Source organism: Equus przewalskii, chromosome 14 (genome assembly GCF_037783145.1).
Source record: "Equus przewalskii isolate Varuska chromosome 14, EquPr2, whole genome shotgun sequence".
NCBI lineage: Eukaryota > Metazoa > Chordata > Mammalia > Perissodactyla > Equidae > Equus > Equus przewalskii.
Window position 1 is genome coordinate 86,147,034 of NC_091844.1, and position 288,358 is coordinate 86,435,391.

General features: G+C 42.4%; 2 long non-coding RNA genes across 5 annotated transcripts; one reads left to right on the forward strand and one right to left on the reverse strand.

The window, feature by feature from the left end:
- The first annotated feature begins 10,780 nt into the window (after positions 1-10,780).
- On the forward strand, positions 10,781-55,076 carry LOC139075466 (uncharacterized). Of its 2 annotated transcripts, XR_011525821.1 has the most exons (3): positions 10,781-10,927; positions 51,110-51,238; positions 54,936-55,076. It is a non-coding gene; the product is annotated as an uncharacterized lncRNA (long non-coding RNA). The 2 variants fall into 2 exon arrangements; XR_011525822.1 differs by lacking the exons at positions 51,110-51,238; positions 54,936-55,076 and adding an exon at positions 11,506-11,963 and having other exon boundaries at positions 10,800-10,927.
- A 39,411-nt stretch (positions 55,077-94,487) lies between these two features.
- Positions 94,488-217,622, reverse strand: LOC139075467 (uncharacterized). Of its 3 annotated transcripts, none has more exons than XR_011525823.1 (9): positions 217,232-217,622; positions 148,919-149,057; positions 124,743-126,056; positions 122,143-122,405; positions 118,378-118,618; positions 117,796-117,933; positions 116,834-116,975; positions 112,485-112,573; positions 94,488-97,490 (listed from the first exon to the last, which is right to left on the reverse strand). It is a non-coding gene; the product is annotated as an uncharacterized lncRNA (long non-coding RNA). The 3 variants fall into 3 exon arrangements; XR_011525824.1 differs by having other exon boundaries at positions 96,919-97,490; positions 118,378-118,584; XR_011525825.1 differs by lacking the exons at positions 94,488-97,490; positions 112,485-112,573 and having other exon boundaries at positions 118,472-118,618.
- Positions 217,623-288,358: the final 70,736 nt, after the last annotated feature.

Consider the following 288,358-nt stretch of genomic DNA (forward strand, 5'->3'; position numbering starts at 1 on the left):
TGGAGGAGGTAATCGCGTGCCCAAAGTCACACAGCCATTGCAGGGCAGATCCGGGATTCGATCTGGTTTGGTATTCAAAAAAACCTGTTCTCTCCTTTTGGCTCTTTGCTTAATGAAAATTCACGCCATCAGGGGAAAGGGAAGGAAGGAAGGAAGGGAAGGAGGGAAGGAATAAAAAGAAGGAAAAATACTCATGTAGACCCTAGAGGTGTATGAGCCAGCAAACCATTGATGGTCTCTCCCCTAGGAATCCTAACAATGTGCCTCAGTGGTCATTCCTAGGTTTATGACTCCCCATGAACCCCTACGTTCACTCCTAACACCAAATGTATGGTAGATGACCTCAATTCTCCATTCTAGCCTGTGTTCTCTATATGCCCTGCCTCACTCACACTCTCAGAGACAATACAGCCCCGATTCCTCTTCAGTGAAAAGAATTTCACCTTCCTCTCCTTCCTGGTGCCATATTGAATCATGCATATTGAGAATAATTAGTATCACCATGTGGTCATTAAGTGTTATCCTTGAGGTGAGCACAGCATTACATACTGGAGATGTTGGCAAGATGTTTAAGAAACTTGCCTTTGTCCGTAAGACAGAGCCCCACACTTACAGAGTTCGGTCTTATTAGTTGTTGGACTTTGAGAAATCTCTTCACCTCTCTGACACCTCTTGTGTAAAAAGGGAAATAATAATTCCTGCCTGACAGTTCTGCTGTGAAGAAAAAAGATGATTCATTAAATTAAACATGTCTAATATTGTACATAGTGGATTCTCTATAAATGGTAGCAACTCTTACTTTTATTAGTATCAATTATTTATTTTGGCAAACATACCCATATATTTGAAAAAATAGCATAAAATATTGCCAGATATTTACTTGAGAATTTAGACCAGACCACCAATACCAGCCGTCTCTGTCTCCCGCTTCCTCTCTGCAGATGACCTTTCCTTTGTCCCATTCTCTTCCTCCTCTACCTCAAGGCTCTTTGCGTCTTTCCCCTCCTCTCCCTTCTCCCACCTCCAGGGAAGTTGGGTCCCACCACCTGCCCAGGCTCCATGCTGCTTTGTGCATGGAGGCCCAACCGCCCTGCCTGCTCCAGCACCAGGATTTTGCCCCTGCTGTCAATCTCTCCCTCTCTGGCCCCTTCCTCCTTAGGTGTGTGCATTGATGGATAGGAAAGGCAGAGTCTCAAGAAATTCTTGTGTTTAAACTTTCCTGGTGCACTGTGTGAGGCCTGGGAGCAGAAGCTCCCTGAACTGTTTCTATTCCTGAGGGTTACAAACAACGCGGTGAGCTTTTCGAGGCTGGGCTCATCCTCTCCTCATTCCTCTCTCGTCTGCGGCCTTGCAGGAAAGACTGTATATTTCTGGAATTTATTTATTGCATTTTATTAATAGTTCCTGGTATGTTGTCCAGTTATGAGGTGAGTTTTCCCTCCTGGAGCTTGATCCGAGAGTAAAACGCAAGAATCCCAACCTGGGAGTTTCCCGAGCCTCCTGCAGCCCGGAATTCGTGAACTGTGAAACCGCCTCTCATGGCAAAATGGGAAAACTGAAGTCACTGAGGGCTGGCTCCTAGCTGAGGTTGTTGGCTTGTTTGACAGTTGTTACTGGTATTCTGTGCTCTGCCCCGGTCAGGGTTCTGGAGCTGAGCGCCTGGGTTCGTGACTTGCCTCTGTCGGGTATTAACTACAATGACCCTAGGCAAGTTACTTAACATCTCTGAGCTCCAGGTTTATCACCTGTAAGTGGGGAAAATGATTTGTATGAAGTGTTGCAAAGATTAAATAAATTAATAGTTGTAAATCATTTAGAAAGTGGCCGGCATTAGGGAAGGCTCAGTAACTATCTGCGGTCATTGTTGTTGTCATTGTTGTTACAGGACTTACCCAGCTACCTAAGAAGAGAGAAACACTAGGGGTTTGTAGAGCCATGTCGAGCCTCCGAGGGATCAGACGGGGGGCTGTGTCCCCCAAGTTGATCAGTCAGGGTATTGATACTAACTGCTGAAGCAAACCAACAAACCTCAGAAAGGTACAATAGAGTTTATTTCCTCCTATGTCATAGCTCTTTTGCTTAGCAGATGGCATTGTGGTGATTCAGGGATTCTGACTCCTTCCGTCTTATGGTACCAGAATCTGCTAGATCCTCCTTAGCATCTTTCAGTGGATTCTCTCTCTTCAGACCGTCAAGGACGAGAGACAGAGAGAAGAGAGAGAGAAGAACCAATCACGTGGGCCATTGTATCTCCAAACCTTGAAGTAGTTTACAGTGCATTTACCTTCTTCTCCTTATCACAGGCTCAGTCACACACCCCCATCTAAACATGAGGGAGGCTGGAAAATGTCACCTTTTTGAGGGCTCTGGAAGAGGGAATCTGGAAGAGGTCAGCTTCTAGCCAGTCTCTGCCATTGAGGGAGGATGCTTATGGGAGGGGACAACCTCAAGGGAAAGAATCAGAAATCCCAGCTGTTCCCTTAAGTTATTCTGCATGGGCCCGGCCTTGCTGACTCTTTCTCAGCAGCTTGGTACAGTAGGAAAAAGAACAAAGGGAAAAATGCTTGTGTTACGCAGACCTAAGTTGGAACCCCAGACCACGCCTTTCCCCAATGACTAGCTGTCTAAACTCAGGAATCTACTGAGATTCAGTTTCATCACATGGACCAGAATGACAAAATTTGCCTTGAAGTATTGTTGTGAGTGTATTAGGCCAATATTTTTTAAAGCTATTTCAGATGTGTTTTCCTGTGTAAATCGTGTTGCTACGGGAGGTTCTATCTAACCCATTGCATTCACGGGGTTCAGAGTTTCAAGAAAGGCCAGCTACCAGCTAGAAGATGTTTTTCAGCTTTGACTGACAAATAGAGTTTTGTTAGAGTTTGAAGAAAAATGATAGGTTTTAAAGCAAGACTTAAGGAAGAGAAAGAGAGAGAGAGAATTAAAAAAAAAAAATTTCTTTGCTATGTCAAGAATCAAATGTGAAAAAGTCAGAGCATAGAGGTTTATACATAGTATAGCAAACTCTCTTATCCCTGCCTCTGCTAGTCCTGTCTCTTGGCCATGAGGCTTCGTGCCTTAATGGAGGAGGAGGAATTATCATTGAGAAGTGACAGTCCCAAGACCACTCCTTCCAGGGTGGTTTGATGGGGGGAAAGGATACAGAGGAAGATAGAAGACTTCTTATTTCTCTTGCACCCTACACAATGGGAGAAGGCAACTGGAGCAACATCCAGATAGGCGGCAGGAACTCAAGAATGTGAGAGTCAAAGGAACAATGCTATAGGCACGCTAAAGGAGGCTTGAAAGATTCTAGAAAAAACTAATACGGCCACTCACCCACCGGCCGCACGGAGAATAGCACAGCATCTGAGAGGCAAGGCAGAGGCAGCACTGCTGGCCCCTCATGGTCTGTGTGTGGGGTGTAGGGCTGGACCTTCTAGCATGCTCCGGTCAGGGGACACGGGGCCTCAGAAGGCACTCATACACCAGCAGAGCCTGGGTCAAGATGAAGAGGCTGAACAGCCTAAGATGTTGAAATTGGGGGCAAAAACCCAAGTACATATGCTCCAGGAGTGAATGCTCAAAACTCAAAAGGCCAGAGAGGGCCAGCTGCACCAGAGCAGTTAGCAGTTGAGACAGTCAACCAGACTGGCCCCCTGCAGCAGAACCAGCGAGGAATGACACCAAGTTACTGGACTGGACTAATACTCACTTTTGGTAGATGTTGTCCTCCCAGCCAGGCTGTGAGGAGGATCAAGAAGTTAGAGAGAGATACCCCCCCAAATTATTATTATTATACAATAGATAAAAATAAACTATATATAAATTATATGTCCTCTTTATATTGAGAAAAATTGGAGGATCCTCCAAAATGAAGATCAACTAAGATGCTGAAAATGAAATCTTCAAGGACCGTCTCCTGGTGCGTGGTAGGTTAGGAGTTATGGCTGTGGGGTCGAGGAGGGAGGGAGATTCCAGAGGGAGGAGTGCCCAGAAGTTTCTTGGCGTGCACAGTGAGGTGACTGGTGGAGCTTCTCACCTGGAGTTGCTCAGCGGAGAGGGCTGAACAAGAGACGTAGATGGTGAGATAACTGTAGACACTAACGTAGGCACAGGCAGGGACGAGGTGGCCTGGGCTGCAGAATAGGAAGAGAAGACACAGGCCCTACCCATGTGGAATATGTGTGTCAGGAGAGTGAGGCTGCCGAAGGGCCAGAGAAGGAGAAAACAGGGAGAGTCCTGGTCACTGAGGGCAGAGAATATTTAAAGAAAGAAACATCTTTGAGGTATCTTTTCACAATTCCTCTTCTTTTCCCACTCCAAATAAAATCTATCTAATCTAGAGAATATACTTGATTATCCCTTAATAGAACAGGACTTGGGGTTCTAATCAGAACTCCATCTGATTAGATTAGATTAGGTGCTTCAGAGTCTCTCAGTTTCAAGCTGAATGATCTTTATCAATTGCTTCAACTCTCCGAATTTCACTTTCCCAAAGTACAAAACAAGGATTTTAATAACCACAAGTTATCCTAGAAGGTTCTTGTAAAGCTAATGAAATGATGTAGGTTGAGGTGCTTTTGACGCTTACATGTACGTATGTATGTTGGATGTACGTATTTATCATCAGCCACGAGTCCCTCCAGCTCGGGGGCGATCTCATACAAAGTTGGTCCTTCATACATGTTAACCTAGTAGTGAAAGAGCAAATGAAACTTGCTCGCTGTCTTCTTTCAAAACGTGTGATTCGTGTACAGAAAGCATGTTTATACTTTACAGAAATTCCAACAAATTACAAAGAAGGGGAAGGATCGCTGTGGTTACAGGGGGCATGTCTACAAAGCCATCTTCCAGTAGTTCAGCTCTCTTCTGATTTCAAGTGGATAACACAGTTCTGTTGCAGCAGAAAAGGAAATCCTCCAGGATTGCTTTATAACTGAAGTAGGTGAACAACTCCCAAACACGTTTTACCAGGTTAAGAAGTTAATTTCTCTAAAGAATGATTGCACAATTTGGAACACTGATCCTCAACAGCCAAACTTCCAAGCTCTATGCTTCACGTTGCATTTTGAACTTTTTCTGACTTATTTTTACCTCCTACCTGGAATTTATCAATTTATATCTTTATCAACCGATCATCTATCTATATCTATATATTTTTTCACTATTTATTTACATTTTTTTGTTGCAGTAACATTGGATTATAACATTGTATAACTTTCAGGTGTACATCGTAACATATTTCGAATTCTGTGTAGATGACATCATGTTCACCACCCAAAGACTAATCAGAATCCATCACCACACACGTGTGTCTATTTACTCCTTTCACCCTCCTCTCTCCCCGCTTCCCCTCCAGCAACCACCAAGCCAATCTCCGTTCTTATGTGTTTGTTTGTCATTGTTTTTATCTTCTACTTATGAGTGAGATCATACAATATTTGGCTTTCTCCCTCTGACTTATTTCACTTAGCATAATACCCTCAAGGTCCATCAATGGTGTCACAAATGGCCGGATTGCATCATTTCTTATGGCTGAGTAGTATCCCATTGTGTATATCCACCACATCTTCTTTATCCATTTGGCCCTTGTTGGGTACCTAGGTTGCTTCCAAGTCTTGGCTATTGTGGATTATGCTGCAGTGAATATAGGGGTGCATGTATCTTTATGCATTTGTGTTTTCATGTTCTTTAGATAAATACTTAGCAGTGGAATAGCTAGATCACATGGTAGATCTATTCTTAATTTTCTGAGGGAACTCCACACTGCTTTCCATAGTGGCTGCACCGGTTTGCATTCCCACCAGCAGTGTACAAGTGTTCCCTTCTCTCCACATCCTCTCCAACACTTGTTGTTTCCTGTCTTGTTAATTATATCCCTTATGACCAGAGTGAGGTGATATCTCATTGTAGTTTTGATTTGCATTTCCCTGATAGCTAATGATACTGAACATCTTTTCATGTGCCTGTTGGCCATCCGTATATTTTCTTCAGACAAATCTCTGTTCAGATCTTTCGCCCATTTTTCAATTGGGTTGTTGGTTTTTCTGTTGTTGAGCTGTATGAGTTCTTGGTATATTTTGGTTATTAACCCCTTATCTGATGCACGGTTTGCAAATATCTTCTCCTAATTGTTAGGCTGTCTTTTCGTTTTGTTGATGGTTTCCTTTGCTGTGCAGAAGCTTTTTAGTTTGATGTAGTCCCATTTGTTCATTTTTTCTTTTGTTTTCCTTGCCCAGTCAGACGTGGTACATGAAAATATGCTGCTAAGACTGATGTCAAAGAGCGTACTGCCTATGTTTTCTTCGAGAAGTTTCATGGTTTCAAGTCTTACATTCAAGTCTTTAATCCACTTTGAGTTGATTTTTGTGCATGGTGTAAGATAAGGGTCTACTTTCATTCTTTTGTATGTGGCTGTCCAGTTTTCCCAACACCATTTATTGAAGAGACTCTCCTTTCTCCATCGTATGCTCTTGGCTCCCTTGAAAATCAGCTGTCCATAGATGTGTGGGTTTATTTCTGGGCTCTTGATTTTGTTTCATTGATGTGTGGGTCTATTTTTGTGCCAGTACCATGCTGTTTTGGTTAGTATAGCTTTGTAGTATATTTTGAAATCAGGGAGTGTGATACCTCCAGCTTTGTTCTTTTTCCTCAGGATTCCTTTGGCTATTGGAGGCCTTTTGTTATTCCATATAAATTTTAGGATTCTTTGTTCTATTTCTGTGAAAAACGTTCTTGAACCTTTGATAGGCACTACATTGAATGCATAGATTGCTTTAGGAAGGACACCTTAACCATGCTAAGTCTTCCATTCCAAGAGCACGGAATATCTTTCCATGTCTTTGTGACTTCTTCAATTTCTTTCAACAAGGTTTTATAGTTTTCAGTATACAGATCTTCCACTTCTTTGGTTAGGTTTGTTCCTAGTATTTTATTCTTTTTGTTGCAATTGTAAATGGGATTGTATTCTTAATTTCTCTTTCTGCTACTTTGTTGTTAGTGTATAGAAACGTAACCGATTTTTGTATGTTGATTTTGTATCCTGTGACTTGACTGCACTCATTTATTATTTTTAAAAGGTTTTTATTGGATTCTTTAGGACTTTCTATATATAAAATCATGTCATCTGCAAGTAGTGACAGTTTCACTTCCTCCTTTACAATTTGGATCCCTTTTATTTATTTTTCTTGCCTGATTGCTCTGGCTAGGACTTCCAATACTATGTTAAATAAAAGTGGTGACAGTGGGCATCCTTGTCTGCTTTCTGTTCTCAGAGGGATAGCTTTCAGTTTTTCTCCATTGGGAATGATATTAGCTGTGGGTTTATCACATATGGCATTTATTTTGTTGAGGTATTTTCCTTCTACACCCATTTTATTTAGAGTTTTTGTCATAAATGGATGCCGTATCTTGTCAAATGCTTTCTCTGCATCTACTGAGATGATCACATGAGTTTTGTTCTTCATTTTGTTAATGTGGTGTATCATGCCGATTGATTTGTGGCTGTTGAACAACCTTTGCCTCCCTGGAATAAATCCCACTTGATCATTGTGTTTGGGGTGTTTTCGTAGTTCTTCTCTGTTCTCTTCTTCTTCTCTTGCTCTCGTCCCTTGTGACTTCATGGCTTTATTTAGTAATATTTTTTTAGCAATTTTTCAGTAATATTTTTTATTTCTTTCCTCTTACTTATTCGTTTCTTTATTATCACTTTCTGGTTTGTGATTACTGTAAGGTTCCTATGTAATATTCTACGTATATAGCAATCTATATTGAGTTGATAGCCTCTTTAGCTTGACCTCTTTCTAAAAGCTCTGCTCTTTTATTCCCCTCCTCCTACATTTTATGTTTTTGAAATCATATCTAATCTCTTATTTTGTGCGTGTCTATCCATTACCCTCTTATCATTGAAATAAGTAATTTTAGTTCTTTTGTCTTTTAACCTTCGTATTATCCTCATAGGTGGTTGATCTGCTACCTTTACTGTATTTTTGCCTTTACTATTGATTTTATTGCCTGTTTTGGGTTTTTTTTTTTATATATACTTTTGTTAGCCCTATTTGTGGTCTTCTCTTTCCCACTTAAATCAGTCTCTTCAGCATTTCTTGTAGAGCAGGTTTCTTGGTGATAAACTCCTTTAATTTTTTGGTTGTTTGGGAAACTCTATCTCTCCTTCCAATCTGAATGATAACCTTTCTGGATAGAGTATTATTGGCTGTAGGTTTTTTCCTTTCAGCACTTTAAATAAGTCTTTCCACCCTCTTCTAGCCTGTAGGGTTTCGGCTGAGAAGTCTGCCAATAGCCTTATGAGCTTTCCTTTGTATGTCACTTGTTGCCTCTTTCTTGCCACTTTTAGAATTCTCTCTTTGTCTTTAGTTTGGGAAATTTTAATTATAATGTGTCTTGATGTGGGCCTCTTTGGGCTTATCTTGTTTGGTGCTCTCTCTGCTTCCTGTACCTGGATGTCTGTTTCCTTCTTTAGGTTAGGAAAGTTTTCAGCTGTTATTTACTCAAATAGATTCTCTCCCCCTTTGTCTCTCTCTTCTCCTTTTGGGACACCGAGATGCACCCAGAGCATACCAGGCAAGTCTCATTTCACTGAAGAACTGTGCAGCTTTCTTTCTGGTGATTTTCAGTTGTTCTCTGAGACAAATGAATTTGTATATGGGCTCTTTAAGAGCCTGTTTTTTTTGGCTTTCAACAGATAGCTTTTCTGAAGGTATCCCCCATAGCAGTTAATAGCCAATGAAGCCAGATAGTAGGTCACTCATCTCAGTTCTGCAGAGTCTGAAGGATGCTTATAGCGGTAACACACCCCCTGCTCAGATCTGCACTCCTCCAGGGAGGGCTGTGTACCTTGGGGTGGCTCCTGCCCAGCTGGCTGTGAAGTGAAGGTCCACGGCTCACGAAGGTGGCTTTTTTTCTCTCCAGAAGGAAGTTCTGCCTCAGTCAATACTGTCCCTTATTGGGGTTCTTTTTATCCAGTTTTCAGCTCTCTCTCCAGGGTAATTTTTCCAAGAATAGTTGTAACCTGGTTGTGTTCATGGGAGGAGGTGAGTTCAGAGTCTGCCTATGCTGCCCTATTGATGAGTTCTGTTGTATATCTATATTTTTCTATCTATATTTTTAGTCTCTTGATCTACCTTGTTTATCTAACTGAGCTATAAAGCCATAAATAGCTAGTTCTTTCTTCATAACGTACCCTAATTCTAGAACTTTCCATGCTCCTTCACACAGCATGCTTGTTAAAGAAATGTTTGTTCAAAGAATGCATGAATGAACAGATGAGCAGGTGAACGTCAAAGTAAGAGAGAACTTGTGTTAATTTATACTTTTCCTGTTTCTCACAGTCACTGTAGGCAATAAAACTAATATAATTTATGAAAGCATTTACATATCAACAGTGGGTTTTTTTACAGATAGAATGAGGAGATACATTGAATGAAATTACCCATGAATAGAAAGAGCCATTACTCGCTGCTTATTCATTTTTCCAGGTGTAAAACTCAAAATACTCGAGAATTCATGTCTGTACATTGCCCCCAGGCTATCGCTAAAGCATGTTGTTTTTCTCCAAAATAGTTTCACCTCTTTGTGACATGCAAGGATCAAGACTTAAAGCCTTTTTAATTTCTAAGATTTAGGATCAGATCCAGTAAACATAACACCATCCGACAACGTAAATTCTTTCAAAGACTCTGTTTTTGTTGGAGCAAGAAGCATGCCAGAGGTGAACAATTTGCCTGTCAGGAATCTCTGAGCCTGCTCCCCGCCTATCAGACCTGCCATCAAGTGAGTGAGTGAATGTTTTATATGCTTCTTGCTTCTTTCTGATTTGAAAAACTCAAAGCTTTAAGGTCTTTAAAAAGAATGTGAGATTTTATTTTATGTTTTTTTGAAATGTTACATCCCTAAATAAGTTTTATTTCACTGCGGGTCATTCCGATACAATACTTGATGTGAAACTCTAATGAAAGTCTTTAGATGCATGGCAATTATTATTCATCTGATTTATGTTTTCCAGGCCAAGGAAAGAGGCAATTCTTCATTGTAAAACATTAATCTTATGTTTTATCCTATTTTAAACTTTTCCAAGTATTTCATAACGTTAGCTTATTTGATCCATGGTAGGAAGAGCAGAGATCAATTGTCCCATATTATAAATAGGGAAATAATGCTCAGAGAGGTTAGGTGATTTTCCTGAGATCACACAGCGATTGGTAGAACTATGACTGAAACATCGCTCTTCCCTATGTCATTCTTCTACCTGTTCCACTGAAGCCAGGAGCAGCCTCCACTCCCCATGGCCATAGAGAGAAAGAGCACAGGTGCTCCTGTTCCACGTCTCACTCCACCTGAGGCTGGGCTACATGGTATGCCTTTGTATTTCACATACTGCTCACTCCCTATAACATATTTTCTGTAATTAAAGTAATTCTAGAGAGTTTCTGCCGCTTACAAGTTTATGATTTTTAATCACAAACACTGTGTGAAAAAGGAATAAAATGAAAAGGACCCCAGTTTTCTCATCAGTAATACTTATCCTCACCAAGCTGTGCAGAGGGGCAAGTTAGGTAAGGGATGTACCTCCAACGCGAATAACGCAGCAGTCCATGAGACTCGCGGGGACTTGCTTCCAGGAACCGCCCCGATAAGGATACCAAAATCCCCTTATGCTCAAGTCCCCGAGTTGGCCCTCCATATTTGCTTGCGGGTTCCGCGTCCTCCTGTGATTTCCGCATGCACAGATTGAACCAACCGCAAATTGTAAACAGTACCCGATTTGCCGTTGGTTGAATCCGCGGATGGAGAAGGCCGATTGTACACGTGGAAGGAAAACTCCATCCTGGTCCCTATTCTGGGAACTGGGGACGTAATGGAGAGTAAGACTGAAAAGATTCCTGCCAGTACGATTTAAAGGAAATAGGTAGCATGAATATTGTTTGTTCTTACTGTCTTCTCATGTCTGAAAGAGCTATGATTCACTATTTTGTAGAGTACACTTAGCTCTAAACCACGAATGCATTAGGACGTCTTGGTTCTAATTTCTCTCTTCTATTAACTGTTTGATATTAAGCGAGATATTTAAATCCACTGGATCCCAGCCTCCCCGTGTCTAAAATGAAGGGTGTGTGGTCATTTCTAAGTCTCTTCTGTTCTGACACCCAGTGTCGGTGCGGACAAGGGAGGCTCTGCGGCAGGGTGGCCCTGATGTGGGGGCCTCGGTGTCCCTGTGGAAGGCGAGGGAGGGCGGGGAGAGAGATTTCCTGCAAGCAGCGGCCCCATTCCCACACTTCCCTCTGCGCTCCGCTTTCCTTGGTCTTTCACCCCAGGGTCAGGGGTGAGAATTCGCCCCGAAGCTTATTCTCGTTTCTCTCAAAGAGAACTCCAACAGGAGTCACAAAGATGATAAAGGGGTGAGGAAATAGGACCCAGGGGGACTTTTGGGGGAAATGGATTGCTTAGCCTGGAGAAAGAAAAGCTGAGGGGTGACCAACTTTACAGCAGGTTAAAGGAAAAGTTCCTGAGCCGTAAACGAGATGGCTTGTGGCCGGAGGCCCACGTGCAGGCTCATGGAGGCTGGCGGCCAGCTGCCACCGGGCAGGGAACAGCGGCTGCAGCGCGCGCCCTGCGCCAGGACCGGGCCTGGAGACTCCAGCGAGGACGCAGCCCGGGGCCCGGGGGGGCGCAGCCACTCCCTGCTCCGGGCTCTGCCAGGAGGGGTCCCCGGCTCGGGGCAGAACCGGGCAGGCCGGCCGCTCTCTCCAGAACTTCTGTGGGTACCTCACACGTCAGCATTCTCTGGTCTCTTTTTCCTCCATCCCTACTGTCAAGAATTCAAATCATCAAACATGTATGGAATACTTTTTATGTTTGATGTCGATCTGTATTTTCTTCGATCTTCTTTGGATTTTCTAAAAATGTTTTTTTCCTAATCCGTAAAATAAAGATGGAAATATCCTGACCCACTCCCTTGCAGAGTGATTGTGCCTAGAAAAAGAAAAGATAATCTGCACGATGTCAGGGCACCTCACAAACGTTTGCCGTTATATAGGAAGGATGGGAATGGAGGGACGTGTTGTGGCACAGCTGGTTCCTCCGGCTCACGAGAGCCGAAGTCAAATATTTACGAATTTTGTGAGCCAGGCACTAAAATGTTGTCCCTTGAAATTGACTATGGTGGGAGTATTTACAATGCAGAAATTGGTAAATGCTCCAAATCAGAGCTGTCTCTGCTCCTCCGGAGAGCCGCTTTGCTAGCTCTTCCGTGGATATAAGTGCATTAAATGAGATTCATATTTATTTATATTTGTTTGGAAAAAGGGAAAAAATCCCAAAGGCCATATTTTAAAATACAGTGTTTTATATGTGTATATTCATTTATGTATATATATGCATATGTATGTATTCTAAAGTTCAAATGATGTGCAATTTTTTAAACAAAACAGAAAGTGTTTTCACCAGGTGAAAGCTAATATGGATGGATGGCCATGACACAGGCCAGACTGCATGAGCTTTGACTTTCCCCCATCTGACGGAAGCTGACACTCGCCGGCCCCCCACCACCCGGCGGTCTCTGACCACCCCCTTACCCGCAAGCGTCTCCCTGCACGGGGGCCCATCTGCACATCCGCCTGGTGCTTTGTTGAGCTCCCCTCACTGACTCTCTTTGGTGGCAAAGGCGGTCCCAGGAGGCTCTGGTCTCCAGCCTGCGTTCCTCGTTCCCTTGCTGCCTTTTTTGCCGGGAATCCTCCATCAGCGTGCCCTCATAGGCCTACACGTCTCTCAGTCTCATTGCAGATGGAGTTTGTAGCGCTATTTCTTGCCTTTGTTTTGTTGTTGTGATTGATTGTTTTTAGAGAGAGGTGGTACCAGATTTACTGTCTTGAAAAGTAAATTGTGCTTTAGAAAACCATTTTATTGAAAAAACAGAAATGGTTTTTATGTTATCGGTTTGTATATGGCAATGATATTTCCGAAGACTTGATGATTGTTGATAAAGAAAACTTCTGGTAATGAATCCCGGAAGCTTCCATCAGAGAAAGGACCATGATCTACAAACTGATCCAGCACTGGCTGGATGGGATGTGGCGTGTTTGCAGGGGTAGGGCTGAATGTTTTTAATGGAATATTCCCAAAGCCTCTGGGGTATAGTAATTCATATAACACGGGGAATTATCGTGCACACTGGATATAAGAGAAGACAATTAATTCCCTTGCTGGACTGTTTGCTCTCTGAATGCAAGACCCGTATCCATCATTTTTACTGTGGAATTCTCAGCACCTGGAATGGCGGCTGGCACCTGGCAGGTGTTTGATTTGTACTCATTCAATGGGTAAAAAAAAAAAGCATTCAGCAAGTCATGACGTCCCTCTGGGAACAAAACCCTCCCGATTATACAATTTGGAAGGGAGGTGATGTTGGTAGGAAGAGCATGAATTATGAAGTCAGTTACAATTTTGTGAAAATCCTCGTCAACATATTAGCCAGGATAAGCTCTTCCTTGTTTCTGACCGTTGTTTCATGTAAAATGGAGATCGTAACTACACTGCAAAATCACTGTGAATGTAAATCAGAAACCATATTTAAAATATCTATAAACTATTTTAAATATAAACTATATCTAAAGTATGAGCACATGATCTATCACAGAGGATGCTTAAATAAATATGGATTTCCCTCTCTCCCTGGGAGTCTATGACCCTGTCTCGGGGAGGACTTTGTTTGCTAATGGAGAGGGGCGTCACTTGATTCTGGCCCCGGGCAGGGTGGAGACACAGGGGCCACATCATTACACACATCAGGGCGGAGGTGGAGGCAGCAGAAACTTACTCATGGAAAATGCTCGTATGTTTTATTTTAATGATTCATTTGCACTCTGAAGAAAAAGTGTGCTGGATAAAGTCCTGCTTATCATGATCATGAGTTCTGTGTCAGTGAATTAATAGTAGTGCACTGATGATATGGGGTAGAAAGCAGATACGCACGTGTCGGGAATGTGAAGCCTTGTGTGCGGGTGGAAGAGTGACCCCAATAAGCATCCTGCTCTGTCTCGATGGCCTCAGTCAACCACTCAGCAAGATTAGCTGATTAGACCTTCAGACACCGTAAGTCTGTCTTCTTGGACAATCTTCCCAGTAACTATTTCTCTCTCACAGTTTGCTGGCTGGTGGGTCTGGCTGTAGTTCTCTGGTACCTCGTGCTATTGCTGTTGATTTATCTCTCAGTGGGGAAATAATGGTCTTATGCAAAAACCCTTTACTGATCTGGTCCCTGGTCCCAAGCGCTGGGCTGAGCTCCAAGAATGTGGAAATAAATGCAACAGGATCCCGGTCTTTCTGTCTAGTGAGGGCCAGAGGCATGCAATCAGCTCATCTCAGTAAAACGTCCTGAGTGATCCAGAGGCGATGTGTACAGGAAGGTCCAGGAGGATTGACGAGGTAGCGAAAAATTGGGGGATTGGGAATGGAAGTGACATTGACTGAGACTTAAACGACTTCAGGCTGAGAAAGCAATGAGGTCCTCAGTGGAGCCAGGCCCCTGGAGGATGGGCGCTGCACCCGCCACGTGAGTCCTCTGAGATGCCAGGACTGGAAAGGGCTGTTGGTTTCACCTTGGCCATGCCTCAGGCTTGACAACCTTTGATGTCCTCCCTTGAAAGCTTTTCTTATAAAACTAGCTCTTCAGCTATACTGTTAATTTGACCAGGGCTTCACATCTCAGTAACTCATGCCTCCACATCCTGAATTCTTTGCAGAGAGCCATGCCTTGCAGATCTGCCCTCCTAGGAGGAGAGGGAGCGTGGTTTAGGTCTGTTACAACCCGTGCCTTTAACGCTGGACGCATTTCGTGTAAGTAGGCATGCCTCCATCTGAACTCCTGACAGTAATAAAATTACAGCTTTATTTATGGTGACAGCAGCGCTGAGCTGTCGGCTGGCTGATGACGCATGAGCTCAGTACATTATTGGAGGGAGGGCTTTCCAGATGTATGTCTCAAAAGACATAAGAAACGCTTCAGTACCAGGTTAAATTAAGTAATGAGAAGAAGTCAGAGAAGAGTGAGAGAGACTTCAAGATGAAGACACAGGGATAGACTGCTTTTTTATCATTTTATTTCTGTTTTACCTGTGGGCTGTCCCCAAAATTTAATGCCTCTGGCTTCTTAGAAAACTAACTTACCTGCCATTTTCATTAAGCAATTAAGATGACCACTGTTGATTTTCTCTCATATTTGGCCTACTGAAGATACTTTTAAATTATTAAATTAAAATTATATCATTTGTGTGAAGAGTGCTAATAAGGCTGGATAGTATATTAGGAACATGAACTCTGGAGAAAGAGGCAGATCCTAGTTTAGTTTTTGGCTCTGCCACTGTGTGACTCTCAAAACATTATTTACCTTCTCTGACCTCCAGTTTCTTTGCATGTAAATGGAGATAACAGTCCCTACTGGGCTGAGTTATTAGAAAGTTTAAGTGAAATAAAATATGTAAAATGCCAGCACAGGGTATACACAGAGTGAATACTCATTAAATAGCAGCTCCTATTTATATTATATTAAATGAAACATGATTTTTCCCAAGAAGAACCGAGACAATTTATGTAGACATTTTTTTATAAAATCTTCACATATCTGTTATCATCAGTTGACTCTCTCCATTTATAGAAATAAAAATAGAATAAAATAGAATTATCCATAATTGGACAGTTGTGAGTTAACTTTCAGGTAAAAATATATCAGTCAAGGATTCATAACATCTTAGAACAAGGGGATTTGTTCCACTTTTAGAAGTGGCTGTCGGTGAAAATGTAGAGTTTCGTAGAAATAGGGAAGAGCTTGAGGTTGAGAGATCTAGTGGGAGCCGCTGTCCTGTCACTTCTCAGCTCTGTGACTGTGGGCAGGCCATCCAACTGCCCGGCTGCTCCAAACCTTCTTTTCTAGAGCCACAAAATAAGAATGATAACATTTCCCTCTTCGTAGTGTCTTACTGGTTTAATGAGGTACCATGAACATTTTTGACCAGAGAAGTTACAAAATTAACACTTCTCATGCTTAAGCCACATGAGATTAAGGGTCAATGAGGAAAGGCTATAAATCAGACCAGAAAAAGCAGCATGAACCTGGCGAAAGGCACACCAGTCAAAAAAGGACAAAAACCAAAAAAAATCTCAGCCCCGTAAAGAGAAGGAAGTTGGTGATGCCGAGAGTTGCTAGGGTGACGTCAGTGGACAGAGTATACAGAGACACCACAGTCAGAGCAGTAAGGTCAATATCAAGCAGGCATCACAGCCTGGGAATTGACCAGACTTCAGGGTCCAAGAGGGAGGTGTGGAGCAGACACACAGCCAGCCATGAGAGGGAACCAGGGAGGGAGACCGCACCTGTGAGAAATTGCTGCAGTCCCAAGCTGCCTTCCACAAAGACGGCCTGAGTGCTGGTCACTCTCATTTCCTAACTCATTTATCTTTTACAAAATCACATCCTGTGGACCTGGTATTCATAGGGCTACAAGTGTTGTCAGAACCCCAGCCCCACTTGACACATAACATATATCACGTTTGTCCTGTTGATGCCATGGAGAGTGATGTCACGTGTAGAGAGACAATACAGGGCTTTGTTGGAAAGGTAGCTTCCACATTTCGAGAAAATCGGGGTTGAGTCTCTTTGTTTGGGTGCTCAGACAAGAAATGAGCTCTTGCACCTCAAGTGTCTATTGAGTGAACAATCTCCCAACGTCATCAGGAAGCCTAGTGCAGCAACGACTGAGAAATCTTTCTTTCTTTCCCATGCTCTTCCCTCCATGCGAGAGGCTAGGATTACTAAACTCCATTCCAGGTGCCGTACTGACATGCATCTTTCTATCCACCGTCCTGTGCTGTTGTGAAAGAGATCATTTCTATCCAGACACTTAAACCCGTGTTCTCTGTCACATTTGATGATAGGATTTCCCTTGCCTTTATTAGGTTTGCATTATTCAGATACTGTATAAAAGAGCCATTGTTTTACTGAGTTAGAAAAATAAATTAAGTCTTTGAGTGGTGGATGTCTTTGATAAGAAACTCTATTTGTGGATGCATAGGGAGTTGATATTTCGATGTCTGTTTAGCTGAAGTTATTTATCCAGGACGGCTCCAGCTGGCCGGGAAGTTCAGGTGACTGTAGGCAGCCACTGGCTCTGCAGCTCACAGCAGCTTTTTTGCTCCGTTTGTTAAATGGGGTGTTAGTTTGCAGCACACCATCTCCAAGCATGAGCTCCCCGGAGGCAATATCCTCCTGTGTGCAGTGAGGGTTTCAGCTTGGATTCCTGTGCCCGTTGAAAAGCAAACCTTTCTTTTTTTTTTTTTTTTTTTTTAAAGATTTTATTTTTTCCTTTTTCTCCCCAAAGCCCCCCTGCGGTACATAGTTGTATATTCTTCGTTGTGGGTCCTTCTAGTTGTGGTATGTGGGATGCCGCCTCAGCGTGGTTTGATGAGCAGTGTCATGTCCGCGCCCAGGATTCGAACCAATGAAACACTGGGCCGCCTGCAGCGGAGCGCGCAAACTTAACCACTCGGCCACGGGGCCAGCCCCAAGCAAACCTTTCTTTTGTGGAAAATAAATTGCCAGCACTTTGGGAAGATTCTAATGAAAAAACCCAGTCCAAGGTTATTCAAGAGTGAGATGTCGCTTCAGCCTGAAGTTCATTGGTTGGGCTGTTTATCTTGGCAATGAGTTGACCTCAATTAAAGAGCCAGAGACAATAAAAGAAAAAAATTAAAAATAGAGACAAAATTGAAATTAGCATTTATTGTCTACTTCAAATTAGTTTTCATACTAAGGATCCTACATGGATATTTTCTTAATCTTCTCAATAAGCCCTCTTGCATAGAAGAAATAGAAGCTCAGATAGATCAAGTTACTTACTCAAAGTCATATTCCTAGAAATTAGCAGAGCTGACTCCAAGGTCAATGCACCTTCTATTAGCTCTGCTTACCCTTGTGGCTTCATGTGCCATCATCATATGATGCAATAGTGCATGATCAAATTTAACCTTGGGGGATGGTGTTTCTTGACTACTTAGACTGGTAAGTGAATCAGTGACATAAGGGTTATTTAAAAAAATGTTTAATACACACATTTAAAAACAAAACAAAGATATCATGTATGCCTGAATTTGGTACTTATACAGATAAAATATTTTATCATGTCATTATTCTTTTTAAAATTTAATAGCATAAGTTTGGAAATGGATGATGTCTATAAGACTAAAGGCAAAATAAACTCTATATAAGTACTGCAAACTAGTTGATAAAATTGCTTGTCATGTGGGTACAGACTGATAATTCTTTTACCACTATATACATATACTGGAGTTGAGTAATAGATGGCAGCAAATAATGAGTCTAGTTCCTCACTGTTGGAATGGGAAGTTACATATATGCAGGGAGAGAAGGCTAGAATAATCCATGTGGTAAGGAATTAGAGTTAAAGACATCAAAAACTCATGATTGTCTTAATCTAAACACAGAAAGTTACATATAGAAATATTAGTAGATGAGTACATGCACACAGGTAGGCACACACAGATATTTCCTTGCTCTGTTGGTTTGGAAGGCCTAGAAGCAATGACATCCCAGTAGCAATGAGCACCTCTAATGCGCAGATCTTGGTTTCTAATACCCCTCTTCAGTAAGAGGAACCAGGGGTCCTTGGAGAGACGCCCTGTACTAAAACTAGTGCAGAAATTTCACAAAATGATCTTGGAGCATCTTGTAGCGCAAGAAAATAAAATAGTGCTCAAAAAAAAAAAAAAAAAAAACCCTAAATAGCACCAAAATGATGAGACAAAGGAATAAACTGGAAAAACTTCCAATAGCTAAAGCTGTAAAAATTGAGCAAAAAAATAGTATTGGATTATTACCAAACTTACAAAATAAACACCCATGAGTCAGTACTGCTATAAATAAATGACTAAATAAATAAATAGAGGATAATAGACAAATATCCTATGCAGAAAAATTCCAAATAATTTTTGTAGGTATTCTGCCTCCAGGAAGATGGAGCATAACTCACTACTCTTTAAATGTGGACTCAGGGTAATTTGCTTCCAAGGATTATAGTTTGGAAAGTATAGTATGGGAAAAAGAGTGACTTTACAGTGGAGATGAGCTCAGCAGTTGGTCGAGGTCAACATCAACAGTGATAAATCATGTTCATAGCATGGATCCTTCATATGGTGTGATGAGAATGGCACTTTATCTCTGTGGCCTTCTTCTCCAAAACTGAGAAAAACATCAGAAAATCCAAATTGAGAGATATTCTACAAAATATCTAACCAAACTTCTTCAAAATTGTCAAGGTCATCAAAAACAAGGAAAGTTTGAGAAACTGCCACAGCCAAGAGGAGCCTAGAGAGATGTGGCATCTAGATGTAATGTGGGATCCTGGAACATAAAAAGGACATTTGGTAAAAAATTTAAAAATCTGAACAGTGTAGAGACTTCCTCAATGATAACATACCAATATTGGTTCATCAGTTGTAACAGATGCTTCATACTCACGTACCGATTTAGTAACAGAGGGAGGCAATGTGAGAGATACAGGAACTCTGTACCATCTTTGCAATTTTCAAAAATCTGAAACAGTTCTAAAGTAAAAAGTTTATTTTAAAAATCAGTAAACACTTTGAAACTCCATAGATTAAGTGAATCAATGCATTTTTAACTCAGGATCACTGTACTTTTCTAATGGTACAATCAGACTTATGGGCAGGAGCGGGTAGAGAACACACTTGAGGGCCAGAGAAGAGGCCTTAGGGCTTCTGAATGCTTGCAATGGGGCGCTACACCTTGATCACTGTCCTGTCACTGACCACCGTCCTATCTGTACAGACCAGCTGGAAGATTTTGGCTTCCTCTCACACTTCTCTGCCTGGGCTCTGAAAAGCAAACTGTGTACCTTGGAGCCCCTTATAGCCAAGCCCTTGGGCACTGGAATGGAGAAGGTGATATGATGTGTGGATGTGACATCTCCTGTGTGAAATGACTCAGAGGCCCCTGGTACTGGCACAGGTCATCAGTTTGGGATTTTAGGCAGGTGTTCTGGGCTGTGTGTTTTAGTAATGGTTAAATATTTGTACAGCCAGCCCTGGTGGTCCAGTGGTTAAGAGTTGATGCTGTCTCACCGCTGCAGCCTGGGTTCATTTCCCAGTCAGGGGACCACACCACCCACCTGTTGATTGTCATACTGTAGCAGCTGCGTGTTGCTGTGATGCTGAAAGTCATGCCACCAGGATTCCCAATACTGCAGGCTCACCCATGGTGGACAGGTTTCAGCAGAGCTTCCGGACTAAGACAGACTAAGAAGAAGGACTTGGTCAACCACTTCCAAAGAAAATTGGCCATGAAAACTTTGAACAGCAGCTGAACATTGTCTGATACAGCATCAGAAGGTGAAAGGATGACGCATAAAGACCGGGCAGCCTTCCACTCTGCTGTCCCCAGGGTCACTAAGAGTTGGGATCAACTTGAGACCACTAACTTGACAGAATCACTTTTGCCTTCCTGCTGCACTTATAAATGAATTCTAGTTCATGGATTAGAATTCACATTGAGTGGACTAAATGTCTCTAAGTGATTGACACTGGCTTATAAAGTTACATTCAATGACATTATAAGGAAAAAGAGAAAGTAAAGCCAAATTTCAGCTGAAGGACAAAGGGTATGAGGAAAGATAAAAATGAAACCAGGAGATGACTACATAACAGCCTGCTCTGAGTTCTGGCATTTGCTAATGATGGACCCAAAATATGGTTCTGGATTTTCTAGCAACCAACATATGAAAGGAAATGGGATTAGATGTGTAATTCACAGTGAGATAAACACAGGTCAGCTGGAACCAGTACAAAAAGGGCTTTCAAGGTTCTGGAAATGTTCTGTTTCTTGGTCTGGATTTGTGAAAATTTGTCAAGTTGTGTACCCTTGTTACGTGAAATTTGTATATTCTACCTCACTAAGGTTTTAAGTCAATGGAAAAGATTCGAGTAGAGGAGAAGTTGGAAACAAAGCACAGGGGCATGTTTGAAACCAGACATTAGGAGGAGACAAAGTATCAGTTGCTTCGGTGACCTTTCCCCAGTGAATTCTCCTGTGGAAGACACTGTCTGATATGGTGAGTAACACATAGCATGTCCACCTCTCATCCCCATCTGATGAAAATAAACACAACAATGTTGTTCATAGAGGAGCTTCTTTACGTTTCTCAGAAAACCAATGGGGTCATGACAAAGTCTTCTTAACATTCTGAGAAAGCAGGCTCCCAGGTGCCGTTATGTGATCCACAGATGGACGAGCTGTCTTGCTACCTGCTACCTGGCTCGCTGTCAGTCTCCTGTCCCATCACAGTCAGTTTCCCCACAGCAGACAGAATGCGACTCCTACCCCTCCCCACAGAGCCTGCCAGACCCTGCCCGGTTCATCCCTGGACACTTTGCTGTCACCTTCTAGGACCTGGCCCCTGTGTCACCTGCTTTGGTCACACTGAGCAAATGTTGGGCTCATTGCCATGGTTTCTTTGCTGCCTGTGCACTTGCTGTGCCCTTCTTCACGTCTTCATTTGTCTGCTTCCTTCTCAACATCCAGGTCTCAACATAAGCACCATCTTTCTAAAACCCTTTCCAGATAATGCCACCCTCCTAACCTCCCCACTCTATCTCCATTCCTATTTAATTTTCCTCACAACCTTTATTGACTTTTGAAATCATTATATTCTTTAACCTAATTAATCTTTATCTTTTCCAGTGAGACTATATATTTCTTAAAGATAGAAATGTAACCTATCTTTTTACTGCTGGGTCCCCAAATTCATGAATGATGCCTTGTAAGTGGTACAGATGAAATAAATCTTTGTTGAATAAAGAGGAATTGAATGAATGAAGAATGAAGAGAGAATGTAGATTAATGGATCAAATGCATATATTTCTTGTAATTCTTCCTAAATAATGTTACTCTCGTATAAGCTTTTTGCACATACAAAATAAAGCAGTGATTTCATCAAGGTTATTCTTGTTGATAAGTGCCTGGGGTAGGTATTCTTGATTTCTGGATACATATAATGCCCTAAATTTCTTCGGTACACTGGCTCCTAATTCCTTGGTATCATTTTTAAACCAGTCTTAAATCAATAAAAGCTTGCTACAGTAACCCTAAAGCATTTCGAGAGTTTCCCTGTGAAAATCAGCTTGACTGAAAATCCCCTCTACACTTGAGCATCAACCTTTTTGATGTCTTTTCAGAGCTTTTGTTTGAACCTATGATTGTGGTTTTCTGCAGCAAGCATCTTACGCAGCAATCCAAAAGCCGTCTCAATGTATTTCAGTTTTAGCCACTTTGGAGAATGACTGCTTATCTCTCTTATGGGTCTTTCCACCTCTACCAAGGGCTTCCCCTCAATGAACTCAGCAAATGTCATACTTTATATTTTACTTAAGATTACTACAAATACATTGTCCAAATTTGGAGGCAATCCCTCCAGTTGTTTCTCTTAGATGCGGTAATACAACACAGCTATAAAATTGTTTTTAAAACTACTGGAATCATAGTGATGGTTGACAAGCATATACGTGGCATCCAAAACTCCTAGAACCCCTAATCCTCTTCAATGAAACGGTGACTGCTGCACTGCAACTGTGAGAGTGCTGGTGGCTGGCTCATGGAGTTTCCAGTGAGAATGTCCTGAGAGGTGGCATCAGGGCCCTCATAAGTATCGGTATGTTGAAGCCCTCACCCCCGATGTGATAGAATTAGGAGATGGGACATTTGGTAGGTAATTAGGTTTAGATGAGATCATGAGGGTGAGATCCCATAATGGGATTAGTGTCCTCATAAGAACAGGAGGCAAGCCCAGAGCTCTCTCTCTGAATGGGCACAGGAGACCAGGTGAGAACACAGCAAGATGATAGCCATCTGCAAGTCAGGAAGAGGGCCTTCACCAACAACTAAATCTGCTGGCACCCTGCTCTTCGACTTCCTGCCCCCAGAACTGTGAGAAATCAATGTCTGTTGTTTAGGGCACCCAGTCTGTGGTGCTTTGTCATAGCATCCCGAGGTGACTAGTAGAGTCACGCTGAAGGCACTGAGAGTGGAGCTGGAGCTGGGTGTGTGGGAAGTTGGCGAGAGGCCATCACTAGGAGCCAATGAAGTGACCAGAATCCATTAACAAGAGTGATCCATGGGGGAAAAATATGGTCATGTCGTTTGTGAGCATGCATGACATACTTCCATAAACTTTTGAATAAGAACAAAGGAGTTTGGGATGTGGGTGTCAGAGTTTTTGCTGAGAGCTGGGTCATAGATTTAATTTTTGTAACTGCTGCTATTATGTACTTTTTTCCTACCTGGTATAATTCTGGAAAATATGAGTTTAAAAAAGGATATATGTAAATAGCTCTTCCCTGTAAGCAGTCTGCAGCATCTTGAGAAAAGCGTCTTCTTCATCTGTATCTCTTCAGGACCTAAGTATGCCTAGGCATTCCTAGTGGTGAGATGGAAGGTTCAGAAATGGTCATGACCTCAGAGTAGGTCTCCTCATTGTGAGGGGATGGGGCTGGGAGAATCCAGCTGCAGGTGCTGTGGGAATTCTGTTCTGGGAGGTGGGACACCAAATCTGAAGGAAAGCCAACCAGCTATTTGGAATCCTGTTCAGATGTTTGCACATCAGGGCAGGGAGATTCAGACAGAGCGCTTTTGGCTGCAAGTAGATGAAACCTTGACTCATCTGCTATTGAAGAAAAGAGAGATTCTATTGTCTCTGTGAACAGGACACCCTGAAGTAGGGTGGCTTAGAGTAAAAGGTTCGTTGATGTCTTGGGGCTTCCATCTTTCTGCACACTTCTCCTCTGGTTAGCTCCCCACGTGGTTGCAGGAGAGCTGCTGCAATGCAGGACCCTGTTTTATTTTAATTAAGGAGAAACTATTTCGCAGGAGCCCCTAGTCGACCTGCCCTCACATCTCACTGGTCAGAACTACATCACAGAACCAATGACATAGACCGAGCACTGGCAGGATGAATGGAGTTATCATGATTGGTTTAGACTAGAGGGGATTTAGCTTTGATTTAGGCTTAGGGCCATTTTTTTCCCCTAAAAGGTGGTTATACTTAGGGGTCTGGTAATAGAAAATAAATGAATAATACATGTTGTGTAGGACATTGACAATGGCTAATATGGAGGGTGGGCAAGGCAGAGGGAATAGACAGGAAGATTACTTCTCAATGCCACAGAATTCCTAAACTTTAGACTTACTGAGTCTTAAATCAATGCATAAAAGATTTAGTTGTTACCATTCAACTTTGCGTTGTGAATCCATGGAATTGCCTTTGTATTATTTTATTGCTTGAACGCATTTGAAAATAATACAATATCCATTTAAGGCAGATTGAGCAGACGGGTTATTTTAGTCAGAATACATGAGTTACTGGCTCTTTAAAATAAAAATCCATTAAATAATAGTAATCTGTATATGAATCTTATCAAAATGCTTTAAGGCAACCACGGTTAATGAGTTGATCATTATCACTCTTGAAAAAATCATAGCTATCCAGGGAAAGAACTATTCCTTTGAGTGGAGCTGTTACAATCTGACTACGGACTCAGGGAACAGGTAACTGTTTTGTGGGGTTTCCTTGTAAGTTTTGCTTTTAATAATTAGGAGCTCAAAATCACTAACATAAAAATCAGTAGCCATGTTTCTGGACATTTTGTAGCTGTGTGACCTTTCTGAGCTTCCAAGTCCATTTTCAAAATGAAGTTTTGTGTTGTAATATGTAATATACACATCTTGTCTCAAATCGAATGTGGTAATGCTTGTGATATTGCTTTAAAATTATGAAATGCTGCAAAAGCCTTGATGTTATCATCTTTTGTAAAATTATCATAATGGAGAATAGAAAAAATCTGATAATGCTCTCAGCCTGGAGCTCATTTGAGGACATAACAGCTACTTCTGATACAATTGTAGGGATTAAGAACACCATTCTTGGCCTTTCTATCCCAGAGAATCCAGGAGTCAAGAGAGGAGGTGGCGACATTATTATTATTCTTGTTATGCACATCTGTCTGGTTTTTTCTACAGAAGAAACAGATACACCACCTTTCTTTGTGATACAAACAAGATACCTGAGTATTTCCCCCCCAGCTACATATAGCACCTGACATCACTAGTTGATTGCCACTGCTCATGCACAGACAGCAGATTTCCAAAGGACTGGAGAGCGGGACTGGAAACAATTTGATTGGACACAGGACCAGAGAGAGTTCAGTCTGTAGAGCTGTGTTAATAAATTTCTCCTCTGTCCCCAATCTAACCCTAACCACAGCCCACACAGAGGCATGCTTGGCCCCAGTCATGCCCAACTTCCGCCATCTCTTATTGTAATATTCTCACTCACAGCTCTGTTGGTTTGTGTGTTCTGTTGTCTCTGCTTAGAGCATCCTCCCTTCTCTTTTCCACCTAGGAAATGTGTATTTCCCCCTCAAGATAAGCACACATGACAGTTGAGTCCTTCTAAAGAGCCCCAAGTATAGCTAGTGACTGGCTTTTTTATACTTTTATAGTACTGTTCGATGACAACAGTCATGGCATTTATCACACTTCTATACGTTTTTCTTGAAAAGATGGGCTGAAGTTTTATTTTTCTCCCCTGTGGTAGACATGGTAGCTAATAGCTGTTGAAGACATAAATACCTGGCTGAATGTAACACTCTGCCCTCTTACAAGGAGAGCAAAATAAGGGAAGCTTTGAGAAGTTTGGCTCTGAGAGGTCGCCAGAGCATTTGAGCCCAGCTGGAGAATTGTTCAGTGTTGAGTAAGACACCGGCATCCTTTATCAACTTCTCTTCAAGACACAAAAGGAAGCAGGGTGAGACAACATTTTTTTTACATACTAGCAAATATTGGTGGACTCTGCACTAAGAAAACCTAATATTTTAAAATTAAATATTTCTCTTTACTTTCCTTCAAAAAATCCAATCTCCTTTGAACACAAATCATCAGGCTTCACCCTGTCTTGTTGCTGTCATCTACCAAACTCCCAGTCATTCCTGTTCATCCGTTAGCTCGCCGTTCCTGTTTCCCTCTGCATCACTTTTACTGACATCCTTCCAGGTCACTTGAATATTAACAAAGATGATCCATTCAATTCCCTGGAGTCTCAGGTTTTTACAACCTCCTCTCCAATGACCTGTCTTCCATTCCTGGCTCAGCTCCCCACTGTCATGGTCATACTTGGACTTTGCCTCAAAATATGGAAACCTTCCACTTTTACCATCTCCATGTCCCCTGTTCATCATCTGACACATGCCCTATGTGATTTAGCCTCCACTGTCCTGCACTACATGCACCCTCATAGCAACATCCTCACCCCTACATCCCCTACTCCTCTATCCTTCTCAAAGGCCAAAAACTAAACTGGTCAAATCAACTCTCAAGCAAAACCACATTGCTCCTTTAGCTACATGTTGCTGAATACATTTACACAACTGTGATGTCTAATACCTCTTCTGGTTTATGTCCAAAGGCATTGACAGACACTTGTATCACGTTTCCCAACTAAATCTAATTTCTACTGTCAAAGTTGACTATTTCATACCTACTCTCTCTTTAAACTTCTGGCAATCTCATGCCCTCAACTGTCAGCTAATGACCTCACCTCACACTTGAAAATGGATGCACTAATCTCTGTGAATCCATGTCCACTTATTATGATTTTCTTCCTATTTCAAAGACAGAAATATTCTGGCTTCTATCTAAAGCCAGTCTTTTCTCATGTTCTGTATCTCATCTTCTCCCATGGACTCAAGAACCTGCTCTGGCAGTATCTTGCATCTCTGCATCATTATCAGTGTCTCACTCTTTGCTAGTAATTTCCACCTGCTTATTGGTCTTACTCATGTTTAATGTTATCTTTCTACAATAGTCAACCTCTTTTCATCCCACGTCTCTCAGATAGAGCCTTCATTTCTTTCCTTTACTCCCCTTTACAACCTGATTCTTTCTTTTCTGCTTTGTCATTTATCCTTTTTTAGCCTATTTCATCTGGATCTCTGTTGCTGCCATCCAAATGAAATATTTCTTATTCAGGTCAGCAGTGACCTTCCTCTTCTCAAATTTACTGGTGATTATCTCTTCCTTACCTTACCCAACTATGGAACAGCATTTGGCACAATGGACTGTCAGACACTGTCTTCTCTAGGTGTCTGTGGCTTCACTCCCTCCTGCTTCAGTCTTTTCTTCTCAGTCTGCTATGCTAGCTCCTCATCTTTGCCAGAACTCTAAATGTGTGAGTGGCCAAGATTTCTCTCCTTTGCCTCCATCTCTTTTTTATCTCCATTTTCTCCCTAAGCAATCTTATCTATTTTCAATGGATCTGAATACAATTTGTATTCTGACAGCTCCTCAATTTTTTATCTCCAGATTTGATCACTCCTGTCAACTCCATCCTCAATATCTGCTACCTAGTCATCAGCTCCAATGTTTTTGTTGTTCAATAGATGGATTATGGGCTCTAGTCCATTCTCTACAGAACATCCACAGTATTTATTTAAAAATGTACAATGTCATATGATTCTCTTGCTTAAAACCTAACAATGTTTTACCATTATAATAAAGTCTAAACTCTCATCATAACTTACCAACCTTTTATGATTTGACTGCTACTAACATCTCTTACATTTATTTACTGTAACCTAGCCATATTAGACTTCTTCATTTTAGGCTCAGAACATCTAAGCATCTTCCAATCTCTGTTTTTTGTTTGTTTGGTTGTTTCACTTTTTGTAAATTCCACCCACAGTACACTTTCCCCAGATACTCACAGCACTGATTCCCCCTCAATATTTAGGCCTCAAATTAAACAGTGCCTTTTCAAAGACGCCATCCCTAATATTAGCCACCACCCACTGTTCAGTTTACTCCCAAACCCATTGTCTATTATATTTTATCCATTGCCTTTAGTACTATCTTAAATTATTTCTTTATTCGTGTAGGTACATGTTGCATTTTCCTTCAACTAGAAGTTCCGTGAGGGCAGATGCACTTTTGTGTTCAGCACTAGAACCCTAACATGAAAGATAGTGCCAGGCACATAGGAAAGAGTCCATATATATTTACTGAATAAATGGATGAGAACATGGCTAGGCATATGGAATCAGTTTCCGTGCATACATATTTGTACAAGCTCCAAGCCTGTGTTTGCAGCTGGGGACCCACAGGAAAAAGCATGGCTCTTACTTGGAGGAGCTCAATCTAGGGAAGGATTCTGACCATACTCAACACTGTGTGGCACCTGCTGTGGGAAAAAGGAAATAATTCTTATGGGGGGGCCCAGAAAAAAGATTAAACTAGGACGTGAAGGAGGAGTGGAAGTACACCAGCCTGAGGCGATGGAGAAGGAGGAACTTATCTGGGGTTCAGACAGGGAAGTGAGCTGTGTGCACATGCACCTGTATGCACCTGTGTCCATGTGCTCCTGTGACTCTAGCATGCAGCTTGGGTCTAAAGTTCTAGAAGGAGGTAGGTGCCAGAATTTGAGACTGGTGAGTGACTTCTTGCTTTAAAAAATATTTTTCTAGCTTACATCCTCTTCTAATCATTTATTTTGATTTAAATATATACATTTTATATATTATCTATATTTACATATAATTCATATATAAAAATACATGTATATTTTATGTATATAATATATGTATAATTTTAAGGTAGAGTACTTCTCTAATTCATTACATTTTTTATTATTTTTTGAGATCTATTTAAACTCAGCTTACTAGGAATCTACTGAAAATAAAGATTAGGCATTAAAGCATTTTTGAGGCCTTTTCAGCTACAAAAAGTCTACAACGTTGGGAGAACCTGAAGACTGGAGTACTGCTCCCACCAACCCCTCTCACACTGCAAGATCGCAGCCATGCTCTGCAGCCAGAGGCTGCCCAAGACCCAAAAGTAAGTTGACTAGAGTTCACCAGAGTTTTTCTCAAGAGAAAGTTTAAGTCCGGGGAGAAGGACAAGATGAATGGTAAGGCATTCACCTTTTTATAGAAAACCCATCCGGGGAAGCTCCGGTCCAGAGCAGGCATTGAAGCTGAAAATGATCTGCAGTCATAAACCTGGGAGCTGAAGCTCTCTCCCCGCTCTCAAAGCATGCAAGCACAAAGAAACCCTATTCTGTGAGGGATGCCGAGACAGGGTCACCTTCATTCGGAACATTTGGCTCTCCCAACCTTCTGTCCCTGTAACCAGAGCTGGCTCAATTATGCCCCTTCAAAAAGAACAGATAGCAGGAAGGTCAGGTTCAGGGAGGGGCTATAATTTTAGAAGCACTTCCTGTTATGAGTCTGACTTTTGATCTCCTGTGATCACTCAGGCCAGTGAATTGAAGCAAATGGTATGCATGAGTCACTCTCTGGTGGGATCCCGTCTGGCGTGCGGTCAGACATCTGAAGGACTTTCCCCTTTTAGCTCCAGGAATTGCTGTCCCAGTCCACTTTGCTCTCAAGTATGTAGTTCGGGCAGAATTTATCAGTAATAAATATGTATGTTGAAATGAAATTTATGATACACAATAATGTCATGTAACAGCTTTCTACCGAATCAGAGCAGAATCACTCTCAGGTGATATTGATCTGAGACATTTTCCTCAAACTTGGAACATGAGGAAGAAGGCCTGGAAAGAGCAAGTTGTTAGTGCCGTCAGGCGGTTTCCGACTCCCAGTCGGCCTGGTCTTTTTGCACCATCCTCTCGCCATATCAGACAATGCTTCGCTGCTATTCATAGGCTTTTCGTGACCAATTGCTTTTGGAAGTGGTAGTCTCTCTAGTTTGGAAGCTGCACTGAAACCTGTCCACCACGGGTGACCCTGCTGGCATTGGAAATCCCAGTGGCATAGCTTTCAGCATCACAGCAGCAACAGGCAGCCGCTGCGGTATGACAAGTGGCAGACAGCTGGTGTGGTTCCCTGACCGCGACATGAACCTGGGTCTTGGCAGTGAGAGCACCCGATCTTAACCACCAGACCACCAGGGCTGGCTGGAAGGAGGAAGACATTTTCTTAAATCAAATTAATAAGTAGTGACAGAACTGAGGCTAGAACTCAGTCTGTGTGACTTTCAAAATGGGCACTTTGAGTGTGTGTCTGCTCGATCAGAAGCTCCTACATCGCCCGGTTGGGCACCGCTCAAACCTGGATGTGATGTGAATCGCGAGAAAATGGGGCAGGGAGAGGCTCTGAGAGGACTTCTTTGATAGAATTAGAATTGAATCATGTCAGATACGAGAGGCCAATGATTTAGTTTCATAGTTAGAATTAATTTCCCTTGCAGGTGAGATAAATGGTAGCAGTTAAAGCGGCGGTCTCCAAACAATGCCATCCCTTTCCGAATTGGCAGAGAATGTTTTCAAACAGATTTCTGTATCTCATCCTAGACCTTCAGAGTAACAACTTTGGGAATAATCCCAGGAGTTTCTCTCTTCTGCATCCTGCACAATTGTAACAAGCAGTCAGGTTAGAAAACCACTCTATAAGGTCCCCCCAGAAGTCCCACTTGGCTTTGATATTGTATGATGTGAGATCAGTATTTCCTAAAGTTTGTTCCTACTAGGAATGCTTTAATAATCAAGGCTGAGGAGCAGAAAGAAAGATCAGGGACAACAGTTCTCTCTGAGAGACCGACATCGCATCCTTACACATTTGAGGCTTGAAGAAGTCTTTGATTAACTGAAATTTGTTTAGTCCACATTTCCCAACCATCTGTAACTGCTACCAACATTTTAGGGACTAGTGATCTACAGAATAGCTCTTTAAAAATTCTAAATTATTAAGACAACTATTTGTATTTATGTAAATAGGGCAACCTTGTAGTTTTAAAAACGAATGCCTTCATATCCTAAAAGCCAGTCAGATAACTGAAATGGGCTTACAGACCATTCATTTAATCATCTAAAGACAAATTTTCTCTTAAAATGATATGACATGTGATAGTAACAACTGAGCGCTCAAGATTAAAAATCGATATCAAAGGTGGTAGACTCTTCAGTGTGTTTGCACCATCTCCCGTTTCCACTGTGACAGGGACTTCTCTCAGCCGTTTTTTCTAGAGAATTCTTTATTTCTTCAGATAGAGTTTTGCAAATGAGCAGTCTCCCCAGGCACACCTTCCTTTTGGAGTTTTGCTTCCTTTCTGCAGTTTACCTCCTTGGATTTTAAATGTTTCCTCTGACTCAAATGAAAAATTAACTTGAAATAAATACCCCAAAATGGCCACAAAGCCCTTCTGTGCAGCCCCGGCACTGCCGACCGAGCCTGCGTTGGAGTCAGACTGGAGCGCGCGGCATCTGGGGTCAGGCACAAAATGACCCACCTCCTCTGGTTTCACTTAAGCTCAAATTTTCTCCGTGCAGATAACACGCACTCCTCAGATTTGGTTACTTGCTCCATGAAGGGCTCTGATTTGCCATAATGTAATTTTTAACCTTTGAAATGTTTTAAACCTAACTTTTCTCCCTTTATTTATAATAACCTACATTTCTAAATAAAAGTGGCCCTTTACAGGGAAGTCAGCATACTGAAATCAGGTAAAAAGTACAAGTCCTAAATAATCAGATTCCTAAAGATTGGATCAAAAGAACTATTCTTTAAAAGCAGGTTGAAGACTGGCATTCTGCTTTTGGCATCAAGTCTGCATTTGCTTCTGAGGCCTGGGACCACCTTACCATTTCTCCCTGGGTGCCCCAGACCCACCTTTCCAGATGACATCAACCTCCTGATTCCTCCTCCACATCTTCTCAGTGATTGCTCCTAAAGGCCATAATGGCAAAGATCCAAAAGGAATCAAGCCTCTTTTTTCCTCTCTCTCTGCTTCCCCCCTCTCTTTCCTTCCTTTCTTCCTCTGCCTTCTTTCCTTTTATCCTTTCTTTGTCTTTCTTTCTTCAGTGATCCCTCAAGAAATTCTTACTGCACACTCACTCTGTGTCATGCGGTCCTGGTGGTTAGGGATACAGAAGGAAAGAGCATAAGCTGTTGCCGTGAAAAACTTGACTGTTCAGTGTTATTGAGTCAGAGAAACCATCGTCAATTACACAATCCTACATGCTGGGGGAGGAGCTGCAGGACGGAGCACAAGAGAGACCATCAGAGGCTGGGGTGCACTTGGGAAGGCACAGGGGAGCTCCACCCAGAGCCAGGGTCGGCCTGAGTCTTGAAAGATAAACAGGAACCCACAGAAGGTAAAACTGGAGAGAAATCGTTCCAAGCAGAGGAACTGGCACGTGGGATGGCACAGAGATACAGAACAAGTCTAGCACAATGGAAGTCAGTCAACGTAGCCCAAGGACAGTGAGCTGGGGGGACAGAGACAGAGAGGGTGTTGGAAACGAGCTATCTACCAGTGGCTTGGGTGCCTAGTTGGGGGGTTGGACTTCATCTGACAGGTGCTAAGGAGTAATTCATTTCTACCTTTGTAACACAGGACAGACAGCCATTCCATCACAAAAGGTGATGTCCAAATATATAAAGATGTATGCTATAAATGCACATTTAAGTTTCTATGAAATTCATACACTAAGCATTATAATGACCTTAAGTAAAACGCACGCAGTTGCCTGTAACGTTTATAAGTATATGGAGACATATTCGCTGATAAATGATGAATCTCATGCATGTGTTCATATGGGTCCAGTGTACCAGCATCTTGCTTGCCCTGATTAACACGGGGATCAGAAAAAAGGGAAGCGAATCAGTCTAAACAACATTCCTTTTAACTTTCTGTTGTTTTCCTTTTCTACATTTTTGTTCTCCATTCACCTAATGAAGGCTCTTTTTTAATGCGTGATGACTTCCTCACAGTTGCTTTTATTCCTTAAGAGAAAGAAAATATTTTCTTTACCATATTGAAGTTCTTTAGACACTTTCGTTTTTCATGCTCTGAGCTTTCTCTAAGGCATTTAAACTCATTTTTTGAGGTATTGTTTGTTTATTTTTGTTTCGAATTAAATGAATTTTCTGGTTCAGGGCTTTTGACAATGCCAAAAAATGTAATTAAAATCACACTGGTCACAAGAGGAGACTTTTGGCAAAAGCATATTTTTATTCCCTTTCCTAAAAAAACATTCAGGAGCTTGGCCAACCCGATTTTTATCTCACCAGCTAAACGGCCAGGAGCTATAAACTGTCCACCCAGCTTGTCTGCCTGCCAGCCCCTTCGGGATTCAGGGGCCTCTGCTCAAAAGTTCAAAGACCAACTTCACATAGTCTGTAAAGCTGGTTTGAATCTGCCTGAGGGAAGCACTTTGAGGTTAATCCCATGGCCTGAGTCCAAATGGGAGGCAAATGGAAGGCTTTTCCAAAAGTCTCGCCTCAAGTCAGGATCCCGAGGAGCTCCCCAGAGTGGCCCTTGCCATGGGGGTGGTGACCTGCTCAAGCAGGTTAAGAGGAGAGGGTATGGCGGACATTTACAGGGGGGCAGCTGGAATAGGACATTTAGAAGAGAAAATGGAAGAAGGAGATGGCTGGGCCTGTTTTCCTTTCAAAGATGCCAAGGTGGAGGATGTTTCAGAGTCATATTAGTTTATTTTGCTTAGTGATATGATGATTAAAGCATGACCCTTGGCAAATTCCCATCTTAATGCCTCACAAAGCAGCTGAAAACTCTGCTGAAATAACTGGCAAAAGCTGACTGGGAAATATGTTTGGTTTCCCTTGCTAGAATTCCTATAAATGTAAGTAAAGGTAGATTGATCCTCATAAAATTATATGTGAGGATGTGAGAAGAGTTGCTCACAGAGTCTCCGTGAAGTAGGTCTAAAAGGAGGCTCATAATAAATATTTAGCTTTTGGAAAGAAAAGAAGGTAAGAAGGAAGGAAGGAAGAGGGCACAGGCGGGAAGGAGGGCGGGGGAATGAAGGTGGAAGGAAGGAACATCAAGGTCCGTGAAGATGCGAAGGTACCATCATGGGACTCAGGGGGCCTTCACTGTCCACCTTGATCTTCCTCCCGCTTGCTGGTGAACTTGAAATAGTCAATTTCTCTCTCTGGATCTCAATTTCTTTGTCAGTACAAAGAGAAGAATTGGAGCAGATAATCTTTCCCCAGCTTTATTGAGACATAATTGACACTGTGTAAGTTTACAGGGTACAACGTGAGGATTTGCTATATGTATACATCACAAAATAATTAGCACAATAAGGTTGGTTAACATCCATCACCTCACACAGTTACCATTTTTGTTGTGTACTGAGAATGTTTAAGATCGACTCCTTTAGCAACTTCCGAGCATGCAATCCAGTATTCATAACTCCAGTCGCCATGCTGTATGGTACACCTCCAGGACTTATGCTTCTAGTAGATAAGTTAAATGTCTCTTCTCTCTCTCAAATTTTCCTGAGTATTGGTGTGTATGTTGGAAATCATCCTTAAAATTTGGCAGATAGCAGAAAGAAAATTTCTGAAATCGACAAGATGGTCAGGCCTTTGTCTCACAAAACAAAGAAAACAAACAAAAAGCTAAATATTAACATCTTGCTCAGTTTTTATTTTTGCATTTGAAATTTCGCATCTGGAACTTCAGTGTTAATGTTCATTATTTCCTAGGGTCGCCTTCTTCCTCTGGACTTCCCGTTAAAGGATAAAATATTGATAAAGAAGCCGAGTTATGCCTTTTAGCCTGGATCCTCAGATGAAAATGTTTGCTAAGCGGTGGAATAAAGGGGGACTGTCAGATCACGTCCATCTCTCTAGCTTCCTTTCCTACCACTCTCCTTAAAACCCTCCCTCAACATACACACACACACACACACACACACACACACGCACATGCACTCCCTCTCTCCCTAGCCAAATGCATTGTGCAGTTGCTTTGTGCCTGATGTTCACTTTGACCATGTGCTCTATCCCACTCTCTTTCACTAAACTTTTACTTACACTTAAAAACTCAGCTTGTGCGCCTCCTCTTTCAGGAAGTCTTCCCTCTTTGTTCTGGCCGCTCTCCTAAGCTCATAGTGCTCCACTGCATCCTTTTTACACTGAGTCACATCATTTATTTATAGTCCCCGGAAGGCTGCAAGCTACTTTAGGGCAAGAACTCTGTAACCTGTCTGGTCTCCCTGGTCCTGAGCCCTGAGAAGGTGCTCCAGACACATTTGCAGTTAGAGTCTCTAAGAAGGCCTTCTAGATTAAAAAGCAGCAAAAGGCATAGAGAATTTAAGTTGGAAAAGAAACAGTAAACTGCACCCTAACAAAAAAAAATGGTGTTAGTTATTGTTGCCCAGTGGGTGAATGATTATCTCCGGAAATTGACATTAATGCAACATCTCTGGGCTGCCGACACTGGCATGCAGGAGAATGGAGACTTGTTTGCACTCAAGCAGTCTTTCACTTCCTTAGGATTTGTATGAGAAAATGACTAGAACTCCTCAGTAGCCTGAAGGGTTAACAGTGCCTTCCTTCCTAGTGTATCGGTTTACTCATGGGGAGTAACTTACATGCAGGCCATAAAGACAGGCTAAAATCTTGGGTCACCAGTGGAAGGCTGTGTTAAGTAAGGAAGAATTAGAATTGAACATAAATTAACGAGGTTATGACCCAGTAAAAGCTTTCCCACAGTTAAAGCTCTTTGAAATTGCATTTCCCTTACTATGTATTTTTGAAAATCAATAAAAATTAATACTAATGCTTCTGGAATGAATAAGAGGGAGAGAAGGCTACATTTTAATTTCTAGACATCATGCTGAGTGTGCAGCTCCGGCAGCGAGAAGAACAACCGTGGCCCTCTGCAGTGGCTGGAAAGGTGCTCGCGAACTCTCTGTTCAGACGCAGCCAAGAAGCACCATTGTTTTAGGCCTGTCTCCAAGAATATCATAAACACCAGCAAGGTCGCTGAAAATGATTCTATGTTTGGGCCAGGTTGATGTTAAAAGAAAAGGAAGCCTCTTTTTAGCAGAGACTTAGTTTTAATTGCTTTAAGAAATGTTTAATGAGATTTTAAAAGAAGGAAGCAGGATGACCGTTTGAAGTGCCATTTAATGAGGAAAAATGAGGCCAAGTCCACTCTTTGCTGCTGGACCTGGCGAGGATGTTTTTCTCTCCACTCTGCAGTGCATGTCAGAAAGCCAGATCGTTCTGAGGGTAAGGAGGAAGCTGGAATGAAAAGGGCCCCTCTCTTTTAATCACTTTTAACTCCCGAAGAAAAAATCGAAGAGAGTAATGTGCTACCGCTCTTGTTACCCAACCAAGTCAGTAGCGGTCCTGTGATTGTCCCAATGTGGCTTTCCTTGTCTCACATCCTCTCGCCCTTCCTGCCAGGCCTGCAGGATTCAACTCCAATGTCTTTACCCCTGACCTCCTGCACAGAGGCAAGGGTGTCCTCACAAATCCCCACGGGGCTTAACCTGTTTGTTAGGACTCTTCACAATCGTGCCACAGCCCGCCGTATCAAATAACCTGGCATTCGTAACACACACCTCTGCTTCGTCCAGGCTCACTTCTTTCTTATTTCTGGAATAGCAGAGGCTAGCTGGGGCCCAAACACTAAAGATGTTGTGTATGTATGTAGGAATGCGCTTTTAACATGTTTGTTTTGTGTTTTGAATATGTATAGACAATTACATCCAAACAAGAAGGGTGTTGGCTTGGTGTGCCGTTGAATCTGATCAAATATGCAGATATTTATAAGAAAAGATCCTAATGGCGTATGGAGACCAGTTGTGATGGGATGTGCAGCTTCTGCACAAGATCAACTCTGTGGCTCCCAGATAAATTCCAGTCTCTCGGGAGAGACCGCCAAGCGATACTTGCGCACTTTCATCCCAAGTGCAAAACTGAAGGTCCAGAGCGCTCCCAGTGCCAACTGAGCTTTGCTGCCGCTAGAATAAATCTTGACCTTGTGGGTCAAGTCGACATTGACCTATGAGTAGAGTCATCAACGTCTTCATTAGTAATTTCAATTTTACTGTGAATATATCATACATAAAAGGGTAAATATATATAAATGTATGCACATATACTGTGTGCCTGTGTATGTGTACACATATGAACAATAATAATAATAAAACCAATTTTCTGTATCCAAAACTCGCATTTAGAGTATTCAGAATATTACATTTATCTCTGAAGCCCCCAGTACACCTCTTCCCAATTGTATCTTACTTTCCCTGCACCAGAAGTAACTAATAACCTCTATTTTTATTATTTCTTTAGTATGTACATATCGTATGTATATGTATGTATCTCTGTTTTGAATGCATATAAATGAAACAATCCCTGTTTTAAATCTTTATAAATAAAATCAGACTGTATGTGATCTTCACTGACAGGCATTCTTCTCTCAGTATTGACATTTTAATCATCTATGTTTACTTGTATAGCTGTAATTGATTCTTTTTTAAACTATTTTATAGTAAAATTATGTAAGTATCCCACAATACATTAATCTAATTAATATTTGATGACCTTAGGTGGTCCCTAATTCTTTTACAGAACATAAAAATTCCAACGCATATGCCCGGAAGTATGCAGACAAGCGTTTCTCCAGGTTTATATTTAGGAGTGTATATTTTTCTGTATAATTGATAACACTTGATTTCATCAAACTTCAAAATTTTTACCAGTGTGATGGGTGTTAAATGGCATCTTGTGGTGTTTTTCAAATACCTTTTTATTATTACATAGGTATTATACATTAGACAACAGTGAAAATCACTAATAATATTAAGACTATCACATTCCCACCGTCCAGAGTAACACCATTAATATTTTGGTGCCTGTATGTCCAGCTCTTTTAACCCAAATAAGATAATCTATGTGCTGTTTTGTAACCTGCTTTTTAAATGAACAATCTTGAACTTTTGATTTTGACATATTTACATCTTTTTTAATTCCTTGATCTTATCCAAATCCTCTAATAGGCCCATATGCACATTACAGCTGACTTGTTCAAACTTTTTTCCAATCCAGGACTATGTAACATTTCAGTTGATGTCCATAACTCTTTTACTCTTGTGCAGTCTCTTTTTTAGGACATTGACTTGTATAAGGTATCTGCAAGATATCCGACTTTGTAGATTTATATAGTTGCTTCCTCATGGTGCCATTTTGCCTGTTCTCTAGTCTCTGTAAATTAAAGTTACATGAACGCTGAATGGATTCCAGTTTAGCATTCTCTTGGCTAGAAGTCATCATAGGTGTATGTCATATTACGGGGGTCAGAGGACAAGATATGTGATTGAACCACGATTAGCAGTGTTAAAACTGATCATTGTGTTGGGATGAAAATAGACCCTTTGAATGTATAGTTATGGATTTTTCTTTGCACTGGAAAATAATTGGTGTGGTATTACTTTTGCAGAAATAATTAAACTGATGATTTTAATCTCTATTTATACTGTGTCTGAACTAACCTCTCTATGCCTTTAATTGCAATATGCATGTTCGTGCTTATGAAGGAGGTTGAACTATTTGGTCTCCTTTTCCTGTGGACTGTCTATTGACTGCCATTTGGATCATTTTTCTATTGGGCTCTTTGTGTTTTTTAATTGACCAGTAAGCATTCTTTATTTCTTTTGGAAACTAATCACTTGTCATTTGCGTGTGTCACAGGTACTTTTTCTGAGGTTGAAGTTTCACTTTCTAAACTTTAAGTCATTTTGGGATTAAAACAATTAGTTTTAATTTTAATGTAATCAATTGTAAACAGTTTCTTTACAGATTGTTCTTTAGCGTGATGGTTTATAGGAGGTCCTCTCTCCAAGCTTACAGAGATATTTTTCTGCGTTTTTTCCTAATTTTTTTAAAAGTTTGTCCTTCACTTTAAGCCTTTAGGCCATGTGGAATTCACTTCTGTGTATGTTATGGGAGAGGGAGACCACTAAATTTTTATTTGATTATCAATGGTCCCAGCGCCGCTCCTTGAATGACCTGCCCATCCTCATCATTCTTCAGTCTGAGCTTGGTCTGGCAGCACATTTCCTTAAGTTCTTGGATTTGATTCTGGGTTCTTTGTTTGTTTGTTTGTTTTTACTGTTCTATACTATCTTCACTGTTCTTTTACTATCTACACTGTTTTCATTGTTATAGCTTTTCAATATGTCTTTACCTGGTAAGGCAATTTTCTCCATCTAGGTTTTCTTCCAGAAAGCCTTGGCTATTCTTAATCTTGTTTTTCTTTATACATTTTAGAATCAAGCTTTGCAGTTCTAGGAAACATTTTGCTCAATGTCTTTTGTTCAGAGTCTTAAATTCTTCTATTCAACCACCATCCCAACAGATAATTTAACATATGACTCAACAACTCGAGGATGATGTTTTTCTGATCCACACTTGAACTGCAAATTAGACCTCTGCAGATCAAACCTCATCTATATAGAGATTCAACAACAGGGGTGAAGATCGGGACATTTCTTCGTGGTTGATGGTCTCTTCTGCAGTTTTTCTGAGAATGATCAAAAGGGGACATGGTGAATTAAAAAAAAGAAATCTTTAGTTTCTTAGAATTGTTCTATAGGCATGATAACTGATAACTATCAGACCTGGTTTTAAACTGGTCTTAATAACCAGGAAAAGTTCTAGAGCATCATAACAAGCAATGTCAGAATTGCTTTTAAGCCTAATCATTCAGTAGCAACTTGCTACAGTAAAGTCACCTGTGAAAGCCAATCAATTAGTGGAAGCCTAACAGTTTGAAAGTCAGCTAGTGGAGGCTGGCTCAGCCCAGTGATGTCAACCCACCCTCTCCTCTGTAACCAACACCAAATAGGCTGCTAATGCTGGAGTCAACCTATTCCCACTTCTTTAAGCAAAATCACCTTTCTAAAACTGATGTCAACATGCCGTTGCCTCTGTAACCAACGCAGTTCAAACAAAACCTTTCCCCAAAATACTACATAAGAAAGACTAAGCCTGTCCAGTAGAATTCTCCTTTACTTAAGGAAGCAATAAATTCAGCTCTGTTTTTGTTTCAGATTTTAAAAGGAGAATCTCATTCTTTGACAGTGGTATCTTTTTAAAAATTACCTGTTCAACTCCTTGTTGATAAGAATGAAATAGACTTTTCTACAGTGAATATACAACATATATATCTGTATAGACATACACAATGCATATACATGCACATATCACACTATGAAGCATTATGATTTCAAGTATTAGATATTGCAAAATATTTACCAAAATATTTATTTACTCATTCAAAAACATTTTGAGCATCTACAATCTGTCCAAACACAGTTCTAGATGAAGTGAATATGATATGAGTAAAACAAATAACACCTCTGATGTTACAGAGGTTAAATTTAGGTGAAGGAGATAGACAGGAGACAAATAAGTAAGCACATTTATTTCAGAAAGTGAAGGTGAAGACAGCAAAACAGGGTCATATTTGAGAGTGACCGGAAGATCAGTGTTGAACATTGTCTGCATTGCATGGTGTGGTCAGGGAATGCCTCTCTGACTAGAAGATATTCAGACTGAGATCTGAATCATAAGTAGCAGCCACCGAGGACACAATGCAAGGAAGGACTGTCCAGATGGAGGGCTATGTTACACTCTATTAATGACCTTATGCTAACTTGACCATAACTGTTCTACGTGAGATGGATATTACTGGATCTGCTATGCCCACAGAACATTAGTCCATCATATGATGGAAGGGGTACATCAAGGACTGAGCCTGTGCAGAGGACATGTGTAACTTACATGGACAGGATGTCTAACTACATCCATTGCGCCTGTCATGTCACCTTTCTTGAACAGATGCCTCTCCCTCAACCTATTGCAGAGAAAGAAAAAATTGGGTCCAGTTTATAGATGAATTGTCTGAAAATTGACTGTTGTCATAAAATAACCCCACTTACACTGGACTTGAAAACAGTGGTGAAGGAAATTCTTCTCTATGGGCAGTGCTTCGAAGAGTGTCTTGCTTTGTCACTTGAAATAGAGGAAGAGAAGCATGAGGCCCAGATGCACACGGACTCCTGGCCAATGAATAATGGCTTGGATAGTTGATCAAAGGACAGGAAGACAAGGAAATTGAAAGAAGTGGATGGATCTATGGGAATGAGTAAAAAACGTGCAAAATGTTTGTGCTTTGCATTATGACATTAATAATGTAATAGTTATTACATTAATAATAATGTCTACAAAGTGACTATAGAGCAGTCATTTAACAACCAGCATTTATAACTCATCATTTCTTACTTTGGCCAGCCCAGGGCGTCTCCAAAGGCTCCATAAATGGAGGTCATGGTAGCAAAGACGGAGCCTTTGTGAGGATCCAGTAGTACAGACTCCCTCTCACCAAGGCTGATGTAGCTATTGTCAGTGCTGTAAGCCCAATCTGTCTACTGCAATGACCAATTCTGAATCCTTCACATGATTTGATACCCGTAAATACCAGGAAGCCACTTGGTGGGAGGTTGACTTCATCAGAGTTCATTCATCCTACAGAGGAAGTGAGTCATCCTTACCAGAGATGACATATGTCAATTGCAGCTACAGGAACAGGGACTGTGGCTTGTCGTATTAACCCTCTATGCTGTCTTTTGTAAAGCAACTTGGCACCTCTTTGAAGGCTCTCTGTCAGACTGCATTTAATGCAGGGCAGAAGCAAAGGAGCAGGACGTATGGCACATCATTGGAGACCCACCCGGGTCTCCGGGCTCCACTCTTCACCTAGCCATCGCTGCAGTAACCACCTCTGCACAGGGGTGACCTGACAGCACTCTGTCTCCGCTGCACCACTATCTCTTGCTTCCTGAGCTCTCTGAGGGGAGATGCCCATAACTGTGGGTGCACAGCCTGGAAGTGTGAAGGAGTTAACAGCACACAGAGCAACACTGACTGATGGGGGAGGGAACCATCCAGAAATGCTCTCACTCTCCCCACTGCTTCATTCCTTTTCCCTGAAATCACGCCTCAAAATCAACCATCTGGAACCAAGCCTTGTCTCAGTTCTGCTTTCCAGGAAAGCCCGGGCAAGACAATATCTATCATTACCCCATATGCAGATGAAGAATTTGAGGATATAAAAGGTTAAATAACTTGCCTAACCAGGATTTGAACCTGCGCCTATTTGACACAAAAAAAATGAAAACTTTTTAGCACCATCTTTAGTGTCTCATGATCATTACAAAAATTTCACCTTGGAAAGTTTTGCACGTTATTTTTTAATCGTTTCAACTTAAAAAATATATCTAAGTTTCTACTACTCTTTCCATAAAAAGTAAATAATTTAAAGAAATTAAATCCTGAAATTGAAATCTAGTTACACTATCATAAAAAGTTTTTAATATAATAATGACGTTAAAAACACAAGAAATGATGAAACAGCATGTATTTTAATCAAGAAAATTGAGTTTGAATCTCAGTGTTTCTACTGAATTCTGGATAAGTTGCTTAACCTTTCTGAAATTTTTTTCTTTAGGAGAAAAGTGAGCATAATAATTTTACTAGAAGACTTTACAAAGATAAATTAATCTTAAAATACGTATAGTATTTATCTCAGGGCCTGGGATACACAAGTGGCCAACAGATACTCATTTTCTTTCCCCTTTGACAGAATCTGTAAAAGTTTACATCTTATGAGACGTTAAGTATAAACCTACAATATGTGGTTCTTAGAAGCAGTTACTGGAATCAGAAAGAAGAGAGAAAAATCAGTGGTGTAAATAAATAATTTGTTAGTTGTGTGTATAATGAAATAACATTCCTGAGGGGGCCTGGTCCTGGGGACCAAGGCTGGACTCTGCCTAAACTGTGAAGGTTTCTTTGGCCTAAAGAGTCTAATGATGGCCTTTCTCCTGGGGCCCTAATTACCAGTAAAACAGTATCAACTTTTGAGAGAAGACAGAGCTTTATTGCATGGCCAACCAGCAAGCAGACAGGAAGCAAACTTGAAACCTGTCTCCCTGAGCTAAGAAGGGACAGACTTTTAAGGAGCCGGGAGTGGGAGTGGTTATGCAAAATGCTAACTTGGATGAATCTGATTGGATGGTGGGAGTGTAACAGTCTTATAAGCCCAGTGTGCTACAAATCAAGGGATCCTTCACTTCTTATTAGGTTCCCCATGCCACTTTCTTTTCATATCAAATTCCATAGTTAGGGAACTTTTGGTTCCTAGGTGGCTCGAGATCATTGAGGATAAGGTTTCCATCTTCTGAGCATGCTCCAGACACATGACTTGCAGTTTTTGCTCATTGCCCCTGCAAGATAACTTTGATGTTTTATTACTGTTACAATAGGACCAGTATGAATTTGTCTTTGATGGTTACACCCTCTCATTAGTTTGTACTGAGTTTCTTAGGGGAGAAGACCCTCCAAATACAATGAAACCCCAACTTCTTAGATAGGAAACAGATCTGAAAAAATAGCCAAAGAGAAGGCATCAAACAAAGAAGCTTCAAAAAAAAGAAAGAAATCCAGAGAAAGGAGTAGCTAAGAAGTAAAGACTCACAAAGACCATTTCACAAGGACTGAGGATTCAGCACCTTGGTTCTGAGAGAGAGATTATAAGGCACCATAACCTCTACATATGTCAGATCTTTTCAAGAGTAGGCAGAAGGCTACTGAGAGTAATGGAACAGACTTTGGATTCTGGTAGTTTCCAGCTGGGGGTATGTTACCTGGGAGGGTCATGGCTAAGAACCAGATGTCACACACATTGTGTACTTTATGCTAGAAACTGTGTACATTGTTTCATTCAATCTGCACAAAACCTTGTATTAAGATCAACTATCCCCCTTTTACAGATGAGTAAACTGAGATTAGCAGGAAATATAAAAGAACTCCACCAAGCTCACAGTTTGGAAAGGAAGAGAGCCTTGATTTTCACATAGCCTTGACCCCATTCTTTCAGACGACACTGACTCTGGTGCTACTTTCATGAAGACAGAGAGTCGAGAGAGTCAAGAGGAGAGGAGAGTCTGGGGCTGAGCAATGAGACTGGGTGGACCCAGGGTACAGTCAGCTTGCAGGACAGGCTTTAGATTGACACTAAAATAAAGACAATGGTGGTAAACCTGGAGTCCAAGGAATGCCAGGAGCGAGCGCTTAGAATCCATCCTGAAATGCAGGAGTGATGCTCAGGGGGGCCTCCCGCCCTGCACACAAAACTCACCCACGCCGAGGACGCTGCCTCTCTCGCTGAAACCACGTGGAACTCCAGGAATCTTGTGTTTGCCTCCTGTGTTCCCAGCTGATTTGAACATCTGCCTGCAAGGCACAGCTCTAATTAGTGTAAATATGCTGTGCTGAAATTAAATAAATATCAAAACACATTTCTGCTACTGCTGCCTCGTTCTTCTCCCATTACCTTAGCTGGAATTGTAATGGTTCAAGTGAGACAAATCCCAGTTGTCCTCTGCATTTTTTCTGCTAGAGAAGCCAATATCCAAGCAACATAATTCAGCTTCTCCGTGTGTCATAAGTTTCAAAAGACATGAGGAGCTCTGGCTAAAATGGGAAAATGTTACAAAAAGCAGCCCTGTGACGCAAGGATTCCAAGTTACAACAAAACATCTTTGAATTATGGATTTCTGTCTTGCTTTTGTTCATTTATATTTAACATGCTTTAATTGAGCACCTATTATTTGAAAAATCATGTGCTAATGCAGTTTCTGGGATGCCAAATAGAAGAAAACAACAACAAAAAAATGTCATGTTCTCTCACGAAGCAGAGAGAAGCAGCACAAAGTTATACATTTATATAGAAGGGGAGAAAATATACAAGCATATTTTGTAGTATTACGAAGGTACACACTAAAAGTGACAGAGGTGAGGTATAGATAAGGTACCACATGGATTTAGAGACAGAGGTTATGTCCATTTGGAGAATGACGGGAAGAGCCTCTGGTGAGTTGAGAATAGGAACGTTTGGTTGCCGTAAGGTCTTTGGAATAAATTCTGAGAGAAGAATCCTTTTGGAGGATTTTATCTGAAGAGTGTCCAGGAGTTATCACTCTGCTTTGGGGATCCCATGATGGAGCCAACTGAGTTGTCTGCCTGCCCCCACCAGATGGAGGCGTCATGACTAGTTCTTTTCTTAGCACTGGTCGTCACCCAAGACCTAAAGTTTTTACTTACTCACTTGTCTGCCTTCTATCATTAAAACATAAACCTTATGATAACAAAGACTTTGTTTTCTTTCCTCCATTATCTCCAATGCATAGAACAATGCTTAGCACATAGTAGAGTTTAATAGATATTTACCTATCAATAGTCAGTTGTGAGACAACACCTTTATATATCCGTTATCTTTACCCCCTGTATAAACCCTCAGGGTTCTGATTCTTGTCCCCATTTTATAGATGAAGAAACTGAGGTTCAGTGAGGTTATATAACTGGACGAAAGAACGTTGGCACATCTGGGTGTGTGAATATGTGCATGTGGAGGTGGAGATTTGGCAGAGGCGCTTGGCTCCCTGGCAGTGCAAAGGGGAATGGTCTCAGCTGAACTCGGAGGTTTTGCAGGTCGGTTCTTGGTGGAGCCCTGTAGCATGTCCACGCCCTGTGAGGCAGTGGCTACATTAAAGTCCAGGCGGTGTCTCTTAAACCTGTCTGCCTTTAGATGCACCAGGGCGCTCGTGGTGGGAAGCGGCTTTCATATAAGACTCATGCCAGAGACCCCCCCCAGACGTCCGGGCTAGGCAGGGACACGAAGAGATCCTTCAAAGATCTGCACGTCCGAGCGGGGCTTGAAAGCAGCCAAGTGTGTTCCACATCTCCAGCGTGTCACAAAGTAAAGAGGGTCTTCTCACCTGAGTCAGGGACTTCTAGGAGGCACAGACGTGGGGGAACTTCCAGAAGGCACCTTGGATTCCGGAAGCAAGTTTACTGTGGTGAGGTGGAGTTTGAAAGAGTGCTCTATGGTATTGAAATTGTCTACGTAGATCATGGCAGGGGCAGAAGAAAGGAGTGAGGTGAGGTCCGCCTCCTTCCCGTCTGCGGCCAGCTGCCTTCAGGCCGAAGGTGGCCAGAGGGCCTCCCAGCCTCCAAGTTCAGCCAAACTTTCTCCCTCTTCCTTCCTCAAAAATGCGTTCCCAGCCTCTGTGTTAGGGGAATAAGCATTCTCAAACCAGATGTTCTCCACACTAGCCTTCACTTAACTGACTTGAGAAAGATCAGCATGCTCTGGCAGCTACATATGTCACTGGCAGTCCTCACTGTGGCTACCTTTGCAGTAACAGACTTTAGAACTTATTTTACCCAGTGAGAAACTGAAGCCGAGAGAAGTGCCTCAAGGCCGGGGTGAAATGCTGGCCCTGCGCAGGCTGGATTCAGATGCACTGTCCCCAGCTCAGTGTTTGTTCGTTTTTTCATCTCCTCTGTTCCTGCCGGGGTTTCCGACTAATATCTCCTTTTCTCAGGTCATTCGCAAGGGTAGGGGTCTTTGGAGGAAATTTTAAAGGAAAGTTAACTTTCAAGCCTGTTAACATAAAAACATTCCTAATGTAGACCCTGCTTTCAAACAAAAGAAGACATGCACAGCTGGTGTGCTTGCCTTTCTGCTTGTAGGATTCTTGCTCCGCCATTGAAACACTCTCTTTCTCTACTGGGAGTTTTCTAGAACTCCCAGGGTGTGCTCCCGTGGTGAGACGGCCTGGATGGCTGGCCCCTCTCTAACCTGCGGGCTTCTTGCATCTGCAGAGGCAGGAAGAGCAGCTTCTGCTTTCAGAGCTGATTTGAAACAGGAGAACAGTTGTAACAAGATGAAAAGGGACATTTCCTGAAACCCAACTGTACAGAACCAATAAAAGCTGAAAACCCGGCCCAACGCTCAGGCCATGGGTCATACCAGGGCCACACGTGACGTCTGTCAGGCCTGACCTTGCAGGGTCCCCTTGAGGAGCAGGCTTGCTGCCCTCCCTCGGGTGAGCCCCATTAACCCTTTGAAGATAAACCCTGAGCAAAAATACTCTTGGACACTCACCACTGTAATACGTGCAAATGCACAATACGCGCATACAGAGTTCAGGAGAGACCTTTTTCTACAGTTAGTGTGAAAATGCTGCCATGCGCGGGGCTCTGTTTTAAGTTTGAGGTTTGCAGGGATCCATGCCTGTAAAGGGAGAGGGCTCCGGATGCTCGTACTGGTGAAGATTGATGGTTATGACTTAGATCCCTGGTTTGGTGGTTAGTGATGCTGGCCACTCTGCACAGTACAAATGCTGGGGAAACGCTCAGGTCTGGGTGGTGAGTGAAACAAGGGAACACTGCCATGGGAGCAGCCTGATCACGCCTGCGTAAAGACCTGTGTGCTGCAGAAGAGTCGGAGGAAAACCATGGAATCATGTCGGCAGTCACCGCTGGGTGTTGGTGAAATGCTAATCGCCCTCTCTTGGACTGCATTTTAAGGGATTTCTGAATTTTATATAATAAATATGGAATCCTTTAAAAACATATACTACTTTGCTATTTTTCTCTGATTCTAAAAACAACATGACTTTATTGTAGAAAATGTTGTAAAGAAAAGTGTGAATAAAAAGCTAAAACTCCAGGGGCCGGCCTTGTGGTGTAGAAGTTAAGTTCTCACGTTCCACTTAGGCTGCGCAGTGTCTGCTGGTTTAGATCCGGAGTGTGGACGTACGTACTGCTTGGAAGCCATGCTGTGGCAGGCATCCCACATATAAAGTAGAGGAAGATGAGCATGGATGCTAGCTCAGGGCCATTCTTCCTCAGCAAAAAGAGGAGGGCTGGTGGCAAATGTTAGCTCAGGGCTAATCTTCCTCAAAAAGAAAAAAGACTTAAAACTCCAAAATTTTCTTGCTCAGAAATCACCATTACTAATCAATTGTTGCTTTTTTCTTTCCAGTCTTTTAACTTATGCACATATGCACATTTGCACACATATGAACAGATGTGTGCATGCATTTTATCACAAAGACAGAATCATTCTTTATATGTCTTGCTGAATCTTAAGGTTGTTATATAGTTAATACATTATCATTAAATAAATCAAAGACATGCGTTATAAAATTTGTTCAAGACAGTGTTTCGTTTTTAATTATTGCATGATATAACATTATAAGCATGCGTGAGAATAAATGATTTTGACCAATGATTTCTATCAGGCAGTCAATTTATTTCTATATTGCTATTTCAAATGTAATATCATAATGAATTTCCATTTACAGGTGTTGTTTTACACTTGTCCGATTAATTTTTTAAGACACATTCTCCCAAGGGAAATTGATGAATGCATTTTTAAGGCATCTTAATGTATTTCCAAATTGTCTTGAAGAATGTTTGTACCAATAAAATTTTTACAGGAGTTTTAAAGTTTCTGCTACTCTACAGCCCTGCCAACGTCGGGCGTTATCAGAGTTTTCCATCTTGACATGCCACACTGTTGTTGAGCTTTAAAGAATTTTTTAATATATATTCTAGTTGTGAGTTCTTTTTCAGATCTGAGGTTCTGCAAATATTTGTTCCCAGTCTGAAGCTTGTCTTTCCATCTTCTCATAGTTTTTCACACAGCAAAATTTTTTTATTTTAATGAGGTTCAATGCATCAAATTATCCTTTTTTTGGATTGTGTTCTTGGTCATAAGTCTAAGAATTCTTTACATAATTAAGAATTTGGCAAATTCTGAAGGTTTTCTCCTACATTTTTATGTAAAGTAAATTTTAATGTCATGTAATGTAAATTTTATTCCATTAAGCTCACTCACCATCGAGACCTGAGTTGAACTGACTCATTATAAGACATGAGCTGTAGGTCAAGGTTCATTTTTTGCCTGTGGATGTCCAGTTACTCAGTATCTGATTTTTAAACACGTGTTTTGCAAACAGCTATGTTATTCAGTTATCTTATTTAGCCAACAACTTTTCAGTTATTTTACTTTAATTTTGCAGATACCGTCTGTTTTCATTTTTCCTAATTGCTTTGGTCAGTAAATTTATGGTTTCTTTTATGTTGTAGTTTGCTTTTTTAATTGCTAAATGTTTACAGTCATTTTAAAAATTTTGTTGTATTTATATTTATTTTATTGCATCACAGTCAGTGAGGGTGAACAATACACTTTCTAATTTCTGGAGTTCATAGAACTTGACTTACATAGGAGAATTAGAAAAATGTTCCGTAAAGTTTAATATACCTCTCTCACTTTTTTTTCTTCATAATTCCACTATTCTTTGAATTTTTGGTATTTTCTTTCAGCTTTCTTTGTATGCAAAGCAATGTTGTTGTTTTTGTTGTTTATTAAGACTTTACTTTTGTAGAGCAGTTTTAGATTTACAGCACAATTGAAGGGAAAGTGCAGAGGTTCCCCCCTGTGCTTCCTGCCTTCACACACGCACAGCCTGCCCCGTTATCAACATCCCCACCGGGGTGGGCCATTTGTTACAATCATGAACCTACATTGACACATCGTGAACATCCAAAGTCTAGAGTTTACATTAGGGTTCACTCTTGGCGTTGTATATTCTCTGGGTTTGGACAAATGTATAATGACATTTATCCATCATTAGGGTATCATACAGAGTATTTCCATTGCCCTAAAAGTCCTCTGTGCTTTGCCTATCTATATTTATCCTTCTAACTTCTGGCAATCATTGATCTTATTATTGTCTTCATATTTTGTCTTTTCCAGAATGTCATAAACTTGGAATTATACAGTATTTGGTCTTTTCAGATTGGCTTCTTTCACTTAGTAAAATGCTTTTAAGGTTTCTTCATGTCTTTCCATGGCTGGACAGCTCATTTCTTTTTTAGCCCTGAGTAGTATTCCATCGTGTGGCTGGACCACAGTTTATTATCCATTCACCCACTGAAGGACATCTTGGTACTTTCTAAGTTTTCTCAGTTATGAATAAAGCTGCCGTAAACATCCATTTGAGGGTTTTATGTGGATATGAATTTTCAGCTCCTTTGGGTAAATACCAAGAAGCACAATTTCTTGATGATATGGTAAGAGTATGTATGAGTAGTTTTGTAAAATATCGCCAAACTGTCTTCTAAAGGGGCTGTACCATTTTGCATTCCCACCAGCAATGAATGAGGGTTCTTTCTGCTCCGCATCCTTGCCAGCATTCCAGCATTCGGTGTTGTCAGTGTTCTGGATTTTGGCCATTCTCATAGGTGTGTGGTGGTATCTCATTGTGGTTATAATTTGCGTTTCCCTGATGACATATGACGTGTAGTATCTTTCATATGATTATTTGCCATGTGTATATCTTCTTCAGTGAAATGTCTGTTAAAGTTTAAAGTTTTTGGCCCATTTTTAATCAGATTGTTTGTTTTCTTATCGTTGAGATTAAATAGGCCCTCTCTCACTTTGGACATGTCAGTTAGAGATCCCGTCCTCTTAGGAAACTGCTGCTCCCCATTCTCAGTATAAGCATCCTGGCCCATGGCCTTGCTCCACTGAGCATCGGTGGCCAGTACACTGTTGTTCACTGGACTCATACATATATACACTTTCCATTTGAAGTGTGTGTCTATCAAGAGTCCATTGTATTTATTGTCATTATTATCATAATCATACAGTTGAATTAAATATTATGTACATTAATGATCTGTGAGCATGAAAAGAGAGCTTTTGTAAGTATGAATTTAGTGTTAGACATGCTAAGCACAATTGTCCAAAAACACTATATTGAATTAAGTAGTGGCATGTTAACTGCCAAAGCTTGGGGAAAATCAGAAAATTCTAGAAAGATATAGATTATTTCAAAAGGCTATCCAAAATCTTGCTTTCTGTTAAAGAAAAACCAAATGAAAACTGTAAAACTTAAATTTTATTAGTGTATTGTCATGAAAATAATTGCATTTCCCATTATTTTTGGATTTTTCCACCTTTAGTTTTAGTGATTATTATTAATAGAATAGTAGTATATTATTATTTTATATTATATACCTTCAATTTCAAGAATTCTGATATTATCCACCTTTTTAATCACAGTATAAATAATAAGGTGACAGTTTCCATGTTGACTGTCATGTTACAGCTTCCCAATGTGTGTGTGGTTGTATCTCAGCTGTATCTCACCTCTTGAGTGCTGAGCATTTCTCTAAAAATGGATATAAGTTTGACTTTTAATCTCTCTGATGGAACAATGGAGAATTATGCATTCTTTTCCCCATTCCACAGAGAAAAGGATTCATTGAAAGAAAGCATGACAATCCTAGCACAATGCTGCCGTGAGAAGACTCTCCCCTACCTCTCAGAATTGTAATTCTTCAGTGAATCTGCCCAGCACGATATAGAAGCCAGCCTTCTGTAAGTGTTCGCTCCCTTTTCTTCCTCTTGTTCGTGAATCTTGTTATGCATGCAAAAGGCTCTCTGTATTTTATGGAGGATACAAGTAAAGACAAGCCCAGACCCCTGAGATTTCAGCATATACTTTGACCAGTTGCTAAAGCAAGTGCCCCCTGCTTAAAATAGTATAAGACGACAGAGAAAAATAAAACATATTTACATAATAATGTCAGGATTTTCTCTTAATGTGACCTATGAGGTTAAAAGCCTTTCCATTCAAGATTAGATCAAAGTTATTTGAAATGGAGATCTACAGCCCAGAGGGAGACAGAAGGAGAAAAAGAGAGACATTAGACATGGGATGAGAAAGGACAACAGAGACAGAGAAAGAGAAGCCCAAAGAAAAGAGGAAGGGAGAAAAAAAAGCCTGGAGATGCTTAATTTGTTTTTCCTACTGGGATTGATTATACTTTGGGGCTGGTCAGTGTAATGGTATTTATGGGGCCTGTCAGTGCTGGTGTCTTTGAGATGTGAAACTGATCAGTAGCCTTTCAGAGTACCTGCTGCAGACCCAGCTCTGTGCTGGACTTTGTGGGGAGCACTGTGGGAACATGTGGGTGCAAAGGCAGTGTAAAGCCATCAGAGTCTGATGTGAAAATGCTGTTCTCATTGAACGAGTGTGATCATGGACGTTAGGATTCCAGCCAAGCTTCACATCCACATGCAGCTTTTCTTTAAGGCATAACAACAAATATTTGATGAACTATAATGATATGTCTCTGCCTATTTTACTCCAAGCCCCCTTTGCTGATGATACAAAAAGATGTGAAAATTGTAGTCGCCCGCAGAAGAACTTAGTAAATGCTTATTGAATGAATGAAGAATTGACATTCAATGCTCTTTAACCTTTAACACCAATGAATGTTAGATTATGAGTTCCAGGATGGTAGAGTCTTGTCCAGCTTGCTTCGTCCAGTATCCTTGCGCACTTAAAGACTGATGCTCTAGTTCCAAAGGTGGAAACAATTGTCTGTTCATATTTCTCTAAATGTATGAGTCTTTAACTCAAAGAGCATAAACTCGCTAGGTATGAATAAAACAAAAGCTCCATTTTTGATCTTTATCAGACTTAGTAGGAGAAGGCAGCAGAAGATCTCTAGTGCAAAGAGGGAAAATGTTGTAAACTCTTACCCCTTCAAATAAGATTTAGTATGGATTTTGGCAGATAGAAGGGAAAGGCTTTATTTCTGCCCTGTGAGAATCTGGGTTTGTCATATCCAGAGAAAAAGGACTCTGTCCTCAGACCTTAGCAGGCATGTCAGGAATTATGTGGACAAGAGAGCATCCCATAACCTCAAGACACCTGGAAAGAGTGTAACAGGGTTTTTTCTTCAGGGCCTAACTGGCTATAATCACAACTCAGCTAGCGTGGCTGAGCGCTCAGAGGCTGGGCATCTTCACGTGCGAAGGTGACCTGCAGTTCTTTAAAGTTATGCTGCCGAGAGCCATTTCCATTCTTGTATCACAACCACTTCATTTCTGCCTGTGGTCAAATGGCTGTATATAAACAGGGTGCATTAGCTCACCTTTAATTTGAAGTCTAGGGGCTTCAACAAATTTAGGGGGACAGTCCTGCGCAGTGCTTTTCAAACTTGGGCCCCATGCAAATCATCTAAGAGGTTTCAGATATTACAGCTATCTAGTTTCCTCTCCAAGCAATTAAATCAGAATGTTTGGGGATGAGGCCTGGGGAATAAGCATTTTTAAAAAGCCCCCCAGCTAATTGTCTTACTGACCAACTATGAGAAACACTGGCCATCAACTTTGCTCCTTAAAGTGAGGTCCACAGATGACCAACATTGCCATCTCCAAGAAGCTTATTAGAAGTGCACAGTCTCAGAACTCACACCAGACCTAGGAGCCCAGGATCTGCATTTTTATAGCATTCTCGGGGGATTCAAATGTGCACTAATGTCTGAGGCTAAAGGGAGAAATTCTTATAAAATGGAATGTACAAAGGAATTTAGCACCCGAAGAAGAATTCCTGAGCCCCTTATTAATGCATTAGTAATAATTGTAAATTATCTGTTTGTTGAATAAATGGATGACTATAAAATATAAAGCATGTGAAAGAATCCCAGGGAGAAAAGCTTGCACTCAGCTTTACCACGCACGATGTATGGAGAATGGCAAAGCTCTCAGACTAGAGACTCACAGCCTAGTTATTCAAGGGGCCCGTATCAGTTCAGCTATCTGCATCCAATTTTCCACAGGATAGATGATTTGGAAGGAATGTCATTATGTCTGAAGTCATCATTATGAGAAAAGCAGATCCACTCACTCTGGATGTGAGTTTGTTTATTTTTTGCTTTGGTGGCAAATTCCTGGTCAGAGACATCTGATTTCTCTACAAAGGCACCATCCCTTGAGCTCAGCTGCTTGCACAGTCCGCCCTCCGTTCCTTTCCTGAGCTCAGCCGTCTCTCCTCACTTTCTCTCTCTTATGTGCGGTTGAGGTTCCAAAGTCACCTGGTCCCCGCAAGCTACGGCCTCATCGCGCAGATGACCTGTCGTTGCAGATGACCTCTGGCTACTTCACAAGAGAGGGAGGCAGACATGGGATGGTCTTTCCGTAGCCACCTCCCCAGCCATTAAAATGAGTAAACAGTTGACTGATTCTGGTTGTGATCTTCCTCTGTATCTCAGCCACCAGGTAAACTTAGCCAATAAAATAATGGCTTCTCTTCCCTAGTCTGTGGTCCTCTTGCCCAGGGCTGGCATTGCTCCAATGAGAAGAAGATGCATAACTAGAATAATACATTCGCAAGAAAAGTGCCAAAATGACTGACTTTCACACCTCAGGACCAATGGTGATAACATTCAGTGCTGATCAGATTTTCAGAGAGAAGGAGCGGGGTGTGCTGTAGCAAGACAGGACCCATGGGAGCCCCAGAGAGAGGAAAGAAATTTGTTGAGAAGAGCTGACTCCATGTCCATGGATGTCACAGCAGGATGTTACACAGTCTGCGTCTTTGCTTGCAAATGTGAAATTACTCGAGGTATCCTGCCACGAGTAAAGGGCTAGCACTATAGTCAATCAAAGATTTTTGAATAAATAAATACCTCTTCCAAACCTTTCACTTGGGGTTTATATTTGTTATTTTTAATTTTAATTATGCTTTCCAAATGTCAGGTAAATAACATGGTTTCAACCACTCCAGGACATTTTTAAGTGTCTACAGAGCACTTGGCAATGAGCACAATAGCCAGAGCCTCAGTCCCTGGCCTGGGCCTCACCAGACCTCACTGCTGACTTTCACTTGGTATCATGTTTCCAGTCACAGGGAGAAACCCTTGCACAAATGAATATTTTTAATGTTTGGAGTACAGATATCCTCTGACTGAAGTCTAAAAAGGAGTTCTCTGCTTGTGCTTAGAGTTGCCCAATAAACTTTAAAAAAAATCTGGTTTTTGATATCAGTAATCTCCTGGCAAAGGACCACAGAGCCTGCGAGAACGGTAGTCAGATGACGGCACCAGCACAGATCAGGGGAAAACGTTTTCTTCATTAGAAGAAACACACATGGATCCCAGATAACTACACCTTCCCTTAAGGTTTAGGACCTGAGGTCTGGTGGTGTATCACATTATGTGAGAAGAAAAAAGTAATTGACAAAAACACAGATACAATCTATGTTTTCTCACATTCTCTGCAAAAGGAGAGAAGTTGAAGACGGACGCATTTACGTGGCGATGCTGTTCTTCTGAGCATCTGCGAAAACAAACGGGTCATCTGACTCAGCGTGCACAGAGAAGAGCCAGGATGCCACAGCGTCCTTCTTAAAAAGAGGATCGGAAAGGTGAGCTTAGATATTGAGAGAGTTCTAGAGTTGGGGGTTTCTTTGCATCGCACTGGCAGTATCTTTTAAATCCTCTTTTATACATACATGCATAATTCATGCATACATATAGGGGGCACACACATATACTTTCCTCATTTTTAAAAACCTACACACACACACCAGTAAATCACGCAGCTCAACAATAAGGCTAGAGCCATGTGCTTTATTTATGGGTGGAAATTTCAAAGTGAATAGTAAATTTTTTTGCCTTATGGCCTGTTTGACAGTATAATTGATTGGATTCATCTCAAATATGCAGCGTGACCTTTATGGTTCTGGTATTCGGAAGCGGCGTTAGACTTAGCCCATTGCCTTGTGGATTTGTTCGATGTGGTTACCGTCTGCGGAACATAATTTGCCCTCTCGTACAGAAGCTAACCTGCGTTTTATTAGTCCGTGTTATAATGGCTTTTCACCATGTTTATTTGTTAAACACGCTAAATCACAGCAATTGTTTTTACCCTAAAGTATTTTAAATGACTTCTTGTTACAATGTGATCATTCACTCATCTTTTCAATAAATATTTGCCAAACACCTACCAGGGGCGAGGCAAAATGCTCTCCACAGTTTATACTAATCAAACTTGTGTCAGACAGGCTCTGCTCTCAGGGGATTAACTAGTCTCTGGAAGAAATGGTCCATTTAAACAAGCACTGTGATACCAGGTGAAAGGTGAAGGAGGAGCGGCAGGAAGGGGCTGTGGGCATTGAGGAAAGACATCTTCCCACTAAGAGGTGCAACCCCAGAAGGCTTCCCAGAGGAGTGGAGTTGGGTCCACTACTGGGAGGACTGGGGACTGGGGCACACCAAGGAGGCAGAAGAGTTGAGGTGGAAGATGCTGTGGGACAAGAGAAGGAGAGAGTGATGAATCTATGTTCCTTGCTAGTTTAGTTCTCATTAAGGTATGCCTTATTTCTTGCGTCAGATCCCAACCCCTAAGGGGCTACATGCCACAGTGGTTAAGCTCGCAAATGCTGGATACAGAGCCTCTGGTTTAAATCCTGCCCCTCCCACTTTCTGGATGAGTGACTTTGAGCAAAGTCTTTGACCTTTCTGTGTCTCAAGTTTCCCTGCCTGTGAACTGAAGATGCTAGAAATACTACCTCCCTCATATGATGATTGTGAGCATGAGGTGTTCATATCCCTCAAGCAGCTGGAGCAGCGCCTGGCCCACAGTAAGCTGATAAAAGTGTCAGCTCTTTTTGCAAGAAACTAGCAGGTTTTCAAATATTCTGGTTAATAGAGTTTCTGCTCTTCTTTCCTTTATTCTGAAGATAGGTTTTAGTATCTACCAAAGTGCCAGACATTGTTCTGGAACCTGGAGACTCAGGGAGGACCCTGCGGCCCCAAGCCTCAAGTCGTGCAGTCTGACAGGGGGCACTGCTCTGGATTCAGTGCAGGCTCAGTCTGGAAAGTGAGACCATTATAAGAATATAATAGAGTGGAAAAGTAAATATAGGAGAAAGAATGAAAGAAGAAAAGTTTCATGGGGGTGTGACAACAGACAGCTTTGAAGAGTAAGTGGGAGCTTAGGAGGCAGACAAGATGCAGAGGGACAGACTCCAGACCTAGGGGAAAAATACTGTGAAAGACAGAGGCATTAGCCAGTCTGTCATATCTAGTCAACCCAGGCTGACCAGGAGACAATGGAGAACATGTTTGGCCTTGGGCTAGAGAGAGGGGCAGGGCCCAGGGTGAGGAGGGGCTGGCTTCTAACGGCTTGTGAATGAGACAGAGAGGCAGAGCAAAGACAAGATTTGCCAAGAGTTCATAACTCTTGGTTGAATTTTCTAGGCAACCTTGGGAACAAAAAGTTTAAAATATCAAAAAATAGCTCTGGGCCAAAATCATTTGCATAATTTGGATTCAACTTTTTTTAGCATACAAGTAGCTCATACTACTGCTTCTAACTTATCTCCTCCAAATCACAGAGGACTCAACAGAATGCTGCTTGTGATTAATGTGGTTGACGAGCAGATATTTGAAAGAAAATAATTGTGACATCCTTACCAAAACTAAATGATAATTTAGAAAATCAGAAGAACTTCACAGGTATGTGTTACTTTATTAATGGTTTTTTTTTTTTTTTTGAGGAAGATTAGCCCTGAGCTAACTACTGCCAGTCCTCCTCCTTTTTTTTCCTGAGGAAACCTGGCCCTGAGCTAACATCGTGCCCATCTTCCTCTACTTTATATGTGGGACACCTACCACAGCATGGCATGCCAAGCGGTGCCATGTCCGCACCCGGGATCCGAACCAGCGAACCCCAGGCCACTGAGAAGCGGAACATGCGAACTTAACCACTGCGCCACCGGGCCGGCCCTGTGTTACTTTATTAAGATATTTTCCTTTTAAAAAATTTAAAACTCCGCACTATTACAAATTTTGTTTTAATACCAATAGAAATTTTCAAAAGAGCAGTTTGATCATACAGAGATTCCTGCTTTCTCTGACCTCCTAAGGCATTTAATTTCTCTACTACTTTGTTCGACATTTAAAAACTTCAATTCTGTGGGTAATAAATACTTCCATGTGTGTTGTCTGCTCCCCTTTCACAACAACCCTTGAGAAAGGTCCTACATACTAACATTTTGCGGCTGAAAATATTGAAGTTGAGAAAGGATAGTTTACTGAAAAGCAAGTAGCTATTAATTGGATGCTCTATATTTCAATCTAGATCCGTCTTTGAAACTGACTACACTGCCCAATTTACTCACTGGGTCCCACGATTCTTCACCTGAATCGTGAATGACATCTTACTTCCTTTATTGTTTTGCTAGGGCTGATGGAACAAAACACCACGTACCGCGTATCTTAGAACAACTGGAATTCATGCTTTCATAGTTCTGGAGACTCAAAGTCCAAGATCAAGGTGTCAGCAGAGTTGAATTCCTCTGAGGGCTGTGAGGGAGAATCTGTTCCAGGCCTCTCTCCTAGCTGCTGGAGATTTACTGGAAATCTTTGGCGTTCCTTGGCTTGTAGAAACATCACCCCAATCCCCGCTTCCACATTTATATGACATTCTCCCTGTGAGTGTCTCTGTCCAAATTTCCCCTTTTTATAAGGACACAATCCTTTGGATTAGGGCCCATCCTGATGACATCACCTTAACTTAACTAATTACATCTGTAATGATCTTATTTCCAAATGAGGTCACAATCTGAGGTATGAGGGCCAGGACTTTAACATGTGAATTTAAAGGGGGACACAGTTCAATTGATGAAACTTCCCAAATTCGACTAAATGGCTATCGAGATGAAGAACCATGTCTCACAATTTTGTGTGTTTTATGTGTTCCTGCAATGTTGAGTCTTGGACAAAGCCAGGCAGGTGTAGGTCAACTGCAGCAAAACCATTTTAATTTAGAGGCTGGCATTTGGAATTAGACATGAATCACCCTTGCAGCGGGCCAAGCCTTCTTGTTGCCGGGAGTGGTGTGAGTTGATGAGTGTGCATTGAACTCAGCTATAGCAGATGTAACCAAATCCACCTCTAGAATGAGGAACATTATGCAGAGAGTGTGATACAACATCAACACTTGTTCAGAATCTTGGTTGTCCCACAAGGGGATGAACCCTACCATGAGGCAGTTAAAAGAAAAGGCAGGTGGTAAGATCCAAGCTACAGTGGGAGAGGCAAGCTGTGAGCATCAGGGAAGGCTGCCAGGAGGTTGAGGATCCTATAGCCCACTGCAGAAACCACAGGCTTGAAGAGTCTCAGGAAAACAAGACAGTTATCAGGATGCGGGCCAGAGATCCTTTTCCAGACATGAGCAATTGGTCCAAAGCAGGCTCAGCAAGAGAGCCAAATGTGGGGTTTATAGCTCTGGCAGATCTTAAGCCCCTTTTCACTAAGAGAGATTTGATCCCAGATCCCAAGGGGATGATGTAACAGCAGCTGGGAATGGGAGTTAATGAAGTCCATGGAGGTATAAGAATTCACACACAAAGGGTATGGGAAGTGAGCGAATCCTTAGATACAGTGTAGACACACCGAAAAACTTGAATTAATGAAGGAATTGAGAGGAGGAAGAGGGGAGTGGAAGGGAGAAAGAAATGAGGAGCAAATGAGATGGTAGTTCCTGGAAAACCCCTAGCTGAAATATTTGGGAAACATAAATCTGCAAATTGACTGGAAATGAGATGAAATTTAAAACTGAAAACTGAATGTGTTGGAAACACAAGTTTGAACATAGAAAGGAAGCTAGTTAAGAGAATGGGTTTTGGAAAGACACAGGTTAGGTTTGAATCCCAAGTCTGTCATTTTTAGTTGGTGGATGTCAGATAAACCCTTTGCCTCTCCAGGTCTCAGTTCCCACATGAGTAAAGTTAAGAGAGTGATACCTTCTTCAGGATGCAATGTATGGGCTAAAGAGATTATGAATGTCAAATGCATATTCATTTAAAGAACATGATGCCAGGTGCAGAGTACAGACACAAACAATTCTGGTTTTCTCTTTCTTCCTTTTCAAATTTCCAATTTAAAACTAAAATATAATCTTCTGGGCTTATTTAGAAAAAAGTTTGTTTATGAAATGGAAGCTGATTAATGGAAAACAAAACAACGACATTAGCATTCGCTCTTAACATATTGAGATATCTAGTAATGTCACAATAAATGAAAAAGTGATTATTTCTTCCTTGGGAATAGGCTAGATGTGTGAATGTCAGATCAATGGACACACAAATGAATGGACTGAGTCCAGGTGGCTGAATTTCAGCCCAGAAAGACAGGAGTCCCTTGACTGTTGTCTCTCACCTGAGTCAAGTTTGAGGAAACAAGGAACTAACTGACCCGAGGGGGACACAGCTTATCTGATGGGGGAAGGGTGGATATGAAGTGTACAGGAGTCAGAAATTTACTTACACAATTTGAACTGGATTAGCAGGAATTTTCCTGAATCCATTTTTCTTGAGATTTGTAAAGGTTCCACAAGAAAATCAACACCCATCTACCTAAAAATCTCCAAATAAATATAATCACCCATTAATTCGATGCTTCCAAAGGTCCATGAGCTTTTTCATTCTGCAGGTAGTACTTTAAGATTCCTGTTCCTCATGGACATCCTTTATTTCTGGGCAGCGGTGCTGCTGTTTAAATAACCGAGGGGATCAGCTCACCACCAGTGGTCAGCCCCCTGGAGAGGTTTGGATTTTGTAGTGTTTGAAGTAGATTTGTATACTCAGTGAAAATTAATCTTTTCAAAAAATAGTTAAATGCACAAACCCTGTTCAAGTAAACATCAGAAATGTTAACCCTGTCTAATAAAGGGCAGCCATATACAATCTCTTAAAGGAATACTTTGTTGTGTTGACAGTCTGGGGGGGAAAGGAAATTCTAAGAGAAAAATCCCCAAATTGCCTTTTGTCTGTCAGACACCTGCCCCTCAAAAACATAGAGGCATGCCCATGAACTGTTACTCTAGAAATCAAACTATTTATTTTCCCCAAGACCGTTATACAGGTACATCAGAAAACAAAAATAGACTGACTATGTTTATTGCCAATTATTTAAACAAGAGGGTAGAGACCTTCATGTAAAGATCCAGATCATAAGTGATTTTGACTTTGCAAGACATAAGGTCTATGTCTCAGCTACTCAATTATGCCTTTGAAAGCAGCCACAAACAATGTTTACCTTGCTGTGCCGGGATTGGAGCTATGACTGTTACTTGCTGACACCTGGTAAACCATTCTCTAGATGAGGGTCTACAGGTCTGTTTTTTCCCAGATCTCTTCCTATGAAATATTTTTAAGCATTGATAAAAAAAAATATATATATTCCATTCATTTTTAGTAGTAATTTACTAATAGCCACATATATACTAAAAAAAATACACAAAATAGAAATTAAAAAACTGAGATAAAGATAAAATAAGCAATAACCTAAAATAATCACTTAATAGTACAACTTTTTCATGTGAGAAATGTGACTAAATATTGTCTATTAAATTTGAAAACTTGGTTCGGTGCTTTGTGTTATAATAATTTGTGTGGATCTAAGATCAGTTTATTTCTCTGCTTTTTAATAACTATCACAGCTGAAAAAGACGCGTCAGTGTGATATTCAGGAGGAATTCATTTTTGTGCTCACTGAATGACGATGCTCAGGATTAAATCCCATATGCCAATTAAGTAACAATTTGTGTTAAAATTTGTCCCTCAATTTTCCATCTTTTATAATGTCAATCAGTTGTTCTCCAAACTAATTGGAAGGTATTGCATTTTTTTTATTATTAACAGATGGGTTATAATCCCACTGAAAGTCTTTATTTAAATTTTTTATTAAGAAATTAGAAATTATGCTTCCAAGATTTTTTAAATACTTGAAGGAGGGTTTTTTTTTTTTTTCTTGCTTACACAGGTGAATTACTTGTGTTATTTTTGGCAATGAAATCACATAATGATGGAAATATATCTAACACCTGTTTATATAATGTTCTTAAGAAATAGTAATGATTTTTTTCAAAATAAAGAAGCCAGTTACTTCTGCACTCAACATTAACATGTCATCTTCATGTGGAGGAAGAAGGAGACCTGCTCTCCCCAGGGTGTCTGCAGGGCGCCATATATCTGGAAGGCATTGGTTTCCCACGTAACGTGGCTCATAAAGAGCTTGCAATGGGAGCAAAGCCCTTAGCTCTGCCATTTTCTTGCTGTTCACATGTGCTTGCATTTTCCTATAATCTTAAATCTGCTATTTCTCTGCAGTAATCTTCTACAATAATTCTCCTTTTTGCGAGAATGTTCAGATGAAATTGGACAATGTAATCTGTAAATCCATAAACAAGTAAATTGAGTCGATAAACCTGAATCTGCTGAGGTGGAACACAGGAGTGAGAGAGCTGCTCTAATCCCTCGCATATGAAAGGAGTCTTCACTCCTCCCTCCTACGTGGCCCATGATATGTGGTCACCTGACATGTGGAGAGTGAGGAGGCCAACTCAAGACATACAGTAACTATCTGTAAGGTGTCATGTCTTCCTTATTTTGAAATAAATAAATGTAATTAGACATTTCAGTGTTTCCTCCAGACCCCAGTGTGCCAACTTGTGATCCTCTGAGAGCAGCGTCCCCCTCCCCCCGACTTGGACATCACTGCTCTTCCTTGCAGTGAGGATCAAGGTTTCCCAAATACCCGCAGTGCTCGGTTCAGACATGGGTGTGAGACCCAAACGAGCCAGGCAGAACTTCTCAGCCAGATACTTGAACAGAAATGGCAGTTTGTGGATTCCTTCCTTCTGGATTCCTGGAATCACACGCTTCTCGGTTGTTCACTTGTCCATTCAGTTCTTTAGTTGACCACACACATACCCTTCAAAAACTTGATTTTTCTATAAATTATCAAAACTTGGTTTCTCCTGCTGATAACCACAGAACCTGAATCGAGATGTGTGAAATTAGCAGTCTGCATGACATAGTCCCTGCCTACTTCTGCCATCTCAGGTCTCATCACCTCCTCAGGTCTCATCACCTCCTCAGGTCTCATCCTCTACTCAGGTGCTTTCTTTGCAGTGGCAATGGAAACACAGGATCCTTGTTATGTGCTTTTACACTAACGACACTTTACAAATGCCCTCTCCCTTTCTGGACAACTTCCACGAGCCTCTATTCCCCCTAACTCCTTCACATTTTCAATGCTCAGCTCAGATATCATTACCTCCCTGAAAGGATTTTCTCTTCTCTACCGTCACACTGGGTGGATTTTCAATAATCTAGAATGATTTCAGTACTATTTATGCCATATACAAACTTGATTTTCCAGTCTGTCACCCTTCACTGGACTATGAATTTTGTGAATGAAACACCCTATGGTCGGCACACATGTGGAAAGAGAAAAGAAATGTAAGAACGTAGAATCATGCTGTAGGAGGCCCTTTCTACAAAACATCTCTTTCTATTCAGGTGTCATGATAAAACAGCCTATGGTGCTTAAATTAGATTGACACCAGACTTGCTCCTATAGTTTAGGTCTAAGACCAGCTCCCTCTCTAAGGAAAAGGCACTTTCTGATCTTTGTAATCCCCTGGCCTAAATATGAGCCGTTCTCTGGAGGCTGCACCCCTCACGTTTCCTCCTCATAAGCTCCCTCAGTCAAAGGTTGGGATGGTTTTAGAGTTATCTCCATTTTTGTTTATGAGGCTTTCTTTTGCAAGTTTATAAATTAAAAATTATGTTAATTCTGTTCTCTTACTCCCCATTCCAGTTCCTTGATAGAACATACGTCAGCTGATTGTTCTCACGATGCTTTGACACCGTAGAATATGCGTTTCCCCTGCTGCACATTGGATTTGCAATATTTTGGGCAATTAAAGCATTCCAGCTTTTCTTGCAAAGACAAACACCTTACCTGAGGGATAACTGAGGTCAGAATTCCACTATATTTTTATATGCTTATCTAATCTATTTTTTCAGAAAAAAAGGAATTACATTTTTTAAAAAAATCATAACGTGGAGGCCGGCCCTGTGGTGCAGTGGTTAAATTTGCATGTTCCACTTTGGCGGCCCTGGGGTCCCCGGTTCGGATCCCAGGTGCAGACCTAGCACTGCTTGTCAGGCCATGCTGTGGTAGGCGTCCCACATACAAAGTAGAGGAAGATGGGCACAGATGTTGACTCAGAGCCAGTCTTCCTCGGCAAAAAAAAGAGGAAGATTGGCAGCAGACATTGGCTCAGGGCTAATCTTCCTCAAAAAAAAAAAAGAATCATAATGTGTACTCCACTGTGAGGATGGTTTCTATCTTAATGAGAAGACCGGAAATCGATGATCCAAGGATCAGAGTTGGAATAATGCCTTGTGTGAATACTTGCACACAGGCTGACACGTTTCTGAAGCTCCCAGGTAAAGCACTGCTTGGGCCCTCCAGGGAAGAACGTGGAGGGTCTTCCCTAGGAGACTCCTACAGATATTTACCAAAGAAGGGATGGAGAGGGAGAAAGCTGGCATCAAAGAAGGAGAGCATCTTTTCTCTGTGTTGTGTATGTGGGGGGAAGATGTGGCAGGGCCTGGGGTTCAGATGCAATATTGGGGAGGGGGTGAATACATTGTGCCATACTCCAGCCTCCTACTCACATACAGAGATGGGAGAAGGAGGCATGCTGACAGGATCCCTTGCAACCACCAAAATACCTAGAGGGCCTATTTGAGGAAGGAAAGGGAGTCATACAACATAGTCTAGAAGGTGAAGAAATAAGACAACGCTGAATAAATTACTTGATTTTCACTATTCATGAGTTACGCTCCCAAGCCACTATCATTTTACTATTAAAGATGAGAGTAACTCTGAAACCCTGGCAGATTTAGGACCCCCAGAGGCTAACCCTTGGATTCCATACAGCATCACAGCTAATCCTCTCAACAATTCCACGTTCTAGGAATTATTATCTTAGTATCCTTTATTTAAAAAAAAAAAAAAAGAGAGAGAGATACAAAGAGGAAATAACTTGTCCAATGTTATTCTGTTAGTAAATGGGAGGAGCGGAATTTAAACACACGGCTATCAAATGTGCATGAACCATAGTGATCCCTCAGCTGCCAAAGGCACAGGAAGTACATTGACCTAGGAGAACAAGACAATCTCGGTAAGAGAGTAAGTGTGGGGGATAGAGATGTAGTTTGTAAAAATATATTCAAAATTAGAATATAATTACTTATTTAGAAGACAAAACAAAAATCTCTTGTTTTTCATTTCAAGGTAAAGAAAGTAAATTTTGACAAAATATTATCTGCCAGTAAGTTATAGATTTTCAAATTATGTGAAATATCATTTCATTTGTCATATTACTTCTTAAATTATTTGTTTTCTTGTGTATTGTCACTACTTAACTGTGAGCTCTTTGAGGACAAAAGTTGGGTCATATTCATTTGTGTGTTTCTAGTACCTTCCTTTCTGGATTAAAATCCCAAACATAACATATATATTTAGCCCACTCTACAAAATATTGAGAAATTTTTTTAGAGTGAAGCAATCTATTGAAATAAAACTAATATTGAGTTTGTCTTTAAGATGAGATCTTGAATTTGACATCCAATTCTAGACCTTGAGAAAAATCTCCTTATACCATGATGTGACATTTTCCATCTGATTAAAAAAAAGTATTAACAATATATAAATCGTAGTTGTGTTAGTAAAGACTTTTGGGTGGGTTACAAGTTTCAGAAACCCAACTTGAGCTCCAGGAAAGTGGAGGAAATGTATTGGCTCACATAAACCAAGCTGAGGGAAGAGCAACATACTGCACAGGCTCAGGGACAAATGAGATTAGAACTCCAGTGTCACCAGGATCCTTTTCTGAATCTCTCATTCCTACTTCTCTTTCCAGATGAGCCTGATTTCTTGGAGTAGCTTCATCATTTGGTTGGAAAGATGGATGTTAACAGGTCGCAAACCTCATATCTCATAGCTTTGTCACCAGCATAAACTGCTACTCTCAGAATGAGTATCTTTCCAAGTTGAGTTTCCACAGTGCAACATCATTTATTTGTAAGACCATGATCCCGAAACACCAGCCAACTAGTTCATTTAATGGCCACTTGAAGAAACAGCTGTCTTTTCCAATCCTGGAGACTAATCTGGCTATGTTGGATTTATTGAGAAATGCTATGTTGTTGTCCAACTTGGCATATAAATATGGCTATTTGTAATATATTGTAAAAACAATTCAAGCGGATTTCAAGGATATTCCTTCCTTGTAAGTTGTCTTTAAAGCTTATTTCCTTTGAAATCTACAGAGACATAAAATAGTGGCTCTTTAGCCTGCGTTGGGTGGGTGGGAGGACAGAGAGGTAATAACTAAAGGATACCAAGTTTCTTTTTGAAGGGATGGAAAGGTTTTAAAATTTACTGGTGATGGTTGCACATATCTATAAATATACTACAGACAATTGAGTTGTACAATGTAAATGGTTGAATTGTATGATATATTAATTATATATCAATAAGGTTGTTAAAAAAAAAAAAAAACCTTACTTTCCTATCACTAAATTAGGTGCTACTCCAATGTAGAAGGATGGAGCCAAATGTTCAACTGTGAATGAACCATGGTCGGGATATCGGGATAGTTAAGGTTATGACAGTATCATTATGATAATTAAGGAGGGAAAGAGTAAATCATTTCTTCAATGGTACAGGAGTAAGAATGGATCTTATTTCTTTGTTGATTGAAGATTCACAAAGCCTCTACTATCTAAGGATAATCATGAAGCTCTAGAAAGAGAAAGACTATGAGTCCGATATCTGCCATTCAAGGTCACCCAGACTCCTTGTCTCTGTTTTCTACTGTTCTCCAAGGCAAATGTCCTAGAGATGAAGTAAGAAGATGGCAAATAGGAAAGAAAGAATGAGGAAAAGACTGAGTGTAGGAATGAACACTGAAACCCTGCAGGCAAATAGAAGTGAGCATGGGAGTAGAGGCAGGAAGAAGAGGAGGATCCTCTGATATAGCAGGTGCAAACCCTTACGTACAGTAAGTACTGAAGGCAATATATCTGGGTACAGAGCAGAATGGGGCGAGTGGAAATAAAATGCAGAGATCATATTAAGGGGAGGAAGCAGGAGTAGAATTGGAGTACAACTTGCAAACACATTGGGGGAGAATTTGTGAGCCGAATAAGGCAAGAAAATCATGTCATATACTTTTAAAGAGAGTTACTATGAGGGGACGCTTATGAAGACTCTGCTCCAGTGAGGGGAAGGGTAGTTGCTGTTAGGCTCTGGAAGGTGCCAAAGAGGGACAAGCCAAGAGACAAAGATAGCCCAAAGCAGCTTGGCTGGACCAGACTATGTAGTTGCCATCATTACCCTATGCCTAGTGGTCGTGACACATCTTGCTTATAAAGGAGCATCAGAAGAGATCACCAGACCATCAAAGACTGAAGGAAACCTCTGAATTGTCTTAAATAGTAAATAAATAAATAAGCGTATGAAATTTACAGCCTTTGTCAATTCTGGGGCTTGCATTTTCTTCTCTGCTTTCCTAACATACACAGATTATTGGAGATCTGTAATTCTGAAAGTGTTATTTTTAAATCAATTACTTTCCCTAAAGTGCATGCATATTTGTAGAAAGCTGATGTAATGGACAAATCAAATGGTTGACGTATCTGGATGGTTAATGGGAACAGCGTTTTCAAGGCTAAGTCACAGGAAGCCCAGAGAAAGGAGAAGGTAGATTCATTGCATTAATGGCCTCAATCCATCACCCCTCCCTTTTTCCATTCTCTGGACTATTTATCTTTGTGGTTCTCATTAAAAAGGTGGATCCTTTTCCCAACCCCATAAGTCTTGGTGGTCGTATGACTAGCATTGGCCAATAGAAAGCAGTGGACATGACTGTGCACCCGTTCTAGCTTTGGATCTGAGGCCTCTGCCTTCCACATGCTTGCCCCTGTGGAACAAGCTTGAGCTCACCAGCAGAAGATGAGACACGTGGGCAGAGTCAGGCTTTTCAGTGGTCCCCGCTGAGGCTATCCCAGATTAGCCAACACTCAGCCAACTACCAGACGTGTGGTTGAGCCCAGCCAAGACCAGGAGAGACTCCCAGCAGAGCCCAGCCTACATCTCTAAGCCACAGATTCCCAAGCTAAACAAGTGTGTGCTGTGTTAATCTACTAGGTTTTGTGATTGTTTGTTACGAAGAATTCTAGCAGCAAAAGTAAGTAACATAGGAACTAAAATTTGTGAGTGGCTCAGATCATGTCTGCTACTGTGCTTGGCGTTTACACTAACGTTAATTTAAAATATCCATATTAGTATCCCTGTTATATAGTTGAGTAATCTCATAAAAAGGTAAGTAATTTTTCTAGATCATTTAGCTGATGATTAAAATATGGTTTGAATCCCAGGTAAGACTAACTGTAAATCTATGACATTTTTCTTACGTGTTTATTTTCTACTGTACTTATTTTTCTGTTCTGTGAAAATGAGACAATAATCATCTGAGAGCAAACAGAACTAAAATGTTGATAGGAATACTCGCAGGTCTGCAGGTGTCCTGTGACTCAACGTAAGCTCCCCAGCGATCTGATGAAGAAAATAGAATCATAATACCAGTGACTTAGTGTAAGTGAAATACAATATTTAGAATTGGGCAGCTAGTGGCTATAATCCTTATGGCCTAATTGTGTGTTGCCAATTTTAAACTCCAATTGATCCTTACCTATGTAGCAATATGGTCCTATAATTAAAGATATTCTAGATATTTCACATTAACAGACCTTGACTGGAAGCCAGGTTCTGCCCCTAAAGAACTGGGCAACCCTGAGCAATGACTAAACCTGAGATCTTGTAGCAACTCAGAGTGAACTTTGCATTAAAATACAGGTGAGCCTTAGAATTCATCTAAGTTGTCCGATTCTTTCATATTGCAGGTTAGAAAACACTGAACTCTCATTTAAAATGACATGGAAACACCCCATCCTGGCTGACTTCTGAGCATGGGTCCTGAAAGATCAGGCGCTGTTATATCCCCTTACCTTGCTGAGGTTGCACACACCTAGAGCAAGCACCTCATCTCCATCTGTGATAGCAGATAGAAGATGAGCGTGGCTTAGGAACCACAGCACATGCTGTCCTGCTTATCTGTAACAAGCTGTTCGATGCTTTTACAGGTCTTCTCACTGCCTGGTGTGGCCCCAGGCCAAGCAGGACACAATTGGGGCAGGGGTGTGTTACCTTCACTCTGAGTCTGATTTTTTTCTGCTGCCTGAGGCCAGTCATTTAACCTTACCTCTATGTTTCTGAGCACCGCTTTACTGATATGATTTTAACTACCCTTCTGGAACGGAATTTTCAATGATTCTATGATAAATAATAAATCAAAGTAGGGTAACTGTTAAATACAAGTCTATTATGCAGAAATTTTTTCTCTTAATATCATGAAATATTGGAGAGGGAAGGGACCATGGAAACAACTTCGTTCAACAATTTTAAGAATGGAGAAGCTGAGAACCAGAAAGGGAAGTGGCATCTCCAAGGTCACAGGAACAGAAGGGAGCTGGGCAGTGCCAGCGAGAGCACTCCTGACCCTAAGTCTGTTTCTGTCTCTTCAGGAAGGTGTCTTCTTCCCCTCCATTGAGGGTAAGAAGTTTTTGGTTGGATATTTGTGAGCTTTCCCCTAGGTCTCAGCCAGCTCGAGCTGCCGTAACAAACACCACAGGCCGGAGGGCTGAAACAACAGAAATTCATTTCCTCACAGTTCTGGAGGCTGGAAGTCAGAGATCAAAGTGCTGTCCTGGTGGGGGTCCGGTGAGGACCCTCTTCCTGCCTTGCAGATGGCCGTGCTCTCTCTGTGTCCTTATATGGCGGAGAAAGGGAGGGATCTTGTGTCTCTTCCTCTGTTAAAAGGGCACTAATACCGTCATGAGGACCCTCCCTCATGATCTGATCACTTCCCAAGGCCCCTCCAGATACCATCATGATGGGAGTTAGGGCTTCAATATATGAATTTAGGGGGACATAAGCAGTCCGTCCATAATAACCTGTTTATAATATAACCACCTGTGATCCCTTTCAGTCTGTCTCTTGTAACTGGCTCTGCTGCAGAGAAGTCCTTTAGGATACACCATAGTCTACGCACATAGGTATATACTCCCTACTTCAGTTTCCACTGGCCGGATGTTCTCTATCGCCTTGGATAGAAGGTGTTACCAAGAGGCCCTAATCACTAGAAAGCTCTTATTTGTATCTTAATATAGTCTAGAGTGACCCATAAACTGCTTATTCAATATTTTATTGACTTAATAAATAAGGATTTTCTTCTCTAGCAACATCGTAGATTACACAGTCAGAGAAACACTGCTGGAAAATAATTTATGTTTCTATGTTACACATGGTCATGCTGGCTGGAAAGTAAAACAGTTGGGAGGGGATGTAGAAATGCCAAGAAAGCTTTAATCTGGGCAGTTAGCCAGTCCCAGATCTGACATTTGCCCCAGAGATTTCTGCCCACCCTGGATGACCTGTTGCTGTAGTTTTTTAGGGACACTAATAGGAAATGTGAAAAAAAAGTGATAGGTGGCACCCCCAGTTGCTTTACAGAGTGAACAAATAAACCCTCTCCAGAAAAACATACTTTAACACAAAGACTCCTCGCAGATAAAATTTCAAAGACCATGAACTCATAATCAAGAATCTCTAGGGGCCGGCCCCGTGGCTGAGTGGTTAAGTTGACGCGCTCTGCTTCAGTGGCCCAGGGTTTCGCCGGTTCAGATCCTGGGCACAGACATGGCACCTCTCATCAGGCCGTGTTGAGATGGCGTCCCACATGCCGCAACTGGAAGGATCTACAACTAAAACATACAACTGTGTACTGGGGGGATTTGGGGAGAAAAAGCAAAAAAAAAAAGAAAAGAATCTCTAACTATATGCAGAAAGAGAAGATCATCAGAAAGAACAGGTAATACAATTAGAACCACACAAATAGATATCAGAATCATCATAATGTAGAATATGAAATAAATATATGTAAAAAAATAAAATAATGTTTTAAAAACTTGATAAAACCATAACAAACTTTTAAGACTACTCAAAAGATTTCAAAGAAGGACCAAATAGAATCTGAGAATATAATATGTAATAATTGACATTAGACAGGCAGTGGAAAGAATAAACACAAGATTACACCCAACTGAAAAGATAATTAGTAAACAGGGAAATAGATTTGAAGAAATTAGAGATCAAAAGAAATTACGGAAAATGCTGGATTGAGATTTGAAGCAAAAAAAAAAAAGTGAAATGAAATTGAGATTAAAGTGGGAAATCCTAAATTAGATCTAGTCAGAGTTCCAGAGGGAGATGATATCTAGAATAAGAGAAAGAAAATACTCTCTGAGAGAATAGCTGATTATTTTAAGAACTGAGGAAAGTCAACAGTCTTCAGTTAAGAAACCCAACATATTCCAAAAAAGCTAAATAAAATGAAATACACATCTCTATAAATTAGAGTGATATCGTAGGACACCTGAGCCAAAAAAAGAGTCATTATGGATTGAAATATAGCTTATCTGCAAAAGAATTACATTATATTAAATTTATACATTATATTTCAGTTACACTGAAAACTGACCTCTCAATAACAAAATTTATGGCCTGAAAACGTCTACAGCCAGTTAGGAAAAGAGTTTACCAGTTTCTTAAAAAATTAAACATAATGCCTAGCATATATTAGCCATCCCCACAAAGAACTGAAAACATATGTCTCCACAAAGACTGTGTACAGACATGCGAAGCTGCTTTGTCTGGAACAGCCACGCTGGAATGACCCAAATGTCCATGAACAGGTAAATGATAAAGAGTGCTGAAAACATATTTGTTACATGGAACGCTACTCAGGAAAAAGGAACTAATGATGCATCCATGAATGAGGATACATCTTAAAATCATCATGCTGACTGAAAGAAGCCGAACCAAAAAAAGAAAAAAAAAACCTGACTCCACTTATTTGATATTCTAGAAAAATGCAAACTAATCTGTAGTGACAGAAAATAGATACAGTGGTTTCCTGAAGGTGGAGTTGGGAGAAGGTGTGGGTTACAAAGAGGCCAAAGGAATATTTGGGGCATGAAGAAAGTATTCAGTATCTATTGTGCTGATGATTTCACAGCGTGTGCATATGACAAAACTCATCAAAATGCATGCTTTGAACATAATTATACTTAAATTAATTTGTATAAAATGACAGGACTACTTAAATCAAAAATTTTAACACTGTAATGTAGGATTTAGTATGTATGTATATGCAGGATATGACAGCGCATATTCAGATAATGAGGGTGCTGAATCTACACCATTGCAAGATTTGTATAACTTATTCCATGTACTAGCAGTGAGCAATGGAAAATGAAATTAATAAATGTCACAAAATACTTGGGAATAAATTTAACAAAAAATTTTTCAGGAATTTAATACTATAAACTACAAAACATCATTGTGACAAACTGAAAAGTTCATAAATAAAGAATAAATGTAATTGCATCTCATTAATTTTAATACGCATTTCCCTAATAACTAATAATATTGAGCATCTTTTCATGTGCTTATTTGCCATTGATGCATCTTCTTTTGTGAAGTTTCAACAAATCTTTTGGCTATTTTTAAATTGGGTTTTTGATTTTCTTATTGTTGATTTTTGAGAGGCCTTTATATGTTACAGATACGAGACCTTTTTTAAATACATGTTTTGCAATAATTTCTCCCACACTGTGGCTTGCCTTTTTATTCTCTTAATAGTATCTAAGAGCAGAAGATTTTACTTAATGTATTTGTTATGTATTATGCTTTTCACGGCATATCTAAGAAACCTCTGTCTAACTCACGGTCTATGATTTCTTTAAGAAGTTTTGTAGTTTTAGGTCTTACATTTAAGTCTCTGATCTATTTTGAGTTAATTTTTATTAATGAGTGACATAGGTATAGAAATGGTTTTTGTGTGTGTGTGTTTGCGTGTGATGTCCAGTTGTTCAGCACTATTTGTTGAGAAAACTATTTGTTCTCCGTTAAGTTGGCGCTGCAGTTTTGTCAAAAATAAATTTTCCATGTATGTTTAGATCAATTTCTGGACTATGTTCTTTTCTATTGACCTGTGTGTCATCATCTTTTAAATACCAAACTGTCTTAATCACTCTACCTTTACAATAAGACTATAAGCCTTGAATCTGGTAATGTGAGTCAACCAAGTTAGTTCTTTTCTTCTAAAATTTTCGTTTCTTTTCTTTGTAATACAAATTGTAGGATGAGTTGTTTCTATGATTTGTTGTGTGAGGACAGAGCAATGCCCTAGCTAGGGAAATGATTCCCCACTGTCTAAGTAAGACACTCTGTGTACAGTACCGACAGCACCACGAATCTTGGTTTCCTGTCTGGTTGGAGGAGCAGGAACTACGCCAGGCCCTGTGTGAGCACAGGAAACTGTTCCCTTCACCCTTCTGGTGCTTCATTCCTTTGCCTTAAGGAGTTTCCTCGGGTACGTGTGCTGGTCTGTGCTCATCATAGATGAGGGCCCTTCTGCAGATCTCCAGAGGGCTCCTTCTGTGTAGCGCGCTGCTATCCAAACTCATCCCTGGAAAGCTGAGCTCTTGGTCCCTGACTCTCAGCTCTGTCCCCTCACCTTGGGGAGTCTGCGTGCTCTGCTTGACTTCCCTGTCCCTGCACTGGGATCTGAAACTCCCCCAAGGCTGTAGGCTGGGTGGTCTGGGGCTCCCCGTGTTTGTTTCCCATCTCTCAGGGATCTTCATCCATTGTTGCCTAATGTACAGTCTCCTGAAAACCGTTGTTTCATAAGCACTCTTCATTTTCTGCTTATTTTGTATGAGAGAGTAAATCTGATCCCTGCTTTTTTTTTTTTTATCTTGGCCAGAAGTCCGAGTCCAAAGTCACAAATTTTCAGATCCTTCTTAAATTTTTCACTTCATTTCAGCATGCACTAGGCGATAAACCACAATTTTTAATCTATCTAAATAGTCAATAGACAGTATTTTTTGGTCTATCTGAATATTCTTTCTCTATGCCAGGGACATATAACAAAACCAACAACACAAAATGACCCACTGCCAAGCTACTTAAAGCTTACAGCAGACACAGGCATGGAAGCAGAAAATTGTAATATGTTAAGTTTTTCTGTCTAGAGTTATCTTCAGGCAGTCTTTGGAGACCCAAGTGGAGAATTAGTGTTGGGGTTACAGAAAAAACAGTTCTGGTAGCAGTGAAAGAGATGAAGCACTGAGACACCCTTTCTTTTCTGCTTTGAAAGACAATGCTGTGTTGCAGAAAATCATGGATTCTAATTTTTGTTATTTGTTTGTTTACATTCCAAGAGTTCTGAATTTGGAATGTGTTTTAAAATTGACAGTGTGTGAGAATTTAACAGGAGGGACATTTTATTTCTTACTATCCTTTCAAAACTGTGGATCTTACAGGGTTTCTTCTTAAATTTGAAAAATTGGGGATATAATATTATAAACCCAGGTTGGATGTCGCCTCCCGTGAATCCTTTTCTCTTTTCGGTAGTTACTCCAAAGCATGTAACAATGAATTTATATTTTGGAAAAAGTGAAGAGATGGAAGGACAGAAGGAGAAAAAGGAGGGAGAAGAGAAAGAGGGAGGGGGAGGGAAAGACCTGCTTTGGAAATCAAATATCTGAACTCTAGATTCTCTTTTTAAGGAATTACTGTTGGCCCCGAGAACAATTCCCAATGCTCCTGGGACTTTTCTCCTTTCCCTGCTATCAACTATTATTGCCTACAGCTCTCAGCTAGAATTTCACATCCTTTAACCAGCAGCTAATGCAGAAAAAAATGTGGATTTATGAAGTATCCAGTCATTTGGAACTTGAGACCATGTTTATACTAGCTGTTAAAACTATTCTCAGTGCACGTTCAGGCAAATTCATCACTGAAGTGAAAGCTGAGCAATAATTAATTTCTTGAAAAATCATTTCGAAGAACTTTTAGAACATTCATTTACATCCATTGGTTTTAAATATTCCTTTAACTTTATTTGGTAATATGATATTTGTCAATCAAGGTTATGAAGTATACACGAATATGTATGTATCTACACACGTATACACACACATTTGTGCATGTGTACACATACATATATAATGTATAAACATTTATATATAATATGCAATCATAGTCCTCTATAAATTATAATCCTCACTTATCCATAACGCCCTCCATATGCCCAGTGATCCAGTGAGGTTTTATTGAACGTTTGGTGTTTTTCTCGATAATTAAGCAATAATAATAACTAATATTTACTGAGCATCGACTTCGAGTCAGGTACTATTCTCAATGCTTTCTCTGCACTAAGTCATTTAGTCTGAATTGTTAGTCCATTTTCTGATGAGAGACCTGAGGCACCATTCAGACGCTTACAAATACCTGCACAGCTGTGAGTGCACAGCCAGGAGCGAAACAGGCTGCCTGGTTTCAGACACCACTTTCGTCACCACTGGGTTACAGGACCTCTCAGCTTGTTTGTTTTTAATTTTAAATGTAATGCAGATTTTCCTGAAAACTTAAAATAAAAACTAAAAGTTTTTCCAAAACAGTGAAGATATTTTTAACACCCAACTCTAATTCTCTTTAAGCCTGCTCAAGTGACTACACAGTCTGTGTGTTTTATTTGAATACGAGTGACAGTCTACGAGATACTAGTTTAAACATTTCTACTCTCCTCTGTTTTCCAGACTTTAGACTTCAGTCTCTCCCTCGCTTCCTCCCTCTCTGTGTCTCTTTTCCTCTTTCTCTGTCTCCTCCTTTCTTTCAACCTGTCCTGCTGATTTTACTCCCAAGTTAAGAGTCCAATTTGGTGTCTTACGCAAAAAAAAAATAAATAAATAAATAGAAGTTAAAGAAATACAATAAATGAAAAAATAATAATCCGTGTCCAGATTCTGGCTTTGCTATTGATGTGATCAGAATGAGGTTCTGATTTTTCATCCAGACCTTTCCCCTCCCCCACCTGTCACTGGGCATCACACTTATGAATGCACATTCATATTCTCGGCTGGGGAAATATTGCCATAGCTCAGGTACCCACTGGGCTTTTCTTCGCTTTTGACAGAAGTTATATAGAGTTTATATTTTAAAAAAAGAAAAATGAAAGGGTTTTTTGAATTTCTAACAGAAAATAGTGGCCTTTTTCATGTTCCACTCATGCTGGAGCTTCATATAGAGGAACCTAGTGCTATCCTTTGCAAACAAAGGAAGCTTTTGGGAGAGCTCTTAATATGAAGGTCAAGGTGTTATTTATACTCACATTCAATTCAGAAAGAATAAAAAATCAATACAGATATGAAGCTGGCATACATTGTCTATGAGCCTCGGTATTTTTAAATGCAACATAGAAACAGACATACAAAAGGAGGCTTCTGCAGAAGAATCTGGTTCACGACATTCATACAAAATTCTACACTTTGCTACCAGATCTCAACTATAGAATTTTTTCTGCGTATGCTTTTCTCTTTTCGATACACTCAAATTTATTGATTGTTCTCCCTGCTGAATGCATTCTATTAATAGCACTACAAATTAGAGGGACTTCTAATACCGCTTCTTATTTTTTCAGGAATTCCCTGGTTACCAAGGGCAGAGGCTTTATGCTGGGTGCATGCAGCAGGACTTAAGAGTCGCCTTGGCTCAGGAATGCTCCATGGTTGAGAAAGCCAGTGATAACGTCTTACAGTAGTCGATTGCAGCTCTAATCGCACTGGCAGAAAAAGGCCAAGGCCCTTTCGCTGGTCACATGTTCAGTTGCAGTGACATCTTTCAGGTTATTACCTGAATGGTCCATTAAGCATATTGAAAATGAGATTGCACCCCTCAGCCAGACAGAATTCTTTAGCCTCTTTGTATCCTTGGATTTTTACTGCTACAAAGAAATCGTAAGGCTCTGGGAAGAATTTCCTGTATGTCTCTGGGTGTGCCTTCTCCCTCTTTCTCTGCCACTGGCCTCAAAGCACAGCTATTTATTGAAATTGGCCACGTTCCACACACAAAGCCATGGGTACACAGGAGCAGTGCGTCTACGTCATAAGGTACTTTGGCTGCTTTTCCTGAAATAGCATTTAAATTGTTGGGATGGATATGTGCGCGTGTATATGCAAATGTAGAAAAGGGTGGAAAATGAAGCTGTTTGCCATCTCTATAGCTATTCAAAACAAGAAGGGCAGTTTTTGTGATGTGATGGGGTCAAAAATACAAATAGTCCGTGAAAGAGGTGCCGCGCCATGGGCAATGCCCACCGACAGTTACAGGGCAAGCAATGGTTCCCTCATTCCCTGGGAATGGGCCAGTGGGCCAGGGAGAAATGCCTGCTCTCCTGACTCACCTCCCTGAGTTGGCCTTGCCTCTGCCTTTGCCCTCCCCAAGCCCAGCCCAGAACAAAGCAGAGCCCCCCGGAGGAGCTCTCACTGACCCGGCTCCCATGGCACGCTCAGGGCAGCCAGACAGGTCAGGTTCACAGAATGTTCGCACAGATACTTGGAAAATGAGAATCAAGGTCCTTTATCTACCATAATCCTCAATGGGAAATAAGCCAGAATCGGAGCAGAAGGTAATAAAATAAAGGAAGCCACCTAATCATCCATATTTATTGACACAGATATTAATCGTGGTTCCTGAACCTCTGATGCTGCTGGTAGCTTTCCCCGCAGTGGCAGTTATCAGAGCTGGGGACCAATATCAGAGCTATTAAAGGCCCAATGGAAGGGTGAGGATAGACGAAATAGAAATATAAAACACTTTTAAATACTGCCAATGTTAATGAGCTCATTTTAATCTAATAAATATTAATTAAATTCTTAGTAGACATATTTTATTCTTATTTTAAAATTAAGCTTCTTTTCTTGTTATAAAAATACATAAAAGAAATTTTAGAGACTATAAAATGTAGAGAGAAAGAAAAATTTTAGATTCCATAATCTAACTTTTCAGGAAAAAATCTACCATTAACACTTCAGTATAATTACATCTAGTATTTTTTTCTCCTTTTCTCATATTAATGTATATTATAATTTAGACTATACTGACTTTACAACATTTGTGTTATGCTTTTTATGCATATCATTCTATTGTGAACAATTCCTAGTTTACAAATTTTTAATGAGAACTGTTTTCAGAGGCTGTATAGTATCCCACTATTTGGATAAACTTTTTTTAATCAACCCTTTGGGCTTTTAAATTGTATTCACTTTTATTATGATTATTATTCTTTTTCCAGTAACTATAGTGATATCTACATCTGGACAAGTGAAAAAATATGAACATTTTAAGGCTTTACACACATAATACTAAATTTTTCCAGGACACGTTTTCAATTTATACTTCTGTCAGCAGGATGCCATCTTCACCAGATTCACAAATATGCTTAAATGTAAATAATTGAGAAAAGTCATTTAAAACTATGTATATGAGTAAGTAATATACTTTATGCTTCCACCAGTTTTCTAGAACTCTGTGAAAGGAAGTCAATGCTCTTTATATAGATACGTTTCATAAAGTTATACACTAAGCTTTTTCTAACTTTTAATTTTCTTTTTGAGAAAAATTAGAAATGTATATACTTTTAGAGCTATAGGGAGTGTATATGTCATTTGATCTGAAACCTGCCATCATCACCATACACTGATTTGTGGGAACATTGTTGTGCCTTCTGCACCTCAGTTGTCCTGTCTGTGTCACACGGTTGCATGTGGGACTATTTGGAGGGCCAGACGGGGTGTGTGTAAATGAACTGTGCTCCCGCACGATAAGCTCCAGAATGGTTTACAGTTGTTTTTTATTTCTCACAGATCGGGAGACTGAGGCCCAGACAGGTTAAATATCTTTCTTAGGAAAAGATAATCCAGAACTAGCCGCCTTTCCGAATAGTGTTCTGGTGCTTTATCTATCCTGCTGCGTCTGGCATCCAGTAGACAGAAGCACAGTGGATCTCAGTGGCATTGTATCAATGCTAATTCTGTTAGTGGGAAACTGACTTAGGACTGATCATTTCAGGCCTTTGTTTTCAGATCACATTCTCCGTTGATACTGGGGCCATGGGAAGAGCATGATTATATTTGGATGGACGTGGTTCTGAATCTCAGCTCCTCCATTTACTGGCTGTGTCATGACAAGATGCTTGACCTTTGTACCTTTCATATTTTCAGCCTTAAATATGAATTGATGAAGATGATGATGATGATAACCCCAAAATTTGTTGGGAGAATTAAATGACTATGCAAAATTGTCTAGACCACAGGAAACACCCTACAAATGTTCCCTTCTTTCCTTCCCATGAAGGACCTGGTTTCCTCCTGTAGACCCAGTAGGTGCTAAAATAGTCACCTATGGATGCACCCCACACCTGAGGCAGAGACAGTGCTGTAATAGGGGTGGGTGTGGAGCCAGGGCGAGAACCTCTTCTCTTCCCAGACCTGGGGAGCTTCCCCATCATCCTCAGTCCTCTGTAGAGCATTCCACAACCTTCTTTTGCACAGCGCTTTACATTTTGAAAGGCACTTGTTTGCTTAATGTCTATTTATCCTCCCAACAATTCCGTAGGATAAGTAAGTGTTGTTACCGTATTTTTAGAAATGAAGAAACCACAACATCTTTGGCTGTGTGACTTGCCTGTAACAGGGCGGACATCTGATCGTGGAGCAGGATGATAGCCAGGTTCTCCTCACTGGGTCCTGGGGATCCTGCCCTCTACCACACCCACTTTCCCTGTACACAGGCCTCCTTTCACCCATCAATTCTAAAGAGGTAAACTGAACACCAGCCAGTGAGGGCCATGATCTTCAGGGTAATGCTCTTATGTGAGAGTGGGGCTTCAAAGGCAATTCTCAATGTCTCTAATCCAAGAAGTGGTACAGCATTGCTAAAATCCCCCCACCAGGCAGGCCCTGGTTGTTTGCTATGCAAACTGGAAGCTTGGAGACTCTTCTCTGAATCAATTAATGGTGATGAGGGATCCGCCGATATTGATTGAGCCCCTGATATGGATTAAGAGCGTGAGTAAAAATCTTCACATTTTCCCTGATGGTCAGAAAACACAGACACGCTCTTCCCACGCTGCACTGTTCACTCCCTGAACTCATTAAAATTAATGATGATGTGAGTCGGATGGGAGGTTGACTCGCATCTTTGTGAGGTTTATGGACAATTTTTCCTACCGTGCCTCTGATGGTAATTCCCCAGTTAAATAATTCATAGTGATATTAAAAAGATTTTTCTTTTAACTATTACAAAGAAAGAAGGGAACTTTAAGTAAAAGGTCAAGAGAAAGGCCAGTAATTCTTTTTTTTTTTTTTTGAGGAAAAGTTATGTGATTCATTGAAAATAAGATAATTAAAAAATGTTTGATTATGGGCTACTAGACTGATATATTTGTTCATGTCAATGAAAGAGTAAACCCACTGCAATCATGTAAAGAATTTTGTTTCCGAGAAGCAAGATGTGTAGCAGCACATATGAAATTTTAGCCGTTGGAAACCAGAAGGAGGGAGAAATATTTTATTTTTTGAGTGGCATAAATTGGGCAAAACCAGAAAAAGGGGAAGATTGGATCTGTATTAGGTACATAAAAAAGAGAGACAGACTTTGTCTAAGATCTATGCAGTAGAGTCATTGTTTGGTTAATACCATTTATTGAGTGTCTGCCGTGGGCTAACCATTTTGAAAGGCATTTGCTACACACACTCGTATTTAGCTCTTACGGTGGTGCTATCAGATGGTACTGTTGCCATTAGCATCTTGTTTTATATATGTGGAAACTGAGGCTCATAGAAGTCAAATAACTTTCCAAAGTCATGAAGCTTTTGACAGAACCCAGACTAAATTGCTGGTATTTGTAATTCTAATGCCTGCCATCTTTGTATTACTCTGTATTATTCCTGTAAGATAGTTGGGAAAGTTGAGATGCCTAGAGGGTAGGGTCTTGTCTAAAGTCACTCAGCTAATAATGTGACAGACTAAGTATATAAATTCATTTGACTCTGAAGTTCACGTTAATCCATTTATACCACTTTGCCTTCTTTCAACAAAAAGGAAAACCAACTGTGAAATCCAGGATACCCACAGGTAGTAGAGTTTGAACTACTGCAATCATATCTTACCCATTTAATCAGTCACCATCAATAATGCAAGATATCCAGCTAGTCTAGATCCATAGAGTCTGCCCACACAAGTTCTGTAGGATGCAAGATCTTTCTCCATCACCTGCCTCAGAACTGTGTGCACCCTCCGACGGCCTTCTGGGACATGTGCTCGGTCATCATCAGCCAAGTCTGAGTCCTCAGCCCCTACCTGAGACTTTCTTTTTCTGTTTTACTCTATTTAACAGTCGACTCATCCCTGAAAATAGTACTTCCCCTGAGGGTACAAATGGAGGCTGCAGGTGCACTGCCCACTCTCTTGTCTTCCCAGGCCTGGGTCCCTCCCTTACCTTGGCACCCTGCAGCACCTTTATGAGGATGCTAGCCCTCAGGTCCATGCTATGTATACCATCTCTCCCTGACTACTCCTCAGGCCCAGGCTCTGCACAACAGCAGCACAATGTGTCTCTGGAACCAGAGAAGAGGATCTTGCACAACTCAGAGCCTCATGGAGACTTAGTGCCAGCTGGGCAAGAAATTCCAGGATCTCTCATACCCAGAACTTGATCTAGGGAGGGTCATGCCGAGGCTGGTTAGATTCCCTTGGCCCAGTGGTGAGGAGCGCATGCATTAATATATGAAAATTCTGTGAATGTGAGCGTGAAGATGAATATTATACATATGACTTATTCAGACTAATTTAGTGTCAGAAACTTCAATTTCAAAATGCATTTTAAGTTTTTCTATCCTTAACTTGTTGGGACTTTTCAGGATTTTAGAGCTAATTTTTGTAATCAAGTGAAGTGGTTTTCCTAGAAATGGGAGTTGTATTCGAAAGTATTAGTCATACTATGGGAGTCCCGTGTTTGCCATACCATTCTGGGCAGTCTTACACTGGAGATGAAAAGGGAAGTAGCCAGGGATTCTTGAGTTTAGACTTATTTCTGTAATTCTGTAATCTAATCGTGTGGCTTCTTCTTGGCATTCTTGGTCTAAGTAGATGATAAGGATCTGATCCATGCTTCTGTGTGGGGCTGGTGATTTTAACGAGAGAGAGAGGGAGAGAGAGAGAAGAGGCAGGCGGACAGACAGACAGGCTCTACACCCTAAGATACAGCATGGTAAAGAAATGGATTGAAGACTCCTATTTAGTAGCAGGTCAGATGGCTTTTGTTTATGCCTGCTACTGTCCTAGAGCTTTTTGGAAGAAGGAGACATTGTGAGCAAACCTTGTACAGTACAGCAGGCTGTCAGCTGGAATGTCTTCCACAAGTTGGAATCTGGTCAAATCCGCTCTGACACGTCTGTTACTTTATACTCTGTTCGTTTTAATTTTCTTTGCCATCAATACACATGAGAATTTCTGCAAGCTCCAGAAGGCCTCAGATGCTTCCCAGGAAGACACATCTGTTGAAGTTCTCAGGAAAGAAGCTGATTGCTATTGTGAATATTCCATCGAAAATGTTTTTTATTAAAATATCATTTAAGCGAGGAGGGCATTTTAATCCGCTAGTGGGGTAACATTTGTGTAAATTTCTTATCTCAATTAGTTAGACTCAGCAGTCCTTTTCTTTTCGAATTATTTTTTAAATCAACTTTATTTTCGGAACAGTTTTATATTCACAGAAAAATTGCTAATATAATGCAGAGTGTTCCCACATACCTCACACCTACCATCTCCTATTATCAAGATCTTACATTATATGGTACGCTTGTTACAATTAATGAACCAATACTGATACAATATTATTAACTAAAACCTATACTTACTCAGATTTCCTTAGTTTTCACCTAATATCCTTTTTTCTGTCCCAGTGTCCTAGGCAAGATATCAAATGACATTTAATCATCACTGGAGTCTCCTTATACTCCTTTAGGCTGTATGTGAGAACGTAGACTGTCTTTCTCTGTGGACTTATTTCTCTTAGCATAATGCCCTCAAGGTCCTTCCATGTTGTCACAAATGGCAAAATTCCATTCTTTTTTATGGCTGAATAACATTCCTCTGTGTGTGTGTGTGTGCGCGTGTATAATCACATTGTCTTTATCCATTCACCCCTCAATGGGTGCTTAGGTTGTTTCCATATCTTGGCTATTGTAAATAATGCTGCAATGAACATGGGGGTGCATGTTTCCTTATGCATTAGTGTTTTCGTTCTCTTCGGATAAATACCCATAAGTGGAATTACTGGATCATATGGTAGTTCTATTTTTAATTTTTTGAGAAACTTCCATACTGTTTTCCATAGTGCTTGCGCCAGTTTACATTCCCACTAACAGTGTATAGTTTCTCCACATCCTCACCAATACTTATTTCCTGTCTTTATGATAATAGCCATTCTAGCAGGCGGAAGGTGATCTCTCATTGTGGTTTTGATTTGCATTTCCCTGATGATTAGTGATGTTGAGCACGTTTTCACATACCTGTTGGCCATCCATATGTGTTCTTTGGAAAAATATCTATTCAGATCCTTTGCCCATTTTTTAAATTGGGTTGTTTTCTTTTTTGCTATTGAGTTGTATGAGCTCTTTACATATTTAGCATATTGACCCCTTGTTAGAAATATGATTTGCAAATACTTTCTCCCATTTGGTAGGTTGCCTTTTCGTTTGGTTGGTGATTTCCTTTGCTAGGGAGAACTTTTTAGTTTAATGCATCCTCACTTGTTTATTTTTGCTTTTGATGCCTTTGTTTTTGGTGTCAAATCCAGAAAGTCATCGCCAAGACCAATGTCAAAGGAGCTTACTGCCTATGTTTTCCTCTAATAGTTTTATGGTTTCAAGTCTTACGTTCAAATCTAGTTCACTTTGAATTAGTTTTGTGTATGACGTAAGATAGAGGTCCAGTTTCATTCTTTTCATGTGGCTTTCAGTTTGCTCAATTTTGACCAATGAGTAGGTTTATCCTCCTGGTTTTAAGTTGTTTTCATTGATTGGTACTGAGGTGGAATATTTCATAACTTTAATGGCCATTTGGATTTCCTCTTGTATGAAATGTCTGTCTCTCCTTTTGGTTAACTTTTTCTATTGGACTGCTTGTCATCAAAAAAAGCCAAGAAGTCATTTATATATAACTACAAACTAATACTTCATTAGTTATATCCTTGTAAATAACTGCTCTCAGCTACAGCTTTACTTTTCACAATTTTTTTGATGTACAGATTTTTAAATTCTAATATATTAATTTTTCAACTTTCTTCTTTTACGATTTTGCCTTCATATTTCTTATTCAAGAAAATTTCCCCTGATCCCAGGTTACACAAACAGTGTTCTTCCACTTTTTCCTAAAATTTGCTTTTTAGTCCATGTGGAACTTATTTTTGGTTATGGTGTGAAACAGAGACTCGGTGCTATTCTTTTCTTTTGTATAATCATTTGTCTTATCATGGCTTATAGAAGAGATCATGCTTTCCCCACTAATCTGCAATGTCACCTCAGTCAAATCTCAAATTCCGATATGCAGATCTTCTTTGACTTAAAATGAGGTTATGGCCTGATAAACTCATTGTGAGTTGAAAATATTGCTAAGTCAAAAATGTATTTAATACACCTAACCTCCCAAACATCATGGCTGAGCCTAGCCTATCTTAAACATGCTCAGAACACTTACATTAGCCTACAATTGGGCAAAACCATCTAACACAAAGCCTATTTTATAATAAAGTATTGAACACCTCATGTAATTTGATGAATATTGTACTGAAAGTGCCAAACAGAGTGGTTGTTTGGATGCAGAATGGTTGTCAGTGTATCAGCTGCTCACCCTCGTGGTGGCTGGGCTGACTGGGAGCTGTGGCTTGTTGCCACTGCCCAGTATCACCAGAGAGGATTGTACCACATATTGCTAGCCTGGGAAAAAAATCAACACTCAAGGTTCAAAGTATGGTTTCTACTGAGTGTGTATCACTTTTGCACCATCATAAAGTTGAAAAATCATAAGTCGCATCATCGTAAGTTGGGGACTGTCTGTACTTGAATCTAGTTCAGGGAATTTCACATTGGCAAATGCAAAGGACTGTTTTCACTTGCTAGGACTTACTATGAAGAGAAATCTATTTTAAAATTTATTTTAACACATAATCAATAATATATATTATATCACAATACTACTATAGTTTTTTCATCAAATTAATGTTTGATAAAGGAACAAAATTATGTTATCTATAAAAGCAGAATCTTTTTTTTTAATTTTAAAACGGGAAAAATACTAGTGAAAGAAAAAGTGATTGAAATCCCACCGAGGGGTCATTTTACACTGGAGATCTGTGGATATCACCGCTTAATGGATGTGGCTTTACTCTTTATCTTACACAGAAATGCTTTCAAAGGGAGTGCATGCAAGTGGGACTCTCCATTAAGTAGCCTGAGTACTAGTAAGAAGTATGACCATAAGACAATAACTTCAAATTTCTAATAGCAGAAAAATGAAAGAAAACTCATTGTTACAGAGGCCAGAAGAAGTGAAGGAGGAAAAGACACAAAGAACTATTTACTCAAATAAAATTATATTTGTGTGAAAACTTAAAAGGTGTAGAAGAAAAAGACTTGGCTTCTTTAAGAAACCTCTAGGGGCAAATTTATAAGTGGGGCAGCCAGGTCCTGGGTGATCAAGAGGGAAGAGGAGACATCAAAGGACAGAAGCATCCCCGCCCCATGCCCCTCCTTTCCTTCGCACTGCAAAGCCCTTTTACCTCAACAGGGAAAGAAATGCCAGGATGCAGATGATTTGGGCTGGGAGCAAAGTACATTCTCTACACTTAGAACTATTTTCTGCATTTTACCATTTACCTTTTGAAGGAAAGTAGCATCATTTTGTTGTTGTTTTTCTGGTTGTGGTTGTATATAACCTAATCAGGGAGTATGTCTCTCTGATGGGTTCCTGTCAGCCCTTGTCAGCTAAACCTGACATGAGCCTGTCTCCTGGGCCAAGGCAACCTCACATCAGCAACCCGGTTCACACAGGGTGAGTTCTGAGCCTGAGCATAGTTACTGGGAACATCAATTGAAGGCCACATATAACCAGCTCTGTACTCCTTAATCTAGTTAGTGATGATCATGAAATGCAATAATATTAAAAAAGGAAGAAGTAAATTGGAAGCTAATGGGCTGACCAGATACAATAGTAGTAAACGGTGATAGTAAAGCACATGTTACAGGAGTATTTACAATCACTAATCAAAAGGAGAGAACAAAAAATGCTAATGTTATATACGTCCACATAGAGTGATAAAGAAATAGAATTTTAGCACTACTGAGACGGTGCCTGGAATGGTATTTTGAGGGCACTGACATGGCAAATATTTACGCACTTGCAGACATACCAGCAAGAATGAACACGGCGGTCAAGGCGGAGAACAAGTAGGGGCCTAGCGAACCTGCTGTGAGGTTCGTATGAGCTTAAGGTGGATTTCTGGGCTAACTGACTGTCTAGAAAACACACAGAACGACAGCCTGCAAACCCATACAGTTAGTCACTAAATTGCACCCATGTACCACAGTATTAATTCAGGCACCAATAATTCGGACTTCTTCTATTTGTCTCCAATATGACGGCTCCTTGGAGTTGGAGACAAACTGAAGAAATAAAAATTCCAAGTTGCAATAAAAGTAATTTTTCAAAACAGCCTTGCAAAGTTGACTCGCAAGGGACCAGCATTGTTCTTAAGTGTTAATGCCAGCTCCCTTTACTCAACACTGACTACATTTGACAGCGTTTTGATCTCCAAGACATCTTCCCATGATGGGTAGATTTTAGGAAGTTGAGGTTGCAGAAAGCTGAGTGATCTAAGGCCCTTTATCTTCCTGGTGTGAATTCACTTCTGGAATTTCTAGTTTGGCCTTCCCTTTCATTTCTGACACATATTAATGCTGTGGTTCTTAAAGCATGATTTCATGAAATCCCTAAATTGTATGTAAGGTAATCACCAATGATGTGTAAATATAATCCAGAAAGAGTCTTTGTAGAGATTCAACAATATAAGCAAACTTATGCTTTGCAAAGAAAGGAATAGATACTATTGTTCCTTTTCCTCATATTGAGCAGCAAGAAACAAGAAATCTACCATGTTTAACTGAAAACTCAGCATTGGGGTGTAGCAGAAAAGCACAAGATTTAGCTCCAGAATCTCGAGCCTCAAACTTTGCTCTACTGCTAACAGAGTCTGCGACTTACTTCAGTTCAGAGTCTGAGGTTCTTCCATGAATAAATAAGTCTACGCTAAGTGTAAAGCGAGCTGATCTATGTGCAGTCTACCAGATAGGTCAGGATACACAGTGACACTGCGCCCACTGTCCTCATTCTTCCCTGGACTCTATATAGCATCGTTAGAGTTTGACATTTTGGTTAACAGCCCAGTTTGGACCCGAAAGAGGGCTAGACACAGGAAGTAGACAGTTGGGGGACAGACAAAATCTAGGTGGGAGGATTTCGTTCACATGTGACCAAATGAGCTTGCCAGCATTCCCTGCCTGATGCGCCTTCGCTGAGTCAAGTCCAGGTCTTGGAATTGCCAGCCAAACGAACTCAGTGGGAAGATTTGAGTGTACAGAGCAGACACTTGTGTAGAGAAAGGCTGTCTTCCACTATCTCAAACAGAAATAGGAGAAAAGAGTCCAAACTCCTCCGTGCTAAATCTTCCAATAGAGTGGCTCCATCTCATTCAGAAAAGACGATCCCAGCCTGTTACAACCACCCAGTTAAGATTCACTCACTTCTCATCCACAGGGAGGAATGACTAAGGCTTGGGGAAGGGCCAGGAAGTGCACATGGGCATCCATCTTCCTGGCAATGTGTGGAGCAAGGGATTAAGAGTTCCTCCCAATAAACTTCATCATCCTTCGTGTCACTCATGCCAGAAATATTGAAATCAGCTGTGATGGGGAGTTCATCTACAGCCCACATGTAGACTCGGCTCCACCTTTACAGCCATCTGTCCTTCTGTCATCTCACATGCTCATGAGTGCTAACCAGACTCAGTTTCCTGTACACACTGCTCACTCTCTTTCTTCCATTTTCTACTCATTTTTAGACCCTCATGAATGCCCTCCCACCTCCTATTTTTGTGGTCATTCTTCATTTCTGTATCTAATCACAGCTCCTGCCTAATTCCTTCCCATAGCTCAGATTCCAAAAGCATCTCTCTGCCTCCTGTTTTCCTTTGCTTCTCAGTAAAAAGTACTTACAATCCATATATCACAACTACCCATGCATAACGACAGCACTAATAATAGCTTACATTTATTAAGAATTTCCAATGCACCAAGCGCTATACTAAGTATTTTACATCATTGTTATTTCATTTACTCTCTGCCACACCCTGCAATTTAAGGGTGTATTTTAGGTCCATGTTGAGTTAACTCAGGCTTAGAAATGTTTGCTAAGCCCAAGTCATAGAAGCATGACCTTGATCAGACAGTGATAATCATGCAGTCAGAGTCTTGGAGGACTTCTGGTCCATTTCCTCTTGGTACCGATGAGGGACATTGTTGTTCAGATAAACCTCAGGGATATTACATATTGGGGCTGTGCTTAAACAGCTTGTGTTATTGCTATATTAAAACCCAGATTTCCGGTTCCCAGGTCTTTGGGGCATGCTTGGATATTGGAGAGACGTGTGACAGAAGTAATGTAAATAACAATGCAGTCTATGAACCTTAAAGTGCGTTTCACACAGAAGTTCCAGCACTTGGACCATTTCGCATTTGCCACCAACATCGTGTAATAATCACATTTAAAAACCTTCCAACCTCTTACACTGATAGATAATGGATTCTGTTCATTCTGAAGACCTAAATGACTGTCCGGGTTTTGTTTTGTATTGTTTTGCTTTAAAGAAGCGGTCTTGAATTCAGCTTTATAATCAGTAAGTTCGGTGTTTACCAAAGTATCAATTTCCGTTACTCTGGGTTTATTGAGTTATTTTATTCCTCCTAAGAATATTAAGCAAGTTGAATCTATCATGGTCACAGTTTAACTGGACTGTGCCAAACCTGATCTAGTTACAACCAAAGCAAGAAAAAAATGACACTGTCATGTAAATCTCTGCTAAACGGTTTACACACGTGTTCATTGCCTGCCCAGTGTGCTAGACGTCTTTGAGAGTGCAGAATGAGAGAGGACAGCAGGCATGTGGCAATCATGCTTCTGTGCACTTCCACATGCTTCAAGGCCCATCAGGGAGGACTAAATAAGGCATCTTTAAAGACAGGTTCTGGGCAGCTGCAAGATGTCTTTTCTGTACACTAATTTATGTAGCTAAGAGATAAGTAAATTAATCTTCATTATCAATCTGCCAGATAGCAGGAGTCAAACAGAAATGCCACTCCCTCAGAGCAGGAAGGAAATCGTCCACATGGCAGATTGTGTGTTTTCTTAGGGATCCAGGTGCACCCATGACAGATTCTGGCAACGAGAATGGTTTTCGAGCCTGGACAAGCCTGCAGTTGCTTCTGCTGGCTTTTGCTCATGCCTCTTGGTGAGGGGCAATTGCGATTAGACAAATCACGTTGTCTATAATCTAGTCCCCTTCCTCTTAGTCATGATTCACTCTGACAAGGGAAGTTTAAATGCAACAAGTAAAATATGATAAGCAATATCCATCATTGCAGAGGGGAGTCAGCCTAAAAGCTTTCTGTCACTATTAATAATACTGTTTGGTTTTCAGCTTCCCCTTTGGATGCATTCATGGCAAATGTGAAATTCTGTGAGCAGCACAGGTTCAGTATGGACGACCTGTGCCATCCTTGGCTCTGGCTGAAACTGTCCTCAGAAGTGACTACTCTGCCTCCGTCCCTTGGAGCTGCTCATGAGACTGAATTGAGTCCAGCTATGGCATGAGAGATGATAGAGGCAACCAAGACCCCTCAACTCTCGTTTGTTTCTGACTCACTCTATCTACTTAGCTCCAACTGTTTCTGGAAAGCTAACCTTGAGTCTTCCGTGGACCCTTGTGTGTGTGGCATTTCCCCAGAGCTCTTACATTGGCTTACATTACATCAGATACTGCTTTGTTCTGTTTCGTGGACTCTTGGGGTCCCAGGCACCTGGGGATGGACTGTTCCACCTGGACCTGCAGAAGCTCACATCTCACTCCACAAATGTGACTTTTATAAGCTGTATCAGTTACAGTCACTCTTTGAGAAAAAGAATTTAAAGTATATAAGTTTACATGCTCAATATGGACCTTAAAAGCTCTTTTTTTGGAGGCATTCAAAGAAGCTTTACTTACCCAGAAATGTTACTGTCAATCCTCCATCCACTTGGTTGTTGATTTTTTCACTTTTTCAATGAACAGAATTTCACATCTCATCCCCAGCGAGCGTTTCTATTCTTTCTGGCTGAATTGAGCCACAATGATTTCCACACATAGTTACTTTTCTTGCAAAGTAATTAGCATTTAATTTACTTGGTTCTCAGAACTAAGGAGTGAGGCGATCACACCCAGAGAATGGAGTCCAGAAGTCAGTACTGGAGCCCATGGTGAAATAATGATTGAAGATCGTGATCCTATCCCAGAGTAATTCTCCACAGTTGAAAAAACAGACTAAGAAGAAGATAGTATTGGAAGATAGTATTTTTTAAAAATCTATTTTCTTATTTTGCCGATGATGTGGAGGGCTAAGAATGCTGAAAGACTCACCTAACATCCCAACATCAGGATACATGTTAGGGCCAAATCTAGGTGTTGACTCACTGACTTCTGAGTCCAGTCTGCAGGTCTTCTCGTGGTGTGTTGTGTGTCTTTATCACATTCGTGCTCTTGTCGTTGATCAATGTAGGAGTCCTAGAAGTATTAGAGAGGCAGTCGTAGCTGTTGTTCTAGTCATACTAAAATCGCCCTACACTTTTTAATATGACTTTGATCTGGAAACCATTGTCCATAGAAGAATTACATATTTAACCAATACAAAAGCTCCATTGGGAAAAAATGGAAATGGTATGAGCACTTTTATTTCACTAAAATTTGCTTGGAACCAATTTTTTCATGTCAATGTCTGTAAACCAGACTTTTCCCCAATAGAGCCAGTTGATGAGTACCTTAACTTTTCAATGTCTCCTGCACTTCTTGATGATAGCTGCTTGATTTCTCTACCAGTTAGTGTTTGCTGACTAGCAAACCATCCCGAAACTCAGCGATTAAAACAACAAACTATTATTTCTCACACTTCTGTGATCATTTGGGTGGTTCCTCTCATCTCGACCTCTTGGTTGATCTCTGCAGGCATCTGGAGGCTGGGCTGGGCTGGAGGATCCTTCCTGAGCCTGCTTACAGGTTTGGTGTTTTTAAGCAGCTTGATCTGGAGGGTCTCAGCAAGAATACTGCAGCCTATGGGTCTCTCAACTCCAGTCATCTGGCTAGAGATCCTTTCCAAGTTGCTCTCAGGATCCGAATGTAGCAAGAGAAGGCAAGACTCAAGAGCAAGTACTTCTCAAGTGTCTGCCTCCCATTTTCTAATGTTCTGTTGGTGAAAGTGAGTCTCAGGCCAAACCCAGATTCAAAAGACAAAGGCAGTGATGTGGCCATGTTTGCAAACACTGCACCACATTTGTTCATATTCCTGATGTCTAGAGGACTGTGAAAGCAGATGTTGAGGATTTTCCTTGTGGTCAACCCTATGCAGGGTGATGCACGGCATACCAAGAAACATCTCATCTGGACTCCGATCTTATAAAGACTAGGTATGCAGGAAACAGAGATTGAAGCGAAAGAAAATAGTGTAAAATGATCGATACTATGGAGCAGGCTAATATGCAAGGAAAGAATTCCAGAAATTTAGACTCACTGTGAAAACATAGAAATTAGCTCCCGTTAAATATTTATATTTGATTAACCTTCCCTAATATTTTTGCATGGCTGTAGCCTTGACTGGTTAATTTGTTAAAGAAAATTGTGTGTGTGTGCATGCATGTTTGTGTGTGCCTATGCGTGTAGAAATATTTCCTTCAGGGAAGACACCATCACTCTCTTCTCCATAGTATCTATGTTACACTTAAGAGTTTCAAGTCACTTCCATGTACTGGATGCTCACAGCAGCCCATGAGGAAAGCATCATCCCACCATGTAAAAGAGGAAGAGGACGGACAGAGAAGCCAGCTGGGAGGGAGGGGGCTTCACTCCTACGGAGGAAGGGACTGTAGCCGTGATATTGCTACAGGAAGTCAATCTAAAATAAAGACCATGGTGATTAAGTCATGCACATAGTCAACACATAGTCGTTGCGTCTCTACTGTATGTCCCATCTCCAATAACATGGAGCTTACATTCTAGGTAGGAGCGAGACAATAAAAAACTTTAAAAAACAAAAACCTTTTTGGAAAATAATATGTACTATCGAGAATATAAATCATGATGATGTGATTAGGTAAAGAATTACAAGGCAAGGTGTGTGTCCTGAAGAAGTAGTGGCTACAATGATGTGCTAACACCACAGAGTCAAAAGAGCCAATATAGGTCCTAATTCCTAACTGTGTGATTTTAGTCAATTTACTTAAGTTTGATGTAGTTTTCTCATCTGTAATACTGAGATGTTTGTAATTGGCCTATTTTTTTCTCAGGATGTTTTAGGAATCAAATGAGATAGTGTACGTGAATGCAGTTTGTGAAAGTCAAATCATAATCTATTATCACTACTATTGTGTCGTCATTGCTAATATTATAGCTACTGAAGTAGAAGCAGAAGTTAAGTTCTAGACGTACCACAGAAGGTGAACTGAAAGGAGGTAAGGATGGTTAAACTCTGGAAGGGAAGCAATTGGGCAAACAGTGGGCTCTCAGTAACAATTTGTTGAATTAACCTGAATTCAGAGTGTCAAGAATACAGAGCAAGATCATCCACAGTTGACATAGGCTAAAAAAGCAGGTGATCCCCCTAGTCCTGCTCTGGCCTGTCACCTGACTCAAAATCTAGCAGTTTGTGTTCCAAGGAAGAGTATATGTTACTGGTTTTTTTAGTCTCTGATGTCTTAACTGCCGATTTAATTCTGTCAGTCAGAAAAATTGGAACTTCAGGCTCATTGGGGGTTCTCAGCTTGTCCTGCATCGACACTATTAGACAAGCAACTGCCAAATGCCCTTGGACGTGATGATGCACAGAAAATGCCTAAGAGATAAGAGATTATATCCTTGTTTTATTCTTGATCCCCTATTTGTGCAGAAGCCCAGGAATTTTTCATCATGTGATGGTAAAGTAGGTAAACTGCTGACTCTTTCACCAACATTCTTGGATTGGAAAGAATGTATGAAATAGCATACAACCCATTTGGTGTCTGGCACCAGGTAAGGACTAAAGCAAGGGCAGTGGCCTTTGTAATGATCATTTCCTCTTATTGTTTCCTAGGCTGTCAACTGCGCTCCTGCCTCTCCAGGGGGTCAGGAGAGAGGCCCCCTCTCCTCCTGTGGTCAAGACCCTTTCCAACCTAACCGACACCTACCATCTCACAGAACTATGCCGTATTTGGGAGGTGCGCCGTATACCATGCCTCTTACCTGCTCCCGGACATCCCCCCAGTCTGTCTCATTCCACATTAGCATGCAGGCAGCAGGGCTCAAGCCACATGTTTTTAATGCTGATAACATTATCAGCTGCACAGGAGTCTCAGAGAAGATGAATGCTGAGACTCGCTTTCACATAACTCTAGGTCATCACAAGGATCAAAAGACAATTTGTGTTATGCCAAGGTTCTGTTCTAGAGGCTTTGAGGCTATTCCAGTGCAGTTCAAATGTAAACTAAATGTAAAGCAAGAAGTAGTACCAGGTGATCTTTTGAATACATTCTCCTAAGTAAGTTACACCTTCCTTACACAGGGATGGCCCAATCAAGCAAAATCTCCTTAAGAAAACAGGATCGGGGATGAAACCATCTCTCAGCCAGCTCTCCAGCGGAAGTGCTGCCTGGTTCTTGCACCTCACTGTGAGGAGAATCAAGACTGTAACTCTTAGACCACCAACCTAAAGTTTATTACATTAAATTCAAAATCGGGTTATCATTTCACTGTAACTCAATTCCTTTCAACCCAACATGTGCACAAGATGTGTGCTCACTGTCAATGGTATCAAGATTTAATAAATTTGACATAAAGCAGAGAGAATACCTTGACCCAGCCTCTAGTTTCACAGTGGAGTGGACACCATGAGGGGTCTGAGCCATCAGCTGTTGAAACACAGAAAAGTGTGTGTTTAGTCATCCCTGAGTGAGTTAGAAAGATTCTTGAAGAACACGACAGCAAGGCAGGCACTGAAAGATAAGCATAGAATTGCAGGTGTAGGGAAAGCAGAGAGTAGGGTAATTAATTCCAGCAGAGGAAAGAGCATGCACAGAATCAGGCTGTGGAAGTTCACGGCTCCTTCGGGAAAGAGTAGCTTTCCGTGCCTACAACAAAAGGTTTTTCGAGGCTGGCGAGGGAGGCAGCTTAATGACTCAGAAAAGGAAGATGAACCCCGTGCTGCAGATCAGGCTGTGGAAGACCCCTATAAACTTGGAAGTCTAGCTTGGAGGTGATGGCTAAAGGAAGGGTAGAGGATTCTTAACAGTATTAATTTCACTTTGAGGTCAACTCTCCTGAGAAAGCTTTGCTTTGATTTGCAGAATCTGCTCATGCATGCTGATCTAGATTGATCTACACATTTCTGGGAATTTATTGAACAGTTTCCAGACAGAGAGTTTAAGTGGAGCTGAGATCCATTGGTGAAAAAAATCCCATAGTAAATTATCATCCTTTCAAATACCATCTTGAATTTATATATCAATTTTTTCTTCCAAGTTATTCAAAGCATTTCACATAAATCACTGCATTTTTCCTTGTGTTTTTGAGACATAATTAGGTGCACGGATTATATAAATATTGACATCTGACGTATTGGTTACAGAATCTGCATGGCATCAAAACTGTCATCAAACTACACGTTATCAGTCATTTTGCAGACAAGTAACCATGTAAACAAAAATGTTATAAGCATTTCTCTCTAATTGATTGCATACTTTGAATAAGTTTATACTGGCTTTACAGTTTTAAACTAAATTGTACCAGCATGTTATACAACTTTCCAGCACTACAGAAGAAAAGCGTAAAAAGGAAAAAGTGAAAATATCACACATCTCATTATTAAGATTTCAAGAGTATTCTTTACACATTGTCGGTGCAGTGGTTGTAGAATCATATTACTTCAGGGGCCCACCTGGGGAAATGAATACTGAATCATTAGATGCATGGTAAGGAATCACGAGGTGCCTGAGAAGCAGCAGAAATGGCAGACCACAGGTACGCGCTTTGAGACTTGTGTTAAAACCACAGCAGAACCCTGTGTGAGCCGAACACTTTACATCTGGAAGTCAAATTGGTCAAGGCCAATGGGCTTACAACTCCTGCACATGTCTGTCCATTCATATCGATAGTAGAATGCACAGAGATGTATAGAGATTAGACAAACAGAGAGAGAGAGATGGATAAACAAATATAGAGAGACAAATCATTTCATAAAATTCAGATCATGCTGTGTTATTTTATGAGAATAAAGAAAACTAGGCTTACTTTAAACTAACAGAATGAAAAATTATAAACTTCACAACTCGAAGTGGATCAAAGAATTTAATGTGAAATACAAAATTATGAAACTAGAAGATAACACAGGAGAAAACCTAGATGACCCTGGGTATGGTGAAGACCTTTGTGGATACTACACCAAAGACAGGATTCATAAAAGAAATAATTGATAACCTGGACTTCATTACAATTAAAACTTCTGCTCTATGAAAGACAACATCAACAGAATTAGAAGACAAGCCACAGACTGGGCGAAAATACGTGTAAAAAACATATCTGATAAAGGGCTATGATCCAAAGTACACAAAGAACACTTAAAATTCAACAATAAGAAAACAAACAATTTGATTGCAAAATTTGCTAAAGATCTTAACAGACACTTTACTAAAGAAGATATTCAGATGGCAAATATGCCTATGAAAACATGTTCCACATTATATGTCATTAGGGAATTGCAAATTAAAACAACAATGAGATACTATTACACACCTATTAGAATGACCAAAATCTGCAACACTGATAACACCAAATACTGCCAAGGATGTGGGGCAACGGGAACTCTCATTCATCACTGGTGGGAGATACAAAACGGTACAGACACTTTGGAAGACAGTTTGGTGGTTTCTTACTAAACTAAACATACTCTTCCCATCTGATCCAGCAGTCACACTCCTTGGTATTTACTCAAAGGAGTTGAAAACTTATGTCCACACAGAAACTTGTGTACAGATATTTATAGCAGTTTTATTCACAATTGCCCAAACCTGGAAGCAACCAAGATGTCCTTTAGTAGATGAGCAAATAAATAAACTGTGATAGATCCAGACAACGGAACATTACTCAGAACTAAAAAGAAATGAGCTGTCCAGCCATGAAAAGACATGGAGGAACCTTAAATGCCTTAGAGAAGCCAACCTGAAAAGGCTACATGTGTGTGATTCCAACTATACAACATTCTGGAAAAAAACAAAACTATGGAGGCAATAAAATGATCAGTAGTTGCCAGAAGTGGGGGTGGGGAAGATGAATAGGCGGAACTCAGAGGGTTTTTAGGACAATGGAAATACTCTGTAAGATACTATCAAGATGGATTGTGTCATTATATGTTTTCCAAACAGTATCAAGAGTCACCACTAATGTAAACTATGGACTTTGAATGATTGCGATGTGTCAATGTGGGTTCATTCTTGGTAAAAAATGCATTATTCTGGGGGCTGGCCCCGTGGCCGAGTGGTTAAGTTCACATGCTCCGCTGCAGGCGGCCCAGTGTTTCGTTGGTTCGAATCCTGGGCGCGGACATGGCACTGCTCATCAAACCACGCTGAGGCAGCGTCCCACATGCCACAACTAGAAGGACCCACAACGAAGAATATAACACTATGTACTGGGGGCTTTGGGGAGAAAAAGCAAAAAAATAAAATCTTTAAAAAAAAAATGTATTATTCTGGTAAGTGATTTGGGGAGAAGTGATGCATGTGTGAAGGCAGAAGGTGTATAGGAAATCTCTGTACCTTCCTCTTGATTTTGTTGTAAACCTGAAACTGCTCTAAATGATAAAGTCTTAAAAAATGTTTAACTGAAGGAACTACTGACTACCATCTTTCCTAAACATTTGATTCTCTGAAAAGGACTCGAAACGTAATAAAGTGATTTTGTAAAACCGTCAGAGGCTGCCACAGTTAGACTTCAATCTGAATCTTTGTTTCCATTCTACACAGTTTTGGTTTACTGTATAATATACTAAATGGAGAAAACGGCACTCTTCATCCCTCACCCCCTGCTTTTGAAAATCATATTCAGTTTGCATTTTATCTGAAGTTATATTCAGTTTCATAGTCATAATTGTTGTGTAGCTCAAGTTCTGTATTTAAATGAATTCATAATCACTCTGAATCTTTTTTTTCCCAAAGTATCTTCAATCTGAAAATTTCTTTGTTGATTTCTTGTTTGATTTGGTTTCATCGTCATTAAGAGTGAACAGCTCTCTTATCCATAGCTGCCTTTATACTTCAATGGCATCTTGGGTGGGTATAAAGCATTGGGCCACCCTTTCTTTCCCTCAGAATTTCATGACAAGTGCTCCATTGTTTTCTGCATTGTGTACAGCACACGTTCTTCTTACCGTTGCTTCTCTGTTTATCTGTTGAGGGACTTGTTATTTCATTAAGTAAGCTATTTTTTCCAAAAAGAACATATGGGAGTTACATTTCTCCACATTTTTTCTTCGTGTTTGAGGATGTCTTCTTGTTTCCTTTTTACAGTAAAAAAAAAAAAAAAAAAAAAAAAAAAGAGTAACTGGGCATGTAATATTTTTGGCTCACATTTTCTTTCCCTAAGAAATTAATAGATATTACTCCACTGCCAGATTTCTGGCATTGACTGTTGGTGCTGAAAAGTATGAAACAAGACTATTTTCACCACTTTTAGGAAGCTTAATTTTTCTGCTCAGTTTACTAAAAAAATTTCCTTCCTTCTTTCCTGCCTTCATTCCTTCCTTCCTTGCTTCTTTTCTTCCTTCCCAATTTCTGGATGTCAAGTGAACATAATTAGATTATGAATTAATCATTTAGGTTCACGAAAAACTCATCAGTCCACATATGGATCACAATCATTTATTTAGCAAATTATTTATTTAGTATCTTTTAATAAGTACTCATGAAACAGCCATGAAAAATAAAAGCCAGGACCTTGAATGTAACCTACATTTTGCTACTTAGTTTTCTCCATCCCATCACCTTGGTAACCCATGGAGGCAACCCTCAGTGCACTGCGTATCCATCATCATTCTGTATGCCTTCCTCTTGAGCTTTATTATATGAATGCTTTTGTATATTTTTATCTTAGTTACTTTAGTTTTAAAAAGTATATTTTCTGCTGTATATAATCTTTTAAGATTTATTTTTTCATTTAAAATTATATTGATAAGATTCATCATTTCATTGTGTCACTGTTATTAATTTGATTTGAGTGTTATAACATATATTATAGCTTATTCATCTCTTTTCTTTTGATACAGTTTTAGAATTGTTCCAAGATTTTTGCATTTCTGGAGTATTGACATGAACATTCTTGTTCAGATATTTTAAAAAAAATTTTCCCGAAGAATGGGTGTAAATTAATTTTTCATGAATTGTATCCCGCTGACTGCTGAGAGTTGGTATCCTCTCTCTCTGTATCTATTTACTATTTGTCTTTCCTCTTCTATAAAACACCCGTTCCTATCTTCCCATTGTTCTGTTTGAGAGATTGTCTCAGATAGACTATTGTCCGAGATTTATGCTTTTCTTATTGCTTTGCAGAAGTATTTATATGATTTTTGTATTAATTTTTTGTCAGTTGTATATATTGAAAATATCTTCCTCCATTTTGTAACTTGTTTTTTCACTTTTTATACCCTATGGCTCTAGCAACAGTTTCTGAAAGGAATCAGCATCTTGATTGTGTTCTTTACTATCAGCTGAGTGTAGCAAGGTGTAGAAGGAAACAGATAAGCTCCGGAAAGAAATAACCAGCTCATAAGCAGAAATGGAAAGGAATAAAGAGATAACAAAAGTGAAAGCCTTTCAAGTTGGAAAATCTGTTTACTTATAAACCCTCAAAGTATTCAATGACATTTAAAATTACTTTGTGATATGAATACTGAGTCCCATGAAAGCAACTAAGTTAGAGTAATCCAGCCCTTTCTTAAACATCAGAGTAGGGGTGGGAGAAAAGGAGATCACAACGGGTGAAGGCCAGTGAATGGACAATAGAAATGGGCAAGAGATGTGGAGATTTCTGTGTCTCACGTTGATCTCCACCAGAAGATGCACTGAACAACCAGGTCAACAAAATACCTCGGCCAGATGACATGAGCTAACCTTCATCATCTTCTACCCCAGAACAGCCAATGGTGCATGAGCAGAGTAACCATGGAGACAGCCTGTGGCCATGTAAGGGCCGTGTCCACAGCACAGAGCAGGAAGGGAGCAGCAGGGCTCCTGGGCCCTGAACACCTGCACCAACTCCCTTGTCCTCTGGTGCTGCACGGTGAGCTGGATTTCTCAATGTGCAGGCTGCTTTGTTAAGTGGCCAAGATTCGAAGGTCAGTGTGTCACAGCAGCTGCCATTACTGACCCTGACTAACAGGAGACATTTCCAGACTCACTGGCATGTGCCTTTATGCAGCACAAAGATCCACAATTCCTAGTCAGCAAAAAGATGTCACAACTCAGGAGCTTTGCTCCAGACAGAGGACTTGATATATTCCAAAGGGATAGATGATTGCTTCTTTGTTCCTTTTTTCACAAGATATTAATTAGTCTCTGAGGAATAAAACTATAAAGTGGCTTATAGCTTAGCTTAGCAGTACTTTGGTTCCTTGTGTTGGCCAGGGCACTGATTAATTTTTTAATTAGTCTTATAACTTCCTTCTTGAAATATATGTTACCAAATAGTAACTACAGATGGTCAGCAAGCTCGCTTAGATGGAGGGTTACCGGGGCCTGAGAGTTGAGACAAAGCTGCTCAGCACGCCGCACAATGTAAGCATGATCAGCTTCGACCTGGTCTCTGCAGCCTCATCTCTGGACACTGCTCTCAAACTGCACTTCAGCAGTATCAACGTGATAGCGCTCTGTAAACTGCGCCCGCCTTATCTTCACATCACCACGTCTCCGCCTCGACTGAGTCTTCTTCCAGGATAACTTTTTCCTTACTAGTAACAACCTCTCCAGAACTCTTCTTTAAAGAAGTGATGTGCGTAAATCACTGGCTTATAATAACTTCTCAATACTCATTAGTTATTATTTTGTCATCATTTTATATGATGGAGATTTATTAAAAATCTTAAGCCAAAGTTTCTACCTTTACGTGACGCTTCTCTTGGAAGCACATTAAGAATCCTATTTACTGTTAATATTTTAAAGTGTTATTAGTTGACTCTATATAATTCAAGGCATAGTGTAAAAAAAAAGAAAGCATTGGTTCCAGAAAGAAAAATGTTCCAATCCCAGCTCTGCCAATTACCAGGTATATGACATATACCAGGTATATGAAAACGTCACTTACCATCTCCCAGCTGGATCTTTGTTGCCAGATTATCTTCAATAAGATTGAACGCCTAGAGGAGTGGCTGAAACAGTAGGTACCTAACCAATATGCATGGCCTGCCCCCTCTCTATTTCTTTCTATGGCAACACCTGTTAATGTCACTGCTCTGCTTACAAACATTCCTCGGTTTTATATGGTCCAGACAAGAGGCATAAAACCATCAGTCCAGCTGAGTTTTCCCATTGTTTCCACACTGTCCTTTCATATCCCCTATAGCCAGTCACATAAACCCACTTCACTGATCTTGCAACATACACCCCCTTTTGCTGCCTTGATGGAAGCCATTTTAATTACTAATTCCCAAACCTCCAAAGTTCAAATCTTATCTTTTCTTCAGAGTATAACTTAAGAGCTACCTCTTTATTCTGCTCTGCAGATTCCTGACGCTCACCCCCCACCCCAACCCCAAATTATTTGCATGTAATTTCTCTCCTGAAGGGAGCAATGCAGTTAATGAACCTCACTGTTCATATCTTATATTAATTTAAATATACATCTTGACTTTCAGATACAAAGAAATGGGAAGTGTAGGTCTCAATTGTGTTCATTCCAATCAAGGCTTTGTATGCAGCAGGCGCTCACTGAATGTTGCTGAATGAGAAATGAGTCATAGACATGGAAACCAAGGGTGTTCTTTTACTTTGGTTTCAGTGTTCATTTTACTTGCCCAGCTGGTTAGAACACAATTTAAATGTGAACTTCATGTGGAAAGAAATAGAATTTAGCTAGAGCAATTCTTATTCACCTCAGCCCTTCATGAAGCTTCTCCCAAGCTGCGGTCCCTCTGTAGGCAATTTCGTGTCAATACATATGCAGGAGGCTAAGGACAACTCAGGGGAGACAAAATTCCATCCTCTAGGGAAGCAGAGCGGGATGTGAACTGTGTCAACATCCTACTCCTTTTTTGATTATTATTTGAGGAAATTTCACCAAGGTATTTCAGATCGTCTGGATTATTTCTTTGAAAGATTATGTGTTTTAGCTCTATTGTTTTCTATTCTATATCATTTACTTTTATTATTTTATCCACATTTTATACATTGGAGATCAGATTGCAGCAATAATAAGGAAATCTATTTATTTGGTCCTGGAGGCAATATTCTGAATATATATTCTTCTCCAGTAGACCCTAACCACACAGGCTTTTGCTAGAACTCGTTTATTAGATTTCTTGGAAGAAAGCAGAAAAGATTTGCTGCATTACATCTCTAACTCCTGATCAGACAGAGAGCAGTCACGGGCGCTTTCAGACGATGACAGCGTGCAGAGAGCTCATTTGACGTTTCCTGAGACAGACATTTACATCCTGCATGTTTTTTAACTGATATCTGAAATGACAATTTTTTCTTGTTCAAATAGAAAACCTTTGAATATTTTAGCCATTTGTTTTTATCTCTGAAATAATAATAATAAATATTAATAGTGCATGAGTATACACAGATTTCACTCATGCTTGAAAGCATCTGTCTCCTGTGACAACCTGGTGAAGGAGAGTCCCACCATATTATTTCCCCAGGCATAGAAAGCTTCAAGAGGGGGCTGGGCCGGTGGCACAGCGGTTATGTGCGCACGCTCCATTTCGGCGGCCTGGGGTTCACCGGTTCAGATCCCAGGTGCGGCCGTGGCATTGCTTGGCAAGCCATGTTGTGGTAGGCTTCCCACATATAAAGTAGAGGAAGATGGGCACAGATGTTAGCTCAGGGCCAGCCTTCCTCAGCAAAAAGAGGAGGATTGCCAGCAGTTAGCTCAGGGCTAATCTTCCTCAATAAAAAAAAAAAGAAAAAAGAAAAAAGAAAGGTTCAGAAGTATTATGTGACTTCTCCTACATGGTGGCTACTTATGGACGCACTACAAGTAGACCCCAATTTTGTGAATCTTAACCCATGGTTCTTTTAATCACACACTCCAAAAGGTAGCCATCTTAGGAAATCGGGAAAATATACTGCCTTGTTCCCCAATTCCCAAGCCCCTCTCTAAGAATTTGACATAATAATAAAAAAGAGAGACTTCTGTTTATGATTTGTTAATTAGGAGTAGCCTTTCTCTTTCTGAACACAAACTGTGTATAACGTATTATTATAAGTACAACTATTGGTATTATGTAGATTTTAAGGTGATTTCAATGTTCTCCAATACGAACGTATTAAAAATCCAGACTTCTCACAGTGTATTCAGTATCTGATCCAACCCGCTCGGATTGGCTGAGCCATCTCCAGCCTGAACATCCCACTTCATCTCTCTCAAACACACACAAGCCAGATGGCAGCCACACCAAACCTGTTGTCGTACCAGCACCAAAGTGTACTAATCATAAAATAAAAGGTGTTTACCTTTGTCAAAACTCATCAAATCATGCGTATAAAAGATTGTGTATTTTACTGTAGATAAATTAAACCTCAACAAAATCTGCTGAAAAAGAGGAAAATAATGCAGTTGCTGTTACCTAGTGGTTCACAAAGTATTTCCATATGTATTGGAAAGGTTGAGAATGATTCATATTTCTTGGAAATCTCTTAAAGAAAAACTCAAAAAGTTCTACCATTAAGATCACTCGTCATTGGAGCCCCCTGAGCCTGTCCATCCCCCTGGCCGTGCTCTTCGTTGCGTTGTTGTTTTCCCATATCCGTCTTTCCCAATAGCTGTCATCTTACATGCAGATTCATTTCCGTATCCCAGGCATCTAGTATGATTCCTGCTCACAGTAAGTGCTCACTATATGAGCTGAATGGATGAATTATTAAGAATAAGTATTCAAATAATAGAATTGCGTAATTGGGAAGAATTTTGAAGATGTAGACAAGTCTTTAACACTTGTACTGGCTCAATTGGATGGATGAATGTGGTTTAAAGAAGATACCCTTACGAAAAATAGGCAAACAAAAAGGATAGAGGAAGAAATATGAGCTTAAATAAATGTAAATTAGTTATTGAGACTTTGGCTTCCATATCTTCAGGACCAAAAATATGTGCTCAGTGGCATAGGGCATTGAGGACTGGGGTACAGTATAGAACAATGGCATTTCTTTCCACTCTAAGTCTATGCATTGCTAGTTGTAGGTAACAACAGAAAAAACAGGAGTCTAACGGAACACAGGGATTACTTTTATTTGTCACTTGGATTGAAATCCAAGAATTCTGTGATCTCTCCTTGTCAGTAGGTCAGAAATCTTTATTGAAGGCCTGCTGTGTGGGGAACACTCTATTAGCTACTATAAATTGGCTCATTTACATATTTATCACAAATTGAGAGTATCATGCCCTTTTCTATTAGTAAGACAAATTATTTGATTCACAGCCTCATAGAACCACTACTTCAAACCCTCAATATGGGAAGTCAGTTTGTAGTTATTAAATAAATATTCTGTGTTGGATCAGGATATGAAAGAACAAGAAAACATTCTGCCTAAATGTCCTATAAGGTGAATTTCCATGAAACAGCTGGAGAAAATAAAATATACAGCTGGGTTTCTCAGCTGTTTGGCACAGACAAATGCTTTTGATATGTAGAGAATGAAAAAGCCTACTGTAGGCAGGGGTCATCAAAAGGATTCATGGAGGAGGGGAGAAATCGAACCAACTTTTCTGTGCTCCTACTGTGTGCCAGCTATTATGTTAGACAATTTATGTACATTAGTTAACTGCATATTTGATCTTATAATTACAATTATCTTATGAGAAGAATATCTTCTTTTCACAGGAAATAAAACTAGGAGTCAGAGGAGTTTAAATAAATTTCCTATCGTTGTTCAGCTGGTAAGGAACAGTACCAGAATTTGAATGTGGATCTGTTTTCTACTTGGTGACTATTTTCAATCTTCTGTCTAAACAGCCACTGGATTGAAAAATAGGACCTCATATTTGGGGAGGTTTAAGGAATTAAAAATGTTTCTCTGATTGGTGAAGAGACAAAGTGCATAAGGGCTGGGTGAGCACAGAGTTGAAGATGAGATTCCACAGGAAGGATGAGGTCTGTTGAGAGGAGATCGAGGGCTCCAGACTGGAAAGAAATGGATTGGATGTTATAAGCATTAGGAAAACGGAAGTTCTTAATCCAGGGAAATGATAAACTGACCCGGCCAAAGCACTCAGACTTAGTTGAGTCAGCACCAGTGGATTGCTTCTCTATCTAATCAAAGGGAAATAAAAGTATTTGACATCAGCTAAGTGTTTCCCCACTATAAATTACATAAGCCTAATTGGAAAAGATCATCGGTGTCATTGGTTTATGGTTCCTCCTGTAGTTTCCTGATAATAGGAGTTTAACTTTCTCTTTTCCTGGAATGGGGGATTTAATCTTTGATGAGAAAGATCCAGAGGACCTTTGACTCCTAATTTATATAGCCCCAAATTGGTGACCATACATTGTCAGTGAACGTGTAGCTACCTTTGCAATGGGATATTTCACAGTCACTCTCAATGGGGGCTCAGCTTCCTCAGGGCGGGAGAGAAGAAATCAGATTGCACAGCATCAAGCCCCAGCTGTCGTTCTCAAGAAGACTGGGTAAGGCACCAGTGTGTACCCGGAGAGCGAGTTCTCCATCAGCCAGATGGAGGTTCAAGCTGTTGCCAGAACTTGCTGTCTTAAACTTACACCATGAAATGATGCCCTGCTAGACAAAGAAATATGGATCATCAGCACAACGCTTCAGAGCTGAACCGACTAAGATGATAGTGATGCAACTCCATTTTCCAGGGAATGATAAACTTCTATTGATGGTTTCTGAGGCCACGACTAGCCATCGTTATCATGTATCTGGCCCCCCTCAGTTGCATCAGAGTCGTTTCCGAGTAGGTTGGCACGGCAAATTCCTAGCTATAACATCCTGGATGGCAGCCAGGCAATTGAAACTGCACATCCTGGATCTGGCATTAGAGGCACATTGACAACAGTAGGAGACAGGAGCAGCTTCTATAGAGAAAACAGAACCAGGCACATCTGACAGCAAAGCGGGGCAGAGGGCGGAGGGACGCACGATGTGCAGAGCAGTGAAGGAGCAGCTGACTTCCGGGAGGCACGGCAGTGGGAGGACCAGCCTGGCGGGGGACTTTCACTGAGTGGAAGAACATTCTGCCCTCTTGGAGCTCAGGGAGCCCCGACTGAAATGGTGCTGCCTGGAGCCATTGCCTTCTCCCGCGGAGCCCAGGAAGGTCTTTTTGACTCTCCCCCAGCGTACACGCAGCTCTCGGAATGAAAAATGGGATGATGGGGGCTGAGCTGCAGAGTCCTTCTTCCACCAGACCACCTTCTCCTTCGTTCTCTCTAGCTCTCCCCCTTCTGCTGCTCAACTGCCCCTTTCTATGAGTACATCCTCTCTTCTTCTAGCCCGCTCATAGTTCAGGAACTTTCTGATCAACTCCCAATCTTCAGCTCTGATCAATATTTCTCACATCTATAATTTCAGTCTTTTTCTTTTGTATTTTATTTAGACATATTTCAGACCAAAAAAAAGTTGCAAGAATAATACAAAGAATTCTTGGATACTCTTTACACGGAGTACTCAAACATTAGCGTTTTACCACATTTGCTTTTTGCTTCAGGCTTCCCTCTCTCTCTCTCTCTCTGTTTGTATCTCTCTCACACACACATACACCCAGTCACATATTTTTTCTGAACCATTTAAAGGTAAGTTGTAGACAACTTATCCTTTATCCCTAAAACTTCAGTGTGTGTTTTCAAAAATTAAAAAAATATATTTTTCATAAACACCATACAATTATTCGTAACAGGAAATTAATGATGCAATTCTATTATGTAATCAACTGATCTTGTTCACATTTCACCAAGTGAAGAGCATAGGCCAGTTATTTTGTAGACTGTCTCCCAATTTGGGTTTCTCTGATGTTCCTGTTGAATATTAATATTTTGGCAAAAATGCAACAGAGGAGATGCTGAATTCTCCCTGGTGCAGGGCCCAGAGGTGCTTGCTGGTGGTCAGTCTCATTACTGGCAAGGGTAACTTCAGTCGTGACTTCCTTTACTGGGAGCTCCAGACCCACAGCCCAGCTGACAACAGCGTTCCTGGACAGCCCAACCCAAGGTAGACTCCCATTTGCAGGTATTATCTATGATGGTAACATACCGCATCTTTTTTATAGCACTCATCACTATGTGAAATTCTCCATTTATTCACTGTGTATTAGGGAACTTCATATCTGGCTGACTGCAGTATCCAGAGTGCCTGAAATAAGGCATCACTCACGGCAGGTGCTTAATACATCATCCTGGCATGAATGCCCCGGCCACCCAGCTCAGGTGATCACCAACCCAGGCTTGCTTTCACCCCTTCCTCTCTGCACTCCAAGCCCTGTCAACACAGTTTTACCATCATTCTGGGAACAAGACATGAAATTTCACACCACCCCTGAGTTTTAAGTTATTCTGCTGCCTGGAGTGATATTTCTCGTTTAACTGCTTGGCAAAGCCCCATTCACTTTTCAAGTTATAGTGCAAATGTCACTTCCTCTGTGAAGTCATCCCTAACTCCACAAGGGAGAAATCATTTCCCTCATCTGTTATCCCAGAACAGTTTATACATAACAAGAACGTAGCGTGGAGAACACAACACACCGTTTAACAGTTAGGCATCTTCGGAGTTCCTAAAGGTCAGGGCTGTTTTTCATCCCCAACTCCAGACAGAACACAGTAAATGGTCATTTTTTTTTCTTCTTTATCTTTTTTCCAAATGAAACTTCCACCCAGAAAGTCAGCAAGAAGCTCATCCAGCTTTTATGTGTGTTCTTCATAGCAGCCAGACCAACTACCTGCTTTTAGAGTTTGATAGATAGATAGATAGATAGATAGATAGATAGATGAAAGACCCACTTCCACCCCCTCAACCTGCTCTGTCCTCACAATATCTACTCTACGATTTGAGTACTAGCAGGAAATTCCAAATTTGGGGTTTTAAGATTTCAAAAACAACCCCTGAGCAACTCTCATGTTTGAGGGCTATTTATTTTGAGCTAAAGTGCTAATGGATCAAATAGCATATTTGGCTTTGGCAGGGCTGAATGACTTGACCTCAAAACCAAACTAACAGGGGACCTTTGAGAGGAAGAATGAACTGCCTTAAAAAAGTAACAATAAAGAAGAAGAAACCTCAACGAATACCGTGAATTCAGCCTCTGGATAAACTCAGAAATGTACATAGACTCATGTTGGGTCACCCCAACTATTCCAAGGATAAAAACACAGCAAAAAGAAATCAGAGGATGCAGAGTGGATTACAAAGTGATACTTAGTTTTTATTCCCTTTGTTCCTTTGCACCTTGTCCTGTCCTGAGGTCCACTCTGTCTATGGTGGAGAGGTGGTTCTACTGACTCCAAGCAACCAGCCCATGAGACAACAGGAATTCGCTCGGTGGGCCTTTGTCATCACATGGTCTTGGTGTCAGAGCTCCTCCCATGTCGATGCATGTTTGAATTGTATTTCTTTCTCATGCCTTATCTTCAGAGTCTAGTTTTAATAGTCTCCTTCCCCTGCAAGCTAAGGCTGCTTTCCCTCCTTAGATGAGAGGGGGAAAGTACTGACTGTGTTGGGATGTTGGAGTAGAATCTGTCGGTGATGCCTGAGTGGAGAACAGGGAGAGTCAGCCATGCTACAGACAACCAAGCTGACTGTGAAGAGTACATAACTTCACTTACACCTGTTCACTCTCTTGAAAAGAGAGAAAATATCATGTAACAATTATCTATAACTTGTTGTACCCACTGTCCCACTCAGGGACTTAGTCCAGTTTCCAAACATGTTTTGATAATTTAAAAGCATATTCTCTTTTGTAGGTTTATTATAGCTGCATAAACTGAACACCAGTTCCCTAATCCTATCAGCCTCCTCTTCAGGAGGGATCAGGGGTCAGTAACCACTTCTAAAAACACCATTCAATTGAATCAGAACAAGCTCTTATCTACTATGCAGCTGCCACAGACGATTTGAGATCTGTTCCCTTCATCTTGAGGAACTTGTACTCTGGAAGAGGCCATCTCCTGAATGGAACCCACTGCGTAGATCCCAACTCATCTGATAGGCTGGGACCCAGAGTCAGTTGCTTACTTTGAAACAGAATGCGAAGTTTAGAAAAATCAATTTAAAACTGGCTTGTAAAAGAATCATTGTCGATAAAAATATGATGGATGTCGGTTTTAATTGCAGAGAAGATTGTGTGAGCTGGCAAATACATAGGGAATGAAAGGCTCTGCCAATCGGTGGCTACAGAATGTTTGTTTCGTAGCTATGTAAAGGAAACGGATATGGCTGCATACACGTCCATCTTCACAGCTCAACATCAGGAAACACTGAACGCTCCTATCATGTGTCAATGACGAACAGGAGAGAGAGAGGTTTGGGGAATTTTATATTCACCTGCGATGACCCTCTAAATTGGACTTATTCCTGTAGAATTAGAAAAAGGCTAGAAACTCAATTAGTTGGGACCATGTGTATGGCTATATGGGACTAGTGCACCCCCTCAAAGCTTGGACATCGCATCAACTCATGTGTGTGCACAAAAGCCAGTACCACACAGAGAAGGACAACCATCCTTCCTTTTGGTTGACGGAGGCACAAGAAGGGCAACAGGCTTCCTGGACTCCAAACAGGTCTGCAGGACCAGAGGAGCAAGACAATATTTCCAATGGCAAGAGGATTCTTTTTTACAAAATAATATTCATGATAAGAAAATGACAGAAAAACTTCATTCTTAAAATTAAATATTTCCTTGCTCTTCTCTACATAGTTTTGTTTCTTTGCATCCAGAGCTGATTATTTAATCCTCACAATTTCTTTGCTGTCTCTCACCCAGCATCTCTCCTCCTCTCTCATTCTCCCTCTTTCAACCTGTGACGGAAGAGTCCCTACACCAATAAAAGCCCATGTTTAAGAATCTTTTAGAAATGAGCACACTGATTGCTGCAACTATTTTAGAATGAACGGCATTTCTCATTTTGTAAAAGATCAAGAATTTTTACAAAACATTTATTTAAAATCAGCATGATTGGCTTTTGCTTTAGGAGATAGTGAAAATAAGGGGCTCATTTCTCTTTAGAGGAGGTCAAAATTTATCTCGTGCTTAATGGAATATCCTAGAACCAGCACCCTGACTCATTTGGGACACCTCCATTCTCCAAACGTTTAATGTTAAAAACAAGCAAAGATTGCTGCCGTCTTGTAGCATTATTCTGTAAACTTTCTAAACCTTTCTTGATGAAAAGGTTACAAATCTCCTCTAGGTAACTAATGCAGTGTGAGATGTGGAATTTATCTGGGACTGGGAAAACATTGCAATAAAGGACATCTTTGGGACAATGAAACATATTTGATTATTGATTGTGAATTAGATAGTAGTTTTGCATTGTTGTTAAGTTTCCTGATTTGGATAATTGCACAGTGATTACGTAAGAGAACATTCTTACTCTTAGGAAAAACACACTGAAGTATTTAGAGGTACAGAGACGTGTTGTCTTCAACTTACTACCAAATGGTGCAGGAAAAAAACAAAACTATAAATAACCCCCCCCCACACACACACAGAAAAGTTCAGAATGCATTGGGCAAAATGTAAACAATTGGTGAATCTGGGTAAGGGCTTTGAAATTTTTATACTGTTCTTACAACACTTCTGTAAATTGAAATTATATCCTAATAAAAACCATGATTAAAAAACATACTCAAGAAGAAAGTCTTATTATTTGTTGATTATTTTGATTATTAAATTTTTAAATTTTTCCTGGATATGCCCTCTTTCTTTTTTGACCATGTTTATAAATAAATAAAAATGTAATTGAAAGTCTGTGAAGATGGTGTTTTTGTAGGTTTTTTTTTTACTCCCTCAAAGGTTGCTTTAAAATATAATATCCCTTTTAGAAACAGCCCTGCTTTGCAGGAATTTCAATAAAAATATTTAGAAAATAGAGGAAAAAGTAGCATAATATTTTGCTCAAGAGCATGCTTTGATTCTGGTCTTTTGCATCCATCCCACTCTGCCTTTGTTGGGTGGAAAATACATACATGACTTTGTTGTCTGGGCTGTTCAGAATCTCAAAGGATAAACATAGTCTCTTACATCTTGTCTCTTGACTCTGCAGATATTTCTCTATTTTAAATATTCCAGAATCCCACTCACAATTAAATGAACCTTCAGCAAACCTCCTTTTGTGGAAAAGAAATATCTTGTTCCAATTAATACAACCTTTAGTAAAACTGTATCTTCCATATTTGAAATATGTTTATTAAGCAGAATAACACCCCAAGGTGTAACAATTTTCCTCTTGCAGGAAATGCTGGGACCAGAGTTTGCTATCCATGAAATTACAACATTCAGATTCAAAATGCAAAATGGACCATTGGCACTTAGGGGTGGGATGAGGTCCTGTAAGAGAAATAGCTGAGCTCTTAAATTGGAATGATTTTTCCAAACATCAGATACCTCTCCTTGTTGACTTGGTCAATCTACTCACAGGAATCTGCTTTCCTGTCACATTAGGTTGCTTCCTAGATGTGTCACAAGTTCAAAGGATCCATCAGCTCATTCAGTGTGTTCGCTTCAGGCTTTATATGAATCGCATTGATTTCTGTTGTTTTGTTCAGAAAAACTAGTTGATGCACTTGCAGGATCAGCCACATGTAAATAGCACCTTTTCCGGGCCTGCTAATCTCTTCCTTTTGTTGCTTCTTGCTTTACTGCTTGTCTTCAAGCCCTAAATAATATCTGATAAGTAGCAGGACTGCAGCGAAAGCTATTAATGACCATGGGGGGAAGGAGTTAGCGACTGAACATGGAGCCCCTGTGTTTTCCTTCTGTTTCTTTCCTTTCTCTCCCCACTCTCCCCGCTCCCTTTCTTTTTTTAAGAAATTCACCTTCCTTGTTCAAATTCCAAATCATTTCAAAGTTCAGCGAAGGTTTCTCCCGCTTGCATACCCTTCTTATTTCAAAGGGAGACCATCTTAACTGAAAGAGAACGTTTATTCAGGTGGCATGAATCAAACAAGCCCCCAGTGATGCAAACTGGAGCCACAGACAGCAGCCGCTGTGTCTCCGTCGGTGCCTCTGTCCTAAAGAAGCATAACAAAACCCCAGGAAAACAGGCTGCCAGTAATCTCCTTGCCTTAGCCAGGAACAGGGGTGAGGGCAAGCTGCCCTCTCATTATAGTCTTGGTCTCAAGGTTAGAATTAGACCCTTAGGGTAAGGAGCTGTCAATTAGAGATAACTCCAACCAATGCCGTCTGAAAGCTAGACTTATCTCCTAGCAACCCCTGCATTCAGGGCACAGCCCTCAGCTCTGCCAGCAGCTCAAGAGTCATCTTGAAGACAGTGAAATAACCTTTTCAATTTGAGCAGATGCATAAAGAATTCTGCTTCCTCCATCCTCCATGGAGTCTGAGTGACATTTGACTGGAAGTGGGTTTGGATCTGGAAAGAATTAAGATTTTCTTGTTTCCCAGTTGCAGATGTTTCAAAGGGAAGATTTAATAGAAGTATCTGGCCCAACAATCAGAAAATCTAAATTCAATCTGAGGCTGGATATCTTTGGCTTCCAGATAGGAGTCTGTCATGTTTATGTATAAGCGGACAGAATCTCCCCTCATATTGCCTATTTTATGCTTAGGAGGAATTTGCCAACGGTGGCGAGTGGAGTGGCTATGGTTACCACGGGAACTCTGCCTCCCCTTTATCTAGCATGGCGGGGCATGTAGAAAGCCGACAAGCATAAATCCTATTAAGAAAAGCACAGGGTTATGCACCACTGATGGAGGGAACATCACAGAATTTACTACTTGAATATATACTTGGTGAAAAAACATCACATACATTCCTTAGAGTTGTCTATTCATTAGGTTTTGGAATCACGTTGTTGATTTTTCTAATCTCAAGCAGAGTGAGGACGACAAAATACTGGGAGGTTACTACAGGGTGGGGAAAAAGCCAGCTTTCGATTTTCCATTGGTAACGACAATAACAAATGGTTACCTCAGAAATGTTGTAAAAATAGCAGATGCAAAATACCCAGCCTGCTGTGGGGTGTAAATTAGGCACTCCTCTTGGAATTAAAGATTTGGCTTAACAAAGCTCTTTTGTAGGGTGACAGCCTCCTGTGCTGCCAGTGTAAACCCTGAGCATTGGCCGTTTGTTCCGAAAGCTCCTCCCACGACTCACCTCTCAGTCACTTCCAGGGTCAGCACTGCCTCTGCTGCTGTGAAATTGTGGGATCCTTCGGGATGCTTCTATCCACACCCACATAGGTCCTGCAATTTATCACTGAAGTAATTATATATATATATATATATATATATATATATATTATATATGAGTTTAAACATTATCAGGTAAATTAGGGACAATAATCAGATAGCCAAGAAACAACCCAAATCTGTGTCACGTGGACTGACTGATGTGTCTTGGATGGGAGAAAGTCAGTCTTGAGCACAAGGATGCAAAATAGCTGTTCTGTTGCTTGCTGTGAGTTTGGGGACAAGGAGATGGGTTCTTTATTAGGCAGCCTGATAAATAAGAATTCTCCCCCTCCAACCTGCACAGCTTTGCGGTGGATTTATTCTCAGCCCCCTAAATCCCCGCGAGCAGACGAATTGCTCATTAAGCTCTGATGCACTGGTTTTTGTGTTACGACTTGTCAACACCACCACACACAGGGAAGCTTTTTTGAAAGAGAGAGGGAAAGGCTGGAGGAACTTTGAATGAATCTTTTTTGTGTGTGTCTGTGAATGGGACGTATGTGCAATTCTGCTTTGGTGTATTTTAAAAACTAAAAAAAAAAAATGGGCAAATGTATCACAAAATATTCAATACCTTAAAATCAAGTCATGTGTAATGTGCAGAAATTCACATTTTCTCATTAGAGGAGAAGAAGGCGGACCCCGCTTTATAAATTGTGTCACAAGGTGGACACACCTTAGGTTATTTCCCTTGTAGTAATTTCACATCAAAAATATTTAAATCTAAGCCATTGTAAATATACACACCATTAGAGCATTTTTACAAATACTGCTACTGGTGCTGTTTTTAAATCTCAAGTTCTCTCTAGCATGGGGAGTATTCCTGCAATGACCTGAATACAGCAACAAAAAATTGACCTAAAAGAAAAGAACCATCAATAGCAATCAAAATTTACTTTATTAAACAACAGACCAGTAATCTCCCCAGGACCCTGGTGGACTGTCACTGCTGGTTCCCTAGGAGATGACTGAAGTTAACCTCTTCACTGCTGTAGGAATTCAATCAGTTCTCTGAGGAACATCAAGAGGCCCACAGGCCTGCCTGCGGCTCATTAATCTGTGGCCGAGAACCTCGATTTCAAAGGGCTTTTGGTCTGTAAAAAGGGTCAAAGATTGGACTATATGTAGATGCAAATTCGACTCCTCCTGGGCTTTTTGGGTACCCTGGCTTACTCCATTTTTATTATTCGCTGCTGCTTACACAAGAACACATCTTTAGTCAGCAGTGGTCAGACTGTGATAGCTCTGTACCATCCAGTCTTATCGAAGAAACTGACTTCCACGACATGTAGGACCAGACTATATTTTCAGAACTGGCTGTATTTCCAGAACTGAGTTTAAGAAATGCAATATTTCATTTTTTGTATATTTTTATTCTAAAAAATGCCACTTTGAAAAAATATAAATTACTTTCTAACCACATATGCATCCTTTGATTTATATATATATATATATATACACACACACACATACATATATATATATATATATATGTATCTCATCATCCTAAAGTACTATTTCTTTATGTGCTCAGCTGACAGTTCTCGACAGACATGTGTCAGGGAAAGGTATGGTAAAGTGGAGCCTCAGTCCCGGAGTGAGAAGACCGAATTCCCCCCTGGTTCTGTGTTTGCTAAATGACCTTGAATAAGTCACAGCTTCTGAGGCCTCAGTTTCCGCATCTGAAAAAAGGAGGCTTGATTGAAGTGAAGAATTTGAAAGGGATTATGTACTTTAGACTTTTGTGTAGATATAGGTCATTATTTTCTCACTTTTATGTGAGTTTTGCAAGACATTAAAAAATACATATCTCAATGTTATATGGTAAAATTGCCAATCTTAAAAAAATCAATTTAGTTGGTTTCACTGTCCCAGCTTCCCTTTTGCCTCCCCCTGAATTGCCCCCCAGCAAACAGAGAAGCATTCCTTACTGACCACACTTAATTGAAATCATTTTATATATTTGCAAATGCTAGTGTTCTATATAGTGTTTGATTTTCCTTGTCCAAGGAAGGTACCTGAGATAATTCTTAATTATGTCAGACCATACTTTTTGTATTTTGCCTGCTGAACCATGAAATCTACCCTTTTTCTCCCCTTACTATCGTCCTTGCATTATTAAAGTTATTCATGGCTATGTTGACAAGGTTTCCTTAACCTTATAGGATGTTCCCCATCTGAAAAGCTATTTCTACAGCCAGAAACAGCAGCTAGAGATTGAAAAGCTATAATAAACTGGGAAAATGTAACAGCAGAAGATGTTTATCCCCAGACAGGATCTATGATAAGATGCACACCTCTTACAAATGGGCTTCACCTTTAAATGCATTTACGCATTTAAACCAAATTTCGTTCCTGGTTCCTAATTTGTAATTCTTAGGGGAGGATTCTGCTCCAGAAATGTTTCTACGAGTCAAAGCCATGAAGTCACGGAAAAATATAGTTGAAAGAATCAGGCCAGGTAAAATGACTGTTCTCTTCTGAGAAGCACATGAAGACAGTTATAAAGGCATTGGCTGACTTTTGTTTACTATAGTTTATTCTTTTGGAGGTTTCTATCAGAAAGAGCCTGCAGTTGAAATACGTGTGTGTATGTGTGTGTACGTGTACATAGATATTCATGCACGCACGCAAGGGCGTATGCACATGGGTGCACACACACACACACACACACACACACACAGTAAGAGCTGGCAGGCTTACAGAAATCTAGACTAGCAAAACTTCCTTGAAAGTTGAAATCAATCATCCAGATCTGACTCTGCTAAATTTACATATGTCCACAGAGAGAGCACCATATTTTAATTTCTCCTTTCAGCATGTGATCAAACAATAAGCTATTCCTAAGCATGACTAAAATGGGTACTATATTTATGCACTAAAGCATTACCCATCCGTGTGATGGTGAGAAGGAGAGAGAAATGTCAACTAGCTGCCTCTCTGCCTTATACAATACCTTAGCTGATGAACCAAAGTCATTAAAGAAAAGCTTTGCTTGTCATATATCACCCAGGCTTTGAACTTACCAATGCATTAGATATTTCAGAGATTTATTCATGAAAGTCAATCCTGGATTTGAATTCAGAATGGGTGAGGGGGCTGCTGACTCAAGGAGCCTGCAGGGACCCGGTGGCCCACTGCTAAGCAACAGCCCATCCCCAGCACAGCAAACATACAGACCGCAAAATGGATGACCTCATCTACAAATCAGCTATTTGATATGCAGATCGAACCACAGGCTTCTTCAATAACACAGCACTTCTCAGGCAGCAGGTGCAACGAAGAAGTGAGTGGCCTTTCGTCATTTCAAAAGCTGGGCTGCCTTACTCTCTCCCTCTGGCCCTTAACAATTTCTGAAGCTCTATTATCTTCATTTTTTTATTTAGACGGTCCGTTTACAGAATCAGGGTTCATCCTCTGCTCTTGGTTCAGAGGCCTAACCTTAAGCCTAGACACGAAGCAGGATTTAGAAGCCACAGGAGCAATTGAGGCAGGATAACATCCAGGCTCTTCTTAATAGAAAATAGGACAAAACAAAAATACTGGCAAGTCTAGCCACAGCACAGTTCTATATGCGCTCCCACACCTCGTATTTCTAATGACATGTGTTTCCTTGTAAATAATTGTTGACGGCTCTAGCAGAAATGGAGTTTGCTTTTCCATTTGTGCTGGAAGTAGCATGTAAGTAAATGATGAAATGAAAATATCCCCCTCAATTCTTTATGAATAGCTTTCTTTCGTGGTCACAATTGCATTCAGCACAGTAGTGTGTATGCCTCTGATCAGAATTATGGCTTGCTGGGTCATAGGATAAAAGCATTTTTTAGCCAACAAGTAAAAAAAATAAACAGTTCATTCCACCCCCACTCCCTACTCACCAGACTTCACACCAGCGGTGAGATCCTGCCCATGCTTCATACGGCCGTAAAGTGTAATGTAATATAATTTATATTGTCTGTGGTTGCAGGTTAGGTCCGAAAGTCATAAACTATTATGGTTTTATAGCTCTGCTGCAGCTATTAACTAAATGAAAGAGTTATTCATTTGAAATCTGGAATCTGTGCAATACCCAAGCTTAAATTCATCAAGATCTACTAGTGAAAATATGTGAAAATATTAAAGATAAAAGATTATACACAGTGCAGCCAGGGAGTAGGGCAGGAGAGGATGTGGGAAGCAACATTGCAGAGCTAGAGTGTTATTACACAGGCAGCATTGGTAGAATTTCACTCTCTCCCCTACACTTATTTTTACATTGCTAAAGGGTCTCACCTTCTAGTCCTGGAGTTGAATCACAGTAGTTGGTTTGGATTGGTTTGTATATATGTTGTGAATCAACTAAAAAGACTGTAGACTTATTTGATGTATTTCCACACATACTGGAGATGTGTGTGTATATTCAGCCCTGCCGGACCTTGATAGAGAGAGAGAGAGAGAGACAGAGAGACGGAAAGATGAGGGGATAAAATAATGAATATTTGGCTTTGGCATAAACATTTGCATTGCTTTGTCATGAGTTAACATTTTATTTTTGATAGCTTATAAATTTATCTATTTTCAGGGCCTGTGATTTTATCTTTTTTAAAATTAAATATGAACAAGTCACAAAAATATGTTTATTCTTCTGACTCTGGGGATACAGGGCACATAGGCAGCATTCTGCTCAACATGCTGACATTAGATATATTTTTAAATCTTCATTAGGTTTGGAGGGATCTTGACATCAAAAGTCAGAGATGCCACTAGTGAAAACCACAGTTTGGGGTCTTTGACAAACAAACAAACAAAAAGTGGTTGAAGCTTGGACAGAGTGGGGAATAGAAATTGAGATCCTGCGCATATTCCTTTTTATCCATCAACCCAAGGAGTGGAGAAAGGGTTCTTTAACCCCCACTCAAATCAAGAGCATGGGAAGCTATTTTCATATCATGACCATTACTCTTTGTCACTGACTGGATGATTCTGTCTGCGCCCCAATTCCTATGCTGAATCCCTAAGCCCCAGTGTGGCTGTATTTGGATATGGTGCCTCTAAGGAATTAACTGAGGTTAAATGAGGTCATGAGGATAAGGCCCTGATCCAATAGGACTAGTGTCCTTATAAGAACAGACACCAAAGAGTTTGCTCTGTCTCCCTCCACACACACACAGGAAGGAGCCCATGAGATCACACAGCCCAACAGCAGCCATCTGCAAGCCACACAGAGGTTCTACCCAGAATCAGCCCTGCCAGACCTTGATCTGTGAATTCCAGCCTCCAGGACTGTGGGAAAATGAGCTTCTGTTGTTTAAGCCCCGTCTGTGGTGTTTTGTTAAGGCAGCCCTGGAAGACTAATACATTCTCCTCATATGGAAGCATTTTTTCCGCAGACTCTGAAAAACAAAATTTTACCATTTACATGTAGAACATTGCACGGTAACACTTTTGCGCAGTTGGAAAATCCACAAATGAACTGAAACGAAATCGTGTTTGTACATTTTTTTAAAAAGGGCAAAATCTAGAACTGTCCTCATCATAATAGGTATTATTTCAAATGCCCCAAAGCCACTCAAAAACAATTCTAATAATAGATATCTGTGGCATATGTACTATGTTTATGGTGCCTTTTAAGGCATCATTTTGAGATCACAGTGGTATAAAGGAAGAGGAGAGTCTTGGATCTCGAGGAGCTCCCCTTTGAGTTGAGTTTAAAAGAATAAAAGTAACTAAGACTAGACAGGATAGGAAAGAGCTAGCGTACTATTGAGTATACGCCAGACATTTTATTGGTATTTTATTTAACTTTATTTACAGTAACTCTCTGAAATAAGCATTACTTTTCCCGTTATACAGGTGAGGAAGATTGAGGATCAGTGAGATGAAATAACTCATCCAAAGTCATCAATAAACAGGAGGAGCCGGGATCCACACCCACGACTTCCTTGCTTCAGCGTTCTGCTACGCGTCTGTCAGGTGCTCCGGGCATGCAGGTGAAAAAGAGAGGTTTCCCGACTTGACTGTTCAGCTCCTCGAGACCTGGTTGGCTCCAGACAGACATAGAAGAAGAAGCAGAACATTCTGTGTGAGAAGAAAAGGAGCAAACAAAGATGCAGGGTTGGAAAAAGCACAGAGGATATGGAGAGCATTGAATGAATCAATGGGGCTCAATCGTAAAAAGAAGGCAGAGAGCATTTAGCCATAGATGGTGAAGAACCCAATGACCGGGTCACGGAGTTTACTCCGTAAAGACTGGTGGGTCGTTGGAATCTTTTGGAAACATAGCTACTTGAAAGGAGCACAAGAAAACTTGCACTATTAACAAAAATCTATCTTTCTCAAGGAGACAGGCCATGTGCCTTGTAGATTGTGCCCAAGAGGAGCAGAGGTGGGGGGCACACTCAATAGTGGTTTATTTGCCTTGACTTTTACTGTACTTTTGATTTGAACTCAAGTGAGCTGCCAGGGGCTGTGAACTAAGCCAAGTCAGACTCCCTGTGTTTGTTTCCTGAACGATGTTCGTCCATCTCTGAAAGCTGCATGAGAATGCAACCTGTCTGTTCCAGGGGCAGGTGGCAGCTTCTCAAGGCAGAGACCACGACTCTTCTCTGTACACTCCAGACCTGCCCTAGTGTGCACCATGTTATGCAGCAGGTGCTCAGTACAGATCTGTCAGTGAGGACTGGGGGCATTGGAGCAGGAGCAGGGTGCTAAGTAACAAGGACAACTTTCCTCTGGTTTCAGAAAAGGGTATTCAAAGCAGGGAAGCTCAAGTCAGTTCTGTGAGGATGAGGGTGGGGATGAAGGGATGAAGGGTCAGCGCTCCGTGGAGAGAGAGAATTCAGTTGACTTCTTCTAAATCAAAAATCCTGTTTATCCTTAACAACATACAACCAAAGAAGTGTTGAAAATTCATTCTGATCTGGATGTCTGTGCATATTTCACACAAAAAGATATATTCATGTACATGTTTTAATTGAAATAGATCCCTGAACCCAGGACTAAAATATTTTAGACAACTATCTTTATTTGAACAATGGCATTGTGTTGCTTAAAACGAGCAAAAGGAACGCACATTCCTGGATTCAGGCATAACAGCCAAGAATACGAAAATAAAAAGAGACAATGGATGGGACAAAAGATGTGACCATGAATTCTGGGGAAAAAAAGTCTTCTGCAGAATTAAACAATGGTTCCTTTTTTCACAAAGGTACAATATGTTCTCTGTTCACTCCTCACTTGACTACTGATGAAGTTCAAGCTGAAATGAAAGCAAAAGATGCACCCTATGTCCATGAATTCAGTGGGGTGTTGTAAACTATACAGTGTCCCAAAGTAAGGGTCTTATTTTTAAAGCTAATCCAGCCAACTCCAAACGGGAGCCTCCTTTGCTGAGGTCTTGACAAAATGCCCATGTGCTCCTGTGAGCATTACTGATGGATGTGCTACGTTTCTCCCCCATTTATTCAGGAGAATGAGAGAAATCTTGCTATATTTTTCTAAGCTTAAATTATTTATTCAGATTTTTTCAAATTTGGCACAATCCCAAAGCGCATTTTTTTGACAGCAATTTTCTCTCTTTTTTTCCTAAGCCCATGTATATTTTAAGCAAATTCTCATCCATATGGTCCTCATTTCTGGTCTCTTAATTCATCTATATGTTGTTCTGTTTGTTATTTGATATCTTTTCCTTTAGGTTCATATTAAGTTTTGTATGCTTATTTGGGGAAGGGGTTTCATATTATGGTTTGTATACTTTTTTGTTTGTTTCCTTCCAAAAAAAAAAAAAAAAGAAAAGCCTTATTTAGGCATATGGAAAATAATTACATGTCAACGGATGTGAACATCGCTTCCTCCTTATCCCATGTAGGAGTAACACTTATGGCGGATTCACGATGCGAGCTCGAGAAATGGGTGGCCGATGCACTGCATCTCGTTCAAGCCTCCCACAGACCCTGTGAAGAAGTCATCACACTCTTTTCGCAGGTGGACGCTCAGAAAAGAAGGAGTCTTGAGGTGGAAGATTTCTGGAGCATATTCATATTTAGACTCATGATTTAGACCACTCTGCCTCCCTAAGCCACTCTTCCCATTATAGCCCACTGCCTGGTACAGTATCTAATTTGGAAGTAAGGCAAGGATTATATGAACGTATGATGATTTATAGTCCAAATAAAATGTGCTGCATTCTCTCTTTGGGAAGATCTCAGGGAAAATCTTTGCTCCTCTCTGCAGAGTTACATTTTTTGACACCCTTGTTGAAAGTTGACTCCAACATCTCCTTCATTCTTTCTTCCTGGAGACCCTCAGTTTCCCATCAAAGGGTCACCCACAATTTGACACTTGGATCAGTGGATCAGTGGTATCCTGGGGGCCCCATGGAACTGCAGGAAACTGGCACACAAATTAAGCCCCTACCTTTCCTGGAAGTTTTGCTACCTGCTAAAAAAAAATTCAACTAAACCAAAATCACGATAGGTCTTAAAGAGATACTGAAATAAGTGGTAGCTCAGTAATTGCTACAGAAATCACTAGAGGGCAAGTTTTATACTTTTATCCCATGCTCTTAAATAACAAGCTCCAGGTCCCCGTGTCTCAGTGTGTTTATCTGCTAAACAGGCATAATGATACATGCTAATGATTCTGGTCACCAAGTCCAACACGTGGAGGTTTTCCCACACCACCAAGCAATTCTTGGACACCAGCTGGGTGTGCTACAATTCAACTCAATTCTGACACTATTTACCTGGAGATGGCGTCAGATCCCACAGGTTAAGGGCTCGCTCCTGCAACACGGCCCCCTCCCCCACCACTTCAGATGCCAATTGCCAAGTCCAGGTTGGTATTTTGCTTCTGACCTACCAGCTATAGACCAGAGGTTTCAACAATTCCTCCTTGGATTCCATTAATTTGCTAGAGTGGCTCTCAAAACTCAGAGAAACATTCTACTTACTAGATCACCAGTTTATTATGAAAGGATATAACTCAGGAACAGCCAGATAGAACAGATGCATAGGGCAAGGTACGGGGAAAGGGCATGGACCTTCCGTGCTCTCTGAGTGCACAAATCTCCACAAATCTCCATGTGTTCACCAGCCCAGAAGCTCTCCGAACCCACTCTTTTGGGTTTTTGTGGAAACTTCATCACAAAGGCATACTTGATTAAATCACTGGCTAATGGTTATTGATTCAACCTCCAGCCCCTGTCCCCTCTGAAGGTCAGGCAGGTGGGACTGAAAGTGCCAACCCTCTAATCACATGGTTGGCTCTCCTGGTAACCAGCTTCCATCCTTAGGTGGAGTCCTAAAGTCACCTCATTAACATAAAAAAGGATACCTTTAGTTCTCATCATTTAGGAAATTCCAAGGGTTTTAGGAGCTCTGTGCCAGAAATAGGACAAGAACATATATATATTTCTTAATATAAGTCACAATAATACACATTGCCTTATTTTCCTTGCTAAGGTGTTGTGAAGTCAACTCAGGTAACACAGATGCCAAGTGCTCTCAGTGGTTGAGAGTGTAATGCACATGTGAATGGAGTTGTGGATGCTGCCTCAGAATTCTTACTATCCCCTGGACTTGTGGTTCTATGATGATGCTTACCTGGAAAGTCATCCTGGGGCTCCAAACTGTGAATTTTTGGAGGGAAACGTATTTCCATAAAGCTTTTTAAGGAGCCGGCCCTGTGGCGGAGTTCTCACGCTCTCATGGTTAAGTTCTAGCGCTCCAGGTTGGCAGCCCAGGGTTTTGCCGGTTCAGATCCTGCGTGTGGACCTTGCACCACTCATCAAGCCACGCTGAGCTGTGTCCCACGCGGCAGAACCAGAAGGAGCTACAACTAGATTATAGAACTATATACTGGGGGTCTTTGGGGAGAAGAAGGAAAAAAAAAAAGATTGCAACAGATGTTAGCTGGGGGCCAACCTGTTTTAAAAAAAAAGCTTTTTAAGCACGTCCAAGGATGTCACTCTTGGGCACCGTAGGCCTTTGCTATAAAGACCTCCTTCTCCGCAGAGTTTCATATTCTCGTTAGGAAAGGCTGAGGGGACTGCCCAGTTTTCAGATGAAACCAAGGCTCAAACAAGGGAAGTGACATAATTTCCTGCCTCCTGCTCCCCAGAGCTCTACGTACAGATAGACGCACTTTCATGGCACAGCAGAATGGACCTGTAAGTTCTGGCAAAAGTAACATAACCATAATTTGCCTCAAAAAAATAATAATTATCTCACAAACAATTTGGAAGTCATATTTAAACTATACTAGTGAGTAAAATAGGAATAATAGTAGTAAATAGTATTTATTGGGCTTAAGCTACGTGAAAAGCAATTTGGCAAATACTTAGCACATATTATCCTAAGAATTCTTCCTCCCCTGCATGGGTAGCTAGATGGGGCAAATGAGGCTCAGTGGTGAAGGAAGCGTTCATGCGCACAGAGCCAGGGAAGAGCTGACTTTAGACTCAAATCTGAGTCTATCCTGATTCCCACATTCCTGTACTTGGTCGTTGTGCCTCCTACTTCTTCAGGGATGAGAACTGGAATTAGGGGTGGAGATTTTATATCGTAGTCAGGAATCAGGGCAATACACTCATTGCCTAAGTTACTGCTGCTGCCGAATATTCCAATTACACACTTGCTATATTTCAAACATGAAAATGATTTGTGTAGGTTGGTTTACATAGGAGTGACATTCAATAAAGGAAATATATTCCTTGATCTTTGATTTGCTTAACAAGCAGCTTTCAATTTTCAGTTTTATTAATTGCTCTGAAAACCTACAATTTAGGTAAAAGTAATTAGATTTGATTTTACTCATTTGGTTAGCTCTCTTTTAATATAAAGGGGATTGCAAAGAATCACTCTCATCTATACGTGTCATATACAATATAAAAATAGGAAATACCAGGAGACATCCATCCACTCCTTCAAAATTAGATCTAACTTGATTTCTAATGAGGGATTTGCTCTTGTAAGAAATTGCCTTGACAAGTCTTTTCTTCAGGGAATCAATACATCTTTTTTCTTTTTCTTTTTAAAAACCAATTTCTTAGCCTCCTGGCACCTTTTATACCTTCTACAACAATGACCAATGATAATTACACTATGGGTGATGCTTGCTATGGAATCCACACTTTGATCCAGACAGACACGGTGTTTGTCACACCAGGAAGTGGCAAGACTTGACAGTGAAGCAGTTAACAGGATGCGTTTCAGGGGTGGGAGGGGTCTAGGTTCAGAACGAGAGGTCATTGAGAGCTCTCACACCGTGATTTTGAAGATTTGAAGACAGTAACAAACCTAATAGTCCTGACCACCTTAACTGGTAGAAGAGGGAATCAGAAATCAGAAATCCAAGAGTGTGGCCAAGACCTAAGACACAAGAGAGAAACCAGATATCAAATAGAGAATGGGAGAGCAGACCTAAGGAGCTCCATGAATTTCACCACCCAAAGCTTATTGAGAAAGTCAATTTTTGTTGGTCCAACCAGATCATGGTGGTTCTACTCCCACAGGCTGTCATCATCCCTGAATGTCCGTTAAATGATCACGCAATACCTGACGTAAATGGAAAACATCGTGCCACACCTGTTTGGGAGTAAAATGAAATCACATTTATAGGGAAAAAAGGCTTAGATTTACTAATCATACTCAAAATTGTGAGAATTCACCCTTGCTAAAGCCAATTTTCAGGAAGTCTCAGGGAACGGAATATATCACACAAGGAAGCAAATGGCTTTGACCAACATTATCGTCAACCTAATGGCACTCCCTTTCCGACTCTTTGTGTGTGATGTGGTGTATGATTTGGGAAAGTTGGTTCAACTCTCCCAGATATCATACCTTTGATTTCAATGGCAATAAACATCTCCTCTCATGCAAGGCATTCGGAAGGTTTTAAAGACAATTTGTGTCAAGGGCCTGACACATAGCAGATGCATAAATTTTGATAGATTCCTTTCTTTCTCTCTTTCCTTTCACTGATTTTGATTGGACAAAATAGCTTAGAATCCATGAGAAACGGGAAGAGAAGGGCATTTTTCATTTCTGTGTTATCCTCCCACCCCTCAGGGCAGCGACCTTTATAACACAGCTCTTAAGTTGTTGCATGCTGTTACTTGAATGCCTTCAACTTCTCATAGCCTTAGCAGACTGCAGCAAACCAGAAAAATCAAAGTAGGCCAGAAATCTCAAAAAGAACTTACTCTGCCTTTGCCATATCCGAGGATCGGAGAAGCGTCGTTAACTGAGATGGAACCTAAATGACAATTGCCCATGAACTCAAGGTGATTTAGTCTCATATTTGGAGAGAAAACTTTTTGTCTTAATTTTCTGATAGTGGTACATGCATTCCTTTCTTCTTTCCAGTAACACGACGAAGACCCATGTGGCCCAGAATCTTTGCACTGGAGACTAGCAGCAGCTGCCACTGCAGATCAATGTGCGTGCGGGCAGCCCTGCTCCAGGAGTGGGACCAGACAAGCAGAGAAAGCTTGTCACCTTTGATTACTCGCCTTATCCTGGTGCTAAAGAAACAAGATGTGAAGAATGGCCTCTCAAGAACATTTGATCCAGCCTGCAAAATCCCTGCAACTTTAACCCTTCCCTGCTGGAGATCCATGTACGGTCCTCAGAGGCGTTTTCAATGGAATGTCATTTCCAATCAATGACCTACACGCAGACACGTAAACATTTCAGATTCCACAGGAAAACCACCCTTTATTAAGAATGGGCAGATAATGGACAGAACTGACTCCACAGAATTTTCCTTTCGCAACGCTTTGTAGTTAGAGCATCATTGGACGGGGCAGCAGGAAATCTGGTTTCTAAGCTTGGACTGTCTTCAACAAGCTGTGTGCGCCACGGTTCCCCCATCTGTCCCATGAAGAAGCTGGAGAGAACAGCATCCAAGCGCTCTTCCACGTTTGACATCCCCAGTGTTGCTGAGCTGAGAAGATCCAGGCCTTGGAGTCCCACAGACATGGTTTAATCTCAGCTCCAAGTCACCAAACATATATTTTTTTTACTTAATAAGCAAAGTGGGGATAAGAGTGCCTAATACACAGGATTATTTTGAGGATTAAATAAGATAAGTGAATCACTGTGTTTAGCTCAGTGGTTGGCCGATAGAAAGAACATAATAAACTGAAAAACTATACTTATGATTGTTTATAGGATCTGTTTAACTGCTGATTGTTGCTAATAAATGTATGAATAAGGTGGCTTTAAAAATTGGTTGTTTAACAAAGACATTAAACTTATTGAGAAAGATGTGAGAATTTCCATTTCTGCAAATGCTCTTGCGTTGCTGTGCAAGATAATGTACAGAAAAAATAAACAAATGTACAAAACAAACAAGCACAAATCTTGCAGAGCGTTGCTCCCTGGAATGACGGCTGGGGCCTGGCCCTGCAGCTTCAGTGACTGGACACTAGCGTCTCGATGTTTTCCGGTTCTCTTCGCCAGCAGGTCTGCACAAGTCACGTAAGCAATGCTTAGAAGCTCCATTTGCAGTCGACCTGCATAGAGAAGCCAAAGGAAAGAGTCAATGCAATTAACCTAGAGTGAAATCCTGCTTCAAAAAAATTCTCCCCCTCTATTCTTGGATTTATAGTACAAGGTTTTCACTGTAATGGCTCTTGTAAATTAATTGCAGACACAATTGTCTACGGGCATTCTCAGAATAAGTGGCAAGTAGTTAATTGCACCCTGAATTAGCCAATTCTGCCCATAATTAACCATTTGAAGACAATTAATTGCATGCATAATATTTGCACCTGCAACTAATTGGAGACCCTTATATTGTTCCTGGAAGAAATAAATAAATAAATAACAACAACAACAAAAGAACGAGGGCCTACTCTTCAAATGTAGTCCTTTACAGGCCACGGTTCTATAGAGCTGGGAAAGGGGCAGAGCTGAGGAAAACACTCATCTGTGTCACAGCTGCTTCCGTGGAAAAGCCATGTTACATCATCGAGGACCAGCAAGGTTTGCAGGACATTGTTTTTTGCTTGTTTTCCTTTTTTCTCTTCTCTCTATTATTAATGTGAATTAACTGTACTTAAATTTAATTTCTTCAGCTATCTAATTCAAAAATTGAAGGTTATCCACGGTTTGGAAACATTAAGACTGCTCCATGTATTGAAACGATGGTGGTGTTTTAAAAGAAAGGCTAAGTTCTCTTATTTCTGCTGCTGTTTCACCTACAGACTGACTAAATGTGCCTGCCGGAGTAAAGAGCAAGATTCCCCCAGCCCTGGAGAGGATGAGAAGCGAACCACACACAGATCACTACCGCAGGGGGCTGTGGCTGCCTGTGCATCAGCACAACCTCTCCTCACTCGTAAGAAAATAAATTCCTTTCAACTATAATAATAATAACAATGGTAATAGTTACAACAGTAACAATAACTATAATCATCACATAGTGCGTACTTTTGCCTAGCACTTTACATTGCCTCACTTAAATTGTTGCAATTCAAAGAGATATTTTATGCCATTTTGTAGATGAAAAAACTACTTATAGAATATAGGTAATTTTCCTAATGTTACACAGCTAATAACTCAGAGAGATACAGTTTAAACTTGGATAATCTAATCCACATAAAGTGCCCAGCACAGTGCCTGACACATGACCAATACTCAGTTGACATTAGCCAAAATGTTTTGACCCCTGTTGATTTCTAAGTTTATTCTCTTTTAATAGCCATGTCGAGGATGGGATTATAGTACTAAGAGTTAATATATAACTAATACATATATGACTAATATATAACAAACTAAATGCCTATGATGTGCCAGTTACTGTTTTAAGTGCTTCACACGAACTAAGTGACTTTAAACTCCACAACAAAGGCATGAGAAGTGGGAATTACTATCCCCACTTTACAGATGATAAAACTGGGGCAGAAAAATGTTTAACTTGCTTAAGGATATATGAGTGACAAAGGGACGAGATAGGGTATCAAATACTGCATCCTACCTCTGAAAGGAGTGTGCTCAACCACTCACTAGGTTATCTCTTCCAAGCTGGACAGGTGGATTTGTCTGTAAAAAATGTGTGTGTGTAAACTTGGACATGATGGAGCTGGAAATTAAAAAGCAATAAATAAAATTTTAAAACTCTGGCCTGTGTGTCAATGCTTGCTTTCTCAAATGGGAGCAAGACCACTGTGGTTTAGGGAAAACAGAGGGAGAAACCCCTCTCTTTTCTGCCTGCGTGAGAAGCTGGAGCCCACAGGCTGAAGGTTAGTCCTGGAAGGAGGTGCTCTCACTGATGACTCCGAAGGCCATTCCTCGAGTCATAGAGAAGAATTGCTGAGAAATGGAAGAGGAGCAGAGGGGCAGAGCTCAGTACAGGTGAGGGCCAGGACAAAGCACATGGTGACGCAGAGGCGGGGTTGGTGCTGGTGGTCCCGTTCACAGCAGAAGAGGCACCAACAATGAGAAGCAGAGTCAACACAAGCAAGATTGTGCAAGGCAAAAAGGCCCCGCGGCTGGGCCAGGGGGTCATTTCAGGCAGGTCCTGGGGGCCTCCCTGTGGGCCTATGGATCGTCAGTGAAGCTGAATGGGATTTCTACAAGAGCGTGTTGCTTTGTGAGGATGCAACTCCACCAGATTACCAGCTGGGAAATACTAAGGGTTGATCTTCTCCCACCGTGTAAAAGAACTGAGTGTGCTGGTTAAACATTTATGAAGTATGAACAGAACAGGGTTCAACAGGTCGGGGGGCCGGTGGAGGGAGGCTCTGGGGGAGCCCAGGGGAGCGCTGCACGGTGTCTCAGCCACTGGACTGGCACCTAACTCCACGAAGTCGGGGGAAACAAAGGAAAGCAAACTTTGAGGGCACGATGAGTTGTATCACATGACAATGATAAGCTTTAAAGACACCAGGAAATGTATGGGGCTTTTTCACCCCTAGAAATAAACCTAAAACATGGCATTGTCAACTTCACTGATGAACATTTTGAACGGGGCGAATGAATGCTAGGGCCCGGGACCCACTCCTGGAGAACTTTGTCATCAGGTGGACAGAAATCCACTAACAAAAATATCCAGAAGACGATTTTACAATCAGATACAGATCCAAATGACTATTGCTTCAGTTTGTATTTTCCCAATTTATCCACAAGCGTGAAAGAGTGTTCTAAATGTCTTGCTGAATCAAGGGGCACCACATGTGCACAAGTCCGCATCTGAGCACTGCCCCACACTCATGCTTCTTCTAGTTGCTAATGCAGTTCCTGACGTTAGTTTAGTGCATTCTTAGAAAAGCCGTTTTCTCCTAGTGAACTAACACTTTCTTTTCTCCTTTACACATCTTCTACTTAATTGTCCATTTTCACATTGTTTTTCCACAGATTAACGTTGTGTGTCATCCAATCTCTGGCTTTCCTTCACCTCTTGTTTGCCCAGTTTCTCTGGGGAAGAACATGCTGATTTTGCCGTGTGGAGCTGCCCTTTCTCGGGCCCACATGGCTGACCTCTCCTACCAGCAAGATTACTCATCTCGGACCATTTATTCCCTTCCACTGTCTTATTCCAACCAGGAAGCCCATCTCATCAAGTCTTGGAGTAGCTATTGTTGCATATCGTTTGTATATTACACACATTTGGGAATTTTTAATAGATACTCAGGATTCCAAAGTTGTGGTCAACAGTTATTTTTGATTTCCTCTTCAACAGCTATTTTTTTTGACTCATATTATTATATGCATTTGTTAATGTTTCCTTCCTATGCTAGATTTTAAGTCCTCATTCTGTCTCCAGCCAGAATGTCAGCACGAAACTAAGGTGTATCGGGGGATTCATCGTCTGTCCACCACAGCATCTGCTTTACTGTCTGACACCTTTTCTCATCATCCACCAAAACTTGAATTTAAAGCTTCCCTAATAGAACGGGCAAGCGTCCTGTTACATACACGCTTCGTGACAGGAGATCAGCAGCCTGCCAGAGTGGCAGGGATGGGCAAGAGAGAAGTACAGCCAGGAGGACTAAGAATGGGAGCAGAGAGACAAGGGAGGGGAAAAGCTGAAAGGAAAAGTGACTTAGCTTAGGTCGGGCTTCTAGTCTTATAAGATTCTTACTTTTCCCCAGAGCTCCTCTACCTCCATATTTATCCTCATTTTGGGTGTTACTATTCACAGAAACCTTGAGATCCCAGCCTTCGCTCAGCCCCCTCCCTTCACCCTTCCCCGTCATGTCCCACAAAGGCACACAGACATCCCATCCATCCAGGAGCCTCCTGAATACCACGTGGGCATGAACTCATACATGCATAATGTATACAGACACGGGTTCTCTGACTGATGCCACGACATGCAGAGTCGTACAAAAGCAGTGAAAAGAATTGCTCCTCGAATATGAGGCACAAATCGGATGGTGGTGCCCCAGTGGCATTGTGGAACATGTGCTTTAATAACATCAAAATCTCTCTGCAGCCTCCGAGGGGCGAGATTCAAAGATGCCAGCATCTCAAACCACTGCATCTCTTTAGAGCACAAGTCACCGCAGAGCCTTTTCTCACATTATTTGCAAGTTTCCCACCTTGCCCACTCTTCAAACATGACCTCATTGCCACCTGCCAGGCAGTGGTGTGGTGTAAAATGTGGTCCTATTATGGAGCGAGATGGTGTGATCAGAGAGCACCCCACCTCCACACAGCCAGATTGAAAAGAGCAGATGGAAAGAAGGGAGCTGAGAAGGGTCGGGACAAGAATTCAGAGTCTGTTTCTCATTTGTTCAGTCCTCCCCGCCCCTACACGCGTGCATTTTTAAAAATGGTTGTTTAAAAAAATGGAAGAGAACAAAAACGATTCACAGACCCATTAGCCAAAGACAAATGAAGCTGAGCCCCGGAGGCAGCGGGCAGCGTTCGAGCTATAGCACAGGTCTTCCCTGCTTCTTTCCATCAAGGCTGTCCTTTTAAGTGAGTCAAACACTGAAGATCTATTTCCCCAAAATTGCACTGCTCTTTGACCATGGTTTCTGGTGGTCCAGTTTTAGAGACGAAATATTAATGAAATGGGGGGAGACGAAGAAAGAAACCCACTGAACGGTTGACTGTTTAGTTCTGAGAGCATCGCTGTGAGGGGTGACAGACAGATCAAGGGTGAGGGGGCTTGTTGATTCATTTGAGTTGTAACGTGACAAGAGGAAAGCAAATTTTGTCTAGGACAAACCGGTTTTAAACCACAGGAAGGGGCTTTTCCAGACCTGGGCTGTGATAAGTATGGCTAGTGTATTGTTATATGAGTTCATTAAAAATACCCAGGACAAAAAATTGAGACACACAAGAGAGCTTCTATCTTATACTATTGCCCTTGTGGGGTGATAACCAGCAATAAGTCAGGGTCACACTTGATACGGATGTACTCACTTTACGTGCTGTAAAGCAAAGTTCTACCTGGAGACTTTACATCTAGAGTCTTGTTTGGTGGCTGCAGTGTGGGTGTGAAGACATGCCTTAGATGTTTACTGGTAAATATTAGGGAATCCTGTGACTTGAATAATCATACAGGGGTGTAGGTGAGTACACGGGAACTTGTCAAAAGAAAGAAGCAGATTTAAAATGTAAAACAAAGTTAGGTTCTAAATATATATATATATATTTTTTTTTTTTTGAACTTTCTAACAAAATTTGCTTATGACAATTTAGTCTAGACACAGTTTGGAAAATAGCTATCTCTTTATTTTATAAGCTAACTTGTATCTGGCTACAACATATCCATAACGTGTCTAAAACATGGGTTAAAATAATTGCAAAGCAAGTACAGTGCTGTGTGGAGAGAAAGTTTAATTTAATTCAGTGACCAGAGTATGCTAGAATCTTGCTCTGGGCACATTTGAGGGATTGTGAAATTCAGCATTTAATTTAGACTCACTTGTCCTTCACCCACCATCACGTCCTCTCCTGGTGGAACCACAAGAGGGGCTACAAAGCTATGTCACGTGGCATTTCTTTTTCCTTTGCCATACAGTCTATGTAAAGCATGTGTTGGTTTTACCAAGAGACGAGCCTCAGAACATGAAGAGCAGGTTTTGCAATTAATGAGACAACGGGTCTAAGCTCTTGTGGTTTTCCAGATATCTTTGAATTTTACAGGAAGGTCAGTGCAAGGACCAACATCAAACACACACGTGAGGCTGCTCATTGTTGCACTGGCGCACTCAGCATGTCCAGCGAGGTCCTCCCCTCCTGCCCGTGTCTGCCCGACTCGCACAGATAAAGAGTTTGTCTGAATTAAACTTCAAATAACTGTATCTGATTTTTAAGTTTCATGTCTTTCAAATCTTGGTGATAAAGTCTTGTTATTTCCTTAAACTTTATGCAATGACACAGACAGAAACTTTGGAAACGTGAACCAGTTGATTGTGCTCTTAATGGAATAATAAAGGTGTGTTCCAGTATATAGGAAGCAGTCAGAGAACGGTTAGATAATTGCATTTTCCTAAAGCTAAAAATGAACCAAACCCTACAAATGTGGTCCTAAATCTAAAGATCTTCAGTTTCATATAACGTAGGCCGTTTTGGTAACAGAATTCCCGGAAAAACAATGGAGACGATGTTTTTAAAAGTTCTTCATTTCATGATGATTCCAGGGTGAAGGTAGAATGGATGTTATGAGCCTGGAACATCCTTTTACACCAGAAAGTAGTGACGTGTTCAAAACAAAGATGAGGACATGTCACAAAGACTCAGGAGCCAGCTTGAAGGTCATCAAAATAATTAAACACTAATAATTATAAATTCATTAGTTCTTACCAATAATAAATAAGTAACTGGGGGCTAAGAGTGGGTTCTTGCTTCCAGTAGAACTTTGAATGCCAAGCAGTAAATGTGAAAATAGTACCGCGGTTGGAAAACTCATCATTTCTCAAACATCACAGTAAGTATTGATTCACAAAAGAATCATCAATTGATTCTGAATGGAGGGGATGTCTTGATGAAGAACAGAGTGTTTGCATAGTCTTAAAGTGTCTTCCCACAGATTGGTTTATTAGTTGCAAAGTAAAATTATGAACTATATTGCCAGAGAAAGGAGAAAATTCTTTGACCTGGAGCTCAACGATGTGGATCTAGCATGCATCCAAATCTAACGCCCTGAGAAGGACACAACCTCACCCATGCCGTATTATGACCCAGACAGTGGAAGCTGAACGTTATCATGAAGATACACCGGGCAAACCCCAACTGAGAAATGTAGTATTAAAAGGTGCCATATTCCCCAAAAATGTCAATGTCATACAAGACAAAGAAAGGCTATGGAAATGTTCCAGATTAAAAGAAATGTAAAAGACAAAATAAGCAAATGTAATAGGAAGTCCTAGACTGGATATTGTGCTGCTAGGAAAAAAAGCGATAAAAAGGACAATATTAAGTCAACTGACAAAATTGGAATAAAAATGATGTTACGCGACAAGTATTCCATCAATGCTAATTTTACTGAAGCTTGTAACTGTAAGGTGAATATGTATGTGAAATGTACACTGAATCATTTAGGGATAAAGAGTTACGATGCATTCAACTTATTCTCAGATGATTCGGAAAAAAATCATACATGTGTGTATATATGTATGTGTGTATATATACATATATGTATGCCTATATATACAGACAGAGAGAGAGAAAGAACACATGAATGGGGTAAAATATTCAAAATAGCGAAATCTAGGTTAAGAGTACACAAGTGTTCTTTATACTCTCACCTTTTATTCTTGCGAATTTTTTTGTAAGTTTGAAAGAATTTAAAATCCTTTCGGAAAGTTTGAAAACATCATTTGTTTCACATGAGAGAAAGCATGAGTCGATGCAGTGAACAATTTACCCATGGTCCAAGAGGCTCCCTGGTGGAGATGGGATGTGAGCTGTGTCCCCAAGGCCACCAAATGACATTCTTCTTCACAATTCAGCAGAATCCCTCCCCTTCTGACATGAAATCCTCTGTAACCTCATTTGTTTTCCTTCTCCTTCTCCAACTAGGATTTGACCCGTGAAAGGGTGGGGCTCCCACCTTCCAGGCTGCGCATGCCTTCTCTGCTCTGTGAGGATCGTGACTTAGATGTGAGAGCCAAGAATGGCCAACTGGTCTATGCTCTGAGCAGCAGATTAAATGGTGCCCACAAGTGTTAACCTAAGAAGGGCACTGCCCCAGCCACATCACTGGGGAGTCTGCCGAGAGAAAGCTTTACGATGTGGAGATGTTTGTACCTAGAGCCATAAATAAGGAGGATGGTGGCTCTGGTGAACATCATTTATATCTTCAATTATTTTTGAAAGGGTTTTATTAGCTTTGATTATTTGCTTGCTCTTTTCATTATTTAGTGTCTGCTACCAGTATGGAAGAATGAACTGCTCAAAAACCAACCTTCTAACAAATGATGGTTATATGACCTAACGAAATACACAAATGAGTACCAGAGAGCTCTGGGGCCGGCTCATGAACAAGTGATTTTGAAGGGAAGCTAAACCTTGGGGCAAACGGACGCTCTGGAGTTGGGTCCCCCCGTTGTTCATGACCTTCCACAGAGGGCCAGCACCTTGGTGGCAGTCTAGTGTGAATCTCATCCACATGCACAAGATACCATAACAGCGTGCAATGTGTGGTACTCACTCAATAAATGCCAGGTCCTTCTACAACCTCTCTTTTTTATTTTCAAAAAAGTCTAAGTGACGCTTTAAGAAATGGAATCCGTTCTTGGGGTTTTCGTGGAGGAGAAAGCTGTTGTTTATGGATAACTCTGGAATGATAACCTTTGCTTCCTGGGATGTCAAACCACATTCTGGGCATAACAGCTACTGACATGGCTTAATGCTTCCACTACTCCATCGCCAGGCGCCTGGTGGTTGCCCCTCACATTCCTCTCACGATGGCTTTTTTCCCGTCACTGTCTTGGAATGGAGTTGTGAAGTGGAGTCAAAAATTCTGTCAGAAAAACGGACGATGAGCAAGAAAAAGCACAACACTCTGGCATGAACAATTTGCTTCCCACCCCTCAGGTAGAGCTCTGAAACTTGCACGCCTGCCGCAGGAAGGCCGGGGCACAGCTTTGAAAGGCTGCACGTCAGGAAGAATGACTTTCCGGTTTGTTTAGAAGAAGTATCTGGTGATCAGCTGGGTGAGCACGAGGGGCACAAGGCTCTCAGACTTAACAAAGTGGTAAGACCAAGTGCCTATGAAGCAGTGTAAGATGTAGAGAAAACCAGATTTGGGATTAACACCTAGTTACCATCCTGCTCCTAAAGAACAGAATGGCCTTTTTCTGGTCTAACGCCAAATTACACTACCAGAAGGTGAATCAGATGCCCGTCTAGAAAAACCCAATACCTACGTGGTGGATGCTACTGTGCACAGACAGGAATGAGAACTGAGGTCCTGAGAGTTCCTCCCACACAGATCGTAGGACCAGGTGAACGGACAAAGGACAGGAAAAAATGGCGGTGCCTTCTTTGGGTAATAGTGCAATTTACATACAAAAAGTCACGATTTTTAATCCTCTCGCCCTCCCCCAACCTCACCCACCACAAGTTACTGCTGTTTTATCCTCTTAGCAGAAACTAGGATTTTAAATCAGCCAGAAAAAAATGGCATGGTTCTTGATTAAATGTTCTAAGGACACATTCCATCAGAGGACCCTAATTTCAGTATTACATCAAAATATTCAGGTCCTACCCCACGGACCAACACTGGCAGTCAACTTTCTAAGAAATCAAGAAAATTGACCATCCTGACTCTAATTCAGAAAATTTAAAACAAACAAACAAAAAAGCATTTTCCTTCATTTTTCATTATAATCCTCTGGACCCCTGGGGCGCCATTTGCTGTGGACCAAGACTGGAGACGTCCATCGCCAAATCTAGTCTCTGCTCTTAAGTCACTCAGATTCAGGCAAACAGGAGACAAGAAAATCAAATTCTCTTTTCTAGAAATGGCTTCCTTTCCAGATGATCGTCTTTGTACTTTCTTGCTCACACAGACACCTACTAGGCCTCATGCTTTCAAAACCACAGTTGTCTTTCCTTTCATCCTGAATAATATTGGAGTAATCTTCTAATGCAGCCTTGGCTCTCAGAGAAGCACAGTGGAATTCCTCTCTGTGCTCCTTTCAGGCAAGAAGATAATTCACATTTTTAAGAAGTTTCAGCCTTTTTCTTCTTTGCCTCAGATATTACCGTCCTAACAACGTCTAATTACTTGGCCTTGGGAAGGATGAGAGGCTGCTCTGCGCAGAGTGTGGCCTTTGTTCTGGGTCGGCTGGCAGGCGTCTTTCTCCACTCACGTTTATAAAGAACAGAAAATAGACTCTAATTAAATCCCATATTTTTCAGATAACTCAATTGAGTAAACTGACAACGATGTTATCTGTGGTCCTGTTGTCAGGTTTGATCAAGGTCTTTACAGAGCTATATAATCTCTCATAAAACCTGCCCGAATGGTATAGTTCAGAGAAACCTTTGAACAGAACGATTCTTCTGTTGTTTCCAGAATCCATGGGGGCAGAGGAGGCGGGGGGAAGGGTCGTGAGGCTCATATTACTCACACGGAGTGATTCTTAAATGGTTTGTTTTAAGCAAATAAAATACTTCCTCTCATTTTTGTCTTTTGCTCTAAAATCCCACTCAGGGCGCAGAATGATGCATATTTTCGTTCATTACTAAAGTGAAAAGATCGAGGAGCTTCAAGATCACACCTTTTTTAAGCTGAAATGTGTCCAATATCTCCTATTTTTCAGGGCCCGTACCAAGTATTTTACATGCATTACCTCATTTGATGTCTACAGTAATCAAGTTCTTAGTTCCACTCTGGAAATGAGAAACTTGAGGCTTTAAGCAGATGAAATATCTTGTCAAAGATCACACAGCAGAGAAGATACATCTGAAATTGTAGAGAAGAGGAGGAGGAGAAAGTAAAAACAAAACAACTCTGTGCCCGGCGACTAGGTTCTGATCTATGGATCTGTGTCAGCTGGGGCTCCAACAGGAAACATACCCCACATAGGAGAAGTCGGAAAGTTGTATTTACAAAGAGACTAGTTACAGAGGTTTGGGGCAGGGTAGGAGTAAGGAGCCTCTTACCACCTGAGCTATTGACACTCCCGGCCTGAGGGGTGGGATGCCGGGAGAAAACAGCCACCAGAGCTGCAAGCAAACAAAGATCTGTAGAACAAGATGCTTGGAAAGGCTTATGACCTTCACTCGGGAACAGCCACCTGAGGCGAGCTTACAGGGCTGGAGCTAAGATTTCCCTCTCCCCATCCAGTCCCCAGCTAGGGAAGACCATCAAGTGCACCCTCCTGGAGTCCAGGGGGCATGGGAGTCCTGCTAATGCAGCCCTGAAAGTCAGTCACCCCGGCAGCCAGTGCAAGGAGGACAAAAGTGAGAGTGGGTGTGCAGGGACTGGGAGAAGGACCCATTCTCATTTCCCGCCATAGCGCCCCTCTCTACGGAAGTTTCAGCCATTCTGGCCGCCTGCCTCCTGCCTAGTGGCTCCTTCTCTCTCTTGGACTCATTTAGAGAGAAACAGATGACCCACAATGATAGCAAAGAAGGCACGTTTGTTTCCAGGGGCAAACACTGTAGAGCTAAATTTGGAGGAAAGCAGGTAGAAACAGGGCAGGTTGAAGGAGCCTGGGCAGGGGCTCGGGCTTCTCATTGCCAGGGTCACAGGCGCTGGAGGTAGTCTTATTCCACCCAGTTTGGATATGCGACACTTGGATAAAATCCTGGGCCATTTATTCGTGGTTTTGGCCATCAGATATCACTGTCATTAATTAAACACCTGCTGATGGACATTCAGGAGGTGGTCCCACACTCAGGTATCACTCCATTTCTTCCTTATTTCATTAGTTAACAAACATTTAACCAGCCCGTGTTATGAGCAGGCACTAACTTGCTATGCGCTGGAGCAACAAAAATAACTGAAACATGCCCTGCCTTTAAGGAGCTTTCAGGCTACTAAGAGAATTTTTAAAAAATCCTCACAAATAAATCTAATTCACTTTGGAAAGTGACAAAACCCATGAGAGTGGGATAGATAAAATTTACTAGTTCTTGAAAGAAGGGGAGATTATTATTCATCTTTGAATCAGAAACTTAAGGTTCAAGTTCACGCCAAGGGAAGAATTCCCTAGAGCCATCTTCCTAGGAACCTGGAATAATTCTGTCCCAGACTCTAGTTCTCAACTCTGAACTGCTCCGGAAAGTGATGCTGTGACCTCCACGGTCCAATATGAGATGGTATGGTGTCTTATACCGTCCGTGAACTGGTTCTTGTGTTTAAGTCTGATCTTGCGGGCAAAGTAGTCAACTCCTCCAAAGGCGTCCTTCTGTCTTCTGTCTGCCTGCAGCGCCAGCACTGGTTCTGGCCCGCCAGTGCTCAGTCACAATTTCTGCCGCTGACGAGGAGTTTGAAACGTAAACAAATGAAGCAAGTTCCCTGGCCACACAGCAAGCCAAGGCTAAGGTGAGGTCACCTGGTCTCCAGTGCAACACTCCCCCTCCGTCACGCTGCCCTGGAGTAGAGCTAGATAGAGGAAGTTAGGTAGAGGAAAGCTAATCTTCCCTTTTATTAAGTTAAAATAAGTTCATAATGAAAATTGATGCTGGAAGGCTTCCAGGCACAGTCTGTTCTCTTAAATCTCCACGAAAACCGTCACTGCATTTGAGAAATATTTCTTCTCATGTCTGTGTTGCTCACTCTCTGTGAGCCCCTGGGGACCAGAATCTGTGTCTTATTTGTCTTAGTGACTCCAGTACAAAAATGATGCCTGATGTGAGAAAGGCATCTAGCGCATGCTTGTTGAGAGAAGGCGCACACTGGCTGTTTCCCTTTTTTTATAGCGTTTCTGAATCTGTGGCAGCCAGATTACCTGCAAACACTGTTAAGTTCCTGTCATGTGATGCTCTTTCATATTATTTCTCAGGTACTTCTTATTAAGACCTTGTCAGAATATTAAATCAATTCTCATTTTACAGATAGGGAAATCGAGGCTATGGCAAGTTGAACAGTAATGGCCAGCCTTCTTGACCTGACTCCGTACAGGGACTGTGCGAAGCACTTCGTACGTACTGCTGCATTTAATTCTCAGGATAAATCTCTGAGACAAGTAAGATTGTGATCTCCACGGTTATATCATGAATCCGAAGCACAGAGATGTTAAGTAAGTTGCCCAAGGTCACAGAGCTATTAAATGGAGGAGCTGGGAGTTGAGAATAGTTTTACTTTAGCGCTTAGCATCTTAATGACTCACTGTGCTTTCCTTCTTCAATGACAAGAAAAGGGTGCGGAGATAGCCAGCCACAATACACCATTCCTTTTGTTGACAGCTAGCTTTCTGACGTTGAGAATGTCTCCACCTCTCAAACTGCAGCTTCGCCATCTTTGAGAACTTTTGCTAACGGCTGTCTCACTCATACAGACTGTGTTTCTCCAGATCACCTCCCGGGAGTTGCCTTGTACAGCTTTATAGAAAACATACATGTATCCATCACTTCTTGGCTTTCAAAAGGCCAAAATCTCTGATTGAATTCTTTCATTATCAACCTTCTTAACATACCAGGGAAGTAACCCCACCATCTGTCCACATTTGGGCCCAAGAAAAATACTGTTTCTCGTTTTGAAATTCAGAATAAAGCCAGGAAAGAGTTCAAAAAATGAGACCTAAACATCTAAATTTCACTACTTAATATCTTGTGACCTTGAGTGGTCCAAGTGAATTCTATGCATTCACTGTTCATCTCCTGAAAAATAATAATAACAGGATCAACAATAATCATTATTAATGGATTATTGTGAAGATAAATGACAGTATAGTAAAAAACGTTTTAAAAATAATAAGGCCTAATTAGATGTATGATTACTATTAATACACATTCACTTTGTTCCACCCTGTTAGAACCCAGACAGAAACTCCAATGGCTTAACTAAGTTGCTAACCTTGGTAGCAGGATGGCAGTCTCTAGCCTCCAATTGTTCATCTATTGGTCAATGTATATATATTTTGGGCTCTCAATAATCCCCCCACCTGCAAAAAAATGCTTTTTAGCAATGTGATGGAGGAGAAAGTTATGTGTTCTAGAATGAAACACAGTTGACCTTGGGCAAGCTAGTTAACATCTCAGAATACCTGTGGATATTTACACATACACAATAGGAGTTAAATAACTCTCAGGGTTGTCGTGGGAATAAAAGGTGATGCTAAACAGACAGTGCTTAGCTCAGGGTTAGAATTGAAGAAATGTATTTTCTTGCTCTCTTTGGATAGAACTATTTTTATGAAATGAAGAGAACTCACAAGCAAATTTAAAATTTCTGGTTACCTGGTGTTGTTATGAAAAAATAAAATCGCTGGACCTTCTCTCCCCTCCTTTGCCAACACTTTGATCATTTTATTGATTTCAGACCTCATTTTTTGAGATGAGACTGTCCCATGAGAAATATCCCCAGCAGAATGCTTGCATTCTCACAAAATAAAGGCAATGCTTATTTGATTAACGGAGAGAGTATTTTTACCAGCTTCCTGAAAGAAGCCAATTTGTCTACCCCTTCTTACGAACTACGAAGGTAATTGTGTATTTGTTTTCATACTTTACTTTCTGATGAAAGATTGGAAGTAGAATAGATTTGAGGAACCAGAAGACTTGGCTTTAATTTCAGATCAACAATTCTTATTTCTGATACTGCGGGAAAAGCTTTATAATTTTCTGAGCCTCAGTCTACTTATCTGCAAAATGGGCATTAAATGAGGTAAAATATGTAAAAGTTCTTAACACAATGCTTCATATATAGTAAAAAGTGTATAAATTTCTGTTTTCTATTGTTTTCCCCCATAAAGGCATGATTCAAATTTTACATAGCTCCATTGACCCCATAATAACACGCAGTGTGTCCTACACAAAATATGATCTAGGTAAATGTTCATGAAGTTAAACTGAATTAAAAATATAAAGATAATGCAGAGGCCAGCCTGGTGGTTAAGTTGCTAGTAGCTAAGTTTGAGCATTCCTCTATAGCAGCTGTGGGTTTGCATGTTTGCATCCTGTGCGTGGACCTAGCACCACTCAGCAAGCCACGCTGTGGCAGCATCCCACATAAAATAGAGGAAGATTGACACAGTTGTTAGCTCAGCAACAATCTTCCTCAAGCAAAAAGAGGAAGACTGGCAACAGAGCTTAGCTCAGGGCCAATAGTTCCTCACATAAACACATAAAATATAGATCGATTGATAGATAATGCAAATATGATAAGAATACATTAACGTTTTTGTCATAAAAAAACAAGTCCAGCACATAATATTCATACATTTTGAATGTAAGCATTATAATTGTAGCTCAAAATCCACAGTGCTCAAGTCTTTGTTGGTTTATTTTTTGCAGATGATCTTGAGGGAGACAACAGTTTCATGGAAAGAGTATACAATTTGGAGTCAGAGTTGAATTTAAACACTACTCAAAGGTATGTGAACTGGGGGAATTTCCCACCTTTTATTGACTCAAAGATGCCATTAATTATAAGATGCAGGGATGCACGTGTACCACTGGTATGAAAGGAAATACTGCCATTACACTAAGGCCTGATTGCTAACACATTAATTACAGGATGAATCCTTGTTTAAAAGATGGTAAAGGAAAATATGATTCAATGAAATATATTATTTAACTTCTATGATCCCCAGTTTCTCCATCAGAAAAATAAGACTGATGGTAACTGAAAGGATACTGAAAGAATCACATGACAAAAGGATAAGAATATTCTTTTCAAACTCTAAAATCCTCTGCAAATATTATTTATAGACAAAAATCTCCTTTAATGAGAAACTCAGTTTTGAAATATGAACCATCTCTTGCCCCCTTGCTCTATTTTTGTGCTAAATGCTGTTTCTTGCTGTTTTCTCCTCCATTAACGCTCTCATTGGCTGTTTATGGAATGTCGTCTTTATTTCAATATGTAATCATGGAGAGCCCTTGAACTTGTATTACTTTGGCTAAGGTGTGAACTTCTCAAAGGATTCATTATTTTTTTAACTTGTAACTGTTTTTAGTAATTATCTAAATATAAAACTAGTAGTTTAGTAATTATTAAAGAAAAATTTTACATCTCATTAAGATTACTCATTTAAAAGAATTAACACTAGATTTCAACCAAATCCAGAAAACACAAATAAGAAAGCCAAAGCTAAAAGCACAAAAAATCAAGAAAAGTATCCAGACCAGGGAAAGAGCCGGATTATTTAGATAAGAAACCGTTTCTGGAATCTTCTTTAATACGTCCAGTATAGCAGACATGAACACTTTTAAGGAACCCTCAACAGACTCATTTGACTTTAAATTTTGGGATTGCAGAGAGAGAGAGAGAAAGAGAAAGAAAGGGAGAGAAAGACGTGCTTTCCCATATCAGATGACACATCTATAGGATTACTTGTCATTTGAATGAAAAAAGTTAAACGCTGCATATTCATTGTCTCTTGGGCTTTTGCCAACACCTCTTGATGTGACAAACAAAGGTGCCAAGAAATACTTGATTAATGCCTTGTGAGTCCCTCCTGTGTTTCTGATTTGGTAACTCCACTCCTGCTGCCACTGGAGGAGAAGTAACCATTTGCTAAATTTGATTCATTTGTGGTAAAGTTCAATGAGCTGATGGAACTCAAATGTTTTGCACATTACAAAGGACAGGAAAAACTGTAGAATACTGCACTAACTGTGTAGATTATGTTTATTATATTATGTTACATAGATTATGCTATATTAAAGATTGACAGTATAGATATGCATTAACAGTGTAGATTAAGGCCTTAACATGGTCATGATATTTGACTCGAATGATTTTTAAAACGTAGGAGAGAGCGAGGCCACATGCATATAGCAACATTTGCCCTGTGAATTCTTCCAGGTGTATCTCCTGAGTAACTCGGATAACTCACAGGCTGCATTAAGATTGTGTTCTCCCATCATCAAGCCTTTGATTAGGATGTTTCCTTCCCCCAGGATATCCTCTTCCCCACCTCGACCCTCTTGGAATCCTAAACATATTTCAGATTTCAACTCCATTTCTCCTTCCCCCGTAAAATCTCCTCGTCTCTGTGCAATGTCTCCCCCATAAGCATTCCACTTGACACACCCTTTATACATCCATAATAGCTCTTATTCCAGTTACTCAGGGTTTGGAGTTATCTATCTCCCTGATAGATTTGAATTTCTATGTTTTATTCATATTTATAGTCCCAGAGTTTATGAATAGAATTATTCAATATTTGTTGGTTGGATTTGACTATGAATAATAGAGAAAAACAACACCTTTTTAATTGGAATGGGGAAAGAGACAGTGAATTAATAAGTCATAAAACAATTGTCACAGAATAGATGCTACACATTGGCAGTTCCACTCCTGTGCCCAAGAACTGCCCGACTAAAGCTGACTGCACGCCGGCACTCCCGCAAGAGAAACAGAGCTGAATCCAAATAAGTGAGAATGACGTTATAAAGAAGAGACCATTAGATTTGAAAACCTGCTACTTTGCTTTTAGTAATAAAGTCCTTAAGACACACCTAAATTTTTTGCACACTTAGTTTGGCAATTCTGTAACTGAGAACTGTTGTCTATCAGACTATGCTCAGGGAATTTCTCACAGAGATTGTCCCAAACCTCCCCCCTCTCTTCCAGTCACTAGACACCCTCTTGTCTTCAGAGAATTGTTTTATTTCCTATTTTATCGTTGTATAACACTGTTTCTCAGTGTTGGCACTATTGACGTTTTGGATCGGATGATTCTTGGGGATCTGGGCTTTCCAGTGCGTTGTAGGATGTGGAGCGGCACCCCCAAGCTTCTATACACTAGATGCCAGCAGCAATCCCCAAGTCATAGCAATCAAAAACATCTCCAGACAGTTCCAAATCTCTACTAGAAGAGGGGAGATCTCCCCAGCTTCAGATGACTAATACAAGGACTCTTCTGATTAAGCTTCCTCAAATTAGGTAACTGAGACTCTTAAAATAACAGCGATGAAAGGAGTCAAGGAGACTAAAGGGACACCCACATACTACAGATAAGTCAAGCGCAAGCGAGCGTGTTCTCAAAGTAGATTAATTACGTAAGAGCAATGCTTCTAAAATACAAATGTGACCACATCACTCTGCAATAAAACTCTCCAATAGGGGCAGGCCCCGTGGCCCAGTGGTTAAGTGCGCACATTCCGCTTCTGGCGGCCCGGGTTCGCCAGTTCAGATCCCGGGTGAGGACGTGGCACCACTTGGCACACCATGCTGTGGTAGGCATCCCACATATAAAGTAGAGGAAAATGGACATGGATGTTAGCTCAGGGCCAGTCTTCCTCAGCAAAAAGAGGAGGATTAGTAGCAGATGTTAGCTCAGGGCTAATCTTCCTCCAAAAAATAAAAAAAAACAAAACTCTCCAATAGCTCCCATCTCTGACAAGGGAACATGCTAAAGCTGCCCGCTGTACTCTCAGTGCTCTCTCTCATGATCACATCTCTCCAGCTTCACAACCACATCAAGCTACTCACAGATATTTGAATGTATTATGTTCTTCTATGCCTACCTTCTTGGCAAACATCTCTGTCTCTAAGTATTATATTTTGAAATTTCGTTGTCTACATGACTACTTCCCATCACTTGAATGTAAGCTCCGTGAGGGCAAGCACTTGGTCTCCTTTTTCATCATTTTCTCCCCAGCACCTTACTCAATAATGTTGGTGGAAAAATGATTGAAAGTCTATATATTTTTGCTAATATATCAACAAGCCTGGAATTCCCTTTGCTACCTTATTTTATTCATTCTAGAAATTCAGTCTAACCCCATCAAAGAGCATCTGAAGACTTAAGCTCTTCTTTCATTTGAATGGGCTTTCTGTGCCTCCTAAAGACCTTACAGAGCTGACTTGTTTGCATGTTAATCAGATGCCCTCTCTCCACACTATCAGTTTCGGAGAGCAAGGACCAAATGGCATCATCATGGTAATCTCAATGCTTAGTGCTAAGTTTGGCTCACAGTAAATGTTTCATGAAAAAATTAATGTCTCTGTCACTTACTTTTAACTTTCGTTTTTTGAGTACAACATCAGCCATGCCTCATCCTTCCAGGCCATAGCACAGTATCTGGCAAAGAGTATGCAATCAATGAATATGCCATATTTGCTGCTCCTTTATCATTATTTGAAGTGATGGGAGAACGTTATACTTGAAGTCTTAGTTAAGTGTACTCTGGAATAACAAAGATTGCTTACTGGTTTCAGAGCGGTTGACCACTACAGGGAATGCTATCCGTGCTCCACCCAGATCTCCTTGGGCTCCTTTTCCTGTTTCAGCATTTGCCTTTCCCATCTTCAAGGTGCTTCTGCCTCCAAAGTTGTGTACCTGTGACTGTTTATTGAGGACAGCCCTCAGCTACTGGAGTCTGCTTGACTTCATGTGTGGAGAGCAGGAAATTCTTGGGAGCTTCTCCCCACTCTCAATGCTTGTCCCAAAGAGGAGGGGTTTGGAAGCTCAACTACCTCACCTCAGGTCTAGATGCTGAGACCACAGCTTACACCCTACAAGCCTCCAGCCTGGAGCATCCTTGCTGGGCTGTCCTGAAATCACACTTTGCTCTGCTTCTTCCCCTCTGCTGCCCTGGATCCCCCAATTTGTCTGTTTCTCCTCAGAACACCTCCTTAATAAGTCACTTGCACACACTCTCTTGTCTTAAGGCCTGCTTCTGGGAAAGCAACCTAAAACAACCTCTTCCTCTCTACTAATTGTCAAGAGGGAAGGTAAAGAGGGATATATCAGAATCACGGGAGGGCGGGACTGGCTACAGAATTTGTGGGACGCAGTGAAAAATGAAAACATGGGCCTCTTGCTCAAAGAATGTTAAGAGTTTCAAGATCAGCAAACACAGGCCATTAAACTGAGACTCACAGATCACACGCCCTGAAGCCAGCTCTGCCTGATCGAGTTATTCAATTTCCCATATCCAGCTATCCTTCAACAACCACTAACAACTAACTGGTAACACAGATGGAGAGAGTTTGGGGGAATGCTGCCTTTTTCTCTGAACAGCTTTACTTTAAAGAATTATCAATATAAAAATAACTGTAGAAATGGAAGACACATGGGAAAATTTTTTGAAAATCAATAGCTTCAGCAAAATGATCTATGACACATAAGGGAGTTTTAAGATTTATTGCTCCCGGGCAATATTATGAGCACACAGTAGTCACTCAATAAATGCTCATTGATTGACTGATTTAGATTTCAAAAATTTGATATTTTTTATTGGCTTCCTTTGCACTTGACACTGTTAAAAGCACATAGGAGAGGAATATTGAGACTTAGAAAGGACCACGGATCTCAGGAATCACAGTCCCAAAACTTGATTTTGCAGATGAAAAAGCTGAGACTGACGTATTTTAGTAAATTCTGTATGGCCATCTACCTGATATACGATAAAAGAGAATCGTGCGTCTCATTGCTTCTCAAGAACAACAGGGTGTAATTTTTCATTGTTTGTGGAAATTGCATTAATATAAACTTGAAGTATTACCAGAGGGACAGGGAAGCTGAGTCAATGCACAAGTCTGCATGTCTATTATTTATCTATAGGCATGTAACAATACCACACACTTAGCAGCTTAAAACAACACACATGTGGCTTGAAGAGGGGCTTTAGACATGGAGAGATGGGAGAAACGGGGAATTTCTTGTGGATCAGGCAGGACATGTAGATAAAGAAGCTCAGAGTCTGTAGGGAATGCAAATCTCCAGCTTCAGATAAAAAATTAGAGCTAATCTGTGAGCAATTTGTAATAAATTTAAGATATTTGCATATGGAAGTAACATGATCGATGGTATTATTTTTCGGAGGTGAGTATCAGTTCTGGTTGTGAGGAATTGAAGAGAAGAAAGAGACGTGATAAGAAAGGTGATATGAAAAACTTCTTGGTAAGAGTATTGAAGGTAGAAACTAAAGACGTAGCCATGTGAAAGTGGAGGGAAAGGACACACGTGGGAGACAAAGTGGAGGCGGAATTGACAAGGCTTGGCAACTGGCTGACAGGGGATGGGCAGTAAGCAAGGCAGCATGAAGGCATAAACTGTAGATTTTGCAACGGTCAAATGAAATAGCATCTCAGCTCTCAGCATGTAACGCCCATTCATCTTCTCATAAAACCCCTTACAGATCCCCTTGCTTTCCCTAAACAAAACCCGTGATGAGGTCGCAGGGAAACTGCTTCCAGAAAGTGCAGCAGATACAGGAAGAGCCAGCCAAGGTTTCTGAGCTACTCCTTTAGATGCCAATGAGAACACCGGATTCTGGGTTCAGGAGCCCGTACGCTGGTTTAGGGATTCGGGGCCCAGGTTGGATCCCAGGCAAGACCAGTTCTGCCAGAGAATGATGAAGCTATGTGAAAGGAGGCATCCAAACTAATCTAATATTAGTTTTCTGTGGCCTTGTAACAAATTACCAAAACTGAGCAGCTTAGCACAACATACAGTGTCTGCGGGTCAGGATCAGGCAGTGGCTTAGCAGGGTGCTTCTGACTCAGCATGTCCCACAAGGTTGTGGTCAAGCTGTCGGCTTGGGCTGCCATCCTCTGAAGGTCTGACTGTGAGCTTCTCAAGAACTAACTCACCTGGCTGGAGGCTGGAGGCATCAGTTCCCCGGCGCATGAGCTGCTCCATAGGACAACTGGCTTCGCTCGAACCAAGAGATGAGAAAGCAAGACAGAGAGTCAGAGACAGACAGGAGAGAGAAAAAGAAGAGAGAGACAGAAAGAGAGAAAACTATAGAGAGAAAAACAGAGTGAGGGAGATGAAAGAGAGAAAAATAGAGTGACAGAGATGAAAGAGAGAATGAGAGAAAGAAGACAGTGAGAAAAAAGATAAAGAGGCAGACAGAGAGACAGATGCAGAGACAAAGAGACAGAGAACAAGAGGGAGATAGAGGACATGCTAGAAGCTGCTGTAGCTTTTATGACTAGTCTCAAAGTCAGACAGCCTCATCCCCTCCCTTCTCTATTTGTCAGAAGCATGCCTGGCCCACACTCAAGGGCAGGGAGCTTAGGCTCCATCTCTTGTAGGGAAGAATCTCAAAGAATTTGTGGATATAGTTTTAAAACCACCACAGGAAGCTGGGCTGCAAGGAAAAAAACGTTAGGCAGGTTGAGAAAACACTGGGCGAAGACAAGGGATGTCGGAGTCAGGGACTCACTGGCGCACAGAGACTAGGGCAGCACAAGTCCATCCACATACTGTGCTGACACCCTCGTGGCGTGATGGCTCGTGGCCACAGGGAAGGAGCACCAACGCCACCCAACAGGCCTTCCCCAGGCGTGTGAGCAAACAACCAAGTGTTCATCTGCCTTTAAGATGATGTCTTAAGATTCAGTTGCCTAAATTTTCATTGTCTGTCTCCAAATTGTCACCGAACCAAATTCCATCATTAGATAGTAAGAAAATGGTTTAGGTGCTTCTCTCTCAAGTCTCTAAATAGGCCAATGCCAATGCGGAGGTGGCAACAGTGTAGGCCTTTGCAAGCGCAGACATTCCCTGGGGCTGGCCGGCTCTCAGCTGTGCTCTGCTCATCCTACGCCAGACCTGCCCCTTCCAGGGGCTGCCCTGTGTGCATCTGCAGCAGCGTATTGATTCTGCTCCTCTGGGCCAAGAGAAAGCGATGGACATGCAAAGTACATGGTAGGATGACTAATAAATAACCATGTGCAATCTCCTGGCTCCCAGATGAAATCCCATAACTCATTTAAACCTCTTTGATTTGGATGCTGAGCCAAGACAACTTGATCGTATTGCCCCCTCCCCCTCAGGCTAAAAACAAGCTAATAACAATTGCAAAGCATTCCTAGCTGAAATCTCTGAAATCACTGATCTCTGCCATCAGTGGTGGGAAACAAGAGAAGACAGAGCCCTAGATGTTAATCCAGACCCCTGGTCTGAGGATAGGCTTTGTGGTCACTTTGGTGCACAGTCTAGGGGACAGATCCTTAGGATCCTGAGCCGTCTGCTTTGCCAGCTGTAGGCTTTCATTAGCCTGTAGTGACCTCCCTCTTACAGGCCCTGTTGCTGCTGCCAGGACTGCAGCTTCATCTGGTGTCTGCCTCTGTCAGTGAGGTGGGGAGAGGTCTCCCCATTGACCCCTCCGGTGTTGTGTTCTTCTTATCATCACTGTTATTGGCTCCCGCATATTAATCTGACTCTTAGTTTGCAGTATCTTCTGCCAGGAAATCTGAGATTAGAAGGAGGGCATTTCAGCAAGAATCACCTGTGCTTCAGATGCACGTGGTTGAGCCTCAAGTTCACTGCGCACCTCAGGAAGGTCCTTTGCAGCTCTGTCACAAATACCTCCAGGAGACTGCTCTGCTTACCTGGCTTTCCAGTCCACCTGTTACTCCCAGAGTTCTCTCAGGCTGAGTGGGTGCTGCTGCAAATAGGGTCCCGAGCTCTGGGTCAGTATCCCAACCATCGCCAGGTTGTGCTGTGTCCTCTGACCGTGTCATGGAGCCACTGTAAAGAGAGGAGGAATACAAATACAGTCCCTATTTGGCCAGTCTTCATTCCACAAAAGAAAGGAGAGAAGAAAAAAATAGGATGCACAGTGTGCAATTTGCCTCCTGTGTCCTGACACAACATTTCTTTTTTATGCCAGAGGTTTCTTAGAGCGTAGAAAAACGTGTTTCAGCAAAAGAAGGCCAATTTTCAAAACCACTCATTTGGCAAATGCACAAGCTCTCAAGCTGGAAAGCCCTGTTTCTGGTTCCTCGCAGTTTACCTAATCCCAAGCAGTGGTAATCGTGTTTAAAAAAATTATCAGCTCTGCCAATAGCCTTGGGGTTTGCCTGCCACGGTAACGTACACAAAGAGAGAGATGGTGATAATGGGTTGCTTATGCAATTGAAAGGCACTGCCATCCGTATAGAACCTGAATGCCTGTTTGAAGAGCTACTGGGCACAAAATTTATGGCACCCTTTATTTTACAGCTGCACCGCCCTCACTATAAATGCTTTCATGGGATCAGCCGGTTTATTCTTTGGCTAATAACCCATCCATTCAAGCTGGAATGTCTGAATAAAGAGTTCTACTTCTACGCGATGCAGTATTTGATCAGACAATAATCAATATATCCCATTTTCCTACCACCATAAACTTACATAATAAACTTCTCACTGTTGGTATGTGTTTCTCACTGCTTCTCCAAATAACAAATAACTCTGAAGAATGCTAGTACTTTTAAGAACCGGACTGGCATTCAAAATATACAGGAATCTATAAATCTGCCTTCCAGCATTACAGAATGATGCATCTTCAGCATACTCTTCTTTTTCTTGATGTTGAATTGCATGTGCTTACCAGAGCAGAATCAATGAGGGATAAAAATGCTACAAGGATATCTTGCTAAGGCTATTCTCTCCTGAACCATCCATTTGCAAGAGATTGACTAATTAAATCATGCCGTGGGTCTTCATTTTCACAGGGAAGTGCAGTTGCTAATCTGAGTTCATATACTAATACTAGAAATAGGCATTTTCACATAGGACACATTATCTAGAGTCTCACAAAGTATTTTTACTTGTTTGTGTTTAATGCTTAGGGTGAAGCACTGTCTTTTTCCAACCTCATGTCAAACCCACGCTCCACAGAGGATGATGCTTTAAGCAAACCTAGGGTCAGCGTGGCCTGAAGGATTCTAACATCTGCCGGCAGTGGGCATGGCTGTGCTTTAGTTCCCTAGGGCTGTCTTAGCAAGGGACCACCAAGTGAGTAACTTAAAGCAACAGACATCTGTCGTCTTACAGTTTTGGAGACAAGAAGTCCAAAGTCACAGTGTCAGCAGGGCCATGCTCCCTCGGAAACCTGTAGGGAGAGTCCCTCCTCCGTCTTCTAGCTCTGGTGTGTGCAGCAATCTGGGGAATTCCTTGGCTTGCAGCTGCACACTCCAATCTCTGCCATATTGTCCATGGTCTTCTTCCCTCCTCGTGTCTCTCTTCACATGGCCTTCTCTTTGTGTCTCTCTTGTCTTCTTATAAGGACATCAGTCACAGTGGGTTAAGGGTGCACTCTACTCCATTGCAGCCTCATTTCAATTAACAACTAATGTAATGACTCTATTTTCAAATAAGATTACGTTCTGAGGTTCTGGAGGTTGGGATTTCAACATATGCTTTGCGGGAAATATAATTCAACCTATAACATGCTCCATGTGTCCCAGTTGGTTTTGGTTCCTGTCTAACTGCTAGGGCTCAGACATGGGGTATAACAGTGAGATGGATGTCTTTGTAGGTAGTTTGTTGGAAAGAACGATGAGCAAGGATGTCTATATTAGAGCATATCAAGACTAAGCAATACCAAGTAACCAAGGCCAGTGTTATCCCTTCCCACAGACTCCAGTGTGCACAGGACTCCCCTGGGGTGTCTTCAACGGCTTCCAGGTAGATGTTGGAACTGGTATCCCAGGCTGCCCACAAGAGGCCCACCAATTGATGTTACCTTCATGAACTCATCACGCTCAGGAGGTTTTGATCAGAAACCCAGCCTTGTTTACACCCAGAATGGATTTGTCTCAGCGAGAGGAGATGATGCTGACTCAATTCTTAATGCCTGAACCATAATGTCAGTATGTTAACTTTTAATGGGAAATCTGTGTCACATAGACTAGAATGTTCTTTTCAGTGTGAATATGAATTCATTTTCTGCAGGCTGAGCTACATAGGAAGAAAATTCAGAAATTGTCTTAGTGAGAATGGAAACCAAGCAAGGGGAGTCAGTGGGATGATTCAAATACTCTATTATCTAAGTCTGGTGCAGCCATTTGTCTAAAATTGTTTCATGTAAAAAGTGGATAATAAAATAATGATTATAGCTGACATTTATTACAAAGTTACTTTATGTTAGGAATTGTACTAACACAACTATTCTAACTATCTTTTGTACATTAACTTTTTTTGTCTTCTCAACAATGGTATGGAGTGGGTGGATATTATTATTCTCATTTTATAGATAAGGGTAAAGACAGGCTAAGTACTTTCCCAATTTTAGACAGTTCAGAAGTGGCAAACCCAGAACGAGAACACTCATCGGCTTCTTTCCAAAAGGCAAACTCTTAATCACTATATGATTCTGTCCGCAGAGAATGTCTGCCCTGGTCAGTGGTAGATTCCTGCTGCTGGCTGCTCCTCTCTGTCAGACTTCTCTCTTTCTAGATGTCTGCTGTCCTGACACATGCTAACTGGTTAACACCCATAATGGGTCCAAAGAGAAGGCTTGCTATTCTTGTTTCTGGCTTGGAAGATATTTTGTTTTATATATATATATATATACACATAATGTATAATAATACCAAATACATAATATAATATCTGTTCATGTCGAGTGTTATATGTATAATATACAGTACATAATATATTCCTGTAGAGGGGGTAAAGTTTGTGGTAATATGAGAATCTTAGCTCCAGGTGTTTGGTGAGCCCATCCTAATAATTGTTAGTTAATAGTCTTCATTGTTCATATTAAAAGTTTAACTTTGCTACCCCTTCTAATTGTCATGAGGTGTTTCTATTTCCTCACTCCTAAGTCCCTCAAAATGAAGTATCTACATCTTCTCATAATCACCTGTTATTTTTAACTTTAACCACTGGGACCTGGATCTCAATGTTTGGAACGTACCACGATTGCCTGCTCAGAGGTCACAGATGTCCCCCTATCGGCCTGGTCTGGTGTTTTTACTGAACTCATCATTCTCAGTCTCTCTTCAGCAGTTGATGCTGATTCTGACTCTTGATTTCCAGGTTATCCACACTTCCGTATCTCCACTGAGGTGTCCTCCTCCAAAAGCCTTCCTATGGGTGTGTTTGGGCCCAGGTCCTTGACTTTCTCTTCTGTTTCTGTTACACTGATTTTCCCCACCTTCAACCCTTTTGGTGAGAGTATCTATTGTTCTAACTTTGACAACACCCATTACGCAAAGCACCACCATTTTTAAATCTTAGTCAGGCTCATTTGTGTAGGTATGTGAGGGATGGAGTACGTATCCCAGATGTAATCAAATCCTATATGTTACTCAAATTCAAAATAGCATTTCTGAGCAGGTTTTAGGCTCTGTGGTTAATCCTTCTCCTAACACATTTTTAATACCCTATTAGGAACATTTAGGGCTTAGCAGAGCCTACGCCCTATCTGCCTATGCCGGAAATCTGAAGGGGCCACTATAGCACATCGTTCACCTTGCTCAGAATGGTGGCCTGTGAAAGCACTCTGTCAGGAATGCTCACTCTACTAACAAATACTATCCTGCTGGATCTCAGAATCTTTCATCAGTTTGATGTGTCCCATTCCCTGCTGGTCCTGTTTCCTGGACATATATTGATCGTTCTTATGAGGGCTTCCTTAATAAATTACTTTTCTCTAATCCTTTCTCCAGGGTCTATTTCTGGGAGAAATACACCTGCAGCACCTACCTGCCTCCTCCCTGTGTGATGATGGGAACCCTGCTGCCCAATTTCCAACTGCTAATAGCTGGTTTGGGTTGGACACTCCATTGACACTTCAAACTTGGAATGTCCAGATTTGGGCACGTCATTTCCCTCATCAGCAGCACCTGAGTTCCCTTTCCAAATGCCCTAACTCCCTTGAGGCTTTGACAATCGGTCACTGGAAGCCTTGCGGTCCACTTCGATCAATATCTGCCTTTTGTTCCCTTATCCAGGCTGCCAACTAGTGTGGCCATTTCTTGTTTTGACCCTTTATATCTATCCCTGCTGTTCTTAACAGAGCTCAGACTTCTATTGCCCCAGAAGTCAGCTAATGAGAGTACCATCCTCTTGGGTGTCTGTGCCCCCGACCTCATCTTCCCACCAAGCATCCTGAGCAAAACCATCTCATTTTTTGCCCTGAAACAAGAAATTCATTGAGTCACTGCCCTGATCACAGATCCCCATTGACTCTTCTGTCATGTTCTAATTCTCCATTCACTCATTCATACATGCATTCATTCATTCAAGAAATGTTTTTGAGTACCTAAGATATGCCAGACATTCCTCTAGTCACTGGAGTTGATGTAGTGCAAAAAAAGATCCCTTTACTCAACAGCAGGTAGCAATACATCCTAGGGAAAAATATGAAGCAACAATAGAGGCTAGAGGGTGACAAGGGTAGCAATATTAGATAGATTGTCAAGGAGATGGTATCTGAATGCAACCCTAAATGAAGTGGGAAGAGACATATGGAAGTAGCGAGAGAAAAGGTGTTTGAAGGTGCCCAAGAAACAAGAGCAGTTCCTTGTGGTTGTAACACCATCAGAATGAGGAAGAACCACAGGAGACAAGGCCAGAGGGCAGCCTGGCTCAGGTCAGGGGCCTGGCCCTGGTGAGGACTTCTCACTTATTCCTAGTGTGAGGAGAATATACGGGAGATCTTGCACAAAGTAAACATGATATTTGACTCACGTTTATAAACAATAATTTAGGGTACATTAAAAAAAAAAATACTGGAGCCAGCCCAGTGGCATAGTGGTTAAGTTCATCTGCTCCACTTTGGCAGCCTGCAGTCCATGGGTTCAGATCCCAGGCACAGACCTACACATTGCTCATCAAGCCATGCTGAGGTGATGTCCCTCATACAAAACAGAGGGAGATTGGTACAGATGTTAGTTCAGTGACAATCTTCCTCAAGTAAAAAGAAGAAGAGTGGCAACAGATGTTAGCTCAGGTCCAATCTTCCTTACCAAACAGAATTGGTCTTCCTATAAAAGACACCTCAGAGAGCTCCCTTGCCCCTCACACCCTGTGAAGACACAGCGAAACGGCACTGGCTAGGAACCAGGAAGAGGGCCCTTGCAAAAGGTGACCATGCTGGCACCTTGCTCTTGGACTCCCAACCTCCAGAACTGTGAGAAATAAATATCTGTTATTTATAAGCCACCCAGTCTGTCATATTTTCTTATAGCAGCTGGCAGGGAAGAGACACCAGCATATACAGCCAGGCCATGCTCTCCAGGCCGTAACCTTCCACTGAAACACTATTCCTTAGGTTGACCAGAATCTGAATGAGCACTGAGCATACAGCAGACGACTGAAAACTGATTATTCTACTTATTGGTCAAATAGCCAGTAATGAAATACCATAACAGTGTATCCATGGTTACACTGAAAAGAATTGGGCTTAGACAGCAGCGGAAATAGGAAGAGAGGAAGAAAACACATTCAGATTGTATAAATTACATGGCTCGGCCCCTCAAGGACCAAGGCCTGCAGCTAGACCACACAAAACTGGGCTTCTGACCCTCCTCACTGTTCAGGGCCTCCATATGAATCACACACCATCACTCAGATTCTTGACCTTGATCCAGTAATTAATTCAGTAAATGTTTATAAAGTGTGTGATGCACACCAGGCAGCACTGAGCCGTCCCACATTTTCTTGGCTGTGGCTTTCTCAGTCCTGTAGTTTCTAAGCTGTTGCACACCTCTGGCCTTCAGTTTTTGCTTCCTTCTCAGCTACAATCTGGGTGCTTACCTCAGGCCAAATATTTTCAACCAGCCCACTGCCTTCCTAAGAAAGCAAATGAGTGGACATACATAAAATGATTGAAAAATAAGATATAAGACTGAGCGTTCCAGTGCCAACACCTTCTTGATTTTCTGGAAATGAAGATGATGGTAGTATGAATCTTCACATCCTGCTTATACCTAGGAAGACTTTTTTGTAGGAAACAAGTCCTAAGAAAAACTAATCCAAACTCATGCTAAGATTCATAGGGAGATGCAGGGGACCCAAAATGGACAATTTTTAAAAAGAAGAACAAATTTGAAGGACTCACACTTCCCAAAAGCTTAAGGCAATGTGGTGCTGGCATAAAGATAAACACAGAGGTCAACAGAATAGAAAGAGATCCCAGAAGTAAACCCTTATATTTATGGTCAGTGACTTTTTGACAAGGCATTAGGAAGATTCAGTGAGGGGAAGAAGAGTCATTTCAACCGGTGATGCTGTAGAACCTAATATCCACATGCAAAAACGAAGTCGGACCCTTATTTCACACCATATACAAAAACTCACTCAATATTAATTGTATACTTAACTCTAAGAGCGAAAGCTGTAAAATTCTTAGAAGGAAATATGGGTGTAAAACTTGTGATCTTGATTGGGGTGATGCTTTCTTAAATAAGACACCAAAAGCTCAAGTGACAAAATAAAACATAAATAAATTTGACTTTATCAAAACTTAAAACATTTGTTCTTCAAAATACACCATCAAAAGGTGAAAACACAATCCATAGAACGGGAGAAAATATTTGCAAGTCATTTATGTGACATGAGACTTATGTCCAAAATACATAATTCTTACAACTCAAAAATAAAAAGAGAATCCAATTTTTTTTTAATGGAAAAGGATTTGATTAGACGTGTTTCCAAAGAAGACATACAAAGGGCCAATAATGCCATGACAATAACAAATTTTGGCAAGGGCATGGAGCACATAGCATGCCCTTTCCTCATACTTTGCTACTGGGAAGCGAAATGGTACAGTCAGTTTGGAAAACAAGTTGGCAGTTTCTCAAAATGTTAAACACAGACTTACCATTTTACTCAGTATTTCACTTCTAGGTCCATACTCAAGAAAATTGAAAATATATGTTCACACGAAAACCTGTATACAAATATTCCTAATAGCCAAAAAGGAGGAATCATACAAATGTCCATCAACTGATAAAGGGGTAAATAAAATGCAGTCTATCCACACAATAGTAATTTATTCAGCCACACAAAGGAATGGAATATCTCTATATGCTACAACATGGATGAACCTCAAAACATCATGCTCAGTGAAGGGAATCAGACACAAGCGGTCACATGTTGTATGATTGTGTTTACATGAAACGTCAAGAATAGCCAAATCTGTACAAACAGAAAGTATATTAGTGCTTTCCAGGTGTTTGGGAAGAGAGGAATGGAATCAACTCTTAGTATGACGTTTCTTTTGGGAGTGATAAAAATCTTCTGATATTAGATAATGGACAACTCTGTGAATATAATAAAAAAACACACTTAATTGTACACTTTAACAGAATGAATTTTATGGTGTATAATTTATATCTCGATACAGTTGGTATAAAAAAATCCTGCCCATTTATTAGATCATCATCCTGTAAGTCTGGGGTGACATGACTGGGTTATCTACTAGCATGTCACAGGCAGAATCAAGGTGTTGGCTGCTGTCTTCTCTTCTGGAGCGTGGGGCCTTCTTCCCAGCTCTTTCTTGTCATTGGCAGAATTCAGTTCCTTGCAAAGGAATAGGGCTGAGATCCCTATTTCTTTGCTTGCTCTCCTCTGGGGCCACTCTCAGCTCCTAGAGGCCTCCCACATTCCTTGCCACTTGGCCCCCTCCACTCAAAGCCAGCAATGAAGGATCTTCGTTGTAAAATTCCTCTGCCCATGTTTCAAATCTCTTCCTTCAAGAGGAGACTTGTCTCTTTTAGTTGCTCATCAGATTAGGCCAGTGCTGCCCAGGGCAATCTCTCTTTCCTAGAGCCAGCTGTGCTGTGTAACCTAAGCTCATCGAAGGAGTGACCTTCCGACCTACTCACTCTCCTGGGATTATCCCAGGTGTGTACACCAGGGGTTATAAACTAGGAGGGCATTTTACAATTCTTCCTATCATGGTCCCCCACCTTTAAATCTCCCTGCTTTATGCTGACCCTGCCCTGTTGTCCTCTTCAAGAGGATTATTGTGCAGATACTCTTAAGGACTGCTGCACAACCTAGCACCGACAGAAACTAAAATAAAAATACTTTCAGATAGACCACCAACAGTGATGGGTCCACACAGCTAGCCCTCAGTGTCAGGAGAGTCCGGTCAAGTGGAGTTCAATGCACTTAGCGTTCAATTTCATACGCATTCTAGGAATAGGGCTAAATTCTGACAGCTTCTAGGGATGGTCCTATGATTGTTCTAGAAATCTTAGTCTTACTTCCTATATTTGGAAACTCAACACTCAGTAGAATTACGTCTGTTTGTGTGCATGTGATGGAGAGAACGTGTGTGTGGGTGAGAAAGACACAGATGACTGACAGAAACATCGCTTTATTACTGCTGTCGCTTCAAGCCCTTCTGCTCAAAAATGGGAAATAACATGAAAATCAATAGAACATAATAAAAGTCATCAGTGAAGGAAGAAAGGCTGCAGAAAAGCAAGCACGATTCATGCAACACTGGCCAGCTCTTGCTCTGTTTTGTTCCCTCCACTCCCCATCTTATCAGACGGTGTGGATTTATCCACAATATGCCCAGATTCTGAAAATCCGAGGGGCGGGGTGAACCTTAATTGCAGCCACATGAAGCCTTGGAGGGCTTGGCTCATTGACACGGCCTCCCTGTAAGAAACAGAGGGGCTGGCCAAATGATTGTAATTGAGCCGGACAGCAGTCGCAGAACATTTTAGCTCTGCAAGGTGATTTTACTCACCAGTCACGACATAGGATAAAAACTACGACTCTAATTTGTCTTTGAAGAAAGGCTCTTACCTCGTTAGCAAAAATATCCTTGGGTTCAGTTTTCCCGTCTATCTAATATGGGCCGATAATATTTACCTGGGTTTTTGTGAGTCAAATGTTAAGAGATACGTATTGTCCAAATGTGTGTTTACTTAGATAAGAATCTGATTTTAATAGATAGCAAGTAATTTTTTCACAGATTGAAGAAAATATTCCTATGTGCCAATTGGGAGATTTTAGTTATGATACATTGTTCAAATCCTAAAATAAGTCTTTAAGATGCATTTCATTCTCATTCTTTTATAGATCAAAAAACAAAAGCTATCAAATGGCATTGCTACCTATGATGCTGAAAGTTGAGTGGACCACGGGGCCTACAATTTGCAACGACCGCACTTTCATTTTCTGTAGCGCCATAGGTCTCTGCTACCCTTTGAGAAAAGGACTCAATATGTACCCATCAACTTTGATAAGATAATGTTGCATTTTTTTCAGAGAAACTTTTAAAAATTCTATTATTACACATCCTTTGTCTAGAGAAGTCATTTGTAACTAAAAGAACATTGAATCCTTTTGTGATGAAGAATCCTAAACATATGAATTGAATGTATTCCTAACAAAATTATCCAACTGTGTATAATGTGCCAGAAAATGTACATTTTCTTTCTAAAAAACCATCTCAGAATTTTCTCGGATCAAAATTTGATATAAATAAATGTAACTGGATATTCAATGTTTTTTCTGATTTTTTTAGAGGCTTAGCTAAAATCATTAAACTAAGAACCAAGGTGACAAGTCTCTCCCATTCTACAAATGGTAGCTAGACTCATCCTTTGCAAAAATTGCTAAGTAATAGTCAAGCTTGTTCTGAGACACTCCATCTATCCCCCTTCTTTGGACTTTAAGTAAGAGGAAACTAGAAACTGATTGGAGCTGGAAAGAGAGAAGGGACGGCAGGGCGGAGAACCACTGCCACATCAATTCAAGTGAGGGAGGCGTTCTCAGCACCACATGGAGAGCGCGGGCTGTCTTCCAAGAGAAAAGACTGAAAGCTAACCTGTTCCACCACCCTAGTTTGGAAATAACTAAGCTGCTCACACGGTCAGGGATAAACTCATGGGGACATCTGTCTTCTCCAAAAGTGGAGCATGAAGAGGTCTCAGTAGGTGCCTGGATTTCACCTGGGGGGTGCCTGCATCACCTTTGGAAGTGGATGTAGCTCCATCGGTAGATGCCTGCACTTCTGTAGGGAGGGTCTGCGTTACTACAGGGATGTGTCTGCATTTCCACTGGAGGCAGATGCACTAACATCAGAACGTGTCTACATTTTCATTCCAGGCAGGTGCACCACTGACAGGTACCTGCATTTCCCTTGGGAGAGGTCTGTATTTCCATTGAGAGGCAAGTACACATCCAGATTTTGGAGAACAAGAATGCCTGGTATTTCCTGCTGGCAAGGGAAGACTCCCAGGAAATCAGCCTGACCAAAGGCGGTGCATCATCTATACCAGGAAACAATGCATCCGCTGAGATCGGAGGGGAGAATGGGAGGAGAACAGAAAGCCAGTTATACCTCATGTAAAGCCACAGCATATGCCCCAAGATGACCAAGCTAGCATTTTGGAATCTGCACGGAGGAAACTAATCACTTAGGATCTCGCCTTGGCCTCCCTCCTCTAGAGGAAGCAGAGGTTACAACTAGAAGGTGTAATGTGAAGTGAGAAATAAGAGCAAACGACACCATGCTTTTGCACTGAAGGCTGCAGAGCCAGCGTCAGACCTGAACTGTGGGGGAGGGGTCTTTTTAAATATAGATGTGAGATACAAGTGCTGATTCAGACAAACCTGGCGTTTTTAATAACTGAAAAGAAGTTTGTTCTAATGCCTAAACTGCCCATTCAGGGATGGAGAAAAGAAAAGCAGTAAAGTGGGATTGAAGATTGCAATGAGAGAAAAATAAACTGTTTCTTAACTTGCCTCAGTCAAGTTCAGCCTATGCAATGGGCCATTGACAGTTAGGCGTGCACACAAACGTATTTAAACAGAGAACGCCAGCACAGAAATAGTATGTGAGGACTATCACCCTCAAAAGTTTGGACTTTATTTAAAAAGCCAACGTCATTCAAGTTGACAGTCATTCCTTCTCTTTGCCTTCCACTCCTATCTTCTCTACTCTTCCCCACTTCACTAATCTGTATTCAGTACAAAATCTTATTGAACTCCTGTTATGTATTCAGTATATATTATCGAATATACAGGAACACAAAAGCATCTGTCTGCAGTGGATCCAATGAGAGCTTGGCTTAAGATTGAGATTACTTCATAAAAATATGAGATGCACTAATCATATTAAATGTCTCAAAGACTTTGGTTATAAGACGAAGAACATCAAATCTTCACAATATTTTATACAGTCATTACACTGAATAAATATGTCTGTGTGCAAGGCCAGTTGGGTTGACTATACAAAAAGAAGAGTCATTAAAAGGACAAGAAAATAAAAAGAAAAACATGCTTAGGTCAATCCAGACTTCTTTAAAGCCATGATTACCGTTTTCACTAAAACAACAGTTAATGTTATTCCAGCTGAGTATTGGGAGAAAGGAGTATATACCAGGTGTTAGAATCCCAGCTCTATATTAACCATGTATTTGATCTTGAGTAAGTTTTTTAACATCTCCGAGCCTATGTTCTCATGTGTAAGTGGCAGCTCTAAACCTAAACATACATTCCTAGACTTTCAACTTCAAGAAAGCAGTTAATTTCCTGTTTTGCAATCTACATATTTTAATGCTTATGTTGGGTCTTTTCCATGACAATTCCAGGAGGTAAGCAAATTCACTCATATCCAGCTTCCTACTGCATCTTTTCCAAAAGATAAACTGAATTTTAGGGTAACAGATGTTTGCTTATTACAGGAAGACAATGCTGTGAAATTCTGGCAACTCGCATTGATTTCCAAGCATGAGAGTTGAAGACGTTCTGAACATTTGTAAGGCTTCAGTGATTCTGCCTGGACAAGATGTGGTCTTTGTCCCTTATCTCTTCTCCATAGCATGAGATCACCACAGCAGTGGTCACTGAGGGGAAGGTAAATTCAACAGAAGCTATTTGAAGGCTACCTACCACAGTCCAAAAATATGGCCATTTTTAATGAAGCATGACGTTTTCATTTGAAGTTGTGATTTACCAGCAGGGTAACTTTTTTCAGCTTATTATGTTCTGGGTTATGCAGGTTAGCTAGCTAAGCTCAAATGTGATTGGCATGCAGAACCCCTTAAAATTGTCAGGCCACCTTGCAATTAGGCACAATGCCACTTGAACAGATGGCATGAATGATGGCATGCCAGACACCCAATACACGTATCAGCATTGAGCATTCAGAGAGAATTTCCTCTCCCAGAATGTCAGAATATGGATCTATGGAATAGTTAGCAATAAAGTGTTTTACAGTGCACACAAATTTTAGAAAGAATAATGCAGCTTTTTTATCTAGGGCAAGATATGGAACCAGAGAATCACAGACTCATAGATTTTCAGGGTTAAGAGATGCTTTAAAGGCAATCAATTTTAGTGATCCATTTGATGCTCCATTCATTCATTCATCCATCCAACAGATAGTGAACATCCATGATGAGTTAGGGTTAGGCACTAACTAGCTAGCTGCCCAGTCAATTGGCCACGTCACCATCTAGCCTGGCTTTGACCACATTCACTGACAGGGAACTCAGCACTGTAAACACTCGATCCTTGTCACTTTCCATTGAATAACTTTAAACTGGACCACATCCTCTTAAGGAACAGCTTCCAGAGCTAAATCTACTACTACACATGCAACTGGTTCTAAAATGGCAAGCAATAAATGCAATAGCTTTAAGTAGAATTGCAAAATTGGTTGGTATTTTTTCTTGAAATATAAATGTGACCCATTATTCAATGTTATCACCTCCTAACTTCATTTGATTTTTATAAACCATAACAGGCCTTACAGTTCTAGGAGAGACAACAAAAAGACAGTAGTTTCAGTATTATATATGGCTTAGAACACAAAATGGCCATTTACATGCTGGATGATCTGGGGAGAGCTATTTAGCTTCTCTGAGCTTCCATGTCCTCAGCTGCAGAATGCAGATACGGCTGTAATATATTATCCATGTATATCTTTAGTTGGCAAATATATTTCATAGCATTGTGTATAAGGTACCATGCTAAGACACACTCCATTAACGATGGAATGTGATGAGTTCATGTGGTAGGAGGTAAATAGTACCTATTGCTACCGAACACTGATAAAGCAACTTGGTTGTACAGTATAATATGCAGAAATATTTATGGAATGAAAGAGAAACTTAAAACATTGGGCATGGAAGTAAACCTTATGATAAAATTTAGGCATGTCTATCCACATCTGCAAGATGGTGCAACACTGTGGGAAAGACCCTGGAAGAGAACTCACGTAAAGGAAGAAAAGGTTGAGTCCATACATTTGGATTATATGCATACAAAGGTTGTAAGCCAGTGCTGGAGAACCGGATTGAAAGGAGGGATCAAAGGGATGATTACAAGGAACACAGTAGTCCTCGATGGAGGCTGTAGGAGCTCGTTCCAAACACACACTTATCTTTTGCCTCCTCCCTCTGCATCTCTCATGCTATTGCTCCAGAGTGTATTAGACTCTTGGATGAGGAGGAGAAGGAATTTAACAAAATTTCCGGAGGACTTTAATGGCAAAACACCATATGCGTCTTTTCCTCATCTGTCTGCTCTCTATGTAAAGCAGGAATGGGAACTGTTGAGGAAAGGCAAGAGTTTCTTCCTCTGTCGTTGCGTAGTCCAGACCCAAGGGTCACACTTGGCTCCTCGGCAAGAGGGATGCATCAAAGTGTAAGCACAAGTGGAATATGCTTTGCTGTGGTCTCCTGGGAGGGTTGAATACCCAATCTCTGAGCAGAATCATGCCAGTGGTTTGATCCACAAGCAATGATACCCATGGAAAAAACAGCCAATGTGGCAACTTTGGCAAGGACATCAATGGGAATCATCAACAGGAGTGGCGGTGTTTTCAGCAGGGGCCATTGGGGGTAGTACCTTCCCCATCACTGTGAGCATATGTGTTGCTTTTGGGATTGGATGGTGTTATGGGTTGAATTATGTCCCCCAAAAATGCATATGTTGAAGTCCTAACCCCCAGTACCTGAGTGCGACCTTATTTCGAGATAGGGCTGTTAGAGATGTAATTAGCTAAGATGAAGTCATGCTTGAGTAGGGTGAGTCTCTAATTCAATTCTTATAAGAAGGGGAAAGTTGGACATTGACAATCACACAAGTAGAATGACATGTGAAATGAGATTGGGGTGATGCATCTACAGGCCAAGGAAAGCCAGCGATTGCCGGCAAATTACCAGCAGCTGAGAGAGAGGCCAGGAACAGATTCTCCTTCAGCCTTGATCTTGGACTTACAGACTCCAGCACTGTGAGACAATAAATTTCTGTTGGTTAAGCCACCTTACCTGTGGTACTTGTTTTCTCAGTCTAAGAAAACCAATACAGATGGGAAAAGGGAGTTTCCTCTACTCACCAAAACAGGGTTGGAGGAAAACGGCAGAGGCTCTGTGGCCACAGAGGAGACTGCTTCAAATGATGCAGTGGCTCTGTTGGTGGGATGGGAGAGTGGAGGCAAGGAAATTTGACGGGCTGCAGTTTTCATAGTGTGAGTGTAGACAGAGCCAGAGAGAAGCAAGAAGTATGTTAACTGCATTTTTTAACCATGGTTTAACCAAGTGGTTTGTAGGGTCCTGACCCGGGTCCATGTATGTGCCTTTGCTCTGGAGTCATCCTAGGTTTCTCACCTACCTCCTCCTCCTCTGCCACATCCAATCAGTTTCCAAAGCTCATAAAATCTACCATCCTGACAGCTGTTTCCTGAGCCTTCTTCACTCCCCCTGCACTGCCTTTTGGAGAATGTCACCATTTCTTGCCTTGACCAGTGCAACTGTTTCCTAAATGGTTTCTCTGAAGTCCAAGTCCCACCTCCTCCCACCTGTCCTGACCAAAGCAGATGCTAATACGCATTTGGGAGTTTGTCAAGGACACAGAATACAGCTCAATATCCTCAGCCTGTGTATGAGACTGTGTATGAGAGGTCTCTCCTCTCCCTACACTTCCTGGCTCTGGGACCTCGGCCCCTTACTTCACCAGTGAGCCTTGGCTCTGTCATGAAAAAACCAACAGTGGCAGCGTCCCCTCTAGGTTTGAAAGGTGGGGTAAGTGAGTTTACATGTAAACAGCACCCAGAGAATAAATTAACACAAAACTGCTCAATAAAAGTAAGTTATAATTCTCTCGTCCTTCAAATCTCTTCACTCCCTGTGTTCTTGTCATTCTAAAATGCTTGTGTTCTCAGAACGAGCCAAGCTGGATCATTTCTCAGACTTTTTACACATGCTTCCCTAGCTCTTATTTGCCCTGAAAACGTGGGCTTCGCTTTAAAGACTGTCTCAAGTGTATCTTCTTTACAAAGCTTTTCCTGAGCCCTATGGGTAGAATTGACCACACCCTCTCCGTGCCACTGTATTTCTACGGAATTCATTCTTGGCACTGAAAACAAGATCCACCACAAGGGTTGGCTTATGTTTCTCTCCCCCAGGAATCAGGTCTTCACATTTTATCAACCTTAGGAGGTTTTCACTGCATATGTATTTTTAATCAGTAAAATTTTACATCTAGATTTTATGATCATTAGGGATAAAATTACTATATCTTGTCCTCCAAAGTGATTATTAGCCCAAACTTGTTTGCTGAATGAGTAAAGAAATGAATCTGGTGAAAATAGTCTTAAGAACTTTGCTGTGTCCACACATAAAGTACCAGAACCAGGACTGGCCACGTTAGCCATCGACAGTGAGGCCAGTGCCTCTGCTCCTATATCACAGGCAGGCCAATAAAAAACACACACATGAACACATTTGGTTAGAAATAAACACAAAATTGAGCAGAATGCAGGTATCTTTCTTTTGCACCTATGTTCTCCTTTGTCACATGGAATTCATCATTGGGTTATCCTCGTTATTCTCAGAGTGCAAGAAAAACACTCCAAGTTGTGAGTCAGTGTTGAATTTTACAATTCTATGCTTCTATTCCAAGATACTCACATATGCTTTTCTCACAAGGCCATAAAAAGAAGCCAGATTGAGAAGGCCATCAGCCACCTGAAGAAACTGTCTTATAAGAATGGCCATCTTGTCAAGGAAAAAAACTAAAAGCTGATACCAACTGGACTCCAGGCTGCAGATATTCCTGCCCTTCCCAGTGGTACCAAAGGGGCGGATGGCAATTTAGGGACGGAGTCCAGGCAGGTGCTCCATGAAAACGTCAGTAACACTCGGACTGGGGTACGTCTTCCTGTCACAGCCCATATCAGCATATGCTTCTATTTTACTGCATTAATCATAATTGTAATTATTTATAAACTTGATTTAAGGTGACAATCTCTCTTCCTGCTAAATCTCCAATATCTACAAACAGATAGAGCCTAACAGAATGTAGTAGATAAACAAATGTAAAAACAATATATACAAGTGGTTACATGTAGTACTTAGCCCCTAGACTGCCTCTTGGGTGGGGGGAGAGGGTGATAAGCGTCCACCATTTTTTTACCCACTGTAGTTGCCTAAACTGTAAGTATGTTTGAGCAGTTCTCAAGGGTTCATGCACAGACAACTTCTTCCTGTGTTCTAAGTAAATTCCGGAGAAGGCACTGGGTAGGCACAAATTCTAAAAGCAATGCCCTCGATCTTAGGGCTTTTCTTTTATTCATTCTGATTAATGGCCTATGCAAACACCATTTAAAAAGGCACACCTCAGTGATTTAAGGAGAGATTAAGTAATTCTCAAAGTGCTACGAATACAAGTGAAATTTCATCCAAAAAGACAGAAAGAAGTGGTGCAGAGTCTACGCTGAATTTCTTGTGCCGGTTATTGCCCGGTGAGTTAGGAGAGCTGCATGTGGAGTTTCCAGTCTGACACTGCACACGGCGGTCGTCTCACCCTTGCAGACAGAATTTGAGCTATTCCCTACCCCTCCCCTCTCCCCACTCCCGTGTGTCGGAGTGGGCTGCGTGGCTCTTCTGGAGAGTAGCTGAAGGCTTTCGGCTTGTCGGAGGAAGAGCACTTAGGCCAATGCCAAAGGCAAATGCCCACTCGCTGGCAAAGCCTCAGACCCAGCTTCCAGGGACACAGCTACAAACTGGGCAGAGGCAGTAGCCTGCGACCTACCTGCATCGAAAATTAGACGTCCTCCTTCTGAAGTCTGTTATCCCACCAAAGGATACAGACCTGACGACCTTGACCCTCCACCCACTAACACAACTTCAGGATGTGAGTCAAATCTCTGAGTGTTCAAAGCATTGCCTGTTCCATTCTGTAAGTTACACTTCAATTTTTAAAAATATTAGCAATTTGAAGACAGACTGAGAAAAATTCTCCTCTTTGAATGTTTTTCCAACACTGAACTGTAATATATATATATATATATATATATATATTCATTTATTTATTTATTTATTTATTTTCTAATAAAGACAAATGCACATGAATTTTCTTAAAACTCATGTCTGGCTAGCAGCCTCCAGAAATCAAAGCCTCTGTCTACACCACTGAGACAGAGGATGAAGTTTAAGAAGCATTTACAACAACGACAAGGCCAGTGGAACTAGATGGATAATGTCCATGCACTTGTGCCATGCCTGTCTGAAAATAGACTAGAAGGGTCCCTCTTTCCCTCACTCGTTATCTCCCTAGCAGAGAAATTCCAAACCTGCCACATTCAGGAAGCAGGCCAGCTGTCTCCTGACCTCCTAGCTGCTGCTTCATGAGCCTGTCAGTGTGAGGTTCCCCCCAACCGCATCCCTCTCTTCATATAACACATTAACTGCTGCAAATTTCAGTTGTGATGTGGAGGCACATGTTGAAGATTCTATACTACACCCAGGATAAATAAAAAGAAAGAGGTGAAGAACGACTGCAGAAAAACTTTTAAAATGTAGCAGGAGATTTAAAAACACAGGAAGGCTGAACATAGCATGTTTGCTATGGCTGCAAACGGAAACACACGTAGAATCTGAAACTGGAGGAAAACAACCGGGAGCAAAATCTGATGAGAGGATGGGGATAGATAAGGTTAACAGGGATTAAAATTCCCAATCAAAAAATTTTAGGAGTTTCTGTTAAGGAACTCAACACTATTCATCCACTCATCTGTCATTCATTCATTTGACGACTGTCTCTGGCGCAATTACTATTTTCCAGCCACGTGTCAGGCTGTGGGGAGTAACAGTGAATATCACAAAAGTGTCCTGCTCTCATGGAGTTTCGGTTCTAGTGAAAGTAGAAAGGCCATCAACAAGCAAGCCAGTAGGGAAACAGGATATTTTCAGATAATGATAACTGCTTTCAGAAAAAGAAACAGAGTGACGGGCTGAAGAGAGACTGGGAAACTCTCTAGATCATGTGGTCAGGTCCAGCATGTCAGACGAGGAACAGAGATCTGAATGTTGAGACGAATGAGCCACAGGAAGACAAATTGATGGGAGAAACATTCCCAGAATGGGCAAAACCAGTACAGAGGTCCTTGGTTGGATGCAATGAGAAGAGCTGTGTCTCATCAGGGACATCCGTGATTTTGGAAAAACCTCATTGTATAAAGATGAGCCTCCGAGATGCTGGTTAGGTTTGCATCTAGACTGATTCTGGTGGTCTTTTCATTAGGAGAATAAAGTAAACTCTTACAACCATCTATTCATCTGTTCGGTGGGGGGGTGGCAGGCCGGGCTCACTTCCAAAATTAAACCATAGCAGACTAGTCTCAGACTGCACCTCAGCAGTTAGGGCTGAAAGGCTATGTACACAGCTCCGGAGTTTAAGTGGAGAAAATCTGAGATGTAAGAATCACGCTCAGCCAAATTGCCTTACTTCGTCATCAGATACACAAGCACTTTTAAAATATGCCAGCCTCGTATCTTTCTGGAAGATAATAATGTTACCTGGGGTGATGATGACCAATCAGGAAAAAAATCAAAATTCGTTCCTGAATAGTGGGGGAATATTAGGTATTTTTCAAAAAATATAATTGATTAAGATGGGGGTTATCAACAGGCCCAGTACCCCAAGTTTGTCCTTAGGAGAATTAAAAGTCCCCTCAGCAAAACTTATCCTATTGAATTGCCACAGAAAATCTCTATCAAACAGATGTCTAAACAAACAAATTAGACATCTAAAAGTAAACAGTTTAAGCATAAATTGTTCCCCCTTATTATACAAACATTCTCATAATTAAACCAAAGAAATTTATCTGGAGGAGCCTTTCTTTTAGACAATACGTACAGTGAGTTAAGACCTCCGATAAAATATGAACACAAGTGTGTAAAAATAAGCCATGCCCGTGTCCCAGTGACTGACTGTGTAACAAACTACCCCAAATCTTAGTGACTTAAAAAAAGATGAAGATTTCTTTCTTTTCCTCGCAAATTGGCCTCCAGGGTGGGTCTCCGTGAGGACAGCATCTCTGCGTCACCTGGGGAAGCTGGGCTTCCTCCCAGAGCTCGCTCACGGTTGGTGTTGGGACCACACTGAGCTCCTCAGGCTTCTTGGCCTCTATGTGGTGTCTCCAGTCTGGTCGCATCAGGAGTGACAATCACAGTGTAGGACAGTTCAGCGCTCCCTGGTTGCATACCCCAATGTAGAGAAGGAAACGGAGGAAGCCCCATGTGGTCTAGCCTGGGAGGAAGTCAGGGGCATCATGGGCTTGCGTCCTACATCCTCTTCCTTAAAAGTGAGTCCCGAAGGCCAACACATGTTCAAGGTGAGAGCATGAGACTCCAGTGTGATGAGAGCTAGTTCAGAGGCTACGGAGAGTTTTAAAACTACTGGTGCCTGAAAGAAAATATTGAAAGATAAATTGTGCAAATGCAATGTTGATAGGCATTTCTTTTGGGGCTGTACTTTTCTCGATGTTTTTCAATAAACATCTATTTTTTTTTCAAAAATTAAAATTAAGAATGAGATAACTGTGCAAGCCTTTCTTCAATGCCTGCCTCTAATGCCTCCCCTCTACCATTTTCACATACCCTATTTCTTTATCATCTAAACATATTTGCTTCTTAATAATAACATACAATCTAAGGGCAGTTTGATGGGAGTCAATAACGAACCTCGAGTTGGTAAAAACACGTTTTTGAAAGACATGTATTCACATCTTGTCATTCAGCAGGTACATGAATTTGAGAAGTCCACTTAACTGCTTTGAGCGTCAGACTCTTTAAAGGAAATTCAAAATGCCTAACTCACACAAGTATTGTGAGGATGGATCAGGTAATATTTATGAAACTCTTGCAGAATGCCTCACACCACCAGAAGGTACTCAGTGAGCACTTTCTGGATTTGAAGCTCTCCCACAGCACACCTAGGCCAACGGGACTTTTGCATCCTCGAGGTGATGGACCTGCAAAGAAGGCTCAGCAGAGCAACACATTTGAAACTAGCAAGTTGTTCTTTGCGTTCATAAGAAGACACACACAACACTAAAAAGAAAGCAATGTTATAGTCATTGTGTAGACTCGAGTGGAATTTCCGATTTCAAAGCAAAATGGTGTTCTTCTATTTGCCTAGAGAATGCTCATCTCCTGATCATCAATTTCAAAGGGTGAAAATTAATAGATAGCTTGTAACAAGCTTGAAGAGAGGAAAAGAACCAATCAATTAGTCCACAGGGTACCCAGGCAGAGCATGCCAGAAGCCATGGGATCAGGGTGTGCAAATCCTTTGTGTCACAGCAAAGTCGACTCGTTCTCAGTAATGACAGGGAGCCCAGTGTGAGTTAGCAAATTTCACAAATTAACAAGCAAGAAAAAAAATAATTAAAAGAATTAGGGACACTGAATCATGGCATGTACAGTGTTCATTTATTTTGACAAGCATAATTTAATTTTACTTATTTAGGGTAATATTTCATCATATACTAATGAATGTGCTCTTGTCTCTTTTGTAAAAGTAATGAAATATTAGTAACATGAGCTCTCACTGCTGCTCTCTGTTATTCAGTTGCTCCTGACAGGTGAGGTGAGACCATCGGGGGTTTGCATTCCAGTGGCTGGGTTGGGGGAACAGCAGCCTGACAGTCAGTGAGACCAGTCCTGGTGGTCTAGTGGTTGAGGCCCAGAGCACTGTGGCCTGGGTTCATTTCCCGGCCAGGGAACCACACCACCCATCTATCGGTTGTCATAATGTGGCAGCTGCACGTTGCTGTGATGTTGAAAGCTATGCCACCAGGATTGTCAAAACCAGCATTGTCCCCCATAGCGAACAGGTTACAGTGGAGCTTCCAGACTACGCAGACTAGGAAGAAATATCTGGCTACCCACTCTTGAAAAATCTCCAGTAGTGCACTGGACGGTGAGAGGATGGTGCAGAAAGACAAGGTAAGGCTCTGTTGTGCTGTTCCCAGGGTACCTAGGGGTCAAAATTCACTTGACGACACTAACAACAAAGTGAATGAGAACTCACTGAGGGACTGAAATGAAGGCTGTACAGTGTTGACTAGCAAGTGAGTATGTACGAACTTGAAGAGACGCATTAGGTGACACGTTTATAGTAGTCTGCTGGTACATCCTAAAACTGATTCTACGCTGGAAAATTAGAATCACCATTTTTTTTCAGAAGAGACATTTTATATGCCAAGAAACAATATTTCTTCCAGATTTTCCTATTCACACTAATGAATCTCTCTTCTTTTAAGACAAAAAGACAGGAAAACTTACAATTAGGCTTCTTCTCTATTTCGTTTTCTCCCCATTCATTCATTGACCCCGTCCTCACGATTGGCTAGCCAACTCTCTCGCATCCCGACTCTTTTATGCTCAGCCCTCAACACCTGAGTTTGTGACAGCCCCCAACCTTCACTTCCAGCTTTACCATCCTTTCTCTCCCTTCAGTCTCATGCTCATTTACATTAAATTGACCTTTTCAAGATGTTCTTGTGAACACACCAGCACTCACCTCGAGGATCTTCAGTGGTTCCACATTGCTATTGAAAACGGCAACAAACTGAAGCCTGTATTCCTGCACTGGAATCCAAGACCCTCCACAAGACCCTGCCTCCTTCTTTCTGAGGATATTTCTCTGATCCTTCATATAAACCCAGTTTGCCAGGCTGTAGATGTCATTGGGCAAACATTCATTGCACCTCAATCTCATACATCTACAAATTGAAGCCAATGAGCTGGATGAACTCTAGGCTCCGCTTTACTCTCTTTACTTTGCTTAGTTCTCAGTTCACTCGTTAACCCACTGGCATTGCTCACCTAGAGTTCACTTGAGACTTCAGAACTGCCAAATCCCAGTGGCTAGGGGCCATCCTAGTCTGACTGACACTTTCGATGGCATCTCTCCATGGTAATCTCTCCTGTTAGCTTTTGTGACTTTTCTCTTTTCTGGGTCTCCTCCTACCCCTCAAACCACTTGCCCCCAGTCTGTGTCTCTGGTTTTCTTCTCCTTGCTTTCTTTACATTTTATTATTCCCTGGAATTTTATAATTATCATTTTGCTACTTTTATCCTCAAGGTTTATACACTGGGTTTGTAACTGCTCTGGAAAGTTTCTGACTTACAAACCTACATTCCAGCCCAGATGTTTCTCTGGAGCTCCAGGCACTCATGGCTGGCTGAGTGGTCCACATTTCCTCCTGGATGCCTCATGGGTACCTCAAACCAAAAGTGAACCACACTGAAATCATGACATCATCCCCAAACAATGTCTCTTCTCTATATTCCCTAGTTTGACAAACAACATCATGTCCATTCAAGGTAATCAAACTAGACTCCAAACCCTCCTCACTCCAGCCACATGCTGAGCCCACTGATGTGCTCCTTAGATAACTCTAGAATCAGCCTTCACTGTTTTAGCCCAGACCTTCATTGCTTCTTCTCCTTTCCTTAGAAAGAATTCCCCCAATTTGTGGGATCCCACTTTCCTCCACTGTTAAGTCAATCCTTTAACACAGCCATCAAGGTATGATTTCAACCCCAAGGTTCCCCTTGGAAATTCCCAGCTGGAATCGTTTCAATAGCCCCTCAAGTCCTTCAGTAGAAGCCCAAGCTTGTACTGTGGAATGCATGGCCTTTTACCATGGTCTAGACTCTGCTTCCTCTCCCACTTCAATTAGCATCATTCTTCCAACCGATCTGCACACAGGTCAAAAGTCGCCTTCCCTGATTCGACCCCTTCCTGCACACAAAAGTCTCCCTCTCTCTTCAGAGCCCTCAGGCTCCTAAACAGGCCTCTCTCTCTCAATCCTTAGCATAGTGCCCTACAATTGTCCACTTATCTTTCTTCCCCACTAGATTGTCTTCTTTGAGGGCAAGAATCTTGTCTTATGGATTGTTATGGCCCCAACATTTTTCCCAATGTCTGACACACAGTAGACACTCAATGTTTGCTGTGTGAATAAACAAATAAGTTGATTATAACAATTTGCACTCCTGTGCTGGAATATCGAGCTAAAAGAATTTGCTGTCTTTTATCATATGATCATATGATCTATTTCCTAATTTCATGTTTGGACAATATCTTTGGCTTTGAGTTGAGCCTACTAACATCTCTAACCAGGCAGCACCTGGCATGACTGAGGGAAAGTACAGCAAAGGATGAACAAGAAGTAAAAACACAGCCGGTGCCTGAGTAGTCTCCTTGTTAGCTCCCTTTTGGATTCACTGTCCCACCATTTAACACTTGAACTTTCAGCTGCTGAGATTTGGAGTAACGGAGCTTAATTAGTCAACAAGACATGACAACATTCTGTTACGGTGAGATTACATACACCTATGGAGTGTTAGGAGACACAGAGTAAAACCCAGCAACTTCAGAGACCTGAAAATGGTGTTATCTTCCAACAGCACACGGCAGAATGTTCCAAGAGATAAAACACACAAGACAAATGGCGTCTCTAATTGAAATGCAATGGAAGAATGGAGCCCATAGAATTCTAAATACATTTTCTGTTCCAGTGTTCCCATATGGGTATGGTGAACTGGATTAACAAAGAATTGTGAATATTTTTAAACAACAGAAAGAATGTACATTTCTAGAGGGACATACTCCAGGGACTGTAAAAATCTACAGATATCACACCACTGTATTGTAATTTCTGTTCTGTTTATAATTTATTATTTCTTGCTTAATAGTAATGCAAAATGTGTATGTCTTTATATGTTAAAGGAGGAGAAGGATGTTTAGAAACCCCTGGGGATTCTTCTCCACATAATTATATTTCTAGTTATGATAGCACTCACGATGTAACAGAAAAATCGAAGCTCCGTGAATTCTGGATCAGGTTGCCATGGCCTTGAGAATGTGCAGCTAATCCTTGTTTGACCTGGTCCACATGGATTCATTCGCTTTCCTATACGTTATGACCTTCACACCACCACCTCTCTTCAGGGAGATCCACGTGAGCAGCCTCTATTTTGGCCAACCATGCTAATTTGACTACGATGTGGCTTCCCTGTGTCGGTGCACGAAGCACTCTGTAAGACATTCTCCTGCCATAGTCCTGGAGAACAAGCAGAGCAAAGCACCTTTAGATTTTAGCTTTCCCCTCCCCATTCACTGACTGCATAAACATTATGGTAGACCATTTCCAGGCTTGGAGGAGATGACAACAAATAAGGCATTCTACTGAGAGAGCTGACAGTAACCACATCAACAAGTAGACATACAATGTAAGAGAGAGAATGTTTAAGGATAAAGAAACCTTAAAAAAATAAGGGATGGAGGGCTAGCCTGGGTTGCATGCTCTGCTTCGGTGACCCAGGTTCAGTTCCCTGGCAAGGACCTATACCACCTGTCTATCAGGGGCCATGCTGTGACAGCGGCTCATACACAAAACAGAGGAAGTTCGGCAACAGATGTTAGCTCAGGGTGAATCTTCCAAAGCAAACAAACAAACAAACAAAAAGGGGTGACGAGTGAAGGAAAGGGTGCTATTTATGTAAGATGATCAGGGAGAGTTTCTCTGAGGAAGAGATATTAAACAAAAGGCACAATAAAGCAAGCCACTAAAATAGCTAAGCAAACAGCTGTATGATATTAGTCTACTGCACATTTCTCCACCCTCACCCCCACCCACCCCACCCAGCTTGTCCCTCCTTCTCTCCTCAGCTGCTGGGGTTTCAGCTTTTCCAGGGCAACTGTACAGCCTTACTTATCTTACCTTTTCTCTTCTCATCTTTATTTCTCTACATCTCTCTCTGTCTCTTTCTTTCTCCTGTCTCTCTGTCTCTCTCCCTTTGCTTCTCTCTCTCTCTCTCCACTCCCATAGACCTACCTGTAGAAAATGCTGTGATCAGATCTAAGTCTTGATGTGCAGAAGGGGAGATTTTAAATTTTAAACGTCTTCTCGGCTGACTTTCAAAACTAAGTCTTACTAAGGAGATCAAGAGAATCAACATTTACATTTAGAGTTCACAGGACTTCTCAGGCTCACACTGGTGCCTGCTCCCCCCCTGCTTGGGGCCCACAAGCCTCATGGCTCAGCCTGAGAAGTAACAACTGGAAAAGAACACAATTTCAGGGGGAAATAATGACACATCAATTTAATATCTTCATACATTTTCCTATGATTCTACATATCTCTATACAGAGATTCAGCCAGGCACACACAGCCTCATCTTTGTCCTTAAAAAGTGCTTTTCATCTGGGGTGTCAGTCAATGTTTTCTTTAATCATAGGGAGTTCCTGAATGACTCTTAGTCATCGCTATCTCCCACAATGAAGACGCCATTGTCCAGGTGCACAGTGAGTGCGAGGACTACTCCTCTTTCTGCTGAGTGAACACACCAAATCTGGCTAAATTTGCATTCCACAAAAGAGCAGGGACTCATTGCTTGGCCATTTGGGATGTCCCCAACATGAACTCTCACTCAGGCAGTCAAGGTGACCTACATAGATCTTCCTGCCAAAACTCTACCTCCCTGAGCACTATGGAGAAGTCTACTGTCAGACTCATTGTTTCTTCTTCTTTGTAGATCACCTCTCCTCTCTCTCTGGTTTCTGTGAAAATCATCTCTGTCTTTGGTAGTACGTAGTGTCGCTGTCATGAGTTTAGGTATGGATTTATTTTAATTTTTCCTTCTTAGGACTCATTGAGATTCCTGACTCTCCAGATACAAGACTTTCATAAGTTGTGAAAAATTTGCTTTCACTATTTCCAGAGATATTGTCTTACCTTCATTTTTTTCAATTCTCTTCTCTTGTTTCTCTTGTTAGAGGTAGGTTATCTCTAACAGGTGAGTAGATTTAACCTTGCATGTTACATCTCTTTATGTCTTTTTGCTCGTTAGGGATAAGTGATTCAAAGCTATCTTCTCAGCCACAAATTCTCTTTTCATGTGTGTCATACATGCTGCTTATCTCATTCTAATTATCTTAATTTCTTTTCTAAGAGCTTAATTTACCTTTTTCTCCAAAACCTATCTGGTGTTTTTGAAGAATTCGTTGTCTTTTCTAATGATTTCACTTCCTTCTTTTGTCTTTAAACATTCCCAGCATACTCACTCTCCATGAATTTTGGATTTGGGAATCTTGGGCTCCACCTTGTCGGTGTTGCTTTTGCTAGAGTGGTTTTGTGTTTGCTGTTGCCAGGTGTGCCTGGGCGTCACAGTCCTGACTTCTTCCGTTTGAGCCCCAACCCCTCGAGGCAGGCCCAGTTACACTGTTCAGGGAATTTTACCCCTCCCCTCCTTTAATGGAAACCTCATCCCAGGTAGAGACAGTCCGAGATCCCTGCCAGCCCCCTGAGCTGGTGGGCCGACTTTTCCTAGTGTACTTGTCACTGAGCTGTCACCCATACAGGTAGGCAGAGCAAGAGGGGAGAGTAAGTTCAAGGCTTCAACTTCTGTCTCCTCCAGTCATTACACATAAGCCCCTTGATATACAATTTGGAGGAATGTCCCTGTCACCCACTGTCTTGTATCTTGTTCCTCGTTCTGGCTGCTGTGATGTTCCTTCCTTTCTTGTGAACTCAGCCTTGCACTTAAATGATGGTGCAGTTCTGTATCCAGAATTACTAGGAGGTTCTACAGGTCGAGTTTTCAGGTACCTGGTCTACTGTATTGAGGAAGCTGAAATTTAAAAAAAATAAATTACAACTATCGTCTATAGTGATGTCTGCAAATTTCCACTGATAGATGTACAGTAGTAGAATGTATTTCTCAAACTAAATAATACAATCAACCAATTTCCCAATGGATCAAAATATTTTCATTTATGCAGCATTATACTTTTACAAAATATTCTATCAGATAAAAAAGCAATCTTTCATTTATATGAACATCAACATATGATAGGTACTTTCATTTAATGATTTAATCAATTGATTGCATTGATTTCATTGAATCCTGACAACAACTCCTTGAGGTAGGTATTTTTCTTTATTTCCTAACAGGAAAGAACTGAAGGTCAAAAACATGGAGCAACTCTTCCAAAGTTAGAGAGCTAGTGTATGACAAAGGTCGGCTCTGCACCTGGGTCTGTCTAAGTCTAAAGTCAATTCTACTTGCACCAGAGACTTTCAAAGTGAGAATCCTATTGACTATACATATGTCAAATCATCAAGTTGTACACCTAAAATATATACATTTTTAATTTTCAATTACACCCAATAAAGCTGGATAAAGTAAATAATCATCCGACACTCCATGAATCCTGTGACTTACACAATCACAATCTCTAGAGATGATGCCAACCATGTTTTTCAAAAAGTCTCTCAGGTGATCCTTTCCCACTGAAGTTTGACAAACTTTGTACACCATCATGCTGGATTTGTATTTATGACTTAAATTGGCCCTCTTAATTAGTGATTTTAAAGAAGCATGGCCAAACCCCTGAGAAACATCAGGTCTGATTATTACCCATTATTTGGGTCAAGATGCAGAAAACAAACATAACATCAATGTTATGTAAAAGATGTGGTGAGTCAGAGTGAAGCTGGCCCTGTGTAGGCATGAAGTGGATAGCCCTCCAGGGGAATTCATGAGCCCAGGCACCCTTCTGGTGGTCTATCATCTCCATCAAAATGTTGCTTCCATACCTGCCACTTTCTGATACTTCTGGGTTTTACATTATCTGGGAGCCTGCAGCACTGCAGAGGAAGGCCAATATAGGAACGTGTGGGGGTGAGGCAATGGGCAAAGTCTCTGAGTAGCCAGAGAATGAGATGGGGGAGGAGTACAAGAGGGACGAGGACCAAGGGAAAGGAGAGAGAAGGAAGAAGAGAGGCAGGTCTCCCAGAAGGTGGCCCGAGTCAGGAGAAGCTGGAGTGTAGCCACTGCCTTGGAAAATGACCTGCTCTCTCTGAATCTTCATCTCCTCCTTTGTGTAATGGGGACAAAATCCAATGCCCTGAATGAGAAAATGAATGGGAAAGTACTTTGAAAAGAACAAAGTAACGATGCTAAGTGTGTCATTACAGCTAATAAGCCCACAGCCTTTTATTGATGACGGCGAATACACCATCTCCCTGGAAGGCCGCTCAGCTCAGCCTGGGAAAGAAGAGGCTGGACTGAGGCTTTATCCCAAGTCTGAGATATCAATCACATGGAGGCTCCCAGAACCATTTAGCATACACCACATAACAGAAACCATATGGTGTGGACCATACAGCATATACCACATAGTACACATCACATGGCATATACCATAGAGAATATCCCCCATGGCATATAGCACAGATAGCATTTAAAGAGGTTCTGGAAGCGTATTTTGCCAGGAAAAGGGGAGAAAAGGCATTCCAAGTTGCAAAATCCTGAGTGCAGCCTCTTGGGAATGGGGTGCAGGTGTTGAAGAGTGGCCAGGTGACTAGGAGCCTGCACAGGTGTGCAGAGAGGCTGAAAGCACATGAAAAGCCTCAAGTGTCAGGCTAAGCAGCTCGTTCTATACGTGCTTGAAAACAAAAGCCTTATATATGAAAAAGAAGTCTGGAGGCAGGTGGAGGACAGATTGGAGGGTGGGGAGTGACCTGGATACAGGAAACCAGGCAGGTGCTTTTGCAACCATGAAGAAAAGAATTGATGAGGGCCTGAACTTGGGCAATGACAGTGGTCATGATAAAAGTGAGGATTCTAGAAATCTTTCAGTAGCAGAAGAAACAGAATTCAGTAAATAAATTAAAGGGGGTGTGCGTGTGTGCAGAAGGGGACTAGATTTCTAGTTTGGGCTAATTATGAGATTAGGGATGGGCAGGTTGTAAAGGACAAAGTCAGAAGCAGAGAGAGCAAAGACATTTGGCTCATTTGGACACTTGGAGGTGGAGGTGCCTGGGAAATGCTTGGGCAGAGCAGACCAGCAGGCTTGGAACCGTGTGTCCAGGATTCAACAGAGAGATGTGAGCTGGATATAAAGGTTTCAGAACCATGGGCATAAAATTGAAAATTAAAGTCTTAGGAGTCAATGAGAAGATTGAGAAAAAGGTACAGCATTAGATGAAGGCAGGCAATAGGAGGAGTTGTGAAAAGTGACAAGTCTTAACAAGTAGACAAACAGTGAGCATGATTGAAAAGCTACTCTAGGAAGAAGCACCCACGGGGAAGGAGGGACACCTGAAGACACTGAGGTGCTAAGGCTACAGGTGTGTTGTGGGCACATCATCCCTACTTGGCCTTGGGAAGGGGGAAGGGATGGAGTTAGCATCTGGTGAACTCAAACTCCTACATGACTGCCGAGGCCAGCCCATGTGAGACCCCACCAACGGCAGAAAGCTGAAAGAGCCACAGGTGCAAGATGCAGCCCTTTTCCTCGGGAGCATTCTGCTTGGACCCTCCTAAGCTGGTTGTGTGTGTGTCTGTGCATGTGTGTCTGCGTAATTTGTGAAACTGATCCTTGATTTCAAACCTTGTTTCATCAGGGAATTGCACAGATCTCTTGCTGGACATAAATAGGCCCCACCTGAATGTTAGTTATTTCATGTCTTGGCTTGGAACCACGTTCCTCAATTTCACAAGCATGTTATGAGCCATTTGAAAGTCTGGATCTTTCTTGGCAGATTTCTCTCTCTCTTTTTTTACCCCCAGCAGCCAGATTAGATCGTCTTTGGTTGCTGGTGGACACTTACGGTTGTCTGAAAATGCAAGATCATCATCATCAGCTCATAGGCTCCGAAATAGTTACCAAATGGTGATAACAGCTCACAATCTTTTTGAAATGCTAAAAATCATCAAGCTTTTTCAATCTGCAAATTTTTCTGAATATCTTCAATTGAATCATATATTTTTTTTTAAGGTTGGCTTTTTGAGAGTAGAATTGCATTTAACTCTCCATTTTTCTTTAGGCAGCAGTGATAAATCTGGCCCTAGGACTCTTTCATCTGAATAATTAAAAGCATATAGTAAAAATGTCCTCTCAGTTCCATAGACTCAGCGAGCTTTGGGCTGATAATGGAAAAACATCGGATATCAGGGGTCCATGGAGGTCCCGAGCCAGCAGGGTGAGTACACAGTGAACGGTGACGTCAAGAACGATGTAAGGAGACAGACAGAGAGGGGAGTGTCCAGAGAACATGTGTGTGAGAGGGTGGAGGCAGCCCAGGGAGGTGCGTGCAGACAGAGGACCCAGTGAGCAGGAGCAGGTGTCTAATGGCTGAGCCCATCAGGGGGCGCTTTCCCAGGTAGGAGGAGAACCGCTTCCCACTGTTCGGTTCACAGCTTCTTGGGGCACAGTCATTTTTCAAGAGAGGCAGCCCAGACAAGGAACTCCCACTTGCACTTTCTTTGTATCCTGTGCAAATCAATAATGACTCTAGCAGCTTCCCTATTCATAACAAGGGACAGTCCTCTCCAACAGGCCCCGAGGTACGAAGGGGCTAGTCCGCAGGAGCCAGCTGCTGTAGTTTGGGTGCTTTGAGCCACAGCAGGTGGCACCTGGGCTGGGTTTGCCCCAGCCTCCTCTAGTTTGGGAGAGAGCAGGCATATGTGGGAGAGGGAACCAGCACATGCAGGGCCTCTCCCTGAAAATGCAGTGACATCTGTGGGAGGGGAAGGGAGGGGAGGGAAGGGGCACTGGAGTCATGTGCTAACACAGTTCTGGCAACAACAAGATTTCCAGGAGGACAGACAGGCGCACCCTGCTGCCTCCTGGCAGGCCCCAGCTCATGCCCACCACAGGCCCATGTGAATGGGACCAATCTGCAGAACAGAAGCACCAAGCCGCCTAAACTAGCAACCCCCACAGCAACACCAAACAGAACTGGGTTGTTCAGAAAATCTCACAAGCTGGAGTCATGGGCCCTGGTCGCTCCTTAGATGCTGCTGCAGAAAATAAAATTCTTCTAGTGGAGGAAAATATTTTGTGTCCCAGCTTTCAGGCACAGATGCAGTTTGGGGAATGACATGGAGATTAGGTCAATTAAGGGGACTCTCGTCTTCATGCTTTGCATCGAAAGCTGGTAGTACACCAAATATTCTTGGAATGAATACTATTTATGATCTTCTTCCTTTGATAAATGGAGTCACTTGGCTCACGCACTTTTTAATGTGGTTTTCATAGAATCTCTCAGAGCAAGGCAGAAAGAGAAAGAGTGAGCTAGAGCTAGTCTGTGGCTGACTCCCTTGAAATATCACCGTGGGCCACAGTAAAACTCTGAAAGTGACAGCGTGAAGTCGCTCTCCTGCTTGCCGTTCTGGATGGCAGATGGGAAGCAGGTGCGTTTCTGCAGGATGAGCTGAAGAAGAGGGCTTAGTTAAAGAACACGCTAACAGCGTCCAAAAGATCTGGAACTGCCACCGTGTCGGCCCGCTTTTCCCTTCCCCAGAAGCTTTTTAACTCTTTTCACAGCAGGTCATTGTCCGCACTGCAGCCCCAAGCCATGAGGCGGGGGCTATTATTTCCCCTGTGGACAAATGGCCAGCCAGAGAAGACTGCCAGGGCAACAGGCCCTTCTGCGGCCGACGCTGCTCTCGGGGATGGGGCCTCAGCTGCTGCCTGCCGGGCTGTCTCTAATTGTTGCCGGGACCCAGCCTTCTGGTCACCTTCAATCCCTGTGGACTCTGTTGACTGCGTTTCCTCCTCGGCTCACACCAGTGGGACTTGCTCTCGTTCCACGTGGGATCCTACTTCTCTGTCCTTACTGATGGAGGAGTTGGTCTCTTCTGCATTTGCGGGTATTCTGGGGCCTTCTGCACCAGGGGACACTATCTGGAATGACAAGGTTCCCCCACTTCTCTACTGCCAGTGTGGGCATCCTCATTGGCTCCTTTCAGAATTGTGGAAATGTGGTGCTGGAAGGAACCTGGGGTCTGCCCTCTCATGTTAGACACATGAAACTTCACGGTGCAGGAGCCGAGTGACGTCGCTGAGTGAATTGGAGGCAAAATCATAACTTGTACTGAAGAATGCTGACCCCTGTGCGTGGAATGGGAGAGTGCTCCTGCGGCTTCTGGGGGCTGTGCCCTCCTGACATCCTGACCAGGAAAGCAGAGACCTGGGAGCCCAAGGAACAGGGGGCTGCCCAGTGGGAGGAGGCACATAAGCCAGAGCTGCCACCATGAGGCCGAGGCTTGACTGCCCTGCACACGAGGACCAGGGAGAGGCCTGCCCTCGCTGGACTGCAGACAAGTGAAACACGGAAAGGAGGGCGGCTGCCTCCAGAGAGGAGAAGGGAGGAGCTTGTCTGCAGGATCCCAGCTGGGAGGGAGGTGAAGATGCAAATTCACGCTCCCTCTAGGACCCGAACATCACAGAGGCCCCCTACACAATGTCGCTTCCACAGCGCACTGCCTCTTTTAGGACTATCTATGACACAACCCTCTGGTTACAACTGAGATCCAGGGAGGGGACATAATTTCTCTAAGGTTATATAACTAATCAGTGGCCGAGCTAAGACCCTGTTGTATTATCTCCTTATTTAAAGCTTTACAAATATCAAATAAGCACATCTCTGGCATTTTATGAACTTTCTATGTTTAATCCAGAAGCATGCATTTGCTTTCAATAAATATTAAGGGCATTATATACATTAACGTACACACACAAGACGATAATAATTCCTATTTATGTATTGAGCTCCTATTGTGCACCATGTTTTTTCTACATAAACAACATTCTACGCCACCACCCAGCACAGTGGGTGTCACTGCCTCAGTCCTGCAGATAAAACATTCTCACTAAGAAGGCTGAAGCAGCAGAGTAAGTGGGAAAGGTCATGTACACTGGGGCACTGGGACCAGCACCCAGATCTGCCTGGCTCCAAAGCCAGTGGTAGTAGCTTCCCAACATCCAATATCTCACCTAGTGATGAGATTTATCTTTAACAAAAGAGAAACTGCACAGATCATTTCAGTAGATTTTCCTTTCTTAATCTAAGGATCCAAGGGGGAAAGTGTAAAGCATGGGAAACAGACAAATAAAACTGGCAAAAGTTGTAAAGCTAAGACATCTTCTGAAAGGAGTCAAGCCTTTCTTTTAGCCCCACCATGAATCCTCCAGCTGGGTTTCCAATTCAGCAGATTTTCTATTGAAATGGCGAGGGAGGGGGCTCTTCCTGGGTTATTGTATACGTCCATGGTGTCCAGACTAATACACATCACACACTCACACACATGCACTAACTTATACTCATGTGCACATGCACATATACTCTCACACACACTTACTTACACTGGAGTATGGACACACACTCACACACACACACTATTACACCAGGGACCTAATTGGCCTATTAGTTCAATTATCACTGAGTCCAACATCATAGACGACATAGAGGGTGAGCAACTGAATAATCTGATTTGCAGAAAAGTATGATCATGTCATACACATACTTGCTGCCTTTCTAAACTGTCTCTATTTTCACTCTTCTTTTCCACTCAGGTCTTCCTATTTACACAGGTAAACAGAATCAGAGGAAACTTTCATTTTCTAAGTCTGTATCATGTGAAATTTCCTCTTTCAGTCCATGGGAGCATTCTGCCTCGTGACCATCCCTGAAGGCACACAAGGCGAGTCGCGTCCAGGGCGGCAGGGGTGCATCTCATTTGTGGACACGCACACCCAGGATGGCCGCTCTGCTGTTTTGCCCCCAGGAATAAATATCAAAGGTTCCCATGGTAATACGATGGGAGATAAGGCCTTTATATTGCTGTGGTTATAAAAGTGAACATAAATTTCCATCTGTTAGTAATCACTACTTTTTTGAGCAGCAATGAAAATGCTGAGTATTTTTCACTCATTCACCTAACCTTATTGAACATCAACTGTATGCTTGTAGTCACTGGATTTTTTACTGTATAATCCTCCTTTACACATATAGGTGTGACGTGTGTTCCTTCTCTTTTGAGGATTTTGGAACTAAAAGCATCACTCTTTTGGGAAAATGTGAAAATATTCCATTTCATCCAGTCAACTCCTTTGGAAACAGGAGCAAAGTTTCCACAGACTCAATTTTTTCTTTATATCAAATGTCCTTTATAAGATAAAGCTCCAAGGATGGAAATTAGCTGCCTCTGTCCTGAGAATCTCCTCAACCCTATTCTTTCAAAGGCTTGTCCAGAACGCTCTGGGACCACCACAATGCAGATATGCGCGGCTGGCTAACGGTCTCACTCCAATAGAGAGGCTGACAAAACATGTTCTGGGGGCCTGAAGAAGACCCTCTTTTTGGGGGCTCAGGCCTGGAGAAGGGAGGCCACAGGCCCGGAACTGCTCAGAGCAGCACAGGGCCTGTGCTTTTCCAGATATGAGAAGATCCAAGAGCATTAAAAACGTAGAAAACTTTAAAATTGTGTTTGTCCAAGGCTTGGGGGGAGGGGAGGACAAGAAGAAGGGAGGGGGAAGGCCCTTTAATAAGAAAGTCCCCTCCACCATTTCTCCACTCCTGGGTAATGCTAGAAACGCCCCTCCTCCAGACACCAGGGTGGTTCCCGTTGCCAACAGCCCTCTATTCCAGGAAAAGAAAACCCAAGCAGTTAGCAGATGTCAGGATGAAAAGGAAAATCAGCTGAATAAGCGAACAGCCGCGATGTGCTGCCGATGGGCCTCTGCCCCGGGAGCCCAGGTGCACTGGCCAGCTCTTTAGGACCGCAGGGCATCCTCCTTTCTCTGCTTTGAAAAACCCAGGCATGTCTGAGAGAGCTGAATCGATTAGAGGCCACCTTTTGTGAAAGTGATGCTATCATTGTGGTTGTAATTTATGCAAAGAAATTCTGCAGCACACGATGATTAAATTATAGGACACAATGCGGGGTCTCTATAGTATGTTCCCCCTCTGGGTTTCTCACTTTTATCTACGTTAAGATCAGGTCTGTGAAAATTTGGTGCACATGGTTTTCGATCTGAAAAACAGAACATTTCCACATGTTTCTGTATAGTTTTGAAGCGGAGAGAGTCACACCACCACTTTTACATCTAACTGAGGCTAGGAGGCAAAGGCAATGTTGATTTCTTAAAAAGAACAGCCAGAAAGGGTCTTTCCTAGACATTCAGGGGTGAAGCTGTGCAGCGAGTTTATTGAAAATAAAAGCACTGCGAGTTAGCTGCACAGACACTGGAGACGTCACCATACAGGCTGACATCCGCTGCGGGAGACTCCGAGGTGCAGATGCACGTCTAACCTACACAAAGTCCTGCCTTGTGACTGTAACTGGAAGCCAGCCTGCCTCTTCCCCCATCTCCACGCCTGCCACCATCTTAGTGCGGTCTCTGCAGTCGATAAGATGGAGGCCGACAGAAAGGAAACCTCAGGGGCTCCCGTGCGCGCTCCCGGCGCTGCCTGCAGTTCCCGCTCCTCTCTGCCGTGATGGATTATTCTCCCCCCTCCTTCAGCTGGGTCAGGAGGAAGCGGACGGGAGAGTGCGGTGACAGTGCACGGGTAACAAAGCCTGTTTGACAAGCAGAGCTGGGGTACTGCAGGGAAAGGAAGCTCCTATTTAAAGCCTTACAGTGTGGGATTTTCATGGGCTATTTGCCATGTAGAAGTTTTTAAATGTATACGCTAGCCATGTGGGGCTGATTAATTCCCGGGCTAGCTGCCTTTCTTTCTCTCTCTGTTTCTCCAAATATATGGCACTTATGAAAAATCTGTGCGAGCATCCCGCACAACAGGCCCCTGCAGCGGGGCAGGTTGGGTCCCGCGGCCTGGGGGCTGCCGCGGTGACGGTGACACGGGGCTGTGCGAGCCTGCGGCTCCCCTCTCCACTCCTGCGCGCAGCCTTATTTGGCATGCCTGCCCTCCGGATCCTTAACAAAGGGGCCTGCCTTCCTTCAGTGCGACTGGATGGGGAGGCTGTGAGTCGGAAAAACCCTGAGAAATGATGAGCAAGGATTCAGGCCGGTTCTGGCTCTCCTGGGGAACTGAGCAGAAGAATAGCCCAAGATTGATTCCTCAGCACGCTCTGACCTTCTGGGCATTGGGTCAGCCCGCCATCTATCATGTCAGGGACCAGGAGGTGGGTGGGGAATGGATGTGTGTGTGTGTGTGTGTGTGTGTGTGTGTGTGTGTGTGTGTGTGTGTTGAAAGAATATTAATTCACATCGAAATCCTAGGGAACATTCACCAGCCATAAAGTGTTGGTTGCTAACTAGGGCAGACTTGAGAATGAACAAAATGCTTATATAGCTGGGTCTGCCTGCTCATTCCCTCTTCCACTCCCTAACACACACATACACATATGCACATACACGCACACATGCATACACACACACACTTCTAAGTACTAAAACTGACCTATGGCCCAAGGAAAAGCTGACCTTGAGAAATGTAATTTCCAACTCAAATCAAGATCCAAACAGGAGACTGCCGGGCCCTTCCGACGGCCCCCTCAGAAGGTCCTTCCAGCCTTAGACAGGCTGCAGACACACCTCACTCCACCTGGACGTGGGTGAGGTGCCCGAAGAGCAGCAGCTTAGGAGAGACGGGGTGGCCCAGATGAAGCCGCTGCCGTGGATCTGGGGGACGTACTACAGGCTACAGGGTTTCGATGATACGGAGTATGCCGCCATCTTCTTTTCATCCACGCCTCCGTGTACAGATGCAGAGCACCGGGGGGTTGGAGTGGGCCGCTAGTGTTTCCCTTTCTCCCCGCAGTGGTTGTCACCAGCTCTGGGAGGAAGAGCCCCAGCTGGGCCTGAGAGAGTGGAGCAGCGTGGGCAGGTCCACACCAGGCCAGCACCAGGAGGGACCCTGCTCTGCACCTATCTTCTTTAGGACTTTTTGAGATTGTCTTCTCTTCTCAAAGGCCCTCGGGAGAGCAGGCACAGTAAACTGCCTGCTTCTCTCTGTCTTTGACCAGGTTCTAGCAGAGAAAGAAAGAATTCTTATGACATAGACAGCCCATAAAACTATTAAAATTTAAAAACCCTGTAATAACATAGAGTATACAGTATGATTCTCTTATCATAAGAAACATACACCTGTGAGACACATACCCATAGAAAATACAGGAAGAATATTTACCAACATAAACAGTAGTTACCTCTTGATAGTGATAATTACTTAATTCTAATTGATTTTCCACACTTTTCATTTTTTCCTAAACAAAATAGAGTGAAGTATTACTGCTTCTACAGTTAGAACTGTATGAACTTAAAGAAAGAAGACAATCTGAACACTGTATTCTATCTACTTGGCAGCTAACACAAAAATTAGCAAATACGTCATTTAAAGTTCCACTCAAGGAGCACTGTTCTTAGTGGTTTTCTATCTTCGTATTTTATGTATTCTAATTTTTCACTCGATCCTTCTTCTGGACTGTAGAAGTAACTGTTGTGCAGCCTGCCAGTAGGTTCCCAATATTTGTATTCCCGTTTCTTCTCAGAATAGTTGATGTTAGTGCCCTTGAGTGGATTCTGACTCCTAGTGCCCCTGTGGACAGCAGAGCAGAACCCTGTCCGATCTTTCTGTGCCATCTTCTCACCATCCAGCACTCCATCAGATGATGCTGCGCTCTATTCACAGGGTTTTCATGGCCATTTTTTGGGAAGTGGGTGGCCAGGTCCTTCCTTCTTCCGAGTCGGTCTTAGTCTGGAAGCTCTGCTGAAACCTGTCCACCATGGGGGACCTGCTGGTATTGGAAATCCCTAGGGCAGAGCTTTCAGTATCACAACAACACATAGCCCCCACAGTGTGACAACCGACAGATGGGTGGTGTGGTTCCCTGCCCGGGAAAATGAACCCAGGCAGTGGTGGTGAGAGCACTGAATCTTAACCGTTGGACCCCTGGGGCTGGCTCTCATAATAGTAGGACCCCCAATATTTAGCTGGACATGTGGTCAATCAGAATAAGACATTCCCAAGTCTCCTTTGCAGGTAGATTTGGCCAGGTGACTAAGTTCTGGACGATAGGAAGAGCAGAAGGAGTCTCAGCCTTAGAAAACATCTTTGAGCTTCTGCTCAGCAAAGGAAACAATCAACACAGTGAAAAGGCAACCTACGGAATGGGAGAAAATATTTGCAAACCATGTATCTAATAAGGGGTTAATATCCAATATATAAGGAACCTCTACAACTCAATGGCAAAAAACAGCTCAATTAAAAAATGAGCAAAGAACCTGAATAAACATTTCTCAAAAGAAGAGACAAATGGCCAACAGGTACGGTAATAGGTTTTAACATCACTAACCATCAGGGAAATGCAAATGAAAACCACAATGAGAGATCACGTCACACTTGTTAGAATGGCTATTATCAAAATGTAAGCGATAACAAGTCCTGGGGAGGATGGAGAAAAGGGAGCCCTGTGTACTGTTGGTGGGAAGGTACTCGGTATGGTCATTATGGAAAACAGTATGGAGATTCCTCGAGAAATTAAAAAGAGAACTACCATGTGACCCAGAAATCTCCTTCCGAATATATATCCAAACAGAATGAAATCAAGATCTCAAAGAGATACCTGCACTCCATGCTCACTGCAGCTTTATTCACAATAGGCGAGATACGGAAACCACTTAAGTGTCTGTTAACGGATAAGTGGATAAAGAAGACGTGATATGTGTGTGTGTGTGTGTATATATATATTTACCACATACACACACATGCAGTGTAATATTATTCAGCGTTTAAAAAGAAGGAAATCCTGCCATTTGTGGCAACATGGATGAAACTGGTGGACACTATGCTAATTGAAATCAGCCAGATGCAGAAAGACAAATACTGCATGATCTTATCAATACATGGAATCTAAAACAGTCAAAGGCATAGAAGCAGAGCTAGGAATGGTGGTTACCAGTAGCTGGAGGGAGGGGAAAGAGGGAGACATCGGTCAAAGGGTACAAACTTTCAGTTTTAAGATGAATAAATTTTGCGTATCTAAAGTATAGCCTGGTGGCTATAGTTAATAATACTGTATTGTTTATTTGAAATTTGCTTAGAGGGTAGATAGTAAGTGTTCTCACCCCACACACTCAAAAAAGATAATTATGTGAGGTGTTGTATATGTTAAGCAGCTTGATTGTGGTGATCATTTCACATTGTATATGTGTATCAAAGCACCAAGTTGTACACCTTAAATATATACAATTTTTGTCGATTATACATCCATAATGCTGGGAAAGACAAAAAGAAAACACCTTTGATTTTGGTGAACCGACCATTTTCATCCTGGCAGTGGGCTCACACCCTGGACCCACTTGGTGCCTATGCTTCATGTAAAACGTCCTTTGTCCTTGCTCCCAGCACTGTGGCAATGTAGACTTGTGTGCCATTCCCACTCAGGAAGACAGCTCCAGTTCCCCTAGAAGATAACACATGGAGGGAGATAGAGGCCATAACATCACCTCCCACATTCTTCCCTCTTTGGGGAAATTCATCTCACCAGCAAACTCTAAAGAACTTGAGACCACAACAGAGGAACTATCATGCTGTAATTTCTCCAAACTAAGTAAAATCTGATCCGAACTTCTCTTCAACCTACTGGCTGCAAAGTAATTTCAATTGAGTTTTGAGCCATTCCTCCTGGACTTCAACAAAATTCCAGAAGGCTCTGCATTCTGGAAGCGAAAACATTCATGGAAGCATTATCTATTCTTCAGCCCCTAGTGTCCCACAGATGAACTCTCCGTCCACCCCCTGTGCTCCCTTTGAAGTGGGCAGGATCTGAGCTGAGCTTGGGCACAGGGATACATTGTCACTTTCTCCAAGGTCATTGCTCTGTGTTCAGTGACCTCACATTCCCAGCATCTCTAATGTGAGTGGTGCCCCAGGAACTCACTGGACAGAAGTCACAATGACGTCAACAAGAAGCCATCCCATTCCTCGCCCCGAGACATCTTCTGGACTCATCTGGTCTGGCCCTTCTCCTCTCTTGCCGTTGAAAACTCCACACCTCTGCTGCTTCCTCCACGGGCCAGTCCTACATGATTCCTCTCAGTAAACCCAGGCTTTCAACAATAAGAGCTGGAACCATCTTCTAGCTGCCTGGACGCTGCTGTTTTTGGCCCTATGACACAAAACCATTAGCAACCTCAAAGGCAAGAAAGTGCACTGTCTTGCTATTTTCTCAAGTGTAAGGAATGAAAAGTGTCCACAAAAGGGGAAAGAATGACCAAAGATACCTCAGTAACTTGTCTTGCAAATTTACGTTATTAGCAATGTTTCTGTAGTTGGTCAGTAAGCTCTTGGTGAGAGTCCAAAGGAAGAGCAGCAGACAGACCTTTCCTCCTCCTCAGCCCTGACTGTTAACGCACGGGCACATGTTGAAGAACATGATGCCAGTGAGTGGGGTTGGCCAGCAGGCAGTGTGGGACACTTGTGATGGGCTGGTCATCTCTTATCTAGCTGTTTCCTTCAGAGTAGGTTTCACAGTCTTAGTTCACGTTCTGCCTTCTCAGAGGTTCTTTTTCTTCCTTTGGAGTCTCACAATGGGTAAGGCTGATGGATAAATGAGGCATGTTCTATGGCACTTGCTGGCTGCTGGTCAGATAAATTGCTCCCTATCCTTGTACTAGGGCTGAATCTCTGTTAAGTCCAGAAGTCCACAAAATTTCGGACAGTAAAATCCAGCACTTAATCTCAATTCTTGTCATCAGATCATCGTACACCACGTATGAGAACCATCCTCACTGTTATGTCTAAGATTGCTCCTTAACCACACATGCCTTTTCTGCACAGAGAAATGTTGACACAGGCCTCACATTGATAAAGGCCAGCAGGCACCCTGAGGACATTATGAGATGCAATAAAGACCATAAAGCCATGCTAACATGATTTTGGGTGGCCTGGCAACTGGAGTGATGTGGGGAAGCCTGGAAATCATTCCCTTCTGAGACTAGACCTCCTAAACGGAAACCAGAGAAATGCAGCAGATACAAAGGAGGCAGCAGAGCAGTCTTCATAAATCGCAGCCTGTAGGCCTTTTAATGTGTCAGCGTAACCCGGCCGTTAACCATAGTTAATTGCTTATCTACAGTAAGTTCCGTAGATCATTATCATATCAGTCATTTTTCAAAGATCCTCATTAGCACAGGACAAGGGAACACAATAAACAACGTGGCAGGAGATTGCAGAGAGGAAAGCTTCAGAGGAGCTGACACGAGTCTGCCGGCCCGTAGAGGAGAGCTTTAGTGCTTCTACTGGCACCTTAATAAAACCCACAGGTCCACGCTGGGCTCCTTCCATTGCAGGGTGTAAGACAGGAGAACCTGGCCTCTGTTTCTCCTGCTGATCTTCTCTCCAGCAATGCACACTGTTCCCTCACACACTAAGCTGAAGTCCAGGACACCTGGCTGGAACAGAAAGGATCTGGTAGTGACCACAGTCCACACCTGAATATTCTGAAAGTAGCACCTCACCATGGACACCATAGACACTGACATCCACAATCCATCCACTCAGCAGGCGCATGCGTATCGCGTGCCTACGCTGTACCAGGCACTGTGCAAGGCCACTGAGAGTTAAGGTCACCTGAGACCCATCCCCACTCCCAAGGATGTTGCAGCTGGGGGACAAAGCTAACAGAGACCAGGACAGAGTCTAGTCCAATTCACTACTTTATTTCAGTGACTATTTTTCATTTTGGAATTTTTTTAAAGTCCTCTTGTTGGAATTTGTGCTATGCTCCTTTCTTTTTCTCTTTAAAATGTGTTTTGAATGATCGAAGGCCAGTTTTGATTTCCCCATGATATGCAGCTCCTCAGATGTAAATTCTCCTCTCACTGAGTCTGTCCACCTCATGATAGTGAGCTTCCACAGGGGCTGTGTGCTCCTCTTCCTCAGGAATTATCCTCCGCTGGAGTCCCAGAGATGCCCTGAGTTGTACAGGCATCTCTCCCCAGACAACGGTCCTTGCTCCTGGGCCGGGGCCTTCAGGGTTGCAGTCAGTTCCAGATCAGCTTTTGCAGTCAATTCCTGCTCAAAATATCCAAATAGCACAGACAGTGTGAACTGAGGCTCCACACATCAGGCATGCTTGGAGGCCAGAGATGACATAGGCTTCTGCACTGTATTCCCTGAGATGGAAGGCCAAGTATCGTTAGTTTCTACACAGAGACCCGACAGCTCCATCCCGGTCCTGGCTGTGTAAAGCTCCTCAGTTCTCATTCTCATGGCACACAGCATCTACAAGCTCCATGAACTTCTCCAAGCAAGTGGTAGGCTCTCATCCCCCAGGATTTCTCTCTGGTCCCCATAGCTGCATAAGGGTCTTGGTTTCAAACCCTGCTTATGCTCTGTCTTTACGTTTCCCCTTCTTTTCTGGCACCTGGAAATATCCTTTTTTGTGCTTTATAAGTACACCTATGGTATTTTCCAAAATGTGCTTTGTATTATTCAGCATTCCTTTGTGTCTGGAGCATGGATCTGTGGGTGAGAGAGAGTGGGTTATACACTGCCCAATCCATCATCTTCACATGAATTTGCCTCCACTTTACAACAAGGAGCCTGGACTTCATATGAGAAATGACACTGCCAGCTGCAGGGCTGGGCTAGAATCAAATTTAATCATTTTACTCCCTGATACTAAAAGCAGAGTGGACCCACATCAGCTTTCAAGGTAAAGATAGGACAGTATGCAAAGGGCACTGGCATTGGCATCTGAAACTCTGGCTTGAGTCTAAGTTTTGTGACTCCCTGTGTGACCTTGGACCCCTACTCCATTCTTCTTGGCTTCGGTCTCCTGTGTTGTACAAGGACATAAGACTATCTACCAACGTTACTGCGAGCAGGGGAAGGTTGCAGTGAAGTGTTGCAGAAATGCAACAGCACAATACCAAGCACCTGAAGGGGCCCAATAAATGATTATTTACCTTGCGCCACATGGGGACAAAGACTGAAATGGTTGTTTTTGACACTCCTAAAACTGAGCAGGCCCAGTCTCCGGAGCGTGCCATCACTTCAAGAGGAAAAAGGCATGAGCATGCAGGATGAGAGACTAAGCCAGACCACAGCCCCGTCCCTCCAGACCCCACACTGCTGGTGACCGGGGCCTCAGTCCTTCCTGAGCTGATTGAGCAGAACTTGCTGAAGCTTTTGAAAATCCACTTCACAGAAATCTCTTGGTGAAGCCCAAATGCACACGTGTTGTACGAGCACTGACCAGCCTTCCTGCATCAGGTGCGCCCCTGATCAAGGGCCTGGCAAAGAGCTGACCTTCCAGCATCTCGTGCCACCATCTGCACAAGAAGCACGGTGGTGCCTCCCCTCAGAGCAGGGCTGGGACAGCTGATGCACAGAGTGGAGCTCCTAGCACAAGGTGGCATTTAAATGTGACTCCCTTTTCCAGAACTTTGTTAAGAAAAGCAGTAATTCTTTCCAAGCAAAACATAGAGTTCAGGTGAATCAGGTAGCCATAATTTGTCTAACTTTTCTTTTCTGAATTCTAATGGATTGATGCATAAGACTCCCTAGTGGCCAAAATAATACCTTCCCCAAAACCTCAAGGACTATAATACACAGAACATGCTCACAGTGTTTGCAAAAGAGAAGCTGTTGGGTCCTGCCATCGTCCCTTCCCTTCTGAGGAGATGCAGCGTCCTGCAGGGCCATGTGTGGTGGCAGAGTAAATTCCTTGAGCCAGGCAACCCTGTGAGACCCCAGCTCACGGCTTCCAGCTTCAGCACCCAGGCCAAGCCGCTCCAACTCGGGTCTCTACTTCCCTTACAGGTGCAGTGAGAGTAATAAGAATTACTTCAAAGTGCAGTTATGAGGGAATGCATGGAAAGCATTCATATGAGGATTTGGCACACAGCACATGCTCAAAAAATTGTACCTATTAATATCGCTACTGCTATAAACATAATGTTAATAAAAACAACAATGTGAGGAAGCCATAAGAATACATATCAAAGAATATTAATAAAAAATTCCAGTGACTTTCCCACATGCCATTTGCAGGACCAGAAAGCACAGAACATACCATACCATCCCTCTTGCCTTCCTCCCGAGAACGCGGAGGACACTGCTTCGATGCACCTAATGACAGGAATACTCCATAGATTTCTCCCCTGAAGTCAAGGAATGTCCGCAGGTGGTTTAAGCCGCAGCCCAGAATACCTGGTTATGGCTTTGCAAATGCTTGCGATGCGTGGGCTGCCTCTGTGCTAAGCCCCCGGAGAACATTTTTATGATTGACCCAGTCTCACCTATTAACAGTGGTCCTTATACATTTGAAACTCAAATAGCAGGAAAAGATCTATTATTTCAGGCTAAGTCTCATAAACAGTGCGTAAATGTAAGGGAGTGTTTGTACTAACTGGAAACGGGCTGCTCATTGGATGTCAGGGATAAGCTGTTAACAGATGAACACCAGAGATGGGTTATTAGGGACACATTGTAACTGAGCGAGGAGAGCCCTCAAAGTTCGGCTAACCTCAGACTCCCCTATTGAGTTTTCGCCCAAAATTTCTTATGTTTGGCCCTTGCGCCAGCCCTCCTGAGTCAGAATCTCTGCAGTCAGAACCTAGTGATGTGTATTTGGCACAAAGGATCCTGATTTGGGCTCCAGGGTGATAACCACCAGTGGGCACCAATCCCCACTGTGAACATGGGAAACTAAAGTCGGATGGGTACGTAACCTGCCCCAGTCACCGAGCTCACTGGCGGCAGAGCCAGGCTGGAATACCAGCATTTTGACTCCTGGTGTTAAGCAGTTCCCACTCTAGATATGAAACAAGCTGGAGAGGACAGTGGTGAGTTCTGGAAGCAAGGGGAATCTTTGGTGGGAGCAGAGAGCAGAGAGAAAGAAAGACCTAGTGGGCTCTGCTTCTCAGTGCTGGGAAGGGAGTCCCTCTCCGGATGTTGAGGTGAGGGGCCGTGTGGAAGTGTGGCACTGGCTGGGAGACCAGGGCAAGGTTCCCTCGGATAGCTGCCAGCAGAGTAATGGGTGTGAACCACCCCCTGCCCCTTTCGCCCCTTCCTGACAGACGGAGGGTAAGGGCATAACCAGAGCCACCAACTCCTGGGTTCTTAATCTCACAGGCTAGGAAGGACAGAAAGGGACCTTCACATATGCAAATGCTCAAACTCCAAGATGAGGTGAAAGGCTCAGGGCAAGGAGGCAACTTGCTCAAGCCCTATCAGCCTGCGAGGGGCAGCGCTGGAACCAGAACTCAAGCCCAAGGGCTCCAGTTCAGTGACTCATTATCCCGCAAAATAACCAACACATCCCCCTGTGGCCCAGGCAAACCTGCCATCACTGAGCACAGATGAGGGTGGACCACAAAGCCCTGCCCCTGAAGCACTCCGTCTCCACGGCTCCTTCTTGGGGGGCAGTGCTTCAGGTGGCAGCCCAGAGACCCCAGGCTGCGTGGAAACGCAGAAGACTGGGCGCACCCCAGATGTACGGCTCAGAGCCCCTGTGGGTTAGGCCAGAGAATCAGCTCAGCAGGTGATGGCTGTGCACCCCGAAGCTTAGAAATCCCAGGATAAGACCCTAAAGCTCTGGGATAGAAAGTACAACACATAAGAAAGGCCAATTTGAATAAGGCATCTGTTCTTTCCTCACAGAATTATCCAGTGAGTACACACTGTAAACCGGCCACTGTCCCCTGTGCTGGGCACAGGACTCAGCAAGACAACCAGGCCTTGCTCTGAGGGAATGGCTCCAGACAGGGATGGAAGACCCTGGAAAGCCAGGCACTAATGTGGGATACTGGCGCCCAGGGTTGGGGTGTGTGCCAAGGTGAGAAGGGAGAGGATGTTGAGAAGAACACTCAACAATGCCCAGAGGACAGCAGTCCTCAGAAGTGGGGGCTGAACCACATCACCTTAGAGACAAACAGTGTCTCCTTACTTACAGGAAAGCTGCTGATGGGATTCTGTCCTGAAGGTGGACACTTGGCCAGACCTACGCCCTTGGCTGTGATGGTTAACTCTTTACTCATATGACCTCTTGAGGTAACAATAAAACCTCAACAAAATATTAAATGAGGGAAAAACTATGGAGAGAGTAAAAAGATCAGAGGTTACCAGGGGTTGGGAGAGTAAGAATGAATAGATGGGGCCCAGAGGATTTTTACCCAGTAAAATACACTATAATGATGGATACACGTCATTATCCATTTGTCCAAACTCATGCAACCTCAAGAGTGACCCCTTCTGTAAACTACGGACTTTGGGTGATAATGATGTGTCAGGATAGGTTCATCAATTGTAGCAAATGTCCTACTCTGGTGGGGGATGTTGATAGTGGGGGGCTATGTGTGAGGGGCTGTGCTTGAGGGAGGTGTATGGGAAATCTCTGTACCTTCCTCTCAGTTTTGCTGCGAACCTAAGACTGCTCTAAAATAATAAAATCTTTTTTAAAAAACCTATAAAATAACGTTCATTACTGAACCACTTGTTTTTTTAAATATGCCGTGTGTGAAAGCTGTGATATTATCGGGAATCAGGGCTTGAGACACAAAGAACCCTGGATTGATTGGAGGTCAGGATCAGGGCTTGGGTCTCCAGCCGCTCACTGAGCCGACAAACTCGGGGACCCCCCTCTCCCTAAGCTGCTCCTCACCTCCAGCCTCCAGCTGGAGGGGCGGGGTTACTGGGATCCTCTCTTCCATCTGTGTTGTTCTGGGGCAAGCCTAAAATGCTGACGAGAGAGGAAATCAGAATCTCACAGAGAGCAAGAGCAGAACACCACAGTTTCTACAAAACCATAAAAATGTGCTTTTTGGAACATCACAGCAAAGCACATGCAACAGAGTGAAGTCCATAACTCAGCATATGTGACGTTCGTAAATCACCGTCATAGGAGCCTGGGTGCCATCTGCTCTGTGGAACCCAACAGAGGGGGTTGGGACATTTGAGAAGAGGCTCTGCAGATCGCGCAGCGGGCCAGGGAACACATGGGCGGCGGCTGCTGGGGAAAGGTTCCCACTCCAGTGCGTCTCCCTAGCTGCCCACATCTGCGCCCAAACTCTCCAATCGGGTTGCATAGACTCCCCAGAAGCGAAGCCCCTCCCTGGTAGCTGCCTGTGAGCAAATCAGCATAAAGCCTCCGCCCTTTGTCCCGCGTGGGCCCCCCAGCTGTTTGTCTGTGCCACCCCTTACCAGCCCGTGGCCACCAAGGGAAATGGGGAAATGCGCCAGAAGGAGGCGCCCCCTGGCCTGTGCTGGCCCCAGGGGCCAAAGCCACTGCAAAGTCACCACTGGTCAACCTCGTGGTGGGCTCATTTGAAGAACATTTGCTTAATGTAAGATCAAAGCAGCATTGTCTTACCCCTCTTCAAAAAAAAAAGAAAAAAAATTAGATGTATATATTTATATGTATACATTTATATGTATATATCTGGGAGAGATGAAGGACGCAATGAAGTTCATGTATGGGTCATTAAGGAACTGAGCATCCACCTCCTGCTTAAGATGACTTCCTGGGCCGCTGGGCGGTGGTCCCATTATCCGCGGTCTGCATTTACCGGAAGGCAGCTATGGCAGGTGCATGGCGATTACCCAAGAGAGGGGAGACAAGAGCTGCGTTAGCTCTCTGACAGCCAGCGAGACACAGGTCGTATCACAAAGCACCAGCGTGGGCTCTGCAGCTTTAAAAACGGGGTTCCACTGGTGCTCCAGACAGGGCTCCGTGCCGAAACCCCAAAGGCAGCTTGCAGAGGTGCCAAGCTGAAACATCAGCACTCACATGTCATGATGGCATCTTTTCAGGCACAGTGGTGAACACCTTCACAGCCGCACAACAGAGCGGTCACTATGACAAATGACGCCGTTCAGGGACAGAGGGAAAGTAGAGATATACCAGGCCACAGTCCACACTGTTTAAAACTATGAGCTTAAAACTGGGGTCAGCAGGAGAGAATCATTAAAAAATAGGCATCATTGAACACAGGCACCAAAACAGAAGCTACAAAATAGAACCTGGGTGCACGGCCGCCACCGGCTGGGGCTCACCTGAATTTCAGGTACAGACTCGTTCTCACGAGTGACTTCCTCCAGCCTGGCACCTGAGAGAGGCACCACTTCTCCTTATTCTTCTCTCCTGCTCATAAAAAGGCAGGAAAGAAGAAGAAAAGTGTCAGTGGCTGATAGTTTGTGCCAAGCACTGTTCTGGGCGCTCACACCAATTATGTCACTAATGTTCGCAGCATCCTCTGATGGGGAAACGTTACTGCGTTTTACCAGTGACCTCTGTTTTGGTAAATTGTGAACAAGACAGAAGCCCAGAGACACTGTGTGACTTGCTCAAACAAACCCAGCAGCAGCAAACCCAAGACTTAAACAAGTTTGGTGTAAACCCTTCTCTCTCTCCCCCATGGCACACCGCACTACTGTTTGAGCTGCTTCTTGATTCTTGTTTCGCGTTAGAATGTTCCAAATCCGTGGCTTGCTCACTATTCCAGAGGGAAGTAAATGGAGACCAAGGTCACCTGGGATCTGCCCCAAAGCTCCACCCATTACAAGCTCCATCCTGGTTTGCCCCATAAATGCTGGTGTGGGGGTCCCGCCTCTGAGCTCCACCTGTTAAATCTTACCCACTCTAATGAACCCGCTTCATTGAACTTTCCTTTTTTAAAAAATTAATAGACTTTCTTTTTTAGAGCAGTTTTAGGTTTACGGAAAATAGAGCAGATATCACAGAGAGTTCCAATATATCCTCTCTCTCTCCACCCCCACCGGTTCCCTACTATTAACATCTTGCCTTAGTGTGGTAGGTTTGTTACAACTGATAAACAATATTGGTACATTATTGTTAACTGAAGTCCACAGTTTACATCAGGGTTCCCTCCTGGTGTTGTATATTCTATGGGTTTGGATAAAGGTATAATGACGAATGTCCACCATCATAGAATCATACGCAGTAGTTTCACTTCCCTAAAATCTCCCATGCCCTGCGTATCCATCCCTTCCTCCACCTCTGGCAACCACTCACCTTTTTATTGTCTCCCTACAGTTGTCTTTTTCAGAATGTCATAGAGTTGAAATCGTGCAGTACGTAGCCTTTTCAGACTGGCTTTATCACTCGGTAAAATGCATTTAAAGTTCCTCCATGTCTTCTCATGGCTTGATAGCTCATTGCTTTTCAAGTTTCCTTTTTCACCATGAGAAGAACCAGCTCCCTTTTCTCCCTGGACCTTGGGTATATATAACACTCTTCTGACACTGAGACAAGATGCCAGGTCTAGTGACCATTTGGATAAATGCCTGGCCTTGCCCTTCTAAATATTTAACTCCTGGAGCTCTCTGCCTTCCTCAGAAAGCCTAGGAACGTACCTTGCAATAGTAGATGTTTCACAAATAGTGTTGTGATAGCTAAATAAATGAGAAAGGACAAGTAGAAGGGTTTCAGGCATGGAGATGGGTGGGAGGCTAAGTATGTAGCTGTTGGGGATGAGAACTTTGCCCCATTCCCACCACAGTGCCTGGTCTGCTGAAGTGCCTACTCCATGCCAAGAGAAGTAGAACTGCCACCCATAACCGTTTGCTAAGCATCCACAGAAATGCAACAAGATAGGTTTCCTTGTTTTACTTTTTCAGGTGGGAAAATCAAAACTTCAAAAAGCTGAAGAGTTGGCAGATAAACGTTTTCCATCTGGGAGAAAGGAGAGGAGGAACCATGGTCATCAGACCTCCAGATCCACACCTTCCTGCTGGCAGTATGGCCCTCCCAGAGGGCCCAGGGCACCAAGCTTTGTTCCCACATTGATGCCACCTCACTGCCCACTCCTGTTCTCCAAAGAACCAGCTACCTGGGGCCCAGCAGCTCTCCCCCCTCAGAGAGCCTACCACCACCATAGGATGCTTGCACTAGAAAGCTTTATCCCTTTCCACTTGCGGGCTGCTAAGCCATGCCCATCCAATGGACTGGCGTTGTCCTGCTCTGCAGCAAGACCGGTCTAGTCCAAGTGGTTCCCTCGGTACAGCCTTGGGGAGCACCCACTGCTTCGGTTATTGTGGGACTGCGACTGCTGCTTCACTTTTGCAAAACATACCTCCTCCCCAGCGTGGAGCGAGAGGAGCTGGTTGCCTGGTCCTGACTGAAGAGCTGATACTTGGCCCTGCCACTCAAGGCGAGGAAGCATGGGAGCCACAGGGAGTCGCAGGGAGACCTGTGTACACAGATTGTCAGCTAGGCATTTCCCCCCAAGGCGACAGGGCCATGAGGAAGCCTTTAGACAAGGAGCTAACCTTTCTCCAGGCGGGCATGTAGGGAGACAGTCTACTGAAGCCTTATGTAAGAAGGAGCTCAAGAGCGCCTGTCCCCTGCGTGATCACATCCTCCCCGGGGCTTCTGTCCCGCCTGCTTCCAGGCCTCCCTTCCAAGACTGGTAAGTCCATGTCATGATTGTTAATTGACTGGCCACCTGCACCTCACAGAGCAACGAGACCCTTGAGGGAGAGCTTGTGCCTTTTCATCTTTGCGTTCAATCTGAGATTTCTGGATGAAATCAAGGATGCTTGTCTTCAAAGAAACATGCTTTTCCATTCATGTGCCAGTTCTCCTCATTTATTCTCTAGCCCTTCTGGCACGTGGAGGCCTCATTTCCGATGGAATTGGGGGCCCGTGGCCGGAGTGGGATTTGAGGTGAACGGCAGTTAGAGCAGAGGCCATGACCCTGAAAGAGGAGTGAAAGCAGTTCTAGAGGGTCGCAGAATCCATCACAGGAGCTCCCTAGCTCTCCCACACTCCCCGCCTCACACAGCGAGCGCCCGTGTGTTTCTTCAGAGCAGGTGCTCTGTTTGCCCTGTTCAGGGGAGGGGGGACAGGAGCAAGTGACAGGGGTGCAGAGCTGCTCTGTCTGCTGGCCCGAGCCGTGGCGTCCGGTCCCAGCGGGACGGGGGACTTGGGCTTTGCTGGACGGTGGTCGTCGCCCCGCTGAGGACAGCACTCCCTCTGTATGGGATGGTCTCGTACTGGGGCCTGGGCTGAACAGACGGCACCATTTGTGGCCCTGTGCTTTGGATAAGTCACTCGGCTTTCTAAACGTTGTGCCTTTCATCTGTCAATACAGAAAATAAAAGTGCCTACCTTCCAAGGCTCTTGTGAAAGTTAGAAAATCCATCCAAGTAAAGAGCACCTGAGAATTACAGTAAGCACTCCTATTATCATTACTACTATAACCCCTACCACCACCATCACTGTTACTAGCACTACTATTACCATTACTACTATAACCCGTATCACCCTTACCACCATTACTAGTACTACTACTACCATTACTACGGTAACCCCTACCACCACAACTGTTACTAGCACCCCTATTGCCATTACTACTATAACCCCTACCACCACCAGCACTGTTACTAGCACTACTATTACCATTACTACTATAACCCGTATCACCCTTACCACCATTACTAGTACTACTATTACTGTTACTACTACAACCCCTACCACCACTATCACTGTTACTAGTACTACTATTACCATTACTACGGTAATCCTTACCACCACCACTGTTACTAGCACTCCTATTACCATTACTACTATAACCCCTACCACCACCAGCACTGTTACTAGCACTACTATTACCATTACTACTATAACCCCTATCACCCTTACCACCATTACTAGTACTACTACTACTACCATTACTACGGTAACCCCTACCACCACTACCACTATTACTAGTACTACTATTACCATTACTACTGTAACCCCTACCACTACCACCCTTACTAGTACTACTACCATTACTATGGTAACCCCTATCACCACTACCACTGTTACTAGTACTACTGTTACCATTACTAGTGTAACCCATACCACCATTACTGGTACTACCAGCCACCAAATTCCAAGAACCTGGCATTTGAACTTTCCCCCAGGACCCCATCTCTCTCTCCCAGTGGCTCCCTTCATCCCCCACCATGGAAGTCTCTTCAGAATGTGCTTTGAGTGGGAAGGAAAAGGAAGATCAAGTCTCTCCTCTTCCCCTAAATTGTGCTCTTCTTACCCAGAATGCTGCGTTACCTTCAAGCTCCCCTGCACTTCTTCCCCACCTCCACCCTCAGGACCACAAGGGCAGGCTGAGGATGCTCGGTGATGGCATGGAGAACGAGAGGACAGACAGTGTGAGTTTATCATAACATGGTGAACGTGCTCCTAAGCACGTGGGGGTTTAGGTTTGCAGTAAACTGTACACCTGCGTGTTCTAATTGGATCTTCCCACTTCTGTGACTTGTTAAGATTAACGTGATCATTTGGACAGATACTTATCGGTCCAAACTGAGTTTGTCAAACTGGAAATACACTTAGAGGTGATTGAGGAAATGAGGGCCAACTCAGCAACCTGTCCTTGATCACATTGGTGGAAAGAGACAAGGCCAGAATGGGAACCCAAGTCCCATGCCCTCCGTCCTTGCAGGTCTGAAGACGATGCTTTCCCTGTTGGAAGAACAGTGGGAAGCCCAGCAAATGAAAGATGATGGAAGAGGATCACTTTCTTCCCCTCTGTGTCCGTGGTGACGAGAACTAGAGATTTCAGGACTGGGGTGCCCATGCACAACCACAGGAAATCCTGGAGGACCCAGTTCTTCTGCGTCGAAGACCAGGAACGGTCTCTGGGCACGCACACCTCCGAGAGCAGCTTTCAAACTTGGGTGCGGGCTTGAAAACATTTTCGTGACATGTTGGCCTTTCCTTCTTTCCCAGACCAACAGCAATGGCCCATGATTATTTCAGGAATAAAGGACCTGCTAGTAGACTATAAACTCAGCAACTCCAAGGGACAACGTCACACTGTTCACAGTGGACTTCAAACCGGAGGCCAGGCCAGTTGTTCCCCTCCTTCTTGAGGGAACGAGAAAGGTTACTGAAGCAGAGGGACCGCGTGAACCCTTCCTGCACACAGAATATTGTGCGTGGAGTCTGAGGAGCGATTAGGTCTCGCTCCGGGCAGCAGCTCTGGAGTCAGCAGAGCTGGCTTTGACTCTGGTCTCAGTCACACGCTCAGTCTGTGGTCTTGGGTGAGTACTTCACCTCACATGTCCAACAATTTACGTCTGTTTATGGAGGATAACACATGTCCGCGTGCCAGATCTATGTGAGAATTAAGAAGATCGCGTGTGCAGGTGAATTAGCACAATGCTTGCATATCCTAAGTGTTCAAAGTGTGGCAGTTAGAATGACCTCACTTAATCCTCAAAGTTCCCAGACACAGAAAATCATACCAGTTTTACAGAAGGAAACCCAGAGAAACAAAACAATCTATCTAAGGAGACATCGCATCACTGTAGCACAATTGTTGGTAATATGAGCCCATATCTTCCACTTTCCAACTGGTCTATTGTAAAACATCACGGTTAGTATCTAAGAAAACATCCTATTTAATAAGGATGTTCTGTGGAGAACCTATGAAAGCTGGGTGAATCCTCAATTTTTAGCTACAATTTAATGTTTTTTCAATGTTATAATTTCATGATCATCTAATTAAGCAAACTGGTTCATTATAAGCAACACTAAGGTGCTAATTCAATTCCCGCCTGTGACTTTCTTTCAAGCTTGTTTACCTGGGAAGCCATGTGTAGCTAAAGAAAATTCCCACAGCAAGAGGGGGCAAGATGGGGGGAGGGAGTCTTCAGTGTAGTATTTCTCCAAACTGGAGTCCAAAATCTCCAGGCCCCGGAGGTTTAATTACCATGTGCAGCCTGCTGTTTGGGGGTGGGGAGGTGGGGGCGGAGGGGTGGCAGCCTGACAGACTCCCCCCGCCCCACAGCTGCAGGGGCCAGCAGTGCATCTCCCCAAAGAGGGACAAAGAGGGGACACAGCATCCATGCCTGGAGTCTGTATTCAGTTTGGAACTGGAAATGGCGCTTTCACCTTTTCCAGCAAATTCTGCATGTTCGAAAGATTTAACTTTCTCTCCACGCCCTCCTGGCCAAGAAGCAACCCAAACTGCAGTGCTTCCTTTAGCCAGGTCCCCTTTGGAACCTGGCAATTGGTTTTTGTTTTGTGACCCACCGGCTCCTGCCACAAAAGGGGGAGCCGCCCCCTCCCTAGCATTCAATTAACCCTATGTGAGATGCTGAGGATTAAGATGGCTGGTTCAGGGCCCATTCAGAGGGTTCCGAGGGGGGCTTTTTCAGAAGATTCTTCCGGACAAAGGTTGCCAAACTAAGTAGCTTTTTTTTTGTTGCTTAGCTCTGGCCTATTGTTGCCACGAAAGAGACCTTTTCCACTTAATTGGGGCTTTAGAATTCCACCTCTATTGTGTTTGTATATAAGGAACACTCTGCTAAGAGGCGGTGTAAGTTTATGAATATAAGCATTTCTGTGTTGAGTGATGTCAAGGCTGTTTGGCTATGCATTTGTGTCCCCTGATGTCAGTTACTCTAATAAAAATAATCATCATAAAATAACAGCCATAACAGTAGTTTCTATATATCAAGTTCCTATTACCTGTCATGCACTGTAATCAATGCTTTGTATATTTTCTTTCTAACATCCAGTTAACTGTAGGCTAGAGCCTAGAACTAGAAAGTTCCAGTGGAAAGGAAAGGAAGCCACAGCACACCACTAGCCACTCTGCCAGGTCACAAGATGATATGTATAACACTTTTTTGGTTCTGCTTAGTTATCAATTCCTCTGCTTTAGCTTTCCAACGAGATTGTAAACCTCCAACAGACAAGAGATTAAAATGTATGTCTCTTTGTGTACACAGTTAAAAATGCAAATGCCCATGGCGACAGGTAAGAAGTATTAACTTGGGCATTGGGCTTGGTGGAAGGCAAGAGGGAGTGGTGAGGCCTGAGGAAAACTGGAGATGATCCACCTCTCAAAGAAATTTACATTCAAATTGAGCTTATTTATTTAGTTCCTAATCCCTAAGCTGACCTCAGGAGGTAGTTCTGGATCTGGATTTGGGGAATGGGCCTCCCAGTGGGAGACTTTTACGCCCTGTTGATGGTACCAAGCAGATGTGACAAAGTTGAGGATCTCAAAACACATCCCTTCCACAAACATAAGGTTTTGTTTGTTGTTCACAGGACTTTAAAAGCCAGGAGATTCCACGTTCAGTTCTGGATCTCTGGTTTCTTGTGGAACTCTAGAATAGTCAGCATCCTCAGGCCCCTGTGTGTCCCTGTAGCACTCAGCAGTACACTTTGGATGGGGCAGGAGCTTCCTGTCGTGCTGGACCTGGCCTGCTTCACCCTTTTGTGCTGGCTGCCTGGCCTGTTTGGCTACTTGAGTTTGCCACCAACTCTGTGCCAAAGAGACCAAGTCTCCCAGGGACCACTTTGCTCAGGTCTAGGGTTACAGGAGCCCTCGGCTTAGTCTCCCGTCACAGGAAAAATACACACACGTAATTCACACGCTGAGAGTCTCTAATTCAGTGAGTAAGTCGCTGTGACCCCAGGGCATCCAAACATCCACTTTACAAATGTGACACCCCCCCAAAAGGCATCCAGCTGCAGGGGTCAAAGAAGATTCTGCTCATGCTCTCCTGTTTGCACAGACGAGCATGGAGATTTTCTACCTAAAATATCACACAAACATGTGAGTAACTGATAGGCCTAAGCAGAGAGTGCCTTTTGCCATATGTTTAAATGAAACAGAAAAAGAGAAAGTTATCTGTTCTTACAGATCTTGTCCAACTATCCAGAAAAGTTTCACCAGAAAGGCCCCATTTCAAGGGAATCAAGCATTTATCCAGAGTGGGGGGCCATAAACCCCTTACCCTTCCTGGGTCCCTTTTAGTGACCCCCACAATGTCTTGGACATCGAGAGGCTTACTACATGTTAGCTGATTAATCACGTATTTGAACAACTAAGCTGAATCTGGACACTCTGCCATTTTATAGAGTGGAATTTTCATGTTGCAGCCAAAATACTTCAAGTAGTTGGAACTCAGGATTTTAGCAATCACACCTATTAGTAAAATGGCCAAAAGCCACAACATAAGAAAATAAAAGTCAATAAGATACAAAATAATAAAATAGACAAAACCGCTTTGCATCACTTGAAGTTTGTTTTTAGTGCCATTGAGTGGATTCTGACTCTTGGTGACCCTGTGGACAGCAGAGCACAGCCCCGCCCTGTCTTTCTGTGCCATCCTCTCACCTTCCAGCACTGTATCAGACAATGCTGCCTGGCTTGTATTTGAAATATCAGTGCCATAACTTTCAGCCTTACAGCAAAATGAAGCTGCCACAATGTGGCAATCAATAAATGGATGGTGTGGCTCTCCCAACCTGGGTCGCGTTGGTGAGAGCCCAAACCTTAACGACTAGACCCCCAGGGCTGGCTATCCATTGAAGCAGAAACAAGAGGGGCCACCCCGTGGCCTAGTGGTTGAGTCCGTGCACTTCGCTTCTGCGATCCAGGGTTTCGCTGGTTTGGATCCTGGGCACAGACCTGGCACCACTCATCAGGCCATGCTGAGGTGGCATCCCACACAGCACAACCAGAGGGACCTACAACTAGAATATACAACTATGTACTGGGGGGCTTTGGGGAGAAGAAAAAAAAAAGATTGGCAACAGATGTTAGCTCAGGTGCCGATCTTTAAAAATAAAAAAGAATCTACAAAATCCCTGTGATAAATGCCATGTCCTTAGCTCCAGGCCACTCTCAGTCCTCACTCGAACCCAGGTTTTTCTTAATTTATATATATCTTCAACCAGCTTCAATACTCATATTCCTAGTTCTCTCCATATTAGAAGAAAAATATTCACACTGAGAAACACTGCTATTATAGGTAAATGCACCAACATTGGAAAAAATAAGAAAACTGACAATGGACAGGAAAAAGAAAAGATAAAACATTGAGAACCTCCAGAAACTAACATAAAAATTCCAAAGATACGGCAGCCGACGGCTACTTACAGTAGCAGAAACCTCCCTGCAGAGCCCTGAAACATCGCTGTGCTCCATCACGACTTATGACGTTTGTTCTTCTTAAGAAGGAGGAAAATTATATAATGAACTTTAAAGAAGCTCTATATAAACTGGTCAAAATTTTAAAAAATAAATGCTTACCTTTCTGGCCGACTGGCATTCCCACACCAACTCCTTATTTCCTGACAGTCTCAGATTACTATTTTTTTGTATAAAACTAGGAAAGTTGTTTAAGAATAGGTGGAGCATGGAAGCAAGCCTTCCACACCTCTCAGCCCTGGGTCAGATCTTAGAGACGCGGCCTCTCTACTCGCTGCCCAGTGCCCACATCGTCTCACTGTGAACGTGGGCTCCATTGACACATATCGACTGCCTTAATCCCCTACTCTTCCCTGCTCCTTCCCATTATCTCTAAGAAATTTTACCCTGCCTCCAAGAGCAAAATGGGAGTACAAAATGAATCAAGACACAGGGCATATTTCTTTAAAAACAATGGCCATAAAGCACGCACACACTTCTCCTGTGTGCACACGTCCACATGCAATGGATGAGACTCTCTCTATATACACTTCCAGGTCATCTGGCGAATGGTGAGTCCTATTGGTCAGAGAACATGCTCCTTAAAATCCCAGGTTGTAGGTGCAATGCCAGGTGAGCTAATTTCTTCCTATCTATTCTCAGGTCCACATGCTTGGGTCACTGCATTGGTCACCTCATCCTGCTGTCATGTAGTCATAGTCGTGTGCAGCCAGCAACAAGTGGGAAGTGGAGGAGGAGAGAGGGAGGAAAGGAAGTGGGGATTGAGAGGGCGAACGAATCAAGTTCACTTGCAAACCAGTACTGGGTCTCTGCACCCAGGCTGAGGGACCCACGTCACTGCCCTGGTTGGAGAGCTGGGTGTGCACCTGTCCTGAGAAGCTCCGGGGAGGCTGGAATGAATCATGACTGAGAGTAAAGAGGCGGGGAGACAGGTGTCCTGGAGGAAGTGTCATTTAGGCAAGACCTGAGGATAGAGCTGGGGGGTGGGGACTCTTCCGGGTTAGGACTTGGCAGCAGGAAGAGTTGGCTGGAGTCCAGGGTGATTTTGGGCTGTCATGGCACCTCATACAAACAGGCATCCATCTCCCGGTGAGAGGAACGCACCTGGGCACCGTCTTCTAGGGAACTCTTCTAGGGCAGCATTTTCAAGGACATAAACGGCTTTCCTCTTTCTCCAAGTCCTTAAATACACTCTAGAGCAGAGACTGATCTCAGGATAGATGCAGAGCCAAGGTCCAGAGGCACTTCCTCAAGGCCCCTGCATTGCACAGCCATGACTTGAAACCACATCATCCGACCCCAAATCTGACACCTTTTCTGGGACCCCGACACTGGTTAATACTAAACATGATTTGTAATCTGTGCCCTAGTGCAGTGAGGAAATAAGGCTATGCATAGAATAGGAAGAGGGACCGGCCTGGGTCCCAGGGACAGTTGCCTATTTCTCTAGAGCAGGAGCCGGCGAGCCTCTCCTGCGCAGGACCAACTAGTGAATGCTTCTGAGGTCGGGCCCCAGGTTCCTCCTCCTTGTCCAGACCATGGAGATTTCCACTTGGATCCTGGACCCAGAGAAAGTCTGTGTGTCTAATGTGGAGAAGACTAGCTAGATGTCAGACAAAGTCCTTTGGGGTTTCCAGGCTACCTAACATTTCCTTCCCAAAGGTTAGACAGCTTGGCTGTATGACACTAGGTCTCAGAAACTACGTAGGCTGCCTTGGCAAGGAGGCCTCATGAGGAGGCCCCTGCATGAAGAGGCCGCTGCATGAGAAGGCCTCTGCATGAGGAGGCCACTGCATGAGGAGGCCACTGTGTGAGGAGGTCACTGTGGGGAGGAGGCCGCTGCATGAGGAGGCTGCTGCATGAGGAGGCTGCTGCATGAGGAGGCCGTGGTGGGGAAGAGGCCGCCACCCAGATAGTGAGGAGCACACGTTAGGGGAGAGGAGCAGGTGATGAGAAGTCGGAGGAGTGTGCTGAAAGCTTGACCGAGGTGGGGATGGGAGCTGTGGGGATGCAGAGGAGGAACACTGAGCCCAGACAGGGTGGGGACCAGAGAGGTCTCGGTGGGGCACGTAGTGATGCTTTACGTACCGGGGGCATGAAAGGAGTGAATGGACAAGGGCAGGTGGCTAAGCAGTCAGCGCTGCATGAAAACAGCCCGAAGGCGAGCACTGCCCTGTGTGTGTTTGTGTGTGTGTGGTTGTGTGTGTGTGTCTGCACGCACGCAGAACTGCATGAAGGTCTTTCCTATTACAGTGGGAATTTTGAGGCAGAGAATGGCAAAAATGAGGCTTGAGAGGCAGGGCCAGGCCATGGAGGTGTCTATAGGCCCCACGAAGGGGCTTTGATTCTGTGTGAGAAGCAGAGGGCTCGGGGGTCTGCCCCCTGAGCCCCCTGCCTGCCCCCTGAGCTTGAGCCTGAGCTCAGAGCCGGCTGCGGCTGTCCATGGGCCGGGGCTGGGCTGCACTCTCCAGCAAGTGCATGAAGGACCATCCTAATGTCCCAGGGGGCTGTTCCTGGACCGATCCTCAGCTGACAGTCATGGTGGGGACTCTCCTTGGAGGTTCTTGGATGGTCCTGAGGTCCCACCAGAGAGACCCCTGACGCCGATGTGCTCTGGCGCTCCCACGCCCTCTTCCAGGCTGATTAAAGGACCATGTCAACTGGATAGCATGGGCTCCTCATCCTTTGATCCACTTGTGGAGGAGAAGGTGTATGCTATAGGAACCATTGCACGCACCCTGGTTGCACATTAGAATCATCTGGAAACTAAATACCCATTCCTGGTCCATTCCAGACCAATTCAGACCTCAGAGAAAGGGGTCCAGGGTCAGCATCTCACAGGGTGATTCCCATGTGCATACAGGGTTGAGAGCCCTTGCCATCTACTTGCCACCCTCCGTGCAGGACAGCAGCCCATCCACCCCAGGTCTCCCTGGCGGGTCCCCTCCCTGCCTACACCTGGCTCTGCTTCATCCAGGAGAGGAGCCCGGGGGGCCAGACCAGAGCTCCTCTACCTTCAGCATGCATGCAAGTCATGCAGGGACCTTCTTAGAACGTGGATTCTGGGTGGGGCCTGAGAATCTGCATTTCCAACTTGCTCCCAGGTGGCGCCCATCTGCTCATCCGAGGTCCACCCTTCAAGTAGTGGAACAACTGATTAGAGCAGTGCTTTCCAAAAGTGGTTCCTAGTTACAGGTGTGCTGACATGGGGGTCCCCTCAGGCCCTGGCGGGCCACCCCTCCCTGCAAGTGGCTTCTCCATGTACCCTACACGCATTACTACTCGATTTGTATGCCAGAATGTGGAGACGGTGGGACATCCTCAGGCCTATAAGGCACTTCAGGCTGAGAGGGAGAACGTGGGAAGTGGAAAATGGGGAGAAGGGGGTCAGGAGCCAATGTGTCTACAGGTGGGAGCACTCAGAGTGGAAGGCATGGTGAGGTGTTGGAGAAGATGGGCCCCTTGGAGCTGGAGAGGCAGGAAGACTTCCTGGAGAAGGTATGATCTGGGAGGACCTGGGGAGAGGAAAGAGAGGCTCTGTGGGAGGTCAGAAGAGAAGTGTACGTGCTAGGGCTCAAACCCTGTTCCAATGGCTTTGCCACCTGCGTTGTCTCCTTTGTGGCCCTTCCTCCGGGGTCGTAAGTTTTGTTACACTGCACAGATATTTGTATTTTTATCTCTAATTCTTACTGTGCTGCTACTGTACTATATACTTTTTTGTTTAGATTTTTCTTGTGCAGGTTGCATAGTGTGAGATGTCCTTCTTTTACAGTCTGATGAACTCCTATTGGTCCTTCAAAACCCATCTTAAGTTATGTACTATCTCAATTCTGTTCCCTAACCCTCTACTTCAGGCAACAATTATGGTTTTCTCACGTACACTGTTGTATCAATCGATCCTCAGTTCTGTAATAGATTCCTCACTTTGCAGCATGAATGTGTTTCAGCGCTTCCAAATTCCCATCAGATGTAAATCTTTTGGATTCAGGAAAGAGATATTGGAATTCCCAAGAATTCTAGGGTATTCTCGAAATCACAAATTACTCTATAATTTTTTTTTTTTTTTGCAGGGTAAGATTTACCCTAAACTAACATCTGTTGCCAACCTTCCTCCCCTTTCTTCCTTTTTCACCAACAAAGCCCCAGCATACAGTTGTGTATAATTGTAAATTCTTCCGGCTCTTCCACGTGAGCCACTGCCACAGCCTGGCTACTGAAAGACGAGTGGTGTAGTTCAATGCCTGGGAAATGAACCCAGGCTGCTCAAGCAGAGCCCATGAAACTAGACCATCAGGGCTGGCTCTTCTCTGTATTTTTTATAACATTGTATTCATTTGGTTTTCAATAATGACTGACCAAAATAATAAATAGTCAATCATCTTTCTGTGATTGGGTTATATTAAAAAGGTTTTCTTCTAAAAATCTATATTATGGGGCCAGCCCGACAGTGCAGTGGCTAAGTTCACACGCTCTGCTTTGGAGGCCTGGGGTTCGCTGGTTCGGATCCTGGGCACAGACATAGGCACTGCTTATCAAGCCATGCTGTGGCGGGGGTCCCACAAATAAAAAAAATAGAGGAATATGGGCATGGATGTTAGCTCAGGGCCAAGCTTAGTCAGCAAAAAGTGGAGGATTGGTGGTAGATGTTAGCTCAGGACTAATCTTCCAAAAAAAATTTCTATATTATAATAAATTCACGGTTCATTATTATGAACCCATATGATGTGACAAGGTTATATATTTCAATAAAAAGTAAAAATTGTCTCCACCTAATAGATATTTGATAATAAAATCATTAAAACAAGGGTATATTAACACAAAATAAATGCCTAATAAAAATTACTTTAAAAATGAAAGATATTATCATAAATATTTAGTATTTGAAATCGTTATTCTTAAAATGAAATTTTAAAGCAAGTGAAGTATTAATTCCCTTATCTTATAATCTCAATCTTAGTTGCATGACAAATATTCTAGACATAGAAACACTTCTTTCATTTGTGTTAACATTAGTTAAATTGTTGTCAGTATATCCAAAAGCAACTTCAAGTTAGATGTGACCACAGCATCTCTTCATATGAGCCCATTTCCTGTTCCAATGATGAAAATATTTTGTCTGCTTGTCCCGATTTTGGTTTTGCTTTTGGAAAAAGTACTGCCTTTGCATATTCTAATTTTAATGAGTTTCTGATTTTATAGCGAAGTGTATCATAAAAACATTCACGATGTCTCTTTGAATTTCCTCTTCACAATATTTACAAAAACTATAGCCCATAATGGATGCCCAAATAGCAAAAAACGCCAGCAACAAGAGTGTTGGGTTCATCTTTAATTCCTCTGCAGAAGCCTAATGCGCGATACACAGCAGCTTACTGTCAAAATGATGTGCTGTGTTTTCTTTTTGTGGTGCTTTCAAATGTTTGTTCTGTACACTAGGAAGTATCCTCAAAACTTAGAGGATTTACAGTAATTGTGCAAAGTGGAGGGAATAAATGAAGAGAGCTGCAGAATTCGGAGGAAGAAGAGACTGGAGTGTGAAGACAGCAGCTTCCCGGGGACGTGGCAGGCTGGCCGAGAGCCCCGAGGAGGACAACGGATATTCCAGGTGAAGACCCAGAAGTGGGGCTCCGGGAAGAGAGGCCAGCCGCTGAGCAGAGGCCATGGGCAGGGAAGAGGGGACCGTAACTCAGACCAAAGCTTGCCAACCTCAGCACTGTCATTTGAGAGTCCTCCAGAACTGTCTTGTTTCTAACACACGACCTGGGCCCAAGGGCACCCCTCGCACGGGACAGCCTCAGCCCCAAGCTCGTGGCTGGAAACCACTCCTGGAAGGTTTGCTCACGGCCTTGATCCTTAAAAATGACTTCTCACTGACTCATTAACTCAGGTGAAAGTTCTCATTTAAAAGATGTCGCCCTGCCACCTTCCCTCACCTGAGCCCCTGGGTGCATTTAGCTGCTGGTTTAGAGGGCATTAAGTGACCAGTGGAGGAAGTCAGGGCACCCAGGACTGAAGGGTGAGGAGAGAGAGTGAGAACAGGAAGTGCAGGAGCTGGGCAATGGTGAGACTCTGTGTCTGCTCTGCGCATGAGGGGCACCACTCGAATATTCTGGCAGCATAAATCCCGTCTCCCACCGCACAGCAACACCCAGACAGTAGAGGGCCTGCATAGCCCCTGGGCCCTTCTCCACCAGGGATGGAGCAGCACAGTGGGAAAAGACGCAGCTTGGAGGCTGGCTTCTGTCCTGGCTACGCCCCTAAGCAGCTGAGGGACCCACCTCATTGGTGAAGAGGTGAAATCCGCTCCCTCTTTGTGAGGATGACGGACAAGCAATGCTCCAGGAAGCCCCTTGATGGTAACAGACAGGCTGAATGAGTTATGGAGCATTTGAATCTGAATTTCTCCTTCTGAATAAAGTAGAAACCCAAAGGGAATAGACAAGGTGTTAAGTTTTCTCCTGTGTGAAAAATTTTAGGAATGCTCTTTGATTTCCCTCTTTCCCTAAACAAGCCGACACTTGCCACCCCAGGCCTCCAGCCCCGTCCAATCCATCAGCAAGTCCTGTGGACTCCAAAACACGTCCGTCCCAGCCACTCCTCCCTCTAGCTCAGGGCACCATGGGTTCCTGCCGGGTCCTCTGAAACACCTCCTTCTTGGTCTCCCTGCCTCCATCCCTGTCCCCATCAAATCCATGCTTCCCCAGAAGCCAGCATGATCTTGTTCAAAACACGAATCAGGTCACATCGCTGTGCAGCTGTAAAACCTCTCAGTACACTTTTAATAAAACACAAATTCCTTACTGTCCCTGCCTTTCCCTGACCCCTGTCTGGATGGCAGTCTCCTTTACTTAGCCTCAGCCATACAGCCGGCCTTCTTTCTGCTCCACAAACAAGCCCTGCACAGTCGACCCCAGGACCTTTGCACTAACTCTCCCCTCAGCTTTGGGTCGCTCCCATTCCTGAGGCTTCCTCCCGTTCACAGCTCAGCCTAGTGTTCACACCCTAAGTAGCCTCTCCCGACAACTTAGTCCAAATCGACACTCGCCAGTCCCCATCAGAGCTCTCCCTTTTCATTCCCTGCTCGGTATTCATCGCTATCTATTTTCCATTTTCCTTTACTGCTTTGTCTGTTTTCTGTCCAGCCTCCCCTGCATAGCCCAGGAGCCCCTGAGAGCACAGCCCTCATCTTTTCATGGCTTGTCTTCGGTACTTAAGAACAGTGCCTGACACAGAGCAGACAAGCCATAAGTATTTGTTAAATGAATGAAAACATGGAGGCAGAAGCAACACCTGTAATCCCCGCCACGCGCTGCCTTATACAGAAGGATGTGCATTTTCAGAGTATTTGTCGCCTTTACACAATTTAGAAAAACGCATTTTTGCTCCCCCCCCCCCCCCGTTAGTAACTCTCTCCTACCTGCCATGTGGGTCAGGTGGAAGGACCCTGTCTCCTTCGAGCTTCAGGCAGTCTCCACCCTTGGGGGGACATTTCACTCAGCTGAGACCTGTCTCTCTCTAATACTCATCCATCAGTTCATGAAATCACCAAAAAAAAAAAAAACCCTTTTGTATGTCTGGCAGGTCCGTGAAGATGAAGCCCTAAATAAGAAAGGAGGGGCCAGGGGCAGAGGCCTGGACTCTCGGCCCAGTGCTGCTGCCCATCGAGGAGAATCCTGTCCCTTCTCTGGACCTCCGTTCACTCACCCATAAAAAGAAGGAATTGATCCTGGGGAAACGGCTGCCAAAATGTAGGTGAATGTGTCTGTTCATGCCAGGGAAGGATGGGCTGCCATAGAAGTAAATTTTAAAGAAAACTTGAATGACAAAGGAAATTGATTATGGTAAATTCAGGAATCCAAAATATAAACATGATTCAAATTATGTAGAAAAGTTTTAAGTTACTTGGGAAAATTTTGAATGAATAGAGGTATTGTCTTTTTATTGGGGGATTATGTATGGCTTTTATTTTCATCTTTCCTTTCTCTTTCTTCTCTAAATTGTAATCAATAAGCATATAAGACTTCACAGCCCCTCCTCCCAAAAATTAATAAACCAAAAATGAGAGAAGTTAACCAGGTGCTTGCTGAGCTCCCTCCTGGCCCCGACAGCCTGTGATCGCAAGTTGAGGGGCTCACGGTGGTTGGAGGATCTTCCAGTGCCTCTTGGTGTGGGAGTGAGGGTGGAGACGGAGGGGCAGATCTGGGAGGGCCCCTCTGCACATCGCGCTCCCTGGACCCCAGGGCTGCACTTAGCTGTGGGTTTGGCAGCCAAATGAGGCCAAACAAGGGACGTTGGGATTTTGCTTGAACTCTGGGGGAAGAGGTCTTCTGTCATCATTGAGCTTGTTACGTGGAACTGTCAGAAGCACCATCTTTGCCACCCCACGGGGAGTGTATGTTTGTGAATAAAATCAACTGAAAAAAAAAGCAGACCTGAGAGATAGAGAAAACCAACCAAACAAACAAACATGGATAACCAGTGATTTCTGTTGACTTTGTCGAACCCCTGGATCATGCTGGGTCAGAAGCACAATCATATTTTAATGCTCCTGCTTACCTGTCCCAATAAATTTCCTTTCTTGTCTAAACCAGTGTGAGATGCGTTTGTCACAATAGATCTGACTCATATGCACAGCTTGTCACCCAGACGTCCTGCTGTTGCCTTTCTTGGGAGCCCTCCACAAAGGACAGTGAAGTCCACCTGGACGGGACTATAGGGCCTTTTCTCGCGTGCACGGCTAACTGGGGACAGGTCCCACAGGGAACGTCTACTCACTGTCCCCATGAGGGGCCCTCGGGCTTTGATTCTGGGAAAAAGTGAGAGACTTACAGGCCTCTCTGTGCAAATTATCCAGTCATGATTGCAATGAACTGTCCTGTGAGAGCAGAGCAATGCTGGAATGAGTCCTGGAAAAGATGCAACTTATTTCCACAGAGTGTGGGACTGACCGTCACTTCCCACCCTACAGCTCCATCTTAGCTTCAGTCTTTAGCTCAAGCCCTTGGCCTCGTCCCCGTGTAGTCCAGGGCAGACCAGGCTGGCAGTCATGGGGCCTGGAGGGATGCTCTCGGTGCGCTCACCAGGTGAACACTCTGCCTGCGGTGGGCCCGTGCACTTGTAACGCTCAGCTTTCTGAGCTGCAGCCGCCTGATTCCCTGAGTGCTGGTGTCAGGGCCCCAGATCCCTGCTTTGGTTTCCTGGCGTTTGTTTTGTCTCTCACAGGTTTCCAGTCCGGGGGAGGACCACGAAACTGTTGGAAGCCTTTGAGCCTTCCCCAGGGGTGGATGCTCTTTCTTTCCACCTGCAGTTGGATGAGGTTCTCTCTCCTGTGCGCCAGATGCTGGGCGCACCCGCTGACAAAGCTATAGCCTCTGTGCTCCAGCACCAATTAGTGGGGGGTGAGGACAATTACAGTCCAATTCCGTGAGAGAAACAACACAGGGCACTTTCAGGCAAGAAGAGAAATACCCAAATGAGCCTCAGGATGCTTTTTAGAGGAAACTACAGCTAAGCTTAGTCTTGAACAATGAGAACGGTAGTACAGGTTGCTGGAGCGCATGTTAGAGGCTGAGGATCTGGACGAAGCAGAGGCATCATGATGACAACATCGGGAGCCAGCAGGAAAATACAAGCCCTGAGTATGTGCTGCGTGAAGCGTGGAGCAGGACTCTCTGGAAACAGGCCAGAGAGGCAAGGGAGAGCAAGAGAATGAAGGCCCCAGAGGCTGGGATCAGCCTAGGAGGTCATAGGAGGGACCTTGAACACAGCCCTGAAGGCAGAGACAAGGCAACATGGGGATTGGATCAGGAAAATAGTCGTATTTGCTTGTCCAAGAGTTCAGCTGGAGGTGCGATTTGGATGAATCTTCTGGTTACTGAAACCAGAGTATCTGCCTGATCCTGAGCATTTCTAATGCCAGACCCCACCCTGTGATCAGACATCTTGGAGGTTGGCCCCAACTTGGGTGTGGCTCAAGGCTATCATATGCATTCCGCCATTGTGACGGGATTTTATCCAGACTGTTCCAAAAATGCCCTCATCCCAAAGACCGGGGTTTACCCCTGTCTGCTCTCCATCCCTTGGACCTGTCACTGGGGTCTCACTTAACCCGAAGCTCAGGCCCGCGCTGCCGCAGTGCCCACATGAGCCTCACAGTTGCACAGACCTTAACTAACGCAACCATCACAACACGAAATTTTGCTCTGTTCGTTTTGCAAATGCTCCAAAAGGTTAGCCAGCTTCTCTGAGACTACAGCCTGGGCTGTGGTCTTTCCAAGTTTACCCATTTTGCTGTCATTTTTTCTGTTCCAAGGCATTGAGTCCACAAGCAGTTTCTAAGCTTGCCACACACCGGACCCTGTGCCCAGGCTCAGCACACAAAGGCAAATAGAACCCAGTTCTGTCCCCCACGGAGCTGGGACCTGTCGCAGCAAATATTCAACCAAGAACCAAAATGCGGAGAGGTTACGAGATTTTTTCCAACACCACACAGCTTCCTGGTCACCCCAGAACAGGCTCTGAATTAGAACTCAGCACGCCAGACCCCAGTCCTATTCTGTTGCCCCCATCCAGCATTCATCTGGAGGCACCGGGAGAAATCACCTCTGGGACGTGCATTCAGACTCCCCTCTGCTGCCGCCGCCGCAGCTGAGGGTCTGAGGTAGCATTCCTCATCAGCTAGATGCTCTTGGAAACCAGCTCCTTGATTTGAGAGGTGGCTTTCTGACCAAACTGCATGAAGAGCCTGGCTCATGCTTTTTAAAAAGGAATTAGGGAAATGGCAAAAGGCATTCAGCAATCAATCTGTCTGATAGCAGCGTCCAGCCCCGGCAGAGTGACTTTTCCCCAAACACACGGCAGAGACAGGACCACACAGCCAGCAGCCAAATCCCAGAGCCTCGTCTCACCTGAGCAGGGTCTCGCCTGGGCTGCCTTTGTTACAGCAGCAGTGGGCTCCCAGCCGGGAGAGTCCCGTGTTCCACCGTGGCTTGTCTGGGAAGCACCAGGGCAGCTCCTAGTATCCTTTCATGAGACAGTCGTCAAAGCATCCTCCGGGCTGCAGAAGGAAACCTGGATTTGGGAACCTTCTTCAGGGCTGGCAGGGTGGCTTGGCACCTCCTGGCACGACCAGCCACGTCCGAGCTCCAGCCAGACTGCTGACCTGGCACCGGCGCTGTGTGATATAACGCGCGCGCACAGGGAGACTTTAACTGTCTCGTCCCCAAGCTCGGAGCCCTTGAGTCTCTGTAAGATGCAGGCTCCTGCGAGGCCACTGTTCTGACACCTCAGCTTCCCTCTGCCAGGGCGCTGGCCATTCCGGGGTTCACAAGCCAACCCTGCATGAGATGCCAGCCAGGAATGTATCATTTTTAGCAAAGTAATTATTAATCCCAAGGCCTCTGTTTAAGTGCCTCTCTTTTATTAGTAAGCCAATTAAAATATGTTTTCAGCATTAAGATTATTTGTAAAGATTCTAGTGTTTTTCCATAAATACCTATCAATTGAAGTCATTTTATTCTTTAAAAAAAAAAAATCCAGCAGCCATTCCTTCAGTCCTGGATAACATGTTGTTCTCATTTAATTTATATGACTTTAACCTCCATATGGAAAGGATATGGCTGACTGGGGAGACATGGAGATTTTAAAAAATGTAACTGCATAGGAAGTTAACGCACGTTAGAATACGGATTATGTTGTTGGAGGAACACGAGACACAGGGAAGGAGGGCACAGGATGGGGGCTGGGAGACCGGGGTTCCAGTTCCAGATTTGAAGCTCACTTAGCTGGGCAGGTTTGTGCAAGCGGTTTGGTTCTCGGCTTCAATACCCTCCTGGGCTTGAAAGCAGTTAGACTAGGTTGATTGCCAAAGTCCCTTCCAGCATCAGTGCTCGCGTAGTTTTTCTTTTCTGGAGCCAAGAAAAGAGAAGCTATCTACTTGCAGTTTTAGAGGCAGTGTGATCATTAGCTGAGGTGGCCATTAGAACCCCTGGAGAGTCATGGGCCTCGACTCATCACCTGCCCCTTCTGAGCTCTGTAACTTGGACAAATCTTGGAAAAGATAGGTGTATCTTGATCCACAATATGAGAAAGTATTACCTGCCACCTGGGCTGATACAGTTGCTGTAAGAATTAAATGAGTTGTTATAGGCGAAACCACCTCGAACAGTGCTCACTCCCTGGTCTGTGCTCGGTATATGGTCCCTGTGATTATTACCCTATTCTGTGGTCCTGAGTCCGCCACAGCTTTTGTGCTCTTGTAATAACTCTCCAGTACTGGATATGCAAATTCCTTGTTGTATACACTTAAGAGTCCTGGCCTTATTGATGTAGGATCTTGCTGATGCTTGTGCACGTAAGGCCACATCTTTGTGTTTAGGAGGCAGGACCATGCCTTAACAAAAACAGACAAACAAAAAGCATTTGTTGAGCGTTTACTATATGCCAGGGCATTCAGTAAAGAACTTTTTCTATATTATCTTCTGTTTCAGGGCACCAAGTAAAACTTTTTCCCTTCAAAAACCATTTAAAATATCTACAATCATAAAACAAGTTAATAGTAATGTAGAAAAGTTACATACTTTGACCAAAGTAGTAGATCTGGTTAGTGGTGAGTCCACGATAGGAACTCTGGAAGTCTGACTCAAAACCCTCCCAACGGTGAAGTCATTCATCATAGAAATTACCTGAGGAAAAGGAGGATTTCTACCAGAAAGCAGAACCCGAGACGAGGCTTTACGTTGGAGGGAGGGATGGCTTGGCCTTTTTCTCTTCAGTCTTTCTTTTTTCATGATCTCCGACATTTTATTGGTTCAGGGACCTTAGAAAAATTTTTTAAGTATGGATCCAGAAAATATTTATTGATATATTAATTAAATATATTTCATACTGAATAATAATAATAAATAGTGATGACAACAATAACAAGTGAGGACCTGAACCGAGAAGGAAGGTGTCTTTCTGCCTCCAGCCCTTTTCGGGGTCCCTCCACTGACCTCTGTTGATGAAGCTTAGCATTCCTCCAGCCAGCAAAGGAGACATGTTTACAGGGTACAGCTCCAGGAGCACAAAGCAGGGAACGAAGGGTAGACGTGGAGCTGAAAGACCATCCATGATTACCGGCACACGATCCAAAGATAAACGCTTGAGAAGGGGAAACGCAGAGGAGCCGCCTCTCCTTACAAGAAGAGTCCTGATCCATGGGCCACCTCGGAGGTTTTGTGTTTCAGGATGAAAAAAAAAAAAAAAAAAAAAAACAGGAAAAAACAACGACAAAAGCCTCCTTCTCTCCGCTAACCTATCTGCCCTCTTCACTTTCATGAAATCAAAAAATTGTACTGACCTGTCCAATATGTCGGTCAAGGTGCCAAACATATTTGATAGGTATTGGAAGACATCTTTATGTCCATCTTGAGTGTTCATTCCCCAATAAAAGGGACCTCAGAGTCCTTCTAGTCAGTTCCTACCAGTTCTGGGCATTATTAAATTTATACATTTCAGTCTAGGTTTTTTCATATAACTTGACACAAGCTTTTCCCCTTTCAGTGTGAGTTCTTTGATGAGTCCAGGCCAGCTAATGACGTCCTACCCTGTTCCACCTCCATTTGTTCCACACACTTCCATTATTACACAGAAGTCACCCTGATACAATCGTTCATTTACACACACAGTTGCCCCCTTATCTGCTGCAGATCCCAGTGGATGCCTAAAACCACAGATAGTACTGATCCCTATATATACTATGATTTTTCCTATATATACATACCCATGATAAAGCTTAATTTATAAATTCGGCACAGTAAGAGATTAACAACAATAACTAATAATAAAATAGAGCAATTATAACAATATATTGTAATAAAAGTTATGTGAATGTGGTCTCGCTCGCTCTCTCAAAATGTCTTTCTGTACTGCACTCGCCCTTCTTCCTGTGATGACGTGAGATGATATAACGCCTACCTGATGAGATGAAGGGAGGTGAATGATGTCGGCATTGTGTTGTAGCGTTAGGCTACTATCGACCTCTGAAGATACGTCAGGAGGAGGATCACTGGGTCCTGATGATGCAGGCGGTGGCATAGCAGTAGCAGACGATGCCAATGATTGGGGATCCAGCAAAGGGATGACTCACGTCCAGGGCAGGATGGAGTGGGACAGCGTGAGATTTCATCACACTACTCAGAACAGGGTGCAATTTAAAACTTATAAATTGTTTATTTCTGAAATTTTCCATTTAATATTTTTGGACAACAGTTGACCTTGGCTAACTGAAACCACAGAAAGTGAACCAGCAGAAAAGGAGGGACTACTGTATATTTTTTTGTGGGGCTGTTAGGGACAAAGGTTGTGCCTTGTTGATCTGTTTCCCTGAATTTTAGTCTCGTGTTTCCTGACCTCTGTGATACTGAAGTGTGTGACTGGAGGATTCTCCTTTGTGGGGGGCTGTCCTGTGCACTGTTGATGTTTACACACATCTGGCCTCCACTCACAAGATGCCAGGAGCATCCTCTCAGTTGAGACAACCAGAAAAATCTCCAGACATTGCCAAATATCTCCTGGGGACAAAATCAACTCCTTTGGAAAACCATTACTCTAGTCTGATTACTGTGTCAAAGTTAATATTTGGAAAAAAGGGTTGTTGAAAATACCAAATTACAATAGAATTCATTAAATGTAGCATAAGATGCAGCCTCTGGACAATTAATATCCATCAATGTATTTCTCCGTGAAAAAGCAAACTACAAATTTATTCATTAATTTACTTAATCAGTAAATTGAATGAATATACTGTGCACTTACTATGGTTTAAGTAATCTCCTAGCCCTAAATGCAGACTTGTAAGAAAAATAAGTGTCTGTCCTCCTCACTGTGGTTATGTGACAAAGGAAAAAGTCTTTCAAAAGCACCTACACACACAAATGCACATAGATTCCCGGCTAGCAAATGCAATCATCAATCCGTGCATTGATTAATTCCTTTCACAAGAACCTACTCTTGCTGCTCTGTGTCAGATGCTATCATGCCTGGTGCATGGATTATGAAGTTATATTAGACACAATTCTTGCCCTCAGGCAATAGCAGGTTGAGAAAATCTGGTACACAAATGAGTGCAATAATATATTATTTATTCATGCAATGAATTTTTAGGCAGAGTGTGGCATACTGGTGATATGATATTGAGCAAAATTAATACCATCTAATGCAGCTAACAGTCTAGAAAAGATGAGACACAAAATGAGAAATAAGGCAGAATATTATACTGGGAGCAAGGAATCCCATGGGGGTCCAGGGTGTACCTCTCTTAGATTAGGGGAATATCTGTGATGATTTTAACACATGCTTCTAAGTTCTTTGACACTCTTGTCATAAAACATGGAGTCTAATTCACCTCCTCTTGAATATGAGTTGGCTTTACTGACTCACTTTTAATAGGATGTGGCAGAAGTGATGCCATGTGACCCATGAGACTAGGACATTAAAGATAATAGAGCTCTGCTTGCCTCTCTCTATCTTGGACCCTGCCCTGGGAAGCCAGCTGCCATATTGTAAGGAAGTTCAGGTGATACGGCTTGGCTGTATATAGGTATACAGGATGATAGCATCAATGTAGCCAATGGTCACATTAGTGACTAGTTACCAGACTTGTGAGTAGGTGAGCTTTTCAATGATTCCAGCCTTCAGGTTGCCCTGTCTGGGGCTTAATGGAGCAGAGAAGAGTTACCTCTATGAAGTTCTGATCAAACTGCAGATTTATGAGTGAAATAAATGTCATTGTTTGAAGCCACTAAGCTTTGATGTGGTTTGTTACAAAGTCACAGTAACCTTAACAATATCCTATGGATTTGATAAAAATTTACTCAGCTCAGAATGCACAAAGTCTACTTTGAGTAGTTCAGGCAAGATTTCTTGCAACATGAATGCACAGTCCAATAAATATTAGCCAGGCAGAGAGCCAGGTGGCATGGCTCACAGTTTTAGCACCAGGAGCAGCATAAGCACAGAAACGAAGACAGGAGCTAGTGTGTCTGTTTTGTGAAGTGTGAGTGTTTGGCCTGGCCTGCCCACTGAGGACAGGGCTGGAATGGAAGAGTCAGAAAAAACAAAGCTACATCCAGATATGGAAAGCCTTTAAAACATTTCTTTGTTATTATGGAACAGTACACATAACATAAAAGTTATCATTTTAACAATTTTATAGTGTGCAATTCAGTGACTTTTAATACTTTCACAATGTTGTGTAACCATCACCACAAAACATTTTTCACCCCCAGAATCCCTCATACCCAATAAACACTACTCCCCATTCCCTGCTCCTCTGCCCACCCAGTGCCCTTGGCAACCACTGGTCTATTTTCTGTCCGTGTGATTTGCCTATTCTAGATATTTCATTTAAATGAAATCGCATAATAGGTGGCCTTTTATGTCTGGCTTCTTTCACTTGGCATAATGTTTTCAGGGTTCATCCACACTGCAGCACATACAAGTACTTCTTTTGTTTTTATGGCTGAATGATATTCTATTGTATGGGTATACCACATTTTGTTTACCTGTTTATCAATCCATGGTCATTTGTATCGTTTCCACCTTTTGGCTATTGCGAAGAGTGCTGCTAATGAGCATTCTTATACAAGTTTTTGTTTGAACGCCTGTTGTCAATTCTTTTGAGTATAGACCTAGGGGTGGAATTGCTAGATCATATGATATTCCGCATTCAACTTATTGAGGAAATGTCAAACTCCTTCCACGACAGCTTCAGTATTTTACATTCTCGTCAATAATGTATGAGGGCCTCAATTTCTCCACATCCTCACTTTTGTTATTCCTTATTATTACTGTTATTATTGTCATCCTAGTGGACGTGAAGTGGTATCTCATCGTGGTATGGATGCACTGTGACTTGCATTTCCCTAATCACTAATCATGGTGAGCGTCTTTTGATGTTCTCGTTGGTCATCTGTATATCTTCTCTGGAGAAACTTCTAGTGGAAAACTTTTTGTGTCATGCCTGTGGTTGGGACTTCATCCTGTAAACAGTGGAGAACTCTTCACCACTGGCACATCGGGATCAGATTAAATGTCAGGAAAATCAAAATGGCTCCAAGACGGAGGACTACCTGTGGGGGATGAGGCTGGAAGGGAAGGGTGGCCGGTCAGAAGATCCGTGTGCCAATCCCAGCAGAGATTCCGGGAGGGGCGAAGAACAGAGTGAGTATGCTGTTGGCAGTGGTATTGTCCTTCCTGCTTTCTTCTTGGTTCCTGAAGCTCCGTCACCTTGCCGGTGATCGATTCCATGTGGTGGTGTTTAGGAAGGTCATCAGGAGGAAATCTGGAAGCCTGACTGGAAAGGGGTGCTCCGCCGTTAGGTCCCTCCCTGCAGGGGGTTCTCCTAAACCATCAGAGCTGAGCCTCAGTTTTCACTTTTCTGGTCAGATAATATGTGAACTTACACACTTAGAGTGAATAAAATGTCACAGTTGAAAACCGCAGTTAAATAAGAATGTCACATAGTCTGCTCGGAAAAACATTATCATTCTCTGCACAAATTATATGAAACAACAACAGAGATGCCCTCCCCTGCTGTGTGTCTACAGCGCTCATTACTCACTCTGTCTAAAAAAGCCAGGAGAAATTAATCTGCTGTTCTTCAGGATAAACAGAATCTGGTCCTTGCCCTGTGCCGAAGACCACAAACGACAGCTCATCTCTTATCTATTACTCTTTCACACTCCTAATTTTTGAGACTCCTATACTAGTTTAAAACATGTCTATGTTCATCATTTTACAAAATAGCCTTGTTTATTCATTGCAGTTATTAATAATAAATGTTTGTAGAGGAATTTTTAAACATTAAAACCATTGAAAAGCCTACCAGCTAGAAATAAACACTGCTAACGTTTTGATGTGTTTTCTCCAAGATAAATAGATAAAGAGAGAAGCAGATATGCATAGAAATATAGATGTATGGCTTTTAAATACAGAGATGTAGATATTAACCTCCGTGACTTTTGTGTCTCCCTCTCGCCTTCCCTTTTCTTTTTCCTTATTCATTGGTGTGTTTGGTTGTGTTCTCACAACACTAGAAGACTCTGACTCTCCTCCACATAGTTCCTTCCTGGATTCTCTTTTCAAATGCTCAAGTCACATGAGAGGGTGTGAGATATACCAAGTGTCTACACAAGGTGTCTTGGCCAGAAACGTGGATGAAGAATGATTTCCCCCAGAAGGTAAGAAAAAAAGAAGGAGGTAAGAAGAGGCAAGATCTGTGGGTTCTGATGTGACAACCCCATATCCACAGGGAAGTGTGGACCTAAGATGCGTCCAACCAGGACACCCAGGAACTTTGGTCCTGAGTGTGACTGCAGGCAGCAGAGGGCCCTACTAGTGTGAAGGCACCGGGTGCTGGGGTATTTCACATCTCAGCAACAGCTTCTGTGGGTCAGTGATCCAATGCTCTGCTCTACACAACCCCTGAAACCTCGACAAGGTGCTAAAACTGTGGACAATCTCAAAGAGGAGCAAACCTACAAAGGCCAGAAGCTGTGTGCTATGACCCCAGGGAAGTGAATCTCAACTAGATAACAAGTTGTGGTGTAGACAACAAAGAAGTTAATATTTCACCTACATCTGGATTTTTGCCTAAGAAGCATGGATGAAATATTGTAGATAATTGGATACAATTTATGTGTATCCAACTTTTGGGTCCCATTTCACTTTAATTTCCAATATAATAAATAGTACTTCAATTCGGTTTCAAAGGTTGTATAACATTCTACCATATAAAACTCCTCAAGTGCTATATATTTGATAATTGTTGTTTCTTTTGAAGATATTACAGGAGAATTTACTACCTTGATCCACTAACTGATATGTCAAATTGCCAACAGCAGTTTTTGCTCAGACTTGATTCAGCCGAGGAAGCCTCTCCTCAAAGGATACCTAAGCAGAGACCCTGCATGTAAAGCAGGTAAAGAGGCAAAGGCATAAGCGCCATAAAATATGGTCCCCAGATACCACAGGTCCTGGAAAATCGCCTGGCTGATCCCAGCCTTTGGATGGTTGTAGAGTGGAAGCTCCTGGAGAGCAAGAACAGCCTTAAGCACCTGCAACTCCCTTCACTCCGGAGCTGAACCCCGGTGACATCGAGAGCTCAGCAAAGTAGTCTTTGGCCACCAGGCAATAACCCCAAACTTCCCCGGCCTCTCTCCTCCCGCACGGCATCAGTCACAAAGCCACATGGGGAAGTCCGGCAAAGCACACATCTGGTGTGCAGCTTCTCCCCCTTTTGCTGCTCCATGTTTTATTGTCTTCTCTGTTCTTCCAACTTTGCCCTGGAGCCTGAGGAAGGGAAGCAGGACAGAGAACGGCACCAGGTCCCGCTCAAACCAAATTCAGTGTTCTTGTCAATGAAAGCAGCAAGACACAGTAATCACGTTGTGACTGTCATCAACCTCAGGCAGTTTTGACAAGTTATTTTCTCTTTCAGCCCGGATATATTACCATGCCCACCCTGGGAGAAGATTTTTTTTTTCAAAGTAACTTGTATTGATATGTAACCCAGTATCATTTAAAGAAAACCACACATGTAGCTAAAAAATTTGTTTAAACCCCAGCTCTATTACAAACCGATCATGCCGTCTTTGACAGATTGCTCAGACTATGCAAGCCTCAGCTTCCTCATCTATGAAATGAAAAACAGTAACAAACAGCACGCGGTGCTGTTAAAAGGATTAATACGAAATCACACGCCAAGCACCTGGCCCTGCGTCTACAGACAGGAGGTGCTCCCCTGCGCTTCTTGCCCTCATCTGAATGGGCTTCCTCACTGAAACATGACTGCCCTTCTGTCTTGCAAATATTATTTCAAGTCACTTTCTCACCAATCCCATCAGGAAAGCAAAATAATACTTTAACTTGAACGAAATGAAATAGCCCTTGTCAATGAGCTTTGTAAGGTATAAATCATTATGCAAGGCAAATAGTACAGATCTTTAGTCGTCAGGACTCCATCCCCCTCCTCCCATTACGGAATCCACCAGTATAACACAGAAAGAAACCACTAAAAGGCAGCAACAATATTTCATTCTGGTGACTCTCTGTTTTATAAACACAAACGGTTTCTGTGTGGTTGAGGTTGTCTTTGTGAAGACAGGATAAGCTGATCTAGTATTTTCAAGAAACTGTAGTTATTCTGAGTGTAGGTGTGGCTCTCCCTTTTCAAGTGATACACCTGGGAGTGGGCTGCAGGAACATCTCGAGTGCCCTCCTCATGTTCCCTCCACGTGATCACGAAGACAGGGGCTCCTGGGGCGAGAAGCACCTTCCACCAAACTGGGAGCAACCCAAGCAGATTCTGGTGCTGGGCAGTAGGACAGGCCTCTTGCTGGCGTGGCTCAGAGGCTGAGTTCTGCCCTTGCAGTGACCTGCTTTTTTTTCCAGCCTCCCTCATTTTTCATTCCGTCATCGCCTGCTCTTCGATTGCCCACCACCAGCATCCAAGCATGTCCACTAGCTCAGGGTAACCTTTCAAAGGACACAGGACGTGCTTTTTCCTCCAGGGTTCCCAGGCAGATTCAGAGAGATGAAAAATGCCCATGAATATTTGATGAAGAAATTAACGTGGCAAAGTAAAAATTGCTAGAATTTGGGGGCGAGGTCCCCACCAGCTGATTTTAATTTTCAGTGAAATGTATTTCTTTCAGGCTTCCCCCAATCTGAAGTCAGATGTGGATAAAAAATACCAAACACGGATCCTCTGGCCAGTTCTGCACGAAGTATGCTGAGATAGTCTGCACAGTAACATTTTAGCAAGAGCCTGTGAGGCATTCATTACTATGTGTATGTTACAGATGAGTAAACCAAGACTCAAAGAGTTTAAGTAAATTGCTCAGTGTTGCACAGCTAGTAAGTGCAAGAGCTAGGATTGAAACCCAGGTTACCTGGCTGAGCCCCAGTGCCGTATGCCTGCCAGTGTACTGACACGTTGGCTATTGCATATTCTGTGCATAATCTATTTAAAAACGGAGCTGCTTTCAGTTTGCCTCTTAAGTAGTTCACAACCATTGACCTAACGTGCCGTCTCATTTCCTGCTCTGAATTAGAAATGAGAAGAAATTGAAACAACCTACTGTTATTCATTTTTACTATTCTATCATGGTCCTTGCAAATTTTCAATTAGCCAAATCGTTTCATGTTTTTAACTGCACAAGCCACTATCACAATGAGTTGGGTTATGGGTGTGTATATGTATGGCACCACGTGTTGTAACATCATTACTATCCTTTGCAGGTTGAGAGAAGAGCTCTCAAAATGATATTGCTTCCTTATACCTTTAAAGACATTACTTTGGATCCTTTCGGGCTTAGAGGGTCTTGGTGTGAAGTGAAGGTTTTGAATTCCACTTCTGTGGGAAGCGCCCTTCGTCCTGCAGAGCCATTGCTCACAGCCCGAGCTGCTGTGCGCAGCTTTCATTGCTGAGTGAGGCGCCCACTGCACTTGCAAAATACCTCCTGACTGGTGGGCTGCAGCCCGCCCCTGTTCCAGCCCAGATTTAAGATGCTGGGTTTTGTATTATGTATTTTGTTGTCTGTTTTATATATTATGATGTGTTGTTTTTATCACTAGCCTTTTGTTCTAGGATTTAAAATTCTCTCCTAAAAAATCAGGAACATTCTGTTGATTCCCGTCACATCCCTGTGAAGGAGGATGGTTGTCCTTCCTGTTACGTATTTTCATTTCACAAGTGGACAGAGACTCTGTGCGAGAGTGGCAGTGAGTGTGTCAGCTTCTAGACCGCAACCTCCCCAGCAGCATCCATCATCTATCTTCCGGGTGAGGCAGCGATCAACATGTGCCCTCGACCATGGGTTCCTTCCTCCACAACGCCCCATAATTATTCTCCTTTTCACCTCTGGGTGTAACTGAAGCAGGGCATGATGAGTGTCTCTCTGGGCCCAGCTCTCAGATGGGATAAAAAGACCGCAGTGAAGCCCTACTTCATCCTGCCTTTCTGAAAATTCACAAAGTCCCGTCCATTTACGTATTTATTCAGTTCCTCAAGAGCCGCTGTGTGTTTATTCTGTGCTGGGCGTAGTGATGCTTACCTTCCATGGTCACAGTGTTCAGAGGAAGAAGGAGAAGTGGGTGGTTAATGGGGCTTAAACCTGGGTCCCACGGGTGCCCTGGGTGCCAGGGATGGGGAGGAGGCGCACGGCAGACCTGGCAGGAAAGCCTGGCAGCGCCAGCATTTAAGGAGCGGGTGGACTCTGTGAGTAGGTTCAGAATGGGAGAAACATTCTGGGAAGGGAGGCAGGAAAGCATTTCAAAGAGCAAGAGGAAGTTGACAGCGTCAATGTCTCCAGAAGATGGACAGTTCAGGCCATTAGCTGGGGTGGTTGGGAGGTCATGGGCAACCCTATCAATGTTAAGGAGGAGAAGAGAAAGTAGGATATTAAAGTAATAAAGAGAGCAGTGGTACGATCCCAGCTCTGGGGTGTCTGATATTGGAGTACAGCCCACCCTAATGACCTCATCTTAACTAATTGCATCTGCAACATCCTTATTTCCAAATAAGGTCACATTCTGAGGTGCTGGGAGTCAGGACTTCAATGTAAGAATTTTGGGGGACACAATGCAACACATGTCATTCCTCTAAAGGTTTCAGGAGGGGAGCATGACCCTCCCAACACCTTGATTTTGAACTTCCAGCTTCCAAAACTGTGAGAAAATAAATTTCTTTTGTTTTAGGCCACTCAATTTCTAATTCTTTATGATGGCAGCCCCAGAAAACTAGTACAGCTGCTAAAATAAAAGGAAAGAAAATGATAATTCGAGTGGGCGGTATATTGTGAGGGAAAGGCTTATTTTAAGGCAGTAAAGCAAGAGAATGAAGGATGCTTGAAGATATTGGAAGCTGAGAGGCAGGGGCCTGTGATGCTAGGAAATACAGAATAACTAATGAGCCCCAGGCCTAGATGGGATCAGGGGCAAGGATGGAGGGGTGAGGACGGGCTTTTGGGATGGTTTTCTTCATGTGTTTATACAGCCATTTGCTTAAACACAGGCAGGAGAAGCTGAAACTGGTGGGAAATGATGGGGAATGTCAAGGTGGGCAGACACAAGGCCCTAGGGGACTCACTCCCTCCTTCCAGGGTGCGACCGTGTCCCCAGAGTGTCGGGACCCTTAGAGGATGTGCAATGCTGTTTTCACAGGGAGCAGAGTCACTTGCACAGGAAACAAGAGGTAGTCTTTCTCCTTTCTTTCTTTTTCCTCCTCCACCCGCCACCCCCAATCTGGATGGATAACAAATTCAAACTAAAAGCAGTGGACCAAAGGAGAGTGACCCAAGGGAAGTTTCTACTTCAGTTTTGAATGACCTCATCAGTGCAAGGCGTCACTTACAATCCGGCATATTTCGTTTCATCAGTTTTAGAAAATTTTAGAGTCTGTTTGCAGAACACCCCAGGAGAAGACCGCCCCTCGCTACTTCACTTTCCTCTCCTTTCCCAGCCTGACCCGGAGCTGTCCCCAAGCCCAGCTTTGCTCCCTCCCAGCCCTCTCATCCCAGGGCTGCCTCCCCGAGAGGCCTGACTCCTGGACCGGCTCCTCATCCTCACCAGCACGGCTCCCCTCCTGCCTCTCCCTTCCAGGAACAGTATGGAAAGTTGATAGCTCAATCACGCTAAGATCTGGAGTGGTTTTTCTCTTCTTTAATTATTTTGGTCACACTGCCTGTGCTTTGACTCATATTACAAAGAAAGCTCTGATGACCAGTCAGTCAGAGACATTTTTACATACCTTCATTAGCTCTCGGAACACACCAAGCCAAGCCAAGTTTTTCGTAGACATTGTTTCAGTATACATTTCAGCTAAAATCACTATGAGGTTTCAGTTTCAGCAGCTGGTTTTGCAAATTAATGTGGTTCCATTCAGTTCTGGGTTCACGGTTCGGGTCAGGGCAGGGCCCTTAAAGCATTCCTAGATAAGGTGGATGATATTAATTTCTTATAATAATAATGCTGAAGACAGATACGAAAATAACCCTTTGTCTGCGACCCCACACTGCTTGCAAAAGTACAAATGAAAGATCTCTGAGTGATTTTCTTAAATCAGCACGAAGCTGGGATGAGCGTGTACCACTTCTAGAATGAGGTGGGTTCCGGTCCCTGCCAACCATCAGGGCTGACACTCCTGCAGCTTTCTCTAGAGAAACCTGGCAGGTTACGTTCAAAGAACTTATTTCAATTGCCTCACTTGGTGGAAAAGGTAAATTCAGGCGCAAGTGGGTATTCTGCCACGAGTCCTCTGAAAAGTTAAAAGTCTCTCATTGCTGTATCTAGTTGCTGAAACACACTTTGATCAACAATAGGATTTTTTTCATTGTCTTTGTTTTTACGGTAGCATTTAGTTGCCAACATACAGAATTCTTCCTAACAGCTCTGTGCACGTGCAGGAGACAGCTGTGTCCATCCCCATCACGACCCTGCAGACCTGTGGGCTCACCTCAGGCTGTGTCATGTTCCAGGACAAGGGCCGAACAACCACTGTTGTTAAAAGGGTGGCCGTTCTATTTCTGAACCTCCCAAAGAGCAAATACAGAGTCCCCGGTATGGATCTTTCTACTTCTCTTTCTTTTCCGTGTTTGTCTAAACCGCAGAGCCATACCAATGCTGCTTCTAAAACGACTTCTCTTCACACTGGTCCACCCCTCCAGAAGCCTCTCTTCCTCCTCCTTGCCCCACCCCTCAGGACTCTGTTAGGCACAGCTCCATCTCTGGCCCAAGTCCTTTCTCCTTTTCAGTTGCCTCCTTCTCTCCATTTTACTATTTCTTATCACAAAAGCTCAAAAAGCAAAGCAGAAAAGAAATTTGCTAGTGTCGGGAATTGGTGTATGAGTCTGTAAGGAGATGCTAGGGCTTCCAACACAGAAGAAGTAAGGGCGCTCCCCTAACTAACATGCATTCACACAGGCAATAGCACGCCGACGCAGGAATGGGCAGTGGGGCAGCTCCACCCTGAGCCTGGCCACAAATTTCTCCTGGGGGACTCCGAGCTGGGTCACACAGCCCTATTGTCACTCTCTCCCTACTGCACACAGCTGTTTACAATCCACCCAGGCCCGCCCCGGGCAGCCTGGAAAATCCCTGTAATTTTAAACAGGGCTTGTCTCCAAGCCATCCCTCGCCCTGACCCCCCACGGGATGGGGAGACGTGACTCAGCCCGCCCCCGCCGCCCCGGTTGGTGCTTGTCTCTGTGGGCAATCCCGCCAGGAAACAGCTGAGGGCCTCAGTGGGAGTGTACAGTTGGGAGGGCTCTCAATTCTGAACTCTGGGTTCTGAGCAACAGGGGAGGGAAGGAGGACGTTCCTTGGGAGCACTCCAGGCTAAATCGATCCTTTCCCTTTCAGCTTAGAGATAAAAACCTTAAGCGTCATTCCAGCACTCAGCACCCAGGAATGTCCCCACACAGCTGACAGGCATTGGCTTCCATTTAGAGCGTGTGAGATTGCTGGCTGGCAGTCCCACCCCTGTGGTTTAGTGAATGCCAAGAAAGTCCTGGAAATGAATGAATTAAATAGCCGTGGTCCCAGCATGTATTCCTCACCCCGAGAGTTACTCAGCACCCTAACATAGCAGAGCCGGTTGTTTGGGTTACAATAATCCCTTATATTTATATAGCGCTTTTGAGTTTATAAAGCACTTTCAAGTCCATTAGTGCATGTGATCCTTGGGACGGCCCTCCGAAGCAGCGGGGAAGCTATTCTTAGTGTTTCCCCACTCTGCCCCCTCAATTCTTCCGGCATACCTCCTCTGAAACACTTCTCACTTTGCTGTGTAATGACCTGCTTACAGTGGGAAGAACAAGGGCTTTGCAAACAAGCAGACCTGTATGTGAAAGTTGGCTCTGCCACTTACCAATGGCCTCATCTTAGGCTGGGCACTTCCTCTCTCTAAGTCTTAGTTTTCTCATTTGTAGAAGTGGTGCTAAGAAGCTGGTGATCTCACCTGGTTAGGGTAAGGATTAAATAATGGAATGTATGAAAGCACCAAGGCCAGTGTCTAGAACTCAGTCGGTACTTGATAAATACTGGATTATCTCCTCCCCAAGGAGAATGTGAGTGACTCGAAGGCTGGCCCCAAGCTTTATTTTTATATCCCCAGAGCTTAGCACCGGATTTGGTACATGGGTGCATTGTTTAAAAATAAGACAGAACATAAGTGCTGCATGGATGAAGGAATCCTATTTTACAAGCAAGGAAACGGAAGCCCAGAGTGGTAAGTGCTCTATCTAGGGTGGAACTGGACTCCTGATATCTTATCTGCTGTTCCCCCCACTATGCAATGCGCTCAAAGATTATTGGTCAATCTTCCCATTAGTTAATTAAACTTCTCCAAATGCCGTCTTTGACTGTTCAGACACCTTATTGTCATTGTTCCTGGCTTTTTCCCACTGACCTCAAGTTTTCAAGGAAACTAAAGAGGCTCTTTTGCACAAGATGGCCAGGAAGTCCTGGTTGGCAGCATTCATTGGGTCTAAGCCATAGTGTGTAAATCAGTCCAGCCATTGGTATGCAGAGTAAGAACCCAGCAATGAAGATTTTTTGAGAATTGTCTACTGAGGGAGTATAAGTTAGAGGTGATTCAAAAGTTGTTTCTGTTTGGGTGTTTCTGGCTAAGTGCATACCAAATTGATGCTTTCAAATTCAAATCTAATTATGTTAACTTTTGGCTTAAAACCTTTAGTGTCTTCCGTCATCATTTAGGATCAAGAGCTAAATCTTCAACCTGGCTTCTGTGTCCCTAAGTAACTCCTGCACCAGGACACCTCCCCTCCCTCCCTCCCTCATCTTTCTCCTCTAGCCCACTAGCCTTCTTTTAGTAGTTTTAACGTCACATTCTTCTCCAGGGCATAGCTATTTCATCTCTCCAGAAACTCACGTCCCCCTTTCCTTAGTTAAATCCTCCTGTTCTTCAGATTTTGGCTCAAATATCGCTTCCTCCAAGAATCCTTCGCTGACTACCCAGCCTAAGTCAGGTTTCTGTATCATGTGGTGCACAGAATAGTGTTCTTTTCCTTCGACTTCTTATATCCACTCTTACATGTATACACTTTTACTGTTATTTGAGTAATATTTGTATCCCTCCTCTAAAGTGTAAACTTTGTGAGAGCAAAGATGATGTTTGTTTTTCTCACTTTTGTGTCCTCTGTGGTTATCATCATGTGCCCGGCTCGTAGTAGGGACCCAGTATTTGTTGAACGGAAATTTGTTAACTAGAAGAATGTTGATCTGAATGACTCAGAGGGCTGTTCCCTCCTAGGCCACTCATCCACAAAGCAGGGTGCGGTCTTGTCCATAGTGTTTGTTAGGGGTCTCTCATAGAATAATAGTCTCAGAGCTGAAAGAGATTATAGACATCCTCGAACTCAGAACTCCCTCTCTTCACAAACCTACTAGGGCATGCATTCTACTTGATAAATGGTTTTCCAGGCTTTGCTTGGCCTCATTCTGTGTAAGAGATCTTCATCAATAGATGATAGGATTACATCACTCAAAGAGTCCTTTAAGGACTGTGAAAAGACAAGAGGAAAATCACCCAGAAGAAATGTATCCACGTTTTAAAATGAGCTATTTTAAATCTAAAAAACAAGGAAAAATGCAGGTCAGAAATTATAGAAGTAAACCGGTCTAATTGGTGTTTATGGAACAATGACAATAAGGTGTCTGAACAGTCAAAGACGGCATTTGGAGAAGTTTAATTAACTAATGGGAAGATTGACCAATAATCTTTGAGCGCATTGCATAGTGGGAGAACAGCAGATAAGATATCAGGAGTCCAATTCTTCCCTACTAGGGAATCAATCCCTCCTTGAACCGGGTCATCTACACAAGTGTTTCTCTCCTGGTTCGCTTCACATACTTCTATGGCCCCAGATCTATCTCTGACCCGCATTGTCTGTTGATCCATGGTGAACTGGACTGATCATTTCTTGTTTTCGCTACAGATATTCTGACCACCAATACCTGTCAACATCTCTCTCATTTGCTTAAAATTCAATACCTCAAACATAAAATCTCTTTTGCTTAAATTACAAAGGGTTCTATATGTGCATTTCTACTACTTTTGCAGAACTCCTGTGTTTCATTAATTCCATGTGTCGAGGATCTGGTGCTGCGACACTATTGAGTTTCACTGAATCGTTGCTATTTCTGGGTCTAATTTCTGCGGTTAGTCCCAGAAATAGGGTAAATCTGTGTCTTATGGGCACAGAGGTGCAAGAGGAGCACCCTTCCTCTGGTAGTTTCCTCGAGTGTTTGTGAATGTCCACCACGACCAGAGTAGGAGGTTTATAGTCTTCACAAGAAATTATTTTTAGGCTGAGGGTAGCCTGGAAGGGACTCTTCCAGTTTTCATACGCCTTTTTCTGTTTTGCTTTTTTTTTCTTATTCTTTGCTACACAAGTCCCTTGACAGTGTCCCCATGTTACAAAGACATGCTTGCCCCCAGGCCTTGAGTGAATTCGCTGTCTGTTTAATACCTACTCCATATGGGATAGATTAACACAAAAAGCTTTAGCCTTGTACAACACTCAGATGCTTTCATGTAATGGCCATGAGGATGGGGGTGGAACATGAACACATAAGTGGGTGCATGTACCAAGAACAGAAATCCATTGAGTTCCCCCAGACCAGACGTCTACATTCTCGAGGGCTCTCAGCAGCCAATAAATTTGACTTGAACTTTTTTATTTCATGCATTCTGCTGTTAAAGCAAACCCTCCTTTCTAAACTAAGCATAATTGCAAGATACTATTCTGAGTGCCAAAAATGTCAACTGTAAGTTGCAAACATGGACACATTTAAACAGAACCATATGTTAGATCGAAAAAAAAAAATCAGAAACAAACCAATCATTTTACCTTTTGCTGAACAGATAAATTGCAAGGAAGCAACCATGTCAGAAAATAATTATGGAACCAATGATTGTTATGCAATACTATATTAATATATTTTTATCAGGAAAAAAAATGTGATCAGTGCTCTGTGAACATCATTGGAAAAATAGAGCCTTATAAAAACCTAACACTTTTGAAGGCAGAGTCACGATGTTAGTGAAGTTTATTCAGCACCTAATTAACATATTTCATTCTTCACCAAGGTCGTTGAACTGAGAATTAGGAAAGTTTTGTTTTGTTCATGGTGTGTCAATAACCCCTCTTGTGACCTTGGATGGTGGCCTCCTATATCACTCGAATAATACCCACAGTCTTGACCAGGTCACACATCATCTGTCATTATAACCCCCCCAACTACTAACCTTCCTCCTTGGCCTCATTTGATGCTCAGAAATATCTTACAACCTAGGTTAGTGGTTAAATTCAAGTTCTATATATGAGAAAACTGAGGTCCGGGGATTTTAAGTAACTTATCAGAAGAAGTATTGTAGCGAGAGAAGTTTGGATTATATCTCTGTACCTCCAGTTGTAGACTTGAGTTTGTTAGAGAGGTACACAAACCATTTTTAGGTGGTCATAGATGAACTTTAGGAAAAAATAGTTACACACACACATACACATATCTGTGTGCTACGTATGTTTGGAAAGCATAAAATTAGTTTATTCAATCCAGGATTTAATGGATATTGTTGCTTAAGTTGACGTTAAATTTATTTAACATAAAAACATATATATATATGAAGCTAATGCCCAAATACTTGAAAATTGTAAAACAATGAAGTGGAATAATGCCAAATAATTCTTTCAGCTCCAGTATCCATGATTTTCTTTATCCAAAAAGAAAACATAATTTTTTTAAAGTAAGCCCAAATGTAGAATAACTGAGTGATAGAAATGCAGGAAACTACTAATATGTACTAGTCAACAAGGTAATACAATGGGGACTGACACTGAGCTTTAGAGGATTTCTAACAATTTATGTTTTCAAATAGGCTCATCCTGTCACTGTGACCATTTCTCTCCATGTGAGTGTCTTTAGGCTGCACATCCAGCTCCCACGCACGGAGTGCTTCACGTCGGGGCTATTTGCAATTCCACCAGCGTGAGACGTGGTCACCACGTAACTCAGGCCCAAAGTCTACTGACTGTATATTTGGAATCAACCTGACTCCAGGTGATGTTTGAGGTGGCAGCGTATGAGGCATATTTTTCACTGAGGATTAGCTGGTTCTTAGGCATGAAGTTATGATAAAAAGAAGTGGAAGGAAGGTTATTGACAGATACACTACCTTTTCAAGAAAAAGTGGCTTTCTAATTTCTTTTAAAGTACCCACATAAATAACGTTAACTCAATTTAATGAAGCGTGCAAACTAATCTTAATGCAGCTCATAAAAAATAGGTGCTTTCGAGCATTTAAATTCTCTATTAATAATCAAATGGAAACTTTCCCTCTAGATAGGATATGAATAAGCGGAAGAGTGAGTTTGCAGAAAAATAATGCTTCAGCCACTCAACATGTGGTAGAAAGTTCTTCCCTATCCCCAAGAGTCATTTCCTTCACTCATATGTCTCTCTCTCAATCATTCTCTCTCATCATCATCATCGTCATCTGTTTCTAGAAAAAGAAATTTCTATCTGTTTCTATCGATCTATCTACCTATCTATCTATCCTCTATCTATAATCTATCTACACATACATTTAAACTGGTTACATAATTTGTAGGATCCAGTACAAAAAAAAAAAATTGGGTCTTTTGTCAAAAAAATATTGAGAATTTCTTAACGGAGACAGCAGAGCATTAAATCAGTGGTGGGCCCCTGCTGAGCATGGGGCCAAGTGAGACTGCACCTGTTGCAAGCCCATGAAGCTGGCTTTGCATATACATGTGTGTTTTATTACCCTCATTGTTCCTATAAAATTCCATAAGCTCCAAAACTTTAACTTCATGTGTTTGGGTAGCATTTTATCCCAAACGTGTGAATAAAAGCCTGAGTCAAATGATCTTGTGAAATAGGAAACAGTCAGAGGAGCTCATCATATAGAAAGTCTTTTTTTGAGTGCAAATTATAGTAGGCAAAATATTTTTACATCCAAACGTCTGTATTATATTTTATTTCACCACGGACCCATGCAAAGTGATTGTAATATACGGTAGTTAATGTATTTATCTGAATTATTTGCCAAAGTAGCTTCATATTGGCCTGTCTGAGCTTCTAATGATTCAGTTTACCTCCAAACTATGGTAAATAACTTGGGAGCTTTAAGTTTCTCTGGGGTATAAGTGCAAACTTCCATGGAAGGTGGTTGGGAACACAAACCCGTGGAGCCACAACCAGGCAGCCACACTAGTTCTGTTGGGTCGTCTCGGGGCATTTCTGATCTTCTCTTGGCCCAGCCATGTTGATTTCAGGGGTCCAGATCTGCACTGCTCTGGACAGCCCACGCCTGAACAACCTGCTCTGGTCTTCTGGCTTCTGTTTTTGGTTCCTTTTCAGTATTCCTCTGTTCTCAATGTGGAGTCAACTCAGCTCTGGTTCTGGGTCCTGGCTTCTGACTCAGCTCCCCACTTCCTCTGTGAAAAAGCACTTCTCGGGGTGGTAGGCTGCTTCTCTTGAGTTCAATAGGTTTAGTTCTCCTCAACCAATTATCTTGCGTGTTGATAAAGCCCTGAGTTAAAGAATTGTCTTCAAAATGATTAGGAAGGGACGAGAGGTGGGAAAAATGGGTAAAAGGGGTCAAAAGGTACACTCCAGTAATAAAATAAATAAGGCATGAGGATACAATGTACAGCATGACTATAGTTTATAATACTGTATTGCATATTCGAAAGTTGCTAAGAGAGTAAATCTTAAAAGTTCTCATCACATGAAAAAAATTTGTGTACCTATGTGTGGTGATGGATGGTAACTAGACTTCTGGTGGCAATCATTTCTCAGTGTACACAAATAACAAATCATTATGTTGTATACCTCAAACTAATATAATTACTATGTTAATTATACCTCAATAACAAGAACAAAGAAAAAACAAACAAAAAGGTGGTTAGGAAAAGAAGATGAAATGACTGAGCCAAACTGATAATTGCAGTTATTCACTAACCTGGGCTCAGATGAGGCAGACCTAATGACAAGAACACTATGCTAAGTGATATCCATGTAGGGTAAGCCAGCCTGCCCTCAGTCATAGATGGTGGATTGTAAAGAGACCTCAGAGGTCACCTGGGAATCTAACCCTTGACTTTATATGTAAGGGAAGCGAGGCTTGGGGAGATTGTGTCCATCTTTATAACGTACACGCAAGATAGAGTTGACCACAGAATATATTCATAAAGTCTTAGCCTGACCTTCAAAGGTTCTTATAATTCCCTCTCAACCTTACTCCTTAGCCATACTGGACTAACCATAGTTCTTAATCTCAAAAGGCACATCTCCTCTTTTTCATATTTATTGATATTTTGCTTTTTCTAATGATGACATTTCATCTTCTCTATTTCCTCCTATGTCTGGTCTGGTCAATCCATTTCCCATTTACAGTACATATTTCTGGGAATCCTTTTGTGTTGTTTAAGTATGTCATTATTTTAAGGATTTTGTTAATAGATTTGATCAAAACTTACTTTTCATACGTTGACTGTGATTTCTATAACGTGTTACCCTTTAAGCTGTATCTTGGACATATAAAGAGGAATATGGCACACTTTTCCTTGAAGGAATTCAAAGCGTAGGAAACGGATCTAATCCAAGGGACCATAAAGACAGCAGCATGGGGCGCAATGACTGACATGTGCCTCGGGGGACACAGAGATGGGGTGTCTCAGTGAAGCCCTGCTGGAGCAGGTAGGGCCTGAGTGGAGATTTCACAAGTCACTAGAAATTCTCTGGATGAGGAAATTTGAGTCAAAGTATCAGCAAATAGAGCGAGGAAATCCCAACAAAGTAACACGTTTCGAATGTCATTAATATCCCAAGAGATTATTCCAAAGCCCGCACAGTTCGTGACAAAAGGGTGAGGAGGCTCTAATTCTTATTCTTGCCCGTGATTCCATTTCTTGCTTTCCACAACAAGAGGGCTTAAGAAGAGCACATGCTCCCCAGTTAACAACTGTGCAAAGTAACTTGGAAGAAAGAAAAAGGTGTGTCGCCAAATACAAACAAGAAACTCTGAGAGCATTCTCCAACTGAAGCTCCCGACATTCCATGTGCGTTAGCTAGCATGCCATCCTCTCCAAGAAAAGCAACACACAATCAGAAAACATTAACATCCCGGTCCTTATAGACTATCTATACGAGTTTCTTGTCTTTTATAAGCCTGTGAGGTGAAGGGAAGAGAAGTAATTTTTTTCACAGGTCACAGAGAACCCTGAGCCCAGACCTGCAGGTACTTTATGTGCTGGCATCCACCACGCTGCTCTATTCCTCTTGCTGGTGTGACTCCTATAAGGTGAAATTCAAGAGCATCGCTATCTCACCATAAAAAGCGCCACAGAAGCCAAGTAGCGACAGATGTGCCAGTCGTTTTTGACAGCCAGGAGCAGCAAGTGTAGGCTCTAGTTACCAGGAGCTCTGTTTGAGGCAAGGAATGATCAATAAAGGGCCAATATGGTCTTTCCTTCCACCTAAAGCGGGGAAAAGATCGTTGCGAAAATTGTGATAAAACAAAAATATATGAGCAACAGTAGTGAACTCACCGGGCATAGATTCACCAAGCAACCAGAGTTAACAGGGGACGAGGCTGGTGTATTGATTGCATTCACGTGGGATCCAGGAGCAAGCTTTCTGCTCAGTGTGGGTACAAGTCAGCAGACACCTGCAGGCTGATGAAAACACCCCTGCTGCCTGGATGGCTAATTGGCTGGGACTTTTCAATCCTGGCAGCGGTGGATTTTCTGAAATGAGGTAGAAATCTCGTCATGATTCAGCTGGTAGCATTTTTACAAGGCTCTGGAAGGCCCTCTCGGGGATCGCTATTTCTTCTCTTCTAAAATCCTTTACAGGTTATCTTTTCATCAATAGAATACTCATACTTCATTTTTCAAAGGTCTCCAGTGCCCACAGAAGGATTGAAATAATATAAGCCTCGAAAAATATGGCTGTTTTAAAACAATGGTGACGAGGCTGGGCTGGTGGCATTGTGGTTAAGTTTGTGCACCCCGCTTCAGCAGCCCGGAGTTCATGGGTTTAGATCCCTTGGGACACCTACACATGGCTCATCAAGCCGTGCAGTGGTGGTGTCCTATATACAAAATAGAGGAAGACTGCCGTAGATGTTAGCTCAGCAACAATCTTCCTCACCAAAAAAAAAAAAAAGGTGACATTTCTTGGCAAACAATTGACAATTTCTTCCATTTGGTTTGCCTCTGATGGTAATTAGTTAACAGTGTTTAACTTGGTTCACCTTTGAGGAGGTTGTCAAAATTATGTAGCACTATTGCCTTTTAACACTATTTTAATCATTAAAACGTTGCATTGATATATTCTCATTGTGAAGGAGTTGAAGCTTGTAAACACAGAGAGGGAAACCAATTTGGAAGCTAACAGAGGAAGGGCAGTAAACGGGTTAGTTAAATGAACAAACCTTCATCGGGCACCTACCATGTGCCACGCACTGTGTTTAAAGCTGGGGAGACGTAAAGAGGAATTAGACACGGTTAACGCCCTCCAGAGGCTTAGAGACACATGAGAAGCCATTTGATAAGTGATCCGATAGTGCTGTAAACAAAGCATTTTGAGAATGCAGAGAAGGGAGCAATCCATTCTGCCTGGCAGAGTTGGCAAAGCACATCAGTTAACGTTCTTTCAATGGAAAATGGCCAAAGCACAACCCAAACTGGCTTAGAGAATAAGGGAATATTTATGAAATAGAAATGCTAATGCCTGGTCAGGGTAGGCTTGGGTTCAAGGACCCAATTGATCTCACTAGACTCTACTTTTCTCATCTTTTCTTGAGTCCATTCTCCAGGTGAGAGGGTTGGCTTCATTTTTAGATTACGTCTTGGGGCAAGATGGAAGCATCAGCTCCAACATTACATTTCTTCCAAGTTCAAGTACAGCAGGCAGAACACCTGCAGGTTTCACAAAGACCCAGCAGAAGTCGTTTTGTATCTTATTGGCTCTGAACCAATTAAGAGAAATGTATTATTCTTATTGGGCCAATTAGAGTTCACCCACCACAGGTCCTGGAGGTGAAGTCCACTCCATCTAAACCTCATGGGTTAAGAGCCTTGAAAAAAGTCTCTCCTTCCAAAAGAAAATCACAATATTGGTTTAGTAGAATAAGTTTGAATGGGTGTTGGGCAGCAAAAATAAATGATATATGAATTAGAGCTAAAAGCCTGAAGATAGAAAATGAGGCTGGATGTGAACAGCAGTTTGCCAGGCAGACAGCATGTGAAGAGGAATGCAGACGCAAAGGTGTGAAGACAAGCAGTTTTCAGGAAACTGTAAACATTCGGTAGGGGTGAGGGTTGAGTGGTGAGGCATCAAAGATGACCTCAGTGCCACACTATATAATCAACAACTCTGTTCCTGCCTATGTATCTTAATCACCTATTCCTAAGGGTTGATTCTTAGAGTATACATGTTGTCTCTCAAGGAAAGGGTATGCATAATTTGGTGATTTGGATCTGCAGACACGTCCTAGCAGACATGTGCCTGGGAGAGCTGGAGAGGAAGGCAGAGAAATAGGAAGGAAGCCCTGTGCCTGTTTTCCTGTACAAATAAATATTTCCAAAACCTCCCAAAAGCAGTGTTACATTCGTTTTCTTTCTCTCTGTCCATTCGTCACAAGATAAGAGTACTGATGAATTAGAAAGGGTGAAATTAGTGCATGTTGCAAATTATTGCACTGAGAATGGGGTTTCTTGCACACATAAACTCTATTCCCTTTCCAGGCTTGATGACACAGAAATCATTGAAAAATTATGATTGAATAGTCATCTCTATGGTCGAGACCCATTGAAAAGATTACCTTGACTCTTTTTATAATTTTAAGTTCTAGTCTAATTGGCTGCAGCAAGAGCTATTATCTTCTCCTTATTTGAAGGCAAACTGTGGTTTTGGAAATTTTGATGTAAACCATGGTTAATTACAATATAATACTATGAAAAGAAAAATGTGTATGGAGACAGATAGACCTAGGTGTTAAGTCTGACTGCTATTTTCCAGAAGAGGGTACATTATCTTGCCTTCCTGAGCCCTGCCATCCACACGGATCAGGTAGGGCTGGCCACTGCAGATCGGGCGTGTTTCTGGCAGGGCAAAGCATCCTCAAGGGATTGTTGAAACAATCAAACTAGATAAGGCACTTGGTCCCTACGCATGCTATTTATTTGCCAAGAACATTATTTTTTCCTCCTCAAACCTTCATACTGCAGCTTCTCCCTGCGAAGTCTTACTTATCATAAAGACTAATCTTAGACATGCCACCTGGGATTTCTCTGACTCCTCCAGGCCGTTCCCTCCCTTCCAGCAGCACCACAGCTCCCTGTTCTTCCCTTATGGCCGAGCCTATACTGGTCTAATTCCTGGACCACTGGTCTCGTTCCCCCTACCCGACTCCCTGCGGGTGGGACCCATATCAGTTTTCAGCCCTGTTCTATTCCCAGGGAAGAGCACAGAGCCTCGCACATCATTAACAACCATAAATACTTGTTGAATGAATGAATAAATGAAGGAGTGAACTAATGGGACATCTAAGTCACATGCTTAATGATTTCGGCTCTAGATTAACAGCATGCTGAGAAGCAGATCTGTGGCCATTTGAAGGCAACTCGACCAACCTAGGCAGAAAAGTCCAAGTGATCCTTAAAGTGTATCTGAGAGTCTTCCTCTCTTTCTGTCAGTGAACAACTCAGTTTATTAGGTGGGAGTTTTGCTATAGAGAAAAGAGCACTAGACTTTGAAAATGCAAGGTAAATTCCAGCTCTGCCATTCATTTTTGATGTCCTTATTCCACCTGTCTGGGCCTGTTTACTAATACATGGATGGAGAATAATAACTTGAATTGTTTAATTTATATATATTCATTATATACTATAATTAGTAGTAATATATAACTTCATACATACACATATATATATATACGACTGGTAGAGGAGTTATGAAAGTTAAATAAGAAAATAAACAAAAAGCTTTGTAAAATGGAAAATGGTATTTAAACATCAAGTATAACTATGAAACCAAATTTACACTTGATTTATGTGTAGGCACAGGCCAAACCTAACCGGGAGAGTGCAAGTCAGCCTTGCCAAGAACAGCACTCCAGGCCTCTCTCCCTTCTCCCCTTCTACTCCTCAGTGACCAGTGGATTTTGGTTGGCAAATGAATTATCTGTGCATGCTTTTCTTTCTGTCAGGTGCACAAAATGAGCTGTCCCAGGCAGTGGTCCCAAGAGAATTTCATCACAGCAGCACAGACACATCTCATCACAACTTTGCTTCTTCATTTGTAACATTTTCCTAGAGCCTAAAAAAAATTCACTCAACATCTTCTGATCCATTACTCTTCAACCACTAAAACATTGTTTTGCAAAAGTACTTCATGTCCAGAATCCTTACAAATTCATTTCATAGGTCTTAAGTTTTATTTTAGAAGTAGAGGAAACAGAACCATATTGTGCCCCCACTCCAGCCCTGTAAACACATAAACCCCTACAGGTTGGAGATTGCTTTGACATTTAGAATTTAACATTCATGCTGATTCTAAATGTAGCCAAAAGCACCCTTCTCTCAATAGCAAATGAATTTTCAATTTACCAATAAGAAAAGCACTGTAGTGCCTTTCTTTCTCTCTGACTCAACTTTGCATTTGTTGTATAATTAATATTAATTGAAGATGCATCGATTTTGTTCTTTGGACTAATGGAGTAATTTTAAAAGAAAATCTTGTTTCAGTAATTAAGCAGATTAAAATAGATAACATGTATTTCTTGTTTAATCAGTCCAATAATTGAGTTGCAGTAGTTTAAATTCGCATCTACTCCCTATTTAATCAAAGTTTAATGCTATGTTTATTCTAAAACTAAATAATGTATGGATAGGACATTTAACCCAGAGAATCACATTTCAAAAATCACCCTGACTATGGATGCGTTAGTCTTACTTAAAGTTCATCAGGGACAGGCTTTCTTTGACAGTGTTCTATACACTGAGGTTATTTCTGAAGCCACACTGATGAGAACAACATATCTACATCTCTGGGATGACGCAGTGTATCATATTGAGGGCCTTATAGTACGCTGGGCCCAAACAGGTAAATAAAGCAACCACAACAACATAAACAATGATACAATCACAGAGCACCCTAGCAACCGAAGAGCAGAGCTTGCGATGCTACTGCACATCAAAGCAACAGCACAGCTGGGACAGAAACCCAATTCACGCTATTTTCACTTAAGGATCTAAAAGGACCTTAAGACTCATGGACTAAGGGAACGGGAGCGATTCCATGAGCTTCCAGAGACAGAATTCTTTCATGCATAGAGAAAGCTATGACCCAGAATAACCAACACAATATTGAAGGAGAAGAACAAAGTTGGAGGGCTGACACCACCCGCCTTCAAGACTTAATGTAAAGCTACAGTAATCAAGACAGGGTTGCAGTGGTAAAAGAATGGATCGATGGGATGGAATAGAGAGCTCAGAAATAGACCCACAGTAACATAATCAACTGATGTTTGACAAAGGAACAAAGGCAGTACAATGAAGCAAAGATAGTCTTTCAACAACTGGAAACAACTGAACATCCACATGCAAAAAACAATAATATAGACACAGACTTTACACTCTTCACAAAGTTAACTCAAAATGGATCACAGACCATAATGTAAAACATAAAACTATAAAACTCCTAGAAGATAACATAGAAGAAAACCTAGATGACCCTGGGTATACTGATGGCTTTTTAGATATAACACCAAAGGCACAATCCATGGAAGAAACAACTGGTGAGCTAGACTTCATAAAATGAAAAGCTTCTGCTCTGCAAAAGACAATATCAAGAGACTGAGAAAATAAGACACTGACTGGGAGAAAATGTGCAAAAGACACATCTGATAAAGGACTATTATCCAAAATATACAAACAACTGTTAAAGCCCCACAATTAGAAAAAGAACATCTCAACTGAAAAATGGGCCAAAGACCTCAATAGACACCTCAGCAAAGAAGATATACCAATGGCAAGTAAACATGAAAAGATGATCCATATCGTATGTTATCAGGGAAATGCAAATTAAAACAACAACAAGATACCATTATGCACCCATTAGAATGGCCACAATCTGGAACACTGACAACACCAAATCCTGGCGAGGATGTGGAGCAGCAGGAACTCTCGATCATTGCTGGTGGGAATGCAAAGAAGGTACAGCCACTTTGGAAGCAGTTTGGTGGTTTCTTACAGAACTAAACATACTCTTACCATAAGATCCAGCAATTGTGCTCCTTGGTATTTATCCAAAGGAAATGCAAACTTATGCCCACACAAAAATCTGAACATGGATGTTTATAGCAGCTTTATTTAATATTGCCAAAACCTGTCAAAACTTGGAAGCAACCAAGATGAAGTAGATAAGTGGATAAATAAACTGTGGTACATCCAAACAATGGAATATTACTTAGCACTAAAAATCAATGAGCTATCAAGCCATTAAAAGACATGGAAGAAACTTAAATGTGTATTACTAAGTGAAAGAAGCAAATCTGAAAAAGCTACATACCATATGATCCCAACTATATGACATTCTGGAAAAGGTGAAACTACAGAGACAGCTAAAAGATCAGTGGTTAGCAGGGATGGGGGAGAAAGGGGGTGGGATGAATAGGCTGAATACAGAGGAGTTTTATAGGGCCATAAAAATACTCTATATGGTACCATAATGATGGATACATTTGTTCAAATCCATAGCATGTGCAACACGAAGAGTGAACCACAATGTAAGCTATGGACTTTGGCTGATAGTGACAATGACGTGTCAGTGTAGGTTCCTCAGTTGTATCAAATGTACCCTTCTGGTGAGGGACGTGGATAATGGGGGAGACTGTGCATGTCAGGGAAGGGAATATATGGGAAATCTCTGTACTTTCCAATCAATTTTGCTGTGAACCTAAAACTGCTCTAAAAAAATAAAGTCTATGCAAACAAACAAACAAACAAAATGTAGCCACCAGACTGCGAAGAAGCGAGACTGGAGAGACCCATTTGAAGAGGTAAAGAGATCCCTGGATACAGCCCTGCCTGAACCCCCAGGAGTAGCCATGGCCCACGTGCCTGCTCTGAGAGGGAGCCTTCCAGGAAGCAGAACCCTCCCGCCCCCCCCTCCCAGAGCCAACACGGCTGACTCTGCACAAATCAGGTGAGCCGTGCATACTGGCCCAAACTAATCTGTAAAAAGCAAAAATGATTCCTATTGTTTTAAGCGGCTGAATTTTGGGGTGATTGTTATCTGGATGGATAGTTGGAACAGAGAATCAAGAGATAAGGACTCTATTTCAAATCAGCTAATAATTCATTGTAGGATCTTGGAAAATTATTTAGTTGCTTTGATTTTCTGCTAAATTTTGCATAGAGTCACAGATTCCTTTGGCTGTCAGATCACCCAGATAATTTCCAAACATTTTTCCTTACAAATATAAGCCTGCCATTCAGAGATGCTCCTGCATAAAATATTTTCCTTTTCTCCATGGATATATATGAAGTACAGGCACAAATAAAGAAATAGGGGAACAGATTTCTTATCCAGGAAACTCAGAGCTTTACATAGTAATAAACATCTTGCTTCCCGTTTAAAATGCCCTCTGGGGAGCTCGTGGAGATAGTACATGTGCGCACTCAACTCAATTGTTCTTAAACTCATTCTCTTGTGCACGAGTGACAGATTGGAATCCGGAGTCACCTTCCTGGGGGAGCCTCCTCTTTCCCACAGAGTTACACATGGGCAAAGTCGGGCTGTACACCCGCAATCCACAATCTCCCAGGTGTCTGGGGACACCTGAAGCCCTTTCCCCAAAGTTGAGTCTCACCTCACAGTCACCGAGCTTGTCCTGGGGGACACAGCTCTGCCCAAGAAGCAGGAGTCTGTAGTGGCACCTTCAGGGAGGGAGTGATGAGAGATTAATCCCCTGACATAATCAATGAAAAGAGGATGCCAGGTCTACCTTGTGATGATATTCAAGCAGGGGCATAGAACTAAGAAGTAGAAGTCCTTCGCCTTTGCTCCCCTCGAGAATCAGTTTTGGGGGTAGTTTACTATGAAGTTGAATCATTCTCAGATTTTCTAACAGGGACTGTTTCTCTGGCCATTGACCTTGAAAGATTATGCCACATGGGGACAATTGGAAATCTGCACAATTTGAGCTATATCCTTAAATGCTTAGGGTGCATTGGACTAGATGAATTTGTTGTTGTTGCTGTTGTTGATGTTAGTGCCATTGAGTGGATTCCAACTCCACTCTACTCTGTATACAGCAGAGCAGAATCCTGCCCCGTCTTTCTGCGCGATCCTCTCACCTTCCGGCCTGTATAAGACAATGCTCCACTGCTATTCACAGAGTTGTCATGGCCACTTTTTTCAGAAGTGGGTTGCCAGGTTCTTCTTCCTAGTCGGTCTTAGTCTGGAAGCTCTGCTGAAACCTGTCCACCATGGGTGACCAGGCTGGTACTGGAAATCCCAGTGGCACAGCTTTCACGATCACAGCACCACACGGTCACCACAGTATGACAACTGACTGATGGATAGTGTGGTTCCCTGGCTGGGACAGGGACCCAGGCTGTGGCAGTAAGAATGCCGGATCTTAACCACTAGACCACCAGGGCTGGCAATTAGAAGCATATAACAGCATAAAACTTAACCTTTTAAAAATTGTGGTATTGGAATTATCTTTAATGCTGATGGTTCAGAGATCTGATTCTAAAGAAAATTGTCCTGCTCCTTCTGCAAAAATAAAGCTGATTGTTGCCTTACTCCAATAGTATTGTGTCAAGTGCTTTTCTCATCATAGTAGCAGAAACAAAGCAGGGCATCATGTTAAGTGCCTGCTCTTTTACTGAATGGACCATCAGCCTCTCTAACTATTCAGTCACATCCTGTCATGGACTGGTGTTAATAAAAAAGTCCCTGATACACACAAGGCCAGTTATCAGAACAGGAAACCTCCCCAAATGGAGGAAAGAGAGAGCCCCTGTTAGTGAGGTCTCTCCTCTACCATTCAAAGGCCACTGAGTGGCCTCCTGTGTGACTGTCTTCTTTCTGATCACTCTGCACCCAATGCAAGATAAATCTCTCTGAAATAGTACTAATCCTGTCACTCTCCTGTTCAAAATGTGTCCCTTCATCGTTGCTGCCTCCAGAACACAGGCTGTCTTCTCCACTGGCCTCCTGGCCTCTCAGAGCTGACCCTCTGAGCTGGTCCATCGTTACAATGATATTTCCCAGTAGTCCACTTCACCTGCACTTCCTTAGGCATATCAGTTATTTACTGTTTCTTGCACATATTTCTGGTACATTCCCATCTCCTTCACCTGGCTTTTATTGTTCTGACTGCCTGTGTTGTCTTCCTCTCTATCCACTTGTCCAGAACTTTTAAGATGAGGTTAACTGCCACTTTCTCGCGATAGCATCTCTGACCCTCCCCAAGTGAAAAGACTTTCCAGCTCTCCTGAATTTGCCCAAACACTTTGTCTGCAACTTTCCTTATACCAGGTAGGACTTCCCGACCTCATAAGCATTGAGACACATTTTTTATCTTCCTCTAGACTGTGAGCTCCTCAAGAGCAGGATCATATACAATGCAACTAATGCATCTGGTGTTGAATAAATGTGTTGAAAGGCAGAATAAATTAATATTTCCTTCTCACTCAACTTGCATGTGCAAGATGGGGGACTGGATTCCGTACAGTAAAACTTATGTTAACAGGAATCATACTAATTGAGATTTAAATTTCATATAGTCTTCACAAAACCCTTTGAGGAGAAATACTTAGCTGTGGGATTGCTAGGTCCTATGGTGCCATGGGTTAAATTGTGTCCCCTAAAAAGATGTTGGAGTCCTAACCCCTAGTACCTGTGGATGTGACTTTATTTGGAAATAATGTTTTTGCAGATGAACAAGTTGAAATGAGGTCATTAGGGTGGGCTCTAATCCAATATGACTGTGTCCTTATAAAAAGAGAACATTTGGACACAGATTTGCACACTCTCTCATAGGGAGAATGCCATGTGAAGATGGAGGCAGACATTGGGATGATGCACCTACAAGCTAAGGAACACCAAAGATGGCCAGCAACCACCAGAAGGTAGGGAAGAGGCGCGGAACAGATTCTCCCACACAGCCGACACTTGATTTCAGACTTGTAGCCTCTAGAATCACAAGACAATAAATTTCTGTTGTTAGACCATCCAGTTTGTGTTACTTGGTTACGGCGGCCCTAGGAAACTAATCCTTACGGTATGTATGTTTTAACTTTATATGAAACTGACAGACTGGTCGCCAAAGTGACTGTATCGTATTGTATTCCCATTGGCAATGCTCCAGTCAGCTTTCAACAGTGCGAGCACTCGGTACTGTCAATCTTTTTAATTTCATCCCTTCTAGCCAGTAGGTCATTATATCTCATTGTGTTTTTAATTTTCATCTCCCCAATGACTATTGACTGTGAACATCTTTCTGTACGCTTATTTACCATCTTCATATCTTCTTTGGTGGAGTATCTATTTACATATTTTCCCCATTTTATTTTTGTGATTGTTCATCTTATTATTGAGTCATAAGACATATTCTGTATACAAGTTATTTATCAAGTGTGTGTTTTTCAAATGTTTACTCAGTCGGTGGCTTGTCTTTTCACTTGATTATCAAGGTCTTTTGAACAGAAAAAAGCTTTCAATTTTGATGAATCCCAGTCAATCATCATTTTTCCTTTATGGTTCATTCTTTTTGTATAATAACAAAGAAATATTTGCCTAACCCAAGATCACAAAGATTTTCCATATTTTCTTCTAAAAGTTTTATAGTTTTATCTTTTATATTTAGTTCTATATTCTGTGTTGACCTAAATTTTTTGTACACAGTGCAAAGTAAGAGTTGAGGATCATTGTTTTGCATATAGATACTCCGTAGGTCCAGTAGAATTTGTTGAAAAAGAATCCCTTTCCAATTGCATTATTGTGACACGTGTTAAAATTTAATTGACATTATTTGTGGATCTATTTTTAGACTCTGTTCTGTTCCATTGATCTATAGGTCTATCCTAATACCTTACAGTTTTTTTAATTATTGTAGCTATATAGAAAGTCTTGACATCTGGAATTCTAGGTTGATAATTTGATTTTTTTTTTCACTACTTTAAAGATGTTGCTCTCCTGTTTCTGGTTTCCATTGATTCTGACAAGGAATTGGCTGTCATCTTTACCTGTATTCATCCGTATGCAGTGTATCTTTATAACTTAGGTACTTTTAAATTTTTCTATTTATTGCTGGTTTTAAGCAATTTGACTACTGTAGTTTTCTTCATTTTTCTTGTGTTTGGGGTTCGTTGAGCTTCTTGGGTCTCTGAGTTTAGAGTTTTCATAAAATTTGGAAAAGTTTCAGCTATTATTTATTTCTTCGAATGTTTTTCTCTGTTTGTTTTTCCTCACCTTTCCTTCAGAACTCCAATTACAAGTACATCAGGCTATTTTATGTTGTCCCAAAGACACTCAGAGCTGTTAGTTTTTTCAGTCATTTCTTTCTCTGTTTCATTTTGATTAGCCCTATTGCTATGTGTTCAAGTTACTAATCATTTCTTCTGCAGTATCTAATCTGCGTCAATCCCATCTCCTGTTATTTTTTTAAATCTCTGGAGATACAGTTTTCATCTACAGAAGTTCAATTTGGACCATGTTTATATCCTCCATGTCTCTTCTGAAAATGCACAGTCTTTCCTCTACGTTTTTGAGGTGCCACACACCTCAGTGCTGGGGTCTCAAACCCACTGTGTTCTTGTGCTTCTGGCACAGCTATGCAAGTCATGCACACAGCTCTGTGGAAGCACATCGACTTCCTGAATTATCCTGCTTCATCAAGACAAAAGGAATTGCTTGGTCAATCCATGAACTGAATACATGGCTTAGGGTGGAGCTCTGATTGGGGCTTTAGGAGGTATTATTTGTTAGTGAACCAGCTTGGTGAAATGTGGCAAAATATTCTCTACATAAAAAACTTCATTCACTCAAACTGCTAATCTCTGAGAATAAGAAGCTCATACATTTTCACAGAGGATTGCAATTTTCTACGCTTGTCCTTACGTGTTCTCTAGTGCTATCCTTAGGAGTGCTGCATTGTGTAAATATTATGCCAAAGCCCAGGCAGGATTGGGAACTCCATCAAGGTCACGTTTCTGGTAAATGAAAATCTCCAAGCTAGCATTAAGGTTCTCAGACTTCTAGTTAATGTTGCTTCCATTCCCCAGTTGAGCTTTAGAATCACCTCTAAAGCGTTAAAAAAAAAATTCCTGGCCAGACCCCATCCCAGATCTACTCTGTCAAAATCTCTAGGAGTGAGATGGGCATGTCCCTTTTTCAAAAGTCCTCACGTACAGCAGAGTGGATGTCCCATCTAGATTTTTACATTGTAGGGATTATAACCTTTCCATGAGAGCAGCTCTATTCAATTCAGATACTGTGCTCAATATTAGCTGATATACTTAGAAAGCCATCTTTGGAAGAATGGCTTTTTTCGCTCCTACTCTCTGTTCTCCTGGTCTGTTTCCTATCCATTGATCTGGGTGATTTATACTAAGCCTCTAGGGCAGGGGGTGCCCTTTCTTCACGTATAGAACACGGTCACAACTCATAAGTGCTCATACATACGCATTATTAACATACAGTGCTAACATCGTATGCAATGGAAACCTGGAGAATTCTCGATTTTATCTCAGCTCAAAGAATTTGAACAGAGATCCAGGTCTTCGTCTCTGAGGGGCCGTTTTTCACAGTTGAACACGTATACGAGAAGAAATGGTACCTGATTTCCTACCCACATGGCAGAGAAGTTATTCAAAGAAAACCTCACCGATTCATAGAAATTGAGTACAGGAGATAGTTAAAGTTGGGAACAATATAAAATGCGTGCAGCTTTATTAATTTTAAAATAAAACAAAACCTCAATAACAAAACCTTCAGAGTGGCTAAGAGTCAGCATACCTGAGTGGATCTGGAGGGAACTTGCTTAAATATATAAATCAAAGAAACGAGCAACAGGCATATACAATGTTCACGTGCAAGTAAATTCTTCCCACAGAGCTTAAAAATAGTTCAATAGTTCAAATTTTAAGTTGCTTAAAAAGTTGCCGTGAAATTATGTTTACTCTTTTATCTTAAAAGAAAAATTCCAAACTAGTTTCTACAAGCAATATTACAAATTCCAAGTTAGTGAAGTCCAATTGATTGAGGTTGCTTTCTACAGTGAAATCTCTTTATAAACATTGACAAGGGTCCAGGACACTAGATGGGCTGGCATACCGTCAAGCACAATGATGCAAGCGTGCATCTTCCACTGAGCATTTATTTTAGGGGCAAGTAACTGCCTTTGCATATGAGCTTCCCAAATGTTTTGAAATGTATATTATCCATAAAGTAAACATTACTCTGCTTTACTGACACTCCTTCTGCAGTGCGTGCAACACTATTACTCATCTATAAAAAGCTAACTTTAACGCTTAGGCCATATGACCAATCTTAGTAATTTTCCAAACAAAGAGTATGATTTGGCAATCAAGCAATTTATTTGGTAATGTCTTAACAGTCCAACTGTAGCATTCTGCAGCAAACATTTGTTTTGCTGGCAAGAACTTTCAAGCAGAAGCTTTTATTTTGAGAACTGTAGCAAGGTAAATATTTGATTTTAGAGAGTTAAGATGGCCCAAGGTTTTTCAGATGTCTCCTCAGACCAGTTAATATTTATTTTGGCCACTAAAAAAAAAATAGAAAACTAAAAAGAAAACTCTTGAGCCTTTTTCGTGTTCCCCATTTAAAATTAGTTATAGAAAGCTAATTTTTAAATAGGTTATAACAGGTTTTAACACATTTTTCCAGCATATATACATACACACATTATATATATAAAGAGAGACAGGGCACAGAGAACAAAAAGGAATAAAAAGTCCAAATTTCTCACACAAAAGCTAGCCCTTTCTGCAGCTGTGGCCTGTTCAGGCCATCCCCTTCTCTCTTCTCTACCTGCCTGGAATCGTTCGCCTTTCAGGAAAGGACTCAGAGCACCTTTTCTCTGCAAAGACTTCCATGCTCCTCCAGCTAGAGTGTCGTTTCCCCCAGCAGAGAGCCCAGGCTTCTTCCCCGTCATCATGCATGCCTAGGTCACACCCAGCCTCGTGATGGCACTTGTCCATTAGGCTTTGTTTTCATGCAACAGTATGCACATTTGTGCTCTGTCCCCTCCTAGGTATTCTGTTTACCTGGTACTGGGATCACGTCTTCACTTCTTTATGTTCCCTCTCATAAGGTCACCCAACAGTGACTTTTACCAAAGAGCATTTCAATGAATATGTACCGATTAATAAGTGATACCCATGTTGATCAATTCAAAGGTGGCACAGTTAAAGATTATATCCCACATAATCAAGCACATTTAGGAAGAGGTCCACTTTCACATATTTCTCTTCAAAACTCTTAGAAAAAACATTCTGGCCTTGATTCCTTGCACCCTTTTTCTTCCCTGCTACTTTCTTTTCGGTTCTCCGCTAGAAGCCCAAGAACACTTGTGACAGGCAGACATTCCTCAGAGGAAGAGTGAAGGAAAGCATCTGAGAGGGCCAGGCTGTAATCTTTTAACGTTGGCAGGGAGCAGGAAAGGACACAAGCAGATACACTCGTCGTAAGCATGGAGCCCACCATGAGCGCAAAGACTTGGTAGGCAGGCTGGACTTGGAAGCGCGGTTCTCTGAAACTCTTTATTAAGCAGAATCTGCTGACCTGTCCACAGTCCATGTCTTCTCGACCACACCCCAGCTCTATTTTGCAGCCAAACATTGCACGGCAGGATTGAAATCACAGTATTTTATGTAGCTACTTTGGAATGATTGCCTGAGAACTCAGTCCAAACTTCCTCTCTGTGACGAAATTTGCTTGTCAACATTCACATGGCCTGTGACCTAGCAGGATTCACAACAGTGGATTTTAAAACAGATTCTATAAGCTATACTGAGTATCCTACTTCCCCATCATAATCTTGGTCCTTTGATAATGAGCTGATGACTCTTCCACTGGCTTCATTTTCACTGACTCTGAAAGATCAGAAAACACAAAAAGAGATCTGAAGACATATTAGAAACACACAGCGCCCCATCCATCTGGTAAACTCGATTGGAGAGGGCACCTCGTTTCTCCTAGACTGTCTTCTTTAGCTGCATAACTCCCTATCTTAAGCAGCATCAGCATTTTGCAGATAATCGCGCAACCGCGTATAATCACTTCCATCATAGAGCTGTGGCTTAACCTGCTTTTATCGGAAAACTGCCACCTCTGCAATATTAGCCTTTAAATTCCATCACAAGGAGCTCTCCTCTGCCCCACTCCCAGGTCCTCTCTGGCTTGGTTGAATTGTCCGTCTGGAAGTTCCTTTGAATTCCACCAAGATAGTAAACCCTGTTCTAGTTTATATTCGAAGGGGCTGTCAAAAATGGAGTCTTTTTAGACCCTGTCACAATGATGGCCACTGTTTATAAAATGCAGCCTCTACAGCGGCCCCTGAGTCAGGCCACTCATCTCAATTAAATCTTCAGAACAACAAACTGACAGGCAAGGAAACCAAGGTTCGAGTGACTTCGATGTCCTGCCTGACCTCATTCATCTATCAAGTGACCCCTTCTGGACCCATCCTTGAGCCTGCCAGATTCAAAAGTCTGGGTTCTTTCTGCTTAGCTCTACCTCTTACGAGGATTTTTATGCATAACATCTTTTTTTGTACTTGTGCTAGTGTTATATATAATTACAGAATTATTTTAAGAAAATAGAACCTGGTTTTCTAAAGTGCAGTGCACTTGCTTTTTATAAGAGCCACTTAATTTGACAGAATACTCATAAACCTTTTAGTTCTTATATAGCTTTACACTGAAATAAAACGGCACTTAAAAAATGTGTTTTGCCAATTTTCCACAATAAACATGTATTATTTTAAAAATCAGGGAAAAGAAAGGATTATTTTAAAATAGTCATATTTGGATTCAATAAATATGTAAAAGATATCAGTGACATTCCAGACACTGGGCTGAACCCGTGCATATATTTAATCTGGTTTATTTTAAACTGTGACTCTGAGGTAGATGGCATTTGCTTGTTTTTTTCAATGAAGAGGCTGTGGCTGGGAATGCTAAGTAACTTGTTCAAACAGCTGCTGTGTGTGGAGCAAGCACTTAAGCCCGCTCTGCCCTCCAGGTGCAGCCCCTTGCACTGTGCCCCGCCCCTCAGACCCGCATGTGCCATGTGCGTAGGAAGGACCTGACAATCTTGTTAAACCGCAGATTCTGATTTAGGAAGTTCTCAGCACATTCGAGAGACAAGAACGTGCCTGTCTAATGAGTTGCCAGGCAATGCTGCTGGTCTCAAACCACACCCCACGTAGCAAGGTACTATGAACATTGCTAAATTAAACTTTTCAGAAATGTCTCTCTTAATTCTTATTTTTGTGTTAGTACTTTCTGACCTTTAGAACATTCTCTATGATTTCAGGGAGCAATTACAGAACCCATTTTATTGTGTAGGCAACTGAGACTCCTTCAGTGAAAGTGACATTTCTAAGTTCCTACAACCAGTAGGAGGTGATAAAATATAGAGTCAGGTACAACTCTTGAATTCCCCAGGTTCAAACTGTTTGCTTGAAATGGCCACTAGTCCACCTGGCAGAGCTGCTTTGAGAACTGAGATAATGCAAATAAAGAATATAAAATTCTGAGAACTATTTCTATCGCATAAGAAGCAGTTAATACACGACAGCATTGATTATTGATATTATGATAAACTAGAAACAATGGACTAAAGTTAGTGAACTCACCACTGTCCAAGTTATAAGCATTCCCTGAGTTAAGAACTCAAAACTTCAGTGGCCGATAACTCCACAGGAGTCAGTGGTGTAATGTGGCTGCCAAGACACAAAAGCAACCTTGTATTCTGTTAAAAGAAGCACGTCACTCTGGACACTGGTCAGGAGCCAATTCGAGGCTACACACTTCGAGAGAGATAGAGCTAAACTTGTAATTTCAGAGGAAAGTGATCATGTTGAGGAAGGAATATAAAATCATGTCATTCATTTATTCCTCCAATATTACCTGGTCTCCAGACTCAGTTCACATGAGACACTGTGTAAGTTCCTGGGGCACGTATATAAGTAGTCACACTCCTCAACTTTAAGGATGTTGGTGATATCATTGAAGGGCCTGAAATATTTAACGTGGAGAAAAGTCATGAGAGAAGAAGAATAAGTGATCGATGCCTTCGAAAGTTGGAAATCAGCAGGTAACAGACACATGAAGCTTGTTTTCAATGGCCCCAGGGCATCTATCATGGTCCTGTCATATTTATCTTCCAAATAATATAAGGAAGACTATTGTAACTATTCCAGTTAACGGAATTATGAAAATAATAAATACCCATTGGAATAAATTCAGTCAATACAGAAGAGTCTGAACACACTGTTACGACCAGTGCTAACAATTTTGATTTGTTTGGTTGACAATGTTGATATTTTCATATTTCAAGGAGGAATAATTTAAATTATCCAACAATGACTCTTACTGAAACACCATGTTGTTCCCTGTCATTGAGAATTTTCTGGAAGTCATCTCATTGCAAGGAGGTGATAGCGTTGGGTTGGGTATTGGAAATAAATGAGTGAAAGGATCATTTTAGGTCTGAGATTCCTAATACACAATTTTTATTAAAGCTAACAGAAAATGGCAATACTACAGATCTAAAGCTAAAAGAGAAAATAAAATACCAAAACACTATGCACAGTATTTGAAAAGGAACAGGAGGGGTTTAGGAATTCTCTTGGAGTAGGTGGACATGGGGCAGTGATTTTGAGGATGGGAAATATTAAAAGATATAGAAAGAGTTTTATAGTGATTCTCAATAAATCAAGCCTTAATTTGAAAATCTGTTTGTAGATAATGTCTCCATTGTCATAATTAGTTCTGAATGAAAACAGAAATTAGAACTACTTGGAATTGTGTTGTAAAGTAGAATAATTCCTGTCTGGGTTATCGCAGAGTTATTGAGTGAGGCATGAGTTAATGACTCTTCATTTTTGTATATTTTGCTACACTTCTTAAAATCCTTCTGTGTATAATAGAAAAGAGAGGAAAACAGATGTAGCTTTTAACCTCCCAAACTATTGTGGATAAAATTTCCTCTTACTCTTAATAACTAAGAGCCAAGTGCTTCACTGTAGAGAACTTTTGCATTGATGTTTGTAAGTTTTGAATGAATATTCACAATGTACCTAAAAGGACATGTTAGTTTAGAAATGGTTGTCAAGGTTTGCTTTTTGTCAATTAAAAAAAGAACAAAGGGGGCCAGCCAGGTGGTGCAGCCATTAAGTCTGCACATTCCATTTCGTTGGCCTGGGGTTCGCTGGTTCGGATCCTGGGTGCGGACCTATGCACCTCTTGTCAAGCCATGCTGTGGAAGGCATCCCAGATATAAAGTAGAGAAAGATGGGCACGAATGTTAGCTCAGGGCTAATCTTCCTCAAAAGAAAAAAAAAAAGAACAAATAACTGGAAATAAGTGTGATTACCACTGCATTTCGTGTTCATTGGTTGTAAACAACCTTAATAAGAATGTGCACTAAAAAATCCCTTCCCTGATGTTTGTGAAGTCAATACCTTGAATTGTACCCAAAAGCCTCTTGAGTAATACAAAGGTGCTTAGTATTTGCAGCATAGTTTTCTTTTTCCACAGGGACAAAATAAGTAACTATATTTAAGTCCACGTGGTGGAATACTTTTTATAGGCTTAATATGCAATTCTCTCAAATTGATAGCTCCTCCCCACCAAACCCTAAATTTAATCCTCTGCAACTGGATGCAATGCAGACACTTGGCTCTGACTCAGTCCGATCACTTTTGAGAATTGGGCATTCAAAAATAATTACAGGTAAAACATGATTTCCACCTTGCCTTAGAGAATTATGAAAAAAGGCAGGAGCTTTTGTTTCTTTTTAGGAGTTCTAATTCTTTTCACACTGGATGGAACATTTTGGGATTTGCTATACAGGCCTCTCAGGAAGATGTGTTGCTTTGTGACAATTCTGAAGGAGTGAGTGCCCTTTGTCCATTGCACATGTGATTTCCTTTGACCGTAGTTCACAATGTTTTGTTGACGAGTACCTTTATTACTTGCATCATAAATGAATACCTTAGTGTATTGCTCACATTTCCAAGACCCCTAACCTGAGTATGTGGGTAAGTTTTGAAATTCAGAGGTATAAACACAGTTATTGCATTTCCACTGACTTGGAGCATGCGCCTCGGAAGTCAGTGGTGTTAAATTATAAAATGTGGCCTTAATGGGTTGACCAGGGCCAACTCCTCTCTTACCCTTTCCATGCACCTCCAGCTTTATTCACTGTTCTCTGATACGCCCAGTCTCGCATTTGCCTCTTTGCCTTGTATAGGTCACTTCTTTGTTCCACTCTCCGTGTCTTCTCTTTCTCAGCTCAGTTCCAGAGTTGATGTCTCCAGAAAGCCCAGAAACCACGTTCAGTAACACCATACTCTCTCCTGCCTGCCAGAGTCCTGCATCTCTTCCCTGGTGTCTGTGCATCCTGTGACCTTATCCTATGGGGTGCACTGAAATCACCAATTACTAACCTTTCCCCCTACTGGTCTAGGAGTGGGTGGAGGTCAGGTGCAAGTCTAATTCATACCCCCAGGGACTGCTAGCCATACAGATTTTTGTTTGGTTTTAAAATAAGGAGACTTAAATATTTTCTGGCAGTGTTTCCTCATTTGCAATATTATCTGTTTGACCAGTATTCTACTAGGAATGTTGTAAGGATGAAAGAGGTGACATTTATTAGGAGCTCTCATTTTAGGATTTCTTTGGTAACAGTCTCAATGTCTTCACAAGCTCTTTGATGTGAATTGAAGGCATTCTCTTAATGCTCTATTATTCATAATTCACAATTCTTTAAACACTGAGATAAATATAACTTATTCTTTTCAAACACTATTGTTGAGTCTTGACTATATAAATATATATAGGGCACTTTTGTGTGTATATATATCTCCATTCATTCACTTACTGTATCTCTACTAAGTGCCAGCATATGAGTGGCATGCTCTACAGGCCTACAGAGGTTCCTGGACAGGAGGAAATCGGAGAGTCACACCCAGCCCTTCCTCACCAAACGCTTGCCTTGTGTCATCCCAGTTTCTACAACTGTTCGTGCATGATACAGCTGACACGTCACCGTCCCTCTTCCAGATGCCTGTTCGATACTCAACTAATCAATAAGGTTGGGTGAACACAAACTCTCCTTTTACTTGATAAGATGGCAGAGCACAATTTTGATAGTGTATCTTTTGGAATTGGCATCTAGTCCTCCTGCTGAATGAGATGCTCTTTGTAAAGGAGATAAAGGTAATGGAATAAGTTGATATGTGTGTATGGATGTGTCTATACGTGTGTGTGTGTGTGTGTGTGTATAAAATATAAAAATAAGAAAGAATTTCGACAAGAAAAACCAGATCTTTTGCTGATACTCTTACGACAAATTTTGCTGCAAATGTTAAAAACTATTTTTTCCTTCCAGATTATCCCTTGTTCTTAGAAAGAAAAGGACCACGTTGTTGCACAACAACTTCAGGCAGAAAATGAACCAATTGTGAAGATGCCTAGAGATCCAGAAACTACAAGAGCAATGAAACCACCCACAAGTGCCGATGCTGGCAACCAACTGGCTCACAGGGGCAGCTTTAGGCAGAAGTATTTGGACACACTGTAGGCAATCAAGATTTCAGAAGGACCGTGAAACTGTATGGGAGCAGAGGAGTAACTCCAAAGGCATTCTAAGGTAATTTGGCCTCTAGAATTTGTTTTTGGCTTGTTTCGGGGAGAAGGGCCCTTTAAAAAAAAAGACTGAACTTTATTTAGGTATAGTTTACATAATTTACAGAATGCACACATTTTGAGTGTACAGTTTGATGAGTGTTGACAAATGCACGTATGCGCGTTGATGATCACTCCAAACAAGATATAAGTATTTCCTTCATCCAGGAAAGTTCCCTCTCGCCCTTTTGCAGTCAACCCGCCCCTTCCCCACACAACCAACGATCAGATTTCCATCACTTTCACTATTACCATAGGTTGATTTTGCCTGTTGTAGAACTTCACATTAATGGAATCATAAAACATGTGCTCTTTTGTGTCTGGCTTCTTTCACTCAATACAATGTTTTAGAGATACACCTGTGTTGTAGCATATACTAATTGTTTTTCCTTTCTGTATTCTGAGTCGTATGACTATTTCATAGTTTGTTTATTTACCTGTTGGTGGATTGGGTTGTTTCGGTTTTTAAATTATTACGAATAAAGTTAGTATGGACATATACACACTAGTCTTTTTGTGAACACATGTTTTCAAGTATCTTGAGTAAATACTTAGTAGTGGAATTATTGGGTCATATGGTAAATGTGATAGACAGAATTCTTAAGACTCCCCCCAAGATTCCCTGCCTCCTGGGGTACACAACCTTGTAATCCCTTCCCTTTGAGGGTGGGCAGGACCTGTGAATAATAGGTGTCACTTCTATGATTCGGTCGCAAAGATGCAGGGATTTGCAACTGTAATTAAAACTTCTAATCAGTTACCATTAAGTTCATCAACAGGGAGACTGTCCTGGGCGGCTCTGACCTAATCTGGTGAGCCTTTTAGAAGAGACTCTAGAGGTGACAGCGTGGTCTGCCGTCCTCAAAGAAGCAAGCTGCCGTGAGTTCCACAGCTGCAAGGAAATCGATTCCTTATGAAAATCACATGACCTTGGAGGTGGACCCTGACGACCCTCGGACGAGACCTCAGCCCCAGTCTACTCCTCGGTTGAACCTCGTGAACAGAACACCCACCTAAGCATCACCTAGACTCCTAATCCACGGAAGCTGTGAGATAATCAAGGTAGGTAGTTTTAAGCCACTAGATTTGTGGTAGTTGGCTACAAAGCAGTTTAAAAAGTCTAATATAGTAAGTACATGTAGAACTTTAGGAAATAATGGCCAACTTTTTTCAAATGTGGATCAACATTTTATACCCCCAGGTTCAATGTCTCAGAGTTCCTGTTGCTCCGTACGCTCAACAACACTTGATCAATATGTCTTTTCATTTTATTCCTCCAAATGAGTGTGTACGTTGTGGTTTTAAGTTGCATTTCCCTTATAACTAGTAATGTAGAACAGTCTTTCATAGGGTTCTTGGATATTGGGATAGGTCTTTCTTGAAGTGTCTGTTTTAAGTTTTATGCCCATTTATGTTGAATTTATATTGAGTTGTACAAATTCTTTATGTAATCTAGATAGAAACTCTTTTCCAGGTATGTAGATTGAGAATATTTTCTCCCAGTCGATGGCTTGTCTTTTTGTTTTCTTAACTGCGTCTTTTGAAGAGTAGAAGATCTTACCTTTGAGGAAGATAAATTTATATATTTTAATGGTTTAAGCTTTTTTTTTGTCGTGTCTAAGAATTATTGCTCTACTTCAAAATTACAGAATTTTTCTTCTATGTTTTCTACTAGAATTTTTATAATTTTAGTTTCTCCATTTAGGTCTATGATCCAAGTAAGTCTTTACATCAGTTTGTGTAAGTCTCCCAGCTTTTCCAACTCTTCGGGATATTTTGGGTGTTCTACATTCTTTGGATTTCCATATACATTTTAAAACCAGCCTAACAATTACTTCAAAAAAGCCTGCAGGATTTTTCATTAGGACCCCATTGAGTCTCTAATCAATTTGGAGAAAAGGCACATCTTAACAGCATTTAATATTTCATTCTGTGAACATGGTCTATCTCTTTACATATTTAGACATTTCCTCTCTTCTCTCAACAATGTTTTGTAATCATTTTTGTAGAGGTCTTGCACATCTTTCATAAAACTGACTCCTAAGTATGACTGAGACTATCGTAAATAGTATTTTAAGTTGCATTTTCCACTTGTTGAGTTTGGGATATTACCCACTATCTTACAATCTTGCTAAATTCATTTTGTGTGGTAGGTTTTTTCTTTCTTTTTCTTTTTCCTAAAGATTGGCACCTGAGCTAACATCTGTTGCCAATCTTTCTTTTCTTCTTCTCCCCAAAGCCCCCCCAGTACACAATTGTATATTCTAGTTGTAGGTCCTTCTAGCTCTGCTATGAGGGATGCTGCCTCGGCGTGGCTTGAAGAACAATGCCATGTCTGCGCCCAAGATGTGAACCAGCGAAACCCTGGGCCACCGAAGTGGAGCACATGAACTTAACCACTCAGCCACAGGGCAGGCCCCTGGTAGAAGGGTTATTGTGTGTGTGTGTGTGTGTGTGTGTGTGTGTGTGTATTCCTCAGAATGCTTTCCATAAACAACCATGCCACCTGTGCATCTGTCAAAAGCAGGAGTTTTTACTTTTTTCTTCCCAAGAATTATGCCTTTATTTCTTCTTCTTGCATTATTACACTGTCTATAATGTTGAATGGAAGCAGTCAGAGCCAACACCCAAACCTGGTTCCCAGTCCCAAGAGGAACATAACGAGCCTTTTACCACTAAATGTGATGCTAGCCGTATACTTTGTAGATGCCCTTTTTCAGTTGGATGAAGTTTCTTTCTCTTCTTACTTTGCTAAAAATTTTTGGCATGAATGGATAAATTCTAGAATTTTCTTGCTGAATTTAGATACATTTATGGAAGATTTTCACAATCAAAAGAGGTCAGAAATAGTAATCTGCTGTTTGTCCATTCCAATCTCTTCAGCCAAGCTTGGGGTTCATTCACAAAACTACTCCCAATGTTGTGATGATGGCACTAGCATCTTCCGTCACCTCTGTGGTAGTCATCAAGGGCTGCATGACACAGCACACAGCCTGGGGGCTTAAACAACAGACATTTACTTCCTCACAGTCCTGGAGGCATCAAGTCCCAGAGTAAGATGTCACAGGGTGGGTTTCTCCTCGGGTCTCTCTCCTTAGCTTCCAGATGGCTGCCTCCTCCTTGCTGTGTCCTCATGTGGCCTTTTTTCAGTGTGCTGCCTGCTTGTGTCTCTTCCACTTCTTACAAGGACGCTGATCCTATTGGATTAGGCCCCACCCTTACGGCTCATTTAACCTTAATTATGTTCTTAAAGGCTCTGTCTCCAAATACAGTCATATTGGGGGTTAGAACTTCAAGATACAAATTTGGGGGAGGGGATAAAATTTAGTCCATTAAAACCACTCAAAATATCTTAATGCCATTCAGAGAGTATGTTCATTGACATCCTCAGTTGCATGAATCCAATGAGATAATTAATGGGAATGTGTTCTATAATCATTAGTCTTATACACGTGTGATAATTCTGTAATAATACATATAGCTCTATTTCATTGAATCTAAGATGTCACTGAGTGTAAGTTGCATACCACTTTCAGAAATAATAAGACGGGACAGGGAGAGAGTATTTTGGAATCAGTGATAAACAGCACTCTCATGCAAGTGGTTTCCAGATTTGGGATTTACATAGACCTGTAAATTAAAACAAAACAAAACAACAATTTATCAATGCCACCAGTTCACATGAATATTTAAACACTGGAAAATAAGAAAGACCATTTTAAAACTAAATAGCAGTCCTTCCAACTAAAGAATACATATGTACATAAATTTATTAAAGTTTAGAGAGAAAGAAACAGAATTTGAGAATCTCTGCTACAGAAAATGGTGAAGGACAGAGTTTGAGGTCCCTACGGCTCTAGAAGGAAGAGGAAAATTAAAAAGTGCCTACCACAATAAAACAGGCCAAAGCCTTTGGACTTTATATGACCTGAGGAGAGTGTAACCATGATGTGTTTGCTTCAGGTGAAGACAAAGTTAGGGGGGGAATCACTTCTAATCTCCTACCTGTTACCTGATCACAGGCCAAGGTAACAAGGAAGAAAGACTGAACACTGCGAGTAGATTCTAGGCAAAGCAGGGAGACTGGAGTAGGCACAGGTGAGTTTGTAAGGAAAAGAAGGAAAACTGCAGTGCCTGCGAGCAGAGGTCTCTTCTGCAGTGTCAGATCCCCCGGAAGTTCTCAGTTATGTAGGCGCTGTACTAATTAATGTCTTGTATATTTTTCACACAGTAAGTCCATGAGTTAAATATCTCTATGTAACTTAATACATAGAGTGTTGGTTCTACATTTTAAATTATAAGGACTGCAGGTAAAGGAGATACATGCCAGGCAACACTATACCATGCAACTCATTGCTTGGAGGAATTCATAAAAATACGCTTAGATGGAAGTACTTCACCTATTAGAGAATGTATGCGTCAACTGATTCTTACTATAGAAAATTGAATCTATATTCATCCACTTGGTTCATTTCTGAAGACAACTGTCTTAGATTCTTCCAAGCTCAGATTATGAGTTCTCGCCAGTCCAGAGCAATCATGGCTTGGCAGAAGCAGTGCCATCAGGGGGCACTGTGCCATCAGGAGGACACACCTCGAGACAGAAATGTCTGGCTTCTAGGCATTGACCACTCCCGGCTTACTATAATGGGAATTAGAACTGCATACATTTTACCCTTGACCCCAAGGAACAGAACTGGAAACAACTGGTCCTGTAAATCATTCATCACTGGTTACTTGAACACCTGGAAGATAGAAAACCAAGAGTATGATGGAATCTTCACTCCAGGAGACTAGAGATTCAGGGCAGAGTTGCAAAGGCACCATCTACAGTTCTGCAGCTTTGCTCATTCGAAACCCAGGTTGAGCACCTGCTAGGACAATACAATATGTCAGGGACTTCAGGTGAGTAAAGATAGACAGACTCAGACTGTGGACTCTTTGCAGTATTTTCTTTCTTACCTTGGGCAAGCTACCTACCTTCTCTGTGCTTCAAGTTGCTCACATGTGAAACAGAGATTACAATAATTATCACCTGATATATTTGTGAGAATGAAATACGTTAAATACTTAACATATCATATGTTCTCACAAATATTAAATATAAATAAAGTATTAACTACTATTATTCACATTATTGTCTATAATCATTTAATCCTAAAAACCCGGTGATCGTCATATTGTTAGCATAGCCATTTTTCTAGTGAGGAAATTAGACAGCTTATTCAGAATCACAAGGGTCATTACATGGTAGAGCCAAGTTTTCCATTCTCAGGTTCTTTCTACCACATCCACTGGGGATGAGAGAAGGAGTGAAATTAGGACAGGAAACTGAGGAGGATGGGTGGAAAGCCGGCACTGGACTCTACAAAGTACCCACACTTCCTGAGTTGTTCTATTAGATTTGTACAATATTCATGCACATTGATAGGCAGTGGCTGCATTTTCGGGTCTGGGAGTCCCAGAGTAAGCAAGGTTATGGAACTTGCCGTGGCCACAAAGCTATACCAAATGGTTGAGAAAGATTTGAACTCAGATGCGTCTAATTCTAAAGATCACACTTTTCCTATAAGACAGAAACCGAATGAAGGAGAGATGTGACTGGCTAAGGGGAGAACTGGAACAAAGGGTGAGAGCCATGCTGACAGCAACGTGACTGGCCTTGCATCAAGGGTCAGTCACACTAAGACCTCTGGGGAGCACCAACTAACACTCTAGCCTTGAGTCCTGGAGTGGTGGACCTTTCCCACTGAACCCAGCCTGACACTGAGAAGATCTTGAGATGAAACTAGAAACTCCTCAGCTTTTCAGTCACTTGCCTGTAATACATCACCCAGCATATTTGACTGAGATATTCTATAACGTCCAATTTGTAAGATAGATACAAAGCTCTCTTGCCTTAGCCCTCACAGCCTTCCTTACACGCGTGGCAAAGCTGTTACACTTATAGGATTTTGTATATGCAAGACTAGGAAAAAAAGAAAACTCTGACCTAAGTCATAGAAATGTCATGTGTGAGAATTCTGGCCTGTAAGATGTGAGTGAGCTAGTTGGCCTTCGTGAGAACGATACCTAGAAGACGACCCAAAAAGCACCATAGAATGTGGCCACAGAGAGAACTATCCTTGGATCTCACTCTGACAGCTGTTCAGGGACACTCGGCAAGAATCTGCGATGTGTGGGGCTGTGGGCGGTGGTGTGTCATGTGGCTCACTTTTTAGAATATTTAAGAAAAAGCAACTGTCGGTTATGATGGTAAAACTCTTAACGTTGTGGGCCAGACAGATTGGGGTGTCTTAAATGCCCTGTTCCTCCCAGTGTGTATCCTCAATACGGTCAAGCGAAACGTAAACGATTTGAGAGATGATAAAGTGTTTCAGCCCAAACAACCTCCATAGAGCGTGCAGTCCAACTTCTTCATGGTAAAAACGAGAAAACAGCCTCAGAGTGGGAGAAGATTGCGTGCTTGCCATTAGAAGTCACAGAAGAGAAGATGCTTTTACAACCCAGAGCTCCAAATCCAGGGTGGTTGTGTTGATTCACTTTGTTTTAGAATGCTGCAGAAAAATCTGGAAGTTAAAACGCACCTGTGTCACTAACGTTTATGAATAGGTGGATGGATAAGCAAAGAGATTACCCAACTATTCCACAGGTGAAAGAAGGGGCGCACGCCGAAGGAGGAGTGGGCTTAGAGAGGAAGAAAGATGATCCACGCTGGATTGAGAACTGAGGACCTGGACAAGTTACTGCCCCTCTCCAGGCTCAATTCTCGAATCTTTAAAATGCGAGGAAGCAAAGCCATCAGAGCTACATGATCTCTAACATCCCTTCCCTTTTCAAAACTTCTGACCTCTCTAATGAGATGAAAGGAAATACAGAAGAAGAGAAGAACAGGAGAAGGAAGAATGTAGGAAAGAGAGAGAAGCAGAGAGATTCTTGTCCGCAGCAGCCACCCAGGCTCGAGCTTCCCTCTTTCTCTGAAAGCCAACAGACCTTCCACTGCCAGCCTCCTCCAGGGTAACACAGCCCCTAGGCGGCCACGCCCGGGGATTTTCCAGGGATCATGAGCAATTAAAGGATACTTATTTTTCCACTTCCAGCAGGCAGCTTCTAGGGCAATCTCCGGAAGGATTGGGTGACACCTGTACAAGAATGTAGCTGCACCCTTCCTAGAAGGAAGTGTCAGGGCTGTGGCAGCAGCTGTGCCATGGGCCCACCCTTTTCAGTCCCTCTACATAGCCTTGTGGTCTTGGGACCTGTGGGCGTTCCTGGGTGTGGGCACAGATGCCTCTGACCGTGATCCAGCAAGAGGTCTCTGGAATGAGTGTCCCACCGTATTTATAGCTGCCTCACAGTTACTTTATTTTCCCTTGGGCTGGACAAAATAGCTCCCATCATAAGATAGTTCAGGTTGCCTAATAATCCGTCCTGAGCCTCCAGCAGAGGCAAGGTGGAGGGCCCGTGTGTCAGCTCTACCCTGCTGTCACGGCAGCCGCAGCTGTCTCCACCTCCTTTCCCACCACTTGGGCAGGGGACAAGACAACAAGAGGTCACTCTGGTCCCTCAAAGGGCTGGCCCTGCCCAGAGTCAGCATGTCCCCACCATGCAGTGAGGGCATGGGTCATCTCTGTGGCATTGGGACCTTCAGGAGAAACGGCTCTCATGAGATGTGTCCCCATCTCTCTCTGTCACATGCTGGTCAAACAGAGCAGCCCACACATATGAACAAAGAGCCGGGCTGCTTCTCGTCCCTCAGAAGTGAGCAAAGCCCGCTCCACCAGGGTCTACATCGCCCTCGCTCAGAGGCAGCTGCTCCAGGTCCAGTCTTCAACCAATAACCTCAAAGAGTTAAATTACCACTCAACCCCGTATTTCAGGAGGAAGCGGGCACCAGATTTCAAAGACAGCCGTACTGGGGTCCATTCCTCACATGTTCTCACAGAGGATGTCGCACCAAACCAGACTATACTGTTACAGAAAGATCTGGATTATCATTCCGAAAGCTGAACCTGACAACCAGCTTCGAAAACTTGGGAAAACACAACACGATTATTTTGAGCTTAGTTTCCTCAATTTTAAGTTGAAAGAAGTTCTAATTAGATAATTCCAAGGAGCCCTCTAGGGCAGAAAACCTATGATTCGATAAAATCAACACACATAACACACAGTGGTTATGAAAGGTAGCGGGTAGAAGTTAGTTTTCATAAAAGAGAGACTGTAACGGTGATGTCTATTTTCTGGAATCTAAACTGTGTTTGGAGCTGATGGCACCTTTAGTTTTAATGCTTTCAGCAGATGCAAACAATTTGTCTTTGAAATCAGGGTCACTGGGAATGATGACAATTGTGCTGTGTGTCTATGTGAGGAACCAAGAAAAGCTTTTGGGAAAGTGTCAAAGGTGAAGTAGTTGTGTCTAAACAAACATCTTTGGAACTGTCTGTTTTGAGGCAGATCTCAAAGGAAATAATCACCTGGGTTCAGGCACTGAGTGAGGTGCTGCTCTTACAGGCTTTGCCCTGTGGGATTACCCCCACCTATTTGCATGGTCAACCGTTCCAGAAGCATCACACAGGGGTCAAAGGAAGGAGTGAAGGAAAGGCAGCCTTCATGAAACCTGATGCTCAGGAGCAAGAAGAGATGCTGAAGATCTGGGGAAACTGGTTTTAACAAAAATGACTCAATTTGTCTAGAAATACCTGTTTGCAGTGAAATCAGCATTCTGCTTCCATCACCCAACCGGCTGTCTGATGTTGGCGGTGCTAGTTCCACTGTGTGGACCTTCAGGTCTTTGTGTGTAAAAGGAGGAGTGGGGGCTAAAATGACCATGACAGCCCATCTCAACTTTGCCATCCTGTCCTCCTCTGGCACAGACTCTTCCAAGGGCGGGCAGGGTCTTCAGAGGTGGTGCCTCCTGCCCCCTCCTCTCTGCCTCCCGTGCAGCAGACCTTGGCACTCAGCGACCAGGCAGAGGAGCAGAGCGGCAGCCAGAGAACACATGCCCATTGGATTCCAGCTATTTCCATGGTTGGGGCCGCCCACACAGGTCCCCTTGGCAGGGCGCTGAGTGAGGCGTTTGCAGCTGCCACCCAGAGCACTTGTAGGGCACAGTCTGCAGCTCCACCCTGCTGGAGCCTGGACATGAACAGCATCCTCCCAGGACGGAGGCAAATGGTCTCACCACATCTTCAAAGAGAATCTCTTTTCATGACCCTGAGCTTTGTAGGGAAAAAGATAAAAGGCAAGTTACAGCATAGGAGTCTCGATGACCCGGGCACGCAAGATGCACACATTAGGACTGGCTGCCTTTCCCGGGGACCTGAGAACCTGTGTCTGGGCACGGTTTGCTACCAACACAAATTACCACATTTAGTCTATGAATTCGTATACAGTGTTGGCTTGCCAAGTAAGGCCACTTTAGAGAATATTAGAGCCACAGAAAATGCATGAGGAGGACCATGAAGCTGAATGCTTTCTTACTCAATTTCTACTACTGTCAATTTCCTTGAATCAGCCAAAGCAATTTGAACTGCCTGATGGATCAAACTCCTTAGCGTGGGAAGCATGTATCTCCATGATGTGACCCCTTGCTCCTCTCCATTCTCTTCCCTGCTGGTCCATCCTCTGCACCATTTGAGGGGTTTTCTTCATGGTCTCTGAACAGCCGGGCTCTTTCATGCCTCAATAACTTTATGTTACTGGCCCAGGGCAAGCTCCACAGAGGAGGGGAGGCTGGAGTGTCTTCCCAATTCGTCCTCTTAGGCCTTTTGGATTGTCTACTCATATTAGATATTTGTAACAGATTCCCAGGTCTGCCACACAAAGTCCCACAAAGTGGGGGGCCTGAAACAACAGAAAGGTATTGCCTCACGGTTCTTGGGGCCAAAAGGCCAAAGTCAAAGAGACATCAGCAAGGTCGCACTCGCTCTCACAGCTCTGGAGGAGAATCTTTGCTTGCCTCTTCCAGCTTCTGCTGGTTCCTGACACTCCTCGGAGCTCTGTGACTTGTAGCTGCATCACTCCAGGCACATGGCCAGCTTCTCCCTCTGTGTCTTCACAGCGTCTTCCCTCTGTGCATGTCTGTCTCTGTGTCCACATTTCCCCTTTTTATATGAGCACCAGTCATTTTGGATTAGGGCCCACCCTAGGGACCTCATTTTAATGATGATCTTGGTAAAGATCCTGTTTCCAAATACGGTCACATTCTGAGATACTGGGGGTTAGGACTTCTATATATCCTCCTGAAGAGACATAATTCAATCCATCACACCATTGCTTGCACACTTTGCATAAATGATTCCCTGTAAATTATTCCACAGCCCTGTGACTTCTCTACTACTGTCCCCACTGTACACAAGAGGAAACCGAACCTCAGGAAGTTCAACAACTCTATGAAGCTTAAGCTCTTAGAGAATGGTGAAAGAGCGCATTAAGTCCAGATCATTCTGACCCTAAGTCCTTTATCCCACGCTGTCTGGTACACTTCTGTCACTCAAGACTCGACTCAAGTGCCATCTCCTCTACAAACTGTGTCCCAAATCTTCTAATTAATAACTCACTTGTCTATGTCACAAACCTTTTTTCCCGTTGATCTGTGTTAGAGTCCTTACTATTACATCTGCCTATTATTTACTCACATTTCTCACCTTAAAGAATGCTCTGCCTTAGAGTAGACCCAAGCCTTGTTCATCTGTATGCTCCTGTCTGTACAAAACACACACCTCAGCACACATGCCAGAGCCCCATGTTATAATCAGTATGCACTTGTTCAGACTGCCTGCTATAGAGGAGGCTGCACCCTTCTGTGAGACGAAGTTCCATGGAGCATGTGTTTTCCTGGGTGCAAGAACATTTAATTTCTGAAGTCAGCTTTATTTCTTCCTATTGCTGCTATGGAAACACAATATTTTTGGTGAGAGAAAATGTTACATATATTAACAGAGAAAGGGGAATGATATCAGCAGTGTAAATTCTCTCCCCCTTATCAAAAAGGGACTCTTGGGGCCAGCCCAGTGTCACAGTGGTTGGGTTCGTGCCCTCCGTTTCAGTGGCCCAGGATTCACAGGTTCGGATCTCAGGCAAGGACTTAGCACTGCTGATCAAGCCACACTGTGGAGGCATCCCACATAAAATAGAGGAAGATTGGCACAGATGTTTGCTCAGGGCCAATCTTCCTCACATACAAAAAAGGGACTACTTATTAATAATGGATTCCAGCCTCCACCCTGAAATAGGAACATAATCCATACTTAAATTTGGTGGCTTCAGAACATAACTATCTGTTGGTCAGTGTGACTTTCTGTAAGGAAAACATTTTATTCTATCTAGAAGGAAACATTCATTGAACAAACATTTATGTGCTACATATTATATAGAGACATTATGGTGGCTGGGACAAATGAAGGATGAGTCTGGTTTGGACTGTGAAGGTGTTGTGATCTAAAAAGGGTGACACCCATGGGGACAGTGTAATAGGTGCAAACAGTGGGTTAAGCATGTACAGACGGGATACAACAATGGGCACAAAATGGTGATGGCTCACTTCTGAGGGGGCAGGGAGGAAGCTGAGCAAGGCCAGCTCCACAGGAAAGGAGGAGCTTGACTGAATCTTAACAAGTAGAAACCGGATGCACGATGGGTAGGAAATAGCCCACTAAACTACTATCAGTCGCCATCACAGGACTCCAGACATCTGAGGTCAGTGCTGCCACAGTCCTCGGCACAAGACTTGAATCCCTTGGGTGAACAGGATTTGGGAAATGTCCACTCCAGGACTCCCACAGCTCATCTCAGGATGCAAGCGCTGCAAAGGCTTAAATGTATGTCTAGAATCAGAACTACGTCTACGTTTTCTCCACAGAGTCAGACTGAGGGACACGTACTCCAGCAAGAAAAGGCCAAAGGCTCGTTCAATATCCAACTGAATGAAGTTCAAGAACATCATAATAGCTCATATCTTCTGTCATTAAGTAATCTGAGTCCATGGCCATAAAAGCTGAACGTAGAATGACACCAGAACTTTGGAAAATAGCCTGTGCTCACTGCAATATTAGCAATGGGCTCAGTGGCCCCTGAGCAAGGCCTATTTGTTTCTAGATCTGGAAAACTGGTATCCCTTCTTAAGGCTGTGTACAGCGAGATGATTAAGTCATAAACGTCCTTTAAGATCAGTTTGTTCCCACACACCAACACTTTACTGCCACCCTACCTTCCGACCTTAAGAGGATGAAGTCATAGAGTCAAGAACAAGAGGAATTCAAGGAGACCATGGGCCTGTGGAAGTGGGTTGAAGAACTTGGTGAAATGAGTAAAAGAATGACCAATAAAACTTGATTGGGACACATACGATCCTGCTGTGGCTGTCTCAGTTTTCTTTTCTATGTTATAGGCTATTTATGATCACTCTTGATCCCTCCATCAACCTGAGGACGTCTGCTATGTCTGGTGTGACCTTCTCTTCCACTTGGATGAGAACACCTGCTGTAGGAAGGCTAAGCAAGACAGAAGGTCCGTGTCTGCTGAAAAATAGGCCAAGAACTAAAAATCAGAAAAGCTTACTTCCAGTTCAGATGCAGAGAATTGGGTTTTTTGATTGCTTTGTTTAGTTTTTGGCATGTCATTTATCCTAATAAGCCAGTTTTTATTTAACTTTTGTTGTTCAGAAGGGGATCCCTGAACTCCCTGCACTAGAATCTCCTCGGACATTGTTGGAAATGCAGATTCCCAACTTCTCTGCTGCCCAAAATTGAAATTTTGGAGAGAAGGACTCAACATCTCCCTCTGTAATAAGTACTTTGAGTAGAGCTTGGGCATCGTCAGGTTGAAAGCTTTTTGGTATTTACTTCTGGCCTAGATGGAGGAGCAGGACCAGTCTTACCATCTCTCCTTACCCAGCTGGACCACTGGACAAAATATACAAATCAATGTTTGTCAGACATTGAACAGGCCATGCAGGACTCTGATCCCTGGGAGAAAGGGCACAAAGAAGATGAGCTCCACATGGCAGCAACCCACTGGAGTCGGGTTCCAGGCCCAGGACCGGGAGAGGAAACCCAAACAGAGCTCAGAATCCTCTCTTAGCTGAAAAGTCAGAGATCAGAGACTGGGGAGGCTAATCCATCTAGAATTTGTGGAGCAGAAATGTTGGAGAACAGAGAGCTATACAGAAAACAAGGTCTGGAGATATGCAGAGTGGTTGCTCTGAGTCTCTGACTGAGTCCTGAGCTTGCATGCATGAGAGGCAGGGAAAAGAACCACGGAAAAGTGGTAGACAGCTCACCCAATAGTCAGTGTCCCACCAGCCAGAGCAGAAAAGCCAAATAACATATGGAGCATCCAGGTGAATATCAGAAGAATAATTAGATGCAATCTGAGAGCTGCACTGTACCCACTCTAACAAATCCTAAAAGCAAACCTTGAAATCATCCAACTGATGTGAAGTGACTTATCTGCATCACAAAACAAAACTCAACACTATTTACAGAATACAACAAAATCCAGGAACCAATCATGTAAAATTCGCTATGTGCAGCACTCAATAAGAAAGGATCAGAAATGTAAAGAACCAGGAAAACATGACTCACAACCATGAGAAAAAACAATCAATAGAAAGAGACCCAGAAATGACCAAGATGATGGAAACAGAAAACAAGAACATTAAAGCAGCAAAGATATAATAAAACATGATGTAACTTCTAAGTGGAGGAGCTGCTGTTAGAACTGGGAAGGGAAGTTTCGGAAACCACATTCGTAACCGGTTGTTCAGCAACCCCGCTTCTCTAAGAAATGGATGGAATCTAACACCTTTCATTTCCATGAAGAAACCAATGTCTGCACTGTTGTGGCCTAAGGCTGTTTCTCCTGTTCAGAAGTTGTGCTGTATTATTTTGGTCTTGTGCTTGAAAGGCTCTGTTATCTGGGACATTAACTACTGCAGTGGTGAGGATTGACATCAGTTGATTTTGGGGGGTTTTGTGTGTGTAGGAAACTCAGAGGATATTCCCACTGTAATAATAATTAAAAAAAAAAAAAAAGCCAGACTTTATCTAGGTGTGGCTGATTTTGTGGATCTCACCTAAAATATAATAAACCTAATTAATCTACATATTAAGATATTTTAATTTTATTCTTATATGGGAACATTTCCTCCAGTGGTTGACTTTAATTATTTGCTCTGCACTGATTTTCTATTTTAATTTGAACACCATAATTTTAAGATTGGATGCCTAGTCTGTTTTTTTTTTTCTTTTATGGCACCTTCTTTCTCTTCACTTACTTCCCTTTGGTTTTTTTTTTTTTTCTGTTCATTCTGGAAGAACTTTAAAATTCATCATCAAATCATAAACTTTATTTTTAGTATTTTAACTATTTTTTGAGCATCCCATGCAGACTTTGGTACTGCTGGTAATTTTTTCCTTTCCTTTCCTTTTCCTTACCTCATTCATTGTTTCCTTTTTATATTTGTATATGATCTCTATATTCATTAATCTATTAGTTCATCCAACAGGTATTTATTGCATGCCTGTTATGTGCCAGGTACTGTTCTAGGCAAATGGAATTCAGCAATCAACAGAACAGATAAAAATTCTTGTCTTCATGGAACTTTGTCCTTATACAGAGACAGATATTCAATCAACGAATCAATCAGTCCTTCCAACCAGGCATATTTCTATCTGTGTGTGTCATCATCACATAGGTATGTTATCATCGGATAGTGATAATTACTTTAGAGAAAGCCCCACTGAGAAGGGGGTAATGAGCAAGCCATGAATTCTAGGTAAAGGGATTATGAAATGCAAAGGCCTTGAGGCCAGACCCTTCCTAGCGTGCTTGAGAAAGAGCAAGAAGGCCAATGTGGCTATAGAAGAGGGAAAACTGGAGGGGAAGACATCCGAGATGCAGAGGGATGGGGAAGATCACAGGGGACCTGGTAGGCTAGTGTGATTATATTGGCTTCTGTATTAAGAACAGGGTATTGGGGAGGAAGGGCAAAAGTAAGAGTTGTTAGAAGTCTATTGCAACAATCCATGTGAAAGATGATGGTGACGAGACTGTGGAGAAACAGTTGAGGTGGGAAGAAATTTTGGATATATCTTGAGGCATAGTTAGTGGGATTTGGTGATGGACAGTTTATAAAGTGAGAGAAAAGATAGGAGTCAAAAATGGCTCCAAGATTTTTGGCTTGAGCAACTGGAAGAATGGAGTTGCTTATTGACCAAGATAGAGAAGCAGACAGGGGGAAGTGACTAGGGGATTATCAGGAGCTCAGACTGTGGCATAGGGAGGTTTCCCATGTCTAGTAGACATCCAAGTAGATATCATGAGTATGTAGATGGGTATATGAGCAGGTGAATATATGAGTCTGGAGTTCTAGGATGGGGTTAGGACTGGAGAAATGGATTTGGATATAATTAGCTTGTAGATAATATTTAAAAGCATGAGAATGAATGAGATCACCAACAGAAGAGAGAAGAGGTCCTTGGGTATTCCAATGTTTAAAGATCAGGGAAATGAGGAGAAACCACGAAAGACAGAGAAGGCAAAAGCTATGAGAAAGGATCGTCAGCAGCCTGTGATGTTTGAAAGCCAACAAAGTGAACCTCTGTGCTAGGTGCTGCCAATTGGCTAAATGGATGAGGATGAGAACTGACCATCGTTCTCTTTGTCTCAGTCTATTTTATCCATTTGTCTTTTTGTTTTTTATAAGAGACATATTTTCTTGTGGCTTACTGGGGATATTAAGCAGGTTTCTCAAATTTTACTTGTATTTTATTCCATTAAGTTTTAAGCTAATATCCTTTTTGCCTGGATTTTTTAAAATCAAAAACCTGAAGTTGTTCTTTCCCTTGACTGATTCAGAAACATTAGCTATCTCGTAGACTCCATCTAAAGTCTCCTTGGTTGATGATCCAATCCTTCTCTCAGATATATAGCCACAGTGCAAGTTCATAGGCAATATCTGGCCCACTTTTAAGCCTCTGGTAAGATTTCCCCTGGTAAACTTCTATTCTACTGAGGCTAAATCTTCTCTAACTCTCATTGCCTTGCTCGACATCCTGAACGGCAAATGAAATTTAATCTCTCTGGACAATTCAGCTTGTTTGATAATCGCTGCCTCGAGCACACATTGAGGAGAAATGTGGGGCAGTGAACAAGGACAGACTGAACCAGAGGGCAAGCAGTGGGCAGCTGGCACACCTGCCGTGGGTGAAGGAAACGAGAGATGAATGCTGACCGTGCCACGACCCGAGAGAGAGTCCATGACAACATTCCATCTGCAGATGCACTACCTCCAAGTTCTTGCTTCTTCCTCTCCACCTGGCATCTACATCCATATACGCAGTCACCTTCTGCAGTCTGTCCATATGTGTCCTCAGAGTCGTAGTCCTATTTGGAGGTATAAGAAAGATGTGGGAGGAAAGAGCTCTCTGCTTCGAAAGCAATGTCTACTTGGTGAGTTTTCAGACAGGCAGAGAGCTGGTTTTTCTGCCCTGGAGAGGAGATGGAGCAGATTGAGGACCTGTCCTAAGTTTAAGTGCAGATTTCCTGTTTCCAGATGCTGAGTATACACAGACCAACAGATAAACTTCTCTGTCTACGTCCACTGGCCTTCTGGTCTCGGAAAACTCCACCACAATTTAACAATAAGTTACTGTCAGTCCTGGTTGTCAGTATACTTGTGAGTTTTCATTGTGTTCTGTGTTTTAACGGGAATTAATTTCTTTTCTCCTCCTTCCTATCCTCTCACATCTAACCCACCAACAATTCCTGTTTATTCGACCAACAAAGCATATTCACTTATTTCTGTATCAACTGCTACTATGCTAGTCACAGCCACTATCCCCAGCATCCCTAACCTGGGCTAACAAAATGTCCTAACTGATTTCCATCCTCTCTTTCTATCCATCAACTTTGCACACGTGTTTAAAACCTGAAACCTTCCATTGCTTCCCACCCTACTTGGAACAAAATGCAAACTCTTTAGCCTGGTATGCAAAACCCTTCCCGATGGGTCCTTGCCAAGCTCTCTGAGCTCAGCAGTCCCACTCTCCCCTCTCTGCCCCTCCCACTCCAGGTGTACTGGCTTTCTTGCTGTCACCTGAGAACACCAAGCTCATCCTCTCTTCAGGACATTTGCACTGGCTTTTGCTTTCCCTGAGACTCTATTTGTATTATCTACATAATAGTTATTGTAATCAGATATTTTTCTGGTTTATTTATGTGCCTTTTACTTTCTGTCTCACCACACTAGATTTATTGTTCTATTAGAACATGAATTCTATGTGTCTTTTTTAATACTCCATCCTAATTATCTAGAATACTGTCTGGTATAAAAAAAAAAGTAGATATTTGTTGAAAGACTGGATAGATAGATGAATGAATGGATGGATGATGAGTGGATGGATGGATGATGGATGGACAGATGCATGGGTAGGTGATGGATGCATGGGTGGATGATGCATGGATGGATCATGTGTGGATTGAGGGAGGGATGGATGGATGAATGAATTTGGGAAAGGCCACCTTGGAGCAGATCAAGTAAATGCCATTTTAAAGTAAGTCCTACTTAGCTGAACTTCCCTCTGCAAATGATTACACCTTCTTAGTTTTGATTGGTTGGATACTACAAGTTTACGTTTTAGTTTTTATTGTCAGATATGTAACTGTTATCCAAAATTTTCAATATTAATTGTTTGAAATTTTTTTCTATGGAAATATGCAATTCTGATTTCATCATCAGACAGTTCTGGGAAAATGTGATGGGGACGGGGTCATTAACTAATTAGCTCACATTTACTGCATATTTACAATCAGTCCAATCCTATTGCATATACTATGGAAGATACTCCAGACCAAAAAAATCAAATACATACACACACACATAAATCCCTAACCTTGTGGAACTTACAAGGTGGCTGAGGAGGCAGGACATAAACTATCAAAGAAAAGTTAAATACTAAATAAAATATTAACATGAGATCAATTTTTCTTTGACAGAAGATAGCAGTGTGGACTGAGTTGCTGGAGAAAGGAGAAGTTGACAGTGCTGCTGAGCTGAAGGGGTAAAGAGGAGTTCACGTGATGGAGGGAAGATGATACAAATGGGAGAAGTTATGGGCAAAGACAAATATATCTTCTCTCTACCAAGCCACTGCCTATGCTACAGGCAATTAACAAAAGATTACCTTGTTTTCTTTCAATTAATTTCATTCAGTATAGATTTCCACAGCCCAAGGCACAAGATTACTCACAGTTAAAAAGCCTTCACCTCTATTGTCCTTTGTCTCGCAAAGCTGGCCAGGCCACTGTCCTCATTCTACAATTGTGCAGGTTTTAGTCACAAAGTGAGGACCACTAGGTATGTGATCTTGGCCTTTCAGGATTGCCACATTCAGCCAGAATCTGTGAGGCTCATTAGACCAGAGTGATTCACTGTCTCTGGCAGAGTGGCTAAATCCTCACTGCATGTGTCCTTGAGGCTGACGGCCCTGAGGGGGCAGGGTTCGAGATCCACTTTGGATGTTGGTGGTGGAGGGAGCTGCCTGCTTGGGGAGCAGGCCTGTGCAGCACAGAATGGTGCAACAAGTTCTGGGCCCAAAGTCAAAACCGCTGGATTTGAACACTCTCTACCACTTTTTCACTCTATGCCATGGGCCAGTCACTTTTCCTATCTGAAGGCCAGTTTCTTCTGTAAAACGGGGATTTAAAAAAATACCTTTACAGGATTGTTATCAGGTTCAAAGCACAGTGAGACAGTATGGGGGGCAAACACTTTACATTTCTAAAGCACCACAATGCATGCTAAACCCCACTTATACCCAGAAGGGGAATCCACTCTCATATCATAGTCAAGGCTCCCATGTGCTTAACCAGGGTACCCAGCTACTCATCTAAACTCCAAGGCTTTTTGGGCAAAGCCCAATTACTTGACACCTTCTTTCCATCTATGATTAGCATATGCAGAGGCTAAGCAGTCCTTCTGGGCCTGTCTGCTGGGGACTTTCTGCCTGTGAGCTTATAATCAGCCTTGTCCAGGCATCTGCCATATCCTGATGACAGAGAAGCAGGCTTTTTGAGAATGAAGAAGGACACGTGATTTATTTCCCTGGTATGTCTGGCATGCGTCTCAGATGCCGAGAACATGCAGCACACTGTTATTAAGGTGCAACTGGGACCTAGAAACACTACTGGGAAAAACAAATAATTCCACCCTTCCGGAGGCAAGTGTCCACACAGACAAAGGAGCACCTTAGAGGGAGCGAGCACTTCTGGTTACATCAGCTCAGGAAAGCAACGTTAATGCTTGTAGGTGATCTGAACAAAACACGGCATCAACTCTAACCAAACAAACAAAGTCCTGTGCCATGCTCTCTGATATGGTCCTTGTTTCAATTTGTCGTAGAGACACGCATGAGCATTGGGCACAAATAAATAGGAAGGAAAAAGCTCCACGCCCCAGGCACACCTTGCTAAGGATCTTCATTCTTAAAGTAGAGCACAGTGAGAAAGCAGGAATTCTCACTCCTGGGTCCGAATGAGGATTGATTCCAAGCTAAAAGGCATTGGGGCAATGTCACATCCCTGGGGCATTCAAACAGCTGGGGGTGCGCTCCACCCCCTCTCCTTCCCCATGGAGAAGTTCGCAGTTGCAGTGACATATAAAATAAGACCCCATGGGCCCTCTCGCAGTGTCCAGGAAAGAAAGAGCTCACATCTGACCTTCGCAGCGCAGAGGACGAAATTGCCCTAGGCCTTCCAGAGCGCTGGGCAAGCGGAGGCCATGTCACAGACGCAGCCCAAGGAACGGAGCTCGGAAACGCCACTCACACAGGAAAACAACAGAAAACCTCACTGCAAAAGCATTGATATGATTATCTTTATTTTGAAAGTCTAACTTCAGGCAATATTGTCAAGCACAGATGCCTAATTTTGTGTGGTTAAGTTTCTACAATCTATATTTGCATATAAGCCATATGGCAAGACCAAAGTATAGCCAATCCCTCTCCAGTACCGTCCCCGATACACACTCAGTCACAGACACAAGTACGCACACACACACACACGCACACAGACATACACAAACATGCACACTGACGCAGACACACACAGGCACACAAAGACAAACATATACAGATACACAGACACACACAAAAATACACACTGACGCAGACACACACATACACTAACCCACAGCTGCATGCACACCAAAACATACACACACATTGACACACACAAAGACATATTTTTCTGTTTCACTTCTGACCTGATTAATTCTGACCCTTTGGATAAAAAGGAAAACAAAAGACATTTAATATGTTCTAAATGTCATAAACCCAGACTGAATAAAAGATATTCGTAAAAGCAGGCTTCTTCAAGAAATATAATCTAAATCCTTGGAAATTTCTAAGAAAAGAAATCAATGTCCCATTGACTGCAGAGATCACTGCCCATTTCCCTGGGCTTCTCTAAGGACATTTCCATGAGCAGCCTCTCCCAGGAAGAAAATCTCTCTTCAGGGTAGACACACCAGCTAAAGGATTTATCAGATGCTGAGAACCCAAATGCTCCTGTGTCACTGCTGGTGCTCGTGGAATCGTCTGGAGCGGTCTGCATAAAGCAGCCCCCAGGGACCTTGAGCGTTCTCTAGTGTTTTATGAATCTTGTGCTGCAAGACGGATTGTCAGGAAAGCCAGCAAGCTTGTAGCACACACCTGTCCTCATTGCCCTCCTTTATAAACGCTGCTTCCATCAGGTTCTCGATTTATTTACAGGAAGTGCTGATTGTCATCAAATGACAGATTTACTGAGCGTCTCGGTGCGATCATCGGTCCTTGTAGCACTGTTCACACACTCATTCTCAGAATTCTCCTGCAGCGGCGTTCCTGCCTGTGAAATGAAGCTGGAATGTGTGGACTTACACAAGGGGGTTTCAGGGTCCAGGCTGTGAGGCACATTTGCTGCTTCGGGGTAAGATGACAAGGTGGCTTCCTCACCTGGACTCCCTCACGAGTTTTGATGTTTTTTACTTTATTAATCACTAAAACACTTGATGGGACATCCAGTTACTAAGTAATACAACGAGACAAGAGCTCAGAAAAACTTCCTCCATCATTAAAGGACCTTTTACCTATCACTATTTTTTAGTGAGCACAGTCACTAGTTGTAGGTGGTCGGGAGCTGACAGGAGTACACGTTTCAATCATGTTGCTTTTTACTTTCACTTTTAAAAGACTTGCCTAGCACAGTGGTTATCTTTTGGGAGGTACAAGTCAGAATCACCTAGGACCTTTTACGAGCACTGATGCCCAGATGACACCTAGGCCCTATGACGTCAGGAGGCTGCAGCCTGTGGCACAGGCATCTGTGGTTTCAAAAGCAGTGAGCGTTGACAACAAGGGCTCTACAGGATAGCATCCACACCCAGCCATCTGTGCCCAAACCACACCCCCAGTGTCACCTCTTGCCATCAGTCTCCAGGAACACCCGTCTGTCTACCGGTCCGCAGCCCTCACAGTCCTCTGTTTCAATTACCCAGAACTTCTCACGGGTCTCTGAACATGCAGGGGGTTAACTGTCGGATGATCTCATATGCTCTGTTCCCTCCAAGAATGTTCTTCTTAACTTCTTCCTAGAAAACTCCCACGCGTGTCTCCAAACCAGCTCCTGTGTCCGTGAAGTACGTTGGCTCAGCTGTCTTAGCGCTTCAGTATCACGTTTGGAGACCTGTGGTTTCTGTCCATTTGTCTGTCTGTCCTCCTTGAGCTTCTCAGCTCCTCAGGGGAGAGACTGAAGCCCGCGCATCTCCCGCAGTGCCTCCCACAATGTCTGTGGAGACAGTACAGGCAGAAAGTACCTCTTCAGTGAGCTGAGAGTCCCTGCCCATCAGATACGAGAATCAGCAGCTGGAAACTTCAGAAGCAGAGCCCATACAGAACATGTTCATTGCTAGAACCTTCCATCCATGAAGTGTGGTGTCCTATGAACACGAGAACTTCATTCTCCTCTCCAGAGATGGGCGTGCTCAGACAGGGTCAGGGGGACCATGCGTGGGGCTCTGGGGAGCTTGTCTCTTCTCTCTAGGGGCTGGAACAGAATGACCTCGGATGTTGGTTCTATGCTGACTCTGATGAACAGAGTCGCATCTTGATGATGCGTCAAGTTCTGTCCCTGAAGCCACTTCTGCTGACAGCTGAACTTCTTAGGGAAGCATTCAAAGCTCTGCCCAACTTTACCTCAAACCACCATTCGAGTCTCAAGTTTTGACATTCCTCCTTACTTTAAGATCAGATTTCTAACTCCCAAAAAAGGCATTTGGGCAATATGAAGCCTGCTTCCTTTTTGTAAAATGGAAAGAAAAGTTATTATTCCTGTGTGTTTTTTCCTCTAGATTGTGAGCACTTTGAGAAAAAAGAAATCTGGCCTTCTATGCCTAACCAATCACAGACACTATAGCGGGAGATGGAAATACATATAGTTGTAAATAGAAACATAGCATGTTATCAGTAACTGTTAGTTGAATTAATATTTTCAACATTTTTGGAAAAGCAATTCTTTTTAAAACACACCCAAATCACATACATTTCAGAGAATCCCTGATATCAATTTTTGATAAAATAGAAATTGTTTCTTTGTTTCTATCTGAAACAAACAGTTGTTATTTTTCCTTCTCACTGATTGCTTTTTCTAGAAAACACGGTCCTGGTAGCAGCACACATTAAACACTCTATCCAGGCACTTATTAATCTTCAAGAGGGGTTATTCCTTATTGATGAGGTTTGAGAGCCTGAAGGAGTGCTGATTCATCTTGCATTTGGAGTCTCTAGTTTTTCCTGAGATCTGTGTTACTTTTGTAAACTATATTTCGCTCTCACTGACCTCTGGGTTCAGGGCAAACAGATTGGAGGGAATACACTGTAATGCAGAGCTGGCTCTGAGGTCGTCAGATAGGTGTACCCCTCCCTGATCTGGACCCTCATGACAATGCCACTCCCTCCCAGACTTCTTCTAGACAACTAAGAAACAGGGCGCCTCAGCCAGACCCACCTTCACGTCTGTATCTGCATTAATCAATCACTTTAGAGAATGTTTCTAGGTGGCCTATGGCTGCCATTCAAGATGCCTCACTAACTACATGTCCTGAGCACCAATTTGTCCTACACACAGTGTCAGGCTCTGGGAACAGATGGATAAAAATGGGCAGAATTCCTGTTCTCAAACAGAGGAGTGAACAGAGAAGGGGAATGAACTGTAACTGCTTCCATTCAACCATCATTTTCTTGAGGTCAAAGGCCTGTTTTCTTGTCTGAATGTTACCGTGAGCCTGCAAAGTGCTACACATAAGTTAGGCAGGCAAGAACCAAAATAAAACTGACCTCTAATGACTGTGCAGTATGTTGCAGAATTACTGAGGGACAATGTCCCACGTGCTATTTCATTTAAACATTAGAGCATCTATACGATCTGCAGTAACACTGTCTCCCATGTATCAATGACACAACTGACGTTCATGGAAGAAAAATAATTTCTCCGAATCTGTGAAGTGATGGGGTTCTCATTCCAACAGTCATGGGCCTGAGGACAAGGCCGACAGCCGTTCTAGCTCTGCCTGGTGGATGTCCACAGGGATCTGACTGCAAAGAGAACTGTAATTCTAGAATGAAATGGAAAAGAAGTTTCGTGGCAACTCAACTTCTAAGTTACCAGGGAATGAGTCAGGATAGCTTCCATGTGCTTTTCTCTTGTTTAACGCAGGAGCTCCTCCAGGGCCCAGGGATATGAGAGGATCAGTGAGGCTGTTGGCCTCGTTCTCCAGCCCTTGCCCTGTCCTCCTAGCCGGGCACTCACACAGGGAGCTCTTCTTCCCTGGCCCCTCTCCTCTGTTCTCCCTCTCTGGCCGCAAGAGTCGTCCCGCCATTTCCCTGCACAACACATACGTGCAGATGGAGACGAAGCTGGACCCCCATTTCTGATTCCCCCGTCTCCTCTCTCCCCCTGTTCTCTGCCTCTCTTCCTCCCTCTCTCCTTCTTTCAGCCCTCCCCTTCCCTGCATTCCTCGGCGCTGAGTTTCTCTCTCTCTTCCTGCAGTCTGCACGTTCATGGCTCAGGAAACCAGTCCTCCTACAACCACCTGCATCCCAGGCCCGTCTGCAGCGTGAGGTCTTCCTCAAAGCCGGTGCGGCCTGGCCCGCTGCCTCTGTGCAGCCTCCTCTCCCAGAGCTCCACTGCCTGGACCAGATGCCTCCTCCCCCGGCGCTGTCCCGTCAGCATCTCCCTCCATATTTACAGAATTACAGAGTGGCAGAGAAGCAGGATTGGAGATTATTCAGTTGGAGGAGGAGCCTGCAGCCAGAGGGAAACAAACTCAGGGACTTCATTTTACTAAACAAAATGGGTTCAGCATGCACTTGCAGAATGAATTTGAGAAATTTAAAAAATAATCATTAGAACTGATCTGGGTGTAGTGATGACAAGTCAGTCCCTTATGCCCAATTCATCTGCCCCTTTCTTACTTTTCAAATATCTGTAGAAATGCAGCAACGCAAAGGGTTTGCCATTTCAGAAGAATTACCTTGAAAAGTGGGATTGGCTAGTTTAAGGGGAAAAACTCAAGATGAGTTACGGAGAAAGTTGATTAAAAATACAACAAGCAAAGGTACAAACAAGAACACCTATCTGTAAGAGGAAGGATGCTCTCTCCTCCAGCCTCTGTCTCTGCTCAGGCCTGCATCCACGGCCAGAGCATCTTGCCTAAGCAGCCAGAGCCATGTCCCCCATTCACCCCCATTTCAGAAACTGCTGTGCCTAGACACGTATGAAAGCCCAGGGTGGAGGGTACTGGAGTGTCCTTGGATCACGTGACTCCACCATCATTGAGGGCCTGCCATTCCCACAGGTCGGCAGAAGGGTAAGGAGAGCAGGTGGTGGACTCCTGGTCTGAGAGAGGCCTGTGTCAGCTCCGCTCAGAGGCCATGGGAGACCTGCTAAGTCACTGGGGTCACACACAGCTGCAAAGGAAGCTGGGGGAAAGAGTTACTGGCCCCTCACATCCAGTGTGCCACGGTTGAAGAGGATCAGATACAATAATGCTCGGGAACATGCTTTGCAAAACGGAAATCAGATTTAAAATGTTCAACATTCTGTTGTGAAAACTAAGGGTGTCAGGTGTCTGAAACGCTGGGTGGCTTTTATTCTTGTGACAATTTTCCACGTTTAAACCGTGCTTCATCATTTATAAAGCATCTTCTTATATATCTTGTTTTCTCTTCATTTCTTGAGGGTGTTTGGGGGAAACTGCTCTGTAAATTCCCAAATATGGGCATCTCTTAAACCACAGAAGTGATCCGAGTACCTGATCACAGCCCTGAGCCTATAGAGGAACAGAGCAGCAGTAAATCTTTGACAGTGAAATATGAAGAAAAGGAAGTGAAAGAATAAAAAGGGGAGAAAATATATAATTACAAAGCCTCGAAATCCATGGAGACCAGAAAAATGTGCTGCTGAGGGGTTTCTGTGAATTGGCATTACTACCGAAACCACACATTATCTGTTAGGATTTTAAACACTGAAGGCCTGACAAAATGTCATTTTTATTCTTCTTTACAAATAGGGAAGCGTTTTTTAGGGTCTCTTTAAGTGGCAAAAATAGCAGGAGGGACCGCAGAGAAAATCCGCTGTAAATGGACGGGCCTGTTAATGAAGGGAAAGCGGCTCCCCACAGCCCGTTTCCAAGGCAACCGCGGATGGACAAGCACCCTCTCTCTCCGGTGCCCATTACTGACGCCTCCCGTGCCCAGAAGAGGAGAGAGCAAGGATGGTGGGGATCTCTTTGCCTGAGCATCACCGGCAGTGTTCACAAACGCCAGGAAGTGAACAGGAATAATCGGTGAAATGCCTCTCCGCACACCGGCAGAGAGAGCATCCACGCGGCACTAAAGACGTGTTGATCCGAAGGGGAAAAAAAATCTCAGGCGGAGCTATACGTTTTCTAAAGCTCTGAAAGAAAGCTGCTTTGGCTTTTGAGCTAGAAAGAGACATTTCCTTTCACCATTTATGAATCCTGTAATGACAGATTGTTTATATTTGCAAGGGACGTTGTACATCATTGTGTCCAGCCTTCCACGGGCATCAAGGCAGAGGGCGGTAAGGCGTCTAACCGTAGGTCACTCCTTGAGCTGCTCTGAGAACCCGGACATCAGACTATGGGGCCCAGGCCCTTTTGAGACTGGCACATAGAGAAAAAATATTAAGAAGAGAAACGAGAGGCCTAAGGATTCAATGCCAGACAAAGGGATGGCGTTTAAGTGGCAGATTCTGTGGAGCACTTAAAGAATACAGGTGCATGGCTGAGGTAACCAGGACTTGAGATGCTTCCAGAAAGCAGAGGACCTGGAGACAGTATGGCTGATTAAAAGGTAGAAACAATTATCAAGAAAAAAATTCCAAGGATGTAAAATAGGGCAGTGTCTTCAGGAAGGGAAAAGAGTGAGCAACAGGGAGAAACACTACAGAAATATAGCGGACCAGGCAAATTTACCATCTTTTTTCATGCCTATTGAGAATTGTAATTTTTTAAGTTTAAGACGGATCGTCAAAAGCCTCATTGCAGAAGTAACGTGATGTGGCTAATGATTTTACATAATGAATGACCTTGGTATCCATCAGTAGGAAGCCAGCTTTGGAGAAAAGTCTGAATCCTCAAATATAGGAGGCCCTGACTTCGCATTCCAGCTCCCCATCCCCCAAACGCCTTCTGCAGCAGCGTCTCAAAGAAGCCAAGAAACTCAGAGGAAATTCCACAGAAGCGGACACAGATTCCATATTTGTATGCAGCTTAGCTGATTCGTTATAAGGTGTCACCTGACACAATTTTGCAAACTTTCAACCCCAATGTTGTCTGTATCTTTCTAATTGAATGTCTCTTAATGCAGATTGTTTTTCCTAAAGTTGAAACCTGTGGAAATGCAAACATAGATTTTACCATTCAAAACAGAAAACCATGCTAATTATACAGGAGATAATTAAGGGCTTGACATGCAAAGAGTTTTCAGTGACCACATGCTTTTCTTCCCAAACCACCAGATCTGCCACCTTTCTTTACCGATACTTCTTTACCCCCTTACTAAAACTTGCTGGTGTGTTTTTAAGTCTGCTCTGCTCCAGAGTTAGGCTATACGTGTTGTTGTTTTAACCCTCAAAACAATGCACTACTCAACATTTGTTTGCCATATTTCAGAAAAGCAAATGACCTTCTATTTAAAAAACGAAATAAATTGTATTGGCTTATCTGAGGAGCAAGCATGAGAAAAAGTCAGGCTGGAGGGTTTTTCCCTCTTTTTTTTTATTTTATTTTTTTGGTGAGGAAGATTGGCCCTGAGCTAACATCTGTTGCCAGTCTTCCTCTTTTTTTTGCTTGAAGAAGATTGTCCGTGAGCTAACATCTGTGGCAATCTTCTGCTATTTTCTATGTGGGACACCGACACAGGGTGGCTTGATGAGTGGTGTGTAGGTCTGTGTCCAGGATCCGAACCTGCACACCCCAGGCTGCCAAAGTGAAGTGCACGAACTTAATCACTGCACAGCTCCTTTTCTCTCTTTTTTTACAGTCATTTTTGGTTATCCTATCTTGATATATGGCATCCAGTACATACTAGATATTGCTAATTAAAATCTAAAATAACATTTTTTTAGTAAAAAAGAAAAAGAGAGACAAGAGGAGAATTTTGCCTTTCATCAAAACACCCGGTGGAAAATGTGCTTCTTTTTAACCACAATTGGTGTTAGGCATTTGGCCTCCCTGAGTGAGGTTCTGCCTTGTTTAACTACGTAGAGAATCAGCTCTGAATAAAAAACCAGAGAATGCATTTTTTCAATCACTTGAGGAGGGAGATTGACATTTAAAATGGCTGCTCTGATGTTAATGTTGTTAAACCCCCTTCCTTTAAAATGACCTGTTTGAATGCAGTGGCTGTCAGTCTGTTTCATCTTCCC